Here is a 260,693-nt window from a genome sequence, read left to right as displayed (position 1 = left end):
AGCTATTTAGGCCTTATATTAAGTAGAAAATATTAGACTATAGCCCCTAATTAGTAGTACCCTATACTAGGGTTTTCTAGCGTGTTGTGGCACTTAATAGGATAGCTATAAGATGTGAATGGGTGCTTTATATTTAGAATCCGAACCCCTAGGCTGAACGCTTGCCTGGCAAACATTCTAGGACTTTCGCACTGTCTCTCTGCAGCGCCTCACTGACCGAAGTGAATGGTATCCCGAATCTCCGTTGAACATCTTTGGCGTTGTTGCGTGCCCAAATGAGGTTCTTGATGTTGGCAAACAGGTGAAAGCGCTGACCAAAAGCACTGATGCCCATTTCTTCTACCTCTTTCAAAGTTCGCTTGGCCACTTGTACTTCTCTGCCGCTGATTTTGGTGAGAATATCCTGGGCCTCTTCGATGGTGAGTAACTGGTTTCCAAGATCTATCTCCTCGCCCCCGAACTTAGCCGGGTCTTGCAAGGCCGCGGCGATGTACTTTCCAACGTCACTCGTGTCCGTGAAAGGAAGCTTTACACCGTCTTCCAGGAGATGATCAAGTACACCGTGGGTCGAAAGCCGGGGGAAATTGCCAAGAGACCCCGGAAGATGGAAGTCATGATGCAATACCGCCGGTCGAAGAATCGTGTAGGCTCGAAATTTGCCTGTCCGAACAGTATCCTCAACTGCAGCCTTCGAGGAGAAATAGTCGTGCAGACCAATATTCCTAGTGGCATCATCGTCCCACATCTCCTTCATCCCCGTGTTGTGGGTTGTTGCCGCAACAATTGTGTCCACGCCTGCTTTCTCGCAGGCCTCGACGACAGTCTTGGCCTGTAGAAGTTCTAGTCCTGGGTAGGGGACGGTGTTGAGAAAGACTCCATTGCAGCCCTGAGCTGCTCGAAAGACATCTTCCAAGTTCTTGCTCTCTCCTTGGAAGAGAGTGATATTTGGGTTCCGCAAGTTTGAAGGAACCTTCTCTAGGTCGCGTACCAAGCCGTGTATCTTGGCACCAGACTCAAGCAGGTACAAGATAGCCCAGAGGCTTTGCTGGCCGGTGGCTTGCGTGATAAGGTAGGTGGCCATATTGATTTATATAAATGGGCTTTGTGGGCTTTGTAATTGAGATAGATGATATTCGAGATGGTCTGAGAAAGTGGGAGTGATTTGTTGGACAGGATCTCAGTATCGCTGGTCTCTTCAGGATGAGGACAGTTGTGGCTTATTTATAATGACTTTGGTCAGTGTAACCCTCTCCACAAACAAATACATCATACTCCCATTCATCATCACGGACGAACTCTCGCATCGGCTTGTCGGATTTTGAAGCCATGGCGAGAGACATATTTGGTTCAATCCCGATGTTGGCAAGGAGACCAAGAGTCCGGAAGGCAGACGCTTATCCTCTAGCCTCGATAAAAGTTGCATCTTGTGGGGTCTCCCGGTCTAAATGAGTGGTCGGGCATCTAAGGAGCTTAGTGCCGTGGCTGACAAACGACCTAAGGATTTGGCTTACTACCAAGCCAAACTACTTAAGATGTCAGCGCCCCATCGTTGGCATCTTTCTCCGAGCTATCGGGGTTCAGCAATCATCTCACACTGTTTGCCGGTGTTGACTGTCAGCGTCAAATTCATCAATTCTTGATCGAAAGCCACCATACCATCTACCCCCGCAATGAGGACTCGAAAGGGCTGCTGGACTTGTGCATGTGAGTCAACCACACAAACAATTCGCCCGTAATTCCGAAACGTATTTCTAATCACGATTCGTCAGCTCGCAAGGTTCAATGTGACGGAGGCTTGCCTGCTTGTCAGAGATGCTTCCGAGGCCGAAGAAACTGCGATGGGTATGAGCCGCGTCTGTCGTGGCCTAAAGCCGGTGACAAAAGACGCGCCATGACTTCGAATCATACGCCGCCCGCCGGTATACGTCTTGGTCAGCAGAGCGAGAGACCCGTTAACAGCATTTTTATCAACACGACGTGCCAAGACATGGAAGTGTACGGCTATTCGTCTGATCAGATGCCTTTCGAGTATCAATCACAAGTCTTCATCAAGCTGCTGAGACAGCCTCAACGAGATATTGACCACCTGAACCTGATTCAATACTGTGAGCGTTTAATCTTGCTACTTCCCGATGCCCACTTCCCAAGAGTCAAGGTGCTGGTCCGAGTTTTCAACGCTAACGAATGTGTCAGTTCACAGCGTTGCTCATCTTTCATTAGTTACTTTTGGTCAACCCTGTTCACAAATCCGGGACACTATTTTGAGCTTGGCCTTGGCAGATAATCAAGCCCCAGGTCTCGCTCTCTTTCAGGCCCTCCTGGTATTTTCTTCGCTACACCGATATGGATTAAACGACCATGCAGTGAAGTTGAAGGTCCAGGCACTTCGGACTATGTCCGCCACCGTAGCACACGAGCAAGCATATCCTGAAAAGGCTGCACAGCATGTGGCTGCATCAATGCTTTTAGGATCTTCTGAGGTGGGTAGCTGATGCCAAGCTATGGCAAAAGTTTAGTTCACTAATTTTGTAGATTTTACTTTCGTCAGAAGGTTCGATAGAGTGGCTGTGGCACACGCAAGGAGCCATGAATATTATTCAGGCAACAAATCTCACGGACAAAACGCACGTAGGCCAAGTAGGACCTCTGCTCAACTGGGTCCACTATCATGACACTGTGTCCCGCTTCACGATGCATCATTGGCACCGTAATCCCTCGCGTCACAGAGAAAAAAGCAAAAACGCCTTCAGGTCTTACGATCAACGGAAGACGCTATTGCTCGGGTACAGGCCTGTACGACATCCCTTCTAAACCCCTATCAAGTGACCGCGTTACTAAGTCGTAGTCACAGAGAATCCCTTCGGTAAACCCCACGCATGCAATAATGAACCTTCTGTCCGAAGTATGTGATACTCTAATCACACGGCGGAGTCCAGACAGTATCGACGAGGGGTACCAGAATCGCCTCGAAGATCTCAAAAGAAGGGTCGCGAATGTCCCTACGGAATCTGCCTCGACGACATCAACCCCCGAAGAGAGAACAGCCATGGAAGTATACCAGATCGCAACACGGATATATCTCGCGCGGGCCTCACAGCGTCCCTGGAATTCTGATTTTGACATCGATTCTTTGATCAACGACACATTCTCAGGGCTTGTAAAGTCATGTACTTGCGAGCACTTCTTCCCCTTATTCATTATTGCTTGCGAAGCAAAGCGAGACGACCAGAGAACTGCCATCATCAACTTGATTGGGAGGGTTCAAAGGGATACTCGAATAAGAAGCGTCGATGGTGTCAAAGATATGATACAACGTATTTGGGTGCATCAAGATCTGAATAAAGATGATGAAATACTCATTGATTACGCAGACACGATGAGTACTGTATTTAGTTCGTCCAGCACAATACCATCCTTCGCGTAGTCTTGAATATTATGGTTACGTTTCTTTGTCTTAATTAAAAAGAATATTATCTTCTGACTATAACACGGGCAAATCTTGTGAAACAAGTTGAGACGTAGCATTTATGGAAGTGGTGCAATCATGAGTGTAGTTCCTGGACTCCAGAGGAAGGCCCCCACTTGGCAAATTAAGAAACTGCACATTATGATTCCACAACTTCAAGTTGCTTTTGCACGAGCAGAAATGAAGCTAAGTTGTTCTTTAAGGTTCATAGCAGGATTATCAGCATAACATAAGTATTATCAAGCACTTGCGGTTTGTTGCCGGTCTGCGCCGCAACTTGACGCCACGTTAGTATGTCTGGCAGCGTCGAGAGAGGCTCGCTGAGGTTCAACACTTTTACAAGTTTCCTTCCTCGATTTTGACTATGCTCAAGAAGTATGTTCTTTAGAGCTCAGGAAAGCCGAGAAGTGCCGAATTCATCCCCCTCGTTGGGCGTCGTGCGCTGGTACCAGGACGGTATGACCTACTTACGCAACTAATGCAATTGTCTGCCCAATACACTGCAGCCAGCTTATGGTTTAGCTTGCCTCCTTGGACAAGTTGAAGGTTTCGAGACGACCCCATCACTAGGCTGAATGTGATGAGGGTTGACCGGTATCGTCACCCGGAAGCAGCAAATGCAAATGCAATATGCCGCGCAATACAATGCAGCCACCCTTATAATCTGGTCATTGATATCATCTCACCATACCCAATGAGTACACATTTAACATTCAATATTCCAGCCTGTCTCGCTACCACTTGGGGACTGAATTGGGCGTTAAGTTGCATCCGCAATCGAACTCGAATACGACATCACAGCCTCAAAAAGGGACTTGAGTTGCGCCTCGCACTATTCTGTTACCCAGCGACAGGGAATCGAACTCGAATACGACATCACAGCCTCAAAAAGGGACTTTAGTTGCGCCTCGCACTATTCTGTTACCCAGCGACAGGGAATCGAACTCGAATACGACATCACAGCCTCAAAAAGGGACTTTAGTTGCGCCTCGCACTATTCTGTTACCCAACGACAGGGATTCTACCGACTCAAGCAGGGGCTTGTTGGTTGTGTTCCGCGCAATCCCTTACCCAACAACAGGCATTTTATCAGCTCAAACATGGGCTTGTTGGTTGCGCCTCGCACCATTCCATTACCCAACAACAGGCATAATTATTAAGGACCATGCGTGTCGAAGGCTTATACTCTCTCTGAACACATATAAAGGGAGGGTGGAGGTTTCCCCTGGTGCCTTCTACAGTGGCACAAAGACCACACAGCTCAACAAATTGGTCCAAAAAATGGCCCCCTCCAACTTCAAATACGACCCCGAGTTCGCGGCATTCATCAACCAGTTCGAATTCCCCCCGCCACCTAAATTCAAGGACGTGGTTGAAGTCCAAATCTACACCAATGACGTCGCGAGTCGGCTCAAATCTGACTCTCCGCCCATTCCAGAGCACATCCTACACACGAAAATCCCTTTCGAAACTCACGATGCAACCATCCTCAACCTTCATCGCTTTACCCAGGCCAACAAAGCCCACGACCGCAAGCAGCCCGCGGTCTTGTTCATCCACGGCGGCGGCATGGTAGCTAGTAGCGTCGAGTTAACAGCCCATGATGTTGCTAGTCAAGTCGACCTCTACGGACTAGACTTCTTCGCCGTGGAATATCGTCTTGCACCCAAACAAACAGGCCCTTATCTCACGGAGGACGTTTACTTTGGTCTGAAGCATCTCTCAGAACATGCCGGAGATTACAACATTGATAACAAGCGCATCGCCGTCATGGGAATCTCTGCAGGTGGTGGACTTGCTGCTGCAACTGTTCTCCTGGCCCGAGACCGTGCTTTGGAGCCTCCCATTGCGAAGCAAATCCTGGTCTACCCAATGCTTGATGACAGAACACGACTACCAGACGATTCACCTTACTCCAAGTTCTTGGTGTGGACTGAGAACGCCAACAAGTTAAGCTGGGATGCAGTGCTGGGCAAAGATGTTGCCGGAGACCCTAGCGCCAATGTTTCGATCTACGCTGCCCCCGGAAGAGCCACCGACCTAAGAGGCCTCCCTCCTGCCTATATCGAAGTCGGCCAATTGGACTTGTTTCTGAATGAAGACATTGCCTACGCCAGCAAGCTGGCCGCGAACGAGGTTCAAGTCGAATTGCATGTTTGGCCCGGGCTGCCTCATGCCTTTGAGCTCGCTTCAAACATCTCGTTGGTCAAACAGTCAATTGAGGCAAAACGGAGAGCTTTGAGAATGATCTGAGATTAAGTTGGATGATCAAGGTAGTTCTTAAACGTCATATTTCCACTCTAGATAGAATTCAATATTCTTACTCTTTTAAAATTTCGTACGTAAATGGCATATGCTGGACGATCACTTCCTGTAGAGCCACATTAGCTGGATGGCCCAGCCCATAGTTGTTGGCGTCGATTACCTCAACGACGCTTAAGATTCTGTGGACTTCGGACTTTTCAGGCCTCTTTTTCGTTTCGTCCAGTCATAACTCACCACCAAAACATGAATATGACTTGGCGTAAGACGTCTAGTGCGGAGTTATGAGGCGCCGACCTGCGGAGTTGCGGAAGGATCAGCGGAATCGGAGTTCTGTTTCACTGTCAGTGTTTTTATTGCCTGATTGGGTATTTAGAAGTACCGTCGCTTGAAGTGTCGGAGTTTCAAGTGACACAAGACATAATGGTCTTATAGTGCAACGTAAGAAAGCACTGGAACATGCCGGAAGGTTTCGCAACTCCAAATGTATATCATAGCTGAGACGTTATAAGAGTATAAGGAGCAGGAAGCCAAACCATAAACTGGGCGCCAAAAGACAGCACCGTCTACCCTGAAAACTATTTTACTTCTCACCGTATCCCCATCATTATCCGGTCTTCTAGCCGGATCGCCAAAGAACAACATTAGCAAACCACTCCACTTCACCAAAAGCATCAACACATACCTCCCAAAACCTTCCACGTCACGATGGTTTTCACCATGATGGTGCTCGCAGGTCGCAAGGATGGAATCACCCACGAAGAGTTCAAGAGAAGATATGAGCAACACATGTTGCTGGTGGAGGAGATATGCGGTGACGCCATGCCCCTCAAGCACACGAGATGGTACCCGCCGCACGGAGCGGACGGCAAGCCGATTCTCCTGTCCGGCAATACCGACGAAATGTATTATGATGTGATTGCAACGATCACTTTCGAGGATAAAGCCGGTATGGAGCGATTCAGTGCCGCGTTGACGGCACCTGAGGCGGATGCGAGAATCATGGCTGATGAGGCTGGATTTTGGGATCGCAACAAAATGCATGTCACGGTCGGTGGAGACGTCAAGGTGTGGGAAAAGAAGTGAAGAATTTCTTTCGAGTTGGACGTAAGTTGAGAGTCTAGATAGAAATTGGGATGTTTAGATTGGGAAATTATCCGGAGGAGCATTCCGGGATAAACTGAGTACAAGCACTGAACAGAATCATGGATCCTTTGTGGGGGTTATCAGTCACGCTTGAACGTGGCAATTGCTTCCAAATGAGCTGTCCTCACGAAGAGGTGTGTCATGAGCTTGTCTCAAATAGCAAGAATATCGAATACACATAAGTTGTGCTAGCTCCATTGAATATACTTGTGGAGGAGGCCGTGCCATTCAAAATCTGTTTTCAGTTTGATGCAGCAGCAGACTCACGGTTTGCAACGCTGCCATTCGCTCGTGAGACATGCGAAAAGAAGCTGCCGCCGTTCAGGCGAGGCTTGCCTGCTGCGGATTCATCCTCAGGGACGAAGTCCTGCACCAAGTCTTCGCTCGGCCCGTAACCTCCTCCGCCCGGGGTCTGGATTATTATCCGGTCTCCAGCATTCATCACGACAGTAGCTTTGCCGCCCAGACTGATTGTCCTCACTGTACCATCTGACTCATTTTTTCGGATCCAAAGGTTCACTCCTCGACGTCCCTCCTCTCCACCAGCCATGCCGTACGGCGGAATGACTCTTCGTTCCGACAAAATGCTCACTTGCATGAGTTTGCGGAACTCGATATCACGCACGCACCCATCCCCACCTCGTCTCTTCCCAAGCCCTCCACTGTTCTTCCGAATAGAGAACTCGCGCAGGAGAACCGGATACCGCTTCTCCAAGACCTCCGGGTCAGTGATTCGGGTATTCGTGACATTGGTATGCACTCCGGATTGTCCTTCCCAGTACGGGCCAGCCCCAGCACCTCCAGCGATGGTTTCGTAATACCCAAATCCCTTCGTTATCTTTCCATCCTTTTGGGTACCGCCGTAGCCAAAAGTCAGGTTGTTGCAAGTTCCTTGACTGGCTGCCGCTGCGCGAAAGGCCTTGAAGATGAGATCCACGATCCGCTGTGATGTTTCAACATTCGACCCGACAGTTGCGGCTTTAAGGCTTGGTGAAAGGAGAGTATTTGGTGGGCAGTAGATCTCTATCGGCGCTAGGCATCCTTGGTTTAAGGGGATGTCGGAAGAGATCATGCAGCGCAAGCAGTAAATAATACCGGAATACATCACAGCAGACGGTGTGTTCTGTTGCTCACAGTTAGTCCAATTCAGTGAAACTTGATAGTCGACTTTGCTCACCAAGTTGTTCAAAGCTTCCGGCCCTGTCCCCGTAAAGTCAAATTTCGCAGACCCATCGCTCTCATTGATTGTCACACACAGCGCCAGTGCGGTGCCGTCATCGAGATAATCCACCGCTCTGAGGGGATATCCACGGAAACGGTGACTGAACTCCTTGAGCAGTGCCCGAACGCTCTCTTCTGCGTTTTTCTGAATGGCCTCCATATAAAACTCCACCACAGGCCAAGAATATTGTTGAACCAAGTCCTGAATGAGATATATACCTCTGTTGTTTGCAGCAACCGAAGCTTTGAGGTCTGCAATATTGTCTCTCAACGTCCGGGTACCACTGCAGCCCGGATACTGAGCAGGTTTAACGTAGAGCTCTTCTACCAAGCCGTCTTCGTCAAAAACACCCTGATCAACCATCTTGAAAGACTCAATGGCTGCACCTTCCTGCCAAAGCTCGGTTGAGTTAGGTGGCATTGAGCCAGCCAGTATTCCGCCAATGTCTGCATGGTGGCCTAGTCCAAGTCAGTTCAGCCTCATAAAGTTCATGGAATAAAGCTTACCTCTATTTGCCACAAAGAACATGATTCTTGTCGGATTTTCGTTATTGTCAAACACAGGTGTGATTACTGTGAGGTCCGGCAAATGAGTTCCTCCTGCGCATGGGTGGTTCGAAAGAATAACATCGCCAGGCTTCAACCCATCTTTTCCGTATTTCTGAGCCTGATATCTGATTGCAGTACTCATTGAGCCCAGATGACCAGGAATATGAGGTGCATTGGCTACCAGCCCGCCAGATGCGGAAAATATCGCGCAGGAGTAATCTAGTCGCTCCTTGATGTTCGTGGAAATGGAGGTCTTCTGCAGCGTTCGACCCATCTGTTTTGTCTGGTCAGCAAGCTCTCTGATATAACGTAGGATAATGTCTTGCCTGCTCTGCGATGGACATCAGTCTGTGTCCGAAAACTGACAACTTAATGGGGTCGACCTCATCCGTTGAGGTTGCGTTTTCCTCTTGGCTAACCAGATCGATGACGAGATGTTCGTCCAAAACCACGGCCTGGCTATCCTCGTCAAGAATAATGGTCTGAGTCTCATCAAAGATCACGGCAGGGCCTTGCACTTTGCTCCGCCTCGGAAGGCTGCCAATGCGAAAGACGGGAGCGTTGACCCAGCCTCCTTTCTCAAAGTAAATCCTCTGAGTTTTTCCAGAAGCGGCACTAGCGCAAGCGAAATTTTCTGCCCCGATCATTTGCTCAAATGGACTGGAGATGGGAAGCTCCATCGCTTTGCCGACGCTGCGAACGCGAACATCATCTACCATGATATCCCTCTCTTGGCTGAAGCCGAATTCTCGGTGGTGACGGGAGATGAAAGCCGCAGCAAATTTGCCGTCCTCAGGCTCAGGAATCATAAGAGCTGTGTCGCTACCTTCGTACCTCATGTTCAGAAACTTCTCATGAGAAACTTGGTGAGAGGGAATGCCCTGGTTCCCCAAGTCTTTCGTACCCTGGGCGGAGACTGTATCAAACCGCCGGGCGAGACGGTCTCGGGCAGCAGGGCCATACTTGACAGCCTCTGGCTCTTGGCGTTCCACCACGATATCAGCAAGCGCCATGCCGAATGCAGACAAGATACTGGAAAGCCGATGGATGAGCACACGACGAATGCCAAGATCTCGGGCAATGGCAACGGCGTGCTGTCCTCCTGCACCACCGAAACACGCCAGGTTATGAGCGGAAGCTTCAAAACCCCTGCCTTCGCTCAAAGTCCGAATCGGTCTAGACATTGTGGCATTGGCGACCTGAATGAAGCCCATCGCCACCTCTTCAGGTGTAAGCTGGTCGTTGCCATGCTTGTCTTTATTCACCCGTTCTGTCAACGCGAGGAACTTCTCGCGGACGGTGTCGACGTGCAGCTTCCGAGGAAAGTATTCCGGCAGGATGCGGCCGAGAAAGCAGTTTGCGTCCGAAATCGTCAGCGGGCCACCGTTACCGTAGCAAGCCGGACCCGGAAAAGCGCCGGCTGAGTCCGGTCCCACTTTGAAAAGGCCTCCGGACCATGCCAAAATGGAGCCACCACCGGCAGCAACGGTGTTGACGTCTAATTGGGGACACTGAATGGGAACTTCAGCAACTGTGCTCTCAAAAACATGTTCAAGAGTTCCGCCGTATCGGGATACGTCGGTACTTGTGCCACCCATATCGAAACCCAAAACTGGAGTGCCTTCGTCGGGATCGTAACAGGTCTTTGAGTACCCGATTACGCCCCCGGCGGGGCCTGAAAGAATGGCACGAAGACCAGTGAAGTCGCTGAACTTGACAAGGCCGCCGTGCGACTGAGAGAGGAGAAGCTTGTTGCCCTCCTCATTCGCCAGCTCTCCTTTGAAGCCTTTCCTAAAGCTGTCGAGGTAACTTTCGGTGACCGGTGATAAGTACGCATCGGCTGTGGCAGATTGGGCTCGAGGCACGATGTTGATCATGGCCTGAAGTTGAGAAGAAAGCGAGACCTTGAAACCCATCTCTCGGGCAATGGTCCCAATCTGAGCTTCATGGTCCGGAAAGTTGTAAGAATGCATCAGAGCAATTGCCAGACTACGGTAGCCTTCATCCCACAGAGCCCTAAGGTCCTTTCTGATGACTTCGACATTCGGCTTCCTGATGCGTCTGAGTACCTCCCCGTTGATTCCGTAAAAAAGGTTGGGATCCGAATCGATGTCAAGAGTAGGAGAGTCCGGGTCTTCCGATGAACCTTCAACGGTGATTCTCTCATCAACCTCTACTACCTTCTCGTACAAACGATCAAGTTTCTTAACAGTCAAGTCGAACAGCCGTGGTCGTGCCTGATTTCCGATGATGAGAAGATCGCCGAAGCCTTTGGTGATTAGCAAGGCGACTCTTTCTCCCTTGCGCTCAAGAAGTGCGTTGGTTGCAACAGTAGTCCCCATGCGGATGCTCTCAACTGGGTTGAGATCCAGCTGTGTCCCCTTTTCGATACACGATCCTGTCGCTACTTCCAGGATGCGCCGGATTCCCTCTGTGGGTGCATCGTCGTATTCATCCGGACAAACTGACAGCAGCTTGAAGACAAGATCTTCTTCATGATCCGGAATGCGCGCCCAGCTGTTTCACAGTAAATAATTTGAATTCATCAGAGATTCATAGCAACTTACAAGTCACAGAAAGTACCTCCTCTATCTATCGCAATGCGAACTCCTCCGTGAGAAATGGCAGACGGCATGATTCAAGTTCTTGGTATGTTACGAGCTGAAAGTCTCAAAGTACAAAACGGAGCATGGAAAGCTCCGAAGCTGAAGTTAGGTATTGATGTAAGTCAACCTATGTTCGGCATTTAGTCAACGGCGCCGAGCTGCTTCGGTTTCGGTTGCCGGCTTATCGATCGTCCTTCGGCTTCATTCAAGTCGTGCCGATCGCATCTGATAACAAGAGATAACGATCGGATCAGCTACCCCGGCTGACATGCGCCAAGTGGATTTTATCTGTCTCATCTCGGTGAGGTTCGAAATTCTGATAACACTCTTGATCTGAAGCGAAGCGCTCGCATCATACCAGCACTTTGACTAGGGAACTGATAATGCTTCTGGGAAGACAGTCATATTCAAGAACCACGCATAGTTATAATTCATGTAGACTTCAGGTCTCTAAGTTTGTGCGACTACATGCACGTTTCCTTCTGTAACTTGGCGTATGGCCCGCGACAAAGCAGTAATGATGAGCTCCGACATGCAACCTGATGCCAAGACTGACAGCAGTCAAGATGGCCGCAAGCATGATGTCAGCGAAGCTGTCGACATGGTTTCCTACATTGACCCTGTCAAGGAGGCCAAGATGATGCGCAAGTTTGACGTAAGAAATTTGTACTGCCAGCTTGAAGAAAATCTCCCGCTCACTCGATTATCCTCAGATCTGGGCTGTTGGTGGTCTGGGAATCTTGTACATGTTGGCAAATCTTGACAGGTGAGCTTCATTAAGTCCCATGCATCTATGATAAGGATAGAATGACTGAGTCAAGGTGAGCAGGAGCAATATTGGAAATGCGCAGATCGCAGGTCTTCCTCAAGATCTTGGTCTTACTGGGAACCAATATGGCACTGCAGTCACCCTTCTCTATGCTACCTACGTCCCTTTCGAAGGCCCAGTTGCCATTCTCCTCAAGATTATCGGACCTAAATATCTCCTTACTTTCTGTTGTCTAGCATGGTACGTCATCCCTTTCATTCCTATTCCAACGGTGCATACTGTGCCTGGCTAAGATATCCTCTAGAGGGTTTATTTGTCTATTCACTGGTTTCGTTCAGAACTGGCAGGGCCTTTACGCCTGTCGAATGCTTATTGGTTTCTTCGAAGCTGGTCTTATTCCTTGCATCAATGTCTACATTGGGCTGGTGTACAAGAAGTCTGAAAGAGGCAAGAGGTTTGTGAATTCGCCTCCGATGTTCGTGTCATGACGGTGTTTTGACTGAATATGTGCTTTAGATCGTCTATCATTTTTGCCTTCAGTGCCATTGCGAGCGCTTTTGGAGGCATTTTTGCGTACGCACTAACCCAAATTCGAACCGGCACATACTTCTCCTCATGGAGGGCCCTGTTCATCGTAGAGGGTATCATGACGATCATCATCGCACCGTTATTTTTCCTATTCTTTCCAGCATCTCCCAAAGAAGCTTGGTTCCTCACTCCAGAAGAGAAGGATATGATGAAACTGCGTTATGAGCTTGAGCCGCACTGGGGCATAGACGAGGAGTTCAGCTGGAAAGCCGTCATGGAGGGGTTGGTTGATCCCAAGTTCCATTTGCAGTATGTTCCGAATATTATTCCGCCTCTTGCTTCATGCTTACACTCTCGTAGTTGGATTTTCCAATTTGCGGTTGATATTTCTCTGTACGGTTTCACAACCTTCCTGCCCGCAATCGTGAATGGCTTGGGTTACACCTCAGTCATGGCGAACCTGATGACTGTTCCGATCTACGTCTGGGGACTGCTCACTTTTCTTTTCACGGCATACATGTCCGATAAGACTGGGAACAGAGGATATTGGATTGGAGGCCCACTTGTGTGCCTAATCATCGGATATGCACTGCTAATTTCTGTTGACAATCTGGGAGTTAGATACTTCGCCTGCTTTGGTACGTCTTTACCTCGTTCTTCTCTTCACTCGGTCCCCCTTCATACTTGCTAAGTACGATACCACAGTGGCTGTTATGGGAATCTATCCCACCACGGGAATGAGTCTGATGTGGTTGAGCGACAACGCCGCCCAGCATTTCAAGAGGGCTACAATGGTTGGCGGTGCTCTGACTCTTGGTAATACCGCTGGTGTGGCCGTTGGTCAGATTTTCGTCAGCGAAGACAAGCCACGGTACATCCGCGGTATTTCCATCGCCATGGGACTTGCTGCTGTTGCGTTGGTGTGTGTTGCAGCCTTGATGGTGGGAATGCATGTTGTGAACAAGAGACGCGCGGAAAGGATCAGAAAAGCCGAAGAAGAAGGCACTCCCCTGCAAAGTTTACCTGAGAAGGGCGACTACGACGTTTACTACAAGTACACTTTGTAACGCCACTTTCCATCATATCATAACAGGAGGAAGGAATGACTTTCGTTATCACAGATCTCAAATGCTCGCAGTTATTACCACAGAAATTGAATCAACAGATGTTGAGTTTCGACATTCGGAAAATGCAGACAAGCGGCTCAGTCTTGTATGGACGATAGGCGTAGATACTGAGAAGATAGGCCAAACGCTCGCTTCCAATGAGAGAAGACGTGGCTTATCTTCACGGTCGGTTATGCTCCCCCGCAAGAGCTGGGGTAAGGATAGACAGATCTAAATATGTACCGGATCCACTCCGAAACCCGTCTCGGCGTTGACTCTCTTTTTCGTCGTTCAACGCTATCAATAAGCCAGCTTTGATCCGAGCAATGACTTCACCGAATGATTCTGTTGGTCTACGAGCCTCAAAGCGACTCAGACGCAGCGTCGTAGCATGCCAACGATGTCACGCCCAGAAAATTAAATGTACAGGGGGCACTCCATGCAGAGCCTGTGACCGATCAAATGACATCTCCGCTTGCCTGTATCCCGTTCGTGAAAGGAAGATATCAGTTCTGGAGAGGTGAGCCGATAGTTATCGTATTGGTTGTTACTTGGGCTAAAGTCAATTATAGCTACATCAAACAGCTTCAAGATGAAAACGAGGAGCTCAAACGGCAAACATCCCAAGCCAGCCCTTCAGCTAGCCAAGTGTCAGATCAGATTGTGGTTAATACAGAGCCACAAGAAAACAAAGAGGAAGAGGAGATCACCACAGCTGATGTTATCAATCCTGTCATCGAACAACGGGTATGCGATCCTTCAGTGTCACGGCCAGTCTATGTCGGGGCCGCGGCATGTACTGCTTTTGCCAATCTCTTATGGCAGGATGAGCCAACTCCACCAAGAGCTGTGAAGGTCTTCACCCATCCATCTCTGCAACGATCAACAAAAGCGGAGTTTCAGCTCCCAAATCAAACATACGCCAATCTTCTTGTTCAGGTTGTGCTGAGATTTATTGGAAATGACTACCATCTCCTCAGGAAGAAGTCGTTCTCGCAGAGGGTGGATCAGCTATACGGCCCCGCAACGGAGCAAACCCCGGATACCATGTTTCTCTGTCGTCTTTTTGCCGTTTTCGCTCTAGGCGAATTGTACTTGAAAAAGTCGACAAGTCAACGCGAGGTTCCTGGAGCGAAGTTTTTCCTTCAATCAGTCTCGCTCTTCGAAGAGTTGTATGAAGAACCCAACATAGAGTACATCGAAACTCTACTTCTCATGGTATGTTTCACGAGCACAAAGGTTGACGTTGTCATATCCATGTACTGACTCTACCGCAGTCATTCTACTCTCATGCCCTTAATAGGCAGAACACAGCCTATACGTATGCTGGCATGGCGCTTCGCCTCAGCGTGACAATGGGGCTTCACAGAAACATCACCTATGACCACAACACCACTCCACTTGAAGTCGAGAACAGACGACGGGTCTGGTGGACAGTGTACACCTTTGACCGTCTCTGTAGCGCCAAACTAGGTCACCCGGTGATGATCAAGGATGAAGACATTGATGCTCCACTGCCATCTTCCGATAGTCTATCCCCAGAAGAGCAAGAAGAGTTCGTAGATGCGGCTCAGCTCATTGCGAATATCAGATTGGCCCGGATCACAGGGCTGTTACTTGATCACACTTACAAAATCCACTCACCTCACGAGAAGACCTTTGTAAGCAACGTTCATAGAATTTTGACAGGCTTGAAAGAGTGGGATGCAACACTTCCAGCTGAGCTGGCTTTGGATCACAGCAAGACCCCTTCCTACAGCACAAGGTCGGTCGCATCCTTGCGATTGCATTTTAATCAGGTAAGTGAAATCCACTAAAGAAGAGGGGACCAGAGATTGACAATATTCAAGTGTGTGATCTTGACCACGAGACCAATCCTTCTCTTCCTGTTCAAATACTACATGCGTCAAACTTCAACCTCTGATTCACCATCGGAAAGGTCAACGAAGATCTTGCCACCAATGACGATCGCCTTAGGCGAAGCGTGCATCTACGCAGCCAGAGCATCCAATCGACTCTTGAAACAACTTTGGGTAGATGGCGCCATAGCGACTTTCGGGTATTTTGATGCTCACTTCATATTCTCATCCACCATCATTCTCATTCTTTCCAATATCCTGAACCCAAATGACGGCGACAGTAACTCCGTCGACCTGGCACACACGCTCTTGCAGTCTATGGCAGATGATGGGAATCTCCCAGCCTGTGAGCTTCGCGATCGCTTGACCACGTTGAAGGATAACTTGGAAAGGCGGTACTCCTCCAGCGGCTGTCGTGGCGCCGGACCAAAACAGGGATACATAACGGCAACTGGCACCTTCGCAGCCCATGTGATGCCTACATCTACTCGGCGAAAACGCGATCCTCATGGGGTACAAAGTGATCAAACTCCTTCAACGACAAGCCCTGTGGATGAGACGTCGTCGGTAGGTAGGGCTCCGCTTGATGATCCTTTCATCCAAGACTTTCTTGGTCAGTCATATTCGGAGTGGAGTCCCAACGCATTTGAGATCAACAATGACGAGATCGGTGTTTCTTCTTTGGCTTGGGATATCAGAACACCTAACGATATTTGATGCATATACACCACCATTGTGAGAGATACTGAAATATTTGGCTTTCAGATTTCACAATTCTAATCGTATTAATTTGTTTGTACCTTATTTACGGCAGTCACCTTACTCTTATCACCAAAAAACCACTCTTCAATGTTGTTTAGAGTAGCTTTGTCGAAGTTAGCCCAACTTGTCCCAGAACACACCCCAATGTGAGGTAAAAGTGTGACGTCGTAATTATCTTTCAGTCTGGGATTCAACGCCGGCTCTGTTGCATGGACATCTAGGCCCAGCCCAATGACGCGACCTGACCTCATAGCCTCGAGCAAAGCATCCTCATCAATGAGGCCTCCACGAGCAATGTTGACGATCCGAGTGCCTTTTTGCTTCGTCATTTCGAATTGCTTGGTAGAAATCATGTGTCTCGTCTCCGGTGTCAAGGGACAAGCCAAGCAGATGCAGTCCGCGACTTTCAAAAGTGACTCTAGAGAGTCGTGATACACGGCATCCATCCCGACTTTGCCGATGTCTTGTCGAGGCTTCCGGTTATGGTAGTGAATCTACACATCGTTAAGCTTGACTTTGTATACCGAGTAGGCGGCTGTGCTGCTTGATTGAGGGAAATTACCTTCATGTCTAATGCAAGCCCTGCCTTTTTGGCAATCGCAAGTCCAATATCCCCCATTCCAACAATGCCCAGAATGTGACCCGTAGGGTCAACGGCAATTGTACCGATTCTTCTACTCTCAAGCCAGCGATCGGTTCTAGCCAAGTGTTCCGCGAGCGTGAAGTATCGGAAAGAGTTAAGAATAAGATGCAGCGCGGTGTTTGCAACAGCCTCGGTGCAAGTATCCGGGCAATTAGTGTAGGTTATTCCCTTCTCTGTCAGAGCTGGAATATCCGCAGCGTCATAACCATGACCACTGCAGCAGATGAGTTTGAGACTTGGTGGATATGCCGAGATTGCAGGGCCTCTGAACAGCTGATGCGATGCATACTGGCCAGCCTTCAGCCACCCGACGCGGATGATGGCATCGATCTTCGAATACGGGCCACCAGGACTGAGATGGGAGCAAAACTCGTCCACAGTTTGACAGTCGTAGTTAATGATGTTGAAACTCGATCGCACACGAGCCCATTGGGCAGTTTCCGCTCCTCGAACGCTTGATTCGACAAGGAGTATTGTCGGCTTGGAGGATGTCTGACTGCCCATATCGTCTTTCGGCGAAGGTTCTCGGTTGGCAATGTGCAGTTTCACAGGCGGATGAGCGTACCTCGGGTTCCCACCCGACCTTATGACGCACAGGGTATGTTTCAAAAGCTGGCTTACGTGACTAAGATGGGCCTATCTTGAGGAGAGAGCTGAAGCTTGCCCTATCATGAGGAGATTGCGAGGCCGATTGGCGGCTGATTCGGAACACAGGCCGAGATCGGCAATCGGTACCGCTGCCGATTGTGGGACCAGTTCGCCGGGCCGACCGCGGCAGACAACGCCGGTCGGGTGGAGAGTCCCGCGGACTTGGAGATTTAGCCATAGATCATGGCTGAAATTGGTTTGTACTCAGAACGTTATTGTATTTGTCTAATCCGACAAATTTTCTATCCATGATTTGATTGACGAGCTGACGATGGCGAACCCAGCAGACAGTCTTCACCCAGTTGTAGGGCTCTTGTCACGGTTGATGCAAGTCCCAAGTACGAGCGAAGAAGAACTTGACGTTGGCATCTTTTTGCAGGGGCATCTCCAGGAACTTGGTTACACGGTTGAGAGAATCCCCATCGCTCCCGAATCATCGAGACACAATGTGTACGCATACCTAGGCTCAAATCGGCAGGCCCGTATCCTACTCACGAGCCATATGGACACGGTACCGCCGCATATTCCACTGACTATCGATACGGATGCTGGAGTTGTCAGAGGTCGAGGGGCATGTGACGACAAAGGGCCGATGGCGGCCCAAATCTTCGCTGTCGAAGAGCTACGCCAAGAAGGAAAGGTGAAAAAAGGCGACGTCAGCTTCCTTTTCGTGGTGGGCGAAGAGAAGGGAGGCCCAGGAATGATAGCCGCAAACGATATGAATCTTACCTGGGAAGCTGGTATTTTTGGAGAGCCTACGGAGGGAAAACTTGGGAAGGGCCATAAGGGCCATCTCGTGTTTGAGTTAACGGCAAGGGGCAAGGCTTGGTATGGTAAATGATTCATCGGTGAACTGAAGAAGTGGCATTGCTGACAATACTCCTATATGCAGCCATTCAGGCTACCCTCACCTGGGCATCAACGCCATCTCGTTATTGCTCCAAGCACTGGTCAAACTAGACCAGGTTCAGTGGCCGTGTTCGGACCTCCTGGGCCCATCCACCTTTAACATGGGCCAAATTGAAGGCGGCGAGGGCTATAATGTGGTTGCACCGGACGCAAAAGCCCTTTGTGCCGTTCGGGTCGCCGCCAGTCTTCCGCAAATCAAGGAAGAAATCACTGCTGTTGTTGCCGAATGCCCCGGCGTGGAGGTGGAGTTCAAGTTTGAGTATCCGGAGACTTTACTCGACTTTGACTTCGAAGGCTTCGAGTCTATGCCTGTGAGTTACGGGACCGATGTTCCAAGGCTCAAAGGTTCGCACAAAAAGGTTCTGTATGGGCCTGGGACTATTCTTGTAGCACATGGGAAAGATGAGCATGTTCGAATCGATGAACTAGTCGAGAGCGTCGATGGTTACAAGAAACTCGTCCTCAATTTCCTCTAAAATAACTGATTAACTTGGAAACTTGTGTAAACAATGATATATGACAATCAATTGATGCTTGGAATATGATGTGTTGGTTAAGACAGAAATGCCGCAATGGACAAAATTCGTCGCTCTCGGTGTCCGAGTTTACCGAATGCCGCTGTCCTCGACCAACCCCGCAACTATCGACGGCCCAATATTACCTTGGTGATTAATCAAAAGTGTTTGCAGCCGGTTGTACCGTCTACACCGACTTCAATCTCACAGCTGGAACTGGCATTCATTTTATTCCGCTACCATGAGCGGGACAACGATATCTAGCCCTGGAGGGACGCCCGAGGCGCATTTGCCCCTGCCCCAGAGATCTAGAAGAGGGTCAGTTCGTGGACTTGTTTCCAGATATTCCGATTTCATCTTCCTATTTGATTTCTTGTTTGTTTCATCTCTTTGAGAAAGCAGCCGACTTCCCTACTTCATGACGGTCCTAACCACATGCCTTCACAGCTGCTGGACTTGCAAGAGACGTCACAAGAAATGCGACGAAACAAGACCAATTTGCGAACGTTGTGCGCGAGCAAACATCGAATGCGAAGGTTTCGAAACTCGACTAACTTGGGGTCAATATCTGCAAAGTCCTCGAAAAGACGGCGTATTGATCAACCCAGTTCGACCTCGGAGCTTGAGTCAGAAAGCCGTTCATCAGCGACAACAAGCTGAAAGGAGCGCTTCATTCATACCTCAACATCGCACCACCAACGAATTCAACATTTCAGATAAACTCAACATCCCAAACCGTGTTGTTGAATCACTGAAATGCCGGTATGAATGCAGTAGTCCGATTCCTGTTTGTGAAGAAACAACCGAAAGACTTCTTGACCAGTGTACGTACCATCTATTGCCTTTGAGACTAAGTCTGATTGTAGTTGAGAATAGTTAGCAAAACCGGATATCTCACACTGACCGGGAGGTCTGGTGATGGGGGGCTATTGAAGTCGGATGTACTCCCCCTCCGGAAAACATCTCGTTCATTATGTCACACCTTGGCGGCTTACCAGGCTACCCTCTCAGAGGAAGATAGGCAATTGGTACCTGCTTATCTTCAGTTGGGTCTTTCTGGCTATATGAAGGACCTTGATTCTTCACCCGGACTTCTCAACAATGCAACACTTGCAACGGGCATTCTCTTGTGCAGCGTGAGCGTAAGTGATGACAAGTCCTTCAGCCGCGAAAGAGAGCTGACGTCTTCATAGATATCTAGGCTCTACACCTGGACGCCTTTACTCAGCGGACTCGCCTCTGTGCTGAATCGGCGAAAGCTATTAGACACCGCACCTCAATCAGTGTTGGCTGATCACTTCCTAGAGGTCATCGGGCTTCTCGATGTTCCTCACTTTACGGTGAATAGGGCAAGCAAGTCGTTGAAGATTTGGGCCTCTTACATAGAGCCTCGAGGCTTGAGCGGAATCCAGGAGACTTCGGGTCTGCCATACTCACTGCTAAATCTCGTCTGCAACTTTGATGAGCCTCGGTCGGAACAAAAGCTCATGGATTGGGGTGGAGAGCCGTGCCATGACCTCATTCAGGTTCATCTCTGGGAGGCGTTTCGCCTTGCAGCAATATTGCATTTCAGGGCACTTCAATGCCTCAAGCAGCCTGCCTCAGGCCAGGGAAATGACTCGGCAGCCAATGACCCGTATCTTCAGACGAGGATACTAGCAGCCTGTCAAGCCGTTTTTGAATCGCGAAGCGGTTCTTTCCCTGGTGTGCAACCCTCAGGAGCTGCGCTGCTTTATCCGCTTTTCATCGTCGGCCTTTTCTCGGAAGAGAACACTTTGATTCGCTCTTCCTCAACAGAATTGTTCTCGGTGCTTGTCAGAAATTGGGAAAGTTTCAAAAATGGGTTGGTGTGGGATATCATCATTGAGGTTTGGGAACGGTCATCGAAGCGGCCAGATGTGCCCAGACTTGCACTGGCTGAAGAATTCACACGAGAGCTGAACGTTGAAGTATATTTGTATTGACCGGCCTGCTGCTTTTTGTGTATTTTCCATGTTTGGAGGACCTTGAAGTTCTTTGGTATAACTATGAAAACACATAGATAGACGGAACCAGCGTTTGCAATATTGAAGTTGGTAAGTCTGACGTGAGACTGTTATTGATGATCATGCTCATTGTTGAGCTTATATTTTGCGCCATGCCGATCTAGATGCAGTAGACTTATTTCAAATCCGTATTGGGTAGACACAGCCCTGCGTGAAGCTCCTGACGTCACTCATCAATCTCGCCAGATCCTCAGACAAATCGAGGGGTGTCTTCATGTTGTCAGTGGTTGACATTTGACCTCATATTTTATTGCGTCATGCGTGATGACTTTCCTCAGCCTCAAAATTATACTGCGCTGGATTATCACGCCGTTGTTCCTCTCCTGTTGATTTGCTGTACTCAACCTTGCAGTTTTAATGATAGCCCGGGCTGATGCAGTAATCTTACTCAAAACGGATGCTGAGGCCAACGAAGACCCTTTCGGTAAGCTTACCCTACTCAAATTTTACCATATGCAGCCCTTCCCGCACGTAAGCTTATCATACGCACTATACTAGGTGTGTCTCAATGAGCTTATTTGTCGGTTAAACATCCACGTCTGATGCATGAGCCACCAGCCTGCTTCCTGGCGCGCGTCAGTATGCCGGATGATGCTGCGGAACACCCACTCCGGGTGATTTGGCGAATTCGATCGTTCACCCGACAATTCCCATGGCGCACCGTTGGGTTAATTGGTCTCGTTGGGTTAACACGACACTTATTGTTCTCTATTGTGGCGCAATCGCGAGCTTCCGTACGGGCGTACTGGGGTCGGAAGGGCCAACACGGGCTGTGGTTTGTTAGTGCCGCGGGTCGGTCAGATCGCCCGATAGAGAAATTGGGAGACAATGTTTGCCGGGAAGCAAACACTCTAACCGCCCGTTGCCGGAGACTTGCAGTTCGCCCCATTCCATCTCATTATTTTTAATCTGGCGTAGCATCGATGTAGCATGCGTAGCCGGTTGTTGGGCTGAAATCGGGGTCCGCAGCCCGCTGTTGGAGCGGCATGGGGGCGGGAGCAAACGAATGGCAGTGCATATTGCAACGATGCGTTGGTGTCGGTGAATTTCTTGAAAGTTGAGCCGCCCGCCCCCAACCAGCATTGGGTAGATAAGAATAAGTCGCCTTTCGTCTATTGAAAAGAACGAATCTGGTATAATTGCCTGAAGCAGCCACCACTCTTCAGCAGCTCATTACATGCTCTTCCCTTGGGTCTACCGCCTCCGAGTGTTGATACTTACAGACCCATACGCTTCGATCAAGCTCATATCAACAACCTGAAGTGCTCTTCCGCAGTCATACAGTCATGGAGACAGAAAGGAAGCACACGCCAGAGCCTGTCGATGATGTCGAACTTGCTAGCACTGAAGTCGGGAGCACCGTAGCCTCGACGAAGGAAGGTGTGACTTCTCATGGGCATCCGAGAGAAGGTTGGCCAGCTTGGCGATGGCCATGTATTCAGGCAGCGTTTTGTCTCGTCGGTTTGCTTCTTGGTGAGTTCCTCTCTTTGCAAGAAGCTACTTATTTCTTTTCCAAGTTGCATACTCACTCATTCTCTGCGCAGGCTACGATGTCAGTAACACCGCGAACATCCAGCCACCGATCTACGAAGCCTTTGGCCAAGTCCACCTTCTATCATGGGTGGCCATAGCATACACCGCCATGAACGTCGCCATGGTTCCACTGGCCCGCAGGCTGGCGGTTCTAGGAAATCTGAGGTACCAGGTTGTTGTATACTGCCTGGTCTTCGTTGTTGGCTCAGCGGTCTCGGGTGCGGCTCCGAACATCAACTCGGTGATTATTGGACGCGCCATCCAGGGCATTGGAGGAGCTGGACTGTACCAACTGTATGTTCTCTGAGACTCGAGGGCGCAACCCATTTTGCCTCTGAACTGTTCGAACTTTCATGCTGACAATGGTTGAACAGAGCCATCATCATTAATACAATGGTAACCACATCGACCGAACTTGCTCGTACCCAAGGCTTGACTGCAGTCTCTTGGGCTATTGGCCTCATGCTCGGACCAGTCATTGGAGGCGCCTTCGCTGAGAACCAAAAGGCAACATGGAGATGGGTAAGTGACCAAGATCTCACGGAAGCGCATCGTTCCTTAAAACTGACTGGGAATAGGCCATGTACATCAATCTCCCTGTTTTGGCCGTCATCATTGTCTGCAACTTCCTGGCCTTGCCCAACATGCACGCACCGAACGCGGTCCCCATGATGCAAGGTCTGCGAGCTATCGACTGGGCCGGCGTCGTGTTACACGTGGGCGGCTTCATCCTCTTGTGTTCCGCTCTCATCTTCAGCGGCTCCACATGGGAATGGTCATCCCACTCCACCATCATCGCCTGGGTATTTGTCGGTGTCATCTACATCGTATACATCCTTCAGCAGAAGTTCTGCTTGCTCACCAGCAAAGAGCGTCGAAACATCCCTGCCGATATTCTCAAGAACCGTACGGTAATCCTTATCTGCGTCGCCACCTCCGCCGTTGGTGGTTGCTATGGAATCGCCCTGTACTACACTCCTTTGTTCTTCGCCTTCACCAAAGGATTTGACCCGGTAGACGCCGCAGTCAGGCTTCTTCCTTTCATCTTCACCTTCATTTTCTTCACCATTATCACGGCTGGCATTGTCCCCGTCATCGGCAGATATGCCCCATTCTACGTCGCTGGCGGTGCGTTGACCATCATCGGAGGGGCGCTACAAGCCCAGATCACCGCAACAACCTCCGAGAGCCGAGTCATGGGAGTCAGCAGTCTTATTGGCGCAGGTGTCGGTTGCATGTGGCAGACGGGAGTCGCCATCTTGATGCAGAGTGTACCCGCGAACAGGCGGCTGGATGCAACTGCCATGTTCATCATGTTCCAGCTGGCTGGTGTGTCGATCACTTTGGCCATGGCCGGCTGCATCTTCCAGAACGTGGGCTTCAGTAAGCTCAAAGAGTCACTTGGAGGTTCTGGTTTCAGTGATCATGACATTCGCGAAGCTTTGGCCGGGCTTGACTCCAAGGTCTGGTCTGACACCGATCCAAGAGTCACTCAAGTTGCCGTGGGCCACGTGGCGGATGTGATCGCGAACAACCAGTACCTGATTGTAGCTTGTGGCATTGTCGCATTTTTGAGCGGTTGTTTCATGAAATGGGAGAAGCTGGACTTCGGAAGGGGAAAGCAGGCGACTAAATGAGAGGATATCTTTACAGTGTTGGAATGTGACTCTAAAGGCAATACCGTGCAGCTGGCCTTTCCATGGCCATCGCACGCGTCAACTCTCTGGAGACTATGGTGCTCACAGTTTTATGATATTTCTACTTCACTCTTCTTCAAGCGTTCAACAAATTTCTAGACTTCAAATGACAAGACCATACATACATCATAACATAATCATAACATTGAACACTTAAGAATCGAGGACTAAAAACCTACAACTCCCTCCCAAAGGTAACGGCCGTTAAAATGAAGAGATTCGTTCCAGAAAGAAATCCGCAGAAGAAGATATGCCTTCAACTCCTAGAAATGCCGCCCTCCACTGTCTCAAGAGTCCCAAATGGCGCCGTAAGCCGGAACTCCTCGGGTCTCAAGGCCATAGACCACCTTCTTCGTGATCTTCTCGTTGGCAATGATGATGACTGCCTCTGCCTCAAAGCTCTTGGCCAGGTTGTATCCCATCTTCACCAAGTCTGGGCGACCAAGAATCTTCGTGTCATGGATGACAGCGTTGGGAATCTTGGCCTTGATGGAATCGATCATCTCCTTGCCAAAGGTCTCCTCGGGCTTCGGTGTAGACCAGATGAGCTGAGTCGCGCAACTTGGCTGTTGGATGTGACCCAGGAGGGGACCAATGCCGGAGCCTGTGGCAATGACCACAATACGGTTAAAGCAGGTAGCAATCCTCATGACACCACATGTAGGGACACCGCGCACCCAGATGTGCGTAGGGGGCTTTTGGATACAGTTCTTGGTCCAATCGCCAGCGTTGGAAACCACGAGTGAGAATCCTTTGGCGCGAGATCCCACCTGCTCGGGTGCAGGGATGGTGGCGAAGGAGTGCCATTCGAGAAGGGGGCGCTGGGAAAGCCTGGCAAAGCTACCGTTGACAGGGACGGTGTAGTCGAAGTGTAGTCTGACGGCATGGTTCGAGAGTACCTCCGCGTCAACGGGAACCTTGCGGAGGAAGAACCACGAGGACGCAATGCTCAGAGTGGCGACAGCCAGCATCCAGAAGCCGGGTGTGCGGACGCAGGCTGCACCGAGAGACATGGAGGAGACCTTTCCGTCATTGGCAGCGAGCACAATCTGCGCCCAGAAGAGGCCGAGCATCGTCCATCCCACGAAACGGTGCGTCTTCTCGAACATGTCATGGTGCTTCTTCCGGAACCCGGGCCATGCCAGACCAATCGTGATGGTGAACAGGCCGGTGAGAATCCATGAGATGACCTTCGAAGCCATGGATTGGTGGCCCCAGTTTGAACACTCCGTCAGCTGACAGACCTCGTCGCTGATGTTAGACGCAAGAAGCCAGGCGCCGGCAGAAACTGCAGCTCCAGAGTGAACTCCTCCGAAGTGAAAGATCTTGGCACATCTTTTCCGGATACCGAGCGGCCAGGACTTGGGGACGTTGCAGGTGATGGTGTAGAGGGCGTTGATGACGAAGTCCTGGCGCGCCAAGACGGCGACGAGCAGGTTCATGGCAGTCAGAGTGCCGAGCCAGTCTCTCTTGAAGCCGGCAAAAATGAGGGCAATGACCGCAGCAATGTTGAAAATGCCCACAATGGTGAACAGGCGACGGTAGACGATTGCGATTCTGTGGACGAAGCCGCGGTAAGGGCGGCCAAGAGTCTTTTCGGGAACGTCGCCAGTGAGGTCGAGCTTTTCATCGACCTCGGTGAAGCTGGATGCAGAAGACTGGGACTTCTCGTCGACGGAGGCGGTCTGGCTGTCTGTAGATAGAGACTCTTTGGACCCGGTCTCTCTGATAGTGACGGTGGCCTCCTTCTTGTCGTCGTCTTGGACGGTGACCATGTCCTTCAGAGCCCGCTTGTCCACTTTGCCGTTGGATGTAAGGGGCAAAGCGTCGAGGAAATGGAACTTGCTGGGGATGGCGTAGTAGGGCTGGCGAGCTCTGATGTGAACTTGGATGGTGTCAAGATCGCAGTCTTTGGGAGCGACAAAACCATGGATCTCGTTGCCAATCAACAGAGCAGTTGCTCTGGAGACAATGGGGCAAGAGTTGATTGAGGATGTGACTCCATCCAACTCAACTCGGAAACCCTATGATCAAATGGTAAGTGAATGTTTTCTTGAGTTGATCGTCAATCGTGTCTTACCTTGATCTTGATCTGGTCATCAACTCTGCCCAAGATGTCGATCGAACCATCTTGCCTCCAACGTCCGAGGTCTCCAGTGTTGTACATCATGGACCTATTTCTCAATTTCAGTGTTAAGCCTTTTGTGGGCAGTTCTGAAACTTACCCGTCATTGGCGAAGGGATCCAGCTTGTATCTCTCAGCAGTCTTCTCCGGCAAGGAAACGTATCCTCGAGAGATGCCATGACCGCCAGCCCACATAACGCCGGGCTCACCAACACCGAGAGACCTTCCCTCATCATCAAGAACATAGACTGTGTTGTTCGGAGTCGGTTTTCCAATCGTCAATGTCTGCCCCGGCTGATGAAGGTGCATGGTGTTGACGATCGTGGTCTCCGTTGGCCCACAGCAGTTGTAGTACTTCGCATGTGCCCCCCATAGATCCGCAAGTCTGGAGAATAAACGATTCAGTTGATGCTCAGGATGCAATGGAGTCACTTTACGTACCTCTGAGAGCTGGGCTCGCCTGCGGTTGCCGCAACTCGGACGTTGGAGTATTCTCGAGGGTCATATTTGGCCAAGATGCTTGGTGTGCAAATCAGAACTTGCGCCTAGCGAAACTCGAGTTAGTCACATAATTTGATATGGAGTCTGCACGTATGACATACCTCTCGAATGCATGGTTCCCACTTTGAACCCCTCAAAATCAGGGTGCCACCGTTGCAAAGGCAACCCAGCATCTCCCATGCCGCTTTCGATCAGTTAGTACATCATCATTGGTCAAACGAAATCTCCTCATACGTACCCATATCGAAACTAATGTTCAAAACCTGGCCCACCCGAGTTCCGGCCGAGATACCCAGGTTTCCGGGTGAAAGGCACACCAGGTTGGTGACATTCTTGTGAGTAACATCCACTCCTTTGGGTGTGCCCGTCGTTCCTACGAGTCGATTGGTCAGGATCGTTCCATCATGTCTAATTGGTAGTTGGCCATATCACATACCTGATGTGTAGATCACATAACAGCCGTGGTCTGTCTCAGCTAAGTCCTGATAGGGCAGGATTTGCGCGTTCTCGGAGTCTTTCTCCCGGTCCTCATCAATCACCAAAATCTCGCAAGAGACTCCGAGAGTCTCGAAGCGATGTTTTGTCGAGTTGAGGCAGAGGACATGCTTGCCACCAGCCTGTTCCAGAACGAAACGCAGCATAGAGTCCGGAACCACACCGCCGTCCAGCGGCACGTACTGAGCTCCACAGGACAAGATGGCAACGATACCAACCAACATGTCGATGCCTCGCTTTACGACAAGCGGCACTCGATCTCCAGGCTTGACCCCGAGAGTGGTCAGTTTCCTGGACAGCTGGTTGGCCCGATGGGCCAGATGGCCGTATGTGATCTCTCGTGCCTCTGGTGCCGACAGGTCACGGGCTGCAGTGACATCAGGCTGAGTCTCTGCATGATGATAGAAGGCGGCGGTGACGGTGGGATATTTGGCTGTGATTCGCTCTCCTTGGGTGAAGGAGAGAGGAGGCGGCCCAACCGGAGTTGATTCCGAATATTTGGCCACTTGATCCTGCATGGCTGCTGGCTGCGAGAGAACAAAAATAGCAACGAAGGAGGACTGGCAGGGGTAAATTCCAAATGAATTCCAAAATAAGAATGAGACTATTCCAAATAGTGACTGAGTCGAGGGAGTAAATGCTCCTGTGGCCGTTAGAGTCATCCAACATTTGCGAACCCTCACGACTTTAAATATCTTGACAGACCTCCTTGGGCCAACGTCGCCCAACCTTCTCCCCTTGAGAAATTCTTCGACCTTCCCTCGTCGATACAGCCGGTAACCTTCCGAATGCGGAAGGGACGAATGCATCGATACCGGATGCAAGAGATGAAAAAATCTCTCAACGTACAGCCGTCTTGAGTTGCATCAACCGCCAGGGTAAGGCGCGAGAATCCTCCCATCACCGCCGCTTTCCAGCTCCACAGGCCTCACGGAAGGCCGTTGGTTGACACATGGAAACACTCCTTCCCCGTTGAGAAGGTCTTGCAGCTATGCCGTGAGAAAGGCATGTCCTTGTCCGACCACGGGTTGAACCTGGCCGTTGACCACTCAAACAGGAAACATGGACGGACTTGCACACAACGACCAGCCTCGCGAACCCCCTCTTACACGAAGCTCCGTTGTCGAATCTGCAGGCGCGGCACGGATGTTCTACCAGTCCCCCTCCGCGCCCCGGAAAAACGTGGGACTTGGTTGTGTGCTTCATGCAAGCACTTAGAGCAACCTTCTTTTGCAACCTGGAGGTCTGTCGTCACAACATGTCCACAAATGACATCGATTCAACGCATGCCCATCACGGCCCCGTCGAGCGGAGTGGAGACTCTCTCGCTGCCGGTGGGCGGAGTTCAACGCGGCGTGGTTGATCGTCGCAATTAACCTCGTCCTCGGCCGAGCCTGGAACCTCTGCCCGCCGGAATACGAGCCCGCAAAGAGTGGAAACATGAGGGCAGCGTGGCATCGCTTTCTGGCTACCGGCATACATCACACTGTGATCTGTCAAGCGAGACGATCGCGTAAAACAACTGGGCTTCTTCTATCAACATTCACGGCATAGCGGACCACGGCCCACGACGGGAGCTCGGGATCGACTCGGAGGATTGGCGAACTTTCAGGGCAGCTTCCTTGGAAGGGAACCACCTTCACGTCTGCATGTTTACTCGACTCTGGTCCTATGACCGATGAGCTGCCTGTTTACGAAGAGCTTATGAGAGCTGGCGCAAGGCACCAATGCTACCCAAGTGGAGGGGTCCCCGAGGTCCAGATCGAGATGGGGGCTGCAACGCAATCTAATCAATCTCTGCGGGTCGGTACAAGTGGTGTGATTTTTCTGTCCCCGCGATGCGCGTTCGAGCTTGGCTGGAGCTTGGATTTGGAGTTTCTTGGAGGAGATGTTCTGGCTCTCCATGCCGGGAACCGGTGCAACCCATCGAGCCGACCGGTCTTTCGTGGGGGGAAACGATTTAGACGCGGACATGTCGATTCCGTCTACGCTACAACATCCCCGGTCTGGAAAACCAGGATTGGTTCGGGACCTGTTTGCTACCGCTGCAACCTCACGTCACTCAAGCGAAGCGACAACAAGGCGGCCGTTTGCCAGAGGCCCAACGGGGAATGGCAGCACACCATCATCCCGCAGAAAGGCGCGGATCTGTCGCGCCTAAATTCAACACGTCACATGAAAGCAGTTTCCAGACTTCCCAAATGGAAAATTCGGGGAATATTTCACGAGTTGCAGGATGACAGATGCTGATGTAAAGACAAATCACAGACTTGCAGTCCCTGGCAGAGCGCGGCGCGCGGCTTGCGGCATACTCACAACCTGTTTTGCAACGTCTCGACGCTTTCTTCTTCCGCCATCACGATGCTCCAGAAGGGTGACATTCGAACGAAAAGAGCGCAATGCGGACGATCGCAGTGCAGTTGCCGGAACGAGCCATCACCTCCGAGCCGCCGCCGTCTTCTGCATCGGAGGACCGACCGAGGTGGGTCACGGAGCTGCTGGGTGGTGGGGGCTGGGCATGTGTGTTTCCTCAGGGTTCCTGGATGTCAAGGTGCGCGCGGCGGTTCAGGATTTGCATCTGAACGACTTGCATCTGCGCAGCTTTCGTCGTGATATTGGTCACGTATGCGTCTGGTCTGTCGACGTGTTTCCCGCGGAGCAAGTTGCGATCCTGGCTCTTCGGGGACAAGGACGCTCTCTGTTCCGAGTCATTTTCGAACATGCGGGAGGTCCTTGTGACATGACTTTTCTTTTCCTTGCCCTGGTCTCGACAACCGATGTCGGAAGATGAATGTCAGAGGTGGCTGGGAATCTTCGCCTCTGCAGCTGCGATGGGTTTTTGGGGCCGTATGGAATCAAGTCAGTCTTCATCTTTCATTGACTATCAAGAGAATTGTGACCCTGTGTATGGCGGATTCCGGTAGCTCCGTTCGTATTTCCATCGTTCTGTGACCATCTCTTGGCAAACCTGCTGGTTGAGAGACATGAGATGGGAAGAGCCAAACGAAACAACAAACGCCTGAGCATCAGTGGTTTTCATGTTTGGATTCATGTTTGGAGTTGCTCAAAACCTAGCTATTCATAGATATCACAGCATTTACTTATTTTTAATCTTTACGTACGTAACTTAGAGGCATTATCTTCATCCACCCAAGGCAAGTGGAAACCTCTTTATCATCACCGTCATTAATATCGTCAGCATCTTTTGTCTTTGCTGTCGTTGGTGTTGTTACTGTTGATAGTCGACTTTGTCATCATTGTCGTTTTCCTGGTCCGGGTGTTAGGTCCATATTCACCAGTAACAGTCTAACTGTATAGAATACATGTTCATTTAGTTACTCCATACCAAAAGGTCGATGTTCTCTGAATTCATCATCCATAAGGCAAGGTTGGATAAGACGAGAATTTGCTGAATTTGATTATAAACAAGATTTCTTTGACTAAAGGCTTTTATTTAAGAAATTACAATTCATAAGTATTTCAAGCAATATTGGATTCATAACTAAACAAATTTAAGTCCTGAGTACAGCAATCCTTTGCAATCAAGAGCCTTAAAGCAACTTCCTTCTACTAAGATTATAAGATAAAGAGACTTAGAAACCTGATGGCTTGTAAGATCTTACTCAATGATTTAAAGTCAATTACTTACCTGTAGCCATGAAAGGCGGGCATTCGAAAAGATTTACTCTAATTTAAGGATGAGAACAAGCATGAGATGGAATCATTTCACATCAACACCATCGAACCTCCAGCAGAGGCCTATGTGAGGATGAAAGGCTTTGTCCATGCTCACAATGAAAATGAGAAGTTGCGGCAGCTGTCTGAGTTTTCGCTCCTTCCACTTTTGCCAATACAAAGCCCAACTAGGCAAGAACTAGGCAAGAAGCTCAGGTATGAAGCAGCAGGCTTGGCCGTTCCCTCCACTGGCCTCAACTTCGACACAACATCAACCAGAAACAACATATATACGGTATACCAAAGTACAAGATCACAGCATTCTTCATGGATCGCCGACGACGTCGTAGAATGGCTTCTCGACGATCTAGCTCAGGCCGCGGCCGCACCCGCGGCGTCGCCCGTCCGTCGCAGCAGCCGAACCTCAACCCTTCGGCGGAATCTTTCACCCCCGTCATGGCCACGCCCTCCCTCTACTCTCCACCTCCTCCAGTCCATCATCACGGTACGTATCTTGGTGCGAGGCGTGGGAGTCGACATCGTCAACACCAAAAAGCAGATCCACCACGATATCGCCATCCAGACACACCCACACACACCGTCGGCAGAGGTAATCGCTAATGACCGGGGCTATAGGCGAGCTGGCCTACCACCAGTTCGTGGCCGCAGAGGCTGCAAGAATGTACGCCCAAGGTATGATCTCATCCCGAATCCTACCCACTCCATCTGCCGGTCCGTTCGACGGCGGCCGTGGTCCTTCCCGTTTCAGCGAGCCTCATCGACGGCCGCCCATCTGAATCCCTCCTTCTGATATCGGCTCCTTCACCCGTGCTGATCTCAATCCAGCTCGGATGCCCGAGGCCAACGATCTCCCCGGCCAGCTGGCCGTCAAAAAGAAGCGTCGCGTCTCCATCGCCTTTGGCAGCCAGTCGGAGAACGCACCCTCCCGCTCAGCCTCGGCGCCCAACCCGACCACCATCGTCGATCGCAACCCTCCTCGAACCCCGCCGAACCAGTACGCCAGGCCCCAGACCGCCGCCCCCACGCCCCGCGCATACTCGTTTGACGACGACGACGAGTTCTATCCGGGTCCCGACCCGCGACTGGATGATCCCGGTCAGAGTCATAAGGAGCTTGGTCGCGGTGGTGGCCAGTCCACCAAGAAGTGAATGGCTATGCGTTGAGTTTGGAAAGTCGCCTTCTGGATAACCAATTGATTGGCCCCGAGCAGCCACTTGCAGACCTGCAGACCGGGCAAGTTGGGCAGGTAGTTCAGGAGACAGATATTTGCGGTTAGTTCGTTGCTCTTCTCTCACATGCTAAAGAACAGCTGTCACTGACGCATCGCAGCTTGCAGCTGGCCTTACTCAAAGAGCATGGTTACATCGAGACTTCACTGGGCTTGGCTATCCGGGGATGGAAGGTGGTACTTGGCAACGGCAATGATGCAATCTGGATCAATCCGAATCACTGGTGGCCGGGGTAGATTCCTGGTCTTAGACACGATGAAGCGTCCAGGCTCGCAATTGAAGATGCATTCCCAGCGTTGCATATGTTGTCAAAGGAGATGTTGAGCGGTGATTGTGTCAACAGCAAAGTGCTTTACGTGCTTTGAAAATGACAGAAAGAAACCTGCATTTGGCCATAATCATGGCGAATTGCGCGTCCAGTATTTGGAATACATGAAGACCTGTCGACCGTCACCTCTGCGGCCGGAACGCCGACCGCATGCCATTTAGGTTTCGGCTCCGGTTGAGAACCTTGGTGGCGGGCGCCGGGCCTGGGCCTCCGGGTTGTCTCGCATCATGTCCGGACCTACGCCAATTTCTTGTAGCGTTGTTCCTCTTCTCTATCTCTCTTCCTAGTCGATAACCAAACCCCGCACTTACGAACATGCATGTCATACGTGGAGGTAATTGCATTAGTTGAACGGGCAGAAAGTGACAAAAGTGGTGAGAAAAATAACTTGACTGCCCGGGGGAGAGCAAGTTGTGGACCATTATGTCCGGACCCACGTCGCTTTTCCGCAGTACCTACCTACACTGTAGTGTAGTCTTCTTTCTTGTGTGCAATCTTGTCGTTCGAATTGAATTAAATAAATGTTTTCTCACTGGCAGGCTTAAAAAAACGAGACTGTATAGATGACCCAGGCCAGCAATAACAAAAAGGCTTCCAAGCAAAAGAAATGTGCCCAGAGGCGGATTCGAACCGCCGTCAACACGGAACTGCTGCGTAACAAGACCACAACGTATCATCCTAACCAACTAGACGATCTGGGCGCTTCTGATTGACGTGGCCCGCTTTGCGAGACATCATCAATGGCACCCCGGAGACTAGATTTGTCACGAAGGGAAATCAGGCTCTGAAACTCGTTGCTAGCAATTACTTAATACGAAGAAAATAATTGGCAAGAACTGTGCTTCATTTGGGCTCTTTTTCAGCTGAAAAAATTGTCTTGTCGCCTCGAAGATGCTGGGCCTTCTTCTCATTTGTTGTGTGATGGGACGGCTCTACAAATAAGTTCACCCATCTCGATGAGAAATGCTGCACAGCTTGGCCTTCGTGGCTAATTGAGCGCGGAAACACACTGACTTCGAAAATTTTGACAGCTAACATCAAACTTTTGTATTATTTGTACCGTATACCCCAGAGTATCAAGTGCCTGTCTACATGCCGTTACGCCGTCTACCACCAGCCTTACTCCTGTCAATGTGTCCCTGCAGCACCTTGCGCGTCTGCACCAGACTGCGCTTGTTCTTGTACTTTGCCTTGCTCAGCGTCATCAAGAAGTTCTTCTGGCGCGCCTTCTCCTTGTTCGTCGTGCTCTTGCCCTCGGCTTCCTTCTTGGACTTGCGGATCGCCTTCGTGGACTTGTGCTCCTCGCGGTCGGGCTTGCCCTCCTTCGCCATCGCCACTCTCTCCTCCTTGGTGGTCTTGCGCAGCTTGGCCGGCGCCTCGATCTGCTCCGCCGTGAGGCCGTCGTCCATGTGCCGTTGCAGCGCCTTCTCAATCTCCTTCGACCTCTTCGACGTCCTGTTGCCCAGCGTCTTGTTAAGGCTGGCCTCCATGCGCAGCTCTTGCAGCTTCGCCAGGTCGGCGGGGGTGAGAATGGTGGTTGTTGCCAGCTTCTGTATCCTCTCGATCTCGGCAGCGTCGTCTTCTTCGTCTTTCTCCTCTTCGTCCTCGGAGCCCTCCTCGCCCGTCTTGCGCTTCTTGGACGCAGGCTCGTCCTCCTCGTCATCAGAGTGATCAACATTAATCCAGCCACCAGAGTCATCGCTGTCGTCTGAGTCAACCTCCCAGTCGTCCGAGTTGTAGCCATCCTCCTCCTCGTCGTCCTTGTCGCTGCCGTCGGCCGGAAGACCTTTAGCCTCGCGTCTGAGCTTGCGCTGCTCCTCCTTCCACTTGGCCAACAGCTCAATGCCTTCGATGCCACCGACCTGCTCTTCTCCAAACTTCCTCTGCTTCATCTCACCGCTTCTCAGACCCATGGTCGCATCCTTGCCTCTGTCCTTCTTCATCAGAAGTTCCGCGCCGACTTCTCTGTACAGAGACAGAAGACCCTTCGCGGCCATCATGACACCCTTATCTTTGCTCTTCCTGTACTGGACCAAATCTTGCAGAAGCGTGTCGCTCATCGCCAGAGGTTGTCTAACACAAATTTCGCGGATAGCATTGAGACCGGCAGCGGCGACTTCGGCGGCGGAAGCTTCTGACACAAATTCGTTGGCAATCTTCTGGATGAGTGGCTCAATGGCGTCGGGCGGGACCAGGTTGTGTGTTCCCTGGGCCAGGGAGGCGAGGTATGATGTGACGGACTCTTGGCGCGGCGTGAGGAACTTGATGAACCACGAGTACAGCGCGACAATAGTCAACTTGTGCAGACCGACAAGTCTCGTAACCAACTGCAGGACGAGTATCCTGTTCTCGGCCGAGAACCTGACCTTGGTGTTTTGCAAGTGCTTCTGGAAAACGTTCTCGGCGAAACCTTGAGGATCGTGCAGCAGGTGGAAGGCGGAGAAGTTGAGCGGATGGGGCTTGCTCTTGCTGCGCTCCTGCTTGTGGAGCTTGGAGACAGCCTTCTTGTATGCGTTCGCCTGCTTCTTGGACTTCTTGTTGATGCCGATCTGGTGCTTCATCTTCTGCAGGTCAATCTGCTCCTCGTCGCTGTCTTCGTCCTCCATCTCCTCGCGCTCCTTGTCGCCACCCAGGAAGAATCTCGTGGCACCGATGACGACCTTCTCGTTTTCTGACAAGCACGCTTCCTTCATGACGTCGACTGTCTTCGCATCAGTCCAAATCTGGCGCTTCCACAGCTCTCTCGTCAGCTTGACGGCCCACAGCGCCTTCGGTGACGTGCGGTCGGCGGTGATGAGGTTGTAGAGAACGGTCTGGATGGTGCGGTTGAGCGGGTGGTTCGTGCCCTTGGAGTTGGCATTGCGCATCTCGGAGAGGATCTTCTGGAAGAGGAGCGTGCGCAGCGTCTTGCTCGGCGAGGAGACGAGGATCGGGAACAGAGTCGTGAGGAACGAGGTCGAGTCGATGACTTCCTTCTTGCGAAGAAGCGCCAAGCTGCCGACGATCTTCTCGCGCAGCTCCGGGTGCAGCACCTCGTGGTGCTGGAGGAGGATCGCCTTCAGGTCATCGGGGAACGCGCCGGCGTGCTTCGGGTAGAGGTCGGCGGTGTGGGCGATGAGGTCGACCAGGTTATGGAAGGATTCGGTGTATTCTCTCGTCGCGGTCGTCGGGGAGACGAGGAAGACCTCGCGCTGACTCTCGTACTGGCCCCATTGCTGAAGGAAGTTTTCCTCGTAGGATCTGGGGTCGCGGCGGATCTTGTACTGCAAACTCGCGCTGCAGAGGTCAGCGGCTGGGAGTGAGGGAAATGCGACGGCGGAGAACTCACAAGTCTACGTCGACTTTCTCGAGGGCGGTAACCTTGCGCTTTCCCATCTTTGCTGGTTTCGGTCGGGTCGGCGTTGGTGATGGCTGAACGATGGCGGGGACTGCGCTTGTAGAACCAAAAGAACTTTTTTGCATCCAATGCTTATCGCTATCTTATCTGCGTTATCGGGTCGCCTTACCGCCGGCTCACGGCCCCACCCGGTCGACCGAGTTCACCGGGACTCATCATCCGCAGCTTTACCTCGCCAGTGTCAGGTAAAGCAGCGTTATCTATTCTCAGATTTCTTTCCAAAATCTGGCTTCAGCTTTTCTGCCTTAACCCTTCCAAAAGTCGTTGCGATAATGTGCAGATGTCTCCTCCAGATGCTTGACCGATGTCTTTTCTCTCCAAAGCCTCGCCTGAGTACACTAAACGAATTCCGGCAGTGATAACGGAGGTCATGTTTCTTTCGACCCGCAACGAAACAAGCCTTCATGTTAAAGTTCAATTTATCACACATTTCTATAAAAACAATAAAAGCAGCATCTTCATATAAGAGTCATTCATGTCGCCGTCGTTGGGGTGTTAGATCAGTATTGGAATACATTTTACTGTAGCATGAGGGTCACAACTTTCTCATGGGCAGAGAGACCCAGGATTTCAACACTGTCAGCTTAGTTATACCATGACTGACCTTTATTAGGTCCTCGGTATGAGATGAGATTGCCTCTTGGATGGTACAAGTGTGGACGCAGCGTACATAAGATGATTAAACCTCACACACGCTTCATCCCCTCCCATTGCCAGTTGTTCTGCTTGTGAGCGGCCTCAATAACCTTAATGCCGCTCTCCCATAACTCCATCTTTCTCTTCAGCGAAAAGGCGATATCAGGAACTTCACTGAGTAAGTAACCATTTGCTACGTTGAACAAATGGAGCATATATAACTCACCTTCTAGGCACCCATGAAATGCATCCTTCACGTACAACGCTTCGACATTCCGGTTTTCTTTCCCCTTCTCTTCACGTTCCTTCTTTATCCTTTCAACGAACTCCAATTGTTCCTGAACAGTGATATCTAAGGCCGCGACCACCAACAGCATCGACTCAGGCAAAGTCTCCTCTCTGGCCAAGTACGGACTCATCCTGGGGTTATTCCAGTTCTCCGCTTTGGAAGGTGCTGCATACGAATCATACAGCGGCAACAAGAACGACAACGGGTCCGTTGTAGGAAAGTTCGCAGGGCGCGGCTTATCCTCGGGCTTGGGACGCAGGTCGATGGGCGCATAGAATGTGACCGAGGCTCGGATTCTAAAGTCTTCGGATGGGATACTCTGGCTAGCAGCCAGGACCAAATTTCCGCCGGCCGAAGCCCCAGAAACAGTCATCAGTCTCGGATCCGCGCCGAGCTCCTCCTGGGCGTGATCCCGGAGCCACGCCAGCGCCGCGTCAACGTCGTCAATAGCGGCGGGGAAGGGATGAACCGGAGCGAGACGGTAGCTCAGGCTCACAACGACCGCGCCCGTCTTCTTGGCGATCAGGGAACAGAAACGAGCATCGGACTCCGGGATGCCGCCTACGAAGCCACCGGCGTGGCAGTCGACGTGAAGTGGGCGGAGACCATTGCGACCCGATCCAGTGCCGGCCTCCTTGAAGACCAATACACGTAGGGAGCGGTCGTTGCTGATGGGTATGTAACGGATCGTGTAGGGACGTCGAAAGAGATAGGGCGCTAGGGCGAGGGAGTGAGTCAGAAAGATGATGGGTTGTAAGGCTAGGAGGCGCCAGCGGAGGGTCCAAGGGAGGTGACGGCCGAAGAAGATGGCGTCTAGGGTTGGCCGGAAGTGAGCGACGACGATGTCTTTGATCGTGCGGAGCATCTCTGGTGTTAGTGGTGGCTCTTTACGAGGTGCTTGTGGAATAATGCCTGACGGGAATGAATGGGAGAACACGAGTAGGTAGCAATGATTGAAATGCCAAATTCTTAGTGCACAACGGTGTCACCTCATGATTATGGCTTGATGTAGTACAAACCATTCTTGCCCTTGTCCTTGAGTCTGAATGACCAGAGGGGAGAAAGTAAGGCGGCGTAACGTGAGACCGATCAGCTGAATGCAGGCAATGAGAGTCTAGGGATGACCCAGGCTGGCGGTCTCAAGAGCCACCATCTTCAATTAATGCCACGCGAGAGCCCCATTACGCAGCTGTCCCACCAGCACGATGTTTCGAAACATTTTCTGGGGAACCGTGGTGTGAATGGGGACGCTGTGGATATCGGCGGAACAGGGTTCGAATGAGAGGAAAGATCGACATCGCCGGGACTCCAAATGACAGCGGACGTGGTCGGGGAGGTATCCGGGATGGGGATTGGATCACGCAATCTGCGGGTTGTTACACGTCTTGACAAGACATGAGGCTCAAGCTTGGACACTCAACTTCATGTTCAAAGAAGGAGAATTTTTAGAAATCGAGCAAAGAATATTGATTCCAGAAGGGGGTTGGCAGCTGATGAATATCTGTTTCAGGCACTTTGCGAATCTAATGACGACGCCAGCTTTGTTAAATAAGCAAGTGAAATCTTTCGAGACAAAACATTTGCATCTGGGGAATGCCTCAGCCACGCGTTGGCTGGTCTCAGCTCATTGCCATTGGATCTCAGATATCTTCAGGCTGGCAGGTTGAACAAGACTGCGTGGTGGTTGAGCTGATGTGGTTAAGGGACTCTTCATAGATGTTGATGAATACGCGAAGGGGGTCGCAATGAGATTGCCAAGTTATTGCGAGCAGTCTTTTCGAGCGAATTAATCTTAATTATTACACGTGAAGGTGAATATCGTAACAGTTGAAGTGGAAGAAGCTGGAAATCTCCCCGAAGCTTCTCACCCAAACAATCATGAACATTTTCTGTCGTAAAGCGCATGCTCCAAACCATTCCCATGACGTCGGGGCAGTTGAAGATGAACCAGGCTGTGACAAGTCTTCTGTCAAGGCGAAAGAATGATCGAGTCCATTTGAATTCGCTGTCGAAGGGGTATCGTCGTAAAGACACAACAACCGAAGATGAGGACAATGTGTTCCTCCCATCCAAGCCCATCCAGACTTCACAATTGCCTCATGAACCTTCTCTCGCTTAGCAGCGAGCCCCGACAAGAAGACGAATGGCCCGTCTCATCCTCAACTTCCTGACCTCACCATCTCCGACGAGACGCTTACAAGTCTGTGATACGATATCAGCATGAGTGCTTCTTTAGGATCAGGCGCTGTGGTAAGACTCACCCTCGCAGTAGTCGGCGGTGGTAGTGACGGTAACGGTGGGACGGGGAGCAGTGCTGGTGACGGCGGTGATGCCCCAGCAAGAGCAGGCGGAGGAGTACTCAGCGGTGTCGTCGCAAGAGGAGGCGTAGGCGGGGATGACGGTGGGGAGATCGGTGACCTGGCGGATGGCCATCTCGCCGTGGTTGCGGCGGAGGCGGGCAGGGGCGGCGGTGACGGTGACGGTGACGGTACTGTGAGTTTTCGTGTTAGTCTATCCCTTCCTTCTCCGCCACTTTACATTCCAGAGCCCGGAGAAGACGTACGTGGGGGAGGGGGTGACGGTGGCCTCCATGAAGGACGAGCAGTCGGCCTTGCGGGAGGTGATGGGCAGGAGGCCGTCGCGGGTACCGGTGACCTGGCGGTTGCAGTTGTTGCCGGCGCACTCGCGCTTCTCAATGACCTTGCCAAAGGCGAGGGCGGCGAGGGAGAGGATGACGGCGGCCTTCATTTTGACGGTGTTGAGAGGTCTGACGATCGACTGAGGTCCTAAGAGATGGATGGGAGGGTTGGCTTGATTGGATGGATCTGGTAGGAAGTCGGTGATGAGAGGAAAGGGGAAAGGGAGGGAGAGGAATGGGTTACATGGCGAAGGCACCGTGATATATACTATCTGCCCCCAGTATCCCCCGAGATGGGGGGACTGGGGGCGAAGAGGTACGTTGGTGGTGGCCGTGCTGTGCCCTTCAGCTATGTGCGTACGAATACAGATGGTCTTGCACCCAAGAAGCAAGCAACTGCGGTCCGGTATGCAGCAGTCAATACGAACCGCATCAACCAGAAAGACGCAGCAGAGCAAAGCGGAGCTCATCCGCCCATCTGGGCAGCGCCCACGAAAGGGCAAGGCGATGGGAGAGAGGCGGGTCCTCGACCGGGCCTTTGGACAGACGGGCAGGGGTGGAGGAGCATCGGGGCGAGGATAAACACATTGAAGCTAGGCTCCCCCGGTGCGGTGACACCCTGTTCCTGAGCCTGGGCAGGGCCAGGGGTGCGAGAGGGGAAGAGGGCGGCGAAGGGCGAAGGCATCGAGGAACGACTGTCGATGGTTCTGACCCCCCGTTCAGCCCATCTTTGCATCGTGTGGCATTTCCCACCTATCAGCAGGCGAAACGTCCGCATGAGGCAGGTTGGCAACCGGCGTAGGCGTAGGAAGAGTCGCGCTGCTTGGCGAGGGTCCGAGAAGTATCATTTTGCTGGCAAACGGGGTCAGAAGTGACAATGTCTTGCCCTGGCATTCCAACGACGGCAGGCCGTCCAGTCAATAAGGGAACTCAAGGACTATTTACACAGAGCCAACGCTATCGCCGCGTGGAGATGGTCCGATTCGGCTTAGCCTTGCGCTGAACGCCGGGGATTCCTGAAAGGTCCTATCCAGGGTTGACGTTGTTTGCTGTTGGTGTATCCAGCCGAAAGGAAGATGAGAGACATTCTGGTTCGACGGTGGATGAAGCTGAATGCAAGGGATGAGGCGGAAAGGCAAACAACGGCAAATGATCACGGCGAGGACGCTATTGATCTCTGCGAAACACGCCTCTCGGTTGATGGCTTGGGGCTCCCGTGTTGCGTAGGAATAAAAAGCAACCAAAGACTGTTTGAAGTCATAGAGTGAACTCCCCACGTTCGGATGACGGTTGTCAGGTGCGTGAGTGATTGGCGCAGAGCCGGCGCCGAGGCGCAACGGCACGGAATGACCATCCGGTTGAGGCTTGAGCTTGTACGTGGATAATTCTTGGCTTCGCTAGGATACCAGATGTACGGTGAGATACGGTCTGCGGAAGAATCATAGCGCAGAAAAGCGTAGTTCGATACGTGAAGATCATCGTTGCTCGTGCCTCTGGCCAAGGAGAATCTCTGCTGGCGTTCTTCAATCGGGGATAGCCTCATCGGTTCTATGCGTTTTGCTCCTCTCCCAAGTAAGAGTTGAACATTAGATCACTGAGCAGTTCTTGCTCGCGATAATTCCGCCGACAAACTTCAGGGTAACATCGCGGCTGCCGCCAGGCCCTGGCTTGCATGAGGAAATGAGGAGAAGCGAAAATGAGAACTGCGAGGACGGCGACGGCTGTAAGGGCAGTAAGGTGAAAAAAGGCTGGAAGAGGCGAACAAGAAGAAAAAGGAATCGTTAGTGTGAGGGGGACCGCCAATGGGCATGCGTCGCCTAATGGCCCGCGCCGCTGTCCTGCATTGGCAATGATGCTGTCGGCGATGATCCGATGAACTCTTGGGCATGATTTCACTCTAGTCTTTCCGACGGAAGGGATGATACAGCATGGCTGTTCAATTGATGGTGTTCATACGAGTTATTGCGGCACAAATCTGAGTCTCTGACTGAGTATCCTTATCGTAGCCGACAGGCTCGCGGCATCAACAAATTTCAACAGCTCAAGCAAATACAAGGTCCCTGGTTTAAATATCGTCCTCGCACGGGGCAAACTTTGACAGAACTGGAGTCCGCCATGATTAAGCTAGTAAGCGACAGTCTAGATCTCTATGGTCCGCCCGAGATAGTGGTCAGTCCACAGGTCCAGACGATGAATAAATCCAATGCGACTGAACCTCAACTTCATGCTCATGAACCATGCTGCACTGCTACCCTGAGCAGGTTCTGAGCTGGCCAGTCGGCACCAGGACCAGCTATCGAAAGCATCAGCGTCGCAAGCCGGGGGGCCATGACATGAACAGCTCCGCTAAATGTTTGCCTTCCCCCAAGCTGTCGGGGAACCCCAACACCAACACGAGTTGGCAGTTCGCCTGTTGCAACCTGGAACCTTTCAGCCTGCGCTGAAGTAACCTCCTTGCCTCCCTAGTCTCCCGACTATCAGTGCAACAAATTGTGTTGAAATTGAGCCGACACGGCCTGTTGGATTCGAATCCACGAAAGAGCTCTTTGGACTACCTTAGACATATAGTGACAAAAGTCCCGTGTCTATCAGCGCCGTTTAGGGATCAGATTGGGCTATCAAGACCAACGATCAACGGGCCGCCGCCCGTTTGCTCATCGGCGGTGGCCGTTCTGGAAGGTCTCTGAAGAAAAACAAAGGCATTGTGAAATTGTTAGTGAGGAAAAGACAGGGTTCCCAGCGCGCCACGCCAATACTTTCCATGGACCGCTACTCCGAAAGAGGCAGCTGGAGATTGTGGGATTGTTCAATGACTGGCTGGTCGACGAAAGGCAAAGTTCGTCTCTGGATTCCAGATGTCAAATCTCGCCAGGGACACCATCGTCCGTCCATCGAATCTTCCTGTCCGTCGCACGTGGCGTTGGACATTTATCATCAACCCCAAGGGCTTCATCTTATATCCAAAATTCCAAGACGTCAAGCCCTGGCTCAAAAACTTCAATTATCGATTCTGTTTTGACGACGACCCAGGTTCTCTTCTACCCTCCCGAGCCTACCGAAGTCCACTCCAGCCCACGTTTTCGTCCCCTTGCCCTTATCCATCGTTAAGGCTAGCGTCCCGTCGGGGCATCACACCCGTTTAAGCCTAAGTGAAAGAGCCCACCGCCAGAGAGAGAGAGTTCCACAGGCTCCATCTCCGACCGGGCGCCGAGTTGTCCAGGGATTCGAGCCCTGTAAAGCGAGAGTCGTTTCCCCCGCCGTTGAACGATCCGAGAGCACGTGTAGCTCCGGGGACGGACGGACAGCTGCTTAGAGGCTTCGGTCAGGATTGTGGAGAGCTCACTGAGTCTGGACGCTCTACGATCTCATGAATGTGCTGCTGAAGCATCGCTGTGTTTACCTCTGCTTTGACGTCTTTCCTGGTCATTACATCATACCCCATCATTGGGTCTTTAACACATGCTTCATAACGCGTGATGTCGAGTGAGTTTAGTCGGTCGATGAGTAAAGCAATCTCGTCTCATCCATGAAGCCTCCATGAGTCCTCAACTATGTTGACGGATCTGTTAGTGATACTCACACAGGCCAACCCTCACCTCATCAAGTCCTCCCAGAAGCACCGAAATCCAGTCTTCGATATCATGCAAAACACCTCTTCTCCTCATCCCCAAGACCAATTTACCCGGCCATCCCCATCTCCATCATCATCTTCCCCTCACGGACCCAAAACAAGCCACCTCACCTCCCGGACGCCAAATCTCCGCGAAGCATTGCCGCCCACATCTTCTTTCCCCAGCCTCAGACCATCTCCCATCCGCGCCTCCCCCGCACCGAACACACATACATGTACGCTAACAATCCTGCGCCCAACACTCACCAGATACCTGAGGGAAAGTACGCGCATGGTATGCAAAAGTGGCCGGAACGGGGAATCGACGGAGCAGCCTCTCCCGAAATCCTCCAATGGCCGTCGTGAGCGATCCCGAGCAGCCGGCGCCGTCGATCCACGGAAGAACTCTCTAGTCGTATTTTCTTTGCGTAGAGAGGGTTTTTTTACCGGCGGAAAAGGGTTTCTTGGGAGTTCGAGACGAAACCTGTGTAAGTGGCCGTTGAGTCGTCAGCCAAGGCACATGTTCGTCATGGGACGGTTGGGCCGTCCCAGCCGGTTGATCGGCCGTCAACCTCACACCTCCGCGATGATACGGTTTCTTTCGAGCCGCATTTTACCCGCTCATCGCTGCGACGCCCGCCCGATAAGTTTCAAACGGGGGTTTGGTGATGAGATGCAGGTCCCATCCGAGTCTTCGCTTGGCCGTCGGAAGCAAGCGTGGTGGGGAGCCGTACGGCGGGGGGAGGTAAAGCCAAGCGTCGTTCCCCCGCAGTCTCTCCGCCTTCAGAAGCCCACTCTCGTGGTGATTTCCACCGAAAGCGCCTGGCGGGTCTTGGTCCATGGGAGGGAGAGGTTGAGGACCTGTTAGAGCCGACTCTTGCTGTATTATGCACAGTATCCCGTAATTTCAATCCATCCGTGAACGGGATGGATCATAGATGAAGAGGCAGGCTTCTCCGGACTTTGACCGTGTTCCTGGAAGCAGCAAGATCGCATGCTATCTTGGCTCTTCAGTATACTTGAGTTACCAACCCTTTTCCAGCATCGTTTACCAGTAATAATGTTGGCGGTATGAGCACGTCTACGGCGAAATATCACATCAAGCAGTTCACCAGTACTAAGTGAATGAAGATCGGCGAACGTGAGATACAACGGGTAGGGCTAGATCAAATCACCAAGACACGAGCCAGGAGGTTGAGCTCATCGATGAACCCTCGAGATCATAGCGTCACTCCATCGGCATTGATCTCATCAGAGGTCCTTCATCAAGTCGTCTACTGTGGCTGGAGATGGGTGGTCGACTCTTTCTACATCATACATCATGCTTCACGCCTCCAGCTAACCTCAATATTGGAACAGACATGAAGAATCCCATAAGCAGTAGCCAGAAACGAGCCATGCCGCGATATGAGAACCGCCGATATAGAACACCTCCGAGATTATGAAGTGCAAGGACATACGATGAGAGGCTCTTTTCCATCGTCATGAATGCATCTAGTGATCATGAAGAAAGAGCTGTTGGTATGTCTGACAGCAGCAGCAGCAGCAGTACCCTGAGAGCCTCACTTCTTACGGGGAGAGATTCGCTTCGAAACCAAAGCTCAGCGTTCGTGGCGTACAGTCTTGTGTCACAGACCGACCCCCGCGCCATCGAGTTCGAAATCATTGCACTGTATGCTCGTGTATGAAAGAAAGTGAAACACCAAGATACGCCCCGTTACGTAGATCGATGTACCAAAGAAAAGAGGTATTGATATTGTACCCGACTAAAGGGATGAATCATAACGCCTATGAATCTAGCTCTCGTCTCGGCCATTTGTTGCGTCGAGATTAAACGAGCTAGTTCTTGATCCCCCCCAAAAAGACCTTCCCAAACGCCGTTGCGCTTGTGAGGTGTATCCGAAGCCCGCGCAAGCTCTGGTATCCATGATATCCTCCCAGCCGACCCTCTCGCTCCTGCGACCGATTTTCCCCCAGCACCGCCTCCCCATCTATCAGCCGGTATGGCGTAGACGTGCCTAGGCTTGTATCTCCAGACCGGTATCCCATCCCGTTGACGCAAAGGAAAGAAACCTGTTTCCGACCTAAGTAATACAGCTTGGCTTTAAAGAAACGTCGTTTCATCACCCTGTCGTCTTCATCCCAGCCGTATTTCGAGGACCAAAGGAGAGTGCTCCATCGTAGACGCCACGGCCTTAAAGCAGATTTAGAGATCGAGAGACCGGGGTTGGGAGAAGTCGTTGAGATCGACTTCACTTCCCAGTCCCTGTCTGTCCCGTCCCACGGTTTGAAGGCCCATAGTGTCCGATGACTTCAGTGTCCTCACTGACGACGCCCAGCCCACCGCCAGCCGCGGCGCTGTCGCTCCTACTACGACCACCGCCGCCTCCTTCGCTGCTCCTTCGGCGCTGATGCACAGCAGGCGGCCGGCTCATGCCGGACAGATTACTCCCCGATCGCCGCCGTCCCTCCGGCACCGGGGTGGCGGCCAGCTCAGGCACATAGGGCGTCGAATCGAGCTCCTGCATGCCATCGCTGCTCGCCTCGCTCGCGTTGCTGTAATGTCGCAGGTGAGCATAGGGTCCCTGCGAATCCGTGCTCTGGCGGTGCACGCCAATCCATGCACTCGACCCCTGGCTGACGCGTTGACTGCGGTCCGGGACGACGTCGAAGTAGCCGCCACCGTAGGACGAGTCGTAGCTTGCGTGGCGATCTTGGGGGACTGCTTGGTAGTCGCCAATCGTACTGGGCGTGCCCCGGTAAGGCGGCGTGAAGTCGGGACTTCCGAAGCCCATGGTGTTGGCTGTTGTGTCGGAGTCATGTCTTCTGTGGGATGGCCGGGGCGACATCATCAACGGATCGACGCTCATGTCGTCCACTTCGGATGGCGTAGGTTTAAACTGGTACATCGATGGCCGTGACTTCGTTCCCGTTGAAGTTCCTCTGTTGCTAGTCTCGACTGCCTGGACGACCTTGTTGAGATGTCGGATGATGATCCAAGTTGCCGCCAAAACGATGATGAGCAAGCCCACACCGCCGGCTACAATACCTGCTATCTGGCCTGTCGTCAAGCCATCGCCGCCTCCGTCGTCACTGTTGATGGGCTGCTCTTTTGGAACGGTGCTAGGGTAGAACTTGATCACTATCTGGTCTGGCTCGTCTGGCTTCAGAGTTGCCTCGGCGGTTGGTGCTGTGGTAGGTCTTGATGGTGTGATGACTGTTGTTGCTGTCACGGTTGTCATCAAGACTTGAGTGGCATCGTTGGTCGTGGTTATTGTCGTCGTTTGTGTGTACGTTGATGGCTCTGTCGAGTAGCAGGCGCTCACAGCACATCCGAGTCCATTACGGCAGCAACCGTAGCTTAGACTAGCTGGACATAAGTAGTAGCTGGCCGGGCATGACTGAGAGTATGAAACCCCAGACGCCGGGACGCAATTACTGCCCCTCTCACACCGGTATCCCTCTGGACAGCATCCGCCTGGATCATGTTGTTAGCTACTACGCCCTAAAATCGTCAAGCAATGAACGGTTCGACTCACCTCCCAGATTTATTTCGCAAGCATAATATCCAACCTGCCCCGCGCAAGTTCGAGGCGCGCTGGTTGTCGCATAGCATGAATCTGTTGCGCAGTCGTAGCCTGACTGACAGCAGCCGCCCCCTAGATTTGCTGGGCACGCATTGTAGCCGGTCGAGCATACTGTATCTCTTCTTCCCAGCTCCGGAACAGCCGTGATTTGCGCTTTTGCCAGTCTGTGTACTCCATCATGTCTCTTGTAGTCCGATGCTGAAGCCCTCGCGCTGAATAGACCAAGCCCGAAGCCGAGAGCACACACCGAGCAAGAAACCAGTCCCTTCATTGTGGCGAATGTTGTGAATAAGCACGAATACCGCGCGGGACTTCGGAGCCCGCCGATCATTCGGGGATGGCTGGATCAGCGGACGTGTAGCTGTCGGGTACGTTGGAGGGGAGCGCAAAGGATATACTCTAAGTGATCGGCGCCGTAGGGGAGGTGGGAACAATGTTGAGAGGTCGATTTCGCGCCGAAAGGACTTTTTCGACGGGATCGGTCGGAATATGAAGCTGGCGGGTTATGCTGGTGCCTTCGGTTGGGAGGAGGGACCGAGATAGCCCAACTGCATGTATGTCTGGGGGCTGAGCGAGAGTACAGCGCAGCACCGCACCACCCACAGTCACACCCCACTAAGTTCATAATCGGCGATCGGTGGCACAGTAGTAGGGCTGAGTGTCTAGAATGAAACTTGATGATGGAAAAAGGTCTCGTATTCCTTAATAGACAAGCTAGGCGTGTTGCAGGTCCAAGAACGACGCGAAACCGCGCCCTCGATCGTGTCTTTCTCGTTTCTATCCGCCAGGTATGATCGACCCGGCAGCGGATACTTGCAGCTCAGAATGGGAGAGGGTAGGGCGATCATGGACTGTTTGGGAGGGAACCGAGCAGATTGCTGTGGTAGCATGTGTACAAATGTGATGGGAGGGCACAGTTCTGCGGTAGGCCCTGGCCGGACCCTGGCTTCATGAGTGCATGTTTGGGACAATGGGATTCTGGGAGGTGGCTTTTCTGTCAGACTGTCAGCTTTCACCACGTCTGACTTGACTCCATTGGGAAGTGCGAGAGAGGCGGCTCTGCCCAAGAGGCCAATGAGAAGCGGATGAGCGAGGACACCAGCCTCTTAGAAGCCACGATAGCGGCGGTGGAGGATGGCCAGCTGGAGGGATTTTTGAGAAATCCATAGGATTTCGATGGACTCGATTGCCGTGGCTGCTGGGCGTGCCGGGCATGTCTGGTCCGAGGGCGAAGGACGAATCACGAAGGGGCAGCTGACGAGTCGGACAGTCGATGGCTGCAGTGATGCGGCACGACGAAGTGTGTCTTACCCGTGAATGTGGGCAACGTATGGGAGCAGCGCAGAGGGCCACCAATGAGACGAGGTGCAGGCTGCAAGTTGGTGACAAGAACCAACGGGAGCGGCAGGTCGTAGGAAGTGCTGGGCAGGTGTTAGCTGCAGAGAGCACGGCGTGTGGGTGGAGGAGCCCGGGATGTGAGAATGCGAGTGGGAATTTGCATTTGGCGATGGGCAGATTGGGACTGCAATCCGTTGCTGATTTTGGGGGCATCTGCACTTGGATGCGACCCGAAGGAGCATCAGCGCGTCGAGAGCCAACGACGTCGGACCAACTGAAATAGACGGACAGATTGTCGCTTGGCAACTTTTATATTTGGGGTCCATATGTTTTGGACTTGGTGCTAGAATAGAAGAGACGCAAAGCTCACACTGGTGAGAAGACGGAAGAAGAGAACCGACGAGGCCCGGCCGGACGTCGTCGGAGGTATCGGGTACCGCCGCGGCTTCGAAGCTTCGAGGCTTGAGGCTTCGATGGCTGGAGGCCGGGCAACGACAGCTGCGGGTAGAAGGCCCGGCGAGCACACTTATGAATGAGTAAAGATCATTTTGATCCAGTCTTTACTTCATGGTGCGCTGGCAACAACCGCCATTGGGTCTTAAGAAGAAGTACGTCTGGAGGCTGACCAGTCGAAGATGCTTATGAGAGAAGTGGCGGCTGCAATGAAGAGCTGTATTGGTGTTGGGAAGCAGGCTGGAATCCTGGATGAGTGTCTGGACTGTAGATGAGCATGCGGTTGGCGTTTCAGGATGAGATTGGAAAGCGAACCTAGCTGAAATGAGCACATGAGGAGGTGATAGATGGACGGATATGGCAGCAGAGGAGCAGCTTTTCCGAGAGGTTTCGGTAAGAAGAGGCGAGAAGGGTGAAGATTGATATTGCAATAGACAGGAGCATCCGCTGGGCTGGCACGGTCAAAGCCACCGGGCCGCGGGGGAGCGACGCCGAGCGGGCGCGGGGAAGAAATGTGGGGTATTTGAATGCGATTGTCAACACTAAATGTGTCTCTGCCAGAAATGATTCAGACAAAAACAGACGTGAAATGGGGATTCGTTTTGCTGGAGATAGATAATTAGTGTAGATTGGAAATCGCTGGAATGGACATTTCGATAGGGATTCATGGGTAAGGTACGTACCGAAAAGGACTTTCTGAGGTGGCAGGGAAGGAGATATTAATAAATCAACGCAGCAATGGAAGTCACGCCAGGCACAGAGACAGAGACAGAGGCAGGAGCACCTTCCACGTGAGTTCCATTTCTCGCAAATACAGAAAAGGAAGGCACTGCTCAGATTTGGATCTTCATGCACCTGCAGTTGCAGTGTTGGTTGGGCCGCTGAGTGCGAGACCGGGAAAGAAGCAACCATCGACTGGCACCTGCCTCTACGTTCCTTCCCATTTGATTTGCCCAGACCTAACCCTATCACCCTCAGGCGAAAACATAGGGCACATTTACTAAGGCATATTTCTCAGGCAGAAACCAAGAGGAGAGAAGGAGCAATAGGCATGTCAAATATCCTGGCAATTGGGCAGGAAAGGAAAGAATACCCCCACCGCAATATGAATTGATTAAGGGCAGAACTTTTGTTCCAATTCTCCCTCATTCATCTCCGGCCAACAGCACTCGCCAATTGGACAGCTGGCGGGCAGTGATTGACAGGCACAGGCACAAGCACAAGCAAGCACACGGGAACCTGTGCTTTTCAGTGGAGTTTTTGGTCCCTTAAGGTTGCCCTCTCTGTGGTTCTGGGGCCGTTCCCGCTTGTCCGAGGCCCTTGCCATTCTCCAATTTCTTCTCCATTTCCAGCCATCCGCCAGCCGACCGCCAGAACATCACCGCTAGAGCCTTGGGAGACTCCGCTGATCAACCATCATCGATGCTCAATTGGGATGCCTTCCCCGGATTCTTTCTTTCTTTTCTTCCCGTCTCCAACGCGAATAATCAGACGAAAAGTCAAAACTCGCTCAGTCCTGGTCCTGTCCCTGACAAGGGCTATCAACTGCCTCTGATAATGAACACCACTCCATTCGTGGCATCGCATTGCTGACCACACAGTAATATTACCTCCAGGTACCTGACGACAGGTTATGCTACATGCGATTGCCGTCTCCCGATGTTTGCCACCGTCCCCGAGAAGGGGTACTAAAAGATACGAATACCACCAGAGACAAATCCATCACCATCTCCAGCAACAAGCGTACGAAAACGATGGACTAGGGGGCAACGATCCCCGTCCCGTCCGCAACAGCGTGCCATCGAATCGACACACGACTCCATCGCCCTGACCGCTCTCGCTCTCGCCCGTCCGTCCCTTCACCGATCAAACCCATCGATCCGTTGGTCTACCACTAGCGAGCGTCGTAACCCGCACTCAGCTTCCATTTCCTACGCAGCACACCAACCTGCTCCAACCTACTTGTCCACCAACTTGAGCCATGTGGTAGCACTCAACACACCAACTCCCTCTTGGGTCTGCCTGCCAGGAGTCTAGATGCCGGCTGCACTATAGCACGTATTTTCAGGCACACTGCCAATACTTGGCTCGAAAGCAACCCAGGAGTCGAGAATGCGGGGAAGAAACGTTCTTCCTTACTGAGAGGCGGCATGGCAACTAGGATCATGGCCATGGGTATGCGGTCGACAACTGACCCAAGCTGCTCGAGTCGTGTCGTCACAACATGTGCCTCGTCGATTTCGACCAAGGGAAGAGAAAACGTACCAAATCAGACCGGCTTATTATTCACCACTGCCGTCGGCATGGTCGACGTCTGCCTACGCTAATTGCCGTCATGCACACGATGCTCAAAAATGACAACCAATCCTCGCACCCCTTGTCGTCAACGAATATTCCGGTGGAGGGACACTCCGGTGGAGAAGGACCAGCGTGTACCACTGCATAGCATGTCTAGACGACACCGTCTCGAAGGAAACCAGACGCCGCTGGCAACCTGCACCACAGGAGCAAGACTCGCAGCTTAACAGCTCGGCTCCGCTGCTGCAGTTCATTAAAGTCAAGTGACTCGACCCAGTCTCCATGTCAAATTAACCAAGGCTGCTGCTGGAGTTGCGGTTTGAAGATTTCGCAGCTGGGTGGACGCAATCAATCTCCAATTACGGCTTACACTGAGGCGGAGCTTGCCTCCGGCACATTCAGAGTTCCAAACCGTCCGAACGGCTACTGGACGCCATTTAAACTTTGCTTCTTCGCTGCAGGGTCCAATTCGCAACCGTGGCACGCGTGGCCGAGGAACGCAAAAGGTCACAGTACTTTGGCCATGATGCCGGGCGAACTTGCTCCCCGACTCGTGGGAAAAGCCCACTAGACCGGCCACTCAGACATCAACAACGCCATGACGTCCCTGGCTGGCGGCGGAAGGAATGCGGCACGGGTCTGCAAGACCGGTAGCCTGAAGCAGAGACAGATTTGGCAGATTCGAACACTACTGGAAGCTTGAGGCGCCCTAGAATAACCAAGCATACGCCGGAAGAGCGATACGAACAACGCTACGCCATGCCGCCTGGGTGCCAGAACTTGGGATTGGATTGCTGGAATGTCTGGGGTCAACCTCACACACACGCACGCACTTGATCTTCGAGGCCAGGGCTGTCGATGTTGACTCGACTTTGGACGTGCCAACTTTTCTCTAACCAAAGTCCTTGGCTTCGATACCAAGAACAAGACGGCTGCTTCTACTAATCACAGAAATAAAAAGCCACATGACAAATGAGCATCAGGAACAGCCTCCTCCGGGATTGCCTCCCAAAAATCAACCCAGTCGTGGTGGTATTCTGCGTACACATTAACAAATAATTAGCTACAAGCATCTACCTGGCCTCGGAACCCCTTACTCCAATCCGTACCGACAGCGCAGTCCGGCCTGTCTCCAAGGCACTCGGTCACACCTTACTCCTCACTTACACACCTGAACTGGGACACCCAGACACCGCCAAACACCACCATCTCGTCCTGGTCGACCACTTAGACCAGGCGCTGCAGACAGTCGACCGAGATTGTCACATCCATCTCCGCACCAGATTCGCCGCTGTAACCCCGCAAGTTTCTCCACCTTTCTGCTTCTAGCACTGCTTAGCCTCCCGGGATCTCTTGGTCACGATGTGCGTGATGGCAGCGGCATTGTCAGCATTGGGAAAGACGCCGTCGCCGGCTGTTGGACTTGGCCTTGGGCTTTGGCATTGGGTACTTCGTACATGATGTACACTGGTCGCCGCCGGAAGCCAGTGGAGGTACGGATACACGGGCATGCCCAACACAGTCAAGGTCAGGACAAGGTCAAGGGCAAGTCAAAGACGCCCTGAGTTGGGGCAGTTGGAGAAATCGCCATCGTCCAGGCCTCGAGCTCTGCCTTTCTCATCGCCTCAGTTCTGTTCTCTTTTGTCCTCATTGTGACTATTTGAATCCGCCCGAATCCGACATTGGTGTTGGCTCGCACGGGTTACTACTGCTTCTCTTTTCTTTTCTTCTCTTCTGCTCCAACTTCCCCATACATCATCTCGCCATTCTCCAGAAGCACCACGCCCAGTCTCCATCCCCCGCGCACCCTAGTGAACGGACCAACAATACGAATTCGTCCTCACCTCAGCGCATCGACCCCGGCCCTAGTCGATACCAAGCTTGCGGCCCCGTCGAAGGAAAAAGGGCGAGAACAACACCTCGTGGCCCAGGCAAAGGAGGAGAAAAGTTTACTTTCTTCTCTTCTGGACATCCTGCGTCTACCCTCGGCATTAGACCGATAAGCCGGCTACCGAATAGACGAGAAACGCTGGAAGAAGTGGGAAAAGAGAGGGAAAGGCACATCCACACCACGCGCAAGAGTCAAGAGGATCCACGATCTTTCCCTTCAACTTGCCGGCAATCAGTCACCAAGCCTGTCTTATCCACCTCGTCACATCCCCTCCCCATTTCCCATCAGACACCAAAGAACGGGACCCCCTCCTTCGCTACATAACCTTACATTACTGTCCGCTACTTCGCCCGCCAACCCCGACCAGACATCCCAGGTCTCCAGCAATCGTGCGGGACCGTCCGACATCGTGAAAGCCTGTGCCTTCGCTCGCCTTCTAGGCCCAGGTAGCCTCGGTCCACACCTCTTGCTGGCCGACTTTCTCCCTTCTCTCCGCGCGGGATGTAGGAGTAGGGCAACTTCTTCATCTCGATAAACCAAAATCCTCCAAGAGAAGTTCGCTTCGTCTTGTCCGCCGATCCCAAGAGAAACACACAATGTCTATGCCTGCTGCTGCAGGTACCGGCTCGTGAGCATCATGTTGCTGTACACTAAACTCGCCCCGCCAAAGGCTCCCAAAAGGCGATCTAGATCAGGTGAGTTAATGGCCAATCCCTCTCCCCTCATGCCTCCGCGTTTTCCCCAGCCGAGTGCCTGTTTTTTTGTCGGGTCGCCAGTCTCGCCTCGCTATTGCCGCCCGAATAGCTTCGTTGCATTGCGCACAAGTCTCGCTCCCTTCTACCCCGTCGTGTCATTGTCTTTTCCTATGACTGGTCGCATTCTGGACTCTGAAGACGACTTCTGACATGGGCATATTTCATTCGTGCAGGATGTACATATTGGTGAGTGGCCCCTCAGCTAACCTTCGGACGTTGAATTCCGCTAACATTGCGAGTAGCAAAGAAAAGGTACGACGACGAAGCTCCGACGATTGTCCTCGAATACTGCATTTTGCCCCGCGACATTTGAGAAACACATCTGACATTGTAATCACTTGCAGAAGAAGAAGTGCGATGAGACTCGCCCACAGTGCGCCCGCTGCGCCGAGCGAGGACAAGAATGCGCCTACGAACCGGTCAGGCCGCGACAGCGCAAGAAGCGCGACTCTATTGCCGGCCTGGGCTCCGACACGGCATCCCAAACAAGCGCCAGTGCCATCATTCGCCGATATTCTGCCCCGGACGTCACTCTCCGGCGCTGGAAGGAGGAAGCACTAGACGACGAAGATGAGGGGGTGGAAGAGGCCATCGTAGAGGAGCCCGAGGATATCACCGACTCGCTCGGCCCAGCCTTCGACATCAAGAGGATGTTTGGCGTTCACAATCACACCAACAAAGAGGATGCCCCGTTGATCTCCCCAATCGACGCGGTCTCATTCAACCTTTCGCTCGAGGACGCGGACGAAGAGATTGTCCGCCGAGGCTCAGTTGTACAGGACTCGGGTCCAGCACCACCACATCTTGCTGTCACACTGGCACAGCGCGACCTCTCAATGATTGCGCCTGTTTCTGTAGCGTCGCCGCGCCTCGAGTTCCTTCTACCAATGTTCTCCGAGTTCTCCGATCGCCCGAATCGCCGCGCGTTGGTTGATCACTTCGCCAACGTGATGTCTCATCTGATCGTTTTACGCGAGACTGAAGCCGGGAACCCGTTCCAACAGCTCGTGCTGCCGCTGTGCCATAGCAGCTCGACCGTCAAAAACGCCATCTACGCGCTCGCCAGTGCTCATTTAGAGAACAGGGGGTGCGGACACACTGAGGAGAAGGCGGTGTACTTCCACAATCAGGCGATACAGGGCTTGGCGCGGCTGATCGAGCTTGGAGGAGAAGCGAACAAGAATGAACTTCTGGCTACAATTATGCTACTTGTCTACTATGAAGTTGTAAGTAAACTTCGGCGTTGATGATCTGGACGCGGCTAACCGGTGATAGCTTGTGCAACAAGGACGGTCCAATATTGTGGATGGCCACCTCAAGGGTGCCATAGCAATCATGAACGGCAGCAACGCCGACCCGAATCCCACAAGCGCCTTTCTTGAGCGGGTAAGTCTTTTAGAATCCGCAATTACAAAACAAAGCTGACAACTGCAGGCCTTCCGCTTCTACGACGTCATTGCCGCCCTCTCCTTCGGCACAGCGCCCCTCTCGACCGCTCCGGCAACTGGCTGTCTCGTACCTTTCCCGCCCCTCGACTCGCCTTCCACATCACCCTTCAGCTCCGTGGACACCCTTCTAGGCATGTCCACCACTCTCTGGCCCATCATTCATCGCCTCTCCAACCTCCTCGCCCTCAAGAACGAACTCCAGGCAGCCATCGCCAGCGGCCAAATCACCAAGACCGCCGTTCTTCGTTCTGAGTTTGAGACTACCTCAGACGCAATCGAGCACGCTCTCAAGCAATGGCAACCCAACTTTCCGCCTGGGTTCTCGCCAGACATTGTCGACGATCTCTTATCTAGCGAGGACGAGCCCGAGCTGGCAGCCGAACGCGCAAGAATGCACTCCCTCCTCAACAACGCCCTTGCATATCGCCACTCCGCATTTGTGTATCTGTATCGTAGCATATACGGGTACTCTCGCCGTCACCACCTTGTCCAGCATCACACGCACGCCGCGCTGGGTCACTGTGCGGCGACGGTGTCTCATGCAGGCCCCATGGCAGCACTCTTGTGGCCCCTCTTCGTCGCTGCCTGCGAGGCCATCAACCCGACCGACCGGGAGATCGCGCGTCAGGCGTTCGTGGCCGTGGAGCGGCGACAGGGCATGACGAATATTCAGCGCGCGTGGACCATCGCGCAGGAGGTCTGGAGACGGGCGGACATGATTGACGATCACGCCACGTTCGACGGGTACGAGGACCACGCCGTCATGATGGCGTCGACTCCGGGTCAGCGGCTCGGTAAGGCATGCGACCTTTGGAGGAGGGTCAGCGAAGACATGGGCGTCACGATTGTCTTCGGATGATGATTGCCGCGATTACGATCCGCAGATGACGAAGGACTTTCGCAACGACCATTTACATAATGAAAGGGCAGTACATAGCTGGGGAGAATCTTTCGCGGTATATAAGAGCAACATCTTTCATGGGGCAGCTGGCATTATCTATGGGAGGTGGTCTACACAAAAAAAGGATTATTTCGATGGAAGGGGCTCATACGGAAATAAGATAATCAACAAGGTTGAGGGGGCGGCGCTACCGGCGTCTTTTCATGTTTGAGGAAGATATCACATGGGGCGATGGTCTAACGAGGCCGGATGTCCGTTTGCTTATGGCTTTTTGGAGTTTTTGTTCTTGGAGGTTTCGATATCAAGTTGAATTATAGTCTGTTGCAGACAACCTAGACCGGCTTCGATGGTGAATGTGTCCCTTCGCACCCAACTTGAAGTCCAACCTTCTACCGTTTGTATAACAATCATCAAAGATCGCTCAATGGAACTTGAGCATTGTAATATCGACCGCTCAACAGGTCATCACGACTAAAATATCACTTCATGTTCCGAGGCCACGTGATGCCCACGAGACTGATCTTATCCCATACGTCACAGACGCACGTGTAACCGGTCAGGCAGGCCAGGCCGCTGGCCGCGGCATGCTGACGCGGGCTTGGTATCTGGGGAAAATGCGGGCCCCCGCGTTCGTTACTAAGTGGTAGCTCGGTGTGTGGTGTGTGTGAGTGGATGGAGCTGACATGCCACATGCGCGGGCAATGGGTAAGATGTGTCCGTACGTGGTGTTTTGGTGTATATTATACGTTGGCTTACTCTCATTTGTACTCGAGGATCGGGCAAGTTATCTTGACGTTTGTGAGGTTGATGGAATTGGGTTTTGGGTTTAGATGATGGTGATGGGGTAGGTTGGCGGCGTTGAGATGGCAGGTGAGATCGGATGCGGAGTAGGTTTCCCCAGCGTCCGGGGCGCATCAACGCTATTCAATTCGTACATTGGAGCCGTCAAGAGGTGGACATTGGAGAGTCTCCGGACATGTCGGGCAGACCTGCAGCAGACGAAGCGAGGAAAGAGAGGCAGGCTGGGGAAAGCAAAGCAGAATCCGGGGGAGTCGAGACAGCCCGATGACTGGCTTATCGACATGGGGTCACTCATTCGCGTCCGGGGGGTGAGGGGTACCATCCAATATCCGGCGGTGCTACCATTTACAGGACGCGGGGATGTTTAGAGCTTTTTCACCGAAAATGGGCTGAATGTTTGCTTCGGACCAAGCTTGTGAAGCGAGGCGGTTCATCCGTCAATGATGTGAGGGTACGGATATTGGATCTTTATGCGGCGAGGGAGCGGTGTGATGGATCGGTGTGGACGGTGAGGTTTTGGGGGATGGTCGCGTTGCCTTAGCGAGTGAGACAGATTAGTGGCTTGATTAAGAGAGTGTGTTTGATCAGATATCGCCGGCATTGAGTCTGATTATCTGATACAAGTGAGTTTGGAGGAGTTGGATGGTTGATTGGTTCAGTGTGATGAGACGACCACCTCGTTGTAGGAGGACGCGTGGAGGTTTTTTGCTGATGCTGGATGAGGGCGATCTGGTCACGATCAATAGTGTGATGCTTATTGTTGTTTTTTGTTATTATCATTGACGATAGTGAGTTGTGTCAATACTCATTTCAGGGCGATCTCCTCACTCACCCACTCACTCACTGGGTGAAGATCATTGTCGTGAATGAGACGAGGCCCAGTTTTCCCGAGGCCCCTCGCTTCAGTGGTTGCAGCTCGCTGGTTTACCATTTTTGCAGCGACTTGGCGGGATGGGATTCTCGGAATTCTCCCTCCCCCTTGTCGCATTCTCACCCCCGATTTTCCCCTCTCCACCTTCTCCCCAATCCTGTCGATGCATTCTTGCCCCCCGGTTTCTTCTTCTTCCAATGGCAATGTCAATCTAAGACAAGACGAGACAGACCAGAGACGGGACAAACCCAACGCCACGGCCACGCTTTCGCACCATCGTCTGCGCCTCTCCCGTCACCCGTTCGTCGTTGCTTCCAAGCTAATCACCAGTTGTTAGCTGTTCCAACAATTACGCCTCGCCTCCTCATCCAACCCCCCTCCCGACGGGACCGTTGTTGACGAAGCCGGCTCGCTGATCTTCCCGGTCCCCTCGCCTCCCTCTTTGTCCCATCTCATCCCATCCATCCCGTCCCGTCGACCGTTGGATTTTACACACACCTTTCACTTTTTTTTTACTTTCTTCCTCCCGAGACGGAAATGCCCTGGTTCCACGCCGCAATGTGTGCCACCTCCAGCAACAATCAACATCGCAATTGACCTCGAGCTTCTTCCTGCGCGTCAGCTTCTGCACAGCATACACTTTCGAGCCCTATTGCTGGAGCTGCAGCTGCTCGTCTCCACCGAACCCTTCTTTCCGCAGGTGGTGGCCTGCACCCAAGCTCCTCCAAGCCAGCTCGAGAAGCTGGCCCCGGAAGCCATACCCCGGCACCAGCAGCGCCCAACCTTCAACCCGACCACATCCCCGATCCGGCTCTGTGCTGTGCTGTGTCGCAGTGAAAGCTACGGATACCTACAGATACTCGTGCTGAGTATCCGTACGGATACGTGTGCTGCCAGTCCCCCGTTCCTCGTGTGGGCTTTTTTTTACCGGGAACGACCTGCCAACTCCACCAGGCCCTGACCTGACCTGGAGACTGGAGACTGGAGGTCAACCGACCGCAAGAAACTGGAGAAAAACTTTGGAGATTGGGGGAACGCCAGAACAAACACTGGAGACCTGGGGACTCGAGGTGGTCTGACTGACCCTATTCTCTGGCTCTTTGCTTGCTTGCTGCCGCTGCTGCGCTGCGCTGCTGCTCCTCCAAGTCGAGTCAACCCGTCCGGCAGCCCTCCCGCAGTGCAGCACCATGCTGCGTCGCTGTTGAGGTTTCTCCTCACCTACGGTACCTGACCAGACCTTAACCTAACGCGCCATGACCTCCATCATCAACGGAGCTCCCCCCGCACCCAAGCAGATTCGCTTCGTCCACAACCAAGGCCAGCCCCCTTCCAAGAGACGAAGGATCAACGCCGCGTGAGTCGTGTCGCTTTGCTTCTACTGTCTCCTGTCTCCTGCTACCTGTTTCCTTCCCTCGCGCATCCTTCCTAGCCGTCTCACGCAACGAAGCTGACCTCTTCTGCCCAGATGCTTGACCTGTCGCAAGCGAAAGACGAGATGCGCCGGCGAGCGTCCCGTCTGCTCGACCTGCACCAAGAACGGCCATACCTGCTTGGGCTACAATGAGGTGATCGAAAAGAAGACGGCCGGTGGCGCCACTGTCATCAAGGACCTCAACGACGATGACGAAGACGAAGAAGAAGAAGAAGACCAAGCCCGCGAAGAGGATGACCACCGCGATGAGAAGCGCCGTTTCAAGACACCGGATACCGCCCGCCGCCTGTCCGCGACGCACAAGTCCGGAGGCGATGTCACGTCCCGGACGAGTTCTGAAGCAACCGCCGCACATTCTCCGACCTTCGTGCGACGGCCGTCGGAGCACGGCATCAGAGATCACGAGAACCGCCGCCCCCCTCCTCCTCGAACCACTTCCTACTCCGACGATGCCCGAAGCGTCCACAGTCGATCGCCCACGTTACACCATACCGAGCGCCATCGCGTGCCATACTTCCGTTACTTCGGTCCCACGGCCATTGTGCCTGGCTACAAGCAGATGGTTGTGTCTGTCCGGGACCGAAGGCGGAGTACAGGGGGCTCAAACTCGGCGACATCTCCCAGCTCTGGATCGAGTGTTATCCAGTCCCTCGGAATGGCCATGTCCGGTATGCCGCAGCACGACGAAGAAGTCGCCACCGACGAGGAATTGCCGGTATACGACCCAAACGACGTTGCGCCAGTTCACCCCCTGATTCTACAGCTGGTCAAGACCTTTTTCCTGCACTTGGGCTGCAATTACCCCTTTTTGAAGGAACTCAGGTTCACTCAAATGGTCAAGGAAAAGCGCGTCGAACCAATTCTTGTCGACGCCGTTTGTGCCTTGGCTGCCCGCTTCTCGGATTCGCCGCAGTTCGCCCAGAGCAAGGATGATGAATCGTCTCGTGCCGACTTGGGCCAGTACTATGCGCATAGGGCCAAAGCTGCGACCGTCGAGACCTTCCCCTGCCCTTCTGTCGGCGCCGTTCAGGCAATGCTGATGATGGCGTACGAGGGTTTCGGTGCCGACCAAGACAGTGCCCTGTGGATGTACCTTGGCCTGGCCATTCGTATGGCTCTCGATCTTGGCTTGCAGAAGAGAGTTGGTGTGCAATATCAGGGCGAGAAAGACCCCTGGTATACCCGCCAATGGGGCAGTGATGCTGGAGAGGACGACGAGGTCCCAAACAACGACGACAGCCTCTCTCACGAGGAGCAGGTCCAAGTCGAACAGGAACGCACAGACACGTTCTGGGCTGTCTTCATTCTTGACCGAGTGATCTCCTCTGGAACTGGACGACCCGTGACCTTTCGTGACGATGACTTTGAGTTAGCCCTACCCGAGCCAACCCTCGATCCCACTTCCGGCTGGCCCGCACCTTTGCCTATTTTCATTCAGATCATTCACTTGTACGGTCGCGTGTCTGACGTCCTCAACAACATTCGCAACGCCAAAGACCTGACCCAGGAGAAGTGGACCAAGCTGGCACGCATGGAGCACGAATTAACGAGACTCTACCAGAAGCAAGACTCCCGACTACACTTTAGCGTGTCAAACTTCAAGACGTATTTGAAGGCGGGGCAGGGCACAAACTTCATTCTGCTACACTTTTGGTTCCATGCGCTCATCATCATCCTACACCAGCCTACGCTGTTGACGCCCTTCGGCTCTCTTGACCCCGGCCATCAGCTGCTACCCAACAGCCGCGAGCTATCCATGTCCAGCGCCAAAACAATAGCCGACATACTCGCGTTTGCAGAGCTCACTGACCCGAAGAGCTTCATCGGGAATCCCTTCACGTCCCAGCCTATGTACATCGCCGCCTGTGCTTTCCTCATGGAGTCCATCGCCAATGCGTCTAATCCTACCTCTCGGGAGGCATCTCCGCCGCACGACACCAAGGTGGAAGGTCACAGGCACAAGACGGAACACAAATCCACGACCAAGCACTCACTCCTTGCCTCTGCGGCTAATCAGAATTACTCCCGTTGCTACAAATCACTACAGCAACTGCACAAATACTGGGGCGGGATCAAGTACATCCTGACTGCGCTCGACCAGAAGTCCAAGGGCATTTGGGACTGCGAGACCTATACCAATGAGGAGTACGAAAGCACAAAGATCACGCGTCGCGGTTCCATCGGTGCCCGCTTCCCGGCCTCGCCCAACATGCCGCCTATCGCGTGGTCTTTGACAGGCAATACGAACTCTCCCCCCAGCCTTACACTCATGTATCAGAACATGGCGGCCGGCCATCATGGGTTCGCACAACCGCAGACGAGCATGCCGAATTCTGCTCCTACGCCGCCGGGGATGATGATTTACGACCCCATCCGCCAGAGCCTACCCGAGCCTCCGCCGCATTCCATATTCGCCGTGGCATATCCCCAGGCAACGACGTCCGCAATGCGGCAGACCTCCCGGCCGAATCGACCCCACCGGCTATCCTCCTCGTCAATAGGGAGCCCGACTCAACACAAACCCCACCTACGTTTTGACGGTCTCTCGGACATGCCGTCTTCGCCGGTCAACGCCGGCATGCTTGGGACGAATCAAGCACAGCAGTCGGCGTCATACACGCCAGCCTCACACAACTCGTCGAGTTACGAGCAGAACATGATGCACTCCGCGTCACCGCGCGGCACGCAGCAGGACGGGACGCCGGCTCAGCAGCATCATCACCAGCACCTCTCGCCGCAAATCATGTTCGACCCCAACTTCGCCAACGGCACGTACTCGTACCTCGGACAGGGCATGGGCCCCATCACGGACGTCATCACGTTCGACAACCCGGTGGACATTGGCTCCCTGGGCCTGCCGAACGAGATGATGCCGCCGTGGTTGGAGTACCTGCCCGGCGATGTCCTGAGCTTGTTTGAGAATAATGGGATGGATCCGGGAAGTTGAAAGGGGTTGGGTTACGAGCGGTTTTTGGGTGTTCTTATTGTGTGCTATCTTGTTATATACTACCGGGGCATTTATGATACCATCATCTGGATCTTTGTACGGAGGGATATCATGGTGTTTGGTCGCGGATGGGGGGGACTGGAAGGAGTATGGATGTTGGGTCTGTTTGGGTTGCTTCATGACAACTTGATGACATTTGTTAGGTGCGATATTGTATTAATTATGAAAACTGGGTATGAATGTGATACCATGAATACTGCGTAAGACTCTTCTTATTGATACTCGTTGGGGAATGCTGGAACACCAGACATCATATCCATACTGCCTGCCTCGTCTACGATATCAAGAACTACTTTAGCCACCCGTCGTGACTGTTGCAGCCTTGACATCTAGAGAACCTGGATGGGTACGAAGCACTATAAAACTGTCTCCGTCTTCTCTGGAATGCAAACTTAGCGACAAGAGTGAGCCCTCCCATTTGACTTGAAACTGTGATAGACTTCGATCATGTGCTTCCCGCAATGATGTGACCTGGCAAGCGAGCTTCCTTCTTTGTTGGTGAAACGCCCGCTGGACTTAGAACCTCCTGAGGCCTCTGTGATTCCCCAGCCTCTATCATTGGTGTCTGTTTATTCTTGTGTATTCAGTGTAATAGGGGAAGAGAATTAACTAACAAGACATCACCACAGGGCATCTTGCTGGTGAGTAAAACGGCCATTGGCCTTCAGGAGTCAGGACTTTGCGGTTTTATTGGCAAAGATATAGACAACACACAAAGACTCTCTCGTTGCTAGCTGTGAGTTTCTATTTACCTCACCTCACGCAGAGCGATGTGAGTCTTTTATATGTGCTGGAGAGGTTCTTTAACTCAACTGGGAGCGATAGTTGCGATGCACTACGTGCTAGTGTTACACATACATCCAGTCTACTTGTGGATACTCTGAATGTGATTATAAAAGCAATGGGCTATGAAACCCAAGATGTGTCCCGTTCACCAACAATAGTCCACGTCTGTGGTCTTGTCTGAGCTAAGGGGAGCTTGGGGTGAAGTTGGTTGATGAGATGTCAGCATATCGCCCTTGATAATACATGTGGGTGGAGGTCAAGTTGACAGACTGTTGCTGATCATTTCTTTGTTTGTGACGTATTGAGGGTGAAGCAGCTGGAGATGAGGGATGAAACTAGGGAGAAGAAATGAGGTTGATCTTGGATGTACTCGAGAGGCTTGATCGACTTTCCAGACGTAGGCGGTGAACGGGTCGTTCTGTATTGCCATGTATCACGAGACCAATAGTACGACAATAATCCCAACTGTGATCGGGTGAAGATTTAAATCGTTGGCGTGGTAACGTGGTTTTATAGAGATTCAGGGACTAGGAGAAAGATGACGTCTGCTTGTGAACGATGGCATTGGCGATCTTCTCGATAAACTCTGCCTAGGCCTCAAAAGCAAGGCAAGGCAACTCACACGACTGTGTATGAGAGAGTGCTCTACCTACCATACACAATCATGCTATATAGCCTTTCATTGAACGACGATGACATCTTTTGGCAAGACGCCCTGCTTGTCGAGCCAATGCTTTAGGGCCCTTGGTCTCGGCCTGGTACGAAACCACGTATTGCAGGATCCCAGAGGAATCAGCTTGAGAGGCAAAACTCCGGGCGACAGGCTGCTGCAAAAAGCTAAGAATTGTTTGGTTAAAATTGATCCGAGTGAGTGGTATTCTCGTCTTTCACGGTCTCTTCCCGTCTCTGCTCGTGTATTTAGTATGAAATCAAATGCGGTGAAACTGGCATAAAGTACCTACGTGGCAGTGCCATGATTATCTTAGATGTTTTTTCTCAAATTGATGTCATCGCTAAATATCCTAAAAAGGCTACTAAAGACGTTAAACCCCTCAAAATCGACCTACTATCTGTCTGGCGATTTGAGCGGCTTTCTATTATTTATACATCAACGCCTATACAATTCGTCGCTGCTAAGCTATAGAAGATCGTGAGGATAAATTCAAGAGTTATTTATTTGTCTTTGAGGCGGACTTTGACCTTTAGGAGCTTAATCATTGACAATTATGATCTGCCACTCCAAGCTCTTGCGGGAATGATTTGACACTGGGGCAATACATCATATAGCTTGCTCATTATTTCCCACGTTTCGTTTCGCATGTAGCTGAAGAACAGTCTCATTAAATCGCATGAAAATGATTGTCCTGTAAGTGTGAGCGGATGACTGCTGAGTTAATCGGGTACATTACTAGTCAGCGACGCTGGCTGTCCGAACACCGGCATGCACATTACTTGATACGTCAATTTCGCCGAGATTTCGACCATTGAGCTTCCGATAATAGGTTTACAAATTACTTTGCTCGCCCATGTCGGTGAGAGAGAGCATCTTGGCCCAATATAATAAGCGATGTTGCATGCAGGGGCGTCTCACAACATGTCTCCTGCATAAGTTCACAAAACTCCATCCGGATGTTGCTCTTTTCCAGGGCCATTCTGCATCTTCTTTCCGGCCTGGAGTCCGTTGATAACGAAGATGAAGCCTTGCCACCGAGGCACCTCAGTTTGAAGTGTCTTCCAAATTTTCCACGCGTCGGCAACTAATACAATATTCCATGCAATATAATGCAGCCATCTACCATTATTGTTCTGGCTCGACCGAATGAGTTGCAAACTTTGCCAACGTTGTGAGGTTGGATGTTGTCATACTCTGAGTGAGCTTAGGTTCTTGAGACCGAGTTCTGTTTTCAGCGTCTTACAACCCCCTACCCCATTAATTCGCAGAACATGTTCTTCTCGAGAGACATATGCACATCGTCTTATTCGCGCTCGAAGACTTCCGTGCACCACAAATGCAATAAGCCGCGCAATACAATGCAGCCACCCTTATAATCTGGTCATAGATATCTCGCCATACCCAACGAGTAAAGACTTCCGTGCACGATTTTCCACCGCTGCTGCTGCATACCATCTCGGAAGAGACTGGGTCGCAATGCATCAATGTCTTATTTCTCTTCGTGTATGCGGGCTCTGATAGGTCCACGTTTTGTTGATGCATTTGGTGCATACTCGAGGGCCTGGCCAATGCAATACTCCCCACAGAAGACTCAGATTGGAAAAGACTGCATACTCGTACTGCAAGAAGCCAGTTTTCCCAGTCTTCTCAATCTCTCCAGTCGATTCTGTCTTTTCCAGATCCAATCCCATCACATTCATCTCTTTACCTACACAGCTTTGAGACGAGGCAAAAGAGATCAACGTTTCCTTCTTTCAGTTGCGGACCGAGGGAAGTCGACCAACATGAGCTAGACAAAAGGCTACACTGAGCTGTATCATTTTCACTTTGAATCTACCCTCTCAGCTTGCATTACCTGCAGGTCTGCGTATAGCCATCCAAGCCTCGAAAGACCATGGGCTACTATGATGAAGAAGGTGAGAATTTTACCAAACCCATTGGCTCGAAAACTGGCTTCTGATCATCTCTAGGATCGCCAGGCGCTGAGTTTCGCGTTCCTGAAGATGATTCCGATATTAAAAAATCAGGCGATGATCCCGGCGGCACGAGCAGCCAAGCTATTGAGAAGATGCGCAATCCCATTCCGCATCTAGCTCCTAAGTCCAACGCCTCTGTACCTGGAAACATTCAAGCATTGAACCACACAGCAACAAGCCTCACCACCAACATTCCCTGTCACCATATCAGGCTCGGCGACTTCTTGGTCCTTCAAGGTCGCCCTTGTCATGTAATCATGATATCCACGAATGCCGCAAATGGTGTCTATCGTTATCGTGGTGTCGATCCCTTCACTAAACGAATCTACGAGGATCAATCCCTTTCAGTCCCCGTATGTCGTTATGTGGTATGTCAAATGATGAAAGGTCCAATATTCAAAGAGTACCGCGCTCTTTTTGTACGGAAGTCACGCGTTTTCGCCAGCTCAACGACAGGCGCCACATTCAATTTTCTGATCTTGGATCAGTCGGATCTTCGAGCCCGTATTTCTGAAGCCTTGAAATCCGATTTGGACTTTGTTCATATCCTTGTTCTCACTGACCAAGCGGCTGGGGACCTTGCCGTAGATATGAGAGGCTTTTACAGTGAGGACAAGGCCAAAGTACACACCTACGCGCGTCGCGGTGATTTACCAAGTCTACAACAAGTAATTGACGCAAGGCAAAATATCAATGAACGAGACGAATACGGAAGAACAGCCCTTTTCTATGCAATTGAACACCATCACATCAGTTTGGTTGACGAACTCGTTAAGGCAGGCACTGATCTCGATATCGTCGACAAATTAGGCCAAACAGTGTTGAACTTGGCCGTGGAACAGAAGCTCGAGGCTATAGTGCAGCAACTCCTTGTGAGAGGCGCATCACCAACGCGAAATATCGACAGTCGAGTTTTGAGCCTACTATTGGCCTCCGCCCAGGGGTCGACCTCGGAAGTTGGTCGTCTTTTGAGCCCAACAATGGGAGCTGGAGTTAAAGCCAGTGCCACCGATAGATTTGGATACACGGCACTCCACGAAGCTGCTTGCTTTGGCCGGCCTGGTACCGTAATGGTTCTCCTTCAACTTGGCGCAGACGTTCACGCGGAGGTTGGCCTTGGCGGTATCGGAGTTCTGCATGCGGTGATCAGTCGACCTGAGCATCGTAAGTATCTATGCGAATACCGCAAAGACGCTCCGATGCTCAACGAAGATCATCTTAGAGTTATGGCACTATTGTTGAATCACCGCGCTTTAACTAATCACCAAAGCATCCAACACGACGCAGCCGTTCGAGGCCTAGTCATCGAAAAGCTCAAGTCTCATAATACAACTGAGCCGGAGCGCCCCCTTCTTCTGCAGATGTTGATGATTCTAAGGCGCGATCCAGTCATTCAACTTAAAGGCCTGTCACTTGCCTCGAACGACAAAGCTCAGATGCTTCGAAACAACTTCCCTTTATACTATCAGACGCCCAGCTCAATCTCGAGCTCGGAAGGCAAAGCCTTCGATGCTTTTCTTGAAGAAATTAGGGTCACTTCAAACGACAACACTTGGAAATGGCTCCATTTGCCTAAGAACGACGTAAGCTGGCGACACTTCTTTTGTATTCTCTGTTCTTAAACACGCTGACAATTTCACAACAGTGGCTATGGGTTCGCGTAAGTTTTAACGATGCATTACCTTTGCCCCACCCATTCGGCCGCATTTGGGTGTTTGTCTCGCCGTAAACATGAAGAGATCCCCAGCAGCCGGCCAAAGACCTTCTCGGTATCATTTGTGCTAAAGTATGAATAAATGTAGAACACCATAAGCAAGCTGAGCAAGCTCGAGGATATAGCACACCATGCGTACATGAGTGGATGCAATTCATTCATCACCGACGCGTACAGTGAGATCGAATACCCAGCCCATCACCCTGGGAAACGAAGACCATCTTTCACCCCGATACATGAATCATGCAACGGAGTCTTTTCGATAGTGGTAAGTAATTTTCAATCCTTTCACCCAGAGCTCAATTCTAATGTATATTTGGGCTGTCAGATACCGTACTTGGAGGCAGAGAACTCGGAATGTTTGGAACAACGCTGTAATGATAAAGATTGTCAAAGGCTTCGGAATGCCGAAGAGCAGCTTAAGGCGATCTACATGGACTTCGATAAGACAACGAAGTTTCTACACCAACCTTGTACGCTGGACCAGTCCTACTACGCTTTTCTTGGAAACGCAGACTCTTCTCTCCGCAACAAAGACCAGGTTGTGGCAAAACATGCTGCCCAGCGAAGGCAGGAGCGTGGTCTGAATCAGCTTGCCTCGCAACCCGGCGTCTTGGGCAGCAAAATTATCATGGTCAACCAAATGTGGATCTGGAAAGTTGACGCTAGTACGTTTCCCGCTTCAAATGGGAGACCCGTCGCATCTTGAGAGCTTACTTCTGTTTAGACACCATCATAACCGCGTTCCCTGCTCCCCGACATGCCCATGGACGTCAAAGCGGCCTGTTGAAGTACATTTCACAGTCCGTGACGAATGACCCCCCAAAAAGCGCAGACCTGTTGGCCTTGCGAATGATGGAATGTTCTACAAATTTCGTTGACACACCGAACAATTCAGGCTTCACTGAAAACATACTCGATATGTTTGACTACCGGATTGCATATATGGTAGGTTACCGTCAACATTTGAGGACTTCAGTAAGATAATTTCGGATTCGAAATATAGGCGAAGAATGGGGCAGATTGTTATGGGAATTTCAACGAAGCTCAGAAGAACTGGACTTCCACTCATCCCACGAGTAAAGCAGATAAAGCTCTGACGGGAGACAAGCGTCAAAGGAAGCAGCAGGAAATAATGGAGGCAGAACGCGAAGAATCCATGTGCGACATCGCCGAAGAAATAGGGATCCTCTTGGAAGTCAAGGACGCTGAAGATGAGTTGAGAATGATCAAGCGAGTCTTCCAAGATCAGTCATCCGTCTTCGAACAAAGCCCCTTTTACGATAGCAACTCATCTTACTTGACTGAAGTTGTTACATCAAACATCATGAAAGGCATACTATCTCGACAAAGAAAGGTGGACAAACTTTTGATTGAGGACACATCGGCCGTCACTATGTCGGTAAGTATCTAGTCTGGTATCATTCTAAACTTTGGAGCTTCATTTTAGCGTCCACTAACCTTTTATAGCTCAATCATCTTCTAGAGGTGAAGCAGAAACAAGCTGACTTGGATGTGGCGAGACGCACGCGTAAATTGGTTCACCAAACTGAGAAACGGGCTCAGGACGGAGAATTGCAAACTGAGCTAGTCTTCGTTTTCACTATTGTCACGGTCATCTTCGTTCGTTTCCCCTCTACTACTATTGGTTTTACACCAGAATTTGCTGACCGAGGCCCATCGAAGACGCCAATCTCCTTCATATGTTCATTATTTGCGGTGCCAAGCCGAGACTTTCCTGTGGACGAAGAAAACAACGTGGCCTGGACTTGGCAGCAAGTCTTCGTTGCATCCTGTAAGATATCATCTCAACGTACATTAGCAGCCAACATACTGACCCTTGAAATAGTAACAACAGAGCTGGCCATGGCTGCTGGTCTTGCAGCTTATTGGCTTTACGTGAGAGGCAGAAAGGAAGACCCGATGATTTCAGAGTCCGTGTACGCTTGGTACCCGCGAATCGGAAGATATTTCTTCGCAGATCAAGAAAGGTTACCATCGACAAATAGAGACAGCCGACTGTGAAGTGTGAGCAGGTTTGAAACTTCGGCTCGTATTTCAAGCAGTTCGTGAGTACATGTGTGTGGTGTATCAAGCACGAGAGGCAGAGACATTTAGGAATTCCTTGCTTAGTAAAACTATCATGCATTACTGTAAGATTGATTTCAGAAAAAGGCGAACCTGCTTAGCTCTGTCTTTTGCTTAGTGATCTAGCCGTTGACCCCACGCAGCATCATCCTGCCATCTAAATTGTGGACAAAATCGTTCAGAGGGCCTCTGAGCATCATATTTTCGAGAAGTAGAAGAAGTATCATTTTGCACACGTTCTGCTCTATGGAAGCCCAAAACCAAACTACAAGAGACCTGCAGTTGGCCAAAATGCTTAGCCCACGACTTGGAAACCCTCCAGTCTCCCCTGCTGAGTCCACTCCGCAATCAACTTTCGCATTCCCAAGATGCCTTCTCCCCACGGTTCCTTCCTCAACTCTGCATCAGGCATTTTGGGAACCGTGAAACCCGTGCCGTTGGTGACGGTATTGAGCTCAAGACCGCAGATGCCCAATCCACTGAAATGCCTCGCCTTCTCCATGACCTGGTCAGTGAACCTGTCCTCTGCATCCTTGAGAGCCTCAATCTCCACGAAGTTTGGGTTTTCCGCACGCTCAAGGGCTTGACGGATAACATGCGCAGAGGTCCTTGCGTTGTTCTCCAGGTACGACAGGAAGTTGCTGGATACCCCTGAGCCTGCCGGCGTGCAGAAGAACAGGTTCGGAAAACCGTTGGTCGCCAAACCGAACATGGTCCCAAAGTCGTCAGACTTCCACTTGTCGCTTAGGGTTCGCTCGTCTCTGCCGACAATGGTCGTAGTCGTGGATTTGGATGGGTCACTGTCGAAGATGGCGATGGTGTAGCCGGTCGCCAGAATCAGTACGTCGAGCTCATACTCTCGGCCGTTGGCAATGACACCACCAGCCGTACAGTCCCGTACACCCTGTCCATTCGTATCGATGAGCTCGACGTTGGGCTTGTTGAAAGTCGTGAGGTAGCTGTTGTGGAATGTGGGACGCTTGCACCAGCTCGGTGCCCAGCACTTCAGTTTCTCTGCTACGTCTGGGTCATCGACCTCTTGAGAGACCCTCTGCCGCATCTTTTCTGACCATTCCTTATCCAGAGCGATGAGCCTCTCAACGTGAGCCTCCTCGCCTCCAGGCAAGACAGGGTCGAAGGAACCTCCGATCAAGGCGCGGACGCCACCGATCTGAGACCATCCGTCCTTGACGCGGTCTGGGTACTCTTTGGGGTTCGTGAAGAAAGCATCCAGGTTTACCATTCGCTCATACTGCCACCCCTTCTTGTACGCTACGTCTTTCCAGAACTCAGGAGTCGTGTCCTGCTGGAAGTGAGGCCCGACGTAAGCTGAGTGCCGCTGGAAGACGTATAACTTCTTCGCCCACTCCGCGACGAGAGGAATCACCTGGACCGCGGTGTTTCCCGTCCCGACAATACCGACTCTCTTGTCTTTGAACCGTGTCATGTCTGGTTGTTCTTGTGAACCTCCGGAGACGGACCAATCCCACCGGGCAGTGTGCATGACGGCCTTGCCTGGCGAGGACCGGAAGGCTTTCATGTTTTTGAAGAGGGGTACGAGGGGCGTAGGGAACAGACCGCCGGAACAGACTAGGAATTGTGTCTTGACGGTGTACGGGTCGGATGAGGACCCGTCTGGGAGTGTCCGGGTCATAGTCACCACCCAGCGTTTGACGCTGTCGTCCCATTGCTGGTGGGTGACATTGACGCCAAATCCGGCCTTGAGGTTCAGCATGTCTGCAATTCTTTCGCATTGCTCGCGAATCTCGTAGCCGTAAGAGCTGGAAACCCACAAAGTCAGCAACTATGATATTCCGCTTGACTGATGGCCAAGACTTACTATCTTCTCTTGGGAATATGGCCGGTCTCTTCTAGGAGAGGAAGATATCCGTAGCCTTCGACGTCGCACATCACACCGGGATATCGGTTCCAGTACCAACTGCCTCCCCAACCACCGGCCCTGTCGATGAGAATTACTTCCTCGTTGGTGAGTCCGCCGTCTTTCATCAAGTGGTGAGCAGTGAGCAGGCCATGAATGCCGGCACCGACAACGAGCACTCTGACCTCCGAGTCGGGCTCTGGGAGCGGATTCCGAACATAGGGTGCGTTGTAGTCGATGTAGTTGTCCTTGTCCACATCTCCCAAGCCTCCCTCCTCGAGGTTGACCAGCTTGGTTGGTTCAACGGCGTCTTTTACGGGGCTGGTGCCATTGGAGACTCCATCACGGGCCATTTTGTGAATTGAAGGGGACAAATGTGCGTTCTTGAGGGAGATGGTATGTTTGAACTGTGCTGTCATGTAATACCAGGTGTCTTCGCTTTTTGGGGTCTGGCCGTGGCAACGTCTTATACTCATTGATCCGCTGGTTGCATCTCAGACGACACTATCTCATCGCGACCGTCCGAAGTTCCGACATCCAAGCATGCCCACACGAATGCCACAAGAAATGGAGAACTGTTCTCCTGTAGGACACGATTCTGACCACTGATCGATGCTCATTTCGTGAGTCGTGCACATTTGTTCCTGCATGAACCACCTGAATCTCGTTGCCAAGGTGTTTGCGGATCAAGCCGTCGTCCGAAAGTCCGCTTCCCCCATACAGATCGGACGCTGGATGATGCAGTGTGCCTACAAAAGTACAACTCGCTGAGCATCATTTGTCAGGGCCCCATGTCGTATTCATGGAAGATCTCTCGGTAGGCTACCGGTCAGAATGAACAGCTGTTGAGTAGGCCCGGTGGAGTAGGGACAACAAGGAGACAGATCAGATACATGTTTGAAGTGTACAGTACATGGGCCTTGAATTCGAGATGTAAGGACCAAACCGTGTTAGTCTTTTGATCCTCCAGGGTCACTCATTTCAACTGTAATTGTCCTCGCATCAACTCTCATGTCATAGGTTACCGTCTGATAGAGCATAGTACATTTTCAATGGTCGTTTGCCTCAGAGGACTGACTTATCGTCCGATCACTCAGGCTCTTTGTTTCTGTTCTTTATTATAACTGTCATCGGAAGTGTCACCATTGAACTCAAAAGGGCATGGTAATCCGCGGGATACGGGATACGCGGGTTGCGAGACGCAACGGACTTACGCATTAAACCCATGTTGCACTCAACTTTTCTTGGTGTAGTTGCTCCCGAATGTCAGCCACCTGCATTGAAATAGTAGGCCTTGTGCCCACCTAATGACATAGCGCACTTGTTTTAACTGGGACGGAGACAGTACACGAACTCAAAATGTCGCAGAAACACGATGCTAGATAAGAAGAGTAGGCGATCAACGTGCGCTGATCGATGTATGGGTTAAATATCTGATCCGAGTGACCCTGCTGCTTCAGAGTGATCCGCGTGTAGTCAATTTCAATGGCAGGGAGTAGCTATATGAGCTTGCCATTGCGCTATGTTAGATTAAAAATCGCGGGCAGGACATAGGGCTAGCTAGCGTCAGCGCTATGAAAGAGCTTCATTACATGAGATAGAGCTAAGAGCCATATCTTCTGACGCAAGTCGGACAGATGAGGTTATGGGATTCCCTTTCTCATTATCGACGCACCGCGTATCTCGTCCAGACCGGGTCACAGCATAGTTTCTCCAGTCTCTTCTCATAGATACCGACAAGCATCTCCCGGCCACCATCCGGGTGCTGGGGATACATGATCTGCATGCCATTCAAAATACCACAGCTAGGTGAGCGAATGGCTGCAATCTTGCCGCCAAGCACATGGCCCCAATCAAGGTCGTACATCTTGAACTTCTCCCAAGACGTTTGCGCACAGTTTCGGCCAGGCACGTCAAGGAACGACGTGGGGATCAATACGCCAAGATCATTCTGATTGTTCACTAGCTGAACAACGTCGTTGATGAACGAGCCTGAGAAATTCTTGTCCATCGCAGTGACGGCTTTGCGGATGAGATGGGCCAGGACCGCGAGATTATCGGTCTCGAGAATCTTCTTGATGGGAAGCTCAACTTGGATAAAGCCAAGAAAACTTCCCATTGCCTGGGGATGAATCGGCGGCTGGCTTCGTCCTCGACCGTCGATGGCAATGTTGTAAACGGAGATCTCGCTGCCATCAAGCTCAGACACATCGAACTGAGCAGCCATCACGCTTCGCCAAATCAAGGCAGATAGAGCGTCATTGGTGGACACGTAGGATCCATCGCCTGTCTGGGGCTGGGCATCCCGCTTCAGCAGTTGCAGCGACTCCGCGGATAGGTAGAAGATCTGTCCAACGTGGCCATCCGTTGTCGCGATCTTGGCCAGCTGCGTTGCGGGATCCGTGACAATTTTGTACTCGGGATGATCCTCAAGACGTCCGGCCTTGCCGTTGGGGAGGGTCTGCGGCTGTTTGTGTGCGATCTGGCGGTCTGTGAAGATGCGATCGGGGTAGCACACCGGATCTGGGATGTCAAGGCCCTGAGCTCTGCGTGTCTCCTCCGCCCAGACGCGGATCCAGTTGTAGAATGCCTGTCCGTCACCGACGAGGTGGAAGAGGTTCCAGTTGAGAATCAAGCCACCGCGGATGAAGTTAATTTGCACGGTTGTGATGGGCACCCGCTGTCCAGGAGCGGGCCATATGGGGCAGCGGGTAAAGATTCTGGCGGGGAAGCTAGAGACGGGAAAGTTCTTGACCTTCAGGTCGGCAAACGTGGTTGTAAAGGTTGTCGAATGACGCAAATCGTTGATAATGACAGGCTCGATCTCATTGTCGGTGATCTTTTGGAGCTTGAGCGCGTTTGCTTGCCTTGCATCAGGGTCTGGAACGGCCTCGCAAGCCAATGTTGGGAAGCGCTCCTTAGTTGCCTGCAGGCTTCGGCGAAAGAGTTCGGTGACAGCTTCAACATCGTAGTCTTCCGGGAGCTGGAATGGGAAAAGGTAGCGCACCCAACCCCTCGGGCTGATTTGCTCCAATGGGGTAAGTTGCGGGATCCCTGAGTGGGATTGAACATCTGGGGTAGAACCCATTGTTTTTTGAGCTTCCTGTTTCTTTTCTTCAGCGGAGTTGGGGGGCCGCTTTGTATGCTTGGTAACAACGGCGAAGAGGAAAAGAACAAGATACTACCCCAGATATTAGGGCCACGAAACAGAGAAGCAATGAGTCAGTCTCTCAAATGGAAACCCGGAAAAATCGCAGCTTTTCCTAGTATCATTGGTTCAGCTCCACAGATGCCAGCGAAGCGGTGTTCTGAACCCATGTATGCCGTTGCATCGTGCGTCCGGCTATGGGACTTTTGCGCCCATCGTTCACTAAGCCCGTTTTTTTCAATCACTAAGCACGCAACCGGCAGTTAGGCTGAGCCGCGAAACAGTTGTGTTTTGAAGGAACTGTTCCGAGAACGAAAATCACTGGTGGGAGACTCCTTGCGGTAGCAATGGAGATGGACGTATTGGGGTGTCAGACCATAGTCATGGGTAAGGTTTATCCCCGGTTGATGTAGTGAGTGTTCAACCTATCTTGATATTTGACGAAGAAAGCAATGACACTTGCAACATAGATTTAGTAGAAGATCATTGGGAAGGAGGATTTCCGGACTTGGTCCGGGCTGCGGCAAAATCTGCGGGTGCAATCGCTTAAGTATCTACCGGCCGGCCCGTACCGTGACCTAGCCCCGCCCGGCCGGTGTGGAGAAGCGGGGCCGACCAGCTGCTGCAGGCGGCATCGCTTCGGTCAGAAAGATCTGTACCGCCTGTAAGCCCAGCGGTTCTGGCGTCGTTATCTACGACATCGACCGCTCTATCGCCTAGACTCACTACCAATTGGCAAACTTGAAATACGTGCGTGTGGTGTGCATTACTGTTTGTCTCTCAGTAAACCTCACTTCACCCCCAATTCTATTTCCCAAATTAATTCTATTTCATGTTTTAAAACAAACTGTGCGATTAAGTTAAGCCCAAGCACTAATTTAATCTCGATTCGAAGAATCCCTAACTTATACCCTTTCGCGCCATCCTACGTAGAAGTCTGACTATTCCACGCGTTGATGGCATAGTTGAAGTGAGCTCCCTCAGCATTAGTCTTAGGTCTTATCCATCACCCATGCAGCCTCAGTATTCCTTGAACTATCCTCACGATCCCCCTTCTTATACTTCAGATAGCAAGCATTCGTGCCTTCCCCTTGTCTCCCGTCGGTCAACCATACAACCCCCTTGCATGAGCCCGACGCACTCGTGACAGATACTTTTAATGCCGCGCAAAGGTTCATACAGTCCTCCATGCTCGTGAGAGGAATGCTGCCTAGGTCGTACTTGGGATAATTGATCCCGCACTCGCGCTTAAACAGTACGCCCGTGCCTGATGAGGTGTAGTTGTTGTTCTGCGGATCGATTCCCGGACAATTGGGCGTCGTCTCACCGTTTACTCCAGATTCTACGCTTGGCAGCGGGATGCAACCTGACGCAACGGTTGATGTTGGTCTGTTGGGAACCCACGGATGCGGGCCCCTACATGCTGACAGTTGTCTGCGTATGATGCGTATAAGTCTACAGTCCCAGGCATGGGTCATGGACGAAAAACTGACTACTTACGCCTCATATTTCTGTTCCATCTGACCCAAGGACTTCGCCGTCAGGCCCGCGGCAGCTGACGCACTGATTGTGCCGAGGAAGAAAATCAGGAGCACAATCCCGACCCAGAAGGTCGCTGGTCTGATACCACATATTCGTTTCCCGTCCTTTTCCTTCGCGTCGGTAGGTGAGGACCTGTCCCCGTCGGGCTGTGGCGGTGTTGCGTCTGGATGTTGTCTGTCATCGGACTTGTTATGCCAGGCATCACCAGGACCGCTGGCGACTTCGGGCTGGGCTGACTTGCTGTCCTTGATTGTATCGGCCAGCTCAAGATTGCTGTATTCTGCCGGTATCAAGCCTGATGAATATCCCCTCTCTCGTTCTTCTGTTGAAATCTGAGAAGCCTCGGGTAATGGAGATGTGCTTGTCTCTGCTGTTGCCATGGCTGCGCTTGGTGAGGAGGTGACGGGCTAACTGAGCACCCTGTACTTTTCGCGACGAGAAAAGGCAAGGTGTTGAAGCCACTAGGAAGGTTTGGAGTCTTTGGTGCAGGGGGAAAACAGCTTGATGGCATGAACTAGCAGATCAGTAGTTGAGACGAGATGTTCTGTTCTTAACTGACTGAGGCAGACCGTCGCACCGGTCTTCATCGCACAAGACACTGTAACACTACGATCCCACTGATCATAGAGGCTTCCCGCCATGCGAGCTCGTTTGCCTAGCCTCATCACGGCAAAGACGCCTGCTGCTGAGTTTTTATCATGTCGCAAGTGGCATCCCTCTACGTGTTGCGACCTTTTCGCAACGATGAAGACATGTCTATGAAGCCTAGGCATATTGCCCTGAGGTGTATTAATGCGCATTACTGCCTTGATTCGAGTGGCAACGTAGCTCAACGGTGGTCTGGCTGTCTCACGAATGATGTCTCCAACGTCGCCCAAGCGAGACACCTTCGCTAATTCCACCACGTTTACAGGCAAAAGTAAGACGTTGTGTGCCGATTTGTGACCTCGTAGATCATCTGATGAGCTTATGCGGGCACGACTGTCAGAGCATAATCTCATTTGATTACACACATGCAGAGCCGGCTGAGTTCACGAAGGGAAAAGTTGAGGCTCAGCGAGAGGGAGACAGCGAGACAGTCAAAGAGATGGGATCCTTGGTATGGAACTCCGCGATTTCCTATTCTTGGCAAAACGATTGGGTTTTAGTTAGTGAAGTGAGTTGCTACTTCTCGTCTCATTTGACTTTGTGGTAGATAAAGCTGAGCTCTCGTGGTTGATGGTGGTGATGTGACGTCTGTTCCGGGACCGGATTAACCTTGGTTGACGCGGTATCGCCGTTCAGGGTTGCAAGCAGCAAAATGGCAAATTTGAGTCATGATGGAGGGCAGTCCTGACGCAATTGGCGAACTGGCCTGATGCGAACGACGGCGAAGGCGTTTCAGGGACGTAAGATGTAGGTTGAGGAATTCATTGTAACGAATTGGCTGCGAGGGCCGGATGAAAATGTTGATAATTCGCAGCTTGGCGCATCTTGAGGATTAGGTAATTATCAAGAAGAATTGAAAAAGTGAGAGCTCTGAAAAATGCCATCCCATGCTGCTGTGACGACACCGGCAAGCAAACACATGGGTGAATGGAGCGCGCTAAGTGGACCGCGGATCCTCTTTTCGAGGAAAAAACCTGGATTGTGACTGGACCTCGCGGGGAGACCGCCCGGGTAAACCTTGGCCGACCAGGCAGATATTTTTCCGACAGGCCGAGCGACAAGAGCTCCCCCTGCAACCTCGCCCGCTAACAGGTCAAAAATGGCTCGTGCTCACAGCGCAATCGCGGATACCCGAGTAATCCCGAGCCAATCTTTTCCGCTGCAAAGGACAAGTTCCCAGTTGTTCCAGCCGCCAGCCGCGCCGCTAAAAAAAGGCCTCACAACGGAATTTTTTCCCCGGTCTTCCTTCCCTCCATCCCAGACCAGAAAAAAAGTTCTTTTCTTCCTCCCAATCCTTCAGCCTTCTAAAAAAGTCACGATCCGTTGCGCGGCACTTCGTGACATCCTCCCCACTCAGCCCTTTGTCCGTTTCTCTTCGGTTCATTCCTCACCACACATCCGCAATGGCTTCCAGCGTCCCTTCCTCCGGCTCGGCCAAGGTCGATGCCGTCGTCGAGCAGGCTAAGGCCTCTGCCCCCGGCCAGCTCTCCGGCCTCGCCCTCTACTCCAGATTCGCCCTTGCCGGTGCTGTCTGCTGTTCCGTCACCCACGGTGCCCTCACCCCCGTCGATGTGTAGGTCTTTTCTATCCTATCAATGCGAATTTCGAGTCTCCCTGCCGGTATAGTCCGCGCTGGTTCACGAGCAACTCGGCGAAGACAACAAGGTTCCAATTGCCGATGGAACTCCGCCGGACCGCGCCAATGGACATCGGGATCAATCAATTCATCGTCATTGAAGACAAAAGCTGACTTGTCGATAGCGTCAAGACCAGAATCCAGCTCGACCCCGCCACCTACAACCGCGGTCTGATCGGTGGTTTCCGCCAGGTCATCCAGCAGGAGGGTGCCGGCGCCCTGCTTACCGGTGTTGGCCCGACCTTCGCCGGTTACTTCCTCCAGGGTGCTCTGAAGTTCGGTGGATACGAATTCTTCAAGCAGCAGTCCATCAACCTCGTCGGCTACGAGAATGCCTCCAACTACCGCACTGGTGTCTACCTGGCTTCCTCCGCCGCTGCCGAGTTCTTCGCCGATATCGCCCTCTGCCCTCTTGAGGCCACCCGTATCCGTCTCGTCTCCGAGCCTACCTACGCCTCTGGTCTCGTCTCCGGCTTCAGCAAGATGCTCTCCAACGAGGGTGTCGGTGCTTTCTACGCTGGATTCGGCCCCATTCTGTTCAAGCAGTAAGTTTTCGCACTTCCGGACCGGTGCCGAGGAGGAGGCCTTAGTTGCGCGAATCAAATACTGACATGTCACCCCTCAGGATCCCTTACACCATGTCCAAGTTCGTTGTCTACGAGAAGGTCGCCGAGGCCATCTACCGCCAGTACCCCAAGAAGGACATGTCCGACGCTTCCCAGACCTTCGTCAACCTTGGCTCCGGTCTGATCGCCGGTTTCGCCGCCGCCATCGTCTCCCAGCCCGCCGACACCATGCTTTCCAAGATCAACAAGACCAAGGGTGAGCCCGGTGAAGGTACCACCTCCCGTCTTGTCAAGATCGGTAAGGAGCTCGGTATCCGTGGCTCCTACGCCGGTATTGGTGCCCGTCTGTTCATGGTCGGTACCCTCACCGCCTTCCAGTTCGGTATCTACGGTGACCTGAAGAAGGCCCTTGGTGCCACTGGCGGTGTCGAGATCTCCAAATAAATTGGTTGATCTCGCATCATCATCAACGGGGACGGGGGTGAGCAGCGGAAGAGAAGAAAAGGGCGCTGGTTTCTGGATGAGGGCTAATGATGTTTCCTCCTCCCCATGACCCCTGGGAAATTTTTGGTTTTCTTTTGTCCAGGGAACGGTAATGGCGGCGGGAAAGACGCAACATGATATCCTCCCCCCGAAAACACAGCACCACAGTTCGCGCAATAGACTTGGGCTGATGCGACGCGCGCACATCGGATCGGCCCGCAAACTCTTGTTTTATCAGTCAACAACAAGAACTCTTGGGTGGGATATGGGAATCTTTTCACCAATTGCCTATCATAGAAGCATAGAGCATGATACACGAAAAGATGGCTGGCCCGCCAAAGGGTTGTATAATAGTCGCTTTGTAGCTTGCAATCATAGACCGGGAGTTTGAACCTCGAACCCGCTTCACAGTGACATGCATACAGGTCATCGCGAGTGCCAGATCCGGCCGAGGCAAACTTGATTCGTCACCGCAAACGGATGTGGATTGACTTTAACGTCAAGGCGGCCCGGCAACGGCTCATGCAGCAAAGACGTTCGGCCAACGGTCGAGGGCCCCTCTCCTTCGGACGAGCACAGGCGAGGCGAGCGACGCGGTCACCGACATTTGACCCCCTGGAGACAAGTCCGGGTCCTTCGTCGAAGGAGCAGCCGGAAGCCGGGATGACGTCAAAAAGGCAGTGCGAGAAATGTCTTTTCCCTCCTGCGATGGCTGAACATAGGCAGAATGGAATAAAAAGATTTGAAAATACGGTAAGTGAATGCATCAAGCTTCGTTCCCATCAACAAGCCGTAAACGAGAATACCAACCTTTCCATTTAAAATATCTGAACAAGACAGACAACGGAGTGGATGCGGTCGTCGTGTCTCGCACCCAGCCTACCCCAGAATTTCCCCAATTGGGCGCAAAAATGGCATGGTTGGGTTGGGCCGGGTTGCGGTTTGCGGCGATCACACCGTCTCACCCCGGCAACGGCGGTAAACAAAACAAGTCAGTCCAGCCACTCCCGCAGCTGCCAACGCTGCAGGAACACCTCACCAACCCGACCCAGCCCAATCACTTTTGGTTTTTTTTTTCCTCTGGCGCGCGGTGCATTAGCATTAGCCCACCAAAACCCCGACCAACCACCGCGGGACAACTCAGCACATATATGCAAACCCCCATTAAGTCAACAAAAAAAAGACACGATTCCTGAGAGGACACACATACGCACCAAGGCAGCTCCTTGTCCGACACGGTCTGCTGCTCCTCTCTTTTCCACGCTTTCTACGATTTTCACGAACGACCCTGAAGATCTCCAATTGGTCTCGAACACCTGACGGTTGCTCCCTCGACCCGTCCCGAACCGGCATAAACACACACATTCCTCTCTCTCTCAGAAGGCACGACTACGACCGCCTTCTTCCTGGGAAGAGAACCCGCTTTTTTTCCTTCTCTTCTCCCACGCTAGATGCCACGACCCGGGCCAAGACCCGAAGAGTTGGACTTTGACATCCATGTTGATCCGTCTTGCTTGAGCGAACCGATGGCCGACGACGAAGTACCCACCAAGGTCGAGGAGGAGAAGAAGGTCGAGGTTGAGGTGGATGATACGAAAGATGACGTGAAGACCGAGCCTGTCGAGGAGGCTTCCAGGGAGGAGGTGATTGAGAACGACACAGAGATCAAGGAAGACAAGCTCGAGGAAACGGAAACGACGCCAGACTCTGTTGTCGTCGAAGATACACCAGCCCAAAGTGACGACACCGCAGCGGATGATGGCAAGGCCGAAACTGCTGAGAACGTCGATGCTACAACCCAGGACGAACCTGAGAAGTCAGATGCCAACGTCGAGAAGGATACTGTGGAAGAGGACTCTGTAGAGCCTACAGCCGATGAAGTCAAACCGGAGGAGTCTGAGCCCACGCCTGAACCCAAACAGGAGGCTGACACCGACGATACTCCTCCTGCTGAGCCCGAGTCTCAGCCTGAAGATACCGAGCATGAAAAGTCACTCGAGGAGCTTGAATCTGAGCTCGCGGAGCTGGAGAAAGCCGCTGCTGCCAATGCAGAAGATGCGCCATCGGACGATCTCGAGAAGGTAGACGAGACGCCGGCCGAGTCTGGAGACAAGTCCGCTCCGGCCGTCGTTGTCGAAGAGGTCAAGGACGAGCATGATGGACCGGCTGAGGTCAGGGAAGCGAGCCGTTCATCGTCCTCGCTCCGTCGCGCCTCCGGCCAAACCGAGGCCCTGATTCAAGCTGCTGCGAAGGAGGTCCTTGAGCGTCTGGAGGCACAAACGATGGAGACCATGCGTAACAGGTCTAAGTCACCTCGCGACTCTATGGACTCGACGAACAACGGCACTGAGATCCACTACGACGTGAGATCCGACACCACTCGCCGGGATTCCTACGATACCAGATCAGAAGCTACTCGTCGCGAGTCGTACGACACAAGATCCCAGGCTAGCTATCGTGATAGCCCTCGCGAGAGTCGCCGAGAAAGCCGTCAGAGCCGTCGCGGCCGATACAGCCGCCGAGACAGTGACGCTATGCCTCCTCCCATGCACGTCGAAGATGGCGGGGATAGCTCATCGCAACACGGTGCCGACTCCGACGTTTTCAGCGAACGCAGTGCGCGAAGCTCATTGGGTTCGTTCGACGGTGGTCACATGGATCATCACCACAACAAGGAAATGGACTGGCGTTCATCCAAGCGCTCTTCGCGCGAGTCTGATGTCTCCATGTCTGAACTCTCATATTACGACCGTGAAGAGTTCGTCCCCACCATTCGCGGAAGTCAGCGAATGCCCTTCCGCACGCCCTCCGACGTCAAGGCCATGCAATACTCCTCTCCAGCTCAGTCCGTCATTGGATCTCCTCGCTCCAGCAAGCGACCACAAATGCCAACCATTTCCCGCCTTGGCAGCCCGTCCGCGTCCGCCCAATACTCCCCCAAGGGCCGCACTACACCCACTCGTCTTAAGGTCAAGAAGGAACCCGCCCCTCTAGTCCTTCTCCATGTGACCCTCCTTCCTCTCCGCTGGCAATGGGCAGAAATCCTTGAAGCCACACCCTCCGACAACCTTTCCGCAGAGGCCAAGAACCTTCGAGAGGCCTGGCACCACCTCCACGACCGTGTCGCCGAGACCGTCTGCGAACGCGGTATCCTCCTTTCCCATCCCCAGGACGATTATGAGATCTTGGAAGAGCGGCTGTTGGAGGCCCTCGATCTCCCGCTTCGCCGGAGAGCCCGCGTGCTCGAATGTGGCCACTACATCGGCCCGTCGAATGAGTCGACCATGACTGAGGAGCTCGACAGTGACGAGGAGGACTACGATGAGGAGATCCGGAGGAGAAATGCCCTCGCAAAGACGCACTGGTGTCCCACATGTCGTCACGATATTCGCTATGAGTCGCTCGGCCCTGGCAAGATCTTCCGCATTAAGGTGTACGCAAGCAACGGTCTCATGAGGACTGGTGCCTGGGCTGCCTGCTGGAAGGAGATGGAGCGCGTCGACGTCGAACTCGAACCTATCGTTACGTCCGGCGTTTTGGACGAACTGGAGCGCCTTGTGATTGCCCAGTCTCAGCAAATGGTCAAGCATGAGAACCCCACAATCCTCGAGTCGACCGAAGGCCGGGACATGACCGACGAACACGACATGTCGGCTTTCGACCGCGACATGTCCCAGCATCTCGAGCGCAGCATGCCTGCCTTGGAGGAGCCTCCTCAGGAACCATCCTTTGTGGGAGAGCCCAACATGATCGAGCCCAACTACAACGAGGATGAGTCACATGCCCGGGCTCCCTCGCCTGCTCCCGTCGAGGATCATCGCTCGCTTTCTCCTGAGCCAGTGCCCCGCCACAACGAAAGTGAAGAGCGTCGCCTTCGTGACGAAGCTCGCATGCGTGAGATATACGGACAAGGCGCACCAGCACCTGAGCCGGAGCACGAATATCAGCATGCGCCGGAGCCGAAGCCTCAGCCCGAAGAGTACGCGCAAACTCCGCCACCTCAACAACCTCAAGAACAGCCCCAGCAGCATTACCATGAGCAACCGCACCAGCAACAAGCGCCGCCGCCCCAACCCGACAACACATTTGATCACAGCCAGGAAAGGCAGCGATTCCAAAACGCCGGCATTGGGGAGTTGCTTGTCGAGGCTGCCCGCGTGTTCATGCAAGACAAGAAGAACCTGGCCATCGTCGTCATGGGCTTGCTGATGCTATTCATGGCCTTCAAGCCGGCGCAGCGTGAAGTGAAGGAGTGGGATGGCAAGTTTGTCGAGCAGGTTGTGCCTGATGTCCGCATCGACGGAGGATCCAAGGCCGCTGCTGAGCCGCCCATCATGGAGACGGTGCAGTCCGTCGTCGAGTCGCTCACCGAGTCGACGGTGTCTGCCGAGACTCCCGTCCAGGTTGTCGTCGAGCCTAGTGAAGAGGCACAGGTTGCGGAGCCTAGTCAGGAGATGCCCGTTGCTCAGCCCACTGCCTCCGCTGAAGAGCCATCCGAGAGCTCAGCCAGCCCCGTGGATGGTGAGGAGGCTTCTTCCTCATCAGTCGAGAGCTCGGAGACTTCTGTGGATGAGGAGGAGGTCTCACCCTCATCGGTCGAGGATCTGGTCGAGGAGGAGCCTACGCCCTCCCCTGAACCTACTTCTATCCCCTCTGAGGAGGTTGAGTTTCCGCAGCCTGTTGGGGTTCACCAGACCATCACAACCAGAGAGGTCATTCGCATCATGGAAACTGTGACGGAGACGGTCAAGGCTTTCGTCACTGAGACTGAGGTCGTCAAGGCACAGCCGACCTCAAGCGTTGCCTCTGAAGTGTCTCTTGATGATGAGGCTCAAGTTGAGGAGCAGAACGAGGAGCTGGCGTCTGAGTCTGAGGCAGATGAGGCACAGCCCACAGAATTCGATGAGGCGCAAGCTACTGAGACCAATCAGGCAGAAGCCACTGAGACTGCCGCCCCTGTTGAGGAGCCTGTTGAAAGCGCCTCTGAGGGTGAGCCATCTGTGGAGGAGACGACTGAGCAGGAAGCTGAGACTGAGGCAGACGACCATGACGAGCTGTGATTGCCTCACAGTCACAAGCGAGACGACAAAGCAGAGTATGCACATGAACAACAGAAAGAGACCAAGACCTGTGTAAGAGATATGAGATGGTTATGACACCACGCGCGCGGGTATTTGACGAAACAGCCCCACACCAGCAAGCAAGCCAGCCAAAGAAGACGTTTGATTTTTTTTGATTTTCCACGCGAGGGGATGGGATGCTGCATGTGGAGGTATTGAGCAGATGGTTTTTGAATGTAAATAGACAGCACGCATATAGATGAACTGGCTCAAGAGGGCTTGGTTTGTCATGAATGGAAGGTCAATGAGATGCACATGAGTTCTGATATTGTCTTTGATGTTTTTGTTGTTGAGCTGTGCACAGCCTTGAGGGTCTCTGAGGTCCGGCCCAAGGAAGACAAAGTGCCCTTTGCATATGTGCATCTTAAGACATCAAGGAGCCCAGCCGCAAAGATCCCATAGCTCAGACCCCCAACTTCCTCTCTGCCGCCGCTGGTTTCATCATGGCGCGAACCCATCGAATTGGCCGGAATAGCCTCCAAAGAAGCTTGGTTTCCCGCTTATCCTGATTCGGCTCCACAAAGTCATCGTTCATCAACGAAGCGAGCCTCTCTTGTGGATTTTCACCGTAGTCGTAGCTGTAGTGTGCAGCAGAGTCGAAAGGTCTCGAGAAGAGGCCTCCAGGGATCCTCGAAAGGGTTCGCGAAGTCAAGGATGACAGAATCACCAGTAAGATTATAGAGATTTTTAGTAGCACGGAAGCCAACTCACGAAACCGGCCCCATCGTCGAGTCAACATGCTGGTTGTGATTGGCAGGCAAGCCCCATATGTAAGCAAAGGGACAAGAATCATTGACGCCAAGAAGGCTGGTGATTCCTGGACCTTGTTGCCCTCTTCGGGGTCATTCAAGAAGGGCAGGGCCCAGAACGTCTGATGGGAGTATCAGAATGAACACGTAATTTAGATAGGGGGCTAACTTACCGCTAGGAAACCCAACGGAGCATACAACACGGTGACGACGGTAAATACGTAAATTGTCCGGTTCAAGTACATAGCTTTCCGTGTTTCTCTCAGGGATATTTCACTGAAGATCTGTAGAAATAAGCTGATGAATGTGTTGCCCAAGGCTATACATGCTCACCCCATTCTGAAGACGTGTAGTTGCATCTACTTGCTGTTGTAGTCTTTTTAGTGTCTTCTCTGTCACATCGTCAACGAGCTTCGATGCCTCGTTCAGGTTGTAGAGAACACTGTTTGCCATGTGCGTGTTTGTTGGCGACAGGTCTCGAAGCATTCGTCGAAGACAGTTGAATGAATTCTTCGACTCCGAAACGTGATCCATCGCAACCTTGAGAAACTGTAGCAAGGCAAAGCAGTCTTTTGATTGTTTCGACAAGGACTGCAACATAATCTCCATAGACTCGCTGTCTTCATGCCAGGTGTGGGGTGAACACCAGAACTTGAATATGCGGTGAGCCTATCGTCTGGTGAGTATATCCGGCAAATTAACTGGCGGTATGATAACAAACGAAACTAGATTTCATCTCCAAACAAAACAAGATATCCCATACCTTAACGAAAGAGGTATCATCCAAAGTATCGATGACGGTGAACCAGGCTTCTTGAGATGTTTCAAACATCGAAATAATCCTGGCCAAGAAGTAGGTGATAGCGTCAGATTGTGTTCCACATCGCAAACCATATCGCCGGCAAAACTCCTCGGCGGTCATTGTTTCGTTTCTCTGAGACCGTGAGAATCTGTCTGAGAGAGTGACTGTGACGTATTCCGGTATTGCGTAAGAGCCAGACGAACTGACGGCCACTATAGACCTCGCTTCAACGAACATGCCCGAATCGCTGTGGCGTGTGTGTGTGATAATCCTCTTGATTAGGAGACCCCCCGTTTCGGGCGCCTCTGCCTCTGTTTTGGGGTGTCGCGTAACAACATCCCAATACCGCAAACTGAACTCCATCAAAAAGCGCTCGCCCTCTTGTGTCAAGCAACATGGCATGACCATGCTTTTGTTCGGATACGCAGGGTATGATGTGTCCCTCTTAACTTGGAAGAAGACTTCTGAGGGGGGAGCGACGTAAGCCAGCACAAGACGAACAGCTTGCTTCGGAGACTGCAGCCATTTTGACAGGGAAGTGAACTCTTCGAAGCTGAGAACGGAAACCAAAGGGTTGAGTGCTTCTTTCTTCCTGTCATACTAATAGTTAGCTAACGTCCTCCGCATTGGACGTGGATTGCCGAGCTGACCACAGTCCATGCCTTGCAACTGGTGCCCCGTTCTGTGTTGCGTTAGAATGCAGGGAACTCTAGAGGTTCTCGAGATGTTGTACCTGTGAGTCCGGAGAGTACTTCGATAGAGTAGGGCTAAGGCCCATGTGTTGGAAGATATGTCGGATCTCACTTGAGACTACTTGTTGCCAGTCACCATCCCATGGAATATCATCTGGCAGGCAAGCGTTTGAACATATCCTAGAACCCAGAAATTAGCCATTCGGCCAATTGGTGTGCTTTGAGACTCTTAAGGCACCTTTTTCCTTTTATGCAGATAACCTGGATGGCATTCTCGCTTGTTGAAGCTGTGCTGCTACTTCTTAGCCATTCCTGACGTTTCCCTTGAAGCTCTTTCATAAGCTGGCTAATGTTGTGTCCGTCATCGGACGATTCAGGCTTGACCTGCGCGATCTCATCCGCGGGATGCATGGGCTCTGTCGAGCTCACCGTTGGAGATTGCGTTTGGCCATCTAGAATGGTGTTCAGGCGGAGGAGTCCGTCGGTCAGCTGGCGGATCGCGCTTTGAAGCTCCTCGGATTGTTTGGGATCCATGATGGTTGACAGCAGTCTAGGCAAAGAAATATCCTTAGGTTGGCAATAGTTTTTTGCAACTCCGCTTCGACAATGTGACAACGGAAGCAGATCGTCAAATACAGCTTTCGGAGACTCTGAGTGTAAAGATACTCGGCAAGGGCCAGCAAGTACGACTTGGTGGAAATGTGCACCTACCTGACTGCCCCAACCACTTGCGGGGACAATTAAGAACTGCCTTAGATCTGGGCAGCAACACAGCCTGCCGCATCAAAGCTGCGGGGTTGGCCCGAAGGAGAAGTCATCCAGTCGATTCGCTTAGCAGCTGCAAAGGCTCGCAGTCATATTGAGCAAATGGCTATTGATTAAGTCAACATGTCCGTTTTTGCACTTGTTTTGATCGATTTCTGGCCTTTCTAGAAGACGATACATAGTGCTGGCTGGTTTTATCTCTGCCTGCCTTTTGCCGGCATCGCATAGTTTGGTTATGGGGCCGCAAGTGCCTGCGTTACAGTCTTCTCACTATGGAGTACTTATATTCGTTTGTTGTAAATAGTGCTCCCAAACAGGAAATCATGCCTGATGTGTGTTGTTTTGAGTGTATTCAGCTTTAGGCTTAGAAGCGGCACGCATTTCATGCGATTCGCTCACGTCGCTTCGGATCTTGGTATTGAAATTAATGGTCAGCACTATCTTGATGCACGATGCAAGCCCTTATTCTGAAAGACGTGCATATTTACAGGGGATATTGTTCATCGTGCGCGAATTGCTGTCAGGAAGACGCAATATTGAAATTGGTGGGATACCATGTCACAACACTCATGTTACCAAGCAAAGTGACTGACCAATGCAAGGCTTTTTGATTAACCGAACCAAGTATTGAAGAGATCTGGACTATGACTCGCTGGTGAAATGAAACTTCGGAGGCCAAATGCGTAACAGAGCTGTGTTGGTGCTTTTCGAAAGTAAAGCGGAAGGTCTCAACAGCGAATGGCTTTATGTTGGCGCTTGACGAACCGCTGTGCTGTGCAACACCATCCATCATCTCCAGGGCTGAACCCAGCACTTCAGGACATGCGGAACAGCAAGCCGAACCGCCGCCCATTGTAGCGAGGGAACCGCGGTTGAAAGGACCAACGGCGAATGGCTTCCGCTCTTTGGTTTAGAGACGGTGCTGGGCGGGCCGAATCGGTGGCTCTGGGCTCACTGCAGCTCAACTCCAAGGGGTCTAGAGTGGTGGGGGTGGCTGACATGGAAGCAGGGATTTAATTAGCAGCTCACTCACTCCCATGTCATCTTTCTCATTCAACTCAAGTCTCGTCACTTTATTTCGTTAGCTCTCTGCTAGTCTACCTGTTGGTCCTCGCTCTCGCTCAACCATGTCCCGGATGAAGTTAGAGACCGAAGGTGAAGGTTATCTGGATGACAGGGCAGGGATGTTGCGGTGAATTTCTGCTCATCCTCGTCCGACTGAGGCCTTCGAACCCCTGTCGCGATGGCCTCAGCGGGGGTTCGGACGATTGGCCGGCGATAACGCTTACTTTCCAACCGGAAACAGGCGCAACGCCCACACCAGATGGGGTCTGTTTGGTTTCTCACCAACAGACCCCAATCGTTAAGCCTCCCGCCGGCTGGCGTTCGCCGTTTCGTAAAACTGAAAATAAACCAAGAGGATCCTACGACAGCCAGTAGGTAGACTTCCGTATATGCGTTTCGACGGTATTCCGATACACGAGCCCGCATCGATGACGTGCTGCTCCGTCAGTGTTTCTCGTTTTTTGCTTCGTCTTCAGGCTTCAGATCCTACAAACACTCCGGGAGGGGGCGGAATTCCGGGTCCAGTGGTCCACAGGGCTGGACTGACTGCGGTCTTCGAGTGAATCTCTGTCAGCTCCAACGGTCTGGTTGGTCCACGCTACGAGAACGCGAGAGATACGGAAAACGAGTCAAAGACGAAGAAGCCAAGCTTTCCGAGGATAGAGTCAAGAAGCGACAAGCAATGCTCAAAGTCCCCATATCGCCTCGCCCTGTGCTGCCTGAAAATAGTGGGCAGAAAAACGTTCAATATCTCCCCCTGTTCATCGCAAAACCCATGCTCTGCACTGACAATCTCACAAGTCACCTGCGAAAGGGTCTTTTTTGCTTACTTTGCTCATCTCACAGAGGCTGGTGTGACGGGTACCTTGCTGCCGGTGAGATCACAAGCGAGCTGTCTGGCGGTGCTTTGGGGTGGCACACTCGGCCGATTCCGCACGTGTGGCCCGTCGAGGACAAGGATCACGACTTAGACGGCGGTGCGCGAGGAGCCGCTAGCGAAGGATTCGGCTTGTCGTCCGCCAGTCTCCGGCAAAACGGCCATTGAGAATCCCTGTCCGCTCCAACAAGGTTAAGCTGTCGGGCGAGCCTGATGGCAGGGCGGGCAGGGCTTAGGCAAATACTACTTCGATTGCCTGTGTATGGACGAGAAGGGCCCAGAGTCCAGACCTCGAACCGCTGGGCAGATCTCCGTCCAGAGAACTTCCCTGCCGTCTACGCTGTCGATACCTACTGACTCTGGGTTGAGATCACTGCAAGGAGACGAAGTCTCCGAGGCTCCTCGAGGTGGGATATCAAGAAGAGTTATGCCAGCTTCTTTCATAGAGACGACTACTGTCTCGAGACATCTCACCGCCGGAGATGTGGTTTTTCACGACAACGCAGCGTCAGCAGCTAAGCCGGGCGAAGTCATTTCCCATGCATGGCAACAGCGGCCTGAACTAGAGGTATTTCTTCGCCTTGGCCCGCAGCATCTTTCATGTTCGCGCCGCGGTCCGGAGGCACAGCAGGCACAAAGTTGATCGCAGGCACACCAAATACACAGCAAAAGCGTGATCCACTCACTCAGTCTGTCCATGAACAACCAACGGCGTAAACGCCTGGCCCATCCCTGTTCTCTACAAGTTGCCCCAACGGGCAAGCGCCCTCATGGGAACCCTGCAGGAACCGAGTGTGTTCCCTCTCTGTCTCTCTCTGACCGTTGGAGTCTGAGTCTGAGGAGCAGCAAGTGCGTGCGCCACTTACCGTTGGCTCATGAACCAACCTGACTTACACGTCCTCACGATGGAGTCAGGCCAGTCGTCCCCCCCATCCAGACCAGGGGTCATTCAGGCGCGGCTTACTGTACCCGTAGCAGGGCGCGGCAAACGCAGGCAGCCTCTTTTAGTCTCAAGGCAGATACTGCAAAGTATACCCAATTCGGCATCCTCGAGTGAGGGAGGCCACGATACATAATGGCGCACTCTGCTGTTCAGTCTTCTTTGTTGGCCCCTTCTCATATGTCTGAGACTCTAATAACCAACGCCGATCAATCCTGCCCTCGACGATTCAAACCTTCCCGTCGACCACCTGTGGCTCACGCCCGATCTTGACGATGAAGTTCATCACACTCCTCGCCGGCCTCCTGGCCGCTGTGACCCAGATCCAGGCCGCATCCGTTATTGCCCACTTCATGGTACCGTAGATCATCTCCCTCATCGTCGTAGAGCGCTTGCTAACATCCTTCCCCCAGCTTATTAACACCAAGAACTACACCATGAGCGACTTCGAGGACGACTTCAAGCTCGCCAAAGATGCTCACATCGACGCCTTCGCCCTCAACATGGGCATGACGGACCCTCACACCCCGGAGGCCCTCGAAGTAGCCTTCACCGCCGCCAAGAAAGTCGGCTTCCATCTCCTATTCTCCTTCGACTACAAGGGCGGCGAGCACGGAGGCGCGGCCTGGCCCAAGGAGACCATCCTCGACATGGCGGATAAGTACTTCAAGCGCGAGGAATACCTCAAGTACGGCGGCAAGCCCGTCGCGTCGACCTTCGAAGGCACTGAAAACGCCGAGGATTGGATCGAGCTTAAGCAAAAGACGAACGCGTTCTTCATCCCCGACTGGTCCTCCGTCGCCCCTGAAGAAGCCCTCACTCTCGCCGGAGGCGTCGCCGACGGCTTGTTCAGCTGGAACGCCTGGCCTGTCGGAGACCAGAACATGAATACCAAGAGCGATGCTGCCTACAAGTGGGCGTTGAAGGGCAAGCCTTACATGATGCCCGTCTCGCCGTGGTTCTACACCAACCTCCCTGGGTACAAGAAGAACTGGGTTTGGCGTGGTGACGATCTCTGGTACGATCGCTGGGCTCAGGTGTTGGATATCAAGCCAGAGTGAGTATCCCGTCTTCGAAGTCGATGTAACTTGGAAGCTGACCATCGGCAGGTTCGTCCAGATCATCTCTTGGAACGACTACGGCGAGTCGCACCACATCGGCCCCGTCCGTTCCAACGCCCTCGAAGCGTTCCAGGTCGGAGAGGCGCCCTTCAACTATGCCCTGGACCACCCCCACGATGGCTGGCGTCACTTCCTGCCATACCTCATCGACACATACAAGGGCGCCATCGCAGCAGACATCAAACAGGAGGGTCTGATGGCATGGTACCGTGGCTCACCCGCCCTCGCTTGCGCCGACGGAGGGACCGTTGGCAACTCCGAGAGCCAGTCGCAGCGCACCTTTGCCGTCTCCCACGTCGTCCAGGATAAAATCTTCTTCTCCGCCCTCCTCACATCCTGGGCGGACGTAACCGTCACCGTCAACGGAAAGACCCAAAAGGCCAACTGGACATCCACGCCCGACGACTACAAGGGCGTCTTCCACGGCAGCGTACCCTTCGTTGGGGGAGGCGACGTCGAGATCATCATGTACAAGTACAGTACCGAGATCGCCAGGATCCAGGGCAAGAAGATCCTGACGGACTGCGTCAACGGCCTGACAAATTGGAACGCCTGGGTTGGGAGCACCAACGCTCTCCACGTCGACGACCCTAACCCCACGCCGACTCAGACTGGCGATGGACCCAGAAGCACTGCCAGCGATAACGACGGCGGCGGCGATGAATCTGCCGCCACGTCTTTGAGTCTCAGCCGCGGGGTGGTCTGTTCGATTGCTGCTCTTGTTAGCATGGCCATCGCCGGTGCGATATGAGTTAACGGTGTTTGAGACGAGCGATGAGAATTACGATACGTCATACGTGACGACTGATTGAGAGTGGTGGCGATATGGAACGGGGTTTGGTACGGATTGTTTTGGGAGCGACTTAAGCATATTTTTCGAGTGACTTTGATACCCTGAGCAATAGCTCATTAGAATAGATTCAATTGCATTTCAACATAATCCTAACATTTCTCTTCATTCCAATCCTTGTCGGTTACCTCTGGTTATTATAGCAAGCAACGAATGGAACCGAAGGCGCTTAAGCGTTAAAGCCCATGCTACTGTAATTTATACTATCGAAACAGTTTTCAGCTTTCCATTTGCTTTGTGGCGTTTCTTGCAATGACTTGTAACAAGTGGTGTGAGCACCGGCTCATCAGAAGGCGTGTGAAGTCAGTGTTAGCAGAATGGCTGGGTGACGAGGCCCGTATGCTTGAAATGTTCGGTCCTTCAGCCCTTCTAATCGTGGCGTTGAAGTCATATTTCTATGTGGTATGGCTATCATTATTATTTATTCATGATGGTCATGTATCATCAACGATAGGAATCGTGTGAGGGATCTTGTAGGCGAGATGTGCTTTAGCCCGAGACATGGTATTCGAAGTTTCGCGACCAACAACTATCTACGACAGAACAAGCCATGTTGAAGCTTGCTTGATGCGTGAAGAACTTGCGTGCATTCGCATTCTGTTCCCCTCAAAAGCAACAGACACCACACAACACGATGGTTTCGGTGAGCGACACTCGCCGGAGCGGGGATCAGCATCCATGCAGCGTAGGATTCAGGGTTCCGGCAATCCAGCTGCCTTTCCGGGACTAGATAAGACGATGAGTCTCACGCAACAGCATGCAGCTCATGCCTCAAACGGGGCTTGGACGTCATCCGATTTCGCTTTCTTCACCACATCCTCCATCTTAGGGAACTATCTCTCTCATCTTCTCTCGATCATTCAACCCATCGTGAAGTCAAGATCATCACCACCCCGATTGACCGACGATGCATTGGCTCGCTCCCCTCATTCCAGCGGCCGTCTTGCTCTCGCAACCTGCGATAGCCGACCCGAAGCCAAAGTACAACCCTCTTCCACCCCTCCGCGAGCAAGCCCGCATTCAAGATGCCTGGACGGAGGAACGCAAGGCGACAATCCCAGCTCTCCTCAAGAAGCACGGCGTCGATGCTTGGCTCGTAAATCTCACTCATCCTCGCTCATCTTAAACATCAGGACATCTAACACAGTCACAGATAAGTCAGCGCGAGTACGCCGAAGAAACAGTCTTCTGGTCCCTCAAGCCAGCAACAACCTTCTCCGCCCGGCGCCGCACAACATGCCTCTTCCTCGCCGAGCCCCCAGCCCCCAACTCGCTCCCCCAGCAACCGGGCTGCATCGTAGGCTGGACCACCGGCGTCTGGGACACCCTCTCCGAACACCTCCGAGCCGCGGACCCGTCCACCATCGCCATCAACGCGCACCCGGAAATCGCGTTCGCGAGCGGCCTGCACGCCGGCGAGTACCAGGCCATGGCCTCCGGGCTGGGGGGCGAGTGGACCGGCCGGATGGTCGTCAAGCCCGAGATCGCCGTCGAGTTCATCGCGTCCCAGCCGCAGTCCAAGCTGCCGCAGTACCGGGAGATCATGGAGACGGCGTGGGCGATGATCGCGAGGGCCTTCAGCGAGGAGGTCGTCGTGCCGGGGACCACGACCACGGGCGACGTCGAGTGGTGGTTGAGGGAGGAGATCCTGGCGCAGAACTTCTCGACGTGGTTTCAGCCCAGCGTGAGCGTCGTTGACGAGTCGCTGCCGTGGGTTATGAAGATGGAGCGGAGCGTCGACGAGGGGGCTGGAGGGAGGATTATTGAGTACGGCGATATGCTACATGTGGATTTCGGGTTGTCGGCGATGGGGTTGAATACTGACACGCAGCATTTGGGGTATGTGTTGCGGCCTGATGAGACGGATGTTCCGGAATCGTTGAAGGAGGGTCTGAGGAAGGGAAACCGTCTGCAGGATATCGTGAGACAGACTATCACAGTCGGCAAGACGGGCAACGAGATGCTCAAGACCTCACTGAACCAAATGCATAAGGAGGGCATCCAAGGTCGCGTTTACAGCCATCCTATCGGAGACTGGGGCCATGCTGCCGGGCCATTGATTGGTGAGTTTCTTCTCAGCATTATCTGACGACGGACATATCTAACCATATCGCATAGGCATGACCAACATGCAAGACTACGTTTCTGCATCCGGAGAACTGGCCGCTGTTCGTAACATGTGGTTCAGCGTCGAGCTACTGGTTGAGCACTATGTTCCCGAGAGAAACCAGACCCTCTGGTTTGCCCTTGAGGAAGACGTCTACTTCGCTGGTGAGGAGAAGGGCTGGCAGTGGGTATACGGCCGGCAAGAAGAGTTCCATCTCGTAAGGACGGCAAAGAAGCAAGATGCCATCGAGGAGCTGTAAAACAAGTTCACCTGTTAGACCGCGCTACTGAGAAAATAAGTTCCGACGGTCCAATGACCAGAAATGGGAATCTATCATGAATTGCTTTTTTAATGCCCGTATTTACAACAAATCTTGCTCCGTACCCCTCTTACGCCTTTCCGTTCTCTCTCTTCACCGGGGGCAACAGACTCTTCGTCATCTGTCTCGCGTGCTGCGCCATCAGCGCGTCCAGGATAACGATGGCCGCCATGCCCTCGACGATGGGGATCGCGCGGGGCACGACGCAAGGGTCGTGACGGCCCTTGGCGGCCAGGACGCCCTCGCTCTCGCCGTCGTAGGTCGCCGTCGTCTGGTCCTGGCCGATGGTGGCAGGGGGCTTGAAGGCGATGCGGAAGTAGATGGGGGCGCCGTTGGAGATGCCGCCCTGGATGCCGCCGGAGTAGTTGGTCTTGGTGGTCAGCTTGGACCGGGGGATGCCCATGCGCTGGCCCTCGGCCTGGATCTCGCTCTCGGGGGCCTTGATGAAGGCGTCGTTGTGCGTGGAGCCGGGGATCTCGCAGCCGCCGAAGCCGGAACCGATCTCGAAGCCCTTGGTGGCGGGGATGCTCATCATGGCGTGGGCCAGCTCGGCCTCGAGCTTGTCGAAGCAGGGCTCGCCGAGGCCGACGGGCGGGTTGCGGATGACGCAGGTGACGGTGCCGCCGATGCTGTCCTCGCGCTCCTTAAAGTCGCTGATGCACTTGATCATCTTCTCGTTGGTCTCCTCGTGGGGGCAACGGACGGGGAGGAACTCGTCGACGGTCTTGCGGTCGACGGTATCGAGGAGGGAGAGGAAGGCCGGGTTCGTGGACGGGGTCGGGTGCTCGGGGGTCGGGGGGAAGAGGTGGACGTTGCCGACGCTGGTGGTGAAGGCGGTGATCTCGGTGCCGTAGGCCTCGCGGAGGTACTTCTCGGCGACGGCGCCGGCGGCGACGCGGGCAATCGTCTCGCGGGCGGAGGAGCGGCCGCCGCCGGAGCTGGCCTTGACACCGTACTTCTCGAGGTAGGTCCAGTCGGCGTGGGAGGGGCGGGGGAACCTGTCCATGGTGGAGTTGCCGTAGTCGCGGGGTCTCTGGTCCTCGTTCTGGACAATCATGCCCAGCGGGGTGCCGAGCGTGACGCCGAACTCGGTGCCGCTTTGGATGATGACGCGGTCCTTCTCGTTTCGCGGGGTCGTGATGGCGCTCTGGCCGGGGCGGCGACGGTTGAGCTGGGGCTGGACGTCGGACTCGGTGAGGGCCATGCCGGGCGGCACGCCGTCGACGATGACGCCGACGGACTTGCCGTGGGACTCGCCGTAGCTGTGGTGGGGGTTATTTTAGTCCATTGACCACGACGGACTGGGAGTGGAGGTCGGAGGCAACGCACGTCGTGACCTTGAAGTAATTGCCGAACGTCGACATCTTGGAGAGCGGCTGTGACGGGTAGGATCTGGTGGTGTAAATTGGGAAAATTATCCTAGGCCGATGTTCGGTGAGTCAATCCAAAAAAGAATTCGAGTCGTCCGATGCGGGGTGGAGGGGTTCGTTTGCTTTATATGCATGGCCCCGGTAATGAGGTGGGGTTTGGCTGTACAGGGATCATGCCGTCGACGGGGGAGAAAACCTGATAGATGCAATCATCAACTTCATCTCAGCACTCACTCATCTGGGTCGGCGATCTCAAGTGTACTTACGAGAACGTACAGTAAGTTTTGATTGACTACCTTTTCTGACCTTCCACTGATAAACCTTCCAGATCATCAGTCTTGAACGCCTCATAAATCGATAGTAACGGCCCTCGCCATATCTCCAGCGGTTAAACATCGAAATGTCATCGTGAGAAGCGCCTCACTCTCGCCTCACCATAACATCTCATACGATGCTCGCCATACGTCCTCTTCCCAGGACACTCTCCTGTCTCAGGCCACCAACTCACACTCGGTTCTTCTCCGCCCTCGCCGCAAACCCATCCTCAAAAACCCAAGTCTACATCTCAAACTCCCGCTCCCCTTACATCAACCTCTCCATCGAGCACCACCTCCTCCAAACAACCCCTTCCGACTCAACCATCCTCTTCCTCTACACGAACCGCCCCAGCATAGTCATCGGCCGCAACCAGAACCCCTGGCTCGAGGTCAACCTCCCCCTCCTCCAGTCCCTCGACCGCACCCCGGATGCCGTCGACCTCGTCCGCCGCCGCAGCGGCGGCGGCACCGTCTTCCACGACGAGGGAAACGTGAACTACTCCGTCATCTGCCCGCCCGCCAACTTCGACCGCGACACCCACGCCGAGATGGTCGTCCGCGCCCTCCGCCGCCTCGGCGTCCCCGACGTCGCCGTCAACTGCAGACACGACATCATCATGACATCCCCCTCGTCGACGCCCGTCCCGACGTCCTCGTGCACGGGCAAGCCCCTCGCCAACGCGGAGAACACGTACAAGATCTCCGGCTCGGCCTACAAGCTCACCCGCCTGCGCTCCCTCCACCACGGGACGTGTCTCCTCTCCTCACCGAACCTGCCGAGGATAGGCAGCTTCCTGCGCTCGCCGGCGGAGCCCTTCATCAAAGCCCGCGGCGTGGAGAGCGTGCGCTCGAAGATCCGCAACGTGGGCGTCGAGGATACAAAGAGGTTTGAGAAGGCGGTGGTGGAGGAGTTCGGGCGGATGTACGGTGCTTTTGACGTCGAGGCCGAGCTTGGAGAGGAAGACGCGGGACGGGTTGAGAAGGTGCAGAAAGGCCTCCGGGAGCTGCAGTCTCGGGAATGGATCTATGGCCAGACGCCTCTATTCACCTTCTCAACTCATCCTTCAGAGGACGACACGAGGGAACGTCCGGAGTTGCCGGCTAAGGTAAGAAACACGAAGTCATTTCATACAAAGACAACCACAATTATGCTAACATATGTTTCAGTTCAAACTCGCATTCGAGGCTCGCCATGGTCTTATCCAAAAGTTCGCACTCGAAGGTCTCTCCTCCGCCCAGCCCCAGACTCTGTCAGAGTCGATGCTCAACGCCCAGATCTGGGAACTTGGTGACTGGACACGGCATTTGCGTGATGGAGGCCTGGGCCAGACAGACGCCTCAGTCATTGGAGAGTGGATGAACTCCCTCCTTGGAAAGACACAGGCTTAGGGAAGAGAAGAAACACCCAGCCTGCGAGTAGAATCGGGCTGGGACTAATAGAATAGAGCGTACGATATCTTGGATCATGGCAATATACAAAATAATACGAGACACAACCTTCGGCGTGGACATCATGCGAGCATCATTATAATGAGCTGAACAAAATGTAGACTCCAAGTTCCTTTCGCGCAGCATTGGGATCGTGATTTTCGTCAACTCTCACTTGCATCCGTCCATTCTCCATTATGATACCCTACACAACCCCCTTCCATCCACGCGAGTATAGCCATCATGCTGCCAAAACTCTCGTCAGTGAGCTGTCCTACCTCCCAACATCCGCATAAGCTCAAGATCTTCATCATCGCAAGTTGCTACTTCCACACATATTCCAAATAAATCTTCCATCGCCGCCTCTCAAAACCCCCAGCCCCCCCAAGAAACGGCAGAACAATTCCAAGAAACCTATCATCACACAAACCACAAGACCAACACCCCAGACCCCTTTCCATCAGCTACAAATCATGTCTCATAGAACACAAATAGAGGCAAACAAAGACCCCAACACGGAGGAAACATAACTATCGAAACCCCCCATCCCATAGAAGCACCCTCCGAAATCCTCATTTGGATGAGTCACGATCCCACCCGAGACACATCTGATCAAGAAAAACCATCCATCCATCCCCCAACACTTTCTACATGTAGCCCGCCCATCGTTACGTATATTCTTCAACCAGCGCAACATCTCTGTCTCAAAAGCTCACTCTCCGTAAGACAGACCCCGATAACCGCCGGCTTCACATTCCGACCAGCTATACAATCACGCGCGTAGCATCAGACGAAGTAAGACGGGTTTGCCTCGCAGCAGCGGCAAAGAATCCCAAGACCATGTAACAAAAAAATGACTTGAGTGGTGTGTACCATATCTCGCCCATCGAGACAAAAACAGGTAAAAGAACACCTTCCACAGTGGATACACCAAACCAGTGACTCTTCTCAGACACACATATCCACCTCTGCGCGTATAAGGTGTTATCAAAACATCCAACGCTCCAACACAGAATACCAAGAGAGGTCACTACCGGAGCGATCTCCGGGGGCATTCCACCCAACGTCACATCCTCAAAGGGGCAAAACCAACCCATCTCTCCAACTTATCGCATCACGAGGAACATGTGCACTTGGCGATGAAGATAACTTCGAACGGAGTCAGACTGAGACATCTCCAACCAAAAAAGCCCACCCACCCATCCATTCCATCCCTTACTACGTAACGACAAAACGACGTGCGAGAAAGGCGGGCTGCATTCGCCACACCCGATTCACGTTTCTACGCGTTACCCGCCACAATCCGTCCGTCTCTCTCTCCAAAGGACCACAAGCCCCAGTGACGACACTCTCCCAGCCTGCTGCCACTCGGTCCCGAGAATGTCGGGTTGTACCAACGACGTCGTCGCACCAGTCCCCCGGGAGACAAAGGACCAAAAGACGGCTTATTCTCCTCTCCCATATCACATCACACATTAAGAGAGACAGAGTAGTGAGGACCCAAGGACCAAGGCATAGGGGGGAGAGAAAAAAGGTGTGGCTGCAGGACTCGTCGTCACGGCCGGCCCTCGCCTTCGCCTTCGCGGCCTAGTCTTCAAACTCCGGAGACCGAGTGCTAAGACTAGCTGGCTAGCCAGCCAGCTACGAACCATCCCAACCACTCGAGTCACATCACTCATTGACCCCTAAGAAGTTAAGAGCGAACGCGATGGATAGAGTGAGGGAGAGAGAGAGAGATGGTGTCGAGCTTACGTGAAGGCGGGAACGCCAAGTTTTCGCATGTGCTTAAACGTGTGCTCAGCCTGGCCTGGCGTGCGGCGGTCGACCGAGACATCCGTTGGGAGGGCGAGATACTCATGATGGGTGGCCCTTCGTAATGACACCCAGAACCAGAACTCTCATCACATGTATATCCGTCATCACCCGCGCGTCCTCATCCTTACCCATTCACAGACAACCAACGTCACCTCACGTTCGTTCACGATATCTATAGCAACATCCACGTAGAAGCATCTCTCATCCATCCACTCAGAAATCCGCGCGCATCGTCCCAGCATGCAGGGACCAGTACGGGACCACGACGAACCTGACTCCCGTCAATCTTGAACCGGACAAGCGGCTGGACGGCGCGCGAGGAGGTTCTGTGGCCAGCTGGTAACCAACCACACCCATGAGAAAATGGGATGACGTGCAGGAAGAAGGTCCAGAAAAAAACCCCCCGGACGACCCGCCATGCGACGCCGCTGGCCCCAGCTTCTGCTGACGACAGGACAGACCGTCCGCGCCAGCCATCTGGGGGAATTCAATAATGACTTCCACCTCGCAGAACCAACGTCTCCCATTGCGAAAGAGAGGGGATGTTCTCGTTGGTTGGGGAAGCGGCTGTGCCGCAGTCACGTAGCGAGGTGGGAGTTTGATCCGCTGAGCTATTTTACCACCATGGAGCGAAGAAAAGACCGGCGGGTTGGTTTTTGCTGCATGTCACACCGAAACCAACTTGCCCTTGACCTTCCGCCCATCACCCCGTTTTAGCGGACTCCCATCTGTGATAGTGGTCGGCCTCGACCAATCCTGTCAAGTCAAACCAAGACAATAGAAGCCGAAAGGGGGTGCGGGTTGCGTCGGGTCTTACACTTTACTGCCAGAAAGAATGCGGAGGAGGAGGAGAGGAGGGGAGTTGAGGATGGCAGCACCACACCGGGCCAACATGGAGCCCGGTGTGTCAGACCAATCAAGCTCCGAAAGTCGAGATGTGATCGAAAAGGCCCGTAACAAAACGTCGTATCAGCTTCACCAAGGGAGGCACTTTTCCCATGGCCAAATCGGTGCGATTCCTCCTGATATTCGGAGTAATCCCTCGGCGAGCGACGGCGAGCGACTCGTCTCGGCCACTGCTCCCCTGCTCCGCATTCTACTGTGCCCCCTTACCCCAGATGCGACTTTGCTTTTTCTGAGGTGCGACTACCCGGGGGCTTGCCTGCTGAGAAGGCTGCACCATGGGCTGACCTACTCCAGAGACATCGCGAGTCAGCGGTGCTGGCTGCGCGCAAGTTGGAGCCAGCGATCAGCTGTGGCCTGGGGCAGTAAGGTGTCCGCGATGATAGCTGCAGCTAAAGGGATTTGCGGGAGGGAGCTGAACAGTACGCGTTTGATGTGCCGGTACATGGTGTGGCGCCGGGGTAGAAGGTCATGCTGTGCAAGGACCAATGATGCCATGATGAGTAAAGATATTCATGTTCATCTTTGTTGCTTTACTATTTAGGTACTCATTATAAAACCTATTATTTATCCTAATTAGTTATACCCTAAGCAATATAATGCTATATAATAATAGTAGTAAGGTGAATTTAAACTAATAACTTAATAGATAAATAAATTAAAGTTTTTATAGTATACCCTTAAGGTGAGGCTAATATACTAAATAAAACGACTAAAGTGGGAGTTAACCTATTACTATTATACTTCCCTTATATATACTCTATCTCTTGGCCCTGTTCTATACCACTCCTATGCGATTATAGATATCTAATACCGCATTACTATAGGAGATATATATAATATAACGCTAGTAAATTAAATTGAAGATAGAGTTAAGGCTTAGTGGGAAGCCCTATTAGCTAAGGCTAGATAGATTAGGGCTTAATTAGATTAATAGGGGTTTATTATTAGTTAGGTAGTGTAATAAATTTAAGCTTATATTAAAATCTAATTATTCAACCCTATAAAGACCATGCTCTACGTGATCTTCATCTTCGTTGCTTCGGGGGGACGGTTTCACGGGCGCCCAGCTAGGCCAACGGCTTCCGCCCCCCCCCAGACGTCTGATATTTTGACACTTTGCTAGGCGCAGATCCGTGGGAAAGAAAGAGTGTGGACGAAAAAGGCTGAGGTAAAATGAAGGAGGCGCGCAAGCCGCATCCCCGCTACGGGATGGGAAATGGGGGCCGGCCGATGTCGACGTTTGGCGTAGCATCCAATCGAGACATTCATAAACGTGATGAGCACATGTCAGACCAGTCAAAAAAGAGATGGTCAAGAAGATGGACGGCGGATTTCGTTGTAACGCCGTATGAACAAATGCCAACCATATTGCTCCATGAAACGACGGAGAGCAAGTCTCGCCGCGATGTGAGCAGTCACATTTCGGAGGCCCTGTTGAGAGGAGGGCCGAAAAGCTGGGGTAAGGGGACATATGGCGGGGGGCGTGCCGACGGACGACCTACAGTAAGAAAAGATCGTTTTGGGCCTCGTGCTTCTACACATGTATCCGAATCCAATCGCGCGAAATTGAATTCGATCGCGGTTTGGGGTTGATCGCAAGTTTGAAGTTGATGTCGAAAAGAGAAAGGAGCGTCATTCCTGGGGCCCAAGAAACGCTGGGTACGTCTCTGGGCTGCAGAGTTCGGGTTGATCGACACGTCCGCTCAACGGTCAACCATGAGAACGCTGATGCTTCGATACTTCGGTGCCATGCCTTTGGCCAAGCGAAGGAAACCAAGGAAAAAGGAGAGGCTTCTATTTGCGTTGCGCAAAAGCTGGGATGGCTCCATGCGTCGTTGTTCGGGCTTGCTTTAGTTCCCGTCCACTTGCAGAAAGGATGATGCATGAGGTTTTGGGCTCATCCTTTCCCCAGCCGCCGGTGCGCTGCCCCCTTTTCTTTTTGCAGTATCGTCCACGTCGTCGTCGCTTGGAGCGGAAAGTCAGAGACGACGTTGGTGCAATAACCACGACTCAGTCCCTCGCATACGAGTGTGGCAGCAATCGGATCTGGCCTCGTGCGCGGGCAGCTGACTGACGGCTACACGTGTAGGCCGCACAAATCTCGGGTCTGGGTGCCAATTCTGTACCCGGCCTGCATCATTGAACCCTTCTTCCCGGCCTATTGATTGTGTCTGGGTGATAATGATGTTCTCCTCACTCAGACGAGGGTGTGCTGTCGTCTATTATCGTGCGCTACGCCAGAACCAGCAGTAGTCTAAGGGCCAGCAGCTCGTCCACTCTCGGTCAAAGTCTGCAATTGGGGGATTCTTGTGCGGGAGCGCCGTCGACGATGGCAGACCGGGCCCTGTACTCTTCTCCGCAATCTGAGGCTGGGTTGACAGTCTGGACCGGGCGATTTGGGGGCAGACAAGACCCCGTGGCCAACACCATAGCCTGGGAGGGGAATGCAAAAGCGAAGCCATCGTGAGATTTTTTTCACTCTGGCTTGTTTCGTTCCCCGGACCCCCCTTGACTGCCACGTCGCTTGTTTCTTTTCGATTCGATGCAGGGACATAATTTGCGGCAGGCCGAGGGCACGAGCCGTGCTTGCAGACGGAAAGCAGCCATCGTTACCCTTCAAGTCGGATCAGAACGGTGGGTCCGGAATCTTCTGTGGAGGAAGGTAATACTAGAAAAAGAGTCGCGTCTCATCCCCCTTTTCTGAGGCGAGGGCATCGTGGGCTGGATGGGCCTAGACTCTCGTGCTTCATCCTGACTCTGCTCACCGGTAGGCACGATCCATCCCGCCCGCTCATTGTGTGTGTGTGTGTGTGTGTGTGTGATTGTGTGTGTGAGTGGTGCCGGCGGCATGCCATCCGTGGACCCGGCTATTCGAGGCTACCCATGGCCACCGGCTCAACAGTGGGATAGCTGGCTATCGAGGTGATGGCGCTCCGGGTTCGAAGAATCAAGCAGCATCGCCCGAGTTGGCGAGTCGGAAGTGTCAAGTTGTGACGGGGGTCATGGATGTCGTTGACTAATGTGACGATAGCCTCAACTTAGGACTTGGGTAGATCTCAGCAAAAGATGAGATCTCGACGCTGTGATGAATAGCATTAAGCGTTGGTCCGTGGCCGATCTGACTCTCGAGTGACAACGGCTCACCGGAAATGAGGTAACCGGGAGGCGACGTATCGGAGACGTGCAGTCACACACACGTACCTGATCTCATGCAAAGTTGAGACTGAACGGGCCACCAGAAACCAAGAGAAAGAGACGTCGTGTTTGAGTTTCTCAGCGACGAGTGGGCCGTTGATGGAGATGCCGCCCACCATGGCACTCGGGTTCCAAAATAAATGGCCGCTTTTTGGTGGTAAGTGCTAACAAAACCGGCCATTTACTTTGGAACCCGAGTGCATGGCTAGGGACAGACAGCGATCGTCGATGCCAACAAGGAAGAGAAACCCGACCCTAGCGGCGCTAGAGGGAAAATGCCCCGGAGAAACAAGACCTGCCCGTTCAGATGGGCCTCCAAGTCCCGTCCCGTTTCCATGCCCATGTTCATGCCGATGTCCAGGTACACCGGCGACCGGCGGCCAGCAAGTCGCCGCCGCCCTGCCATCCGTTTACTGGGACTGCACTGTCCACCGTCGGTTCCGAGACTGACGGCGGTATCGTGAAGGCAAAGTGCAACAAGAATGGCGGATTTCTTGAATTGGTGGGTTAAAACGAAAACAGTGAAGGCAGTTGAGAGTGAAAAGAGGCCGACAGCGTTCGGTTTCCATGTCACCGTCCCTTCCGAGGCTGGCACAATCATCACACTGCTAGCCTGGATCGGCCAGTCTAACGGAAGATGCTGTCTCCAGGTCCGATCACATCTCGTCTTCTCAAAGCCCGCTCAGCGCTTTTTGTTGATTGTCCATTGTCCAATAGGCATCTTGTATAGCCGGCGCCGCTGTCAGAGCTAATATGTTGACGTCCCGGGCTTACGGTATTTGCACTTTGATCACATCCGCTTCGCTGTGATGACCCAAATTGCCTAGACGCGTTTCCGAGGGGTTGTCTTCCTCTCGTAGATATGTGACCTCTTGAACTCTGGTCGCGCAGAAACACCGTCTTCGGTAACGGCGAATGTGATCAAGAAACCCTGCTGTGTTCCTGTCTCCAAGATGTTGCCATCTGAAGCATTTTGAAGCCAGCCCAAGCCAGCCTCCACGTCGCATTGCTAGTACGTTCACAATCCACATCTCCAACCCCCCAGCCGATGCAAGCTGCAACGAGGGTGGAGTCGATTGGGCTTCAAAAAGAGCGCCGGAACGACAGAGGACCGAGCCAAGCAGGAAACCTGCAGCGTCTATCGCGCCGCCGTGTTCCCACTCGAGGCCATCGACGTCGACGGAGGCTCCAGTCCAGCTCCACAGCGTCTGCCGTTCCGTCCAAGGATGAGGGGATCATGGCTCGGTGTCCCAGTTGCATGGATGGGGGCGGTTGGGGGTGGCCGTCGAAGGGACGATCATCACTGATCTGGTGTCGACCAGGGGCGCGTCTGAGGTTTGGGCTGCGAGAGAGGAGATTCCTCGAACTCAATTACATTAATTCCATGGAATCTTGTCAATTCAAACGATTGATGAAATGACCTCAGCAGCACCGGCGGCGGGTCCGACGTGACGACATTGAAGGCCTGATAGCCAGATACTTGGGCGATGAAAATCGGAAGGATTGGAGATGGAAAACCCAATACGCCATTTCCGGCACAGTACGTTGTCGACAACCATGCTGCGATGTCGTCTTGTTTTTAGGGAGAAACATCAGGCTGAGTGTTCTCAGTGCCACATGTACGATGCAGTCCGTCTTGAATCGCGTGTTCGTTGCCAACGCCGCCGCCAATCGATCGATGGCGGATTCGCGTTTGACTGGTCGACCCGTCTGGTCTGCACCAAAGTCTATTCTCCGTCCGTGTCCATCGAGGACGTATTCACCAAGGCCGCAGATTATCCCGCGGAAGATCCACCGTCTGGCCCTTCAATGCCGAACGATGAGATGGAGCGACGGTCAACAAGGTAAATGCCACCAGTGACTGATTGAGACCGACGATTGAAAGAAGAAGTGAGGTTGTCATTCGGATTCAAGCGAGGAAGCCGGCTCTGCTAGCCGGTCTGTAAGCGATATCCCGGCGCCGGCCCTCTTGTTTCTCGAGGGGATTTTTCAAGATCAAACATGGTGAAAATGGGGCGTAGCAGCATTGGCATGGCATCAGGCCACTGGACGACGTCGGCACTTATGGTCAGGCCAGCGCCAAGTCTGGGCCGACGGCTTGAGTTGATGGAACGAATTGGGTCGAATCAAACCAATGATGAAATGAAACGCTGTATCGCTGCAGTTGCTGGTGGTGCTGTATCTCGTCTGCAGTCTGCATCATGCGTGTACAAATCTCGGATGCTTGGCTGAACGAACGGGCGTCAGAGGGCTTGGTCGAAATACCTTGCGATAGGTTTGAGACACAGAATCCGGGTTGCATGTGAGAATTGGAAGACGAACGGGATCGCAATCCAGAGGTATGCGGCAGGCAGGGACATGCGGCTTTCTGATTGCGCTTTCTTTCTTTTCTTTTCCCAACCCGATTCAAAGGTGCTGGGGTTGGTGCATTAGGGTCTTGAATGTGGCGTCGAAGTTGAGCCGAAAAGGAAGAATGCAGAGACAGGAGAGATGCAGCTCCGAGGCCTGGCGACCAATGACTGTTGCGGGAGGGCTATTTGCATCGGCCAATGGCAATAGCTGCGAGCGAGTGAGGGAGCGGACGATTGCATGTGTATCTGTGGTCGTGCTGCGCATTTGCAGTTGGTCGACGGGTATCCGTGGACGGTGCCTTGGCTTGGGACTTGAGGGACTAGAGGAATGCCGTGTCGAGCCCAGCTGTGAGAGACATGCGTACAGCGTACAGCTGGCTGCACAGATAGACGCAGAGCAGGCAAGTGGCTGCCGGGGGTTGGAGATTCTCGGAGTTGTGGTTTGTTCGTCCGTCTGTCAGTCCGAGGCGCTGGTGCTTGGCTGCCTCTATCAAACTTTCCTTTCCGCCCGTCGGTATCGTTTGGTGCCAAAGACGGGACGAGCCCCTTCCATGTGCATGTTCTTTGTGCGTCGCGAGGTGATGGCGTCGGCGTTGGAGGTTGAGCGAGACAAAGCAGCCAGCCCTGGGAGAAAGTCGAGAGATCTGGACCTGGACCTGGACCTGGACCTGGATCCGTAAGGTAATGTAGTGTAGAGTCCCCCGCGCCATCCACAGTTGGTACGTTGGGAGGCAAGGTACGTGAGGACCATGTCGTCGTTAGCGGCCGGCGTGGTTCTCGTCATGGCTACGTATGTCCTCGTCCTCGTCCTCGCTTTCGGCGGGCAGTTTGTCACGGCCGCCTCCGCCTCCGACCGTCTGCCATCCTCCTTGCACCGTCTGCTGCACAAGCGAATGAGGCGGCTGGAAGACGGTGCTAAGGTTGGCGCGGAGGTGACGGGTTGTGGAAACACGTTGTATATCTGCAAACATGTGGTCGAAACGCGTACTTGGTAGTGCAGGGCCGAGTGCAGCGCAAGAGGTACCGTCATTTGCATGGATTGACGACTGCAAGTGAGTGCTGATGGCGGCGGCCTTGGACGTAGGAGGCGAGCAAGAGATACGTCGTCAATGCAGAGTCGAAGCCATGCATCCAAGCGAGGTATAGCTTAGAATTCGGAGTCTGGAATCTGGACGGCAGAGTCGTTGGCAGCGCGGAATTGGATTGGATTCATGGGCCGTCCCATATTGCCCGATTTCGGCACAGGATTTTGAGCGGTTGGGCCGTTGGTCTGGCGTCTTTGGGTTTAGGTGTCTGGAAAGTGTTGAATCGTCCAATGCTCTGTTGGCCTTTGTCCGTAGGCAGCCAGGGATTCTGTACTTTAACCCTCGGGCGTGTATTGGTAGCCCCAAAGATTGCAAAATTGAAGGGTCTTGTCTTGATGTCTAATCTGATGGGAAAGTTGGAGAGACAGTCGGGAAGGACAGGCGCGAAATAGGCCGATATGACACGACACGCGGCGAGGCGCAGTCGATCATGGGCTGTTCTTTGTTTGTCGGGGATGATGTCGCTCGCTGTCAGTACGGTATTCGTTCAGAGAAGTGTTCAATGTCTTGGACGTCACTGTCGCTGTCTGTGTCTTGATTTTCCAGCTGGAGGAAGAAGTGAACATGTGCTGTGAACTGTCATTGTTTCTGCGATGGCGGATGTCTCTGGTCGGAGACAAGAGTCCGCTCAACACTGCATTGGCGGCTGCTGGTGCTGCTGTTGATTCGATAAGAAGAACCTGGAAAGTATCTCGGGAGGGTGCTTGAGAGAAAAGATACTTCCAACAGGTTCGGAGAGAAAGGGTACGTGGTCCGTGGCAGCCGTGTCGAGTGTACGTACCAAGCAAAAAAAGGTGAGGGAGGAGAGGCTCCATCGAACCAATGACGAGGTGCAGATCATGGCGCGATAAGGCAAGGTAAAGGTACATGGAAAAGGTACCTTTTCTGAACAATTGAAGAAGGCACGTCTCTCGCCGGCGCCCTCGCCCTCGCCTTCGCCTTCGCCTTGGCCCTGGTCCTTGCGGTCCTTGCCTTTCTCTTCCCTGCCTCTGCTTTCCAGGTCCAGTGTTCCTTCCCATCCACCCGTGCAACCGTGGACGTCCCCAGCAGCCGCAGACCCGCAGACCCGCAGACCCATAGCAGCAGCACTGACCAAACAGCGGTCACCCTTGTCTTTTTGGGAAAGAACGGCCTGGCGTGCCTGCGCCGCCAGAAAAGACAAGACGTAGGACTTGCTCCACCAAGCCCACTTGTCTGCTGCTTCGCAGTCTTGGCGTAGACTCAGAACTTGCTCTGCTGTTCGACCTGTGTGTGTGCTGTCTATTGTCTCCTTGGAAAATCCGGAAACGTGAGATCAGGGTCAGGTACCTTGGGCAGAAGAGGATCCGTAATAATGCAGTGAAAGATAATACTATGCCTAGTGAGGTGCGGGTTGGAGGCTTAATTCCTCGTACTTTGTAATTGAGCACACGAGCAGAAGCATGTGCCTTGACTTTTTGACAGAGGGAATTTCCTGACGGGACGGCGGATAGATTGCGGCTTGTCGGGATATCGCCAGAAGACAGAGAATCCGCCTCCGCCTCCGCCGCCTTTCCAGATTGACGACGCCTTGCGTCTATTTTAGCGCTGCACTGCATCGAATGTCCATATCCCAGCTTCGTCATGCCATGTGTAATGAACGAGGACGATTAGCACGCCTCTCCTCAGATAGATACCTTCAAAATGCCTCTCTTGTTGTTATTGTTGTGGTGAGTCTTCAACAGAACTTTACTCTGTACATCACGGTGTGTCCGTACCTGGAAGCCCCGGTGAGAGAGTTTGCCAAATTAATCGCTCGTGATAATGAGACGGCAACCTCGACGAGACGACGCGACGCGAAGCCCAGAGCATGGTGAGAGACACAGAGTCGACGGGCTAGTGACATTGATGCATGGCGCCTGCCTGCGGCTTGCGGTCTGCAGCTTGAGGTCGCATGTTGCTCTTGATGTTGCCGTGGTGGGTGTCATTGGCGTTACGTCTGATTCACTTCATTCCCGTTATTGCCATTACCATATATTGCCTCAACACCTCGAAAGGTCTGATGGAAAGGTGATGGTGCTGGTGCTGGTGCTGGCGTGCGAAAGGGACCATTACGCACTGTGATACCCCTTGGCCCGTGCTTTCTTTCCATGACCCGGTGTGGATTCCTCTTATCAGTCATGATTGCCCAGATAAAGCACTTATCTCTCAGCCGGGCCTGTGCGGATGTCCACAGTTCTCACACCGACACAGACCAGTCCCATATTTCGACCCAGAACCTGGTGTCCACTCTAATCAAAGCCAATCAGATCATGCGGCACTCCTGAACCTCACACGGTATCGGCACTGGCTCTCAGCTCTGAGTGGCCGAGGGGACGGCAGAGATAGAGATACGTACCCCTTTTACGTCGCCCTAATCCAGCAGCCAGCAGCAGCAGCCAGCAGCCAGCAGCCGCATCATGGGCCAGGGTCCCACTGCGGGCGCCGAGCCTGTCGATTCGACGGGCCCACCTCCCTCCCCCTCCTCCCTTCACACACTGCACTCACACAGCACAGTGCTCCCCTCCAATCCCCTCTTCTCTGCAGACGTGGACTGCCTGCCACTGGCCCATTTGAGGTGCATCCATCATCCTCGTCCAGTGTCTTGTCTTGCTTCCTTCGAGTCTCCACTACGGCCACCGCCAGCCCGCCAGAACCCAAGTCTCAAGACGACCCAACCCGGAAAGTCATTGATGAATTGTGTGAAAGTCCACCCTCACCACCACCATCATTTTTTTACCCACTCCCGAATGGTTAAAAAATAAAAATAAAAAATACTCGAGCCAGGTCCCATCAATTCAGTGTGTCCCCAATTCACTCATACACACCACCACCACCACCACCACAACCACCCTCCATCATCATCCACCAGCAGCAGGAACACTCACACTCTCGATCAAACTCCCCCGACCCCCGACCCCGGACTGGGACTGGGACGCTCGCACTCACACCACCACCCAGTCTTGCCTCTACTCAACCCTCTTGCTTTGCAGTCACTTTCCTCACACACACACACACACACACACACACGACTTTCTCCGGCTTACACTTCGCCGCGCTACGTACCGATTCTGCACACTATTGCCTTTTGCCTCGCCTGCCTTGCACCAAGGACGCCAGCGACGAACAGGGCAAGCAGAAAAAAAAAGACTGAGGACCCTCGTCTTGTCGCTCCCCCCTCATCTTTTAGTCCCGTACCCCCCCGGAAGTACCTTCACCAATCCAACCCACCTTCGACCTTCTACCTATCTACGTCCAGTCTTCCGTCTGCCGTCCTTTTTGACTTCAACTGCCTCGCCTCGCCTCGCACCTGTTTGTCCTGTCCGCCTTTCAGGATTTTTCATTTCTCCAACTGCACAACCACCCGACGAATGCCTCGAGCCAACTAGCGAACCAGCGCACTCCTTCCGACGACCGCATCTCGCTTCCGTCCAAACCTTCTCTCCGACTCTCCAACTCTTACGTCGTTTGCGCCTCTATTCTCTCAACCGGCTCGACGCCAACCCGACGTCTGCCTCTGCAACAACCGCTCCCGTTACCAGCGAGACGAACGACGATGACAGCCTAAAGCCCGACCGTCGCAGCGTTTCTCTTCTTCGGCCGCCGTGCGAGCCACGCTCTACGTCCTCCCACGATCCTCATTATGTCGATTCGCCGATCGAGACTCTCCCGACCAGTCCAAGTCCAACTCGACCGCTTCCACTCACACCATGGAACCTCAGCACCCTCCTCCTCAAACGAGGAATTCTCATCACCCTCACCTTCAGGCTCTCATCCCGCCTTCCTCCAACTCTCTGCCGCTGAGATCCGCCGCTAGCACTCCCATGACCTCTCCCGGCCTCTTCAGCCCCTCCAACCCGCGTCCGAAATCGAGTTTCCCTACACACTCCTCGTCAGAATCCAACACTCCGAACGCCGAGACGAGTAGTCCCTACCTGCACCCGCTTCAACACCACAAAGTCAGAGAGTGAGTACCCTTTTCTTGCACGCGACATGGCTGTGTGGCCTGGCGCTCAGTTTCCGCACTGAAACTGATGGCTGGCTGGGAGGCGCCAACGCCCCCGCCTCGTCATCTGTCTAATCTGCGGCGGGGGGTCTTCGTGGAACCCAGCGACCAAGGAGCATTACCCGATATGCTAACCGCGTGAAAATGTAGAACACACAAAGCCCTGATCGACTCTGACAGCATTACCGGTCGTAAACTCATCAACCAGTATGAGGTCATCGAGGAAATTGGTAGGGGCATGCATGGCAAGGTCAAGCTGGCGCGTAACCTCGAAACCGGCGAGAATGTGGCCATCAAGATCATCCCGCGGTATTCCAAGAAGCGCCGTCTCGGCAAGGTCATGGCCATGTCTCCGCAGGAAAAGACCATGAGGGAAATCGCCATCCTCAAGAAGATGAGACACCCCAACGTCGTTTCGCTGCTCGAGATCATCGACGACCCGGAACTCAAGAAGATCTATTTGATCCTGGAGCACGTCGAGCTGGGCGAAGTTGTCTGGAGAAAGAAGGGTCTGCCTCACATTTGTCTCTACGAGCGTCGCCGCATCGAACGAGAAGCCCGTGGCGAGCCCGCAACTCCCGAGGAGGAACAGTACGACTTGTTGATGGAGAGACGTTTTGCACTCAAGGAACTGAAGCGGGCAAAAATGACGCAGGCCAACATGGGCGCACACGATTTCTGGAGCATCGAGCATGGCATTTCCGACGACGCCAGTTACAGTTCCCGATCCCGAGTGGCGTCCAAGGATGATTTTACCACCCTGGAACGCGTTGGTGCCGATGGTTCCCTCCCTAATTCCGCGCAAGCTTCTAGAACGACTTCGAGAGCCCCATCACGATCTCAGTCGGTCAATTCCATGAAGAACAATCCCGCGTTCGATCAGGAGTCGATCGCCATCGAGGACGACATGGAGACACCAGGCCCTCTGCGATCTAGCAATCCGGGCTCGGCCACCGCACTGGACGGGACCATGTATGGTCCGTACATCGAGGATGCTGCAATGCGGGGACGTTCACCAAGTATGGCCGACTCCATCATCTCTCACATGTCCTCGGTCGACTGGAATTCTCGGATGCATGATCCCTTTGCTGAAGACTTTTCCTACGTTCCTTGCTTTACGCTGGAGCAAGCGAGATCGACCTTCCGAGACACTGTCTTGGGTTTGGAATACCTGCACTACCAGGGCGTCGTCCACAGGGATATCAAGCCCGCAAACCTTCTGTGGACCAGAGACCATCGGGTCAAGATTTCAGACTTTGGCGTTTCCTACTTTGGCCGCCCTGTTCGAGACGGCGAGCCCGACGACGAGACTGTCTCGGAATCTGAAGCACAAGACTTCGACGATGACCTTGAGCTGGCCAAGACAGTGGGCACACCTGCATTCTTCGCCCCCGAGCTATGCTACACAGATCTGGATCGCATGGAACAGCCCAAAATCTCCGAGATGATCGATATCTGGTCTCTGGGCGTCACGCTCTACTGTCTCATCTACGCCAGGATTCCATTCCAGGCCGAGGATGAATGGCGAATGTTCCGCAAGATTGCGACTGAGGAAGTCTTCATCCCACGCAAGCGTCTCAAGCCTGTCGACCCCTTGACACCCGCCAACTCCGAGTCTCTCTTCAAACGCCACAACGCGGCACCATACAGAGACGACAATGAGTTGGCCTACGAAGACATCGACAACCTTTTGTACGATCTCTTGCGGCAAATGTTCACCAAGAACCCGGAGAAGCGAATTCGCTTGAGGGACATCAAAAGGCACCCATGGGTCGTGCAGGGCATCTCGAATCCCATTGCCTGGATCGACGATACTGATCCCGCACGCCCGTCTCAGGGAAGGCGTGTCCAGGTTAACGACAAGGAGACAGCGCGTGCCGTCGTGCCGATTGCGTTCTTGGAGAGGGCTCGCTCTACTATCAAGAAGACGGTAGGGAAGTTGATGCACCCTTTAGGAGATCGAAGCGATAGCAAGTCGCGCAGGAGAGCTGCCAGTAGCGCCGCTAGCTCAGCTGGCGACAGCATGTACAACGTCCCACCAACCCCGCATTCACGAGAGGCGCGTCGACAGAGCCTCAAAAGTGAAGATTACTTCTCCAACGTCAAGGACTTCGCTCTAGGCACCGAGCATCCCTTGGTTCACAGCCAGACGGGAACTCCTTACGAATCGCCTTACGACCCTCTTGCGACCGCCATCGCGCCACAACCTGCAATGAGTCAAGGGGCTGCTCTGCTTCACGTTCTCCAAAACAGTTTCAGTCGCAGCCACAATGATTCAAGGACCAACAGTGGCACGGCGTCGCCTTCAGACCAGTCTACAATGGCCGGGACATCATCAACTTACAAACCCTACAACTACTCTCAGAGTCCTTCCAATGGCAACAGCTATCTCACACTGACGGCGGGAGTGCCGGAGGTGAGGACGCTACCGCCAACCCCATACGCCGATGGCACTGTGGATGATCCCTTGAAGGAGTTTCGAAAGGCTCGCGGCATCGAGGCGTTGACGGAGGAAGCACTGCGTTCGCGTTCAGTCGATCGCGGTCTCTTCGCGAGCAACGATAAGCGTGCGCCCCCACACGTCGGTGTTAGCACTGCCGTCGCCCCTGGCACGCTCCACCGGATCCCCAGCCGTCCTCGTCCAGTCCGCTCGGTTGATCTTGGCAAGGCCAAGCAGGGCGGTAACGGCCTGTCATCGCCTCTATTTTTCTCTTCCCGGTCTGTCACTGGTTACCAACATGGCCAGCCACAATCAGATTCGAATATCTACGAGAACCAGCGAGCAAACGCCGACTTGGACGAACGACCGCAGACGGCTCACCGGGTTGAGCACGTGCGCAATCTACCCGATGCCCGGACACCTCCCCCTCGAAAATACAACACATCTACCCCCGAGTCGTTCGCGCGTGCGCAGGATGAGCAGCATCGCAAGTACATCGATGACTACCAACAAAGAATGGCACACCTGGACAACGTGTCTGATGATTCCAAGTCTGGCGCGGACCCGATCGATATCCCCTGCCCAACATCCCCTGACGATGAGCTCTTCGCGAGTACACCGCCGCCACCATCACGCGAGGACACAATGGAGACCCAGCGATCTTCACGCTCAACCTCCGTCGTTGGCTTGGCTTCTCCGCTCACCAGCCCCAGCGATGTTCAAAGCCCCATCTCCTCTACCAACCATCCTTCGAAGGAAGAGATGCTCGCCTTCCAGTCCGACCCCTCTCTCCCGGCTCTTCTAAGCGGTTCCAGTTCCGTGTCCGCAGATTTGGATGCCGAACCTCTGGTCGAGCCCGGGGTGATCACTACGAAGCCGGCTCTATTGGAGACGACGGATTCGCTCACGCCGCCAGCCTTCATGAAGGAGCCGATTGCGGGCTTCCCTCTAGAGCACTTCGAACAAACACCCTCATTCGGAGAGCACTCTGGGTTCGACATGTTACGGATGACACCCAGCCCTGTCAACCGAAGCTTGGCGCCACCCCAGTACACCCCTGAGCTGCGCCCACAAGAGGATGATGACGACGATAGCGACAGCGACGAGGGATTGTTGATGGCCAAGACGAAGAAGAAGAAATCCATCAACCCTAGTAGTGAACGGGTTCACTTCGGCGCACGGCGCAGGGACACCAATATCAGCATTGCCAGCACCGAAACGGCCAAGAAAGTTGTCGTCCATGGCGACGAAGTCCGCGCTTTTTCTGACTGAACTCGCCAACACAGCACAACACCACTCAACTCAAGACACATTTCTCAATCTGTACACCGCCCTCACGAATATTGCCTGATGACGCATGCATATACGGTTGGCGGACTTTTGAATTTTCAAGCTGCAATTCGTCCCATTTGTTATTTCAGCATATTGAAGAACAGCATGCAATCAGATTGCACACATTTGGTGGCATTACTTCGGTCCCCAACAGAAAGTTGGCTGATCAGGATCGGATGAGCTTCATCATATAGAGGAGCATTGCATCTGGTCTTTGCCATGCACATGATGGGAGACGGCACGGAGCTGGCCGTGGGTCGCTTCAAATTCTTTTTGTACACCTCTCCTTCTGTCAACGCCGCACGGGCTCATTGAAGCAGACTGACGATTATATGTGGAAACGAAAAAGGCGACGGGATGACGACGGGGGAATATGGCAGCCGGCGGAGAAACGGCAAGAGGGGAAACATGCCAACGGATCGGAGGGGGACGGGGTGGACTTTCGGGCCAAGGAGGGGATCGAGCAGCAAGAGGCGTCTCGCCCAATAGACTTGTTTCCATCCCACATTTCAGCCTTCAACCTTTTTTTCTCTTTTCTTTTGTCTCCTCGGGAACAGGAGTGTAATGGGGCGGCTTTGGTTGCTATTACTGGTGTTTTGTTTCCCATCGACTACCCCCAGAAGTCTGTCTTTTTTTTTTCCTTTTTCCACCAAGCATTTTGAGAGCGAAGGTTCAGGGAAGGGGAGGGGGGCATTTTCTTGTGTTAATGGCGGATGATGTCTCAAATATCTCTCACCCCAGCGGCCCTTTTTTTTTTTGTGCCTGCCGTTGGGGGGCGATGATTTGCATGTAAACTGAACAAGCCCCCTTTTTCTTCTTTCCTAAGCGCATGTCGATAGGGACATGTGAGAGGCATGGCACTTGTTGTCTTGTCTATGAATAGAGACTTTTTTGGTCTTCTTGAACATGAACATGAACATGAACTTGAACCTGAACCTGAACTTGAACCTCTCATCTGTGTTGGAATGTAGTGTGGTGTGATTGGCTAGGTCTCAAACGCCGATGAACTCCCGATGAATCCTGAGTCCCTCAGCCCGCTTGATCCCTCGCGGAGAGTCCAAAGTGCAGTGAATATGCCGCTAACTACCATGAAATGTGCCAGGTTCTTACATGCAGCCCAGCACTAGTGAGGTATGAACGACCCTGCTATATCCTCGCGGGGGGGATACAGATTGCAGTGAAGCAAATTTCTATTGGCAGAAATTTGCTTGCACCCAAAAAGCGAACCAACAACTCGCATTAGCTTACCTCACTCTACTCCCTCGGGGGGAGAAAAAGTTGCAGTGAAGCAAAAGAGACTCTTGGCCTCTCTTGGCAACGCTCTTGAGTTTTCGCTCTGCTCAACCTACTCCATCCCATCCAGGAGGGTTACAAATTGATGAAGTCATCAAGATGATTGGCCGAAGCTCTCACAGACCCGACTCCCTGAGAACCTCAATCTACATATCGAGAACTCCAACAGGATTGTGCCTGGTCTATCTGGCTACTACGGAGACCGTTGGCACAGAAAGGCCTGCTGGAAACCAAATTCATGTCGTCTTGTAATAGCACGACGTCGAATCCCACCGCCTTGCACCAAGAAGCGGCATGTCGTTTTGACTTGACGCTATGCTATAGATTAGAACTAATGGGATGATTCTGCGTTTATGATGCGTCACGACCTAGTCTCAGCCTGCTCGATCCCTCGCGGGGAGTCCAAAGTGCAGTGAATATGCAGCCCGTTCTGGGTAACACCTTCCTATTGGCACCTGCTCTTACTCCCCTAGCCTACATGTAAGACCTGAACTTGTTACTATTGGCTGATTTCCTGAGGTTGGCCTTCTTCTCTGCTTACCTCACTCTACTCCCTTGAGGGGGTACAAGATTGCAGTGTAGGGCCCTGGTCGATTTGGGGAGTGCGAGTGCAGATTCTCGGGCCGCACTTACCCTCTCCAGCGAGAAACTATTGGTGAACAAGAGCGATAAGGTTCTATACCCTGCCCTGCTTTACCAACTAATAGCGGTACGTATGGTGGAAATATAAAGTCATCGACAAGAATCGACTGAAGCTCTCACACGCTCGACTTTTCGAGAACCTCCACTTGCTTTTTGTTTTTTTAACCTTTCCCTGGGCGGGAGTGTCCGGTCCCTTTTGGCCGCTGAGGCCGTGGACGAAGGGACTGTTGGCAACCAAGGTATTTGATGTCATGATAGTATGATGCCGTTATCCACCGCTTCACATCAAGAGACGGTATGCCGTTCTGGTTGGTGGTTTGTACACGGATTGGAGCCGGTGAGGCGAGTCTACGGAATGTGACGACCTAGCTAGTCTATGCGGCGATGTTCATCCGTAGCGCTACGAAGATGACACGCCTTGTTAAACGTCCACGCTAGTTGGTCATCGCCCGTCAACTATAACATGCAAAACACACATCAGAGACAGGATGATTTCATCAGGCGGGCCAAAAATAAGAAGATGGTATTCGGTCTACATAAGCCCCATCAAGCGACCGTGTTACGCAATATCAACTTGCCTCAACGCCCAAAGTCCTCGCCACCACATCCCGTCACTCACAACATGACTACTTCGCTCATCACGCAGTATCGGCATTAGGCGCCCCCATGACACCCCGACCAAACCACTCCGCGACGGTCCCGAAGCGGTCCTCGCTCCTGTCCAACTCCGCCTTGAAGAGCTCGTGCTTGCCCGCCGTCTCGATCTGCGTCTTGCGCAGCGCGCGGATGGTAGCGTTGTCGGTGGCGCACTGCGGGCACTCGCCCTCGACGCGGAGACACCTCTGGTGGAAGCTGTGCTTGCACAGGAAGTGGACGGCGGGGAGGTCGAGGGGCGCGGTGCAGGAGGCGCAACGGGTGGACTGAAAGACGGCGGGTTTGGCGCCCAGGTCGGCGAGCTCTGCGCGCTTCTGCTCCGTCTCGTTCCGGAAGGCGGAGATGCGGCGGCGGTTGGCTGCAATCTCCTTGCGCTCGCGCTCGATCGTCTCGTGCAGGTACGGCTTGATCATGCCCATTGTGGCGACGCCGCCCGCGGACCCGTTCTGGCCGACGAGGGTTTGGACGACTTGGAGAGGAGCCATGAGACCGTCCTTGTCGATTTTGCCGAGGACGGCGGCGAGTTCGTCCGGGCCGGCTTCGTCGAGGATGCGCGGGTCCGAGGTGAGGTAGGCCAGGGCTGCTGGGTAGAGTTGGGGTTCTTCGGGTCCGTACTTGCGGAGGGCTTTGATGGCGCCACGGGTGTCTTTCGCGGAGGTGTAAGAGCGGAAGATGTCGAACAGGAGGCCGGACTGCTCCTTGACTAGCGTCGTGCCGTCCTTGAAGTCGGACAAGTGGGAAAGAAGGAGGACATTTGAGCTCTCCATTGGAATATTTTGGCCCTCGATCAATTTCTTTGCCTTGTTCTCCCATTCTTCCCTGTGTGTTTCTCCTTTCTTTTCGTTGGACTTGTGGAGATACATCTCGAACAAGGTGGTGTATAAATCTGTTCTGTCACTCTCTTCCAAGGCCTGCTCTTCCAAGCATGCTTCAAGGAAGACAATGAACTCGTCTGGATGGTCGATGAAGGAGGAGAAGGCTGTTCTTGGTCGTGGCGGGGTATATTTGGGAGCCGGAATGTCGTCAGGATTCAAGATGAGAGCGCCATCGCCGTTGATCGCCTTAGTCTGGTTCCCTGGCGTTGTTGGGCTGGCAATGGAGGATGTGTTCATGTAAGGCAAGGGAAGAAAGTTGGAGAGATTTTGTACTGCGTTTGCGGCGCCAGCAACGACGCCTCCGGCCGCGACATTCTCGTCGTTGTCTTCGATAGGGACCATGTGTATTATTGGGCGATACTTGCCGGTGTAATAGTCCACGAAAAGCGACGTTGCCTTCTTCGGGCAGTTCTCTATTAGAACTCGGGCATACTTCTTCAGACAAGGATATGCCTAAAGAGATGTCAGTCCTGGCCTGTAGGTGGGTCGAAACATGCTACTTACCACTTCGGGATCTTGACGCCAGATGAAGTCCAGAGCATCGGCGTACTTCTTGGAGTCCTCGATTAGAATATCAACCACGAGGTCGGTTTCGCCGTGCTTCTTGGCGAGGTACGCAGCCTGCTCGTAATACCCGCCTTGCCTGCACATGGAGATGGCAGTCTCGAGATCAAACTTGAGGTCGCCCGGGGATTTGATAAAAGCTTCCAGCTTGTCAATGTCTTTGAGCTTGGCATAACAGTTGAGCAGCAGCGTTGTATGATCTGCCGTCGCCTTGCGATGCTCGTGTAGTTGCTCGAGATACTGAATGAGGTTGTGTATCCTTTGGGTGTCGAGGAACTGTGCATGTTAGACCCAACGTCATGAGGCACACTTCACTGGCAGCTTACCTTTCTGATAACCTGCGAAGGCTCTGTTGTGTCAATGGCCTTGATGTACTGAACCATGGCACCATCATAGTCGGCCTTCTGGTACAGATGGTCACCGAATCTTCGGAAAATGCCACTCTGCTGCGTCGCATCAAGCCCCGACTTCTGCGCGAGCTCGATGGCCAGCGGAAACATGTTGCGCTGATAGAGCATCTCCAACCGCTGCTGCAAAGACTTCTCGTGAAATCGGTTCACCTTGCCGTCCTGGGTCAGAATGAAGAGATCGCCCCAAATCTCAAAGATGGCCTTGAACGGCGAAATCAACGACTGTGTGTGCCCAATGACTCTCAGATCCGCCTCCAGGAGGACGAAAGTAGACGCGTTGAAGAGGGCGTCCGCTGCCCCGCCTCCAAATCGACGTCGCATGGTGTCCGTCGGCTTGTCGGTGGTGGCAGATGCCGGCGGGCAGATCAACGCAACGTAGTCGCCGTAGATCGAGACCAGCCGCTTCGGCGACTCGTACGCGCGCGGCGCCCCCCGTCCCTCCAACGTATAGGTATAGATGGCGTCTTCTCTGGCTACGACAACATCGCCGGTCTTCTTGTCGACCGTCATGCAATCGACGTTGCAGCCCAAGTCCTCGACCGTTTTGGGCGGATTGCTGTGTCCCCTCCGAGTAATGCCCAGCTTCAGGATACGGGCCGTTGTGGAGATGAAGAGTGTCGTCATCCCCTGCGCATCGGTCATGACCTCGATTCCTGTCACCGGCTCCTCTGATTCGTGTACGATTCGCTGCTTGGCGCCGAGGTCGTTGATGAGGTCGCCTCGGATCAGTGTCACGGTTCCGTTGGCGAAGCCGACCGCGACCTGCGTTAGGTTATCGAGAACGTCCAATGCCGATATCTAATGGCGGCTGTCAGCGGATTCCATATACCCTCCAGAGTTTCCATCAACGTACCGGGAACTGCTTCTTGTTGTTACTGATGTTGAGGGTACTCAGGCACGTAGGCATGTTGGTCTTCTTGACCAGCTTGTCCAGAGCCCAGATCCTCAGCACCGGCTCGCTGCTCAAGTCCTCCTGCGAAGAGACATCAGCGCCATTTCAACGTTATTTCCCGATCGATCCACCTACGGCGACCGTCACCAGCAGACTGGTGCCCTCGATCTGGCGCATGTGCGTGATCGTCCCGACCTCGTGAGCCTGGAAGCTCTTGACGACCTTCCAGCTCGACCCCACGATCCGCACGTATCCATCGTAGCTGCCGAGGAATAAGCTGTCGGAGCCGGAGCATATGCTGGCGATCTCGTTGCTCTCGAAGAAGAGACGGGTCTCGTCGTCGGCGAGCCGGACCTGACTGACGTCGAAGAAGTCGAATGCCTTCCACTGCAGCAGGACACAATGTCAGTCCGGTTCGGAGGTAACGGGTACTTGTAGCTGCATCGCGCGCTCACCTGAAAGGCCATAGCTACATCTCTCGGCGTGGATAGGTCTTGGGAGGGAGAATGGCGGGAGCACTGCTGAAAGGAGCGGTGGTTGATGAATGTCGGTGCCTCGCGCTCCAATGACGCCGCTGTGGGGAGCTTCCGAGCTCAGCACTGCTGCACCGCTGTCGCTGCACGGCGAATCCATGAATGTGGGTCCTGGGCCGTCAGAGTAACATATGTGGCGCAGGCCAATTACCAGCCACACTTCGTCTTGCCATCGGGCAACCGGGCTTGGAAGTTCAGAAATGAGACTGGATCAACAACTTGTGTCTTTCTATTTTCATGGAGGGTAACTTAATCAACGAGATCATGTATATGGATTATTTGTTTCTGGGCTCATCGAGAGGATATCCCGGCAAACCCATTTATCCATCCATGAATTCTATGGAAAGGCCTACATCATCCAGGCACATGTCTAAGGTTGGGGTATCATGACCAGTTGCTGCCAACAGTAACGCAAAATCCCTATGCTATGTCATTAACCCCGATCTCCTGAGTTGACTCCCAAAACTCCCTGAATGCATATGGTTGTTGATATTCAAGCTTCTCATGTCGACCAAGGGCACCATCGAGGGCCTTCCGTGCGCGCACTGAAAGGGAAAAGCACATCGGCTCAATCTCCTGACAAGAGCATCACACTCATCTTTGGACAAGACATCGTTAAACATGATCGCACCTTACAAGGTCAGCAAATGGCCATTGGGGTCATTGAGATATAACGTACTGCGACAGGACCTCGAGTTAAGCATGTCGAGGATTCCTTGAGGACAACCATGGAAGTTGGATACCCAGTCCACATCGCCTCCTGATGCGCTCTCACCGGTAGTGAAAGGTCGTAGATTAGGCTTGCCCTCTTCTTCAAGTTTCCAAATCTCGTTCCGAAGAAGCTCGGACACCAGCTTTGGCTCCATCCTGCACCTCTCTAGGATGCTAGGAGGAAGGCTGAGGACCTCGACCTTGGGCAGCTGTTTGCTTTTGTGCCGCCACTGGGCTGATTCCAAGTCTTGCAGTTTGTAGAAGACTCCCCACCGACGAAAATGATGGACATATCGACGCAACAGGATGGATTCCTTGGTCGAAAATTCAAACAATAGGGGCTTCTCGAGAAGCTGCGTCTTCGCAACCACTTCGTCTGATCCATCCGCCTTGTCAAAGTAGTCCTGCATGAGCGACTCGAGTCGACATCGCTCATCAGCAGCATGCTGGTCAATCATGACTAGTACTGAGTTATCCTGTAACGCAGCTCGCCTGGTCCCAGATACCTGATCTCGCCCTAATTTTACGAGAACGAACTTCTGGTCAACTTGAGATACAACCTCCGCTCCTGCAAGGGCAGGCTTCGAAATGCGCCCGGACAGCTTGATGTTAGGTGCATGCGTGCCACCACAGCACCCGACGCTGTCATCCTTCGCGGCCGAGTCGGGCTTTGGAGCATCATTGCCAGAAGGTGCCGTGACATCGCCGAGCCGAGGAATCGAAGGCTCGGCTGATTCGAAAACAGGATTCTCCCACTTCGACAACAGGCCCTTGAGCCAATCACTAGGCTCCTTGTCAGATCTCGCACTGTTTTCTTTAAAGCGCTGGAAGGCAGATGCCACAACTCTATCCGGTTTATCTTTGACCGTTTTCAGATCAGTCCCTCTGATAGAGAGCTGCTTCTCTTCGTCGGGCTCCATGGTACTTGGAATTTCGGGCTTAGAGGGGGTTTCTTTGCCGTATTCCTCATGAATCATGGGCGGAACCGAGTTATCATGCTGGTCTCTCGGCTTCCTGGGCAAAGAAGGCAATGGTAAAATATCGAAAGGCTTGCGTATTACATTGCCGGAATCATCGAGGAAGCGTAGACTTGGTTGAGGAGTCAACTCCGCGACCTTTTCGGTTGGCAATGAGTTTTGGGTTTCACTCGATAACGCCAACGATGCAGGAGTAGAAGTTCCGGATTTTGAGGTAACGTTCAACTCTCTCCCAGCCTTGACCCGCTGCCAGAGATCGAAAGGCGAGTCTGGTCTTGAGATTGGCGCAGCGGAGTTTGAGCGACTGGACGCTGATGAAACAGGTAGTGTTTGCCCGCCGGTCTTCCTCACTGAGTCCGAACCGGAACCCTCGTCACCTCCCCCGTGTCTAGATTTCCGCAGAGACGTAGTCACCTTGTGAGGGCGGAAGTGGTGTTTCTTTAGAAACTCATAAGAGACCAACTTGAGCAGGTCAACCATATCAGAAACAGTCCGGTGGCGTTCCTCTAGAAGATCTTCAAACGAAGAAGACAACTTCGGCCATGCTCTGGAGGAAGAAGTGAATCGAAAGTAGAACATAGGCCACCGATCTAGGCCTCGCTTCGGTCGAGTGATCCTGTCTGTATTACGTTCCGGTTTTGGAGAAGCCTGTCGATGCCTGCTTACGTCCTCATCAATGGCGAAGCCGGAATTGAGAAATACACGGTTGACCTCGGTGTACAGTACGTTGGTCCCGTATTCGTTAGCGACGGGGTGGATACCGACGCTGATGAACTGGCCCTGACGAGTCGCAACTGGACTCAACGATATGCACCCATCGATGGCCAAGTTTCCTTTGGAAGCCCCAATGGGTATCCAAGATGCACGGTCTAAGCCATCGGCAAGGCCCGACTGAGCCAGAATCAGCGAAGAACGGCCTAGCAATTCTGCCTTTGCTCTTGTCCGGGGTATGGCGGTGGGCCTGAAGCGTGCCTCGTTGTTGTGAGTGATGTCCCGGACATGGAGAGCAACGGAAGGTGGCCATGCAAGTAGTAGAGAAGTGATGTCGTGCACTAAGCGGCCCCACTCCTTGTCGACAGAAACTTTCTCAGAGGCCGTGGCCCTCTGCTTGACCCTGACTGCCATGGGCCCGAAGAGGTCTCTAACCATGACGCGAGTTCCATGGGAGAAAGAAACCAAGCGTTGCTCTGGCAAGGCCGGGACATGTCGTGCCAAGACCCTCGAGTTGTGAATTGTCAGAGAGTTTTGGGAGTTGTGCAAGTGGTGGTGAGAAGTGACTGAGAGTAGAGACAGGGCTGCGAGCGAGGCAAGGAAGTTGCCGTTGGAGCCATGCGTTTCGCCCTCAGGGGAGTGTCTCGATGTGTCTAAAAACAAGTGTCAGTAAGGCGAAGCAATTTCGATCCGATGTGTTAGTGCGGTTGGACTTACGATACAGTTTGCCTAGTCCACCAGCCTCCCGAAATTCGATTGGCAGAATCCCCAGCCCATCGTCTTCAACAGTGCAATTCCCCCGGGAGTAGTCGACGGTGATGTTGATCTTGTTTGCACCTGCATCGAAGGAATTCTTAATCAGGCCGCAGATGACGCCGTTGAGAGAGGTGATGGTTGCAGAAGACCTGATTCGCCGGATGACGTCCTCGGGCAGAGGCTTAATGGACATGCTGGCGTTGTTATTGAAGGGCCATGCCGAGATGCGCAAACCGAGCCCAAGATGGCTGCGAGACGCATGGATCAACGTGATGTATTGAGTGGGAGGTGCCGTTCAACACAACAGCAGACGTCGTCGTTGTTGCCGGCTCAAATTGTCACTTCCTGAAGTGTTTCCAGGGAAAGATGTCACTGATGGAGTGCAAGCGATAACGATAAGAGCGGACGGAAGGCTAATCCAATCCGAGCGCAGGTGTGGCGGGGCTGATTCGACCAATCACGGCAAGAGAGATTCCAGGAAACACAGGCAGGCGCAGGTAGGGTCCTACGTTTCATCGATGAGAAGGCGTTCTAACTTTCATACCTTGCAATGTTTCTAGGTAGTTAGCATACATTAGTACGCGAATAAGCGCCATACGAGTCTGAGAGTTCCTTAATGTGAATGAGATCTGGCAAGTGTCCGAGAACTGAGCTGAGAGCTTTGACCACTGGATCGTCTTGCAGGTGAAGGTTGCAGACTGCAGGCAGGGTCTTCAGGTCTCGAGAAGCCGGGAACGTCTTGCCGCATAGTTATATCGAGGGCACGACAAAATCAACATGAGTCTCAAGTTTCCAATTCACTCACCGACTGCTGATCAGAGGTTCGTGGAGGAACGAAGCTAGGTAAATCGGATAAGAATCTCTTCGTTGTAAGTGGAGGCTCATAGTTGCCCTGTCGTCTGATGTTGAGTACCTTAATGTAGCTAGTACTAGTTGTCTCACATGTGATGGTCAAGTTCTTTGATAATGAGCTGAGTGGTGCGTATTCGCACGAATGGACGTATCTTGCGCCATCTCGTATTTGTGAGGTATTTGGTCTCGCGGATTCGCATGCAAAGTCGTTGCGAGGTCGATGGAAACGGAAATTGGTCGGGATTGACGGGTCAGCGTTTGAAGAGAGTGACATCACACATCGGATGGAAGCACGGCAGCTGTTGTGGACAGTGAGTTGCTGCCTTAGAGTTTGCAGCCCTGGAGAGATGATGACATAATGCAACGTGATTACGGGCGATCAGTCGCTGGAAGAGCTGGCAATAGGGGTCCACGTTCTGGGGGGGCCTTGCAGTGATCCCGGCCATCCTCCTCCACAGTGACTGAGGACTCGGGCTGAGGTGTTGTTGTCCATGATCTCAACCCAATGGAAGTGGTTAACGAGGTTTGTATCCGTATATCTTTTTTAGGCCCTCAAATTCCAGCCGAGTCGACAATAGTCCGGGCTGGCATGGGTGTTCACTTGGTGGGTTAAGTTGCCTTACCCAACCCGACCGATGCATGCCAGTTCCAGAAATCAGTTGGGCGCGGTTCCAGTCTGCTGGGAGATTTCATTTCCACGGTTGTTTCTGCCTTATACACTTGTGCCAGACCACCTATCCGTACCTAATGCATATCACCTTGATGGTGCCTTAATGTAAAGGAAACAAAGTAATACCTTCACAGGTGAACTGGTGACTGGTCTTCCATCAGCCACCAAAGTCGGACGGGCATCAACGCCATCGAAGGTGACCACTAACCGCCGCCTGGGCTGGTGCGGCCGCAGCCCCAGCGCTCTCTCCACTGGGCTCCACGAACCCCCCCGTCGTCGCTGTCCAGTGTCCCAATTCGTCCTGGTTCCCAGGCTCCGCAGCGGCATCCAGCGCCTTTGCAGTCAAACAACCGCAGTGCTCCAGCTTGCTTTGCCTTTCCCATCTCGTTTTCTGCTTTCCATTCTCATTCCCCATTACCATTACCATTCTCATTCTCATTCTTTGCTCCCGTCTCTTACCTTCCGCTTCCAACGATCTCGACCCCGACGACTTCATTCCACCAACATTCCTTCCACCTTTTCCGTCTCGTGCTCTTCATCTCCGAATCCGACTCTTCGACCTCCGCACCGCCTTTCCTTCTCCCTCTCGATACCCGCAGTCTCCTTTCTCTTCATCTCACCATCCACCCCTCGCCGCCTCGCCGCTTCTCCTCTTCTGCGCCGACCCCGAACCCCAGCGACTGCAAGTCGTCACATTCCCAACCACTCCTGCAAGGAACACCAATCTACACCAAACAAGGCCACCGAATGGCTACGACAGAGGCTGCGCTGCCACCCCATGGTAATTAAGCGCTTTCTTTGCGTCTGCGTCTGCTACCTTACTTCTTCACATCGTCTCTCGCTCTGCATTTGCTCAGCATCTGCCCACTACGCAATGTCTCGTCGAATTTCTCACCTGCGCCGCCTCGCCAATCGTCCTCAATCCTCAGAAACTGACTCCATACTAGATCGCCCCGATCGTCCGGGTCGGCGCCGTCCGTTTTCCACCTGGGTCAAAAAGCTCACCAACTTCAAGAGCTCCTCCTCGAGCGACGGCGGCGGCGTCCGTCTGCCCAGTTCCAAGCGCCAACAGGCCAAATTCCGCCGAGCCTCCAAGAACAACAACCCCTATCCACAGTCGGGCCGCGTAGCCTCCGCCAGCCACGCCGATGTCGACGTCGAGACCAGCTCCTACTCGTTTTCTACCGCTCTCAGTGGCAGCGCAACGTCTCTCGAGCGGGAGTCTGACGATGGCCGCGCCCCGCCTACGACCGGCGGAAGGTCCATGGCCCCCACGATTGCCACAGACCACGATGGCGCCCATTCTCTAGTCGCCCAATCCAACAACGCCCCGTCCGTTGCGGGAACGAGTCGGACGATCGGAGGGGTCGAGTCGCGCAGAGGAGGAGACAGCACTTTCTCGTCGCCAGCTCCCTCGGTGCGTTCGCTCACGACGACTCTCACCACGATACAATCCATGCCACCCAACGGCGGCACCCACGTGCCCACGAACCCGACCAACAACGGTAACCACACTTCGCATCAGGGTCATACCCACTCGATACACTTCAACCAGCCCTTCCCGACAGCATCGCCCGCTTCTGCCATACCGGCACATCTAGCGCCCTCGTCGTCGGGCCCGGGTCACCCCACGACGTACTCGACAGCGACGGCCAACAACTTGCTCACCGATAACGCGTCCATCATCACTCTTGCGTCGTCCTCAAAACGCCGGCGCCGTCGCTCACTCGACACCGACGCCTCAGTCCGTGCCCTAGCTCCTTCGTCGCTTTGGGGCGGCAGCCGGGAAAGTCTCCCCTTGAGCGTCCTCAGCGCCAACATCGATCAGGGCGCAGGCATGCCGACCACACCAGGCCTCCACCAGAGCAGCTCGCGAATTGCCAATGCCGAGCGCACCAGCATATACTCGGCAACCGGCGTGGCCCCGGCCATGCCCGGAGAGCGCAACAGCTTTTATGCGAAGCAGAGCGGCACCGGCGACGGAGCGAGCGTTCGGAGCGGACTGCTGGGCCACGGCCGGGCTGACAGCATCAGCGGGAGCATCGGCGGAGTAACCAGCCCGTTGACGAGCCCGCGGGAAGCATCAGAGATTGACGATACCGATGATCGAGGAGAGGGCACGAGTCGAACGAAGGATGACGAGGAGCGATGAGGCGATGTGATGGATCGCCATTTGACGAACAAATTCTTGCACTAATGAAATTGGGTTGGGAACGGGCAGGCATTATTGGGAGGAATCGGTGGGATGGGATATCAGGACTAGGGAGGGGAATCATGGATATATCACCATCATGGGGGCCAGGGCTCATACGAAGCCGGCCCAGCTGTGAAGACAAGCATCAATGGAACACATGCATTATGAGTCAACCAATCTGTACTTTTCAGGCTGTTACATGAGACGGCTTCCACAAGGCTTACCCAGACACATGCAGTGCAATATTTTACCCAACAATGCCAAATCAGCCCGTTCTTAGTACGGCAACGGGTCCAGGTCCAGCCCCTCGACGGAGAACTTGAACGAATCGTTCCGCGAGTAGCTGCCCGCGGTGTCAATATCAAGACGACCGCGGATGCAATCCTCAAAGTCGACGTCAGAGTAGATCAGACTCTCGTCATCCTCCCACTGCGGACCGGCAAGCACGTCGCCGTACGGCCCGACGATGCACGAACCCCCGCGGGAGATCCAGTCCTCAGACCGCAGCTTCGAAGCACTCTTGGCGGCGCTCGCGCTCTTGGCCGTCCCGTTCGTCTTGACGCCGTTGGTCGTCGGCGGCTCGTCGTCGTCGCAGCACAACACGATCTCGTTGCCGTCCTCCACAATCACGCTCTTCCTCCTCTTCCTCTGCGGGCTCGTCGACGACGTCGTCGTCGTCGTTCCCGCGCTGCTTCCCTTGCCCTCGGGCAACGCGATCTCGAATCCCTCCTCGGTCAGACACGAGTTCCGCCTCGCGCGCGGCGCGTACACGTCCGCGTCTCCCTTTTCCGCTTCGTCGCCGTCCGCTACCGCGGAAGAAGACGACGAGCCGTCGGGCCTCACGGCCATGTTGGACGACACGACGAAGCAGCGCCCCTCGCAGGCGACGGTGCGCATCAGGGGCAGCCACGTGTCGCGGCCGTCGGCGGTCGGGGCGAGGTACAGGTTCACGTTCTGCGCGTAGAGGGCCTGGCGGAGGAGGGGCATGTAGTTCTCCCAGCAGATGGCGGCGGCGAGGTTGACGCGCACGCCCTTGATCACGGTCGACACGGCCTTGAGGGTCGAGGGGGATCCCTGGGCCCAGACCAGGCGTTCCGTGGCCGTCTGCGGGTTCAATGTCTCAGTCCTGATGGAGAGTGATGGAAAAAGGAAGAAGAAGAACTTACGGGCATCACTTTGCGTCGCTTCCCGACCATGCCCAGCTTGGGACACACGTAGACGACGGAGCAGTACAGACTGCCCCCGGCCTTCTCGATGCACCCCACGACGACGAACACGCCCGTCTCGGCGGCGATGCGCTCGAGCTCCTCGCGGCTGCCGTCGCCGCGGGTGTACCCCTTCTCGTCGGCGAACTGCGCGGGCAGCTCCCTGCGGACCCACCTGTCGCCGGCGCCGGCGCCGCCGTCGCCGACGTTGTCGCCGAGGTCGACGGCCTTGGCGAAGTAGTCGAGGTAGTCGTCGCGGCCCGAGGGCAGGCGGGAGCCGATCTTGCAGCCGAAGTCGGCGCCGCGGGGGTAGCCGCCGATGAAGGCCTCGGGGAGGAGGAGGAGGTCGGCGCCGTGAGAGCGGGCGCGGCGGGCGAGGGCGGCGATCTGGGAGAGGGTTTGCGGGGTGGTGGGGGCCGTCGAGGGGGAGGCTGTCGCGAGGCGGATCGGAGGCATCTTGGTGGTGGTTCCTTGGGGATTGAAGCTGGAGATGGTTTGTGTGAATTGACTAGATCTGCAGGGTCTCAAAGGTCTGCGAGGTCTGCTGTTGATAAAGTGTCGTAAAGGGCGCGATAGACACGGATCAGAGGGGACGAGGTGTTATTTTCCCCGCGGGCACTAGGGATTTGAAAAGCGTCGAGGAATAACTTGTTGGACCCGCCGGAGTGAGGTGATTCAAAGGCCGGGACCACAATCGGGTGACCTGCGCTTTGGGGGGAGGTGGACGAGGTCGCCATTGGCGAGAGCTTACTGGGACGTCATCGCAGCTACCCCGCAGCAGCAGCAGCAGCAACGAGGAGGAGGAGCTCCACGATGGTTGTTGCGCTGCGCTGCGCTGCGCTGGAAAGTTGACTAAACCGACGGGAAGGGCAGGGAGATACGCGGTCGCCCCGTGCAGACACTGGACCCTTGCGCGTGAGGGGGCCGCCCGCTGAGGGCCGCTTAGGTGCCCTTGTAAGGGATGCTTGCAGCGGGTATCGTCGATCTTCTTCATCCTCACCTTATTTTCATTGCGTGGGTTAGGGGAATTCGAGGAAGAGGCATGCGGATTGACTGGACAACACTGGATAAGTGAGAGAAAAACAGTCTTTTTGTTGAATTTCTCATGAAATGCCTGGAGATTTAACATTGCATGATACCATCCCAAATAATGAGTGAGACGGGAGGAATGCCGCGTACTTTCTCACTTTCATCAAAGTGTCTCATGCCTCCATACACTTCTCACATACCCAGCTAAAGAAAGGTTTTATTGACTTCATAGCAGCAGAACTTCCATGTATGTTTACATTCTGTATCTAGATGATAGGCTTTTTTCCCTTTTTAACTGGAGTCTTCATCTGGATACGAATAGCACGTAGGTATCCGTCAACTCCTTCTGTCTGGTTTTGAACATGTTTAGCAACTCAATTGGTCAGAGATTCTATCCATGACCAAGACAATACAAGCACAGGGCTGGCGTAGGCTGTTAGTTGAACCAGGCTATGTTACTGCAGCTGAAATTCACAGATTCAATTCTTGCATTTGAGTCTCTACGGCCTATATCCCGGTTTCCATTGAATTGAGCTGAGTTTGTGATTTAGCGGTGAGAAGATGAGACCCTACCTAGGCATGGATGTTTTTGAATTGAATCATTATGTTCAGATCTGGTCATGCTGATGCCAATATCCCGGTTTTACTGTGTGACCTCGTGAAAAACGACCATTGTGAAGACGAAGGGCCCCTGGTGAAAACTCATAAACAGAAACGAAGTCGATATTCATAGCATTTTCCACCATGGCAACCCCGCCACCACAACTGCCCACGCTTCTCATGGTGATAACTTCTCGTAATCTCTTGTGAGTTCTAGGCAACGTCGTCTTTCCACATTTCAACCTCATAGCCATCAAGCACTTGAATAATCTCCATCGAATGGCGTATTCCAATCGCTCCTGTAAACTCTAGAGACAACGCTCATGATCCATCTTCTACATCAACTCATCCAGCAAGTTACTCAAATCAGCCTTCTTGACTCTGGCCTCCGTGATGACCAGGTCCTGCGGAAACCACTCCTGCAACCGGCCCCCAGGAAACCCGACACTTTTCTCAAGAACATCCCCTTCCTTCCCAGATATCATGACCCCAACCGCCGTCCCGCAACCCCAAGCCCAAACCATACCATCACCACAATACCCGGCACTAACCCACTCGCCAGCCTCAGCTCCCATCCACCCTTCATCATCAACCTCCTTCGCCTTCTCCTTCGTCTTCATCTTCCCTCCCGCAGCCGCCCTCTTCCTCCTAGAAATCCCCTCCGGAACCCTACCCACAAACGGCGCCATATCTCCCGTGAAGGCGATCACACCGCTCCATGCCCTCATCAAACTCCCACCCCACCTCGCACCAAACACACTCCCCATCACCCCGGCCACGTGCGCAATCGTCATCCCCTCGGTGCTCCCGTCCTCATACACCCCGACCATGTCGGCCCCCTGCCCGGGACTCCTCGCGAAGCCTCCTCCCAGCATCACGTCCCCGTTCGGCCTCTGCGTCACGTAGTCGAACATCCCGCCCCCGTACAGGAAGCTCCACGACCGCGCCCCGTCCCCCCGCCCCGCGGCGAACCCCTCCCCGGGCCGCTGCGCCGTCATGTGCGCCTTGGCCCCCGTCATCTTGCTCCTAAGCCCCGGCAGAAACTGCGACGCGTGCGCGTTGGTCGCGTGCACGACGTGCCGCGCCCTGACGTCCCCCCTCCGCGTCCGCACCACGTACGGCCTCCTCTCCTCCCTGCCGCCCTCCAGCAGAACCTCCTCCACGGCCGTCGAGGTCTCGATGCTCAGCCTCTTCTCCCCGACCTGGTCCAGGACCTCCCGCCAGCAACTCGCGACCAGCCGGTACGGCCACAGCGCGCCCGCCGCGTACGCGAGCGCCCCGAAGCAGTGGTCCCCCTCGACCTCGAACTCCTCCCTCGCGTCCTCCCTCCCGACAACCCGGATCTCGACCTCGGGGACCCATCTCTTCAGCTCCTCGACCTCCTTCTTCGCGGCCTCGAACCCGTCCGCGTCCATGAAGAAATCAACAGTCTCGACCCTCCGACACTCCGCCCCCTCCCGCCCCTCCCCGACCTCCAAAACGGCCTCCGCGGTCCTCAACGTAAACCGCGTCAGCTCCGCCCCCCTCTCCTTCCCAAACACCTTCGCAAGCCGCGGGAACAGCTCGTGCGGACTAGCCTTGACGTGCCCTCCATTCCGCCCCGTGGCCCCGGAGCAGAGCTGCCGCGCCTCCAGCACCACGACCCTCGGCTTCGGCCCCGTAGCAGAAGCAGCGGCGTACAGACTCCTGACGACCGCGACGGCGGTGATGCCGCTGCCGATGACGACAACGTCCGCCTCGCCCGGCAGCGCGTCCGACCGGGCGTCCACGAGCTCCGGGAACGGCGGGTCGTCGAGCCAGTAGGGCGCGCTCGGCTTGTCGTAGGGCAGCCCCGGCGGGGCGTTGACGCGGACGAGGAGGGCCTGGTATTGCCTGTTCAGGTCCATGAGGAGCTTCGCGACGGCGGCGACGCCCTTGCTCGCGGAGCGGAGGGCCGAGAGGATGGAGCCCATGGTGGCCGGGACGTTTCACGGCTGGTCGATATTACTGCTGCTATTATTCTCCCGTGATTATTGGGGATCCAGACGCATTGGTCCAGTTCATCAAAAGATGAGATGAAAGATAAGGCGAGTGAGAAAGGTAGGTAGGGAAGGTAGGTGTTGCAGACATATAGTTCTGTCGTGCCCGGCTTACATAACTGAGCCGGTGGATGGGCGGTGACGCATCTCTCGGGTCCCGGCACGGTGAGAGGATCCAAACACCAATGCATCTCGAGGATGAAGATAGGCGTGTTGCACGGGGCTCCGGAACAACGCAGTTCATATGTGATTGTGTGACGGAAGGTAGGTTCTAGTGAACGGCTATTCCTGATGGCGATTGTCACGAATGTTGAAGGCTGACGGCCCGATACACTTGGTTCAGATAGCACGAGATTAGGGACTGTGGTAATTCTAGAATCAATTTTTTCTTTACCTCCTCTACAAAAATACATCCTCAATTCCAACCAACGCGAGCCGTGCACTTCCGAGATATTCTGCCAATGCGGCTACCATTCTAATCACCCGTGCTAATGAGAGTTGCATAGCGCATGACGGCCGCCGCAGCAAAAACTTCAACAATGTCTCGGTGACATCAAAAACTTCAACGACGTCCCAGCGGCATCAAAGGGAGCATTTCAACGAGGGCGAAGAAGAAATATCAGTTGCCTTGAAAAATCTGTAATGTGACGCCAAACCTATGCCGGGTATGTTGTCGAAATGCCGTTCCTGACTCCGCCAAATCATTCATCCGCGCCCACCATGAGTTTCCCCAATCCAGACGACAAAATTCCCAAATTATCAACATGAAAGAAGACACGCACTCTGTTCACCTATTCGCTGACTTCGCCCTCCTCGTCCGAGATATGATCGAGGTCGACGTCAATGTCAACGTCCATTCTGCTGTTTCGTCCCATGGAATCCAGACCCATGTCGGCCCGGATGTCTCTCTGGATTTTGAGGAAGTACTTCCTCAACGTACGCAAACCCCGCAGAAAACCGCGATCCGGCTCGTTGGGGTGCTGAGGCGGACACGGTTTACCCTCTGCCAAATCGCCCTTGGTGAGGCTGTTGGCAAAGTCGGCGATCTTGAAGTCAATCTCGCGCTTGTTCTTCCGTTTCCGCTTCTCACGCAAAGCCGACGTCTCCTCCGTGTCGGTTGCAATGTCAGTGGTCGAGTCGTCGACGACCGTGTCGTATTCATTCCCCTCAGTCGTGTCGCCATCGTAGAACATAAGGAGGCTGGCGGCGTAAAAACGGTAACCGTCCAGCTTTCGAACAATAGACTCGAGCTTGTCGAGCTTGTGCAAGATCGTGGGAATGTGGCGCAGGATGCTGGAATAGTCCACACCGTCGTACAGGAACCGCGTCAGCGCATCCTGGAACTCCTGTCCAGCCTTCAGGTCGCGACCGAAGTATTTGTCCTTAAACACGTAACTCTGGCTCTTGACGTCCCAGACCTGCAGTCCGCAGACACGCACGCCGAGCTCGCGTGAGGTCGTCTTGGCACACTTGCCCTGCTGTGACTTCTTCTTCTTCGGCGTGGCTTCAACGCCGTATTGCCTGGTTCCCATCTTCAGATCCATGATGCAAGGCCGTTTCATGCCCGCAGTCAGGTCCTCCAATAGGAGGAAATATTCCACGCGAGAGTTTCGCTGGGTCTGTGCTTCTTTCGGGTTGACAGGCCGCGGAATCTTGCGGAACTCCTGGGTCGGACTGGGAACCTCGGACGGCGCGGTCGAAGCATATGTCGAGTGCTCCGCCACCCGCGCAAGCTCGGGCTGCGTCGCTTCCGCAGCTGCAGGGAGGTTCAACTCTTCGGCAGGTCCGTTCGAATTTGCACCGTTCGGCGTCGGTGGCTCAATCATGGGCGAATTGACTTGGGAGGCGGATCCTGATTGTCCTTCGTCTCCACCCCTGTAACCCGCGTCGTCTGCCTCTTCCCAGTACTTCAGGTTTCCTCTAGACTCCGTGACAGTCCGTGGCTTTCGGCGAAGACCGGTTCCAGAGTAACGTCGCTTCTTTTTCTGAGCAATGACCTTGTCCGCCAATGTTTCTGGCTCCGGCGCACTCGTTCCCGTGACGTCTTTGACGTCGCTGTCTTCGGCCTCCATGGGCTCCGCCGGTCCGGGACGCTCAATAGTCATGCTTGTGGTTGGAGGTGATGAGCTACTGGGTCGCAGCGGACTGGAGTATTGGGGTACGTGACTCTCGGATGCAACAGGCTCCTGCCTACGAACCAAATCCGGGACAGAACTGGCGGGTCTCAAGGTCTGCTGCTTTCGGAAGGCCATGGACTTCTGGTGCGGGCGTCGGTGCTTGTGAATTGGAATTGGCTGCTTGAGAAAGGCGTCGTTGAAAACCTCGTTACGCAGACGCTTGTTGACCGTCGTGGCTCCCCAGCTGTTGGCATGGCGGTCGTCCAAGCTTGGTCTTGTCGGCGATGCCATCTTGCTCTGCTCGGGGTTATCAGGCAGACCGGACGATGATGTACTACGGCCCCTGGTAGGCATTGTCGTTGGGGGTGGAGTGGGTTGGAATAGATTCCGCGGCAGGATGTGCCAGTTGTCGTCGAATGTAACTGTGGGAATCGGAACAGGTGTCGAGGCGAGTGACTGACTGATAATCCTGCGATGCTCCAAGTTGCTCTGAGGGGCGCTGTTGGAGTTGGCTGAGACCGAGCCATTAGAGCCGTTGGACTTGGACTGGTCGGCCGCGACTGTGGCACCAATGTCTCCGGTGGGCTTGCGCTCCAACAGGCCTACATCCTCCCTCTTGTGGGTGGACTTGCGCCTAGGCTGTTTGTGAAAGGTCACGTTCAGAACACCGATATAACTGCAGTTGTTAGCAACGGCCCAGAAGTGACATGAGTTAGCACGCAGGTCTTACCGAGGTAAGAAGGTCAGCAAGTCACGATGATGCTGTTCGACATTCTCGTAGAACTCGTTCTCTCTGTTATTAAGCTGTTTGCAAACGGCCCTCTTGGAAAAGCGCCAAAGTGTCGTATGACCGCCAACTTGATGTTTGTAAGGAATCAGCTCGATGGCCTCAAGAGGCTCCTTCTCGTCCGCAGTGTGATGATGAGCGTGGTCTTCGAAGTACGTCGGCAATTGCTTGGGCGTTGGCGGCTCGGGCTCGTCGTCGACCGCAAAGTCCTCCACGTTGCCAGGTTGAACCTCGCGCAGTGCCACGTTTGGAGCGCCAGGCAGCCGCTTGGGCTTGGATTTGTGGGATGGCGTGTCGGGGGGTTGGTCTGGGGAAGGCTCTTCTTCGGGCTCAGGTTCGTCGGCTTTCACCAGCCAAGGGTGAAAGTCTTCAGCTCTAGAGGCAGTACGATTACCAGGTGTTTTAGGCTTGATTACGTCTCGTTCGCGTTCGGCAGCTTCCTCCAGGCCGGGGTGCGGTACAAAGACCGCGGAGGAGATTTTCTCCTCGCTGGATTCGTCTCCCTCCTCGTGACTCTCACCGTGCTCGCTGCTGTCAGATGGACGACGGATTTCGGCCAACCGGGACTCATCAGTGGCAGTGGGAGATGCCTGATCTTCAGGTTTGGTGTCCTTCGAGGCAGCCTGCACGGCACCGTCGGAGTCAACCTTGTGAAAGATGTCGCCATTGACCTTCCTCAGCCCAAAGTAATCCTGAGTGGGCGAGTCGGTAAGAATGGGGGTCTCGCCTGCCTGTGGTGACTGCAGAGGATAAGTCTTGACCCTCTCCAGTTGCTTGGGCAGCCAGTCCTTCTTGTCGAGGATCCGAGGCGAGGGCGTAGGGTTCGTGCTGACCGATTTAGCAGCGAAATCTTCAATGGCAATGTCGGCCGAGAGGATAGCCGGGGCCTCCTGGCCCGGCGAAATCTTTTCTCGGGGGTGTATCTGGCGCGACTCCTTCCGACGCGACTTGTCGTCTTTGGGCAGGCCTTCTCTGAAGAATCGTAAACTGTAGCTCGCCTTGCGACTGCGAGCATTGGGTTCGGCACCAATCATGGCTTCGTGAACCGACTTCTCGACTTGACCGTCCTCCTGACCATCGACGGCCTCGCTCGATCCGATAGACCATATCTTCTCGGGTCCCATGGAAAACCGCTGCTCAAGCTTCTTGGGTCGTACGTCGGTGTCGGTGTCGGTGTCGACGTTCTCACGCAAGCGTTGGTCGAGCTGCGCAACAGAAGAGGCGAGAGAGCCTTCCGGGCTGGTGGAGTGCGAATGTGCTCGGTTTTTCCGCAGACCGTCCTGTACCTTGGACTGGCTGTCTACCCGCTCCAAAGACGTCCCGCGGCCCCGTGATCGAGTGCTCCTGAGAAAGTCCCGATGGTCCAGCAACATTGCCCTTATACCCTGAAAGCTGGCCATGTCGTAGGTTGGCGAGGTCATGATCTCCATATCGGCGGCGGCAGTAGGTTCTTCGAGGTCGGAGGTGTTGATAGTGGCGGCGGCGGTGGTAGCAGTGGCGGCAGGGGGTATGAAGCCAGGTTGAGGGGCGCTTCTCGGGGCTACTGAAGCTCCATGGCCAGGGTGGGAGGGAGCATTTCGAGGGTCGAGGGCGAGGGAATCCAGGCCAGCAGCGGAGGCAGAGTTGGAAGGGAGGGAGTCGATTGTGGGCGAAGGCAGCGAGCGAGTAGATAGTTGAGACGAGGGTTGGTCGTTGTGAGAGTGTGTTCTCGAAGGAATGCCACGGGCAGAGGCAAGGGCTTGGGTTAGCAAGGACGGACCGGACTGCCTCGGGAGGGCAGCAGGGGCTCGGGGCTTTTTAATATTCGGGTCGACATGGCTCGAGACATCCTGCGAGGGCGAGGGCTGGGTGACAGCGGCCGTGGCAGGGGGTGGAGCCGAAGCTGCAGGTGCAGGTTGGGCTGGGGGTGTGTTTTGAGATTGAGGCGCTTGAGCTGGATCTAGAGGCGAGGGATGTTGATGTTGTTGTTCAGGTTGGGCGGCAGCGGCAACGACGGCGGCTGTAGGAACATCAGCAGCAGCAGCGCCAGCTTGAGGATCGGCGGCGGCAGCGGGGAGAGGAGGAGTAGCAGGAGCAGGAGCAGGAGCAGGGTTGGGTTGACCGGGACCAGGACTGGGAGTCGTGCTGGAGGTGAGGGTGTCGATGGTGTCTCTGTGTTCGGGGGCGGAACTTGGAGAAGACGACGAATGCGCGGGGCTCACCAGGGTCGCGGGTGCGGCATTTTCGGAGTTTCGAGGCGGGCTGGACATGAGGAAAACATCTGGCAGTGCTCGGTTCGTGATGGAGGATTGGTCGCCGGTTGATTTGGGGCGGAAAAAGGGGAATCGTAGGGATAGAGAGCGGCGCGGCGGTGCGGAAGGGGATGAAGTGTGGGAGGTGAGAATGGCGAAAAGAAACGTCACAGCAATGGAAGAATAGCGGTAGGTAGGTAGCAAATGGCCAATGCCCACCAGGCTTAGGTTAAGGCCCGCTGGGGTGCGGAAATGGACGTGGAGGAAAGAGAAAGTGGGCGGGCGGCCTTAGGGCGGGTGAAAGGTGTGAGTGAGTGAGTGGGTGAGTGAGTTGATTGAGAGAGAGAGAGAGAGTGTGTGTGTGTGTGGTGAGGTGTGTGTGACGGCGACAGCAGCAAGCGACTGAGTGCCCTGAGTTTAGTTTAGGTTAGGCTCGGTTCCAGTGTTTGTGTGCCTGTACTCTGTAGGAGGTGTCTCTCTAAGATGAGGTGGGAGTGAGAAGTACCCCAATGTTCGTTCGCAGAGGGCGTGTATGGAAGGAAATGGAAGAATGCAATGCGCTGCGATGCGAATCTCCAGTCTGTCTGTGCCTGTGCCTGTGTGAGTGCGAGGTGAGGTGAGGTGAGGTGGGTTCAGGCGGTGACTGTGGGACGCTATCCGTAGATTGCAGCTGCTGATGAGAGTTGATAGAACGTGCTGAATCCTCGAGGCTGATAGTGGTGATTCCAATTGTCGGGCATCATATGAAAGACAGATGTCGAGATAAGAAGGGTTAGTGAGGGGTAAATCTACAGTTGATTGCTTCACTCAATCTCATATCGGGAGAAGGTAAGGTAGCTCATACGCCAAATTCATAGATAAGACTACCTCCTGCCCGAAAAAGGAGACTTCTTCTCATCCCAAATCCCACAGGCGGCGCGCCTTGAGTGGAGGGTGAGCGTAATGAGACAGGGATACTGATGGGCCTGATGGACGCCCATATCGATGATGGAGACATGAGAAGCTAAGTGAGAGGTACTTCCAAGTGAGGGGTTGATAGCCGGTGAAGCATGTACCGAGGATAAGTAGCGACAGATTGAAGTACTCTCCCTCGGTTATGGGGTGCGTAGATACATCCATATCAGTTGCTGCCACGTGTGGGAAGTAGTGGCATCTGGCGGGGAGAAAACAAATGCTGGAACTCAGGAAGGAACACCACGACGCTCCATCGGTCTGCCGGTCAACCATCACCATCTGTGCAGTTGACGTTTCCTGTTTTTCTCGCCCAGTTGGTACTTTCTTTCCGTCGACTGAGCTATCCTTCCGTTACCAAGCGGGGAGAAAAAAAGAAGAAAAAAAGAAAAAAATGGTCTGCCAGCGCCGCCCGCGAAGGTCAACCCAAATTTGAGGCCCTACATTATCAAGTATCACCATCAACACCATCACCATCAAGCCAGCATCGTCACCACCGCTCAATCCATCGACATCAATCCGCGACAGCGTTCAAGGTTGCGGACTGGTTTCCACGGTCATCTCCATCCTTCCATCCAGGCACTGCCCGGTTACCGATACGAATAACCACACGCACGTTCAAAAAAGACACGATCCTCTGCGCCTACGCAGTCGATGGACAGTATCCAACATGGACGGCCCCCGTCTCCCTCGTTTCCATAGCTGCGGGCGCCCCTGCGCAACCCCGGTCCTGCCAGTATCAACCCAGCAGCCCTTTCGTCCAAACCCCGCTTGAGCCGTCTCACGCCGCCCACGGGACTGCCAACTTGGCTCCCGGAGCCTCCCCATCGACCCAGTCCAGTTGTCCTGAACGCCGGTTCATTCGCCAATGTCAGGGCCGTCCTAGCCTGGAATCTTTTCGGTCGACACAGCGGCAGCGGCAGCGCCTTGGCTGTTGGGGACGGGGACGGGGACGTCGTCAATTGAGATCCGTCTTGCTTCACTTTCTTTGGGCCAAACCGTTGGAGAACCCCCGGCCTGGAACCTCTCCAAAAACTCTACTTGCTGCAGTAGCTACCGATAGTCTGTGGATACGCCAGCCTCAGCCATTGGGAATCGGAATCTCATCCGGCTGACCTTCACCTTCTTGCATCGTGCTCGTCATGAGTTCTGTGTGCCGTCCGCATACATACAATCCACAGCGATATCTCCAGTCACGAGGCACGACATTACCTAATGGACAACCCCAGATCATCACCATCCTGGGCCTTGGCTCCAAGCCTTGTGGCTCCGTACGAAGTACACGAAGCACCGGTTCCTTGGCCTCCTGTGCGCTCCTCGCCGGGACTTTGGGTTACGCATGCTTTCCGCCATGATGTAAGCATCGTCACTGCGCTGCGGCGGGGAGTTGCCCTTCCCTTCCGCGGTCTCCCAGCTGCAGACAGCTACGGTCTCTCCGTACGGATACCAGCAACTCAGACCCCGAAATGTCCAAACGGACACAACCAAACATTCCATTCCAGCAATGTCTCTTACCGACGCGACAAAGCGTTCGCCCGTTGATCCCGAAACCCTTCTGGGAGCGCGTTATCCGTTCTATCGATTTTACAGGCTCGTCCCAAGAGCCTTCATTACCCATGTCTTGTCTGCTGGAATGTCATGTATCAGATGAGAAGTTCATGGCGAAATATCAGCTACCAAACACGAAAACGATGGCGAATGATCACAACCACAACAAATGCCGACTTCTTGGTCGCCGCTTGTCATTCGTCTATCCAACCAGGACAAGACCGCTCGGGATCATATCCTATCCGCCATCTTCTTGACCGTCCTTCTTGTCCGACCCCCTGATGTCTCTCCAAGAAACGCGCCGCGGCGTCGGTGCGGGCCAACCCTACGACTAGTCGCTAGCCGGTGAGCTCCCAAATATGCCAACTACACATCCTCCGAGAACCGTGCCGGCCGGTGCTACACACCCTCTCTCCAGACCGTCTATTCATTCGTCCTTTTTGGATGACGGATGGTACCATCTTTGGGCCATGTTAAGCAAGCAGGCAAACGACCTGACAAGCAGCCATGCAATGCCAATTGTCACGATTAGACAACAGCAGAGACGACGGTTTGACAAGCTCGCATGACCGCCTTATCAACACGTTGTCGTTGCTTTGCTGGCCATCCAGGTGTCTTCGTCATAATCGTCGAACCCGGTTTCGCTACGACTGTCGCAATTGTTCCACAGCGTCAGATCACCGAATCACACAAAGCTCGTCGTCACCAAGACCAAGACCGGTCAACGCTGAGAACGAGGCCGCAACCGGCCCCGTCGGACCTACTCGTCTCCTCTTCTAATCTCATCAACCCTGGATCGAATCAGCAAGGTTCACATCCCCCCCAGACCCCCCGTCGCTCGCCTCGAGTCAACACCCTCCCTCCTTGCTTTGTTGGTCTAACGGAATAGTTTCCCCGCCAAAGGTAGTCGAAGACGGGACGAAGCGTTTATCCACGGTCTAAGCCAGGCGCAACTCCCTTTTCTGACACGTCTCATATCATCTATTCTAGATGCTAATCTTTGTGCAGAAGCCCGAGAGGTTCCATGTCCCGTCTGTCCGTATCTCCAACTCTGGGACTCGGGAGCAACAAGCTTGCGCCAAGGCCCTTGCTCAACTCGGTTGTCAAAACCGCAAGGGGTCCGTCGCCACCAATCATCCAGCAACGTGCCCTCCTCCGAGCGGCCCAACCGACAGACGACGTCCATCTTCAACTCCCACCCAGTCACGTCTTACTCGATCTTATCATCTATCGCAGACCAGCAAAACTTACTCAATTCTACCGGCCCCTCGCGGATCTTGCTTTTTCTGCCTTGGCTTCCAAAGGACACTGGTCATGCTTTGCATGCTTCCGTACAGCATGCCGTGTGCTCAGTCGCCGTGATCCGCGCGAATCTTGGTCTTGGGTGCAAGTGGACTGGGCACGGCATCTACCTGCAGGACAGCCGCGATGACGGCTCAACTATTCTGATCTGTCATCCGACAATATGGTGTGCTTCTGTCCTCTTCCGGTCGTTCAATACAGGAACCGCCCTTAGGAGTTATCGCATGCCCCGGCCCGGCTCATCTCCCGTTATGACCTTTCCTCTGCGCTGCCATAGGCTTGTATTTCTGACAGCGTAGGGGTGCCTGTCTAGCTTTGAACTAGGGAAAGACGGCGCTTGCTTCATCTTCTCAACTCCTGGGCTGCCTCCTAATGTCACCCGCATGCTATTTTGCAAGCGGAAGACAAACAACGAACCAGGATCACAGGTTGCGCGACACAACCCAGACAGCTCGTCCTGAGGCTCTGCCGGAATCCATGCCATCTTCCCCGGACTGCCGGCCTGGCGGATTCCTCTCAGTGCCGCCACCGTTCCTGGACTCCAAGCCCCTGGCGATCGCTCTGAAACCCGGAGACACACCTTGCCCTCACCGCAAAACGTCAAATTGGGCATTTGCCGAACCCATGCCCTCGGTGAAGAGATGATCATGTCGTGGAACTCTCCATCCCAATAATACGGCCACATGTGCCGGCAACCGAAGACTCGACTTGCCATCTCTCGTTCCACACAGGACGATCTCGACTTGGGGGCTTGCGCAGGGCTGCATTGACCTTTTTGGGATCTATCCAAAGAGAAGCCCGGGATCCGCCATGTGGCCTCGTCCTGGGAATCCACACCGCCGCCTCGTTCCTGTTCTCGAAAACAACGTCCCAGGAACCCGCTCTCCGGGCTGGAGATCCTTGGACCTAGTTGCGTGAGCTGAGTCGGTGACGGGGAGCTCTCAGCTACATGTGCTGTGTAACTCGATCCAGGTTCGTGCTATTCGAAATTGCTTTTTTGATGTGAATCCAAGGCTTTCTAGAGCTACTCCCTACTCCTTGTCAAGTAGGTACGTGAATCCTCACCGCAAGACCCGTACCCTCGATCTCTCGAGTTACCTCAACGACACTTGTCTCAGAAAGGTGACCGAGACAAAAAGCAGATATGCTTTCCAAGGTTCAAGGTCTCGTAGTCGAGCATCGGGGCTCTTCGTCGTGCGCCACGTGTGTAAACGTCAACTAGGCCAGTCGGGTCTCGTCCGGCTCAGCACGTTGATACTCATGCCAAGGAATAGTCTCTATGATATGTTTCGGCCTTCACCCGTTGATTGACTGCTTCGCGTCAGGTCATATGGAGCCACCGTTCCAGGTGATGCTATGCGTGTTACCGTTGTCGATACGTGAAAGCAGTGGGCTTTCTTTCGCAGCAGATCAGAGACGGCGTACGGAACTGTTCCGTACGTGCCGCCGGTGAAGTGATCAACATGTTGGTCCGCATTTCAATGTTCCACCTATGCGTTTTCGTCGTGATCGTGTTGATGGGTCGTCGTGGGTGTTCTCCTGGGCCCACCGCAAGCTCCGCAACAGACTTGAAGATAGACACCGTAAGTGAGTAGAACTACGTCAATAAACCATCATTCTGATTTGAACTCCTTCTTGTGTGATTGCGGTGTACTCGATTGAGGTGTTTGGTGGTGATTGACCACCACCGCCTCACAACTACGAAAACCAAGCTTCTGCTGCTATTCGCTTTTCTTGGACTAGTTAGGAAAGCCAGGCTTTATAACCGCTACCTGGACCGTATGTTGCGAGCTCCAATGACTGGAGCTAGAGCCGCAGTCTAATTCAAGTAAATCCCTTGATAAACCGCTTTGATGGCTTTGGGATGATGGGACACGCAGCACATGAACTTGTCTCCGTTATCAAAGACTACGTTTCATACTCCGTTTGTATTGTAGGGGATGAGTCGTACTGGCCATGCCAGCACTTTCCCCGTGGTTGATTCAAGCTCTGAACTATAATGAACTTGCTCGTCATCTTTCAGTTGTCTCTGGGATATTCGACATATCCGCGTGGACACCGAAATAACTGTCCTAACGTAGGAACTTGTGTGAGATGAACGGTATAAACAGAGGTAGACGGTCCGGTCGCGAAGTCGACGATGGCTTTCTGGTCGGCTGATCATCTTTGAAGTGTCGTCTCGAAGTTCCGGTATATGAATGTGCGAGAAATCCGTGTGCTTAGCAAGATCACGAGATTCTCCCTGCCAGCCTCGTCTGCGTATGGAGCTTCTGGCATGACACTATAGTATTCTGAATATGTGTGAGATTGAGCAGGTTCAGACTAGGTAGAGTTGAATGAGATAGTAGTCATTATGCGAGGAACAGCTAAGTCGTCTGCAGCTTGGCCGCCTTCCGTCGTCAAAAGGGGTTATACTCTGATGGTCTTAGAAAATGAGAAAATGAACAATTGCAAAACGAGGGAACGATTCGATTGATCATTTGTTCATTGCCACTGCTAGCTTATACACTATACACGAATATCCTAATGTCTTCTTTTCACGCTCTCCCTCAGCCAGTGGTTTGTTTGCACACTTCTGCCTCGACCTTTCTTCCAGAAAACACCACATGTGGCATGACCACGCGACGTAGATCAGGCTACATAGAAGCAAGACCTGTCGACTGGTATGTCAGACGTTCTAATACGAGATTTCAAAACCCTCTCTTCTCTTTCTATTTGACGTACTTTATACGGCTTTCTTCTCTGGGAAGGTGCTTGGCGTGAACGGTAGGCACCCGGGCAGGAGAAAGACACCAAGACCATCCCTTCATAGCGAGCTTCACTTCCTGTCCTCTTCAACAATGAGCACGGCCGGTAGTGAAGATGGTCTAGGGGTGGAATAGAATGCCTGGTTTCGGCAAGCTCGAGGGTTCCAATCGGGTGATCCTACATAAGTCCCTCGGCAGCTCATTGTTAATTTTTGTTTTTACCCCTTTTGCCCTTTTTATCGTGCAGCTGCGATGAAGCAGAATTATCGACTGAGAAAAGGGAGATAGAAAAAAAGAGAGAGAGAAGTATTTCAATGTGTTACGTCGGAGAAATGAATGCTAGGGAGAAAAGAGGGAGCTTAATGCAAATTTTGATTGCTTGCTTCTCTCGGTACGATAGCTCAGATGGCCCCCTTATTGAGCCTGTCATACCCAACGCAAGCCCCACAGCGAGATTGAGAATGGAGACAGCCAGCTTTTCGCTCAAGATAGAAAGTCCTATTCGCTTGAGATGTACCCTCGAGGTATCAAGAGGGCAAGGGGGTGCCCGAGGTAGCTAGAACTCGGCCCTATCCTTCGGGTCTGAGGTGACATGAGCCAACACGTACTAGAAAGTAAAGGCACGGGTCTGCCCTGTTGTCGAAGCTGGAAGAATTAAAGGCGAATACAAAACTTGTCAGTCGAGGCAAGCAGATGTGCCTGTGTTGTTAGGTGGACATGAAATAGGACCGTCGTCCACATCACCGCCTCCCCTTGATATTGACCACGGCACGCCGAACGACTGCAGAATGAGCTTTGGATTCACGTAACTATGCTAGGGATAAACCATACTCGAAGCATGTATTCTGCCAGCAGCTGGATTCGTGCTTTAACTATGCAAGTGACTACATCGGACATGCAGCATAATGACCCCAAACACCTCGCTTTGAAACTGAAGAGAGTCATGGTAATAAATGATGACAGCACCGTCGCTCTTCTCGTCATCCGCCATCGGCGGTGTTCCTCAAGACTGGTTCATGAGTCCCACACCCCGGCATCCATGAGACCGCTGAACGACAGCCTTCCAAACAGCCCACTGCTCCAGTTCGTCTTTTGCTGTTTTTGCTTCTCCTTCTCCTCTCGTTCTTTCCTCTCGTCTTCTTTGGCACGTGCGAGATCAGCCTCGACGTCGACCATGTTGATGAACTCGTTAAGATTGAGCAACACTTCGTCCACGTCGTCAACCGTCTGCTGCGATTCTTGCTCTGCTGACAGGGGAGTATCGTTGGCGACCATGAGTGCCTCAGGTGCTTTGGGTGTCCTCGGTCCGAAGGAGTCCGCGTTGACAAAGGCTTCCGCCATTGCCATCGGCTCCGGGCTCTCAAGAAATTGTTGAGATGCGGACGGGAGAAGCCTATGAGTGATCTTTGTCCTGCGCGAGACGGCCTGGAAGTGATCGTGGAACTTATCCTTGTCATCAGTCGGGAGGTCGGCTACTGCCAGGTCTGGCGGCGGAGAGGCTGCCCTGGTCACCACGGGCGTCGCGGGTTCGTCGCCGTCAAGGTCCTCGCCGCCCTTGACCTCCGGGGCCCATGTTACGCGTTTGACCGGTCTCTGGGGTGCGTCCCAGGGGTTGTCAGTGGTGGCTGCGAGCAGATTTTGCGTGCTGGGGAGGTGACCGCCGCTGAACCGAACATGGGCCGACTTCCGCTTGGGTCTCTCAGGGGAGGGCGACATGAAGTTTGCGAACTTTTTGATCTCGAGAACCGGCTCTGGGGTCAAGGGCCTGGGCGTTGCGTCAACGGGAGGTGGCGCCTCTTTAATAGCCGGCGGATCGGTCTTGGGAATGCTCGGCTCGGTAGACGACGCAACTGGGGTTGGTGACATTGGTTTGGGTTCTTTGAATTGTTTGGACACCAACGCTGCTTTTGCAGCTAGACGGAGATTCTCAGGGGTTGCAGTCCATGGGCTCTGGTAACCGGGGTCTACCAAAGTGTTCTGACTAGCCTCCTGGATATCTCCTGACGGACGTAGCGGGGGTATCGATGGCAAATCAGCCTTCCAAGGACTTTGCTGCGAGGCTGGGACTGCCGGACTTTCCTGTTGACTGACGACCTCCCCGCGTTGGGTCCCGAGTGGCGTGCCGCGATGATTTGAACCGCATGCTTGTACCGTCTCATTCGTGTATCGGCTCGCCGGCCCAGGCGTTTGCGAAGACACCGGCGTTGCTCGAAAGCTGTAGTCCGGAATGTCAGGCGTCTCCAACTGGTATCTCTGTTGAGTCACGGGCGTCTCTGGCGCCCGATCTCGGTTTCTAACCCATGAGGTCTGACTAGCAGGGTAAGAGTTGCTGGTGAAAAGCAAATCCTTCGACCATGGGCTCTGCGGGGACGCTATCTGCGCGAGGCTATTAAGCAGGCGTTGCTGTTGGCTCATCGACACCTTTCTCGACTGGTTGGCTTTGTATTGATTGCCATGAGGAGCAACAGGAGTAGAAGACTTGGCAGGTGGAGCAGACTCGACATGGGGAGAAGACCGGTGGTTCTCCGAGGGCCTTTGAGACTTCTTCTCTGGAGACGCAGGTTGTACGACAATCGTCCGTTCCTGACTAGCCGATACCGATTCCTCCTCAGTCGTTTCGTCCTGATGGTGTTGATTACTTGCGACATCTGCTTCGTTCGGGACCTTGTCGTGCCCAGGAGTTTCAGAGTCGCCGTTGGGAACCGCAGGCATATCCGCAGCATTTTGCAATGTGATTCCCTTTTCCGGCTTGGTGATGGCTTGGACTGTGTCCTTCTGGTTCTCGGGCTCCGCACTCGACTCCGGCGAGGTAACTTTTGTTTCGTCGGCCATAAAAGTATCACCATCAAGGTCCATAGCCTCTTCATCTCGGTCTGATTCCGACTCATCACTCGAAACCAAACCAGACGACGAAGACGTCTCCATTTGGTCGTTGTCAGTCACATCAACCGCAGCCGCCTTGGAGCCGCGACTTCTGGGTCTTGCGCGGAAAAGAAAACTCTCGTCTTCTTGTGTTTCGAACTCGACCCTGGCTTTTGCATTTTTGCGAGATTTGCCTGTGCTGATATCAGCTGCCCTCGCGTCATTCTTCTGTTCTGTTGCGATTGTCCTCGGCGTGACCCTCGTCTTGACGGCAGATGGAGGCGTTTGTACAGGCGTACTAAGAGGCGCGGAACTTTGCTCTTCCGGCACTTGGGCAGGTTTGGTAGGGGTTTCTGGCGACTTCTTTCGTGGCGTGGAGTTGGAAATACGTTGCGAGCTTCTTTGCGAAGAGCGTGTTTGTCTTTGAGTGATTGGGGTGCTTTGAAAGCTTTCCTCGATCGTATTCTCCTGCTTCATCTCCCGTTGCGAGGATAATTGACCGCGAGTAAGCCGTTGGTTGTGAGACTGGTTGACAGCTGATGAGACCTCAATGTCGTCCTCCCATGCAGATTTTAGACGCTTGACCTCCTTTCGCATAAGCCAGTCTGATCCCGTCACGCGGCGTTTTCTCTGAGATTGAGATTGAGACAGTGAAATGTCGCTTGCAAAAGACCAGGTGGGTTCATCGTCAACTTGGGCTACCAATCCCGCCCCATTCCTCCATGCTTGTACTCTTTCTAGGTTCTGCTCTCCCACGGGCAGCGCGTTGGGAGTTGCCCCGGCCTGGTCCAGACTTTGTGGGCTTGGTAAAGGGCAAGATGTCCTGCTTTCGGCGTCAGATACATCTGTTTCGGCTGGCTCGACGTTTATCGTGGTCTTCGTGGTAGCCTCCACCGCAGCGGGAGCAGTGGCTTCTGGCGCCGGTCCTCTCTTCGACTTCGACCATGGGTTGACCCATCCGTTTGCACCTGGCCCTTCGAAAGGTCCCTTGAGCACTGCTGTCAGCAGAACTGGAGCGTAGCCTGAAAGATATCTATGAGCGGCGGCATCGATTCGGCGGCGTCTTTCTTCGGGGTCGTCGTAATGTTCATCGTCGGAACCAGGCTCAAGAATCTCGGCACCATGGGGGGTCGAGTCGCAGAATGGGCCGTCGGCCATATAGTGCTCGGCCTGCCAGCCTTCGACAAACGACATCGTCAAATGGGCAGTTGCTGTTCATCGGCTTCGATGCGGATCGGGGTGAAAACGAGCGGTCCGGTGGGCAGCGCGGTCGCATCGGCGCCGGGCGGTGTTCCGGAATGCGGACTGTGGTTGGAAAAGTGAGGTCTATCTCCAGCCTCCAACACCTACAAACAATCTCAGGCCATCCAAAAGCGGACAAAGTGGGGATCGGTTAGAAGAGCGGGTCTTTGACGTTCACCAGACGACGCGATGAAGCGCGCCTGCACGTGCGTCCGCGTCTAAGTGGTTTTTTCATTTCCCCGCTTGCGCCTGTGCGGCTAGAACAGCCAAGGCCCCGTTAGTGTGAGAGGAGCTTATCGCATAAGATACATGCGAGTAAAAGGATCTGCCCCCACGACCCGATAGAACAATAGCGTCATCGAGCGATCGGGGAATTTGGTGTCGTGGTGGTTGGCTCAGCAACGCTTTTTTTCCCGCCACACAGACGCAGGCACAGGCATAACATTGGGCTAGAACAAAAGCACGCTAATTTATTATTCAATTGTTTATTCTGGGATAGCTGACCCTTGGGGATTGACATAACGCCGCCCCAAACGAAACGCGATCGCTCGACCGCGTTCCCCACGAACAATACGTCTTACCTTTACTTCGCAACCCATCACGACGGGACTTTTACCGCACGCAGCGAAGGCAGTGACGGTGCATTTTCTTACCACTGTTTCCCGAATTTTGTTCAGCTTGCCAATCTGCATTTTTTTGACGAGCATTTCCATCCGGGCGTATTCCGCATCGCAATTGCTCGCGTAAACAGACTGCAATCGCATCAAAACACCCCGCAAACCGCGACGACATCTACGATAACCTGTATCCCCCGATGGACAGATTATAACACACCAACGTCCCTTTTCCCGATCGAAAAAGTCAGAAGATCATGGCTCCCGCTTGGCTCGACTCTCTCTCTGAGGATTGGCCCTCCCAGGCTGGATCTGAGACCTCGCCGTCCGCCCACCTGCCGCCTCTACGACCCAGCGAGAGTAACAGGACGCCCAACGGTAAAGGACCCGGCAGTCGCATACCACTCCCTGTCAGTAGGATACGACCATCGAGTGCTGGAACCGACAAGAGCGGGATCCTGAGCGAACGAAGTACGAACGATGTCAACATACCACTTTCATCCTCACGAAGACCGACAACAAAGCTTTCCAGAGATTTCAAACCGTCCGAGGAGTCGCGCCAAACTAGTCGCGCGATTTCGGCCTCAACGAACGGCTCTGTCATTCATAACACGGTGCAGCATAGGTCGCTGAAGTCATCGCCATTGAAGGAAGCCGGTAGCACTCCGGAATGGAAGCGACGGCTGGTGTACGGCGATGTTGCGTACGGCGAACAAAGGGACCTATTTTGCTCTGCCGCAGCAGGCCTTGAGAACATGTTCAAGCCACCAACACCACAGGACACCAGCCTGGCTGATCAAAGTCCCCGGCACGAGTCGACGTTACCTTCGAGCCCGCCGTTCTTCCGCCAGGCAGACGAGACTGTCGCCGACGAGGGCGAGGAGTCCGATGGCAGAAGCCAGATGGATCCAAGCCCCAGCCCGAGCCCCAGGATACGACCGCCTCAGATCAATTACAGACCGACCGACGATTCTATCGACCAGAGCAAGCTTAGCGAGTTCAGCGCACAGCCCGACAGTAATCATCCCGAGCCGAGCGTAAAAGAAAGCATACCCACAGCACCGACATCAGTATCGGGTCTCGCACCACCCAACGACGCGTCGCGGAAGACAAGCGGCCACAGTGTAATCCGCAACGAAGATTTCAGCCCTATTGTCCTCACGCTAATGCGCCCGAAGACCGAAGATGGAGACGGTCACGCCCCTGCCGAACTCCCCGTCGACCAGCTCCGCGATCGTCTTGAGAAGCTCCGCATCGACCAGATGCTCCTCAACCCACAGGGCGAACTCCAGTTCGACGCCGACGGCACGTTGGAGGAGCCTGAAAACGACCAGGTAGAAACCACCGAGGATTACGCTCGTCGTGGAGGCTTTCTGAACTTGCAGCGCGGAGGCAGATCTGGCGATGGATCGTTCAAATATCGAGGCCTGAGTCCTGGTATGGGTGTTGATACTTCTGAGATGCTCCCCGAAGAGTCTCTCCAAGCCAGCACTCCAAAGCAGTTTCCTAGCGTAAGGACCTATTCGCCAGGCCATGGATCAATGAGATTTGGCACACAGAGCCCTCCGCCGCCCCGCGCACCTTTCCCCAGTCCCGAAAAGCGGGGGGCTACCAATAGCGCAACGAGCCCGTTGAAGCTTTTCGGGCCATACGACACGTTCACCAACCAAACTTTACTTCGCCGCATCAGCCAATTCGAAGATCAGATGTCGGGCTCCTCTCGCCAGTCATTAAGCGGCGCCTACTCCGCTGATCCGTCCCGCCTTAGCGAGAAGCAGAGGCCCCATACAGCACCTGTTGGATATTTGTCTGTACCAGCACAACAGACAGCCGCGAGTTCACGGTCTGTCAGTCAGTTCGGCGCCGGAGACCTTGAGGGATACCAATTCAACCAAGATATCTCCATTCGGCACGACGACGAGGAATCCCAATTCAACGAAGATGACGACTTTGAAGGCCTCTCCGGGTTTGAGGAGTCTGTGATGCGCTTTGCCAACGTGACAGGCTCGCCAGGACAGGACGAATCAATGTTTATCCCCAGAAAGCGGGCGAAATCAGGAACTACATCAGCTTCATCATCCAAACACACCCCGGCATTCTCGTCAGGAAGTGAAGGAAGTGTTCAGAGGGCGAACGTCCACTTCCCGTTGGATGACTCTCTCCTCCTCGGAACTCCTCATCGGCGCGACACCGGCTCGGAAGGTAAGAGGCCACGAACCTCACCGTCGAAAGACCCAACCCCTAAGCGGAGGAGGACATTACACAAGTCCGACATCGCGTATGGACGAGAGGAACGCTACGACGCATTGGAACCGGTACAGGAGTCCCATTTTTTGATGCAGAGTATGATGGGGAAGAAGCGTAAGGATGCGCGTCCCGGTAGCTTGCAGCAACGAGCGCATCCCAGCGTTCTCGCAACGCGTCACATCCTTCGTCCACGAACACCTACGCCGAGCTCAAGATCGTCTCTGCAGAGAGATGAGTACTTTGAGGAAGACTTCCTGATAGAGGAGCCGCCCCAGCGCCGATCGCCCACTCGTGCTTCCCAGCTCACGGGGAGTGCCAACGACCGCAGCGGCGCGCTCGACACGGACCGGAAACCATCCATCAGAACTCAAGACTTCCTGGACGAGGCTGGTAAGATCATGGCGATGATTCGAAACGGTGCCAAGGCCCCTAGCGGGCTGACGAGCGTCGAGGAATCCGACGCCGAGTTTGGCGAGCCAAGCCCGGTATTTGACGAGGACTCGTACGAAGAGTCGACCCGGGAACCGCTCTCACGGCCGCCCAGCCGGGAAGGGAAACCCGTGCAGAGGGCACCGCAAAGACAGGAGAACCCGGAGATCCTTGATTACCTGAAAAAGTACCAGGAGTTGAGCGACATGGGTGATGTCATCTCCTCGTCTCTCAGGTCTATGGACCAGGCCCAGGACGCAATCCGCATGGCGCAAGAGGTCGAGCGCCAGCTTGAGGAGAGGAGCCGCCAGAGGGCAAATACTGCGGAGCTCCAGTACCTTGGTGGAGACGAGACCATCAGCGATCCTCCCAACATCCGCATCAGCGCCAATCCGAACAAGCAAGCCGGCGACTCCATCGACGCAGACGAGTTTCCTACGCATTCTTCCGGCGCGTCGACAAATCGCACTATCCACACGGGTTCCTCCCACAACTCGGAGTCGAGGAAAACAATCGCTCCTCAAAGCGTGTCTCATTTGATTCCAGACCAGGTCGGCAGCATGTACCTCGACCGTCAGCAAAATATTTGGATCAAGAGGAAGGGTGGAAGTGTTCGTCCTAGAAGTGCACACTCTCACTCCCATGTTCTTGGATCGGAAGACAGTGAGGATGATCCTTTCGCCAGCATTCCAGATCTTTCTGTCGACATGACCAAGGAGATGCAGAACTTGCGACTCGCAACGGCCCAGAAAGAGGCGGAAGAAAACGAAGCGGATTGGTCACAGTCACCACCGGCCTCTGTGGGCACCCCCAGAAACACTTCAGGCAAGGGCTTCGTCACTTTGTCTCCAGACGCGTTCCTTCCCAAGGATATCGCCATGCAAGCAAAGACCGAATTCTCGAAGCTTGGAAGCAGGAAGTCCGAGGGGGACGTCGAGCATGAAATTCAACTCGATGAGGACCGCATCAACGATTCTTCACCATCTCACCGACGCATGACCATCTCGTTTTCCTCTCCCATTGCCTCCATCATCCAAGATGTTGCGGCGGAAGACATCGATAGCCTCGAAGATGATGAAGGCAGCGTCATCGATTCCCAGTTCGTGCTTGAGGAGTCCAAGCGCAGCAAGTATCAGAGCCTCACGAAGGCTGCTCGACGAAATCTGCTGCAACCACGCCCTCGCACAGCCCCAGCTCGCGGCTCGAGACAGTTCTCTCTTCGCGGTCAGGCTTTCGTTCCACGGCCAGTTTCCAGGATCGATGAACGAGATGAAGACAGTGTGGCCGATGAGTATGCCGAGGAGCGACAAGTCAGCATTATCGGCGACAATAGTGCTCTTAGCCATGTCTCCCACGACAACCAAGAGAGGAGCCTTAGCTTCCTTGTGAAGACGCCCGGCAAGACCAAGAACGGCGGCCTGTACCCAGACGTAGGCGCATTCATTAGCCACCATGTCGGCAATCTGTCACTCAGTCCCATGTCAGAGTTCACGCTGAACCACCACGAAAAGTCCTTTGGCTTCGAAGTCAGCTACTTAGTGGACGATCAGCGACTCGTCACTGGTGATGGCTCCAAGAAGGTCATGTCCATGACAGTTCGCGATCTGGTTGACCGGTTGACCGAGATTGAGCCTTTCGAACCCTACTGGGAGGATTTCACGGAACTCGACATCAGCGAAAGGCGCCTGTCGAGCCTTCACATGTTGGACGAATTTTGTGGGCGCCTGGTCAGCCTTGATGCATCAAACAACTCCCTCGGCCACCTCGATGGAGTGCCAGCATCAGTTAGACAGCTTAAGATGGCGAACAACATGCTTAACGAGTTGACGTCGTGGGACCACCTTACCAACCTGCAATACGTCGACATATCAAACAACGACCTCACCAGCCTGTCGGCTCTCAAGAACCTGGTTCACCTTCGCAGCTTAAAGGCCGACAACAACAAGTTGACATCACTCGACGGACTCAATATGCACGATGGATTGTTGTCACTGCGTGCCCGCAACAACCATATCGAGGTGGCCGACTTTGATGGCACGAAGCTGCATCGGCTTACGGAGCTTGATCTTGCGGGCAACAAGGTCAAGGAAGTGTTCAATCTCGGACAACTCTCGTCACTGGAAGTACTCAAACTGGCGCGAAACAAACTTGACGCGTTCACCGCCGAAGATGCTCAAGGTCTGGACGGCCTGCGATATCTCGATTTGAGTGATAATGACATTATCGAACTCGACATCAGTCGGTTGCCAGCCGTGCGGCTGTTGCACGCCGACAGAAATCGCATCACCAGCATCACCGGCTTCGCCAAAGCCCGTCATCTCGACAGCTTATCCTTGAGAGAACAGCGGGGCGATGGACAGCTGGATCTCGGCTTCCTGTCTTCGGCGTACGAGGTTCGAAAGCTTTTTCTTTCTGGGAACTACATTGGCGCTTTCGAGCCCAAGATGGATTTCCTCAATTTGCAACTGCTCGAGTTGGCCAACTGTGGTCTTCACTGCCTGCCGGCAGGGCTCGGGCAGTTGATGCCAAACCTGCGATCGTTGAACCTCAACTTCAACGCCATTGCAGACCTTTCACCTATTCGATTCGTTCCCCGTCTCAAGAAACTCCTTGTTGCCGGCAATCGCCTGGCGGATTCTACGACAGTCACGGAACTCCTGACGGACTTCCCGCACCTGACCCAATTGGACTTGCGGGACAACCCAATTACTCAGGGATTCTATCCGCCGGTGCAGGTCATGGTTTCTGCGGAGCGGGGCAATTTTACCGATCCTTTTACCCTCCCGGAGGCAGACAAGGAGAGGGACGAGCTGTTCGCCAAACGTCTGGACGAAGCAACTCGTCTCCGGCGACGGCTGTACCAGGTTATTTTCGTGGGTTGCTGCAAGAAGTTGAAGCTTCTTGATGGGCTGTCCGTCAAGCGGCAACTCATGCTTGCTCGCGACCCGGCCTTTCAGGCACTGGTGGATGAGGGTCTCCTGCCCGGTGACGGCAGCAGCGCTCCGAATGCGGCTGCGGCCGCGCCCAAATCTCCGGCCAAGACTCCGGCCAAGACTCCGGCCAAGACCCCGACCAAGGGCTCGGTCAGGCCCCCGGGCAGGTCTTCGTTCAAGGCTCCGAGTGAGGCTGCGCCGAGATCATCACCCACCATTCGGATCACAGCCCCGGACAAGACCCCGGCCATGTCTTCAACTGCCAAAAGCGCGGCGAGCAGCCGTTGGCACGCGGAAGACAGCTTCGCTTGAGGCATACGACGTGTATTATATGATGACGGCAAAAAAGCGGGGGCGTTTTCTATCACAGCCAGGATTATTTGTTCATATTGATAATTTTCAAATTAGGGGAAGGCGTCAGGGTAATCATTCAAAAGGAGCAGGGCTTAATGACGACACGGAAGCATTGTAAGAGTACAGAAAGTAGAAAGCATTGGTTCAGGAAGTGTTCCACAGAATACAGAGGCTACGTCTGCATCTGCACTACGTTGAATCGCCGATCGAGGCAGTGAAAGGGGCGCCGTCCGGGTCGAAGTCCTGTTTTTGACCAGCAGCATGCCCGGGAGTGCTCCGTGTGTCCGGGCCCACACCGCCCCGAGGTTGCCGTGCATTGCCGAAGCGGCGGCCCCGGGGGGCGATCTCTTTCTCGCCCCAGCGGCCTGGTGAGTCGGGTTTTGTGCTCCCTATCCGAATCTCGTTGCGCTGGTGGAAGACGAAAACCCAGGTCGCTGGTCCGGGCGCCACACGGTGTTGTTTGTGTACTGAATCGCTCATGTCCTGGAAAATTTCTGTCGGTTTCAAGGGAGATTATCACCCGAATCGACACACACACATGTCACCAAACGACACCTCGCAGCCGGATCGCGGGGGGTGGTTTAAAATAGGCAGAGTGCCCCCCCTGAAATGAGGTGGTAATCTTATTTAGGGAGAGGCCGAGACGGGAATCGCGCGAGCCTTTTTCTCTTTCTCGGTGCCCAAGATTGTGTGATTGTGCATGCCGAAGCCCGACGCACATCAAATCCACATTGGCGTGTGGAGGTCGCGATGGAGATGGACCCTTGGAAATTTGCGGTTCATTTTTCCTGCTATTTTCTGCCCTCCCTTTGGAGTGGTCTCGTGTGCGACGGGCAGAGTTGGGACGAGGGAGACGGAGACAGAGCAGAATTTCCGGGATGGTTCCTCCTTGATGTCGGGCGCGCCAAGGAAGAGGATTGCTTGTATCGTTGCTCTTGGAGGCAGCCAAGACAGGGAAGATGCGGCACAAGACGTGTGTGTTTTTTTGCATCTCGGTAGGGTTCATGATATTGAGGCTGTATTATTAGGGGACCGAAGGGAAGACGGGATTCGACCACGTCTGTTTTTTTTTTATTTGTTAGGGCTTCCTTTGCGTGCGTGCGAGACGGGGAGTCGGGGACTTGGGAAAGTCAGGGAGCGCCCTTGGAGATGGTGGACATGGCATGGCAGGGCTGCAGAAGATTGGCGACGAGAATGAAAGAGGGGGAAGACACGGGTTGGCCCAGGTTTTCCCGTCGTTGGAAGCGTGTCCCTTGTCTGGGAAAATGTATGATGTGCTTGCTGCCCGCCTAACCTTGTGGTTCTTGTTGCTCCCGGTCGAAGCTTTTTCCAACTGCTGATGTGGCACCCGGTTCCCCTCCTTTTTTCCCACGATGGATGGAGCTGGTGTTGAGTCACTATTTCATTTTGCGTCAGGTTGCCATGTGTTTTGCGCGGCCCAGCCATCCGGGGATGTTTCCTAACCTATCGAAAGTTGAGATGCGTGAGGAGAAGGATATCGATGCACAACATTGTGATGTTGCTTTGACTCCGGGGCCCAGGTGTAAGGTAGGTTCCATGTATTTTGTATCCGTAAGGCATTGATCTTGTGGAATCTTTGGACCGGGGCGGGTTGGAGTGGAGTGGATTAGCGGGCTGCAGCTGAGGTGATCGTGGGCCTTCGTGTCGTGATACATGTTCGTTTGGTGTTTTGCGGCCAAAGCATCACGGAGGAGCCACCCCGACAAGTACCTCTACATGAGGCGATGGAATCTCAATGGAAGCTGCCAGGCCTGTCGGGTACATTAGCGTGTTTATGTTGCCTCTTCAGGCCAGCACAACACGCTGTCTGCACTGGACGCCCATCACAGCAACGCGACCTAGCACCCTAGCACAGTAGCGTCCTGAGTGACCACCCTCGTCACCACCTCACGTCTCTGAGGAGGAATCCCTGTCGGGAAGGTCTCAAGGTACTGACTGACTGCATAAACCGTCATCGTTGCTGCGTGTCCCGCCCGCCCGCTACCTGGTAGGTAACCTAAGGTACCTAAGGTATTTTGTGCGCAATCCATCCCGTTTCGGGCTGTTGCTATTGTACTATCGATTCTTACACCTCCCGGAGCCGACTACACTCATTCTTCATCTCGCCCTTCCCCTTATTCTACCAAACACCACAACTACCGCCCATTACCTTACGCTACCTTACTCTACATCCTTCTCACAGCATTTACTTTACCGCATGGCATAACACCACGACGAACCCCCCGATCGTATCTCCCACGGCGCCTCAGCTGGCCTTCGACGATACCCGACTGCCCTCGCTTGAAACCATGACGTTTGGTGTCATCGCCCGCCAACACCAACCATGGAACCCGAGCCTTCTCTCGCCCTTGAGCGCTCCGTCTCCCAGCAGAGCGGAACGTCCATGAAGAGCGCCCGCTCTTCCACCGTCCGCGGAAAACGTTCAAAGCTGAACTCCCAGCCCTCGAGCTCCGCCAGCAGCATCGCCGCCTCCGAAACAAAGTCCCTGACGAGCTTCCCCTCCTTTTCGCCCGGCTCGCCCAACCCCAAACACTCTTTTCCTCCCGATCCAACGACGCCCCCTGAGCCAGAACCCGAGCCGCCTGCCACCGTCCGCAAGATCTCCGACACCAGGTCCACCGCCTTCAACCTGCTGGGTAACCTTACCGGCAGCACCTCCGCCGCCGAGCAGGCTGCCCGCGATGCCCTGTTCGAGGACTCTCCCATCTCCACGACCAAGATCCCCGGTGCCCTGCACCACGCCGACGACGAACACATCGGCCGCCTGATTGCGAGGCACGGCGCTGTGCCTCTCGTCAGGCAGGTCGCCTCCGACCTGGCCGAACGCGATACCCAGATCGCCCTGTTAAGGAGGAAAGCCGACGAGAGGGAGAGGGCCCTGCGCAAGATCATTCTTGAATGCGGCCTCACCAATATGGACCTTGAGAAGAAGTTGCGGGTCGTCGAGAGCGAGATCAAGGCTTCTCGCCCCGGCAACCACCGCAACGAGAGCGGTCTGTCGGACCTCATGAGCGATGCCATGCAGGATACTGTTATTTACAATGTCTTTGGTCAGACTGATGCCAACGATGCGACCATCCGCGCAAGCAGCCTCACCATGCCTTCCAACCCTGACGGCAGGGGGACGAGCAGAGGCTGGAAGGACTACCTCTGGGGCGGCACGAGTCGGAAGAACAGCGCCCCCACCAGCGTCAACGGCGACGACACGAGGCCGGCTGCGGTGGTCAGAGGACAATCGTACGCGGACAGGAGACCGGGTCTGCAGGACGACCTCTTCAGCCCGCCCCCAGAAAGTGTTGCGCCGGAGAGCGTGCCGCCGAGAACTCCCAGCCGGGCTTCTAGTATCCAGTCAGGCCCGCCCGGCTCACGCAAACCCTCCTCTTCGGTCGCCGCCAGTCTCATGAGGCTGGTCGCTGGAGGTGCTCTCAACACGCGCGAGGGAGGCGCGAATAGGGGAAGGTCGAACAGTGCCACCCAGCCGCAGTCCACAATACGAGCGTCGTCCACCTCCAGCGCCAAGACCTCTCAGTCAAGCCGAGCAGTTTCGACACAGGGAGGACCGAAGGCGCTCATGGCGATGCGCAGGACTGGACCTACAAATAACGTACCTCCCAACGTGGCCACCGTCCGAACGCAACCCCAAGAAAGATGGGACACCATGACTGGCAGCCCTACGAGCGCTGTGGCCAACCGCCAGGAAAGTTATGGTCCGGTCGAGATGGATGCGATTCTCCCGCCTGAGACGCAGCCCCCGACTTTGACACATATTTACAACAATTATGTCGGTAGCGAGTATCTGACCGACCGGTTCGGATTTATCTACGACCAGCGAAGGAAGAAGAGGCAGCGTGAAGCGACGCAAATGGCCCGCCGCTTTAAGCAAGGAGGCCGGTCTGAGATGCTGTCTAACGGACGCTCCGACTTGTCCCCGCCGATGATTGAAGAGGAGGGGGCCCCGAGCCCTGGAGGAAGTGAGGAACGACCCGGCAGCCCTTCTTCTGCGGAGGAGCGTTCAAGCGAAGGCAAGGCCAAGAAGTGGCAAGATTACCTGAAGCTGGCAACATTCCCGACTGAGCTTTTGTCTCACACCCCCGCACTGAGCGCTCCATCTCTAGAGGTGCTCGAGGGGGGCGAGTTGGGAATGAAGTCGCCGGGTCTCATTACAGCCGACGAGCGGGGCTTCATACCCGTTGCGAGCGCGACAACGTCCGTTGTGGATGACGCGGCCCCGCCCGTCGAGGCGGATTCGGCTTCGGGGACTGTTGTTAGAGACGATTCTGAGCCGGTGAAGCTGCTTCTGCAGCACATGGGCGAGCTCCACGACTCCCTTCAGCGAGAGAAGGCAGCACGCTGGAACGAGTTTCTGCGCAAAGTCAGAGCCGAGAGGCGTCGGGACGGCGAGGCGGCTGCTGCAGCCGCTGCAGCCGCAGCCGAGGCTCGATACCAGAAACCCGCCGTGAACCTACCCGAGGCAGCGATGGCCGACGGCGAACTGATCGGTATTACCGGTCTTGGCATCAAGGGCAAAGTCGGCCGCGCCAAACGGACGGAACTAAAGAATCTGGTCCTCGGCGGTATCCCAGTCAACCTCCGTGCAAAGGTGTGGTCTGAATGCTCTGGCGCCACTGCCCTTCGCATCCCGGGATACTATCAGGACATCATCGCCCAGTCCGACGAAGATGACGACCCTCAGGTGGAGTCTCAGATTGAGATGGACATCAACCGTACTTTGACCGACAACATCTTCTTCCGCAAGGGGCCTGGCGTGCCCAAGCTCAAGGAGGTTCTTCTGGCTTACGCCCGCCGGAACCCCAAAGTCGGCTACTGCCAGGGCATGAATCTCATTGCGGCGAACCTGCTGCTGATTATGCCATCAGCAGAGGACGCCTTTTGGATTTTGGCCAGCATCATCGAGCACATCCTGCCTGCCGGATACTACGACGACCTCCTCACCTCCCGCGCTGACCAGCGTGTCCTGCGGGAGTACGTAGCTGATGTCTTGCCGAAGCTGTCACAGCACTTCGACGAGCTTGTCGTCGAGCTCGAAGCACTCACGTTTCAATGGTTTCTGAGCGTGTTCACCGACTGCCTTTGCGCCGAGGCCCTGTTCCGTGTGTGGGACGTGGTGCTCTGTATGAACGACGGAAGCACCTTCTTGTTCCAAGTGGCCCTGGCGCTGCTCAAGCTCAACGAGTCGCAGCTTTTGCAGTGTGATACCCCGGCGGCGGTCTACACGTACATCAACCACCAGATGACGAACCACGCCATCAGCATCGATAACATGATCAAGGCATCAGACGCACTCAGGAGGCTGGTGAAGAGAGAGGACGTGGAATCCCGCCGGGAGAAGGCTATCGAAGCAGAGAAGCAGCTGATTAGGGAGCGGGAAGACTTCAACGCGGCCAAGAGGACGAAGAAGGCCAGCGGCAGTGGCAGCGCCAGCGTCAGCGGGGGTGCAGCGACGCCCGCCGTACAGGGTGAAGCGGCTGAGCCGGAGGTGGAAGTCGAGGCGGCGCCGGAGGAGCAGTCGTGAGGTGCGGGAGTAGTTCGCAGGCGCGGAGGAGCCGCGACGGTGCATTTCTGGTGTTTGACGGACATCCATGATACCCCTCTGTCCGATTGGGAAGGCTAGTCAGAATAGCGTCTTTTTACATACATACAATACACGATCTCTACAGCGTTGATTCACAACTGCTCAACCACAATTTCGAAACGTGAGGTGAGTCGTCCAAAAGTCATCAGTATCATGAGCATCACAGCTTGGCCTTGCCAGCCTTCCAGTCCGCAGCAAACTTCTTCCCCTCGTCAATCCGATTCTTCTCCCAGGCTTCCCTCGCGTCCCACCGCGCCTCCTCACCCTCGTACTCCTCCTTGCTCAGGTAAAACGCGCTCTCCCGCCACATCTCCATCTTCAGCACGCCATACACGCCCGACTTGGCCCTCTCCGTCAGCTTCCGGTCCGCAATCAGCTTCAACGCCTCGTCCATGCCGCCCAGGGCGTCGACCAGCCCGGCCTCCAGCGCAGCGGGTCCCGCGAACCTCTTGGCCTCGAGCACGATCTCCTGGTAGGTCCTGGGGGAGCACTTGATGCGGAAGATGGAGCTCATGGGCGGCTTCAGCGGTGCGCCGAACTCGAGCTCGTTCATGCACAGGAAGCCCTTGGCCGGGTTCATGACGCGGTAGTCGTGGTGCATGGCGGTCATGAAGCCGCCGGCGAAGGCGTGGCCCGGGATGAGGGCGACGGTGGGCATCGGGTAGGTCAGCAGGCGCTTCCACATGCGGTAGAGGGGGTCCGGGAAGAAGCCGGGGGTGGCGAAGGCGTGTTCGAGGTCGAGGCCGTTGGAGTAGAACTTGGGGATGGCCGAGGTCGTCAGGAGGATGCCGGGCGGGTGGGAGAACTCGATCAGGTCGAGGGCGGCGAGGAAGGCGCGGCAGAAGGGGGTGGTGAGGCGGTTGTCCGGGGGCGAGGACCAGGTTAGGAGGTAGACCTTGGGGGAGGGGGATGTGCAGACTATCGAGCCGCCTTGGTGGGATTCGATGGGTGGGATGGGGATCGTGAAGAGGGGGGAGGCCATCTTGACGGTGGTGGTGAGAGATGAGACCGTTGGTGAGAGATGGGGTTTGGATGGATGAGATGCCTTCAAGTCGGGTGATTCGGATGACAGCTGCTAGCTATGTATGGATGTCTCTTGATCACAGATAGATGTTCTAGATGCGGATGATAGAGATGGTGAGATGGACAAAATAAGGTAGATGTCAAGTCTGAGTTCACTTGTAAGCCACCTATGAACCTCGGCTCGGGAAACGGTTTGCGACAAGGAAGGTAATCACCAAATGCAGGGCGGCTGTTCGGCTGATACCCCAAGTTTACGCCTGCCAACGGCGCTAATCGTCCAATGAACGTGCCCATGTCTGTCATCTCTTGACCTTTCTCGACATTTTTCACATGTGAAGGGCCAAAACAGCCGCCCACCTTGGCGCTTCTGCTGCACCCCGGACTCCAATCCCTGCACCCTGCGCGTGTCTTATGTAAGGCCTTCATCCACTCTGTGTTGACCAATCATGAGGAAGAATCCACAGAGCTCCCCTCGTCCCACTTTAGAGCTGCGTAAACCGTCTCAAGTCGCCTTTCTGTCCTCTTGCCCAAGGAGATCCAACTCTTGCGACACAAACCTCTCCCCACTTCAACGACGCGCGACCATGGCGGAAAAAGACCAGGACCAGCGGACTGTGGTCTTCTTCCACCCGGACCTGGGCATCGGCGGCGCCGAGCGACTCGTCGTGGACGCCGCTGTTGGCCTGCAGAACCGCAGCTGCAAGGTCGTCATCTTTACGAGCCACTGCGACAAGGGACACTGCTTCGAGGAAGCTCGCGATGGTACGATTCCCCTTCGGCTCCCACCATAGCCTCTCGAAACCAGACTAACATAGACGATCCAACAGGAACCCTCGACGTCCGCGTCCACGGCGACTGGCTCCCCCAGTCGATCCTCGGCCGCCTCACGATCCTCTGCGCCATCGCCCGCCAGATAACCCTCCTCCTCCACATCTACCTCACCCGCGAGCTCCAGTCCCTCGACCCGGACTTCTTCGTCGTCGACCAGCTCTCCGCCGGCCTCCCCCTCCTCCAGTACCTCGTCCCCAAGGCCCCGATCCTCTTCTACTGCCACTTCCCCGACATGTACCTCGCCCTCGGCCGCGAGCGCTGGTGGAAGCGCGTCTACCGCGTCCCCTTCGACTGGGTCGAGCAGTGGAGCATGGGCTTCGCCGACGAGATCGCCGTCAACTCGGGCTTCACCAAGGGCGTCGCCACCAGGGCGTGGCCCGCCCTCGCCAAGAGGAAGGACTTCAAGGTCGTCTACCCCTGCGTCGACATCGCGCCCAAGAAGGCCGAGGAGGAGCAGGAGGCCGTGTGGACGGATAAGAATATCATCTTGAGCATCAACCGGTTCGAGAGGAAGAAGGATATCGCGCTGGCCGTGAAGGCCTTTGCCGCGCTTCCCAAGGAGAAGAGGAAAGGGACGCGGTTGGTCATTGCGGGCGGTTACGACCTGCGCAGCGCGGAGAACTTCAACTACCACAAGGAGCTGGAGAAGCTGGCCAAGGACCTCGGTCTGGAGTCGTTCACCGCCAAGAACATCATCACCGCGCTCTCCGCGCCCGAGGACATACCCGTGCTGTTCCTGCTCTCCATCCCCTCGAGCTTCAAGGACTCGCTGCTCAAGTCGGCCAAGCTGCTGGTCTACACCCCGTCCAACGAGCACTTCGGCATCGTGCCCCTCGAGGCGATGCTGGCCGGCGTGCCCGTCCTGGCGGCCAACACGGGCGGCCCGACGGAGACGGTCATGGACGGGACCACCGGGTGGCTGCGGGAGCCGGACCAGGTGGGGGAGTGGACCAAGGTCATGGACACGGTGCTGAACAAGATGAGCAGCAGGCAGCTGGAGAAGATGGGCAGCGACGGCGTGCAGAGGGTCAGGGTCGGGTTCGGGCAGGAGAAGATGGCGGAGAGGATCGAGCGGATACTGGATGACCTGGCGACGAGGCAGAGGGTCCCGCCGTGGATCAACGCCGTGCTGAATTTCGTCGGTATCGGTATCTTCTTCGCCTTTGGGCTGTTCACGTCTAGCTTGCTCGTTAGCCCACAGAAGAGGGCTTAAAGGGAAATAGAATGTGTATTTGTACGATACCAGAATCTGTTGATACAACCATTTATTGCATACATTTACCCCTGACATGGAGTCCAGTGGAACATCATACTACCCCACATCTACCTCGACCCCCACGTAGAGGGGTAGCCGAATCCGCGCCAACCACCCCCGACTGCAGTGACATACACGACATCTCACCTCACATTCATCACCCTCAAAATGTCACAACAAGAAACAATGTCCCGCAAAGCCCTAACGGCCTTCTTCTCCCGCTCCCTCGCCTCCTTCCAGACCTCCAACGTCCCCCTCCGCATCCTCTGCACCCTCCCCCACCGCAATGACACCACCACCCACCCGGCGCCGCGGAGCCCCCCGCCGTCGCTGAAGCGCCTCGTCGTGCTCGACTCCTCCTTCAACCCCCCGACGCGCGCCCACCTGCGCATGGCCGCCTCGGCCGTCCGCGCCGCCGCCGGCGATGACGACGACGAGGGCGCGAGGCTGCTCCTCCTCCTGGCCGTCAACAACGCCGACAAGAAGCCGAAGCCGGTCGCGTTCCCGACGCGGCTGGGGCTGATGTGCGCCTTTGCGGAGGACCTGTTGGAGGACGTCGGCGGGGCGGGGGTGGAGGTCGATTTGGGGCTCACGACGATGCCGTTTTTCCACGACAAGGCGAGGGCTGTCGCGGAGGCGGGGGTTTATCCGAGGGAGGTGGAGCAGGTGTATCTGGCGGGGTTCGATACGCTGATACGCATCTTCAACCCGAAGTACTACGGCGAGGCGTCCGACGAAGGGGAGAGGCCGATCCGGAGGGCGCTGGATCCGTTTTTGGGGAGGTCGAGGTTGAGGGTCACGATGAGGGTGGACGACGAGTGGGGTGGTGAGAAGGAGCAGGTCGGGTATCTGGAGAAGTTGAGGGACGGCGGGTTGGAGGAGGTCGGGGGCCGGAGGGAGTGGGGGGAGAGGGTCGAGATGGTTTCCGGGGAGGGGGAGGTCGTTGTGAGTAGTACCAAGGTCAGGGAGGCCGCGAGGACGGGGGACGGGGTGGTGTTGGAGGGGTTGCTTGGGAGGAGGGTGAGGGAATGGGTTTTGGAGGAGGGGTTGTATCGGGAGGATGAGTGATGTGAGGATGTTGAGATGGATGAGTCTGTATGTCTGGAGGAAAGAGTGTTTTGAGATGCTTAGATCCGAGATGTTCGCTAGAGATGGAACGATACGAGGGTGGGCATCGTTCTTTGTTTGGGACTTTTACACTGCAGACAATGTAGACCATCTTTTCGGATCGAAAATAATAACCCGCTGAAAACGGGTATTACTATACAACATTATCATCGTGGCCAACAATTAAGTCCTCCGAGAAGTGAGTGAGGTGGGCTAAATCATCCTTGGGGTGTGCTCTGCCAGTTGAGTTTTCACCAGCAACCTACTAGCTAAAGTGAATGGTATTAGATTTCAGCAGAGTCCCTTATGATTAAAGGTCCACCCACTTTATACCAGCTGAAGCCAGCGTCGTGGTTAACTAGTTCTGTAGTTCGTGAGTTCGAACCCCTTTTCTCCTGCTTGAAGCCTTTTTCTTTTTTCTTTTCTTCTTCATAGCCTTCTACATGACTTATTTTTCACTTGTGTGTATCCCTCTATACGAATCCAGGCGGCCACTCCTTATAGTCTAGTTCGATATACCCCTCGTCCCCATCGTAATCCTCCGGCGCCTTCCTCCACTCCTCGGGGATCGAGATGTACGTCTCGACTCCGCTGGCATTACACGACATGCCGTTGTAAATCGAATCATGATCACGCCTGGCGGTTCCAATCGAAAGCCGCGGCGCGGGCAGGGTCGTGTTGAACCAGTGTATGTAGCTCGGCACGTCCTGTACCAGGGGGTCCGGCCAGGGCCCGAGTTTGTTCAGATCGACACCAACCTCGCTTGCCTTGCGCTCCAGCGTTTCTCGATAATGTGCGTTATGGCTTCGACGCGCTTCGTTGAACAGTCCGTGGCTCGGCTCGACGGGGTCGCCGCCATCGTCCCCGGAAATGAGGGCGTCGAACAGATGCTGTCTGTTGGCGTAGATGGCGGCGCGGGCGACGCTGGGCCTCATGCGGGGGACTAGACGGGCCAGAGCCTCGTAGGTCGAATCGGCTGGGACGACTGGATACCATATGAGCCGAGGGCAGGCCCATTCTTGTGATAAAATGTAGGAGAGGTCGTTGTCCATGATTCCTCTGGCCGAGATGGCTTCACGGATGTGCCAATCTACGCCGTTTGGAAAGGGCTGTGTCTTCCACCATTTCGCGAAGAGAGTGTTGTGGTCTGATAATCATGTTAGACGCGAGGAAATTTTGTTGCAGAAGAACTTCGTCATACATATACCACGGACTATACAGCCCATCTCTTCTTTGAGGAGCCAAGGGCGTCGCAGGCGATGATATCGATCAATGTCACCGTAATATGCGGCCATGAGGATGAGCAAGTCTTTGAAGCAAGTTGTCAAGTCTGCCGGAAGTGGCTCGCAAAGAAGCTTCAGCCCTTCGTCGTCGATGTTCGGGACTACCGGATTGACGAAACCAGGAGTGCCGCCGTTGCCGTCAAGATCGATGTTCATGTCCTCGGTGATGTTGAACATGGTGTCTATGAAACCCCGTTCAGGACCGAGAGACCACGGGCTCACCTCGTCGTCGTCGGGCTCGGAGTCTCCTTCTTCGTCGTCCATGCGACCAATCGGGGGCTCAAACCTTTGGGTCTCCATCAAGTAAGGTCGAATCGCGGTATCTCCGTTCAGGAAAGCCGGTTTGGGGGATTCGGTGTTCATGGTCCGGCTGTAATCGTCAAAGACTTTGTATCGGCAGGGTGCTCCCATGATGAGGTTGAATATCTCAAGGTTGCCGTTCTCGCGCGCTTCCTCCGCGATGGCCACCTCGGGCAGGATCTGGTCGGCGAGTTCCTTGTAGAGTTGCGTGTGCCCGGCAACAGCACAAGCACGCCCGGCCTGGTACGCCATGACGGGAAAGCGCCGGACGAGCTCTCTGAGGGTTTCCTCGGATGGAAGGTCTGGATGCCAAATACAATAGGGCATTTCGGCGGGTCGGTCAGGGTCCATGTCGGGGATTCTGTTGCTCATGATGGCTCTGGCGTTGAGGGCGCGAGTGAAGAGTGGAAGCGTCCCGCGAAGTTCGGCGGCTGGGCCGAAGCAGAAGTCGGCGTGGTATCTGATGCCCCGGACGACGCATAGGCGGGTGATCTCTCTGCCTAGACTGTGCGGGAGGCTTTTGCCGTTGAATGCTGCGACGGCGTCGTCATGAACATATGTTCGAGACCGCAGGCGCTTCTCCATGTTGCCTTCATCGACCTGCTCTGCTGTCCGTGTTGGCAAGTCTACCATGTTGGTGAGAATTACGAGCTGTGATGGAGGTGGAACACGACGAAAGATGAAGACGTTGAAGAGAAGTGAACGAAGCAATGAACAGGGTCTCTGCCTGATCTACACTGCCGGGAAGGACGCAGTCACTTGTTGCTGTGCCCCAGACTCATCACCAACCCCACCTGCCTTATTTGGACCATGCATGGAAACCATCACGAGCTTAAACTTCCAACACCTGCATCCAACCTTCTTCACATACATGACCTGATCATAATAGTGGCTCGCAGCCCTAGGCTTCATTATGCGGTAGACAATAAGCCGGTTGCCTCTGGAGTGACTCTCAGTCGACGCGTTTTTCACGAACAGGCATCTCTCGCTGAACGCCGTTTTTCAGACATCGCCAGCATCCCAAAGATCAAGCACAGTGGACCGGATGATCCAAACTAACCATCGCGATGCGGAACAGGTGTATACCACGCCGATGGTGATGAGAAGCAATATCATTGCCGAGCGAGAAGAGGCAAGCGTTCTAGTGTGAGAACTTCACAAGCCTTGAGGCAGCTTTACGCAGGATAACGTGGCCGGCAGACCGTTAGGAAGAGAACGCGAGGAAGTTAAGAAGCATGGGAAAGCATCACAGCACATCATGCCTATGACGGCCATGAGGCTGTTCGAGACCGAGCAGCGGTTAAGAGAGGAGAAGGCCAACAGCGCCACGACAACAGCAACAGGCTTAACGATTCGGTTCATCTTGACCCAAGACTCCTGCCAGCGCTTTGAAGAGACTGAATTATTGCGCCTGGCTGGGTGCCTGGAATCGAGCGACTATACCTACCGAAAGAAATCGAGGCTCACAGAAGATCGAGACAAGTCGACCACACATTCGCGTGGGCCTGAATGAAGAGAAGACTCATCATCGCCGACGACACGTCCAAACAGCACTGCACTTTCCACCCAAATTGCGAGTTGAAGGAGAGAAAATTCTGCACTCGCGTGAATGCCTGAGAAATCGCGACCCAGGCACCTCTACAAACCCGCTCTTTCCTCCCAATTCACCGCGAGCGAAGAGTTTGCACCCTGGCCAGGCACCCCGTGGTACGTGCCCGACCACCCACCCGAATTCTCATTGGCCCGAAAATTTTACTGATGGCGGCCCCCTGAAGACCCCACACCGCCCGTCTCCCATCGTCTATAAAACAGCGCCTTCGTCCCGCGCTTCTTAGGATTTTCTTTCTTCTTTTTTTCTTCATGTCGACAATACTTCAGAGAATCATTTCTATAGTATTCGACCTACTCTAGGTTCCCTAAAGGAGCCACAGATTCCACCCTGGTTGATGAGTGATATCCTCGACACCCTAGAGTGAAGAACTCTTGGTTGCTCTCGATCTGTCCGCGAGGATGGCGGTCTCGCTTCCGGCTTCGGTCGGGGCGGGCTGTATAGAGAGCGGTGATGATCTCGTCCCCGCTCGCGGTCTTGCCCTTGGGCGCGCGGACGGGGTGGGTGTCGATGGACGTCTGACAGGCTTTTTTCTCTTTTTCATTGCGCGCCGCTGCTCTGTCAGTGGTCGTGAAGAGGAAGACTCTTGATTCATTTGGTGATGGCAGTGTAGTAGGTTGGTTGTACAGCCCGTCGCGTTGGAAATATTGCCAATTTGACGCGTAAATCGAGTGAATGTCTGACAAGGTCCATCGTGGTTCACCCATCCAGGAAAATCCAGTGAAGCTCATTTGCTGGCCCTCAAGACTTCCTTCCACAGGGAATGCTTGGGCATGAAGGTCCTATTTTTATCTAGCGCCCGTTTTAGCCTCGACATGACCATGAACCGTTCAACATCAACCATGGATTCAATTTTGACGCTGTCATCTAAATCAATAAGACCTGCCAGCGTAGCTCTGCGGCCTTCCAGCCTCGTTAAAACCCCACGATGCACCTCGATCGATTTCATCCTCGTCCTCGACTCGGCCGGGCGGGAACTGGTCCAGCGCCCGCGACGACCGCGGCATCGCAGCGTACTGGTCATCTCTGCTGCTTCCGACATACCCTTCTCCGGCATACCACCCGTTGTTCCCGTTCGAGTGCACAGTGCTGAGGTGCCCCTCGCTGACAGACCGCAGCTGGCTAGTGAGGGCAACTGCGTCACGAGGCGAGAGCGCTGTCCCCGCGGGCCTCAGGACCGGCGGCGGCACCCCCGAGGCCGACGACACGCTGGGCGCTCTCTGCTGCTGCAGCTTCCTCTGCGCGGCCTCGTCGAGCTCGAAGAAGGCGGCGTGGACGAGGACGAGGGTGGCGACCTTGACGACGGTCGCGACGACGCTGAAGACGGACGAGAAAACCCAGAGCCCGACGAGGGCCGCCGCCGCCGCGAAGCCCGACATGATGGCCTGGCTCGAGGCGTACTTGCGCACGCCGAGGTCCCGGGCGATGTCGCGGCCGTTGTAGGACTGGATGAACAGCCCGAACTTGACGATGCCGAAGAGGGCCGTCAGGATGAACCAGTGTGACGTCAGGAGGGTCCCGACCAGCAGGATGGCGTAGGCGTTGCCGTGGCGCGGCAGGTTCGTGGCCAGGCGGGTCTGGAGGACGTCCTGCGACGCCGGGAGGCGGAGGTTCGAGGGGCTGAGGAGGTTCGTCACGGGTGTGTCCGGGAGGGCGAGCTCGTACGAGGTCGTGAAGGGCGGGAGGACGCCATTGGGGGCGGTCGCCGCGGCAGCACTGCCGCCGGTGAGGTTCGGAAGGGATTGGAAGACGCTGTAGGCGGACTGCAGGTTGCTGAAGAGGGCGGTCGGGGAGATGCCGAAGGTGCTGCCGTTGGCGTTGCTGTCGCTCTTGGTGGCGACTTCTGTGCTGCTGCTGGGGCTGGAGCTGGGGCTGGAGGTCTCTGCTCCGGTCGACTTTCGTTTGCGAGGCATTTCTGCTGGTCGGCGGGCTTTGGGGGCTTTGGGGGAGCGGGATCGTGAGCGGCGTCGTGAGGAGGAAGAGGAGGAGGAATCGTGGCCTCGGGTGCTGGACCGGAGGGAGGAGGTCTCGCTCCCGGTCACGTCCCGCTTCGAGTCCCGGGCGGACGACGTCGATGATTTACCCATTTTCGGTTTTGGGTGGCGTGTATATGGTTTGTGTGTGCGTCCGTGTGTGTGTGTGTGTGTGTGTGTGTGTGTGTGTGTCCCGGGTGGTAAGTTTAAAAGAATGTGTCGACGACGACGGAACCGGACACAGGAGGTAAGTAAGTTTATTTTTGACGAGTGCCAAAGGTCGGTGAAAGAGGGTCAGTCAGCAGCAAGGAATTCGTGCCCGAGGTGGTTCCAGACTTGCTGCAGCTGTGCCCGGCAGGCCGAAGATGGAGAGGAAAACACCGCACCTCAGCTGTTGCAGCTTTTTTGCAGCTTTCCATTGGGAAGAGCTCTGCTGCCCGCCCGCGTTTCTGTTAGCGATTGGCGGGGAAGCTTGCTGTGGAGCCGCATCCGGGTCAGATTGCCGCAGCCAACGATGCACAAAGTACCCGACAGCGCATCTGACTTGGCATATCGGCAAGCTCGCGTGTCTCTTATCTTGTTGTTGTCGTGTGTGTTTTGCTCCGGTTTCTCGCTGACCGCCTTGACGGCCGATGCTCCCGGCCGCCGGTGCCGCGTTTCGCCCGATCGTGACGGAAAAGTCTAGCTGGAAGGCCTGGGGCTGGGCCTGGGCCGTCTTTGGGTCGGCCCGCTGCAGCTGCGAGTCACCGAGCCAGGTTATCGAGAACCCCAGCGAAATTCTAGAACGAATCTCTTTGAATTGGCTACGGGTCACAGTACCGTCCAGCGTCGAGTTGGAAGGTCTTCAATCTAGGTGTTGACAAGGTGAATGGCATTTCAGGTCTTCAATGTCACGCGCCCCCCGCATGAACAGCTCGGTACACGAGGAATCAAAACCGAATCGAAAACTGTCACCTACGGAACTCAGAAAGTACCTCAAACAGTCAATCGATTTACGGGTAAACTCCTTTGCCAGGAACCTTCTGGAAGAACGCCGACGGCAGCTCAAACGACGCATCCACATTCTGCACCTGCTGGACGCTGTCCCGGATAATGTCGTATCCAAAATTGTACGCGAAGAACTCTTCAGGGTTTTCTGCATCACAGTCAGTCAACCACTTACGACACCAGTCCCTGCTATTAACTTACTCGGCACCTTCTCTGCTGGGATGAACTTGGACGCCTCCTCCCGGATGAGCTCCGGCTCCTCCTGGCCCGCGTTGCTGAATATCTGCATCACGCTGGCGCGGTTTCTGCGAATCTTCTCGTATACCCGCAGACGCGCCTCGACGTCTTTGGCTTCTGCGCACGCAAGTGCGATGCCGAGAGCGACGCCGTCTTCGATGCCTTGCGCTCCTCCTTGGCCTTGGTCTGCAGTCTTCTCATCAGTTGGGCTCTCTACTCATCTTACCATTGATGTCACTTACGAGGCAGCATGGGGTGCGCAGCATCGCCAGCCAGAGTCATCTTGCCCTTTGTCCACGTCGGAATGGGAGCGCGGTAGAGGAGAGCCCATTGCTTCACCTCGGTGGCTTTGCTAAAGGATGTCAGTCAGTCTTGTTCATCTTAAGGTTTATGAACTCGTTTATGAACTCACTCTAGGATGGCAAGGACACTCGGGTGGAAGTCCGAATATCTCTGAAGCAACTTCTCCTTGCCAACAGAGGCATGCCAGTCTTCCTTCTTTGTCGACTCGATATCGTCGTTGTGGAAGATGGCCACAAAGTTGTGCTCCTCGTTGCTGCTCAAGTCAACATCCAAGTACACCGTCTCATCCCTTATATGGTGTAGGCTGCTCACTTTCTGCATGGGTAAGAGACAAGGCGTTTCTTGTCTCCAACCAAGAACTTCATACGACCATCGTCCCCCTCAGTCCAGAACTTCGTCACCGGATCCGCCTCAATATCGGCCGTGGAGATGAGGAAGCGGAAGCAGAAGTTGTAATGCCCCTGAGGCACCGCCGGGTTCGAGTGACCCAGGACGGCCTCGACACCAATAGTGTGCACGCCGTCCGCGGCTATGACAACGTCGCCAGTGACGACCTCACCGGAAGCCAGCGTGATCGTCGCCGATTCGGGATCCTACAAGAGCTCAGCTTCACGCCTCTATCACCATAAAAAGTTTTTCCTCACATATTTCACAACCTCACTCTGCAAGTGCACAGTCGCAGGCCGTCCCAGCCCACCACCCCTCGCATACCCATTCACGCCGTTCACATCATTCGCCCCCGTCCCATTCACACCCCCATCCCCATCCTCAGTCGCCAACCTCTTCAGCTCCTCGTGCAAATCGACCCGATGCGCAAAGTACCACGGCGCACCGTACCGCTCCTCGACGTAGTCCTCCGTCCCGACGTGGAACTTCTTCAGCGTGTCGCCCCGGGCGCGGAAACTGCACCGCGCCAGCACGAACCTGGCCCTGACCGGGTCGAGCCCCCAGGCCAGCAGCGCGCGCGCCGCGTTCGGGCAGACGTGGATCGCGGCCCCGATCTCGTTGTTGAGCGCGGAGCGCTCGTAGACGTGCACGTCGTGGCCGGCGCGGCGGAGGCCCACGGCTGCCGAGAGGCCTGCGATGCCGCCGCCTGCGATGAGGACTTTGAGGGGAGCCATGGGGGTGTGAGGTCAAGCGGACGCAGAGTCAGTGTCGAGGTGAGATGAATGAGACAGGCTTCGGCCGAGGAGGGAGACGAGCAAGTTGTATGTGCACCTGGCCTGGATATCAACCTGCTTTCTCCATTATTGTTGCCAAATGGTCACTTGAGTTGGCTGGCTTAACGAATTCCTTTTTGGAGAGGGGCTTCTGGGGCGTGTTCTGGCGATGGGTACCATCTCCCAAAGTCCCTCGGCCCACGATACCCTTTCAGACGCACAATGCACCTCCTGAAAGACTTCTTGCAACGACGAATGAAGGGGTCCATCTCTTGCAGTGAGAGGATGGGTTCTCTCCTGCTATTCGGCCAGCGCCTCTTCACGAACGGAGACCCTTGGACCGGGGTCGAGAATCTAGCGAACCGGGGTCCCGTGAACAAGCATTCTATCAAGCTCATGGTGCTTTGGGCGGGGTTCAATGTTGCATCGCATCGGCAGGGCGTGGAATTCTCGTGTGTAAGCCCTTACGAAGATTCAGAGACTCACGATGCCAACTGCCTGGGGAAAGAGTAGATAATTCTCTTCACCATCTTATCCAGCCTCCGTTGTATGAGAACCAGCCGTAAAGGCCGGACGTTCAGAGGCCTGGTGACCTCAGAAACCCACCCGGTGAAAAGAACGGCTTCTCATGCGTCTGATACGATGCACGTCTTGGTTGTCTCCTGTCGTCGAACATTTGACTGGTGACTCTTCAACTCCACGATGCAGAGCAAGAAAGGGAACCACTACAGACCAGCACGAAGTCTGCATCTCCTGCGCTGTCTCCTTCGCCTGCGGCCCAAGCCATCAACATCGTCCGCGCAGGAGCCGTCACTCGAGCCAGTGCCAGAAGATATCACGGCCATCAATACCGTGAGACAGAAACCTGCAAGCGGCACCAACACCAGGTCGCATTCTTCAAGTCCCAATCTGCAGGCATCGTACGAGGCCGCACTTCCAATGTCGGAGCAGGTGGGTTGCGTGCCCTATCTTTCCTCGTTGTTGGTGCCCGTTGAGGTTCGAGAACAAGGTCAAGGGCAAGGGTGGCCCTGCTCGAAGAGTGTGGATATTTCGGGATGGGGAAGTGGCCCCCCGCCTTCCGCCGTGATCCCATGATCCCATGATCCCGGCCGGCTGTGTAACGAAGAATACACGACGACCCTACTGAGATACAGCAACTCGTTGAAAGTGAACATGAGGAGCTGCGATGATGGCAAGGATATGCTTGTGCGGTTGTCGTTCAGACGGCATGGCATGGGTACAGTCTGGGAATGCGACATGTCATCCTGCCGTGAGATCGCCGGGCGAGCACCGGTAACCGGGGCCATAGGGACCCCGCTGACCGGATTCCGAGTTCCGGAGCAATGCTGGCATGACTTTACATCCATCCATCCATCGTTGCTGATGTTGTTAATGGGAGAGCATAGTGGTTTCAGGACGATGAGGACTTTGGGAATTAAGCAATTCAAGGATTCAGACGGCTTGCACAATGTCTCTTCCCTGAGGACGATTGACTGAATGTCCCGGATGGTAAATCGGACAAGTCACAATCGATATGTCCCTTCGCATCCCAGTAATGACACCATGATCTGTTTCCCAGAGTTAGGACCTTGATCATCGCCGATACAAATCGCCCTGCCTTATTCGGATCGAGTCTAGCGCAAGGGGCTTGCCATGTGGCGGAAAAGCACATGTCTTGCGACTCGAAGAGCTGGAACATTGGATTCTCAAGCTGCATGCGGTGGACGAAGCTTGGAATTTCGCCCGGGTCCGAGTCCGGTCGTTGAGGCTTTGAAGAGTCGCATGCTACTTTGCCTTTGGGGGTGTTCTCAGACCGCAGAACTCGAGTTACCGCTACATGATGTCATCGTTTCTTCAGCGATCAAGGCGTCATCACGAAATGCGTCCAGGCATGCGTCAAAGATGACGCGCATCAGCGGGAAAAAATGCCTTCTTATGACTTATAAGAATCATTCCCAAACTTGAAGAAAAATAGATGTTCAAATACAAATCCACAGATCAAACTTTCCCACCTCAACCCCTTACATCTACCATCCATACAAACGTCAAAATGGCTTCCAACAACCCGATTTCCAACGCTGCTTCCGCCGCCGGCGAGAAGAAGGACTCCAGCCCCTCAAACCCCAGCATCATCTCATCTGAGGGTGCTATTGGAAAGCAATTCAACCCCGACGGTAACATTGGCCAGATTGGTAAGTCCTCTCTGCGTTGAAGAGCCCGCGGTACACAGCGCTGACTTATTGAATAGGCGAGAAGATCGGCGGTCCCTTCTCCAAGGACGGTGCGATTGGTAGCCAATTCAACGCCAAGCACGACGGTATCGCAGGGACGGTAGAGAAGGCAGTTGATGGTCCCAGAAACCCGGCCAAGAAATAGATGATGCACAGGCTTCGCATTGCAGAACTGGAATGATAATCAAATTCTTGAGTTGAACTATGCCGATTCGTTTATATCATCCTTCATAGCTTTCCGATGTTGTGTGACACTTGACCACGACTTCCTACGCATGTTCTGTATTTTGCCCATAACTGAATAGTCATATGTATTAAGGATGTTGAACACAGCAAAAACTCCGATTTAACTGAGTAGATGAGAAGACAACTGAATCCCTGAACTATCGAGCGCATCATTTCCACAGAGCGAAGGCGAATAGTGCCTGAAATGACAAGCAAGACTCAGCTTGTGTCTATTCGCGAAGAATAGCATGAATCGTGTAACCACGATAACCAAGCCTGTCAACACACAGCTCCAAGTCGCTGTTGACATACGAAAACGAGACCGAGCGCTGTCAGTCACGGTTTCAAATACCCCCACCACCAATCGAATGGACCGCACTTCTGAGGGGGCCAAAAGGAGGCTGAATGGGAAAAGGAGATCTTCATCCTAGGCTGACCCTGACAGGCTAGCGACGTATCTGTCAACCTTAACGTTATTTTGGTCCTGACAGGGCTGAGCCGATAACCTCTGTGTTCATGTACAGTGGGCATTACCTGGGCCTTCCCGTCTAGTCTAAAGGGGTTCAATATCCATGCATTAAACAGCTGAGGGCGCGGACGCGGAGTTCATCCATTTCGTGCTCCTATTCTGCTAAGCTTTGCTATAGTCCTCATCCTTTCAGCCAATGAAAATTCATGATGACAACGACAGAGCCATCTTAAAGGCCACAAGTTATTTCTTAGGGGCCAAGCTTTCAATAGATAGGACTGACGTTCGACGTAAATTAGAACTTTGGAAGAGGCGGCATGACATCCGCCGAATCATTGCCAAATCGTCACGATTCTGGACTCTCTATGCAATGCCATTCTATGATAAAATGAACCGGCTCTTGCCCTCTCGTCTGTCTATCTTGTTCGTTCTTCACCAATAGTCAACTACTCTCATTTCAAAGCTGACCTTGCCATTCGCTTTTTACCTTGTCCGTATTCACACGGCGCTGTCACTCTTTAAAACACAAAGTCGGCATCATGAGGCCGCATATTTTTCTTGCACTCTCAGCATCGGCCGCCTTGGCTTCGCCTTTACCCCAGGGCACTGGCAAAGGCGCCGATTCTTGTCCCACGGATCCTCTCGAAGCCGGAACTTGGACGAAACTCAACTTGGACAAGTTCCTCTCTGATTGGGTGGCCAAAAATGTCACGGAGACCAAGACCAACAACATTCAGTCTCTAGCCGACTCATTTGGTGCACCTAATTTCTTCTGGTACGCCCTTGATTTTACTTTGACGACATTTCAACAGAGGAGACTGACAGCCGCAGTGGTATGAGTTCTTTCTGTAATGCTGGCCAGCCATGCTTGCCGATTCAACCTCCTGGCTGGTAAGTCCCCGTCTGCGACTCACAACTGGAGTAAAGACAAATCTGACGCCTGCATAGGTACGCAATGGTGGCCATCCAAAACTGGAACAGCTACATGAACGCGCTCAACGAGGCGGTTGATTTCGCCTCGGGAATCATTTCCAACACCCTCCCCGGCATGGTCACCGACTTCATTCCCGACCCCGTGGACAACGTCACACCACTGATTCAGATCGGGAGGATGTTTACTACAGTTCTCGGCGCCATCCCCTTGACCGGCCCTCTCGATACGGCGAAGTCGGCGGTGACAGGCGGCCTAGGCTTCCTTCTCACCCAGATCAAACCCCCAGCGCCGACGGACAAGTTCCTCACGTGGAGCAACACCGCCACTTCTCTGGCAGCCGTCGTAAAGGAGTACCAAGCCGCCATCGCGACCTCCATGCAAACCGTCCTCGACGCTCCTGTGATGGACAAGACGTCGGGCATCGGTGGCATCCTCTCCGGAGGTCAGTTTCTCGGAGTCCACCAGAACGTCACGCAGGGAGATTTGCAAAAGGGCGTTACGGACACCATGACGCGCTTCGGTTTAGGCCTCGCACTTCAAGCCAGTCGGTACTACGTAATGCGCTTCATCGGTGCCCAGCCGTGCATCGAGAGCGACGCAGCCAAGTGCGTCGCCGATGACAAGGGCACCAACACGGCATACGTTCTGCAGCGTTACGGCACGTGGGGTGCGCAGGATGATACGGCTAAGAAGCTCGCCGACAAGTACGGTCTGAAGAAGGAGGATTTCCTGGACAGCGTGCTCAAGTGCTTCGACGACAACGGAAAGAAGCTCTACGCGGATCCGTTCAAGGACGCGATCCCTTTGGATCCCGCGACGACGTGTGTGTTCAACATTGGTGTTTGCGAAATCGACCCTGTGAAAGTGGCCGGCAAACGCGATTACGACGAGGAGTGCAACGCGCAACTGAGCTGGTGAGGTAGCAGTCACTCATTTAACAGCGAGTTTTGTTTTGGGACGTGGCTTTACATGAAGTATTGAATCCCGTAGCGTATAGTTATATTACGACTGTTATGTTCTTCAAAGTTCCTATCTACGCCCTGGAGCGATCTTTCGCGTATCTTGTGTGAACATTTCCACTTCTAATTGATGAGAAGCACTGTACTCAGAACATGCACCGAAGGACGTTCAAGCTGGTGGCAACCAGACAGAACTGACAGAAAGGCTGCCTCTGTGAGGATATTCGAACGTGGTCAGTCTCAGATCTCAGATAATTTTGTCTTCGATTAATATAAGTTGATGCACTAGAACGACTCTTGCGCTGGCCTCATGTCAAGCTCGTGAGTCCACAACGAACTGGGCTGTTGCGAGAGCCAAAGGTATAACTCGCCAACATCCTCTGCCTTCATCTTCTTGCCGGTCGTTGTATCCGCATTATCCTCGTCAACAATTCCCCCATTTGCAATGGCATGAACGCACTGCACTCCGAACTTGCTGTGCTCCTTTGCGATAGCCTGCGCCACCATCCTGGACGCTGCACGGGAAGCCCCGTAGGCCGCATATTGCGCATTCGTACGCATCGCACCGAGAGTTCCTGTGAAGATGATTGTTCCCTTCTTCGCGCCCTCAGTGTCGGCGAGGAGTGTCTGTCCACCATTTTGCGCGTACATGAGCTTCAGTGCCTCCTGGGCGAAGACGACGGCTCCGGTGGTGTACGTGTTCATCGTGTCGCTGAACGCCTCTGCAGTTTCTTCCAGGAACGGCTTCTTGCTGGAGTTCTTGACATGGTAGATGGCGAGCTTAAGCTTGAGATCTTTGAAGTCGGGGTGATCGGCAATCTGCTGGAAGGCTTTCCGAAGGTTGTCGGGCTGGGTGTCCGTTGGGAACGGATGGACGATTCCGTTCGATGACTTTTTGAGCTCGGAAGCAAGGTTCTTGAGGCTATCTGGGTTACGGGCGAGAATGGCGACGGCGAGGTTACCGTGCTGGGGGCTGGCAAGCGTGCGTGCGATACCTGCGCCTGATGTTGGCCCGGCGCCGATGAGAATCGCGAGTCCTTTGGGTGCCATGATTGAGAGTCGAGGCCGCTTGTTAAATTGTGATAAGTGGAAATGAGGGAGATCTACAGCTGTTGCAACTGACCGAGCAAACTTCGTGTGACTTTATGTGAAAGCTCCTTTCGACCTTCGACCAACAACCTGAGCGGCTCAATGAACGTCATCGATCATTCAAGTGGTGGTTCGAAAGCCCCGTAATTGCTAGCGGGAGATCAGCAATGTTCGGGGATTAAGCATCATGCTGACGTTTAGGCGCCTATGGCCGAACACATTCCTGCAACTAGCTGACCGAGGCGTCAAACGCTGACCAAGAATCCCCACACTGGACTGGGAATTTCGGGATTACGGTTGACAGAGGGAAAAATGTTTAGTGATATCACTGTAACAACATTGACTGATTGGGTGTTGAAGCACAGGAAAAGATTTGCAGCTTCAGTCAAGTTTCCTCGGTACGTTAGGGCAAAGCCTTAGGCTCGTTCCAGAGACTATTGCGTTTGAAGAATGAGGCAAGGAACGAGAGTCCGTGAGATTGGAAATAGGTACCTGGGAAAACTGGCGATTATGAAAGTTTTCAACTGCTCATATCGTTCCGTGTGTCATACGGCGCGGGCGGCCTTCTGAGGGGCCGACCGGAGAGGTCAGTGGGGCCGTTGGTCTCACTAATCTCCACATCAGCGGAAATCTGACCCGGTCGGGAGTACCGGAATAAGTGCTGAACAGCATGGAGAAGTTCCGGAAGCTGGCTCTATGTCGGAACTTCGCGGGACACTGTAGAGCGATCATCTTTTACTACTTTACTTTGCATTCCTTTGTGTCCCACAGACATAATGCGAAATACATCACACAAACCTGACCTTGTCGTGCTCGATTTGAATAGAGGAGATGGCGCAAGGGGCAGATAAGGCAAGGATGTCATCTTGCACATCTTATCTAGACAATGACACGGGGAAACACATTGCGATTGCTGATGTAGGCCGAAATAGGACCTCCCCGTCAGAATGGCTTCAATAGTGAAGCGTCCGAAACCACTCGCAGGAGAGCTAGTCGAAGAAATTAGTCGATATTGATAGCTAATCTCTTTCAACGACTCGGGATAAGGCGTGTTCATATCTTGCTTTAGTCTTTAGGTGTACTAGATATCTTTGCTCGCCGAAGCTTGCTCAAAAAAATAGCTTCCCAGAAGAAGACCCTTGGGCCTCCCGCAGAGGCTGAAGGCTATGGTGAGCTTCCACCAACATCATGGAGAGGGAATTTGTGCTGCATGCTTTGGGAATGTCTTGTCGAGAGCCTCTATGAACTAGGAAGTCCTCCGCGACGGGTTGCATTCTGGGGAACGTGCACCCTGTCCCACTTCCCCGGACTGGTGTGGGCTCGGTGGTCCGCAGGACGCCGTTGTGCGGGGGTCATGATGATAGGGATGCCAGCTGCTATCATGCCAAGACATCATGAACAAGCGCTGAAATGAGGACTTGTGCTTCTGGCCGCTGGACAGGCGAATTTGAGCAAGTTGATAACCGCGAGACATCCGTAGAACCTGTCTGTTGAGCAGCTAGTCATGCTATACATGGGACTCCATGCAAGTTCGCAAGATGGCCTCCTAGCCGCATTCTTCATGGTGTTGGTCAGATCAGTGCCGAATGTCCGGGGATGTGCCAGGAACAACCCCCGCAAAACCACGCGTGGTATCATCCACATAGGTGGCAAGACCGTCTACCATCGTTATCAAGAGGTTTCGAGAGACATATAACAGTGGCTTTGACGCCCTGGCTTGGCTTCAAGTATCTAGCGTCTTCCTCTTTCCAGACCCTCTCTCTAACTCTCCGCAATGGACAACATGGCGAAATCATCAAAATACGGCGACGACACCCACGAGATGGCCCCAGTGGCGTCCAACCTCGGACAGGTTCTCGAGGACAACTCGGTGACCCACGACGCCGTCTTCGGTACCATTACAGCCGATGGACCAAACTATCGTAATGTCAGCAGCCCCCAACGATACCAGTTTTGGATGGAGGAACAAGTGTTGACATATCCTAGGTGGGATGGCTAGGGACATCAGTCCTGATGATGAAGACTCAGATTGGTCTCGGCGTTCTCTCCATGCCGTCCATTTTTGATGTCCTGGGAATCGTCCCAGGCGTCATTATTCTGTGTAGCATCGCTGCCATCACCACGTGGTCAGATTATATGGTTGGCGTTTTCAAGCTGCGCCATCCGCAGGTATATGGCATGGACGATGTGGGAGAGCTTCTGTTCGGCCGCATTGGACGGGAGGTCTTTGGCGCGTTCTTCGTCTTGTGTAAGTTGAACAAACAGGTCGAACTGGGAGCTTCTCTAACAACAATAAAAGTCTTTACTTTCACGGCCAGCTCTGCCATGATAGGGGTGTCTACCGCCTTGAATGCTGTGTCGCATCACGGTGCTTGCACTGCGATCTTTGTTGCCGTCGCCGCCATCGCTAGTCTCTCTCTCGCCAGCATCAGGACTCTCGGGCGTATGAGTTGGCTTGCATGGATTGGTGTCGCAAGTATCATGGTTGCAGGTAAGTCCTCCAACACCCGCTAGCATGAGTCGCCATCATAACATACGAGATAGTTTTCACCGTCACGATCGCCGTGGGTCTCCAAGACCGTCCTGCTGCAGCGCCCCAGACTGGGGATTTCGTGTCCGACTTTAAGATCATCAACAATCCGAGCTTCACAAAAGCTATTGCGTCGATCTCCTCGATAGTTTTCTCATACGCTGGTACCGGGGCCTTCTTTCCGATCGCTGCAGAGATGCGCGATCCGCGCTATTACACCCGCGCACTGCTTCTCTGTCAAAGTGTGGTTACTGCTGTCTACGTTGCAGTAGGCGTGGTAGTGTACTACTATTGTGGCTCGTATGTGTCCTCGCCTGCGCTTGGATCCGCAGGCCCGTTGGTGAAGAAAGTAGCTTATGGCCTTGGTATTGCTGGCCTGCTCGTATCTTCAACTCTCGTTACTCATGTAAGAACACGGAATCAACTTTGTTCAATCTGAAGCATACTGACTGAAGTTCTCAGCTGGCTAGCAAGCACGTATTTGTAAGAATCCTCCGCGGTTCGAAGCATCTCACGGCCAACAGTGCTATTCATTGGTTGACTTGGCTTGGGTCAACATCTGGTGTGACTTTGGTAGCATACCTGGTTGCTAGCGGTATTCCGGTTTTCAACAGTCTAATCTCACTTGTTGGCGCTCTTTTGGGTACTTTCATGTCATTCCAACCGATGGGTTGCATGTGGCTGTACGACAACTGGGGCAAGGGCAAAGCACATCCGACGATGAGGTGGCGACTCATGGTGGCTTGGAGCCTTTTTGTAATCGTCTCTGGGACCTTTCTGATGATCGCGGGAACATACAGCGCAATCATGGGCATCATTGATGATTACAACAAGTCAGGAGGATCGGCAGTGTGGTCTTGCGCTGATAATTCAGGCACGGTTTAGAGCACATTATAGCTTGTAGAGATTGAAGCGGATTGTTCAAGAACCGAGCATTACACTCCGGTGACCTAGATGTTGTTTCCTGTATACAAGCGCAAGACTTAGAATGGTGGGAACCCCAGCACAGGTGCATGTTGGAGGCAAGCCACAGGGGCCTCTGGAAGAGGGCCGAGGAGCGGAGGAATCACCATCAGTACAGATAACGAACTTACGTAAAACCAAGAACAGCCAGAACATCGATATAGATATGTCCATCTTCCCCATGTTCGCCCCAGACAGAGCAGTGGGGCATAAAAGCTATCATGTTGCTTACCAGCGTGTGCACGGCTGGCCTGTTGACCCGGGAAAAGGGGTGAAGTAAAGCTTATGCTTAGACAACAATTTCCCCACATGATCGCGGACAGATTCCCCTTCTGGAGAACGCATGCCTCAAAGACTCTGAACAGCTCTCTCTGCCCTTCTGAACTTGGTTGTTATCGGAATGAACCTCTCCATTCTATCTGAGAGACAAGGGAGAAGATTACGCCAATTACGCCGGATACGCTGAAGACGGCGCGTGACCCACGAAGGTGTAAGTGTGACTTTCAATAACTCAGCGCATGAGATCAAGACAGCTCTTTATAAGGCAAGTGCTCCCTCTCAAATGGTTGATGTCTTCATCGTGCCAGTCTAGCGTCCACGAAGATGTCGACTCGAGCAAACAGTTCTCCTAATGGAAAGCGAATTCCCACCCAATAACCGGCAAGCCAGAAGAAGGTTGCACAGCATCAGTTGCTAGCGAACTTCGAGTTTAGGGGCTTTGATGGCAAGAAGAAGGGTCGCGCTGCCAGGTTGTCTCAAATCATTCGGACCGCAAGCTGACGGAGAGCTGATATTGCTGCAACGCATCGGATAGCTGCACTGATGACAGAGTGACTGATTTTCTATAGGTTACATTTGAATTCCAGCATGCTTCGGAAATAGACCGGCCGTCTATGAGTAATCGTCTAACCCAGTAAACGCAGGCCCTCGGAACTTCTAAGCCCGTCATTGTGTCACCATATTGCGTGATCAACCATCAGCTTCTCAGTCGGTGGCCTCGCCAGGATCTCGGTTAACCAAGTCACAGTAAGTTGTACTCATTGAGGTGGGTGAGGAGCAAGAGACTGCCTTATTTGAGAGTCCAGAAAGTGAAATACGCTATGTTTCGGTAGTGAGAGATATCTTCTAAAGCCAGATGATTTCTAAGCATGCCTGATCGAGTTCCTGCACTGGCTATCTTGGTGCAATACATGCATTGTTGGCGAGCTCCGAAGGAAGATGGCGACATGGCGGGGTCGATGGCAGCAGCGGTTTTGAGTGAAGTGATATGCGTGCTTCAAGGCTAGCTGGTGCTATTTCTACTTTTCTCACTTGCTATTCATGCTATTCTCATTCACTTGCTCTACCATGTTCGTAGATTTTGTGACGGCAATTTCACGATGACAGTATCAAATGTCACGTTCTGGCTTCAGGTTCTGAACTACATTCTCAGAGCTAGCAAATACTTGATTACGGCTTTTACACTATTGCTTCTGATCTATCTGATACAAAATGAGATCGTTCGATATCGAGGCCGTATCAAGAATCTTCCCGGGCCAAGAGGCTGGCCAATGGTCGGAAACCTTTTCCAGGTATTGCTCGAACTCTTCGAGATGAAGAATTGCATCTGACCGAATGAAAGCATCCCAATGAGGTACCGGCGGAGACGTACAGAAAATGGGCGAAAGCATACGGTCCTGTCTTCCAAATCCAGCTGGGCAACACCACAGGCGTCGTGGTGAATTCGGTCGATTCTGCAAAACAGCTTTTTCTCGGTCAGCGGCACGCCACGAACTCCCGGCCAATGTTCTATGTCTTCCACAAGCAAGTCAGCAAGGCCGTTACCAGTATTGGCACCAGCCCTTGGGACGAATCTTGCAAGAACCGTCGCAAGCTTGCCGCTGGCGCGCTCAACAAGCCTCGTGTAGAGAGCTACGCTCCGATTCTGAATCTTGAGGCGAGAGAGTTTCTCAAGAATCTTTTCTCGGAATGTCGAGATGGTTCAGAGAAAATCGACTTCCGCCCTGCGGTCCGGCGTTTTTCTCTCAATCTCAGCTTGACGTTGAATTACGGCACTCGGGTTTCTAAGGTCAAGTCCCTAAAAGAAGACCCTTTATTGGCTGAAATCATCTATGTCGAATCAGAGATATCCAAGTTTCGCGATACAGGGAAGAATTATGCTAACTACATCCCCCTGCTTCGGTATTGGGAGCCTATCGCACAAACTTTGCGCCTCCGCAAGAACCCAAAAAACCATGCATCTGACATCGGCAAACGACGACTGTTATACAATGATACTCTTCTGGAAAAGCTGAAAATGGAAGTGGAAAGGGGCGAGGACAAACCTTGTATTCAGGGGACGGTGTTGAAAGATCCTGAATCGGCCATTCTGACCCGCGAGGAGTTGATCAGCGTTAGTTTGAGCATGATGGCTGTAAGTCTTTTCACGTTGCTCGGAGCGCCGAGAAAAGTTTGAGGATTGAGAAGGCACGAACAAACCCTTGATACTGATATCTCGAAGGGGGCAGATTCAAACCAACCGACGTTGGCCTGGGCCATTCTTCTTCTGGCTCATCGTCCGGATATCCAAGATAAAGCATATATCGCCATTAGAGATGCAGGAGTGCTCCAGAAACCTTCGAATGCCTATGCCTCAACCAAGATCGAGTACATTGATGCATTGACGAAGGAGGTCTCTCGGTATTTCGTTGCCCTGAAGTTGGCCTTACCGAAAGCTACCTATTCCGACGTCGTCTGGGGTTCCGCCACCATCCCACCTAATACTCTCGTGTTCCTTAACAGTTGGGCCTGCAACAGAGGTAAGTGCTAAGTGCCTTATGGTTGAGATATCATCTAATGTGCCACAAGACCCAGATGTGTTCAGCGATCCCGATGTCTTTGTCCCTGAGCGTTGGCTACCCAATGCGTCTAATCAATATGCCCACCAGTTCGCCTTTGGCATTGGTGGACGCATGTGTGTCGCGTCACATCTAGCCCACAACGCACTTTACACCGCATTCTTGCATCTTATCGCCCGTTTTCAAATACTTCCTGCAGATGGAACAACTTCTGAAGAAATCGACCCTCTCAAAGGGCTGCAAGGGCTGTCTTTCGTTGCGACACCCAAAGGGTTTCAGGCAAGATTCGTGCCTCGAGAAGGTGTTGCTGTGGAGGCCTGGTTGAACAACCCCGACGATGCCAACATACTCTAAATGTCTTAGCTGTAGGCTTACTGGGGTGTCTGTTGCAAGATTTCATATGTTCAACGGAGATCTGTTTTCTGAGGTAAACGTAATATCTCCACAACCCTTCTTGCAACGCTGTACCTTTAGTCTCTTGTTCAACAGAGAGTCATTCGTAAATCTCGACTCACCGCCATTGAGCCTTTGAATGGTTACACATGTTGTCACCTGATCACTGGGTTCCCGGACGTTCAGGCGGCTGAGACAAACTTCAGTGCTGGGTTGCCCAGTCAGGTTGGAGAACATCCGAACTTCGGGGTTAGTCTGCAGATAAGGTGCATACAAGCCCCGAACATCACCGCCATTCGTCAGCATTGCCTGCAACATAATGAACGAGCTACATGTCGGATGTCGCCATAGTTCGTGCGGGCCCGTTTTAACCCCGCCGAGTGATGACCATTTAAAAGCCACCATAATCGATGCCGCTAACCGACTTCAACCCAACAGCATCAGCTTGTCAACTTCAGTATCGCAGTCTTCCCTATACCTGAATAAACGTTTTGACAATCCAATTCATCGCAATGGCTTCAGCATCACTCCAAGCAGCTGATCTATTCAGCGTAAAGGACCTCGTCGTTGTGGTGACCGGCGGAGGAACAGGTATGTCATCATCCATCCTTCACACATACGTCATCGACATAATCAAAGAAATTTGCTAAATCACTCCCGTAGGCATCGGTCTTATGATTGCCCAGGGACTGGAAGCCAACGGGGCTATCGTATACATCATTGGTCGGAGAAAGGAGGCCCTTGAGAACGCTGCAGGCACTGCGGTACGTCTGTATCCCGATACTGTCATATTCCCATACGATGAGCGAGATGGATGTGGGCGTGAGTGGTGGAAATGTGGTAGGAGTTAAAGATGTTGACTCACGTGTTTCTCCGTTTTAGAAGCACGGCAATATTCGTACCATTCAGGGCGACGTCACATCGAAATCAGACCTCGAAAAGGCTGTCGAGCAGATCAAGTCGGCGCATGGTTATGTCAACGTCGTCATTGCAAACTCCGGAATTGGCGGGCCTGCTCTGAAGGGTATACCTGCCAATCCTTCGATCTCTCAGTATCGGGACTTTGTCTGGAACTGGGATCCCAAGGACTTCACCGAGACCTTCGCGGTCAACGCCACCGGTGTCTTCTTCACCGTAGCCGCTTTCCTTGAACTCCTGGACGAGGGAAACAAGCGAAGCAACTTTAAGCAGAGGAGCCAAGTCATCGCAACCAGCAGTGTTGGTGCATTCAACCGCCAGCCCATGGGTTTTGCGTACGGTGCGTCCAAGTCAGCGGTCGTCCACATGTTCAAGCAGCTTTCAACCGTTCTGGTGCCGTTCAACATCAGGGCCAACGTCATCGCTCCTGGTTTCTATCCTAGTGAGATGACGACGGCCACTGTCGAGCAACACAAGGAGTCCGGGTGGCCGAAGTCTACAATTCCAGAGGAGAGAGCTGGGGATATCGAGGATATGGTGGGTGCGGTGTTGTATCTGGTCAGCAGGGCAGGAGCGTACACCAACGGTAACGTTCTTATCACGGACGGTGGAAGACTTGCAGTTGTGCCATCCTCTTACTAGTACAAGTTGCCAGGGAATACGTCTAAGTCTAAGGTTTGGATTATCAACAAGGAATGAGTTGAGAGACCATGTATGAGATTCATCTAGGTATTAATGAATTGTAAGCACGATAGCTCAACTATTTCATATGTCTCTGTCAGCGTAAGCCAATTTCCAAACGCCAAATAGAGACATCGAGTTATTTTAGTGATCGACGGTATTTGATCGCGTTTCGAAATAGCACTACAGGCAGGTCTAGTTCGTGAATCTCTAGCCACACGTCCAACATCGGGCTTCGGCCGGCTCACCGCAGCCCTTATCAAAACCGGCCTTTTGTGGGTATGGGCACAGTATTCGATTCTGTTCGGCCCCTTCAAGATCGGTGATCTTAACCGGCAGCTGATCCGGCGCGGTTCCATTCTCTACCCATGCACGAAGCTGGTCGAAAAGGCTCGTTGGGTTCCCACTTGGCCCTCCAGCACAATGACCCAACCCGGGCACCTCAAAGTGGCGGAAGAAATCATGAACATCTGGTGTGAGAGCCGAGACTTTGTTATAGTAGTTGGTGGTACCTTTCGGCGGGAGCAATTGATCAAGCTACGCAAGACATCAGCACCCACTCTTCCTTATGCGATAATTGACAGAGTAATGGATCAAAGACACTTACATGGCCATGAAAAGTAACGAGCTTCCCTCCAGCATCGCGAAAGGCTGACAAATCTGCGTCATCGGTGCCAATAATGGATCTGTATTGCTGCCGTCCTTGATGAGCTAACCAGTCAAACTCAATGTGGCTCAAGTTTGACAGGTCAAGCTCGGCTTTCCCAGCTACAAAAAATGATAACCACTGTGCAGCAATTTGCAGAGGAACACCAGTACAGGAACCTGCGGTGCATTTTGTTGCTGCGACACCAACGGCTAAATCGGTGCCTGGATCGAGACCAAACCACGTCTGGAACCCTTTCGAATTGCGCATGCCTTGCCATGTTGCGTTGACAACAGCCGCAGCTGAGCTCGTGATTATGGGAGCTTCAGAGCAGTTGATGGAATTTCCAATCAGGCTGAAAGGATCGAAGCTGTTCAGACAGTCATCGACCGCGCTGATGATGCCGTCGACGATGCCATCAAGCTCGTCGCAGGCCGAAATCGTGGCCGTCGTTATGGCTTGTAGCTCGCACGAGTGAGGATACTCGCCTAGAATATTCATGAATTGCTGGGGCCAAAGCATACTTGGGAAGAAATCAGTCCACTGAATACCCGGCGCGCCCGCCGCAATGCCGTCGTAAGATGTGGGATAACGTTGAGCGAGCATAAGTCCTTGTCTGCCGCCTTGAGAACACCCATTCCAGTAGGAAAAGTCAGGGCCACAACCGTAGTAAGCTCTAATCACAGACTTTCCTAATATGGCCTGCGATTTCACTCAGTACGAGGGATTCTGCTGCTCCTTTTCACAACACTTACCTCGTCTTCTAGTGAAACCAATGCGAGATTCTAAAGGCCGTAAAGGTTCACATTACCGGGACTAAGAAGCGCCCAGGAACTAGCATCAGGTGCGTCTCCAAGCCCAGCATCGGTCGTAATTATCGCATAGCCATCAGCTACTGCCCCAGCCATAGCGCTATATGCAGGAGAAGACCGCCCCACTACCCATCCAGCGCCTCCAACGGCTTACAGGCGCCCATTCCATCCGTCTAACGGAAGCCAAGCTTCAAAAATGATCGAGTCTCCTTATCCTAGGTGCATATAAGTTATCGTGATATTACAGAAGCTTACGTTATCCACCTCAATCGAGGGCTGAGTGAACCGGTCAGCGAAAGGAACGGAAGCGCTACAATTGGTCACGAGGGTAGTCTCCAAAGAAAGAACCTCAGCACCGAAGAGGGAAGCATTGCCGAATGTCGTTGGCACACATGCTGGTGCCGCCATGGTGAGAAAAGAGTCGTGATGTGGTACATGAACTGTGAGGATCCTCACAGCGCAAGCCGCTCTTAATGTATCCTCAGTACAGTAGCTACTCGCCCCAAGTAAATATTCAACATCAGAAAGCTGGTGTAGTCATTAATATTGAGTTAGTTTGAGCATGTTGAATCCTTCTCTAATGGGGCAGTAAGCACAAAGGTGATAGCCGGTTGGTTGGTTAATTAATCGAACCTTGGCGCTACCAAAAGCGCACATGCAACCATACCGGTAGAAGGGCGTCCAGTCACGTTGCCGCTTTGTAATAGGAAATACGGGATATGTTCGTCTTCAAGTGAATGTGAATGACCAGTCCCAGAAAGATACGAGAACTCATCAATATTACCAGACCCTAGTCCAGAACAAGGCTTGCATCACCGAACTCATGTAATCTCGAAAGATCAGTTAGCTACTACTTAAAAAGAAAAGATGGCGTGTAGCAAGCATGAGAACATATGGGTAGGTATCCTCTAATGAGCCCTCTAGGTTGCTTCCACATGATGGGCCCAGCCCTCTTTCCCAAGTAAGCATCTGCTATTTTCTATCTGGCGACGTCATAAAACCACTTTGTTTTGACGCCCACCAACCTGTTCACCTGTGGAAGTATTCATACCGCATCAGAAAGCAGATATATAAATATCCGCTTTCTACTGGAACCAGTGGATATACATGACAATCAATCCGAGAGAAAGGCCTTCACAATGTATAGGATAATCGGACTTGTCCTTGAGTTTCAAAGATACACCCTCAACAAGCTTCGTATACTTTCAATTTAAACAGCGTTTTCCCAGTAGATATGACTTGAACATGTCTCGATATATGAGAGTAAAAAGATTGTACGGGCCAGCTATTTGAGGCTCAATACAGCTTCAAAGAAAGACACCGAACGCATTCTCATTGCTACGAAAACTCAAATCAAGCATTCTCGTTGCTAAATGAGAAAGTATAGAGACACCTAGCTGCACATGCCCAGGACTTAGTGAACATTAAGAGGTGAGGCGTCTCTTTTACTGTTAATCTTTTTGAAGCACACGAAAAACGGCTTAATATGACTGCTAGAGGATTCGTTGGTACTTGTCGTTCATTGCCTTCATAGAGGAATCATAGCTTACACTTGAATGCATCCAAACCATAATGAGCTCACTCCAAGGAAACATCGAGCTGATGCTTCAACCCCTTTCAAGCCGGTAGTCGTACTCGCCTTCGAAGTGAATCTTCTACTGATCAATATCATCTACTTGGACATGCTACCGCTACAACGTGGATCCGAGGCTTGGAGAAGCCAGGGGACTGCACGGGTTCGGGTTTCCTAACCTCAAGTTTCATAGTGCGAGGTAGTCGTACTAACGCAAATAAACCTCATGTACAATCCAATGCGATGTCCTCTCGAGGTGAGAGTCAACTCAGTTCAACTACTTGTTGAGCGGGAGGGTACGAGTACGACGTTTTTCGCGACAGACTGTTTCGCAGATTAATTCATCGGCCTTTAAACAACCCCGTTGTACCAGAACGATCGACCAACGACCAACACTGGGGTAGGTATTGAGCGTATCTGTCTAGGCCAGAGAAGCTCGTGTTCGATTGACCGGGTTCAACCACGCGAACCGTATTCGTGTTTTTCGGTTAGCGACCTTTCGGCCGAAGTTTGGAGAAGTTGGCTGCGCCGAGTTTCTGCTAGCTGGCATTCTTGCGCAGAAAGCGTCCAGGCTACCCCGCGCCATGATGCATACATACATGTTGGTGACGGTAAAATGTCTTGGAACCCATGATGCGGTTCGTCAGGGGGGTTACAACGGAGTGGCCCGATGAGGTGAGAAGGGGGATGAGCCGCCATCCTTCCCGCCCCCAAGGTTCTGACAGATACGCTTGGCTCAGCTCGGCTTGCGACCCGGACTAGGATCCGAGATGTTATACTGTTAGACGCCGAAGTGGTGCGCGTTCAGTCAACGGTTAAAAGAGTTCACATCCAATAAGATGTCGTGTTTTCCCCGAACCTCTAGATCATGAGTGAGACACACTCTCCCTGCTCATGTCTCGATGACGAGGTGAACTATGTAGATCACCATCTGCATTGATAATGCATATTTCTAGTTTGTCTGGAAGCAGCGAATCGTTTTACTCGAATCGGAATGCGTTGCCCGCCTAACGGGTTTGTGTTTGGTCAAGTTAGAAGGCATAACCATGCACCAGCTGAAACAGAGGTACTGGCTTCCGCTGCCCACCAGTTGCTTCTTTATTATAGCCGACATCTGCCTGCATCGTACGGAGAGGTGTTTTGTAACCATCTCCTTGGGAGATTTTGAGCCCGCGAACAGTCCTCCTGAATATTCAAGCATGTTCAGCAATACTCATGTCGTTGCGCTTGCAGCGCTGTCAGCTCTTCTACTATACTTATATTCGGCTCTTTACTACCGGCGTTTCAAGCAATTCGCACGCTACCCTCAGGTGAAACCATCGTTAATATGGGGTCATCTGAAGATAACCAACGAATTCCATCAAAGGCGCGGCGAAAAGGGGAGTCAGCTTGGTAACACTCTCTTTGCCCATGTTGAACATCAACATGCTGTTGGAAATGTAATCAAGCCTGATTTAGTAACTTCCTTTAGATCATGCACTCGGGGACATGTGCGAGTCTCTGGGAAACCCTCCAGTTGTTTTCCTTGATCTACGTCCTGTTAGTCGCCCGATACTTGTCATCCGGAGCCACGACGTAGCAGAGCAGGTCGCGAGACAGTCGAAAACGTGGCCCTACAGCACTCCAAAGTCAGATACAATGAAATATCTCACGCCGTTAGTAGGAGAGACATCGATTGTGCTGGCAAATGTGAGTTTACCCTTGGGCTTGTCCTAATTCTTCCCCGGCTTCAACTTCTCATGCATGTTATGTTAGGGCCCCGGATGGAAGGACATGAGAAAACATTTCAACCCCGGCTTTGCACCTCAGCATTTGATGAGCCTGATGCCAGTAATTCTGGAAAATACGCAGACCTTTATTGCCAAACTTGACAGACTTGCCAAAACGGGCGAAGTCTTTGAGTTAGAGCGGCTTTGTACCAATCTCACCTTCGACATCATAGGTAAGTACTAAGACTGTTCAAAGCTTGTCGCCTTAACAACACGATGGCGAGGGAAATAGCTGATCATTATGGGCTTATAGGTTCCGTAACCATGGACGTCGATCTAGGAGCCCAGCTTCCGGAGGAGCAACAAGGCGAATTCATCAGGACCTACAAAGAGTTCATCTTTTCTTACAGAGAGAAAAGCGGGATACTCAAGTGGTGTGAGAACCTGTTGCTCAATCGGCGGCGAACGCTTCTCGCCAAAAAGCTCGACGACTTCTTGATGGATGTTATCCGGCGAAAGTTCAATGATGTGAAACAAGATAGGGGTTTCTCCAGTCGAAGCATTTTGGCATTGAGCCTCCGCGACACTGATGCTCTCACCCAGGAGATTATCGACGGCACGAAAGATCAGCTCAAGACATTCCTCTTTGCAGGACATGACACGACCAGCATCCTTTTGCAATGGGCGTTTTACGAACTTTCACGAACACCTCGGGCAATGAGAACGCTCCGAGCTGAGCTAGAAAGCCTCTTCGGCCCTGACCTGAGCCCGGAAGCTGTCCGCAAGGCATTGCTATCCAAGGGCGAAGAAATCACTCGGAAGATGACGTACACCTCGGCTGTCATTAAAGAGATTCTCCGTCTGTACCCCCCGGCTGGTTCTGCGCGGCTGTGTCCCCCAGGATCAAACTTCTACGTTCATCTTCAAGATGGTACCAGTCTCTGCGCGGAAGGAATGGTGCTGTACAATTGTGCAACAATTATTCAGCGCGACGCGAACGTCTTCGGAAGCACCAAGGATGACTTCGTCCCGGAGCGTTGGCTTGGGAATACTGACACCTCCATGGCGACAAATGACGACGAGAAAGCTGGTATTGGCAAGGCAGGTGAGAATGGGATTCCTGCTACGGCATGGAGACCGTTTGAGAGAGGACCGCGCAACTGTATTGGTCAGGAGTTGGCCAACATCGAGGCAAGGGTGATCTTGGCCAGCGTTGTTGGCAAGTACGACTTCGAGAAAGTGGGATTAGGAGAGGCAACACTAGGACCGCAAGGGAAGCCTATAATCAACGAGAAGGGACAACACCGGTCAAACACAGAGTTGTACAACGTGAGTCTAGCTGCTGATTGTGTTTCAAGTAGCACGAAATACTGACGCATCTGTTGCAGACACGACAAGTCACAGCCCGACCAGTGGATAATATGACCGTCAGAGTGAAGGTTCGTGGAGCCGAGAAGTAGTGTCGCATTGATCCCGAGAGAAGGTGAAAGCTGTGCTCGAAGACTTAGTCGACATTTCGAAACTTCTCCTATCTGTCTTTATCTCTTGTGTGCAATAAATGGTGGCATGAGTTGACCTGTGGTTTGCGGATTGTTATGTTATTTTTGTCCCGGTCAAACCCCTTGAGCTTCACCCTCGGAGGCTCAGAGTGCACAGGCACATCGTCTTCTAGCGTCCATCAAAAGTTTTCCGCGCCAGCTGTTGATAAAAGCCTGAGAGCATTGACGGGTGCCGAAAATTCATCCACGTGCTGGCTCAGTATCGGCTTTTGTGATTCCTGTTGATAGATGCCGAGTGCATGTTCTGACCGCTACTTTGGGCGGAAACCAACACAGCATCCACGCCTCGAACCTGATAACATCGTCAGTGCTGCAGTTCAGCCGCACTGACATGGGCCAATACGAAAAAGAGGCCTTTCACTTGAAGAGCCCTGCACTCAGCGCCGCGCTAATTCCAGACAAGGTTAATGTGTATACGAATCCGTGGTCTGACCCGGCTGCTAGTTGCGAATTGAGAGCAACTATTGACGATAGTTCAAGCAGAAAGAGCTGCCCCGTTTCTTGAGTGTGCTCATGGTCAGATTGTGTTGCCGTTGAGAGCCACGGGCCCTCTCCGATGCTCGCCCGAGCGTGGGGGCCATGGGCCACGTGTGTTCGACAGCTTCGCGTCTCATTGACCGCGAGGAAATTCGGCAGCCTGGCCGTCCCAAGCAGCTGGAACGATCCCGAAGATAAGGAACCTCTACGACTAGTGGACGTCTTCGAGCTTGGCTACGGGACATAATACTGATTGGGCTAGCTCACCGAAGGTTGTTTCAATTTCAGGACGTCAATGCCATTCAAAAGTTTGCGATTTAACACTGATTTTGCATCGTTACTCACGATTGCATGCAGCGTCCAGTGTCTCTGGACTTTGGCGTGCTACATTTTCAATGACGCTGACAGATAAGTCCCAATGAGAACGCCGAAATACAATCGAATCGCGGATGAGGCTGGCATGAGGGACTAGAAGGGAATAAAGGCCGATGTGCCGTGAGCTAGGATCGCTTTCGCGGATGCTTGGACGAGGACGGTTAGTTTAGTATCATCAACAGCGCGCGGCGCCTCCGGTGGCTGAAGAAGCTGAACTACACATGGTCTAGGCCATTTCACAGTTTCGGTGTGAGAATGTTGGCATGGAGACTTCAATGTGATTATTTTGCACACTATTGTCAACTCAACAAATCATTGTAGCGGTAGGATCTGACATATAAGCCCTTTCATCATCCACAGTTTCAGGCACAACCATCTCAATCATCCGCAACCGTTTCAACTTGACAGATTCTCCTCAACTCCAGACAATTCGTCGCTTGTTTTTGCTTGTTTACTTCTCTGCTTACTACGAGGGTTTCAAGATGCGTTCCGCACTTATTCTCGCTGCCGTGGCCGGCGTTTCCAGCGCCAATCCAGTTGTCATTCGCGCCGCCTCAGCTCAGACGGGTATCGACCTCAGCGCTTTTGATGTAAGATTCAAAGCCATTTTCTATCTTTCAAATAATCTGACCTGTACTACAGGCGGCACCCAAGCCGGTCAAGGTCGGCCCGGCAGTTGGAGCTACCTCCGAGAAGCCAACGTACAACGCCGCACAGGTCAAGGCCAATGCTGCCAAGGATGCTCTCGTAAACCCCGTACAGGCTGCGAATTCAACCATCAAGGCCCGCGACTTGACCGGATGCACGCAGACTGAGCCACAGGGAGCCGGACCCGTCTCCTCGCCCGACAGCTACGACCAATTCATGTCAGATGCCCAGTACGACGCTATTGCCAACAACGCGGCCACTCCTCAGGGATACACCCAATCCTTCCAAGACCTTGCGGGCTCTGTCGAGGGTCCCGGTTACCAAGGTCTCTACACTCTTCAGGCCTTCGATACAATCAAGTGCCAACAGGTATGGGCTATTCATTGTCCCAAAAGCAGCGAATACTGACAACATCAAGTACTGTGATGCTGCTCCTGTGTGCTACGGATTCAACGTTTTCATGGAGAGAAACCCTGCATACACCCCGAGCAACTCTTGCACCAACCCGCCAAGCACTACCAACTACAAGTGCACTCTTTGGGGTCTTCAGGTCACTTCGTCTTCCGCGACCAACGTCGGGCAATGGAGAAACGATTTCCACGTTGGCATTAGAGGATCAAACGGCAAGTTTTGACAAGGTCTCCTGCGGCTTGAGTGATCAAGCACTAACAATTCCACAGGCTACATCAAGAATGCTCCTCCAGCTTCGCAGTCTGGCTTCACTGGCCCTGCTCCTTTCGGCGGCTCTATCCAGGCTCCCAACTCCTACATCGGTGTCAAGTTCTTCCCTGGACCTTACGACCCTGCTCAGTGTGCCGCTGCTTGCCAGGCTACAACCCAGTACGACCACGACCACCCCAGACAAGATGGAACCTACGATGCTTGCAACTTCTTCAACTCTTTCGTCTTGAGCGAGAACAACGTTCCCCAGGGAACTTACTGCTCATTGTACACCAAGGCTTGGGACAAGAGTTACAGCACCAACGTTGGGCAGTACAGAGGCTCTGACTACTACTCCGTCTCTCAGAGCTACGGTTACACTCTCACCACCCAAGACAGCGGCGTGGTCTCTTCCAACTAGAGTACATTGTTTGAAAACAATCTGTGGGTCGAGGGCTTCCAGATATACGAACTGGTGGACATGAATGGAATAGGCGTTACATGGTGATTCAAGTTTGATTGAAGTTTGAGTTACGTACGCAAGATAGCGGGTAATTATACAGGAATTCATAGTTTTTAATAATGATTTACATCTTTCCTTCTAATTAAACCACTAAAGTGAAGTGGCTGTTCGCATTGTGATCAAATGGGCATCCCTTACATCGTTATTGAGGGTGAAGAACCAAAGTAGACTTCCGAGTTTTGTTCTATATAAGAGGAATGCAAGCAAACCTTTGAAGCCGAGAGTTACATGTATCAATCATGACTTTATTGAGGGCACACCGTCAATTTGTTCGCAATTTTGATGTGAAGAAACGTTGTCATACACGCTGGGGCCATACGTGTTTTCAGCACAAGCAAACTCTCCACCAGGCCTTCGTTGCCGTAGTCTTCTGAAACTGGATGTAGGCCAGCAGATTCTCCCTTCGCTGGATATCCTGCTCAAGCCAGTCACGGTAGTTGATTCCGCCCTGATAAGATTGGCATTGCTTGCAGAGGTCTTTAGGGACCGTTGTCGTGAACCGCTTGGTATTCACCCAGCCACACTCATTGCCAGTGCTCTGGGAGGTTTCGCAAGGCAGGTGGAACTCGTTCGTGATGTAACTGATTGCGTTGGGTCGTGCACGAGATGGAGTCGGCTGGACGGTAACGGTTTGAGTCTCATGGCAGGTCTTGCAGTTTGCCTTTGCGAGGTGACACATCTTCGTCTAGATTAGGATTGGTGGAATGTGATTTGTGAGATGTGCGGATTGAAAGTTTGGTGAGTTGAGATAATGTCTGATATTGAGAAACTTGATTTGATGGATATTGAAATAGAGAGCGAAATCTTGTAGTTGGTGGCTGTTTTATCTTCTAACGGTATATATAGCATGACTCATCTTCATGCATGTATCTTCCAGTGTATGAGAACATGTCATATCTAAGTCCCTAAAGATTTATGTTTTCGAGCTTCTACAAAGAAACTCACACGCCTTCCCTGGCTTGAACCGCTTGGCCTGTCATCCCCTTTCACTCATGGTCCATCAACAAATCACTTGTGCTTTGTCCGGGTTTGATCCCTTTCAACGATATCCTGTTTTGCACTTAAAAAAACCAAGATAATAATAAGAGCATTGTATTATGTTCTTGGTCATTTTCTGGATTTTCCGAAGGATTTCTCAAGCTCTAAACATAATTCGGCCGGAGAAAGAAAGCTCTCGTATTGTTTAATGACCCTGTCATTAAAACAGCGTGTATATCCCGAGAGACTATTCAAATCAGAACTATGTTGTCTGAAATTGAAATGAGAAAAAGAATGCAAATTCCGAAGGACCAAATATTCATCACGTTACCAATGGTTCCTTGAAAGCGCTGACCAACTTACACTGCGTAAGAATAGTTATAGCAGAGCTCTCAATATATGTCTTTCGTCCCGGTCGTATGTACGAAAATAATTTCTGATCGGTTTTCGTCGTTGGGTGTTGTACTTGTCGCCCAGGGTGATTGAAACTGAGGTTGCGCGGGTACATGTATCATCAATTGCTTGGTTAACCCTGAGAGAGGGACTCAAACCGCCATAACCATGGAGCGAATCAGAACACGATTGCTCAGCCTAAACGAGCCCGTATTTCCCTCGGAATTCTCCAACAATGTATAAGTCAGCAACAGCAACATCGTCTAGGCCCTGTAGGGTCAACAAGGATAATTACTGGGCGGTTAGAACGTCACCTTTGTATGCAGGGTCACGGGAACACAGGGACAGCTCGGAACGGAAGAACTATAGTACAGGTCACGTTGAGATAACGCAGCGAGCGTTTGATAAGGTGAGCGTGAGCGCTCACCGGCGGAGCCAGGACGCTCACCCAACACTACGTTAAGAACACAACGATAGGTTGGACAAAGGAACGGGACTTATATGTAGGATGGACTCGAGTCCGCTCGAGATCAGACTTCTATAGCTCTTCAGCAATCAACTTGTGATTAATCCTCAATCACTTCCAGCCTTCTCTCAGTTGAACGAAGGACTCTACGACCTTGTTTAGGACTTGACTGATCACCAAGCAAGACCTTTGAGATACAAATCTATTCGACCCGCGGAGCCGCACGTACCGTTGTCATTGTGGCAGCCTAACTTACTATAACACAGACCACCCCTGTCAGTTAGCTGGCCGCAACAACACGCTACTTCTTCTTCTTCTCATAGACTCATCCCCACACTCTCCACAGCGACTTAAAATGGCCGCACCGACCAGCACTGTCGATCACTTTGAGTTCACCATCCTACCTGAACATTTCATCAACTACCACGAGGTTGCCAAATCCAGTCCCGGAGGCAAAGCAACGACACAGGCAGGGCTTGGCCTGTTGGATCGGCCCTTCGGAGTCACTGATCGGAACCTGGAAAGGCGGGATGCGAAGCCGTGGGATCGTCTTGCCGCGGATGTCAACCGGTTGAATGAGCAGAGTCCTGATGGGGTTGCCTATAAAGTCTTGTATCTGACGAGACATGGTATCGGATACCACAACGTTCAGGCTGCCAAGGTTGGATCGGATGAGTGGAATGTGAGTTGCATCATCAGATGAATTCCGAGGAGCCAAGGTCCTAACATCTTTTAGCGGTACTGTTCTCACCTTGACGGCTATGGTACCGTCACTTGGCTGGATGCAGAGCTTGTAGACGATGGTGTTCGCCAGGCGAGAGATCTAAGCGCCTTTTGGAAAGCTGCCACGGCGGCCGAAGGAGTTCCCTTCCCGCAATCGTTCTACACGAGTCCTCTTCGCCGATGCCTGGAAACCAGTAAGCTGGTTTTTGGCAGTCTCGTGGAAGAGAAGGGCGGGACATTCAGGCCGGTCATCAAGGAGGGGCTACGGGAGCGCATGACTGACCATACATGCGACAAAAGAAGCTCAAAGACGTGGATTGAAGGGGCCTACCCAGAGTACATCGTCGAACCGGGCTTTACGGAGGAAGATCAACTTTGGAAGGCAGATCAGTTCGAGAACACCAAGAGTCACGTTGCCAGAAAGCAACGGGTTTTGGATGAGATTTTCTCAACTGATCCTAACCAGTTCATCTCGTTGACAGTACACTCCTATGCGATTGGTGCGATCTTACAGGTTGTTGGTCAACAGGAGTTTCGGGTAAGAGAAGGCTCCTCTCTTGCTATTCTCGTTCGAGGCGAAAAGGTGTCTCCATCTACATAGAATTCAGTCTGGATCTCTTTCACCACTTGTTTCTTCATCAGTAACCACCTCTTTGGCTTAGCAGAAAGAAAGTCTCGCTACATCATACCTATCCATGGCTGTTTGGCGTATCTCAATTTCCGACAACAGTCGTGTTGGCCAGTATGCATCGAGGACGGCTTGTGACAACGTCGTTCCAACCAAGCAGATTAGGCATAGTCCGAAATTGCTTTAGTCAAAGACTCAAAGCTTAGCTACCGTGGGACCGCTAGCATCCAGCTGTTCCTGGGCAAGCTTAACGGCGTGTGCCGCCATGCCCCTGGACGAGTTGATCAGTGTAATTCCCAAACGTCTCTGAAGATGCTTACCAAGATGCTTGGTATCCTGCCCCAGAAGCGCCGTAGTTGTGCACAACCAACCCACTTTGACTCTGATCAACCTCAATCCTCGGCCCGCCCTTCCTACCAGGTCTCAAACCAACGCCGTGTTTGATAACCTTCAAGTCTTCTGGGCGGCCGAGTTCAGGTGCCAAAGCACAGCATCTCTCCATGATGGTTTTCGCCAACTCGGGATCCACGTTCTTGTCCCAGTTGCCATCTTGACGACAGCCTCCAAGGACGATACCCCCGGCAAGGGGCCTTTGGAAGACGTATGTAGTGTCGTTGTCAACCCGGCGAGGGGATCTGAAGTACATTCGCTTGAGGGGCTGGATGGGCTGCTCGACGAGCACTGTCTGCCCACGGGTCGGGTACATAGCTTTGTCTTCCACTCCGCCAAGATGATACGATCCCAAGCCGGTGCAGTTGAAGATGGCCTTGACATCGGGCGAGATACGGCCCTCCTTGATGTGCTTGATCCGGCGACGAAGTAAAGTTACCTTCCCCTGCCTGCACTGTTCCAAGAGCCTACGCATCCTTAGTAAATCGAAATGCTTAGTCTGGCCGAATAGGGGAAACTGACCATTGGAGATAAATCTGAGAGTTGATAACAAATGTTGAAGGCAGGTCCAATCCGAACACAGCAATCTCCGGCAACTCGTCCCTTTTCAATGGCACAGCCCCGCCCACTAGATCGTCATACCACAGCTTTCCTGTACCTGAGCTGAGAATTCCGGCATCCTCGATCTTCTGATCAAATATCATCCGTAAGGGAGAGCTCTTGATGCCGGCCTCGGGGACATTCTTGGCGATCTCCTGGAAGCGTTGGAATGTGACTCGGTCAAAACTTTCGAGAAGACCATTGTCATTCGCGGACGAACACCAATTGGCGCCCGCCCATGGGGAACAATAATCGATGTGGTAGTCGCCGGGAAAGTACTCGGCGACAATGGTGATTTGCGCCGAGGGAAATTTGCTTCGGAGGGTGATCGCCGTGGAGAGGCCGATGACGCCGGCGCCGAGGACGACAAAATGCCCAGAGGCGGGCGGAAGTTTGGACATTGCGAAGAAGAGCAGAGACAACTCTTTTTAGACGTTCTTAACACGAGATATCAAAATGTCCCAGACGCAATCCCAATCGCGTTATGACCACCGCGTCAGGCGTTGTTTTGGGGAAAGTTACAAAGGTCCGAGATCGGCGGATGGGAACCGGAAATGGAGCCGGGTTGCCGGCGGCGTGGAATCCACCTGGATCCACATCTCCGCGACCAGGGACTCGGCTCCGTTGCTTCTCATTCACTCATTCCGGCGAGAAAGGCTTTGAAGAAATCTGACTTATTAGTGTTCTGATAATGACATCCCTTAGATTGCGCACAAGTGAGCAAATAATCATTACAGCGCGGATGATTTAATAGCATCTCGGGATTGCCAGACTCGCGGTGTGCTATCAGCTTTCAAAGTCGGTATTTCGCATATCTGGCCCCGCTGTTCGTCATCCAAGTCGACGAATCCCAGGCGGCCGATAAAAAACGCCATCTCCTTTTCCATTTAACATAGATCGATCCCAGCGGCGATGCCACAATCTCTCGTCCCGCATCCACCGCCCCCCTCCTCACCATGAGAGTTACAACTTCTGAACCGAGCTCGTTCATCAACCTCCAGGGAGGATGGCCCACTCCTCGTCTGCATCCTGTCAAAGACCTTGAAGCTGCCTCATCATCGCTTTTCAGTCATGAAGAGACAGCGAAGGAACTTTTGAGATATGGAGCTGGGCTGGGAAGGGCCCCCCTACGCGACCTTATCGGCAAATGGTTGAATGACTTCTATGCGCCGACAGCTGGAACAATCCCAGGCTCACGAATCGGCGAGACAAATGGCGCGTCCAACGGACTGGCAACAATTCTGCAAAAATTCACAGACCCGATATATACGCGCACAGTTTGGATGGTTGAGCCGACCTACTTCCTGGCGTGTCCTATCTTCAGAGACGCAGGCTTAGTGGGACGCATTCGAGGCGCTCCGGAGGGAGAAGACGGTGTTGACTTGGACTTTCTGGCTGAAGCCCTTAGGGATGTCGATGATTCTTGGCCCGGCAAGACATCTCCACCGGGCAAGTCGACTCAATTAGGCTACCCTAAGGTTTATAGACATGTGGTCTATCTCATCCCCACGTTCTCGAATCCTAGTGGCAAAACCATGAGTTGGGAAAGCAGGAAGCGATTGGTGCAGCTGGCTCGGAAGCACGACGCGCTGCTCATATCAGATGATGTGTATGACGTGCTTCGTTGGCCTGCAAACGAGGGCGGGTCCTTCGAAAACTTAAGCAAACCTCCTCCTCGACTAGTAGACGTTGATCGAGAACTGGAAGGCACCTCGGCCTTCGGGAACGCCGTCAGCAATGGATCGTTCTCGAAGATCATTGCTCCCGGTATGAGGCTTGGCTGGGTTGAAGCGACCACTACATTCACGACAACGATCCGGACTGTGTACGTGACAACCTTTCTGCTTCGTCACGGTGTTCTAGCTAACCCATAGCAGTGGTGCCACGGCCTCCGGAGGCGGCCAGGCGCACTTCTCATCTCTGTTTGTCGAGAAGGTCTTACAAGATGGTGCTTTGACCAGACACATAAACGACGTTTTGATTCCTACTTACCAGAAACGGTATTACGCAATGGTCAACGCAATTCGACGCGTTCTGTACCCATTGGGTGTTGAGATTGTTGCGGAACGAAGCATCCAGGAGAGCGGCGTTGCCGGCGGCTTCTTCCTCTACATAAGCTTTGGAGATAGCGGCGCAGACTTCACTTCAGAAGTTTCCCGCGTTGCCTTTGAGGAGCTGAACTTGAAGATCGGCCCTGGTCAGATATTTGGCGTCCCCGACGATCCCCTGAGCGAGGCCAGAGGCAGGGCATCGTATTACAGCGGCGCCCGACTTTGCTGGGCGTGGCATGAAGAAGAGGAAATTGTCGAAGGGATCGAGAGGCTGGCTCTAGTCGTCCGAGAGGTGCGGAAGGCGACAAGGTAGTACACGCTCTCTCTCAGCAGGAATGTTATGTGAAGGCATTCGGGCCGTTTGCTGCAGCTAATGATCGAATCAAGAGAGAGTATTGAGGAAAGTTATCAACAGATCCTCGTCAACTCAATATCAAATCATTTTCCTCATTGGCAGATCTCTTGGGGCCGGAGCTCGGATACCATGCCCGGGCCGGAGGCGTTGTCCGGCCGAAAGTCTTTCGGCTCATTGTTGCGCGATCCGAGGATGTCGTAATATCGGTTACAAATGGTGGAAATTCGTTCATCCTGCAATCCACATTTAGGTAATAGAAAGCACGCAAAAGGCAACTCCCCGCGAGCCCCCACTCTCACCCCAACTTCTCCAGATTCTATCCGGGGTACTTAAGGCTCTTCCGCCGAAAACAAATCTGAAAGACTGCATCTCTCCGGCCTCTGAGATGTCCCGATACTCTCCCGAAGCTCCGCGCTGTGAATGATGGGGAAAGCGACGATGCCACCGCCAAGAACTGGGACGGGTGGACAGGCTGACGGCTCACGCGACACCGCCGCCTCCGGCCCGAGCCCGGAGGTGGGGCCCGAACGCCACCCCGAGCCCGTCGAGATCGAACAAGGCGTAACTACAATTCCGGAGACCGATGCCGTGGCAGACGACTTTCCCGAGGGAGGCAGAGAGGCCTGGACGGTACTGTTCGGGTCCTGGTGTGTTCTCGTGTGCACCTACGGTCTCGGTAATAGCATTGGCGTTTTCCAAACGTACGCATTCCTTCTTCAGTTCAAAGTCGGTTTGGTCTTCAAGTTACTGATTCTGACTAGTTACTACGTCAACCATGCGCTCCGCCAGTACTCGTCATCTACAGTGTCATGGATCACCAGCTTCATGCAATGGACGATGAACTTTTTGCCCATAGTCGTACGTTTTCCTCTCTTCACCGGCTTTGTTGACATGCAAGCTAACTGTAAGATCAGTGGGGATTCGCGTTCGATAAATACGGCCCCAGATGGATTCTGTTCGGCGGAACCATTACCTACGTATTCGGCATGATGATGGTATCCTTGGGCACTAAATATTATCACTTCTTCCTAGCTCAAGGCATCGTTTGCCCGATCGGGGCCAGCGCTGTGACCAGTGCCGCAATGTCATGTCTCGTTACCTGGTTCCACCGGCGCCGTGGCACTGCCTTTGGTATGATGATGTCCGGCTCATCATTCGGCGGCATTATTCTGCCTATTATGATCCCCAAGATGATCGACCGAGTCGGGTTCCCGTGGGCTATCCGCACTGTTGGCTTCATGTTTCTGTTTCTGCTCACGATTGCCAACTTCACGATCAGATCCCGCCTCAAGCCGGAGAAGAAGCCGGTAGATATGAAGACATACTTCAAGGGCATCCGTGAGCCAACCATGATGTCAACTGTATTTGGCCTTTTCTTGGTCTTTCTAGGTCTTTTTGTTCCGTACAATTTCGTCATTCTTCAAGCCAGGGCCCAAGGGATGGATGAGGACCTAGTCATTTACCTGTTACCAATTATGCATGCCGTCGGGTAAGCGATTAGCACCCCCTCCCCCCCAGTTTCAGCAACCTACTAACCGCGTGGACACAGGATCGTCGGACGAATTGTGCCAGGTCTCCTGGCAGACAGGATCGGCCGATATAACATCATGATATTAATCGCCACACTCACCGGAATTGCCTGCCTAGCCCTTTGGGTCCCCATCAAGAACGACGCCGGCATCCTGGTATTCACAGCAGCCTTTGGGTTCTGCTCATCGGGCCTGACATCCATCGGACCAACACTCATCGCACAAATCTCCGACATAAGAGAGATCGGTGCTCGCACGGGGACCGCCTTCGCTTTCCAGTCCTTTGGTGCTCTCACCGGCAGCCCAATTGCCAGTGCGATAGTTGACGCACGCGGGGGCGACTATCTCGGACTGCAACTATTTTGTGGCTTGTCAATATTTGCGTCGGCAGGCGTTTTTGCATCAGCGCGATATTTCCAGGCGGGTGGGTTCAAGATGAAGAAGGTCTGAGGCAAGCATCTCATAGAATTCGCCTCACTGAGGCGCGAAAGCCGAATATCATGAGGAGTGCTTGATGAGTTTAAATACCCATTTTGGAATGCAGTCATTTTAGTCACCTTTGATGGGCGTTCATGACTCACGCCTCGAATCCGAGTCTGATCATTCAACACCCGAGTCTGATCGATGAAGTGTGTGTGGAGGAGCTTGGGCTATTACCATTAGAGATCAAACATGACATATAAACCGAAGTAATGCCTATTCGCTGGCCCTCATTGAATCACTCTCCCCGGACCTTTGTTTTTCATTACACATATTCATCATACGACTTATCGTTTTACAGCGTTTCACTATCGTCAAACAGCCCAGATAACTACTAGCAAGGTATCTTGATAGGCCCATAAGCAATAACAGTCGCAATGGAAAAGGCTCCGAGAGACTTCTCACATCAGCATCGGCGAGTGGCTCAGCCTTTTTTAATGGGGCGAGCAAAAAATATTCGTGTAGTGTTATCCTGAAAACTCAGTTCACTAATCACGACCTATTTGCCGGTTGTTTATTGGACCCATGGATGAGTCGTAATAAATGCAATGGCAAGTTCGAACCACCTTGGTATTAGTCAAACAACCGAGTCAAGTGGTGAACAATGGAATGGTGACTAGAAGATCGGAAGAACATGGACCTCACGATAAATCATATGGAATGTCTACGAAGGACTAGTACTTCACCTCATCGGGTCACAAATCCTGATCATGTTCACATGATACGCTGCGATATGTGTCAACCCAAAGCTTGAACACTGAGACGCTCGGCACTTGCATATGGTAAGTCGTCGCCGAAAGAATTGGTTTTGGGCGACGCTCCTGGCACAGCGGATGTGGTCATTGCAGACACATGGCATACTGCTTCACGGGTCTTCCTTGTATCAATGGGATGACTCGCGTGCCTCTCAACGCTGCGTATGCTTAATTTGTGGAGTTTACGCACATATTCTTGGCCGAGAACTCCGTCCCGTAGAATTCTGCTCGGCCGCCCGCGTGGGACTGTGGGCGCCCGTCTTCATGAATGCAATGGTGAACTAAGTTTATTGCACACGGGCAGGTGGGGGAGGGGCAAACGAAAAGCCCCTTTCAGCTAAGGAGGATTTCTCGGGAGTAGTTGATACGCTTGTGTTTGCTGTGAGGTTTTGAGGGGCCGTGGCATGTGAGCCTATCTTGACGGTATTAACTTGCAGCTGCCGTCATGAAAGCCATTCTCTGCGATGTTGACGTTCTGAACAGACCCTTCGTATTGCAAGCCGCTTCGTCAAGATCGAAGAAGCTTGAACATACTGCACGAGGCATATTGGAAAGTTTGGGCACATCTGAGGGAACTTCTCCAATCGTTCGAGAACCCCACGGTTCCTCGCAAATGCCGAGCAGCGTTCGGGAGTACCGCCACTGCGGAAAGGTGCCAAGAACTGTTTAAACCTTATCCCATCGTATGCTCCGTTCGGCGGCTCTAATTCGTCATGCAGACACCAAGTAGATCTTGTTTCGAGGCTTCAAAGAGATTAAACAGTTGATTTGACTCCATTAGAAAAGGAGTTGTTGACTTTTACTACTGTACATATAAGTTACTGCGCAAGAAGCCATGACAATCAGATAGCCAAAGATTCCAGTCTTCGCTTGAGTCGTTTGACCCAAAGTTTGTCTTATTTCTGAACGCTCGTTCTTTGTCACTCGTTGAAACCATTGATATACTATTATTACTCCACGATGCACGTCAGACCAATCGTTTCCCTGGCCGTTGCCACTCTGGTGGGCATGGCCTCGTCTTCATACACCACCAAATACCTAACCGGAGCGTCTAACAACACGATCCAGGTCTTGGTCGAGGGAAACGGCCCAGCACTACTTGTCTGGCCCTCTTTCGCTCGCGATAGTATCGAAGACTTCCATGAGTTTTCCACCGCCCTCGCCGGAGCTGGATATCGCGTCCTTCGACCTCAACCCCGTGGGATGGGCGAGTCAACTGGTCCCGTGGACACCACTTGGGGTGAACTGGGTGCCGACGTCCTCTCAGTTATCGACACGTTTGGCAATGGAAAGGCAGTTGTCCTTGGCCATGCCGCTGGCCAACGCGTCACCAAGTACATGGCCGCAACCTACCCGGAGAAAGTACCTTCGATAGTGCTTGCATGCATCAGTACTGGTCTTAACCCCAACGCCACCATCAGCGCCACGGCGACCATTGCCAGTAACTACACCAACTCGGTTGAGGATAGACTGGCCGCCTTAGAGCTGGGCTACTTTGCCCCTGGTCACAATGCCTCGGTCTGGTTGACGGGATGGTACCCGGAGGCCGTCGGTGCTGTATCCGGCACCGGGGTGGATACACTCGGGGCAAACACCACCCAGATTCTGGACGTCATTGCAACTCTTGATCCTTGGAGGAAGGAGGATCAGTGGAACTACACCACTAATCTGGCTGGCAACCGTTCTACGATGGTTTTCGTCGACGACGCATCTCATGCGTTGTTCCCCGAGAACTTACAGGGGCTTTTGGATGTTTTGCTGCCGTGGTTGAAGTTGCAGACCTCTTCTTGGAAATAGGGGCTCTGAGTTAGGTTTCAGATCAAAGATTCTGCCCAGTAATTAGGAATACTATATCTTGAATTCCGCGATCTATCCTGCTGCCCGTGCTTCTGAACCACGCGACTCTACTCTCGGCGGCGATCCCTCTGGTTGAGCAATATCCGGAACTGTCTCGAAATGCAAGCTGTGCCCCTCTAACTCTTCGTTGAAGCCGCGCTGAACTTCCTCTCTCTCTCTAACAGTGGGTTCTTTCTTGGCAGGGTTGCCCTCAGCAAACGGACTGATCAGCTGCCTGACGTATCGATCGACTTCCAGCAACCGTCCTGGATGCCGCAATCCAGTTTCTGTCGCCTCGTCTTCGTTCGTCGCGGTCATGGTTGCTGTCCCAGTCTGATGATCCCTCAGACTAATTCTACCCAGTTCCATCATGCTTGGAAGGTTGTGAGTGCTCTCGACCTTCACTTCGTGTGTGACGAAGATGAAATTGTTCCACGTCTTAGTAACCACCGGCCAAAACACTGGTATCGATGCGAGAACGAGGGACAGTCGGTTTTCGGTTTCGCCGAGCAGGATGATGATCGGGAATACTCTTGTGGGGTCTGGCTTTTGGTTCGACGTCGCTTTGTTGGCAACTATGCGTGCTGCGGCAATTGCGTTAATTCTAGAGATTAATGGTTAGCCATTGAAAACAGCATGCCGGACATGAACGTTGTGAGGTACGGGTTTCGTACAGTACTCCGAGGAATAGCAGTCCAAAAAGGCCGAGCTTTGTGCGACGTATGGTGTCGCTGCTGAACAACAACGGAATAGGAAGTAGAAGAATCAAGAAGTCGAGCGCCATATTTGTTGCATTGGATGCCACCACGACGTTGTAAACCTCTATGGGGTTGGTCGAGCCGTAGCCGTAGCAATCGGATTCGGTTCCCAGGCGGAAGAATTGGTATACAGGGTAGCAGGGGAACCAGGCCATGAAGGAAAAGACGAAGCCCCATACCGAAACGATAAGAATTAAACACAAGGATATTAGCCTCAGACCAGGCATACGGTCTTTGAACAGTCTAAGGTATTGTAGAAGGACGGATAATTTGACTAGGGCGTTCGACATGGAAAACGATGCGTTGGAGATGTAGAAAAGCTGCGTTCGAGGTGAGCTAGTTGCGTTCTTTGTTAATAGTTCTGAGGTTGCGAATCTGACCATGAAAAACATCTCTCTGTCCCTGTCGGGAACCTCTTTTAGAGGGTGGCCCAGGCCGTGATTTATCGCTGGTATCATGTTAAAATCAAATAGCTCGTTTCCGTTAATGCAAAAGGTCTAGAAAGAGGGTCACACTTACAGAGGGAAAGCCCTATCGCGCTCACCGAGCCAGAAATCTTTGGTTTATGCCGTCAGTCTTCATCGCCCAGCTGTATGGTGCAAGTGAGATGTTACCAATGCAAGCACAACCACAAAGTCGTCCCATCCAGACGTGCGTGTGACCCAGACTCTGGTATATATCCTTAGACCGACACAGAACCAAGACAGAGCCTGTAAGCGATGAGTAACAAGACACCCAGCCAACGTTAAAGGACGCGCACCAAAAACGAGGCGATAACCGCTATGATGGTCACTTTCCGATTTTGAATCGGTAGACCTTCGTCAGTGTAGTCCGATGGGAAGTCGCCGACACCGCTGAGGTTCCCGAACATAGTCGTGGACATGCATTGGGGACTTGATGAGGCAAATGGTCTCTTAGAAGAAAAGCATTGCTCACACCCTGAGTCGGTTCATTGCTTCAACGGGTGATATATTGCCTATGAATGATAAAAGATACGTACATTCAAATGGGCTGATGTTGTAGCTTTAAGGGATCGCCGAGCTGACAGGTCTTCACAGAGTTTCCTCCCCAAAGTTTCATCCTCGTCGGGTCCTAGTGGTCTCGTTTGGTGCAGCCATTAACTCCGCACGCGCGTCAGAATGACTCGCCTTCTCGCCGTCCCAACAAGCACATCGGCTCCGGCGTGCATTCATGAAGCTTATTTGGTTGTCGCATGTGAGGAGCCGGAGGAGTAGGGCGTCCTGACAAACCTAATGCACGCTGCCCGTCAGGTACATCCATGTCGACACCGTTGGTTATTGTTTGTCAGTCGAATAACTATCAAGAGTACAAAGTTTGGGCTTCGAGGTGGTGGGAGGCCGGTCTGAAATATGGGATGAGCTGGACTACTGCGGTGCTAGGCCAGCTCCCCCTCACGGAGCCTCCGTCCGGCGGCGCCGTAATGAGGCTTTTGCATCATATTTGGCAGGTATTACCCGGGTATTCATAGGCGGAGGATCAACGACTAGGAAAAACGCTCCGTGGAAACTGGAACCATGACAGATAATCTTGAAGTGCGAACTGCCGATTCGGAGTGAACGTAAGGCTAACATGGATGCCTCGGATCGGAGCGGGAAGCTCGCGCCCCTCATCCGCTTGGTTCGTCCATGAGACCAGAGCTCTCGACATACTGCAAATTCTAGGGTGGCTTGACATTGTCGAGACTTTCGACGTTCACTGTCAAGCGGTCTACACTTCATCCCGCGTGGGCGCCTGACTTGCCGCATTTGGCCATCGACCGAAATTCTCCCATTTTCATCCGAGCCGTGATAAGTTGGCTCTTTCCTCCAAACTTAGAATCCGTTGCTTCACGTGGCGAGTAGAAAGTTAAGTCCTAGCCCATGCGAAGCACTCGTATTGCTGTGTTGGTGCCAGCATTCAATTTCCATGGAACCCGTGGAACGCATCAATTAACAGCCATTGCTAGTATTCGCATAAGACGGGCACATTTTGATGATCTATCATTGAGAACTGATCTCCACATCTTACTCACGCAGTGTATTTCCAACACGTTTCATCTCCTTTCATATGAGGCAGCTACGGGGTGTAAGCTAGCTTGCTCAGTTCCGGCACCATCGCAGGCCGGAAAAGACACGTATGAGACTATGAGCAGTCCGCAACCAAATTCGGAACTATGATCTCGAATGACTTGAGGGATTACTTAATGGGCTTGATTTGGCTTAGCTTTCACATTCTGCTGTGAGCTGTTACCGCAGCACTTACTGGAGAGGATATATCATTCATCACTTGATGCCGTACTGTGGTTGAACTTCATCACGAACTCTCACCCCTTCGTCTTGGATGTCAACTGCATCACCGCCGCTAAATAGACATAGCCGTTTTCCGACTTCTCGAGAACGCATCCGGGACATTGAAAAGTCAGTTGTTTCGCGGCGTTACTGAAAGTCTTTGCAAAATCGTGTCATAGCGAGATCAAAGATTGAAACGAGTGTACCGGAAACAGCTTTCAGTCTCTGATATTGAGAACGGATGTCCATTCACCGCCGGCGGGGCCGGTACTCTCTTCGGGGGCCTCACCCGCTAGCCCCACCTCGGCTTCAATATTGGGTTGCTATCGTCATTGTCGGACCGCCGGCCTCGGTCCTCAACTGGGCCCCTTCCACCCGACGCCGGAGCACTTGCCTTGCTGCACCTCAACGACGAACGTTGTTGGGACAAACAAGTATAAGTCGGCAGACTGTCACAATGGCTATCCGTACATGTTGCACGCGTCCGAGGGTGAGAAATCTTGTTAGGAGGTATCAACCCTCATGTATGGGTTGAATGCAAGGTAATACAAATATAAATATGATGAAGTTCTGACACAATCTTTTACAAGCACATATTGTCTGATGACTTCCAGATGAGGATTGTCTGACTCATTATGGTGGTCTTGAGCTCGCCTCTTGAACCACTATTGACTAAGATAGTAGAAGAGGCCACTTCGGGGTGCTCAATAGGTGATTACACCTCGAACAGCGTATTGAAGGCCATTCCCTTCAGTTCCAGATCTGGAAAACATGAAGTTTACCCAGTTGGATCTTAGCATATCAGTCGCCTTGCCCGGTTAATCAACCTGTCCTGAGATAACAGCGGACGGCTGACAACCGGCAGTTTCGACTGCAATGCCCAGATCTCAGCCGGATGAAACTCAGATACTACTCCGGCCTTTCCAGACCACGAGGCCTTTCATGACCGTGCAGCAGTTCGCATCCCCTTGCATGCGCAACCATTAAGACCGGCTTGCTGACAGGTCTTGGCATCCCACCCGAACCGGCCCGGTCGGCGCACAGGCCAGCCGGGTCGCCGCTCCGGCCCCACTTCCTCGCTGGTTGTCGATACCCGGGTTGAATTGAACGAATCGCGGCTCGCCGCCAAGGGCAGTATCGGCCGTCTGCTGGTATGAAAGAACCCCGCTGATCAAGCACCGTATCTTTGGAATGTGGAAACGCGGGGGTGACTGAGCTACTGTGGGACCGTAGATAACATACAGCAGACGTCGTAGCAAACCTCTAGCGGAGAGATAGGTTCGCCTTGGAGATAACGCGTAGTCTTGGGATCCCGGCCGTGTCGCGGAGTTTTGACTCTGCGACTCCCAACGAGATAACCAATGCGGGGTTGCAGATACGCGGCATACGCCAATCCTACGGGCGGAAAAGTGATGGAAGACTGGGCACGGTGGCAGAACAAATGCCGAAACGATCGCCAACAACAAGGATAGATAAATAGTTATAACATGAGAATAGCCACGCTCCTGTTTCGGTCTTAAACTGAGTTGCCTTGCCCGGATTGAAGTTTGCTGCACTCTCGTTTTCTAGATTGTTTGCGACCTTTTTGCCCACCATGGCCGACATCAAGCCGAAGGATGCTCCCGACATTGACAACGCCGATGCCGATATGGCGGAGGCGTACACGACGAAAGTGAACCTGTCGGAGTACGAACTCGAGTTGGAGCAGGCTTTGCAGAACTACGTTCCAGACTCCGCGGCTGAGAAGGCTTTGGTGAGGAAGTTGGACATGTACATGGGTTAGTTGTCCTTGGCTCAAACCCACAGATTCATCGTTTCTGACAAAACATGCCTAGGCCCGACGTTATGGTTCATGTACATTCTAGCGTATATTGACAGACAAAATATCGTAAGTTGACTAATCAGGGTTCTGGCATGGACATTCACTCACAAACATGGGCAGGGCAACGCCAAGGTGGCGGGCATGGAAGCCGACCTCAAGCTTAGCGACTCTCGTAAGTCATTGCATACGAACGAAGAAGCCAACTTTGCGGAGTTCCGTCACTAATATGCGCAGAATATGCCATGCTGCTTTCGATCTTCTTTATCGGTTACCTCATCTGCGAAGTCCCATCGAACATGATTCTCACACGGTCCCGGCCGTCTTGGTATCTGCCCGGTATCATGATGATCTGGGGGTCAATCTGCGCAGTCATGTCTGTTGTTAAGAATTACGAAGGCATGCTCGCTCTTCGATTCTTCTTGGGTGTAAGGACAAGTCCAAATTCCCCTGGATGAACATTGTTGCTGACGCTCTCGGGAAAGTGCATCGAGGCAGGTTTCTTTCCGGGCGTGTTATATGTCATGACTTGTTGGTACAAGAAGGCAGAAATTGGTGAGTCTTTCCGTTGCCGGCGGTAGATGCCAAGACCCATAAATCGCCCACGATGTCCCATGGTAACACGAAATTGCAATATAGGAAAGCGGTTCTCGATTTTCTACACCGCAAGTGTCTGCTCAGGCGCCGTCAGTGGCCTCCTGGCCGGGGCCATCACTGGTAACATGGAGGGCGTTCGTGGAATCCGAGGATGGAGATGGCTCTACCTGATCGAAGGTGTCTGCACCGTTTTCTTCGCGATCGGGCTGAAGTTCATCTTGCTCGACTTCCCAGAGACAACGAAGAGATTCTCATTGGAGGAACGGCAACTTGCGGTGGTCCGCATGATTCACGACCGTAATACGACCGCGGCCAGACATGGTCAACGTCTCACACACTGGCAGTCGCTGAAGGCGGCTCTGGCCGACCCCCGAACTTACATCTTCATGGTGCTCTTCACCATGGACCTGGGGTCTTGTACCATCTCCTACTTCATCCCTACCATCGTCAAGCAGATGGGATACACGTCGGTCATGGCGCAGTACATGACGATCCCGATCTGGATGGTCGGTGCAGTGTTCTTGGTCGTCCTATCCTACACCGCAGACAAGACCAGCGACCGCCGATGGCACATCACGGGATGCATGGGTCTCAGCTTCATCTGCACAATCGTCTGCGTGACGGTCTCCAACCCGAAGGTCGTCTACGCCATGCTGTGCTTCTACATCGCTGGTCTGTACACCGCTCTGCCGCTGATGCTAAACTGGACGTCGGAAACCATTTCGCTTCCGGCGGAAAAGCGCGCAGTCGTCGTGGCCCTGGTCAACTCCGTCGGCAATCTCTCGGCGGTCTATGGGAGTCGGCTTTGGCCGTCGTCGGACGGGCCGCGGTTCGTCAAGGGCTTCGCAACCACTGGCGCCTTCACGGGTTTTGGAACGATACTGGCCGCGCTCATCCCGATCATTTTCGCTTACTTTCCCAAGGAGGGTCGTACCAAGGCCGAGCGAGACATCTTGGAGCGCGAGAGGGAATTTGTTGAGAATACTCGAGTCCCTGGTGAAGTCTAACAGAATAATCGTATGAGTTGGGCTGCTGGGGAATTACGAGCTGGGCCAGACTATGGGGGACGTTGCTTTTGGACCACAGGAGCCCGTCTGTAGGGCGGAGTGAGGGGGTTCTGGCCAGATAGGCAATATAAATATATGAAATGCAACTTTGGGTGGTATTTGACGAGTTCTGACAAAGCCGTGTTCCATGGAACCGCATTTCCGTCAGCGGAAGGTCTCTTGTCGATCGCAGTCTCACAGACGGACTTGCTGTGCTTGATTTCTGGAGCTGACGCTCGCTTCTATCCGCCTATCTGACCGCCGATGTTGGCCGTGGTGCCGGCAAAGTCGGCCGAGATCCAATGTCACTGATCAAAGGGGAAGATGCCGGGAATACTGGGCTTTAATATGGGCTGGTCCACTGAGTTTCCATCTCACCGGCTCGGGCGATCCTTTGAAGAATTGAACGGAGCCACCTTTCACCCACTTTTAAGACACATCAATTTTCCATGTGGCTCGTCCATTCCATTCTCCCGGAAACTCGAGAGATTCGGCATTGAATGGGGGCATCTTGTGGGCTGGGCTTTGAGGCTCAATTTGATTCTTGGCATGCATATCCTTGGGACGACCTCGGCGATGCGTCCCGGCATGGCATGCACATCCCTGGAAGCTTGGATTGGACGTCGTACGCGAAATAGCACAAAGTATTCGCGCCGGTTCCCTCACCACACACCGCTTAACCCTTTCAAGCAAGTCGCCTTCCCGCGCCATCCTGACTCAAAACAAATCAGGGGAACACGCGGATAAGCAAATAAGCAAAACAGTCTGCAATCTCTTTTACTTTCTCATTTTCCCCTATCCGCAGACCATGACCCTGGCAGCTGGGAAGATGTCGGGAACGCGTGGGAAGCGTAAAAGCAATTGCCAGTCAAGGGAGCTTGGGCCAGAATGACTGGAGAACGATGTGAGTGATGCGCGAGCCGCGGGTTTATGCTTAACAGATCATATCCATATTGAGGGAGACACACAATGTGACGGAGAACGACCGAGGCTAAGTTGCAGAAGCTTCTTAGTTTGTTCCAAGCCCCCATTCTCTCATTCCCTCGGTGTTCTTTGGGGGCTAGGCCCCGTGTCCAATGCCGAACCTTCCACGGAAGAATATGTTTTGATTGCGAGAATGCGTCTTCACGGGAAATTCGAACCGTTTCATCGGAACGACTTACGGGGGCATGTAGAGCGCGCTACTGTGCCTCCATGCGCATCTCGCCTGCTTACCCCATGTTGAGTGGCGGAAATACCTACGATGAGAGACATTGCAGACGGGCCCACGAGCCTTTACAGGGCCATTCTGCATGCGCTAGACGTGAAGTGCCGTTCGTGACAGCTTTCTGGCACCCCGTGACAAGCATTCAGGCAACCTGGGTTCCATCACTGGCAGTCTCTAGCCCCGGCTCTGCCCCCTCCACGTGCCCTACCAGCGGAGACGTGCAATCAGTCACTTTTGATGCTCATTGATGGAAGACTATAGCAGCGGTCTGACGAGCTTGTTATGATGCTCGATTCGGATGGTGCCGCCGGTGCTATCACCAACAACCCGGCGCCAACGGGCAACTGGGGTGACGTGGTAGATGAAGGGGTTACGGAGGACTTCAAAACCCCACGAATCAGTGGACCGACTCCACCACTCTATCCCTTGAACAAGTCGGCTCCGGCACGCACGCCATGGGATTCACGCAAAGTAGTGTGGGTGGTCGTTGCCTTCCTCCTCGGCCGATTACAGATTCTGGCCCTAGAGGGCTAGAGCCGAGAGAGGAGATGTTGTAAGATGAAGCCTATCGTTGGTGGGGGTTTCTTCGTTCTGTGCAGGGCGGTTTAGGGGGCGAAGAGGAACGGGGGACTAAGACACGCGAAACCGAGCTCAGAGATGAGAAACCAACAAACATATATCGTCGACCTCAGCCGGCTCTAATCGACTTGGAAGATCCTTTCTTTCTCCAGCAGCTTTCGCTCTTCACAGTCTCTCTTTTTCACTACCGACTCCTCATTCGTTCTTTTGTATCTACAATTCTGTTTCGTCCCGAAAGCTTCTAAACATGCGTTCTACCATCCTCACCGCGGCACTGGCTGCCATCGTTCCCCTGGCCTCGGCCGCTGACGCCGTCAAGGGCGCCGCTGAGGGTTTCGCCAAGGGCGTTACCGGCGGTGGATCTGCCACTCCCGTCTACCCTTCGACTACCGCAGAGCTTGCCTCTTACCTCAAGGACTCTTCGGCCCGTGTTATCGTCCTGACCAAGACCTTCGACTTCACCGGCACCGAGGGCACCGCCTCCGAGACGGGCTGCGCGCCCTACGGCACTGGATCTGCCTGCCAGGTTGCCATTAACAAGGACAACTGGTATGTTTGATTCATCAACACGAGTCTGCTTGACCTTGGAAAGATCGAAGGAGCAGATGTTGCCGGGTGAAAAGCAGAATATAGGCTGACTTGAAATTCTAGGTGCACCAACTACCAGCCTAACGCTCCCAAGGCACGTATTTTCTCATTCGATATCCGTACATTCTCTCCCCAATCGGCCGATGGTGGATCTTGGAATACCGTCCGGGGCCGCCGGGATGCTGGACGGCCTCGCACGTACCACCGGATCCGGGCTTCGGACCAAGCGGTGACTTGTCATCGCCGAGTCGACCCGGCCAACCACCCTTACTTCGGGCATAACAGTTCAGGACTATCAACTAACAATTACCAGGTCTCTGTCAAGTACGACAAGGCCCCCTTCAACCCTCTCATCGTTGGCTCCAACAAGTCCCTCATCGGACAGGGCTCCAAGGGTGTCATCAAGGGCAAGGGTCTTCGCATTACCAACTCTGCGAAGAACGTCATCATTCAGAACGTGAGTATGCGCTCCCCTTGTATTCGTGGAAATATTTCTAACCAGGTTTTAGGTCCACATCACGAACCTGAACCCTCAGTACGTCTGGGGAGGTGATGCCATCTCTCTGGACGGCACCGACCTCGTCTGGATCGACCACGTCAAGACCTCCCTCATCGGCCGTCAGCACATCGTCCTCGGCAACGGCGCCTCCAACCGCGTCACCATCTCCAACAACGAGATTGACGGTTCCACCTCCTGGTCTGCCACCTGCGACAACCACCACTACTGGGGTATCTACCTGACCGGTAGCAACGACATGGTCACCGTCAAGGGTAAGCATTGCTGCAGACAAGCATTCACTCAAGCATCGCTGACCAGGACTTGAAGGCAACTACATTCACCACACCAGCGGCCGCGCCCCCAAGATTGCCGGCAACACGTAAGTCATCCCTCATCTACACTTTCGAACGCTCTGAATCTAACGTATTCACTTAGTCTGGCTCACGTTGTCAACAACTACTTCGTAAGTTCTTGCCGTTTGATGTTCAAGAGGTGTGGGATCGCAGCTGCAGTGCCCAGTTTTGCTACTGGGCTTTTGGCACAAGCTGGTAGTAGTCTGGCATCATGCATCTTCGCAGCCGCTATGGACTCCTCTTGATTACAACCCAAACGTCTGCAAGAAGACCGCTAACATATCGTCAGTACGACAACACCGGCCACGCTATGGAGGCTGACGCCGGAGCCAAGGTCGTCCTCGAGGGCAACGTCTTCCAGAACGTCAAGGCCGCCATGCAGACCGGTCTCGCCGGCAAGGTCTTCTCCAGCCCCGACTCCAACACCAACGCCGCCTGCTCCTCCGGTCTCGGCCACGCCTGCCAGCTCAACGCCTACGGCAGCTCCGGCTCCCTCACCGGCTCCGACACCAGCATCCTGTCCAGCTTCTCCGGCAAGAACGTTGCTGCTGCCGGCACCGCCAACGACGCCAAGGCTGCCTCCACCAACGCTGGCTTCGGCAAGATCTAAGCTTATGCTGGTGATCATGGTTTGGCTCGGGGAATCGAAACTGCTCGGCAGTTTCAAACACAGGGGAATGAGGGGATGAGTCGGGACACAAAGGTGGCCGACAGATTCATGTACATATCTTAACTTTTACCGTCGAGGACGTAAATACAATGCTTGATGCATCACGCGTAGTCATTCCAGTTTTGTCCTCTAATTGAATTCAACTGCATGATATTGATTCAGCCTACTTCAGTGCCTTCTTGTTGTTCTTTTCGCAGGTATTGAGCACGCGATTGATGACTGTGTACGTAGTCTCTTCCCATTCTCCCAAGTGTCTTGGCTATCTGAATACCCGAGGACATACTCAGACATTCCAGTTAGAATAGACCTTAAGCAAGAAAGGGTCTGAAAGACCACAAGCGTTTCGGTTCGTCACCCCGGCAAAACGTCTTCATGCCATCCATTTCGATTTAGTTGTCAATCCAAAGCTTGACTTGATTCCCAACATCTAGCCTCTTCATACGAAAACAGACGATGGAGCAAAGGCCAGTTGGTGCTTCCCGTTCTTTCCTACTCCCTGACAGAAAGGCAAGATCCGCGCCCAAATCATTTCGACCAAGAACGTTTCGAGCACCTTCTGTTGGGTTGTCTAAAGACAGCTCTTTCCCGTGTGAGATTTCTGTGTCGGAAACTAAAGGAGTGGAAGGCACACATCATGCGATGCATCAGCAAATGCGTTATCCATTCCCTTTCCCAGTTGCCGCTTGAGCAGATCTCCACTGCTATTCCAACGTCTCGCCTCTTCGTCCAACCTCATCTTGTATGCAGTAGCAGCGCCAGCTACGTGATTCAAGTTTTTCTAGTCAAATAACTACATATCACCAGAATCCAGCTTTTTTCCTCTTCTTTACGATCATCGTTGTTTCATTCTGGCCTCGTACGCGGCTTCCTCTCACACGCATCCTCTGGAGACTGGCGGTCGCATTCCTGGGCTCTCGCTCTCCCGACGACGCGTTCCATCGTTCTTCGACTCCCTCGGCGCATCTCGCGTTGTTGACTCACTTGTCGACGTGTACGCTGGAACATTTCTTTGCACGCAGACTTCCACGTTCCATCATCATACCCTGAATCTGCTTTTCAAGTCATTGGAGGCTGATTCAAGATGGCCCAGCCACTGCAGGTAAGTTTGACGCCAAGCACGTACTTTGAACAGGCTTGAGAATTGACATAACCATCACGAAGCGCATCACGAATAACCGGGCGATGGATTTTGAATCACCCACCTTGCCCGCAATCATAAAGGTCCAGGGCGAGTTCCTTGGCGAACCGAACACCCAGGTTTTCAACAGCGACGAAGCCTTCCCGCATCAACCAGACAGAGCTTTCTTTTGGCGTGTATCCATGTATACTCCCGTCAATGATCATTGCCTCATTTATTTGGACCTTTTATCGACTTTGCGGCAAGGTTTCGAACTTCTTGCCACAGTGGTCATTCCTAGCCCAGACATCAACAGCATCACAGAAGACGTATTGGACTCTGGAGCGTTGAAGACCATCTACCGGGCATTTGACGAAATGGCGAACCCATCATTGCCAGCGACTATAATGACTCTAACATGCAGAAGGCTATCGTGGCTCGATCGCCGGAGTTGGAATAGTCACGAGTACTGGCGGCCGGTGGATGACCGGTTGCGGGACATGAAATCCAAGTTTGAGAGCATCACGGGCGACATTACACTCACCATCTTCTTTCCCATCAAATCAGACGATTATGCCCATAAGCTTGCCACTTGGATTGCATCACTTCAAAAGTCTCGCAAAAACGAGCATCGGCCATCGGGCACGTTTGGGGCACTTGGTACCAAAGGCCAAAGAAGCCGGGTGCTCGATCAGAACCCTAGGTCTGCTCCATTGCCTGACTGTTTTGCATCGGCAAAATCGACACCCCAATTCTGGTCGAAGGATCAACACGTCGTATACCTCCAATATGGCCTAGCATACGACCATGCGCATCGAATACGCCTCAGTGAGGCAGCCAGCGGGACTTTCAAAGCAGCCGTCATCCCGTTGGATCTCAGCAGCACTGCAACCCACAAACAGTACCTCATTGTGCTGGAGCTCGCCGCAGATGACGCCCGCCTCGTGCGCAGTGTCAGAACAAGCATATATCTCGGGCCTCCATACTCTCAGGGCGCAGAACACCCGGAGGAATGGTTTGAAATAAGGCGATTTTCAGCGGCCTCATCTCTGTGTCATGATTCCCGTCAAATCTACGTCGTATCGACGCCTGCGTCACACAACAATGGCATCCTTCAGCTTCCGGCGCCCTCAGACCCCTTAGACAAGCGTCATTTTCCGATTCACGAATTTCGTCGCCGTCTCCTTGCCGGGAAATTTGACCGGGACGTCAAGCTGAGACCAAAAACACCCGATGAGGCTTTTCAATCGCAAGCCAAAGCGCTCCAGCAGCTACTGGGTCCCAAATCAGCAGATGGCTCAGTGCACGCCAGTCAGGGCTGTATTGATGCCATTAAAGATTATCGCACGATGAGACCGAGGAATTTGCGCCGTCTTGATTCCAGGATTCCCGCCATTCAGGAATTGCTGTCCTCTACAAAGAATCTCCCAGAATGGATTCGCAGTCACGTCCAGGCGCTGTCCAATGAGCAGCAAAACGTCATCAAAACCAGCGCATTCTCTCGGTATTTCTTCATCCCGATCGCGGGATGTCCAAGTTCGGGCAAGACGACGATATCGATGATCATGACACTTTGGGCTGCAATGAACCCACTTCGTCGCACTTTCAAAAAACAACAACACGAAAGGTCGACGGCAAAATTATGCCCTACAGAGGGCACTGATAAGAAGGACCATGCACAGGTCCTACTGCAGGCTTCCAGCCACGAGGTATGCGACAACATGTGTCTGAGATACACCCAGATGGCAAAGAAGTCTGCCCAAGCTTGCGAGTTTCGCGTCATTCGTCTCCTTGACGAGGATGAGAACTTGGCAAGCGGTGTGATTCGGGAATGGTCACAGCGAACCTCGAGTATCGATACGAGCAGTGTCAAAGCTGACACCGAGCCTGCAATTGATGAGATCCAAAGGGTTGCTCAGCTCATTCCGCTTCATCCCCTCGAAGCTCACAATACAAAGGTCCAGGAGCTGACCTTGGAAACTTTCATTGTCGATGGCCTACTCAAAGACAATGACTTCTCAGAAACCGAGAGGGGCCTGCGGAAAATGCTGGTTGAACACCCTATTCAAACCCTTGCCGTCGATGCAACTTTCCAAGAACAGGTTGAACATCTTGCTGGCCACATTCTGTCTACGGCACATGTCGTGGTGGGCACACCAGTCGCTGTGTCACACTCAAGGGTATCTCGAAACTTTCACGCCGACATTTGCGTTCACGAGGTGGCCGGCCGGGCCAGGGAGACCGATACAATGAGTCTCATCGCTGGTCAAGATCCCCTGGCGTGTTTTGTCGTTGGTAACATCGACAGGCAAACGCTACCTACCTTTCTCCGAGGTTCCACCAAGGAGGAGGGGATCGAAGTCCACAACCCTTTTGCTGCTCAACTAGCAACCTCACTTCTCCAAAGAATGACTCCATGCGGTCTCGTAACCAACTGGCTTCCCATTGACCGGAGAATTATCAACAATATCGTTGACACAGTTGCATGCGTATTCTACAAACAAAAAGAGTGGGGAATGAAAACCTCGTTGAACGAGAATACTAAAAAGGCCTTTCGGAGGGTCATGAGAGAGAACTACAACGAGCATCACCATGGAAGTGTGGTCATGCTGGACATTCGCGGTTTTACATAGATCCAAAACACAAGTTTGGACGGTATATACAGCACTCGCCATATTGAGGAGGGCATTTGCTTTCTTGAGCGACTTCTCGAACCTTTACGGGCCGCCTTCCTTCGCGATCATCCCGAGGGCGAAGGCCGAGCATTCACAGCTGCTGTGGTTGCGCCCTGTCAGTTCAGAGTGACTCAGTGGAAAGCCGCCATCGGCTCTGCAGGCATACAGGACATTGAGAGTTTCACCTTGGATGGCATGCGCGGTATTGATCGGGAATTCGTTCTTGTCGATCTTTCCAGATCCAGAAGATTCACCGGGTCCATTAGAGAAAGGGACTATCTGACAGTAGCTCTCACTCGGGCTAAGTCCTGCATGTGTGTTTTGATCGACACCAGTACCATTGAAGTGTCAAAATCAGGCTATAGACTCAGAAGAGTCATTGCTGACTTCGAATCAAGGAAGAGCTTCACGCTTGTGGCAGACAGGGCTTCTTCTGGTTGAAACAAGATCTGGCAGTTGTCACGAGCTTGCGTTCTTAACGGTCGTATGAGTTAAGAGACAAAATTAGATGAAACTGTAGGGTTCATGAGTTTGGATATGGGAAAGGCTGCCGAAAAGCTGTCATGCAGGAAGAAGCACCTGGGGATTGGAGGAATCTGTATGGCTGGACCACAACAATGGGAAGACTAAGAACCATTAGTTGGGCAACACACAGTAACGTTTTAATGGTACCCAGTAGTCTATGAACTTGCAATAACTTGAAGGTGTGAAACATTAGGCTCCCTCATTGGTACTGAAGTTATGACAGCCCTCTATGTCACGACTTGCCTGGTCTGCTTGGAACCTTTTGTTTCATTGGGCACATCCAGTCAACAGTTCACTTTGCTCACTTGATGATAGCAATTGACATAGGTGAATGTATTTGTAAGCGATAAATAAGTTATCCATCTAATTCAATCAAAACTCGATCGACCCCACGGTTGCTTTTACAGTCTCTTGATTAATATACTAACAGAACGTGCGAAAGCCTGTTCCTCCAGATGACCACATCAGAATACACAGCAAGTGGCAGCAAAACTACACGCGTAGCGGCGTTTCATCTCCATAATGAGGGCGACCCAAGCTGGCTTTGAAATTCAACGCAGTAACTGGGTTCTATAGAAGTACTGTACTGCTTGATTTCGAGTCTTGCCGTGGACTCATACAAAGAAGTACTGTACGTGTGGTTGAAGGAGTATTTCGCCTGTGGAGCACGATACTCGGCGTCTAGTTCGCTTTCGGATTCTTACAAGTCTATTAAACCTTAACAGTGACACGGGTGTGTTGAGTAAATTACACTTTAAACAACCTCTACCGCTACGTACTCTGCTGCACAACCGACGACTCAAGCAAGGGTCTCTCTAGCAGCGACCTACTTCCAACGACACCCGAGTCAGTCTGTACCGGCGGCTGCTTCTCAGCATCCAAATGCTGAACCTGCCTATCCCTTGTTGCACTATATGCTCAGCTTCGTACATATCTTAGCTAACCAGCACGAGAATACCAACTGCGAGTATAAATAGGTCCTCCCTCTTCCGAAGTCTTCATTCATCTCTAGAATCATTTTCCCTTTAGAGCCTTGAACACAGCGTGTTATACACTATCACAATGAGATTCGCCGTAGTCTTCTCCATCTTTGCTTCTGCAATGACAGTTTCGGCTGCTGCAGTCGATCAGGTAAGTCCCTGATTCGCCATACGAAAGCTCGACCGTCGACGTTCGAGAGGCGTGATATGCTTGCTGACTGAACCAAGTCGGCTGTTGAAGGCTCTCTCGTTGCTAGACAGAAAAATCCCAACTGTCTTCAGTTCGGACGTGAGTTTCTCGAGAAATCCAATTGACTTGGAAAAGTGCTCACGAAACCAGTTGCGTGCACTGTAGGGGGCAAGCCCTGCTGTATTGGCATGGGGTGTGACAATGGAAAATGCCAGTATTAAGTTATGCCTCTGGGAGAATACCTGAAATCGGGGAAGAACAAAACGTAGAAATAGCTTTAGTAGATTTCAGCTTTCGGACGTAAACTGGTTGATCGAACGTGTTTCTCACAGTTCCAAACAAATTTCAGGTCATTTAAACATTTGTTCGTAGGAATTTTCAAAGTGAATATATATTTCCCAGAATACTCCAACTATTTACAGTTCATCGCGCCGCTGCCAGCTTACTGCTGATCAAGAATAACGCGGAGAGCTGAGCCCTGCTTGGCGACCTCGCTGCTGCCCCTGGCGCGAGGAGAGGTGACAACATCGAACACGCGAGCGCCAGAGTCGGAGTTGATGGTGAGCTTGATCTGGCGGTTCGAGTTGGCCGCGTCCGTGTTGTACCACTCGAGCTTGTATCTGCCGTTGTTCAGGTTGGTGACGACGACCTGGAAGCTGATGCCGCCGAAGGTGGCCGAGGTCGCGGGCCAGGCGGCAGTCTGGTCGTACAGAGCGCGGGCGACGAGGACGGGAGCATCCTGGGCGGCCTGCTCAGCGGGGACGCGGGCGACGATTTCTGCGGCAACGTTGCGCTCGACGACGGCAAGGGAGTCGCCGGTAGCGGGGGCAGTGGGCAGTGCGGCCGCCAAGGAGAGAAGGCTAAAGACGGCGAAGGCGCGCATTTCGACGGCTGTGCAATGAAACGAAGGCGTTGGTTTCGCTAAAGAGTGTTTGGCTGGGGTTGAGATGTGTGGTTTATCAACTGTGGTGATCTTTGTCGGCACGCGGTGCTATATGTATTCAGCCATCTCCTGTTCATCTGTATACGGATGATATTTGCTTCCTTGTAAGTCCATTCGGCTGATCAACCGCGCGGGAAATCGCGTGATTCTCCTAATGGTAATGTGTTCATCTAATCTTCACGTAAGGTCGGGTACACCATTCCATCATGAATGGTGTAGTTCCCTAGAACCAAACTTCTTTCCCCCTCGTCTGCAGGCCAACGGCTCCGAGAGCGGTAGTAGAGGCTCCTATTGGTTGAGGTAAAGCGAAAGCGAAGTACTGGCAGGGCCAGGTCGCATATCGAACCATTAATGCAGGGATTTAGAAAAGCATACAAGTTCTCATAAAGTGCATGAGTTGCATTTCCGACTAATGGCGTAGTCGGAGGATGGTCGATTTAGGACTTGTTTTCCGACCTGCTCTTTCTAGTAACTGAACTACACCATATATGCTGTTCATTCCACAACCACTAAAGAGGAAAGGCATTCATCTTTGCCGGCTGCATCGATGGACCTGATCGCTTGCGCGGGGACTATCGGGCTGTATAGAGTGGTGCTTGCATTGACCCTTCTACACCAGGGGCCAGCCGCCGACAGATACTTTGCGCGCAGTGAGAAGACTCTGGACAGCGACATGCCTGTTTTCGTACTTGCAGTTATCTAAGTGCCCTTGCTGAGTCGACGGGGAACAGCACGAATATTGAAGAGACCGTAGAGTTTACCAGTTTATCAGTTCATCCTTCCCGCGGTCTCCGTCAAGACGATCATGAAATGGATGCCCTGGTGACACCATCTCCGGAGATCCACAAAGATGGACACAAGGTGTCAGCAGGCCGCATGTTGCCGAGAAGGGATGATTGATGATCAGCGTTGCCGCAGATATAAACCTCGGAGTTAACCTTGATTTGATGTTGCATCTTGACCAGGTTCCACTAACGAAGGGCTTTGTTGATTGAGTCCTCTGAGTAAAGCCTTAAGAGCAGCTCATTTGACTCGTTCTGAAGAACGAAAGTATTGACTTGGTTCTTTGGGGATTATTTGGTAACCAATGCAACGGCGGCGTCAGGGCTTCGATGAGATGTTGGTGGCACGACAGACTACTTATGGCAACATGAATGCAGCCGGAACCACGCATAGGAGCCACCTTCTCAATTGAGCGTTTTCTCCTGTCTTCTTGAACCTCGAGTATTTGTCAGCCAAGATAGGGGAACTGGTCACTGACGTCCTTTGCCCACAACGCGGCAACGCTTGAGGATGTAGTTCGAGAAGTGACGTCGGTGTCCACAGGGTAACGAAGGCGGGTGGAAACGGAGCAGAGATACGTCTTTTCATCCGACCGAGGTATTGTGACCAGCTTCTCTTGTGCTATGTGTGATCGTCGGCAAATCTAGATTCGTGCTCGTAGCAACACAGGGACGCGAAGCATTGCAATCATATCAATTCGCCCATTAGATTGCTCTCTAAGATCTAAAACAAGCACATCATTATTCAGTTACTCGATACCCGTCATAACCATCTTTGTCACCAAAAACTCGTCAATGCCGTACTTGCTACCCTCCCTACCGAAACCACTCTGCTTGACTCCACCAAACGGCGCTGCCGGATCGCTGATGGCACCTGCGAGAACTGTCAGTCTTTGTTCTGTCTCGGCATCGTTTTGGTAGAGCACTTACCGATATTCACACCAACCATGCCAACCTCCAAAGCTTCTGCTACCCTCCAGCATCGAGACACGTCTCTGCTGAAAAAGTAACCCGCAAGACCAACATCCGCGTCGTTCGCCATCTCAATCGCTTCCTCTTCCGAGTCAAAGGCAAAGAAGGCAGCTAGAGGGCCGAAAGTCTCCTCCGAGCAAACCTTCATGCCGGGCTTCATGTCAGCCAACACCGTTATGTCGAAAAAGTTGGGACCGATCTCAGTCAGAGGCTTGCCACCGAGCAGAACCCTCGCGCCCTTGGAAACAGCATCCTTGACGTGCTCATCCACCTTGGCTACCGCGCGGCCGTGAATCAAGGGGCCGTGAGTCGTCGTGTCGGCAAATCCGTCACCAATCACGAAGCTCTTGATCGCGTCCACCACCATCTTGGTGAATTTGTCGTAAACCGAATGGTGCACGAGGATGCGGTTCGCACACACGCAAGTCTGGCCTGATATCCTGAACTTGGACGCGATCAAGCCCTTAAGGGCAGTATCGAGATCTGCGTCCTCGAAGACGATAAAAGGGGCGTTTCCACCCAGTTCAAAAGACAGCTTCTTCAAGGTCGATGAGCACTGGTTCATCAGGAGCTTTCCGACACCTGTCGAGCCTGTAAACGACACCTTCTTAATGATCGGGTGAGTCGTCAGCACCTTGCCCACGGAGACGGTGTTATCCAAAGCCGTAATGACGTTGACCACGCCGGCGGGAATGCCGGCTCTATGCGCGAGTTCGGCGAGCGCCAACGCCGTCAGGGGCGCCTCAGCAGGGGCCTTGACCACCACGGTACAGCCGGCAGCCAGAGCCGGACCGACTTTCCGGGTGATCATGGCAGCGGGAAAGTTCCAAGGAGCGATTAGTCCGCAGACGCCGACAGGCTCCTTGAGGATGACGAGCCTGCAGCTGGGGTTGCTCGCCTGGATGGTGTCGCCGTATATCCTCGGAGCTTCCTCGGAAAACCATTCGAAGAAGGACGCGGCGTAGTTAACTTCGGTCTTCGCGTCGGCCAGCGGTTTGCCGTTCTCGAGGGTGATGATGGTGGCGAGGTCCTCTGCGTTTTCCATCATCAGGTCAAACCACTTTCGCAGATAGCGTGCCCTGACTCGTGCAGGCGTCTTGCGGTAGGTTTTGAAGGCATCGTGGGCGGCGAGGATGGAGGCTTCAGTGTCCTTCTCGTCGAATTCCGGGCACTTGGCAACTTCAGCGAGTGTGGAAGGGTCTGGATTGCATCTTAGTCTAGTCCTCGCAACTCGCCGTCGGACTCAAGGGGGAAACTTACTCTCAACAGAGAAGACTTTGCTCGATGCCGCGCTGATCCATTCTCCGTTGACATAGCAGGATGTCTTCAGGAGAGAAGCATCTTTCAACTGAGATCAATGGTTAGCCACTGAGACAATCTCTCCGGGTTGCCGGGTATGCAGCTTACTTGGGGTGCGCCTGACGCCATTGTGAGTAAAAACAACTAGTAGATCGATGCACTTAAGTCTGCCCCTGCAGCGAAATGGTCTGATCTCTCAAGCATCAACGGCTGCAACCCGAGAAATTGTCTCGTCGTCTTCGGTTTATATGAGCCCCTCACGATGGTATCGAATCGGCGAACGTCCATAATTGCGACATCGCGGTGCCTGTCGATGCCGGTGTGGGAACAGAGATAGGGACAAGTGGGACCGGCCCGGGCCCGGGGTGGGGTCCAAGGCGGAGGAGCATGACACATATCAACCCGCTGGATGTGGTAAAGAATCGGACCAATTCCACGTGAAAGACACAAAACACCAGACGAAACGCCTCAATGCAAATTTAGTGGTCACGTTGAGCCGCAATCGGGCGGGAGAAAGATGGATCATGCTAGCTCCGATGGAGATGGTTGTGGGGCATGCTCCAGCGTCTGGGCCCGGATGGGGCCGGCTCGGGACCGGCCGGCTCGTCCCCGGTTGTCAGTCTGAAGGGACGAACGGAAGCTCACGGGAGGGGTTTCGGAGGATAAATACTCAGTGTCCTTCACTTCATCATCTCTCTCGATTCTCAATCTAATCAGAATCTCATTCCAACCAAGATCTTCTGCGAGATTCAACCCGAGACAACTCAAGATCGACAAGTCAAGATGCCGGCCGTCATTGAGCACTCAGTTACCACGGAGGTCCCTGGACCTATGTCCAAGGCCAGCCAGAAGAAGCTCGATACTTTCTTCGATGCTCGTGCCGTCTACTTCGTCGTCGACTACGAGAAGAGCCACGACAACTAGTACGCGGTACCGAAAACAGTGCTGATTCACTTTCACTAACGCACGGTAGTATCGTCGATGTCGACGGAAACAAGTACCTGGATGTGTAGGTCGCCTTTCGGCCGCAGATCATCGGCATCTCACGTCCCCCGCAACTCGCTAATCTCAAACCCAACAGCTACTCTCAGATCGCCTCCATCCCGGTTGGCTACAACAACCCCACCCTCATCGAGGCCGCTAAGTCGCCCGAGATGATCTCTGCCCTGGTCAACCGCCCGGCCATCGGTAACTTCCCTTCCGCTTTCTGGCACGACATCCTCCAGGACGGCCTGATGAAGGTCGCGCCCGAGGGCTTGAACCACATTTTCACCGCTCAGTCCGGATCCGAGGCCAACGAGCTGGCTTACAAGGCCGCTTTCATGCTCTACCGCCGTCGTGAGCGTGGCGAGGCCGACTGGAGCCACGAGGAGATCCACTCATGCTTGCACAACACCTCTCCCGGCTCCCCCGAGCTGGCCATTCTCAGCTTCAAGAACTCCTTCCACGGCCGTGGATTCGGCAGTCTGTCAACCACCCGTTCCAAGGCTGTTCACAAGCTCGATATCCCTTCCTTCAACTGGCCCCAAGCCACCTTTCCTGCTCTGAAGTACCCGCTTGAGAAGTATGCTGCTGAGAACGACGCCGAGGAGAAGCGCTGCTTGAAGGAAGTTGAGGAGCTCTTCACCAGCTGGCACTGCCCTGTTGCAGCTGTTATTGTTGAGCCCATTCAGAGCGAGGGTGGTGATAACCACGCTTCCCCTGCCTTCTTCCAGGGACTTCGTGACATTACCAAGAAGCACAGCGTGGTTTTGATCGTTGATGAGGTCCAGACTGGTAGGTTTTCTTGGGATACTTATACTCGGGCAAGTTGCTGACACGACTCAGGCTTTGGTGCCACTGGCAAGTTCTGGGGTCACTCCCACTGGAACCTTACCTCCCCTCCCGATATCGTCACCTTCTCCAAGAAGGCCCAGACTGCCGGCTACTTCTTCGGTGACCGCATGTTGGTCCCCGATAAGGCTTACCGCCAGTTCAACACGTAAGATACGCTCTTCTTCTATATCGGTATCATGTACGCTAACACTTCCCAGCTGGATTGGTGACCCGGCCCGTGTCATCGTCAGCAAGGCCGTCGTCGACGAGATCACCAAGAAGAACCTCGTTGAACAGACTGTAAGTTTCAGACCTCGCATTCCCATTCCCATCCCTTGGTCAAATTACTAATTACCATCAGGCCCGCGTCGGAGCTGCCCTCTACGCTGAGATGGAGAAGCTCGCCGAGAAATACCCCGACCACGTCCAGAACCTCCGTGGCAAGGGTCAAGGCACCTACATTGCCTTCGACACCCAGAGCGCGGCTTCTGTCACCAGCACCATGAAGCGCCTTGGTGTCAACATTGGTGCCTGCGGCAAGGAGACTATTCGTCTTCGTCCCATGTTGATCTTCGAGGAGGCTCACAGTATGTTTCACCCGAGGTCTCGAGATGGATTATCATGATCTAACGTTCGCCGCAGTTCCCCTCTTGATTTCTGCGCTCGAGAAGACCTTCGAGTCTTTGTAAACTAACTAAAAGCATGGCATGAACGGAAAACTTGGATTGAATAAAGCATAGCATGGATTAAAACTGGGAGGTTGTGCCGAAGAGGCCAAGTCACCCCGGCATTTGTTTTTAGCATCGATACCATAATGAAAACTGCCAACCACAGGCAACGAAACAAATATTAAAAGACATTTCAAACCAAAGCAATCAATCCATTCGGACGTGATCTGCAAGATCATATTCCTAGGTTGCTTGTTGGCTTAGGTAGGTAACCTTCTGCAGTTGGTCTGAGTACTATCTAGGACGTTCACGGGAAGGCAGATTGCGGAGAACAAGCTTATTCCCAGCTTGCCTGTCCCCGGACCAGGTCAATCTCCTCCCGGTCGGCCGGCACATTCCAGTGGTTCCGGATTTGACGGGGCTGACACGGACCGGAAAGAGCACGATATTGACCGGCACCTTATCAAAAAGCTCCGGGAAATGATCAGTTTCCCGACGGATAACATGGATACTCCAACACGTCGCCGAGAGCTGCCCGGTCTTCGGACCCGCAACAGCCGGCTGGGATGAGGGGTGATGAGGGACCCCGCCAACCCCGCGGCCCCAAGACATGGAGATAAGGTAGTAATGATGCATTGATGATATGGACCATCCAGTGCATCCCGATATAACAACGTCAAACCAAAAATTGGAAGAAAGACGTATAAATCAGCAGGCAAACATTACACAGTAGTCTCTTGCAGAGCAAACACGCCCTTCCAACTTACACGAATCACCGCTACAACCCCAGCAAGCAAGATGTCGTCCCCCAGAAAACACGTCGTCTTCGACATCGTGGGCACCTGCATGTCCTATGATGCGATCTATCGCGCTATCGATACCCGCCTCGGGCCCAAATTGGCTGAATACAATATTAAGCCCGCTTTACTTGGCTTCGCCTGGATTGAGGCCGCCGAGCGCGAGTACACATATCTAAGCATCCAAGGCCGTTATCGCCGCTTCTACGACATCTTCGGCAGCCTCTTTTACCGCATGCTCTACCAAGCCGGCGTGCCCGAGCCGCGGCAGCTCGCCACGGACGATGATATCGCCTTCATTATGGACCGCTTTCTTGAGCTTGAGGCCCGGCCCGGCATTAAGGAATGTTTCACGCTTCTCCGCGAGGCGGGCTTCACGGTCTGGGCGTTCACCGCAGGTGATGTCAAACGAGTGGGAGGCTACTTCGAGAGGGCCGGCATCGAGATGCCCGCGGAGAACCTGCGTAGTTGCGACGCTGACGGGCTGGGCAAGCCGGATCCCAGGGCGTACAAGACTCAATTAGAGAGCTTCAACGGGGAGGAGGCGTGGTTTGCCGCGGCGCACATGTGGGATGCATCGGCGGCCAAGGGATGCGGGTTCAAGGGCGCGTGGTGCAGCGTGTATGAGAAGGAGCCGTGCGTGGATTTGTTTGGCGAGATGGACGTGATGGCGGATGAGCTGCCGGAGATGGCACGGAAGATCATAGCCGCCTCCGAAGGCCGGGCAGTATGAAGCGTTCGGTTTCGCGGCATGATTGCAGCCAACCAGGACTACGTCATGAGTAATAATCCAACATTTCTTGCAAGCATACGCCGATGTTATTTTCGGCGCGTGATACGCTGTAATTGCCCGATTGCATATGCATGCACTCTTATCTCAGATGGGGTTGGGGGGTCCTGGGACCGGCAATCTGCCGGTTCCGTGTCGGCCGTGCCCGGATCGGGCTCCGGTCTCGGACCCCGGCCGGCTCTACCCTACTTGGCTCCAAGCAGCTTGCGAAACTAGCTGGACCAGATGCCACACAACTCAGAAGGAGCTAGTCGCATGCCGGCGTGTTATCTGTATTTGAAGGTAGTCCCAGTTCGCGGTTAGTGATGACTTGGTTAGCAAAGGAAAAGTACTGGAGTAGAACCTTAGAGTATTGAAACTACCCGTATTGGTGTCCTCATGTATGTATCTTCAAGCTTAAGATTCTGAAGAGCACTTGGCTTCGTTTTTAAGACTTACTGGGTTTCCAAATACCTACTACATGCCGTATAAATATAAGCTAATAAAGTAGACGACAATAAAGATGATAGCAACGATGGATGATAACGGTTTATTCTTCACTCAATAGTATCCAAAATCTCAATTTGCATTTTACTAGCTGAATAAACAGCAATGATCTGTCTGTCCCGGCGAGCATGACACAGATATTCAGTGCTATATGGCGTTGCAAGCGGTCATTCTTCCAGCGATACCTGCAGCCACTTGGGGATCCGAGGTGTCCCCCGGAGTTGAAGACGACGGTTGAAGGTGCTGGGCACTCAAGTAATTGTTGATTATCTTCTCTGAGTTGCTTTGGGACTTTGGCCTTCCGGCCAGAAAGATGCGATGCATCTTCAAGGGCCCTCTTCATATGGTCTCGGGATGGTGAGGCTGCGGGTAGACAATGGCCTTGTCCACGATCTCCCGCGGTCTATTTGGCCCTAGTCGTGTATCTGGGATCGTTAAGGTCCCCAAATACCGAATGTTCGAGTCCATCGGCTCTCGTTCGTTGTATCTCCATCGCAATGGGAATCAACCCTCCAGGAGATAGACTTTGATGGTGCCGAACTTGGTGAGTGATGAGGAGGCGCGGGCCAACCTTTAGAGTGGTTCAAACATGAAGGTGCCGTACGCTTGCAGTCGTTTGCTGCATGTCGGGAATGGATAATGGAATTAAGAGGCTCATTCGACCTTCCGCCGCCAATGGTACCGGTCGACGGGCTGATGAGTATGTTGTCGGGGTGGATGGCACACTACTCAACGCCCGCCTTGAACTAGTCGACATAGCCATTTATGATAGACTTCACAACGTTCAAAAGTGAGCGAGAGATCTCGCTCAAGCCCGATTGACCCTTGAATTCATGAGGTGGTATTTCTTTCGGAATCAAGAAGTGCCGTGTCTTCACACAGCTGTGATGTGGTAAGACCTTCGATGTATTCCATGTTCATGGCGCCAACGAAACGAACCCTGTTATGACTGCGAGATTGAGTTCAGGAGATGCGTATTGCGGTTGTTTTCAGAAGCTTGAAGGGTGACCAAGGAAAGCTCTGGAATTGAGTGTTAGATACGTAACCTGCGGTCTTAAGAAAGTTTACGGAATCTCTGGCACAACCCAGCGCGGTTTCTCATATCGAAGATACAAATTACTGGCGGTCCATAGATGGCAGCGGGTTATCCATCCAAGTATTCATGTAGAGACCACCGCTGACATGGTTGCGCCCCACCCATCATGAGGCGCCAACTCAAGAGCTTCTGGTCAAGTCTGACCATAGATGATCAAACTCAATGCAAGTGGTATCCGTCTTGATGTGCTATGAAATACACATACATAGCACTTGCGCCGGCCTTGGCCTTGAGCTGAACCCAATCGACTGATGTTTAAAATGTTATCTATCATACATACACATCGGGATCTCCTATAAGTGGACATGATCACAGTGTTTGCTGGTCAACGCATGCAGATGCTGTAGGTGAAGTCCAAGGCACCAATGAGATTACTTGATTCGGCAGCGCGGTTGACGGCTCCGAACCGGGAGTATGCCGGCTTCCCCGCGTCTTGGGAAAAGCGGACCCTCCGACCCCCGACAGCGGCACAGGTTTCGCCGAAATTCAGCCCCTCCACCTCTGACCCCTCCCAGGAAAGGCGCGGCACTGGCACTTGCAGCTCAGCCTATCTTAGCTCCTCACACAATCTTGGAACCGCCAAATCCTCTCTCACTTTACCCACCCGCATACCTTCCTTGCCCGCCGCCTTTCGGGAAACTCTCAGTCACCTTACAAGGGAGAGAGAACACATTCCCGACTGACTCCTGTGACTTGTCTCTCAAACTGGCCCTCGCCCCTACCGCTACCGCTACCAACTTCCACTTCCGGCGTAGGGTTCCACGCTCCGAACCTGGAACCGTCACCGTGACCGGCCCGGGGCCTTTGCCCAGCTGATCGGCGGCGTCTTGCGCCGTGTTATCTCCCTTTTCCCCCTCCTTCCCTTATCGGTTATCGCCATCCGGACCAAAGGTAGATGGATCCCGAAGACGGATTGCGCCTGCAACGACACAAGCAGCGGCGCGTCGCGGATAAGGAGCGGAAACGGGCAGTTCGAGCGTACGATGAAGCCCTTCCCCAATCTCATGCTTTGCCTTTCATCGTTTCGGTGACAAGAGTACCATATGCTGACGCGACCAAGCTGTGATGGATGCCGGAGGCTCAAGGAGAAATGCGACGGCGGAGTCCCTTGCCGGCGGTGCACCCGCCTGCGCCGGCAGTGCGAGTTCCTGACGCCGACGACCAGAGATGAGCCCGGGTCGGAGAATGCGGCAAGGTAAACTTTCCCTTACACTTTTTCATGAGTCACGACAATGTCTAGATTCCCATGGATTGCGCCGACACGTGGCTGACCAGGCACTTCGCGGACATGACAGACCCCGTCAATCTCATCAGGAGGATTCCGAGTTGAGGCAGCGGATGGCCTATATGGAGCGGCTGCTCGCTCACTACACCGGCCAGTCTCGATTAGATGCTGAGACGTTGAAGACCCTCGCCGACTCCGTGGAGAAAGGACGATCCGGCCCGGACCCTCCGCGACCCCGACCTGATGCGGATACAACCATGGAGCCAGACGCCGACGCCGAGATCGAAGTGAAATCACAGAGTTCCGATTCGTTCCAAGTGGATGAGATTACGGTTCAGCCTCTAGAGAACAACATCACACGTAAGTTAAACCTTGAATCCGACGGAAGTCAAAACTGACCCGCTCCAGATTACTCCGGCGAGTTCTCTCACTGGAACTTTTCCATGCGAATAAAGCAATGGATAGAGCAATGCGTCAATGTACGTCTATCCTGTCGGCTTCGGATGGTCTCATGCTTACCTCATTCAGGATACCCCGGATGGCCCCAAGACACAGTTCAAGGAATACTATCGTCCCGAAGAACTGCAGTCAGCCTCCAACACCGTCGCATCACTATCATCACTGCCGCCGCGATATGTGGCAGACTTCCTCGTTCATGCCTTTTTCAACCATGCCGAGACCAGCTACTTCTACGTTGAGCGCCACTGGGTCCAAGAGAAGCTGGACTTGGTGTATGAGAACCCGACTTCTCTCACCCGCCGCGATGTCGGCACCATGTGCATCATCTTAATCGTCTTCGCTATTGGGACCCAGTATGCGTACCTTGATTCTCGGGATGAGAGGGGCAGAGTGCCAACAGCTCCCGCGGAGTCCAGCCCGTTCTCAGAGGACACTATCGGGATCATGTTCTACCAGCAAGCTTGCAGGCTCGTGCCGGATGTAATCACAATCTCAAGTCTGGAGAGCGTACAGGCCTGTCTCTTGATTGGCCTCTACACCCTTCCTCTTGATGCATCCGGGTTATCTTATGTATATCTTAATCTCGCGGTGAAGCTTGCCATCCAGAACGGCATGCATCGGAAGTATCCTGGAGACCTTATTGACCCAGTCATTCGTGAAACAAGAAATCGGGTCTGGTGGACAGCATATACAACAGAGAAGTATGTATCAGACTCGATCTCGGGGCAGGAAGGTTCTGACATGTTATAGGCGTATCGGCATATTCCACGGGAGGCCACTCTCGATCGCTGCTGCTGATGTTGACGCTGAGATGCCGGTCGACCGACCAGACATCTGGCCCGGTCCGGCGCCACCAAATACTGCGCACATGTTAGCTACCCTTCAGCTTAACCAGGCATTGAGCCGAATCAACCACCAAATGTAAGCATTCGCATGGCATCTTAACAGCTCATAACTGACGATCCCTAGCTCTCTCTTCAAGACATTCGAAAAGCACGAGATCCCAGACGGCATGGCGAGGCTGGTAGAGATGAAGGCTCAGTTGCACAACTGGTGGAACAACCTCCCAGAATCGACCTTCTGCAAGGATCCGAGTCCAGGCTCTGCCGTCTTCCGCCCCGATATGCACCTGAGACTAGAATACTGCCTCGTCCGCATGTTCGCCGGCCGCCCCTTCATCTTCCCCCGCGAATCCACCCGCAGCACCGCCAGCTCCTCCGGCTCCCCAGCCGAGTCCGCCGTGCCACCACGGACAGGCAGCTCCGCCAGCAAAACGCACCCCCGCGCAGTACTCGTGGCGGATTGCGTCGACGCCGCCCTCTGCGTGATCGAGACATGCCGGCTCCTGCGCAACAGCATCGGCCTCGCCCGCGCATCCTACACGGAGTTCAGCTCCTGTCGCGCCGCCCTCCTCGTCATAATCACGCAATGCCTGCAGAAGAAGACGGATCGTCTCCGCGAAGCGCTCCGCGACGGCTTGGCGATGCTCAAGGAGATGTCCACTGGCGGCGAGTCGGCCAAGTCGGAGATGTCGCTCATCGAGGCGTTCGAGCGCGCCATATCCAGGCTGGACGCCAACGACGACGCCGCGTCGGCCAAGGAGTCCGACTACGCGCGGTTCAAGAAGTGGGAGATGCTGTGGAAGACCGATACCCCGGCTCACGATGCAAGGAGTGAGAGGAGCCACGACACGGGGTTGCCGATCCCGCCGCACCCCGCGGCCTTCTGGCGGATGGGCGGCAGCCATGGGCACGGCAGTGGAAGTGGACATGTTGCGCCCGGAACTGGTAGGCAGGGAACCGCCTCGCTTCCGCCGGCGATGCCGTTCTTCGGGCTCGATGGCAGCCTGTCGCCAATACCTCCGGCGTTGGATGAGTTTTCGGCCATGTTTGGGAATGGGTATGTCCCGGGTTTCGAGGGCATGGGCGGGAGCGTGAACGGAAACTGGATGGGCCTTTAAGTACAGTGCTAAATGAAAAGGACAATGTTATTTCTGGTTTCTGGGGGCGGGCTTTTAACACCATACAAATACACACCGCAGTCAGCCGGCATGGCGAGGCGGCCTTCTATATAAACTTAGTCTGGCATACGATTGATCTGCCGGTGTCAATGGAAGCAATATGACCTGAGCTTTATTTAGACATCCGACACTTCCAGTCCAAAAGACCAATCATCATCTCGGTGTAGCATTCAAATGGCAAATAACATGCAGCCACCGAAACAAAGTCGGAAGGTTGCATTTTAAACCCGAGAACGACCCGGGTTAGGTCATTTTGGAGAGGCGGTGTAAGAAGCCGTCGATGAAAGTGGCCTGACAGTAACGATTCTCGCATTGGGGTATGGCATGACGGCCTGCGTTTCCGTCCAGGCACGAGTTGTGACCAGGTAGCGGCACAACCAAGATGAAGGAAGGAACACCAAAAAAAGCTGCAGAATGTCAAAAAGAATCGTTCTCCGAACCCAGAATCGAACTAGGGACCTTTCGATCATCTTGGTGGAACCATTACAGTCGAACGTGATGAACCAACTACACCATTCGGAGGAGACGGGACTGGGCCACGTGAATGATTGGCTGACTGCTGGCCGGGTGGGCGCCGCAAGAGACCTATATGGTGGGGAGAACAAGGGCTTTCCTTTGCGTATTTTCTGCTCGCCGCCGTCATTTGGCTGAGCGTTTTGCTATAAACCTAGGTCGCATACAGCATACCCTGAGCATTGCTTTTGAGGCGGTTTTCAATCCGGGACGCCGCACGGATGGGACGCCGAAACCTTGGCTGGCATCGGAGCCGGTGCGGGGTATGCGGGGCCACACATCCGTCCCGGGGTTTCGGTCGAGCTTACGGGTACGGGCCATTGCGTTCACCGAATAGAGCCACAATAGACGATCCCATACAGTTGCGCCATGCTTTCGATTATCTTGTTTGAGGAAAATTCCAGGATTCCAGGTTACCTCTGACCAGGCCTGACCTAACGGTGCTGCATCGTCTGCCTCTTCTGCAGTGCCAAACCAGATCAACCAAGCCGATTGGCGGGCAATGCCAATGAACCCTTGCTGCCGAATGAATGATGCAGGAGTAATAAGCTAGCACCACAGCCTCCAATCTTTCGTTGCTTAGGCTGCAGGCAAGGGCGACGCAGCAAGGCGGGGTATCACCAGGCCATCTCGCCCTCGTGTCTACCTTCGTTCCTGCCGTTCATGTACCCAAATGAAAACGAGAAACTTCATACCTCGCGATGAGCTTCGGCTTCGGTGTCGGTGACTTCCTTGCTGTCTACCAACAGGCGAACAAAGTGCGCAAGAAGTTCGCGGGCGCGCCCAGCCAGTTCAAGACCATCGCTGACGAGTAAGTCCCACGAGCTTACGGCGGAGAGCGTGGTCTGTACTCACAACTCTACGCCCTTGTGAGTTCAGTCTTCTTACACGACAGACAGGGTTCGCAATCCCTCCATCATCCTCTCGGATTCCGAGTGTGTCTACGAATCCCGTGAATCTGCTTCCCCACACCCAGACGACGAGGATTTGAGATATATCACGGCCAACTGTCAGAGTGTTCTCGACGAATTGACCGAAACCATCGATAAGTACTGCGAGTTAAAGTCTGTAGACGGTAAAACAGATACCAAAGACAAGTTCAAACGAGCATGGAAACGATTGACCTTCGAGCCCGAAGACATCCGGGAACTCCGAAGCCGGATCTGTTCCAATATCGCTGCGCTGAATGCATACAACACACGCATCGCCAGAGACAACACCCAGAAACTCCTCCAGCACCAGGAAGAGCAGCAACACGAAAGCATTCTAGCCTGGCTGACGAAGCCAGATCTGGGTTTCCAGCAAGTGGATTACGGTTCCCAACACAGTCTCAACCTCAGCCGTCGACAGCAGGGCACCGGAAGGTGGTTCCTCGACTCGGTGCAGTATCGATCCTGGCTCGACGGTGACAAGCAGACGCTGCTCTGCCTCGGAATCCCGGGTGCTGGAAAGACGACCATCGCGGCCATCGTCATCGACGACATCCACAAGCGGATAGAAGCCAGCCCTGCGATAGGCCTCGCTTTCGTGTACTGTGGTTTTCGCGCCAAGCAGAACTTGTCCCAGCTTCTGGCTAGTCTGGTGGCACAGCTTAGCCATGGATCCGATCTCAAAAGCCTCACAAATCTCTACGAACGTCACAAGTTCAGGAGAACGCGGCCAACGACCGAGGAGCTGTCGACGACGCTTGTTGACATTGTAATATCGTATGCGAAGGTATTCTTCGTCATCGATGCCATAGATGAGTGTTCTACGGACAACGGTACCAGGACGAGGCTTCTCGCCACCATACTCAATATCAAAGAGAACCACAACGTCAATTTAATGGCCACATCAAGACACATACCAGCGGTGGAACGATTGTTCAAGGATGTGGATTGCACGGACCTCGAAATCAGGGCCAAGGGAGAAGACATAGACGCGTATGTCGACGCTCAGATCAGCGACTTGCCATACTTCGTACTGGAAGACGTATCGCTTATGCAAGACATCAAGAATAGCATTAAGCGTTCTGTTGCCGGAATGTTGGTATTTGCGACTTCCATACATCGCGCCTCCAGCCACATGCTAACCTTGGGCAGGTTCATGCTTGCAGCGTTCTACCTCGACTCGCTCAAAGGCAAAATGAACTCGCGAGGTATCCGCGACGCCCTGAAGCGGTTTCCGGTTGGCTCCGATGATCTCATGTACGATTTCGCCTATGAAAACGCCATGGAACGTATCCAAGGCCAGCTGAAAGACCACGTCGATCTGGCGATGAAGGTCCTGTCTTGGGTGTCCTCGGCGGAAGAGCCCATGGAAACATCTGCCATTATCGACGCCTTGGCCGTGGAGCCCGGGGATCAGTATATTGACAAGGACCGTCTTTTCCGCCTTGCTGATCTCGAATCAGTATGCGCCGGTTTGGTCACGGTTGATCAGTCAACTGGAATCATACGTCTCGTTCATTATACGGCGCAAGAGTACTTCGATCGAAAGCGTAACTTTTGGTTTCCGACGGCCGACTTGGATATCACCCGTTCATGTCTGACTTATCTTTCATTCATGGACTTCGGTACTAATGTACACGACCTTAATGATGACTGGCTCAGAAGTCATCACCCTTTCGGGTTCTACGCATTTGTATCATGGGGCTTCCACGCTCGCCGGGCATCGAAGAATAATCAAAAGGACAGCTCCCAGCCGCTCAGGGACCTTCTCATGAACTCAATAGCGCAGTTCTTCGATACCCCGAATTCTGAATTGGTTGGCCACCTATTGTTGGCACGAGTATTCGAAGACGACGAGGAGACCCTCGTATCACAGAGCTCCTCTACATCCTCTATATGGCTTCACACGGCAGTCTTCCACGAACTAGAGGATTCCATAAAGTTCCGAGGGAACTACGACGTGAATGCCAAAGACAGCCTAGGCAGAACACCGCTGCACTGCGCCGTGGGCGATAAAGGCGGCGGGTCCATCATTAGACTGCTACTCAGTGCAGAAGACATCGACGTCAACGCGCAAGATTACCTGGGAAGATCGGCCCTTTGGTGGGCAGTCTTCTGGACGGACTCGTTTTCAGTCAAACTCTTGGTCCAGCACGAAGGTATAGATGTCAATCTCCGCGACGACGAGGAGAATCTGACGCCGCTCCAAGTCGCTGTCGAAAACGGGGACGGCGAATGCTTGAAACTCCTTCTCGAGACGGGCAAGGTGGACGTCAATGCTCCGCACGAATACGGCAGTCACATCCTGGACTTCCCCATCGACGAGGGAAACGAGGAAATCACAAAGTTGCTCGTCGAGCACGGAGCCGAGATTCCTGCGTCACTCCGCTGTCTTCTGGAACCCTCGTCGCTAGAGGTCATGAACGATACTCGGGACAGCCTCATCAAGACATTGGTCTCTTTTTGTGTAGGCCTCGACGACAGGAGCAAAGTAGACCAGCTGAAGACGCACCTACTATCAAAAGCCATCACCACGGAAAATCACCGAGCGATGGAACTTCTCTTTGCGAATGGTGCAGATGTTAATAGCGGTCGTCGTTCCCCGGAAGACTCTCTACATCTTGGAAAGATCGTCACGTCAAACAAACGATACCTGGAAAACTTGCTGTTCGATAGGGGCGCAGGAATAATCCGAGAATCCACAAGGTTTTTGGAGGAAACCCCTCTGCTACGAGCAATTTCTAAACAGGATGAACACGCAGTCAGACTCTTGCTCACCTGGCATGCAGATGTCAACGTGAAGGGCGGTCTCGGAAACGACTCCCCTCTCCTGCTTGCCATTAAAAAAGCCTCGCCAATCTCTCTCGTGGAGCTTCTCTTGGAAAACGGCGCAGACGTGGAAGGAGAAGGGTGCCACGCAGGGGAAAGCCCATTGCTATATGCTGTCATCTGTCGCCAGCAGACAGTCTGCAAACTCTTGCTAGAAAAAGGCGCAAAAGTCGACAGGGAAAGCGGGACTCCCATGGAAACTCCCCTCCACCGCGCCATCTCAATGCGTCAGGGGGCCATCGCCGAGATTCTTCTGGACTATGGGGCTGACGCCAACAAGATGTCCATGGCGGAGTCGCCACTCACCAAAGCCATTCTTCTCGGGAGCTCGGATATTGTCAAGATGTTGCTGGAAAAGGGGGCTGACCCCAACGAAGACTGCAGCCGTGGTGATAGAGCAGGGTGGGCTTACGCGCTCCAAATATGTGGCGAGGTCATTCGAGAACCACTCATCAATGGCCTCGTCTGCGACTTTGATCATGATCTCGTGCTCTGCACTCCGACGATGTGCGCCATCATCCTTGGGAAGGTTCGAGAAGTTCTCACTGCACTCCGATCCCAGAGTGTTAAAGACAAATTCTGGTATTCTTTGCCGGATATCTTCAAGCAACACGTTAAACGACCAGTCGACAGAGGAGACTATGAGGGCAAAGAAGACGACGAGGACGGCATGACTTCAAAGCCCTTCGGGGCCTACGAGGATGGAGGTGAGGAAATAGTCAAGCTTCTGGCTGCGCATGATGGAGACATCAGCAAGACAGGATTGAATGGCTGTATATCACTAAACCCTGCTTCTAACGAGCAAGAGCATCAGAATACTGCTAAATTTCTCGTGGCAGGAGGCCGCTCCAGGATGAAGGAAAACGTTGGTGACAATGATGGACACAAACAGATGATCTCGGATGTAAGATGACAGCGAGGCGTAGCTTGAGAGATATGATACGCATGGAAGAAGAGACGATCCAAACGATAATTGCATTAGATCTAGAGTACTTACAGTCATAATATCATAAATCACAGGACATCTCGTCATGATGACAATGAGCAGTGCTAATTCTGACTATCCGAAAGACCGACGACGAAACCAAACTTGAAACGATCCTGATATCTACGACCCATCGAAAGAGCGTGATCCTTCAAAACAAATGGAGAAAACCTTTCGAAACCATGCAAAAGACAACATCCGCTGCCCGTTTCTTCTATGCGTACCTTGCTCGGCAACTCTCCTTCTCAGCTCAACGGCGCTGAGCTACACCATGTCGCTTAACAAAGTCAACACGCTCCTGACGTTCCGTCAAGGCCTCAAAAGCAGGCGCGTGCTCCGAGTCGCGCGACAACTTGTAAATGTGCGTCTTGCTGCGAACAGCATACGACGTGAACTGCTGCTGGATCCAGCCCGAAGCATCGCGCTTGACCTTCTTGTTCTTCTCGATCCAAGTCTCCTTCTTCGGCGCGGCCTCCTCCTCCTCTTTCTCGGGCGTGGCATCCTTCGAGGGCGTGACGTCCCGGGCATGTCGACGACGGCGCTCAGATTCGCTGCTGTCGTCTTCCTCCTCCTCCTCCTCCTCCGACCTGCCGAGAACACCGGCGGCCGAGCCCATGGGGATGTCGACCGTGGCGCAGGCGTCGTCCCTCGCGATCTGCAGGCCGCAGCGGTTGGGCGAGTCCGCGGGCTGGCCCTGGTTCAGCGCGTACAGCACGACGCCCTCCTTGTCGTCGGTGGCCGTGGCCGAGCTGTAGAGGACGCCGACGTGGCCGTTGCAGCAGCGGCCGACGTCCGTGTCTTCGCAGACGACGTCGATGTCTTCCTCTTCTGGACAGTCAGAGCTTTTCATTAGGTAGATGTCGAAGGCTTGGGCGCGGTGGGCGAGGAGGAGGAGGGTGGCGATGGAGGCGAGCACGGTGGTGGTGCGCATGCTGTGTTCTTGAGGGGTTTGGGAGTTGACGTGTTTGGAATGGTGATGCTTTGGAGTGGTGTAGAGATGATGTGCTTGAGTCCGTGATGATGAATAGGAGTTTGGACTTACTGTTGCCGTTGTCGTCCTTCTTTATACTTGAAGATGCCATGATGAATATGCCCGGAGTTGAGCTGTGATTGTTGAAGCTCGAAGATTTCTGCCCGCGATTGCCGGCTGAAAACGAGAAAAGCGATTCCAAAACGGCGACTTTGTTCGGCGACTTGAGTCGGATACCGCTCGCGAAGCTGTTGGTAGTTGTTTGTTGGTACTCGGAATCGATATCAACCAACAACGGCGGACGTACTATCTCGCCGGCGATGTGCGTAGGTGCCAAGAGAGGGCTTGTGGAGGAGAGATTATCGCCGAGAACTGCTGTGATGATTCCGATTTCAGAACTTCCTTAGGGAAACGATATGATCAAACTGGCGAGTTCTTATTGTGCTCGATGTTGATTAGGATGAAGTTGTGACGCAGCTGTTGGATCAAGGAGATGTTGCCTAAATACGCCCGTGTAAGGCGAACCAACGGACCGAAAAAGAGACGCAGCAATTAGAATCCAGTCGCGACTGAAGATCCAAGCTGACTTACCTAAGTTTCTCAACCTCCTACCCCGCCTCCTGACAAGTTCTGTTGGTCCATCAAACGGGGATTTTCCTAAATCAATCGTCAGGATGTGTCGTTGAGGGCAATTGGGGGCCCTTTTGTAACCTGCTTGATGTAGTCTTGATGTAGAAGTCCTTTCTAATGAGATCTTCATGTCTCCGTCTCACCCATTGATGCTATGCTATCACAAGACCTCTTCAATCAAGAAATTCGTACCTTTCGATAATCCTTACTTCACTCTCGTCTGGGATAGTCACCACTAAGACGTTGTATACCCGGTCCCCCTCATCTTCACCCAACATCTCGAAATAAACTCACCTCAGCCACAGCCGTTGTTGCAAGAGCCGACTCCACGGTCTCAGAAAAAGCGAACATCCAAGACATTCGCCGTTGGCTTAGCTCGAGAATGCGTCACCGCACCAACCCCGCCAGCCACACATTCCACACCTCTCGTCACCCCGGATACCCCGCTTCGATGGTCAAAAGCCTTCATTCCACAGAGAACGACGATCGATTGCGATGCCGATGTGCGATGGCTTCGTGAACAGGGGTTGATTCCACCACTAGAGCTAGGCCTGCGGAGGATCACCTCCAATGTACTAGATCGCATCAGAGGCGGTTCGAGGGTCAGTTGGCTTAGGCCGGAGAGCCAGCCGTCATGCTGGGGCCGGACTCATGCTCAAGCTGAGAACGTGCCCGATCACGCAGTATTCAAGGTGAGAAACGATGTCAACGTCTATCCATGAGGACACCAGCAGTGAGAATGATTAGGAATGAGTATTCCGCAAGGAAACGAAAGGGTAATCTAGGTATGTACTGTTCTCCGAAACTCCCGCACGTCCCATCGTAGCCGCCTGCCAACAGAAAATATAATGCAGTGATCCATGTCCAACAACAAACCGGCCTATGCAGACCAGCTCAGACGAGTACCCTTCCCTTATCAACTCATATTAGTTAACGCATGCTGTACCAATAACTCGCTGCTCCTTCCGTATCGCAACCCCTCGCAACCCCTCTCCTTATACTTGGAAGGCAACGCCACTGCGCTTCCGACCAATGGTCTTGAAAGACGAGTATTGCCCGTCAGCACCCATGATGTCAAAGCGGCTCGCGCTCATGATATCTTCCGTGTATCCAGACAAGTAGTAGCCGACGACAACTACGAGGTAGCTCAACAAGAGAATGCTGCCTTTGAAGTAGTTGCTCTTTCCTTCTCCGTACATGTAGCTGAGCAGGAAGACGCAAAGAATAACAGTAACCATGTCCCACTGAGGGAACAGCAACGAGAAGCTGTGGTTGCCCACGTCTTCGACACCGTTGGCATTGCCCCAGAATGCAGAGTAAAGCACAAGAGCGGGAACTTGCAGCAGACAGACTTGGAGCGCGTAAGCTGAACCAATCTCCATGGACAATGCAATATTGCCGTTCATTGCGAACGAAATGGCGTTCTGCAAAATGTTAGCATCTGATTTCAGGATCGAAACCGTAAGAACTTACCAAAAATTCCGTCGTGTTGGGAACCAGAGCGAAAAGTGTGATACCAAGGAACTTCTCATCGATAACGAAGCTGTCGAGGACGACATCTACAGTATCGACCAGAATCTCAGCGATGATGGCATAGAGAACCGTAGCACCCATGAGAATGAAGGCACTCTTGCCTCGGCTCCAGTTGGGCGCATCGTGTCCACCGTGGGGAACTTGGGCGACACTTGCAGCGGCGTGATCCTCGGTCTCGGGATAGGTTGCAGTTCTCAAAGCAGGGGGTCGTGGAGTCGGCGCGGTTGAAGTTCCGGGTTGGGCTGAGATTCTGCGTGGCATTCGCTCCCGAGCAGCAAGCGTGGCAGCTGTGGCGGCCATCTCGGCAACCTCGCGGACCAGTGCGTTGTTCTCCGCCTCTGAAAATCCGGGAATGTGAACGACAGAACGAACAGGGTCGCTGTCGCTAGACTTCGGGGGTACGACATGGGGAATATTGACGCTGCCGTTGCCTGGCGCAAGTCCCAAGCCAGTAACTGAGCCTTGACGAGAAGAATCATCACCCTTGGGGTTCAGTCCAACCTGCTTCAGGGACTGACCAAGAATTCGCTTGTACAAGTGAGAGTCGCGAACATCGATAGAGGCGCCACTGGTTTCGGCGAAAGAGTGAGGTCCTGATTGCCTTGCGATAGACTGGGCGTGGGCGTGCTCTTCGTGCTTCTTCTCGTCCATCTCAGAGTTCCAAATCACGGCAGCGTGAGTGCGCAAAGTGAACCAGAGTCCAACAATGTACGAAAGGAAGAGAAGCGTAGCGCAGAAGTAGCAGAACGGTCGAACAGCCTGGAGATAAAAGCGGTCGTCGAGAGTCGGGGTTTGAGAGAAGAAGCAGCGGCGGCAGTCACGACCATCCCCGACAGGCGAAAGACCGTCGCCCACACCGCTGTGGTTAACGCAGTCTAGGCAGTTAAGCTCATGGGTGCCGTAAATCTGGTAGAACAGCGTCGGGCCGAAAGCGCCAATGACGGCGAACAGAAGCATCGTCGAAGTGACACCGGCAGACCTGGCATTGAACCGCTGTGTCTTGCGCTTAATAGCTCCGAAACACATGGACAAACCAGGGAGGAAGAGAATGCCGGCAAAGATACTTCCCACAATGCTGCCCTCCACGAGCTGGCCCTTGCCCTGGCTAAGGGCAACGCAGTACAAGAAGACTTCGACAATGGTGGAGAAGAAGGCGTTGATGGCAGCACCAACTCCCATTGACGACTGTGCCGAGATCGAGGCAACAGCTTGGCCGATGAAGTAGGCGAGCGGGATGATGGAGAACAGGCCAGCTATGAAGAGAAAAGCTGGCGAGGTGATGAAGATGTGCAAGCCGAGAACCCGGTCCAAGACAATCCAGTCAATAATGACGAAGAACACGACGCCCATGAGGTTGATCAGGAAGACATTGGTTCCGTCAATAGTGTACTTCCAGTACTTGGTGCCGACTGCCCGGTAGGTGCAAAGCAGAATAGATGAGTGAGGCGCATCGGCCGTCCGTGCGAGAGTGATGTCGGACTCGAACGAGAGAGCAAGCGGGTGTCGTCGGAGGTGGTCGAAGAGCAACATGGTGACTTTGCCCATGGGAATGGTGAAAACCAAAAACCAGCAGATGAGAGAGACCAAGATCAGAGATGGCGACAGCAAGAGGTAGAAGAACAGGAAGAAAACGATGCGTCCGATGTTCCACTGGCCACGTCCGAACAACCGGCGCTTGAGTCTCGGGGGTGTCTCACTCCGCTCGCTGCGCCTGGTCCGGCCCAAGAGGCTGTCCGTCTCACTAGGCTCCGAGTCGATGCTTCGCCGCGAGCGGCCGACAATTGAGCGGTTCTGGTCCGCACTGTCCGGGCCAAAGAACAGACGGCCGTACTCGAGGTCGCCACTCTGCCATTGCTCGTACTCGGATATGCTTCGTCCTTCGCCTTGGTCCTCGTCCAAATAGGCCTCGTCTTGCTCCAAGCGCACATACTTGCCGAAGGGGTAGAAGAGATAGCTTGCGAGTCCCCAAAGAACTCTGCCGTACTCTCTGCCACTAACAGTCGCCGCAAACAAGAAGCAAATGAGCGCGCCGAGAGCTGCGAACGTCGCCATCCACCAGCCGAAAAGCAACGTCCAGAGCAGGTTGAAGAAGAGGAGCCAGTTGTTGACTCTTCCGCCCGGGGACGAGTGGATGTCGCCCTCTGCGTTCTTCTGCACGGAACGATCCTTCTTGTACAAAGCCGGCTTCCATAACCTAATACCAAAAGGATGTGTTTCGTTGATGGCTTGCTGGCGATCTTTGAGCGTGAAGCTCTCGGCGTCGCTCACGTCGCCGTCATCGTCGTCCTCTGCTTCTTCATCCTCGTCTTGGTTCACCGACGGTTCGTGCTCGGAGCGCTCGGGTGCGTTATCCTCAGCTCTCGGGGTTCGGGGACCGTCATCGTCGTCATCGCCGTGTTCGCTCCTAGACGACTGGACGCGAGAAAGGGTAGTGGCTAGCTGGGGTCTGCGGCGCGTGCTGAAACCTCGTTGTTGCTCTTGACGGCCAACAGCATCGGCCTCGACCTCGAAGATGTCGTCGTCGACGGAGAAGATCTCGCCACGATGGGGCGCGGAAGGGTTTGTTGATGGTCGACGGGAAATTGGGGGCTTCCGCGGACGGTTGGCGGCCTTGGGGCGTTCGGAACCCATCATGGGAGATCTGGTAGCTTGCGTGGAACGGGAGTGAGAACGATCATGGGCTGACGACTCGCCCAAATACTGGGAGGTAGAACCTGAAGTTGGTACGGAACCTACGTGGCGCGCGGAGTGGATGTCAGCTGGGGTATGTTTTTCTTGGGCTTGGGCGAGTCGGCAACTCGGACGACCAAGACGCATTAGGTTTCTGGGCATGCAGCAGATCGTACGTACCGTAACCAGCCTCTGGGCGCCTCCGCACCGTGTCGGTGGACTGGAAAGACTGGAAGCTTTCGGACAGGCCGTCGTCGCGTGAGACCTGGTACGATTCGAACCTTGAAGGCTGGTGACGAGTGTCGGTGGGCGATGCGGTTGTCGAGGTATCGCGAGACGAATGGGCGGGCGTGTCGGGCCCAGTGGAGGGATCCATGGTGGGCGACGATGGAGCGCTCAGCGATATTGGAGAAGAATGGAGAAAGATCGGTGGAGAGATGTGAATGGCGGGTGCCGGAGATGTGGGTTATTAGTGCCGACTGCAACGGGGGTGGAAGCGTGGAAGCGTCGGGCGTGCGTTGGGTGGCTTCGGGCTTGGAATTTTAGGTATTCTTGTGTTGTGGTTGAAACGGCGGCGAGAAACGAAACTTGGAAAAGCTGTCGAGTACTCGAGTCGAGCCGAGAATCAAGAAGGACTCGGTAGGTAAGATATTATTAGGGGCGAGTGGTCCAAGTTTTCGGTAAGATGTCGAGGATTCCACGGGGGGTCCCAAAAGATGGGTCGGCGTGGTGGTGAGGTCGCCGTCGGGTAGCGAGATGGTGGATAGAAAAGAAAGGACTGACTGAGGCCGTGTTCGAGGTCGAAGTCGGATCGGTCAGCAAGGTGAGATTGAAATGGAGGTGTAGTACCTAGGTGCAGGTGCACAGGTCGAGGTATCCGTGGTGTGGCAGTCGAGTAAACAACTTAATAAAAACACGGAGAGAGACACCAAAAAGAGAGAGATGACAGAAAGGAGGGTCAGGAGGAATGACGCGATGGCGAGACTGCGCAATTCAGCGATGGAGACAATGAAGAGTCTGGTCCATTCCTGTCGATGCGATGTCGACTGGTCCTTGCCTGTTCTGGCGATGAAGTTTTGTTTTAGTCGCAATTATTTTTTTTTGCGAGGACGGTCTCCGTACTATGGGAAGGTAAGATTATTTATTGGACGGAGGAAGAAGAAGGTTGGCTGATGGTGCGGCTGCCGCTCGTGCTCGTCGCTATCGACGTCGCTGGCGTAAGGCAAAGGTAGTAGGCGCAGCTCGTCCGATGTGTTGGGTGGTGCTGCCCGTTTTTTCTCTTTGTGTATGTGTACCTAGACCAACGGAATCCTCGATGATACTTTTCCCCCGGATTGTCAGTTGCCAAACCTATTTCCCGGCTTCCCGTAGCAATCACGGTTCACCTGGCTTATGTGGTGATGTTTGAGTCAGGAGTGTGTGTGTGCGAGAAGCGGTCATGTGCAGGCATCAAGAACATGGAAGATGCTGTTTTTGGAGCGTGAGCAAGGCCAAATGTCACTGTATGACTGCTACTTTCTCCATCTCATGCTAATCCTTGGTCTCTGATTTGATCGTTCCGTACGTGAGTTTCCTGAGGTGCGCATCAGAAACCAAAGGAAGGCCTGCACAATGTCTTGCGCCCAAGTGTGTTTGGTGTTTACATTTCCCATCATTCTGCAGCCTGCCGTTACCTTTGGCGGGTTGTTGATAGGTAGACCTGCAATTTAGTGGAGGACTAGTGGACTCGCAGCTGTTGGGAACATGGATGATGGATCATGGTGCTATCGCCCAGACACCTTCCGCCAAAGCTCCCTCCCAATCAGCTTAGTGCCCGGCCGCGGAAGATCCAGAGAAGCTAGAGTCCACCGCTCAATCGCCGCTGCCAAGCAGGGTGCAACCGCAAGAGAGCCGCGACTGGCGATACTTTGCCTCGTCGCTTCGGGCGCTCTGCTTCTCTCTGTGCCGCATGAAATAGTGACAAGTGAGATGGAGTGGGTAGTTGAGTAGGCACTATTGTAGATATCAGACAATCAGATAAGCATCAATTCTCAGTCTTCCATGTTCTTCGCCGTGTCCACCGATTGTCCATGATTCGACGCCCAAAGCCCCGCCGTTGATGTCCAGGTGCTCCAGGTGCTCGACATTGATATCCACATCGCGCATCTCGTGCTGTGCTCCACTTTCCCAACTGAGGCGTACAAACGTCACTGCGCATTCCGCCTCTTTTCTCTTGCAGCCGCCAAACAACATAATTCTGACGCACGGACCTTGCCAGGGGACGCCTTCCAGAAGTCGGTCATCGGATGATCCCTCCTTCCGAAAAACTTCATGACTAAGCACAGCCCCGCCTTCGAGCTACACTTCCGGAAGGCAGCTCCCACGTGACCCAGTCCCGGCGAACGCGTCGACGGTGGTTTGCCTGCTGACTGGACCGACTGACGGAGCCAGCCAATCCAGCCCTGTCACTCCGAATCCATTTGCGAGCTTCCACCACGACAAGCTTCCATCACCACACCTAACCCCCGGCGACCGTCAACCATCCCACCACCTTGCACACCTCGACGACACCGATTGACCCTCCCGATACCCCGCAAACCATCGACAACACATCCGACCGTTTTCATCCTCCCACGGGGCATCCGTCACGATGGCGCTCGACAGCTACTATCAGAACAAGATCGAGGCTATGAAGCTCGAGATCCTCAAGGGTCAAGCAGTTCTCCGCCGTCTCGAAGCTCAAAGAAACGACTACAACTCCCGTGTGCGCTTGCTGAGAGAAGAACTTGGTCTGTTGCAGCAGCCCGGCTCCTACGTCGGTGAGGTCGTCAAGGTCATGAGCACGAAGAAGGTCCTGGTCAAGGTGCATCCGGAAGGCAAATACGGTACGTCTGGCCATGTCATCGCCAATTCCTCCATGGTGCCATGCTAAACTCCTATCGCAGTCGTCGACGTCTCCGACAGCGTCGACATCACAAAGCTCACCGTCGGCAAGCGAGTAACCCTCCTCTCCGACAGCTACAAGCTCGAGAAGATGCTCCCCTCATCCGTCGACCCCCTCGTCTCCCTCATGATGGTCGAAAAGGTCCCCGACAGCACATACGACATGATTGGTGGTCTGGATCAGCAGATCAAGGAAATCAAGGAGGTTATCGAGCTCGGTCTCAAGCACCCGGAGCTCTTCGAGTCCCTCGGTATCGCCCAACCAAAGGGTGTCCTCCTCTACGGTCCTCCCGGTACCGGCAAGACCCTTCTCGCAAGAGCCGTCGCCCACCACACCGACTGCAAGTTTATCCGTGTGTCCGGTTCCGAGTTGGTGCAGAAGTACATTGGAGAGGGTAGCCGTATGGTTCGTGAGCTCTTCGTCATGGCCCGCGAGCACGCGCCCTCTATCATCTTCATGGACGAGATCGACTCCATCGGTTCTTCCCGTGTCGAGGGCTCCTCAGGAGGTGACTCTGAAGTCCAGCGCACCATGTTGGAGCTTCTCAACCAGCTCGACGGTTTCGAGCCTACCAAGAACATCAAGGTCATCATGGCCACTAACCGTCTCGACATTCTCGACCCCGCACTGCTGCGTCCCGGACGTATTGACCGAAAGATCGAGTTCCCCCCGCCGTCCGTCGAGGCCCGTGCCGACATTCTCCGCATTCACAGCCGCAAGATGAATCTGACGAGAGGCATCAACCTCACCAAGATTGCCGAGAAGATGAACGGTTGCTCCGGTGCCGAGCTGAAGGGTGTGTGCACAGAGGCCGGCATGTACGCCCTCCGCGAGCGCAGAGTCCACGTCACCCAGGAGGACTTCGAGCTCGCTACCGCCAAGATTCTCAACAAGCACGACGACAAGGAGGTGTCCCTCGGCAAGCTCTGGAAGTAAGCGAAACAAAAAAGGGGAAAGAGGAGAGGTGGTACGATGGCGGCAGCAGCAACGACGGCTTCTTTTTGGGTTGGCGGGAGTTGGGAATGGCGGGGGTGGAAGTAGCGCCCACGATTATGCAGTGGCCGCTTGTACGGCTAATATGTACGACTACATAGAACAGGAATCAGCCACGATGACTTACCCTTCCACACCTTTATCCAGTCAACTTGATAAGTGTGTTTTGTGGTGAACTATCCGTATAGGGATGTCTGTAAGCGTCCCAAAAGGGTTTCAAAATCTTGACGCAAGTATGCGGTGAAAGCTGGACGCAATGGTCCCATATAGAACGACCGAGCTACCAAAGAATTCATGAACTGTCTGCGCGAACAACCATTTCCGATAGCTAACTCAGACTTCTGCCGCTAAAGAAAGGCTGGTTGGTTTACGCCTGTCCCGGACCCGCGATACCCAGGCAGGCGCCACCCGGGTGCCATACATCCCGCAAAGGCAAGAACGACCTAACCCGCTCTACCCGACCTGCTCCTTTCTCCTGCTCCAGTCCCTTTTATTCGAGTTTGATCCCAAAGTTTTCAACCAAGCCTGATGAAGGGCCACATGGCCTGGAGGTATAACGCCCTGGTCCGTTAGTATGAACTTGGTATGAAATCCTAAATATCTATTATTTCAGAGGCTTTCGTAGGGTACATGGGTTCGAACCCGTGTGCTTGAACTTTTGCCTTTATTGGTCCTTTCGTCTTTTGCTGTCTATCTTATTGGGTGCCTGCCTGTCTGTATGCGTGGTTAACAAACACCTTGTTTATGGACATATAGGATTCCTTCGCTCGCTCGTTTTACTCACCTTAAACCAAGACTACCACACGAATCCGCAGGTACCGAACTTCTTCTGACTACTAAGCTGTTGTGTAATGCTCGTTAAGACGAGTATGAGACGGCACCTGTTGTGCTGCGAGTGCGGCCGGTCTGTCGTAACCTCAAGATGACATTCGCACCTTGTCATCATCGTCCTTGGTCTATGCAAGCGTGTTAATCGGGAGACGAAAGAAAACAGAGAAACGGTCTGCTAAATTTACAGTCCGGCATGTGGATGCTACCTCCTGGCGCATCGGCTTCTACGCTCTAGGGGTCACTTGTTTCTGATCTGAGCCATGAGAACATTCGACGACAACGGACGTGGGTATCGCATGCTTAGCTGACTGAGTTGCGTCTGCATTCTCGCATAAATACCAGCAAACTGCCATAGCTGATGTTCTCGAAGACGAGGAGGTCTAAGAGACTTGGAAGTCACGGTGCCGCACAACCCAGAGGACATCATGTCATACCTACGGAGAAAGCACCCATTCACTAGATTCCCATTAACGTGCATCATATTGGGGGCAATCTTGACGTCCAGTACGCCCACGATGGCTGCTAAGAAGGTCCGAAGTCATAAATAAGTCCAGCTCCAAGCCGTTCAGAGGAATATTGCCAAAGCCAGCACTTTCTTCATCTCCTGTTCCTAATTTTGACTGATCCGCGCCGAGTCTTCTATGTCTTGTGAGTTCCAACGCAAAGTACTTTACTCCAAAATCGCAATGCAATAGTACTTTCCTCATAGCCCAGCCCTGGCCCGCCGTCACCGCCGTTTCTCCTGAATCTTACATTCGAGTATTCGATAAGATCATGTCGGCAATGGTAGTTCGCTTTCGTTCGCGGTGCCTAGGACGCTCCAACAGTTTCCCACCTACCCATCACCATTAAAGAATGAAAGGAAACGCATGGGAACATGGAATGTTCTGTCTTGAGATCTCAATATGCCGCTTAGCCACAACAAATGCTTCAGAGCCATGGAAACGGTGAGGGATTGCCGATACCAGAGCGTGGAGTATTGGGCATGCTCGGACAAGCAAGCGGGAACCCATGATACCGGATGAAAGCAGTGATTCAACGAACGCCTCTGTTCACTGATCTTTTCTGTTCCTCGCAGCCTGGACTAACCATCTATCTTTGAATCCAGCGGTCATATATTTATGACGCTTAAGTTTTTGGGTAATCAATATCCAACTCTCGGGATCAAGTTCCTTGTGGTCTATATAACCAGCAAAATCTGTATACAAGGACCATGCGGACCGCTTGCTTCTACCAAGACGACGTCACACCATCAATCTTCATGATTCTTTTTTCATCCCTGGCTCATTCAATCGTGACCAACAGCGGATGAAGGAGATCGACAGGGACGGATGGTAGTAGACGTGTATCGCCTTCGTCTTACAGCGCGATCTTCCTACGGTAGGCATACGGGTAGAAGAGATAATTGCTTGACACTGGACAAAGCTATCAAGTCATAACCAATGGCTATTCAAACATCCGACAGTGTTTGTTAGAACATCTCATACTCAAAGCTAAGGACGGTTTAAATACTCTATCGTGACCACTGATCCAACAGTATTGCTCCTTGATTGTAGCGGAATGAGTTGTTGTGATGTTTAGGATACTCAAGGGTTTGATACAAGCGTGCTGCTTCCCGCTTCCTTCAGATAAAAGTTAGAGCCTACATCCCTTGTAATAACTAAACTTCAAACAGTCTTTTACCTCTCTCTTCTGTTGAGCGGTCTCTAGGTTGGGTTGGCGTTTGCAAGATGAAGCAAGTTGTGAGTGATCTTCAGCGCCGCAAATTCTCCCAAGGCCGGTAGTCATATAAAACACATCGCATCGTTCTGGGCGAGCACCTTTTGTGTCGTTGTTGTTATTCTCACGGGTGTGAAGCAAGGTACTCAAATGCATTGGTCAAATGCATTGGTCAAACCCGTCCAGGTCGTCTCCCGAAGCACGATGAACAAACTTGCCGCGTTTCTGATTCACAATAAAACCTAACTCTCAGAGTATTCGGTTCGTTCGGCATTGCAATCAGAGATGATGGACGACACTACCGAATGGCGCTACACAGAAGACGGATTCAGCACCATTATCATCGACTCTGCATCCATTTGCAAGCAAGTAAACAACAACGTTGATACCGCACGAAAGTTTCGGCTCACGAACAGAGTCGATTCTAGAGACGTCGTAGCTCGAATCAATCGTAGCGGAAGCGCAGACAAAGCATCTTTCTGACACCCTTGTTTGTAGCATCCTGGTATTTATATCTCCGAAGCAAAGCCCTTGAGGCTAGCTCAAACGTGACAACTTACTCGAGACTAGACGCCCCGACACCCTGCCAGCCATGTTGCGACGCACGAAATAAACTAAGTCCCCTCCATGCTGACTCTCATAACAACATGGACGTGTATACTTGGCTCAATTGACTTGTATTGGCAATCTATCCATGTGCCGGATCCAACCTATACATGAAGGCGAAGATCGTGCGTCGGGGGCCGGCGACCTGAAAGCAAAGACGGCAAGGCTTCTCACAGGAATAGCATATTTATATCTCAGGGGCTGAGGGATACTCAGCCTCTCTTTTTCGAAACAAATACAACATATTTGACCTTTGCTGTGCTTGCTTGGGTTACTAAACTCATGCCCCTCCTCGTATCTCAGAGACCGGCTTTCTATGTGAAGTGGCAACAAACTAACTACGTCGTTCCGATCGGTATTCAGCTGAATCAAGGAGATATGATGACGATGACGGGAGATGCTTAGCTGTGATGATCTCGAGACATGGAGTGATCTCAGGTATACCAGTTCAGGGGCTTGCGGGACGCCGCATCCTCATGGCCAGCGGGCATCTCACAAGTCTAAGAGGAACATGGCTCCATGAGTGTCTTAGGCTTTCTGATGTTATCGCTTGCACTATGAGCTCAATATAAATAATGTCGACGGGGTTCACGACCCAAACACGCAGCTGATTCTACACGTGCTTTACGAATTTTCTAGCGCAATTAGCTCCATAGAATTGTTCTAGTTAGACGTAAAGTAGGGTGACTTTGAAAACTTAGGATTTGTTATATAATCTTTAAAACCTCATACACGACATCTTTCCCCAAGCACGGAGGAAGGACATGTATATCGACGTCGACTGTGTTCTGGCGGCTTTGAGACCATCGAAACCATTGTAGAATGCGTCGTATCTCAAATAGATGCCTCGAGCTACAGTCAAGAAACTGTTCTCGCAACGGTTTTTTATGGTTGTTCTGTTGTGATAACCCCTGAACGACGCCGACCAAGAATGAAGAGAAACAGGTGAGGATGTCGCATCTGTCTCCGGGCCAACTACGTCTTGCTGATAATTGCACTATTGTTGATGTCGAGGTGCCCGTGTGCTCTCAAACGGAAGCGAATCGAGTGGATGCAGACGAGCGAGCTCATGCAGTAGTGGTTCTGTCCTTTCCAACTTCCAGATCGGTCCGGGATGAAAGTGGTTACTTATAAGGCCAGACAGCGAGCTCGAATACTACACGAGTTAGTCATATTGCCTCGGAAGCTCGCCAAATCAGCGGCGGCAAGGTGTTCGGACATTTTCCTCCCTCTTTAGATAGCTCTTCTCAGGGATAAAAAGGGGGCGCCGTCAACACCAGAATCCCGCAACACAACCTGATGGAAGGTTTGTATAATTGCTGTTCCATGTTCAAGTCTCCGTGAGACAAGATGCTGACTGCTGCTGTGAGATAGTCGAAAGTCAGCCACGCAGTGGATCGTGGCAAGAGATGGTGTTGCCCACGACCTTATCCAGATGTATAAGTGAACGACGACAACGACGACAACGACGACAACCGGCGAGGTTCATGCTACCCAAGCCATACCGGAGGAAGAGCCCGCTATGAGAGACACGATCAGGTGGCATCAACTTGGGAGTCGATTGGAATTCTCATGTTCTCTAAGATGGAGGAAACCTGCACGATGTCCGCTGGCCGGAGGATGAGTGTCAAGAAAAAAGGAACTTCAAGACATGATATACTCGGTGTCCCGGATTCAGAATTGGTTCTGTAGTTAGCTCAGCTGTGTCAAAACCCACCTTCAACCATGCGAGGTAATTGTCAAGAAAAGCAGCGTTCGCAGTATAGAGTCTAAGCTGAACTACACATGGGGATTCATCCTTGTGTTGGACGACGCCCCCTATATATTCCATTCACTAGCTCAGCTACAGGAGACACATAGCATTCGAAGATAAGCCTCTTTACCACAGCACAGAATACCAAGTCCGAGGAAGCATACTCTCAACCGCCGCACCCCAACCACCTTCTCAAAAGAGGAAGTTCCCTTTCTCTATACCAACTCATCAAAATGGCCAAGTCTCCAGCTGAATTATCCCCTCCAGCCATGACACGGCCTCTTTAGAACAGATGCTGAGAGAAGGAGACGGCGAAAAGGACATGCCGAACCAGCGACGACGACAGCGCAGAAAATCCATCCACAAGTCATAGAGTGAGTCGATCTCCCTGAAGTACTCTGGATAATGGGACTCTGTGAGCTCATTCTCTACAGAGCAAAACGCGGGATTACCATGGCGCGGATCAATACCCTGAACTGCCCTAGCGAGTGTCGAGAGTTGGAGTGGCTGGACGCCATTGTGAAAGGCCCGAACAGTCTCGCTGCGGGGAGTTTGGAACGACGATATCGGCAACGGCGGCAGCGGCGTCGAGGTCGTGAGGAGCGGAGGCGGCCATGGTCCGCCTTTAAAGTCAGAGGTTTCCAGGCTCATTCGTAACCGCACGATGTTTGGTGTCTACCACTTCGGAGTCTTTCGTTGTTAGTAGACAGGCGTCAGCATAGTCTCGTCACGGCATCCATGGAGTTAATTCATTGTCAACAGGGCAGCCGCTCATAGCAGCTGCTTTATGTTCATATTCGATCATGTCTCTAGTATACAATTCCAAGGATCGACCGTAGTCAGATCCAAACATGCCGGTGCCAAGAAAGCACATGGAAGCTTAACCCATGCGTCGTAAGATATGCAGTTCGAATGCCCAAACGCCTTTCCTCATGCCCTGAGCCCTGTTTCCGGGCTATTATGTCCGTATCGCCCATTGCGTTGAAAAACAAAATGCAAGATGCTCCTGTTACTCGCTGATGCTGGCACCTTCCGCCTTTCAGGGGTATCGATTACGATTCCACACGAGTCCTTCCGTTTGCTCAACGATCTCTCTTCTAGTTGAGTCATCATTAATTGTCCCCTCTGAGCTGCAGGCTTCCGCTTCGAGCTCTTCCCATCTTCGTCTCTTCGTGTTGCCTCCATACATACTCGACGATCGTCTCGTAGCACAGTACGTATTGCCGCAAACTTTGAACCATGCTCAATCGTTGCTGTCGGAAATCCTCAACAGTCTTCTGGATGAGGTCGAGGGTGTCGCCGTCTTCGTTCAGCCAGCTGGTGTCGAGAGGAGTTCTGTCCGGGGAGCCACGGCGGGCCTCGGCGCTAGATCGACGGCTGCTCGGGTTGAAGTCGAAGGTCTTCTCGCGAGGAGAGGTGTCTTCAGGTTGACCACTCATCTTAATGTCGCCGTCTGAATCCCTCTTTCGCACCGGCCTTGAATTCGTCTTTGCCAGTCGCTGACGCTTCAACATGTCAATGACTGTATCCACCGTGCAGAATGTGCCCGTCCGGCCACAGCCTGCCGAGCAGTGAACCAACATGGGCCTGGCCCTCGAGTTCATCTCCGGCTCGTCGGCAGACTCGGGATCCGGGGAGGCTCTAACGGCAGCCATGGTGTCAACAGGCCTGGCCGAGCTCTGCATGGAATTCGCCAGTCTCACAAGGCCGAGCAAGTGAGACGGCTGGGCGGGTGCTCCAAAGTCGGGCCAGGAAGGGTAGTGCAGGTGAGTAATCTCGCGCATAGGCGCGAAAGGATGCGCTGAGTGCGAGAGAGCGAACTTGCGAACAATGACATGAGGCGTTTCGCCTGGGGGCGGCGCGGGAGACGCAGCAGCAGCCAATCCCGTCATCGTGGTGTTAGCACGTCGGCGTCCAGCTTCTGCCGCAGCTGCAGCCGCGGCTGCCGAGGGAGCAGCTGATCCTTGGTTGTTGCGGTGCTTGTCGATGTCAAGAGACACCTTCTTCTCGGAGAGCAGCTTCAACTTGATCAGACCAAAGTCCCGACCCTGCCAGTAGGGGTGGCACTTGAGCTGGCCACCTTCGGACTCGGCAGTCAACATGACAATGACGCGAACGTCTTGTTCCCAGATAACAGACCAGAAGTCCTGACGAATGTTAGTATGTTTCACCAGGAAAGGCAGCGGGGTGGATACTTACATCAAAAGTCGCGGGGAGCGGACCCTGGGTCGCGATATACCTCTTGTTGCTCCTGGATGCCTTGATGTGACTGGCGTTTACGTAGTCGCACGCCCCCTCCGGCTTCTGAAGCTTGACACGCGCGTGCTCGAATGGCAAGATGTCCTTGTAACGGTTTTTGCCGCCCTTCTCGATTCCGCAAAGTTGCGGTGCATTCTTGTCCTTCTGGTTTCCTCCGAACATGGAGTAGGCCGCTTTCATCCGAGATTGCTCCTCTCTTTCGATACCCAAGAACTTGTCTGAAACCTGTTTACCATGGTCACTGGGTTTGGATGCGTCTCGCAGCCATCGGGGCAATGTAGGTGACTCCAGGCCATTGGGACGAGCGATGTCGAGTTGACCGACGCCATCCGCAAGATCCATGTTCTGGCGAATGTTGGAAAAGAACGGATTAGGGTTGTTACTGGCCATTGGCAGCATCACGCCTCCTATGACTGGTGCAACGCCGGGTCGGTTACCATCGTTTGCCGCAGATGGAGAAGTGCTGCCCGCGCCCGGAGCGAATCCCTCCTCCACGAATTCGGGATATGCGTCGGCGAAGGCGTTGAAGCCGCCCCGCAAAATGTAAGTGCCGCCAGTGTACCCCTCGTTGGCAAACTTCTTGATCATGTTCATACATGACACGGCATCACGCTTGTCCGCCGAATAAGCGTCATACACAACCAGGTTCTTCGTCGCCTTCCACTTTGAGAACCGCTCTTCGTTGGTAGTGTTCTGGAACGTCTGCTGTAGCTTGGTCAAGTTGAAAGTAGCTCGCTTGAGTAGAGTCGTGGGAATGCAAAGGTTGAGGGCACCGTCAATCCGCGCCTGGGCATACTGCTGTGAGACTCGCAGGTCCAAAAGCAGCAGCTGCTTCTCAGGGCCGTCGGATTCGATTAGATCCTTCAATTGTGCGGGCGAAATCAGGGAGGGACCGTTCTCCATCGTCGGTGGCAACGTTTCCGCCCTGGGTTGGTTTACTGCCGAGGTACGGGGCGATGGCGGGTCGACCTTGTTCTCAGATATTGACATCCTCGGGTGTCTATCCTCGACTTTCGACAGTGTTGTTCTACGCTCAAAGGGCGACTCCGTTTGTCTCGGGGACTCGAATCTCGGCATGTTCAGGCTCGGCATGTTCAGGTTGAACACGGGCGGCGGGTTTATCGACGCCTCAGAGTTGCGCTTCGAATCTGCCGAGACGTAGGCCGAGTCGTGACTGGGCTCTTGCTCAACTTCCATGCGACTAATAGGCCTCTCCTTTGTCGTCCGCGGAAGGGGAAAGTCTGACGCAGAATCGCTTGCGTGGGTGTTCCATCTTGGCGGGCGAGGGCGGAGAGTGGTAGGATTTGGCGGTGCTTGAGGGAAATGTGACGAGGAGAGGCTGAATCCCTTGCCACGGTTCAAGTCTGCCTGGCGCTTGAAGGCCTCATAGTCGGGGTTAGCATCAATGGGGACCTGTTTGGGCAGGGCGGCGGCGAAGGACTTGACGGATGACGTCGGGGAGCTCCAGTTGTCTCGTGGCATCACCGAGGAGTCTCTGGGGTCGACTGATTGCTCGACTACGAGGCCGAAGTAGTTGGGGCTCGCAGCTCTCGGTTCGGCTGGTCGTGCTGGTGATAGCTTCTGAGGAGGCAAAGGCTGGCCGACGGAGTAAGGCATCCTAGGAGATGCTGCTGGCGTGGTGGGCTTTGGACTTTTTGCTGCCGCTGAGACGGAGAGCTTGGATTGTGAGTGGGAGTGGCTATGTGTCTGGCGTAGGCCAGGCGACGGCCTTGGTGCGGAATGAGGAGTCTTCATGGTGTAGTGGACGGATGTTGTCCCGTCAGTGCTCCTCTTGTCGAGCATGATTAGTGTAGGTGAGGGAGGTGTTTCGATGAAAGAAGAATAGTCGACAGCTCGGTGCTTTGATGTTCCAATGTGAATGACGGAAGCGCTGGAGGATATGTATGTGTGTTTTTCCGCCGGGGGACCAAGTGATCAGGCCTTGAATCGGTTATAGCGCCATTGCGGTATGGCGTTTGGCGGGACGGTTTGGTTTAGGTAGGATAGTTAGGGTTCAGACAGATCGGAGGGAAGGGGGAAGGGAGGTAGGGTGTACAACAAAAGACGGGAGGCTCTTTGAAAGGAAAAAAGGGAAGGCAGTGGGGGGTCCTTTTGAGAGAAAAGAAGGTTGCGGGGGGGTTCTGACGTGACGGCAGAAGTGGCGATCTGAACCCGGTAAGGAAGAAGAGCACCTCAGAGCGCAAGTGAGACGTAGTAGTAGTAGAATAGAAGCAGCGGTAGAAGTAGAGGTCTGGTTTGGTTGGTCTTTGCGCCTGAGTTCCGGGTTGACTGACTCCTGGGAGGGGAGGTCTTTTGGTCTTTGGGGACACGGGACGGGGTTCTTGGATGAATGTGACTTGACTTGACTGGGCTGAGCTGACAAGGAAGCTACTTCAGCAGTCTACCAGGACCAGAGAGACAGGGAAGAGGACGGGACAGGGTGGTGGCGTTGGGCGTCCCGAGAATGAGATCCAGTGTTGTTCGGGAAACGAAAACGCCTCG

General features: G+C 53.3%; 63 protein-coding genes across 63 annotated transcripts; 33 read left to right on the top strand and 30 right to left on the bottom strand.

Annotated features, from left to right (window-relative positions):
- Window positions 1-148: 148 nt before the first annotated feature.
- CkaCkLH20_08141 (NmrA-like family protein) lies at window positions 149-1,081 on the bottom strand (the record flags this gene model as incomplete). Its single annotated transcript, XM_038890856.1, has 1 exon — window positions 149-1,081. One exon carries the CDS (start codon window positions 1,079-1,081, stop codon window positions 149-151), a length of 933 nt encoding a protein of 310 aa, XP_038744039.1.
- Window positions 1,082-4,747: 3,666 nt separating this feature from the next.
- On the top strand, window positions 4,748-5,719 carry CkaCkLH20_08140 (uncharacterized protein; the record flags this gene model as incomplete). Its single annotated transcript, XM_038890855.1, has 1 exon — window positions 4,748-5,719. The coding sequence occupies one exon, from the start codon at window positions 4,748-4,750 to the stop codon at window positions 5,717-5,719; it is 972 nt and encodes a 323-aa protein (XP_038744038.1).
- A 717-nt stretch (window positions 5,720-6,436) lies between these two features.
- Window positions 6,437-6,814, top strand: CkaCkLH20_08139 (HypE protein; the record flags this gene model as incomplete). Its single annotated transcript, XM_038890854.1, has 1 exon — window positions 6,437-6,814. One exon carries the CDS (start codon window positions 6,437-6,439, stop codon window positions 6,812-6,814), a length of 378 nt encoding a protein of 125 aa, XP_038744037.1.
- Window positions 6,815-7,115: 301 nt separating this feature from the next.
- On the bottom strand, window positions 7,116-11,279 carry CkaCkLH20_08138 (5-oxoprolinase; the record flags this gene model as incomplete). The annotated part of the gene is made up of 5 exons (XM_038890853.1): window positions 7,116-7,997; window positions 8,052-8,554; window positions 8,603-8,918; window positions 9,064-11,161; window positions 11,212-11,279. 5 exons carry the CDS (start codon window positions 11,277-11,279, stop codon window positions 7,116-7,118), a joined length of 3,867 nt encoding a protein of 1,288 aa, XP_038744036.1.
- Window positions 11,280-18,067: 6,788 nt separating this feature from the next.
- CkaCkLH20_08137 (major facilitator superfamily transporter) lies at window positions 18,068-24,204 on the top strand (the record flags this gene model as incomplete). Its single annotated transcript, XM_038890852.1, has 5 exons — window positions 18,068-18,393; window positions 18,458-18,819; window positions 22,579-22,861; window positions 22,942-23,089; window positions 23,146-24,204. 5 exons carry the CDS (start codon window positions 18,068-18,070, stop codon window positions 24,202-24,204), a joined length of 2,178 nt encoding a protein of 725 aa, XP_038744035.1.
- Window positions 24,205-24,551: 347 nt separating this feature from the next.
- Window positions 24,552-27,903, bottom strand: CkaCkLH20_08136 (AMP-binding enzyme; the record flags this gene model as incomplete). Its single annotated transcript, XM_038890851.1, has 7 exons — window positions 24,552-26,288; window positions 26,345-26,438; window positions 26,490-26,774; window positions 26,831-26,934; window positions 26,992-27,074; window positions 27,129-27,263; window positions 27,327-27,903. 7 exons carry the CDS (start codon window positions 27,901-27,903, stop codon window positions 24,552-24,554), a joined length of 3,015 nt encoding a protein of 1,004 aa, XP_038744034.1.
- A 3,508-nt stretch (window positions 27,904-31,411) lies between these two features.
- Window positions 31,412-32,229, top strand: CkaCkLH20_08135 (uncharacterized protein; the record flags this gene model as incomplete). The annotated part of the gene is made up of 3 exons (XM_038890850.1): window positions 31,412-31,565; window positions 31,697-31,753; window positions 31,907-32,229. 3 exons carry the CDS (start codon window positions 31,412-31,414, stop codon window positions 32,227-32,229), a joined length of 534 nt encoding a protein of 177 aa, XP_038744033.1.
- Window positions 32,230-33,726: 1,497 nt separating this feature from the next.
- On the bottom strand, window positions 33,727-36,013 carry CkaCkLH20_08134 (sda1 domain protein; the record flags this gene model as incomplete). The annotated part of the gene is made up of 2 exons (XM_038890849.1): window positions 33,727-35,914; window positions 35,967-36,013. The coding sequence occupies 2 exons, from the start codon at window positions 36,011-36,013 to the stop codon at window positions 33,727-33,729; spliced, it is 2,235 nt and encodes a 744-aa protein (XP_038744032.1).
- A 708-nt stretch (window positions 36,014-36,721) lies between these two features.
- Window positions 36,722-37,825, bottom strand: CkaCkLH20_08133 (lipase esterase family; the record flags this gene model as incomplete). Its single annotated transcript, XM_038890848.1, has 2 exons — window positions 36,722-36,840; window positions 36,898-37,825. The coding sequence occupies 2 exons, from the start codon at window positions 37,823-37,825 to the stop codon at window positions 36,722-36,724; spliced, it is 1,047 nt and encodes a 348-aa protein (XP_038744031.1).
- A 1,373-nt stretch (window positions 37,826-39,198) lies between these two features.
- On the bottom strand, window positions 39,199-39,708 carry CkaCkLH20_08132 (uncharacterized protein; the record flags this gene model as incomplete). Its single annotated transcript, XM_038890847.1, has 2 exons — window positions 39,199-39,451; window positions 39,524-39,708. 2 exons carry the CDS (start codon window positions 39,706-39,708, stop codon window positions 39,199-39,201), a joined length of 438 nt encoding a protein of 145 aa, XP_038744030.1.
- Window positions 39,709-45,460: 5,752 nt separating this feature from the next.
- On the bottom strand, window positions 45,461-46,450 carry CkaCkLH20_08131 (uncharacterized protein; the record flags this gene model as incomplete). Its single annotated transcript, XM_038890846.1, has 1 exon — window positions 45,461-46,450. One exon carries the CDS (start codon window positions 46,448-46,450, stop codon window positions 45,461-45,463), a length of 990 nt encoding a protein of 329 aa, XP_038744029.1.
- Window positions 46,451-53,680: 7,230 nt separating this feature from the next.
- CkaCkLH20_08130 (uncharacterized protein) lies at window positions 53,681-55,837 on the top strand (the record flags this gene model as incomplete). The annotated part of the gene is made up of 4 exons (XM_038890845.1): window positions 53,681-53,716; window positions 53,875-54,756; window positions 54,806-54,916; window positions 54,965-55,837. 4 exons carry the CDS (start codon window positions 53,681-53,683, stop codon window positions 55,835-55,837), a joined length of 1,902 nt encoding a protein of 633 aa, XP_038744028.1.
- A 2,967-nt stretch (window positions 55,838-58,804) lies between these two features.
- CkaCkLH20_08129 (uncharacterized protein) lies at window positions 58,805-61,930 on the top strand (the record flags this gene model as incomplete). Its single annotated transcript, XM_038890844.1, has 2 exons — window positions 58,805-58,905; window positions 59,017-61,930. 2 exons carry the CDS (start codon window positions 58,805-58,807, stop codon window positions 61,928-61,930), a joined length of 3,015 nt encoding a protein of 1,004 aa, XP_038744027.1.
- A 7,592-nt stretch (window positions 61,931-69,522) lies between these two features.
- Window positions 69,523-71,459, bottom strand: CkaCkLH20_08128 (uncharacterized protein; the record flags this gene model as incomplete). Its single annotated transcript, XM_038890843.1, has 2 exons — window positions 69,523-71,008; window positions 71,068-71,459. 2 exons carry the CDS (start codon window positions 71,457-71,459, stop codon window positions 69,523-69,525), a joined length of 1,878 nt encoding a protein of 625 aa, XP_038744026.1.
- A 1,310-nt stretch (window positions 71,460-72,769) lies between these two features.
- On the bottom strand, window positions 72,770-74,194 carry CkaCkLH20_08127 (uncharacterized protein; the record flags this gene model as incomplete). The annotated part of the gene is made up of 1 exon (XM_038890842.1): window positions 72,770-74,194. One exon carries the CDS (start codon window positions 74,192-74,194, stop codon window positions 72,770-72,772), a length of 1,425 nt encoding a protein of 474 aa, XP_038744025.1.
- A 1,556-nt stretch (window positions 74,195-75,750) lies between these two features.
- Window positions 75,751-76,176, bottom strand: CkaCkLH20_08126 (uncharacterized protein; the record flags this gene model as incomplete). Its single annotated transcript, XM_038890841.1, has 1 exon — window positions 75,751-76,176. One exon carries the CDS (start codon window positions 76,174-76,176, stop codon window positions 75,751-75,753), a length of 426 nt encoding a protein of 141 aa, XP_038744024.1.
- A 1,671-nt stretch (window positions 76,177-77,847) lies between these two features.
- On the top strand, window positions 77,848-79,090 carry CkaCkLH20_08125 (mitochondrial phosphate carrier protein; the record flags this gene model as incomplete). Its single annotated transcript, XM_038890840.1, has 3 exons — window positions 77,848-78,017; window positions 78,206-78,625; window positions 78,706-79,090. 3 exons carry the CDS (start codon window positions 77,848-77,850, stop codon window positions 79,088-79,090), a joined length of 975 nt encoding a protein of 324 aa, XP_038744023.1.
- A 1,565-nt stretch (window positions 79,091-80,655) lies between these two features.
- On the top strand, window positions 80,656-84,189 carry CkaCkLH20_08124 (pathway-specific nitrogen regulator; the record flags this gene model as incomplete). The annotated part of the gene is made up of 1 exon (XM_038890839.1): window positions 80,656-84,189. The coding sequence occupies one exon, from the start codon at window positions 80,656-80,658 to the stop codon at window positions 84,187-84,189; it is 3,534 nt and encodes a 1,177-aa protein (XP_038744022.1).
- Window positions 84,190-90,414: 6,225 nt separating this feature from the next.
- Window positions 90,415-92,011, top strand: CkaCkLH20_08123 (glycosyl hydrolase family 71; the record flags this gene model as incomplete). The annotated part of the gene is made up of 3 exons (XM_038890838.1): window positions 90,415-90,495; window positions 90,553-91,196; window positions 91,249-92,011. The coding sequence occupies 3 exons, from the start codon at window positions 90,415-90,417 to the stop codon at window positions 92,009-92,011; spliced, it is 1,488 nt and encodes a 495-aa protein (XP_038744021.1).
- Window positions 92,012-93,017: 1,006 nt separating this feature from the next.
- On the top strand, window positions 93,018-94,476 carry CkaCkLH20_08122 (uncharacterized protein; the record flags this gene model as incomplete). Its single annotated transcript, XM_038890837.1, has 3 exons — window positions 93,018-93,206; window positions 93,264-94,173; window positions 94,229-94,476. 3 exons carry the CDS (start codon window positions 93,018-93,020, stop codon window positions 94,474-94,476), a joined length of 1,347 nt encoding a protein of 448 aa, XP_038744020.1.
- Window positions 94,477-94,606: 130 nt separating this feature from the next.
- Window positions 94,607-95,900, bottom strand: CkaCkLH20_08121 (chorismate synthase; the record flags this gene model as incomplete). The annotated part of the gene is made up of 2 exons (XM_038890836.1): window positions 94,607-95,798; window positions 95,866-95,900. The coding sequence occupies 2 exons, from the start codon at window positions 95,898-95,900 to the stop codon at window positions 94,607-94,609; spliced, it is 1,227 nt and encodes a 408-aa protein (XP_038744019.1).
- A 457-nt stretch (window positions 95,901-96,357) lies between these two features.
- CkaCkLH20_08120 (lipoyltransferase and lipoate-protein ligase) lies at window positions 96,358-97,612 on the top strand (the record flags this gene model as incomplete). Its single annotated transcript, XM_038890835.1, has 2 exons — window positions 96,358-97,329; window positions 97,391-97,612. The coding sequence occupies 2 exons, from the start codon at window positions 96,358-96,360 to the stop codon at window positions 97,610-97,612; spliced, it is 1,194 nt and encodes a 397-aa protein (XP_038744018.1).
- Window positions 97,613-106,676: 9,064 nt separating this feature from the next.
- CkaCkLH20_08119 (uncharacterized protein) lies at window positions 106,677-108,228 on the bottom strand (the record flags this gene model as incomplete). Its single annotated transcript, XM_038890834.1, has 2 exons — window positions 106,677-106,879; window positions 107,895-108,228. The coding sequence occupies 2 exons, from the start codon at window positions 108,226-108,228 to the stop codon at window positions 106,677-106,679; spliced, it is 537 nt and encodes a 178-aa protein (XP_038744017.1).
- A 2,482-nt stretch (window positions 108,229-110,710) lies between these two features.
- On the top strand, window positions 110,711-114,718 carry CkaCkLH20_08118 (serine threonine-protein kinase ssp1; the record flags this gene model as incomplete). The annotated part of the gene is made up of 2 exons (XM_038890833.1): window positions 110,711-110,967; window positions 111,157-114,718. 2 exons carry the CDS (start codon window positions 110,711-110,713, stop codon window positions 114,716-114,718), a joined length of 3,819 nt encoding a protein of 1,272 aa, XP_038744016.1.
- Window positions 114,719-117,351: 2,633 nt separating this feature from the next.
- Window positions 117,352-122,272, bottom strand: CkaCkLH20_08117 (vacuolar membrane protein; the record flags this gene model as incomplete). Its single annotated transcript, XM_038890832.1, has 7 exons — window positions 117,352-118,695; window positions 118,747-119,082; window positions 119,133-120,014; window positions 120,070-120,189; window positions 120,244-120,495; window positions 120,564-120,682; window positions 121,321-122,272. 7 exons carry the CDS (start codon window positions 122,270-122,272, stop codon window positions 117,352-117,354), a joined length of 4,005 nt encoding a protein of 1,334 aa, XP_038744015.1.
- A 574-nt stretch (window positions 122,273-122,846) lies between these two features.
- CkaCkLH20_08116 (DNA mismatch repair protein) lies at window positions 122,847-123,989 on the bottom strand (the record flags this gene model as incomplete). Its single annotated transcript, XM_038890831.1, has 3 exons — window positions 122,847-122,945; window positions 122,996-123,693; window positions 123,758-123,989. 3 exons carry the CDS (start codon window positions 123,987-123,989, stop codon window positions 122,847-122,849), a joined length of 1,029 nt encoding a protein of 342 aa, XP_038744014.1.
- A 2,076-nt stretch (window positions 123,990-126,065) lies between these two features.
- CkaCkLH20_08115 (uncharacterized protein) lies at window positions 126,066-127,470 on the top strand (the record flags this gene model as incomplete). The annotated part of the gene is made up of 2 exons (XM_038890830.1): window positions 126,066-126,099; window positions 126,266-127,470. 2 exons carry the CDS (start codon window positions 126,066-126,068, stop codon window positions 127,468-127,470), a joined length of 1,239 nt encoding a protein of 412 aa, XP_038744013.1.
- A 318-nt stretch (window positions 127,471-127,788) lies between these two features.
- CkaCkLH20_08114 (carbon-nitrogen hydrolase) lies at window positions 127,789-129,173 on the bottom strand (the record flags this gene model as incomplete). Its single annotated transcript, XM_038890829.1, has 2 exons — window positions 127,789-128,616; window positions 128,679-129,173. 2 exons carry the CDS (start codon window positions 129,171-129,173, stop codon window positions 127,789-127,791), a joined length of 1,323 nt encoding a protein of 440 aa, XP_038744012.1.
- A 1,508-nt stretch (window positions 129,174-130,681) lies between these two features.
- On the bottom strand, window positions 130,682-132,298 carry CkaCkLH20_08113 (uncharacterized protein; the record flags this gene model as incomplete). Its single annotated transcript, XM_038890828.1, has 1 exon — window positions 130,682-132,298. The coding sequence occupies one exon, from the start codon at window positions 132,296-132,298 to the stop codon at window positions 130,682-130,684; it is 1,617 nt and encodes a 538-aa protein (XP_038744011.1).
- Window positions 132,299-133,155: 857 nt separating this feature from the next.
- Window positions 133,156-137,535, bottom strand: CkaCkLH20_08112 (inositol polyphosphate kinase; the record flags this gene model as incomplete). The annotated part of the gene is made up of 2 exons (XM_038890827.1): window positions 133,156-135,157; window positions 135,212-137,535. 2 exons carry the CDS (start codon window positions 137,533-137,535, stop codon window positions 133,156-133,158), a joined length of 4,326 nt encoding a protein of 1,441 aa, XP_038744010.1.
- Window positions 137,536-145,061: 7,526 nt separating this feature from the next.
- Window positions 145,062-148,103, bottom strand: CkaCkLH20_08111 (protamine p1; the record flags this gene model as incomplete). Its single annotated transcript, XM_038890826.1, has 1 exon — window positions 145,062-148,103. The coding sequence occupies one exon, from the start codon at window positions 148,101-148,103 to the stop codon at window positions 145,062-145,064; it is 3,042 nt and encodes a 1,013-aa protein (XP_038744009.1).
- A 919-nt stretch (window positions 148,104-149,022) lies between these two features.
- Window positions 149,023-154,686, top strand: CkaCkLH20_08110 (uncharacterized protein; the record flags this gene model as incomplete). Its single annotated transcript, XM_038890825.1, has 1 exon — window positions 149,023-154,686. The coding sequence occupies one exon, from the start codon at window positions 149,023-149,025 to the stop codon at window positions 154,684-154,686; it is 5,664 nt and encodes a 1,887-aa protein (XP_038744008.1).
- Window positions 154,687-157,072: 2,386 nt separating this feature from the next.
- On the top strand, window positions 157,073-160,282 carry CkaCkLH20_08109 (TBC domain-containing protein; the record flags this gene model as incomplete). Its single annotated transcript, XM_038890824.1, has 1 exon — window positions 157,073-160,282. The coding sequence occupies one exon, from the start codon at window positions 157,073-157,075 to the stop codon at window positions 160,280-160,282; it is 3,210 nt and encodes a 1,069-aa protein (XP_038744007.1).
- A 220-nt stretch (window positions 160,283-160,502) lies between these two features.
- CkaCkLH20_08108 (enoyl-CoA hydratase/isomerase) lies at window positions 160,503-161,324 on the bottom strand (the record flags this gene model as incomplete). The annotated part of the gene is made up of 1 exon (XM_038890823.1): window positions 160,503-161,324. One exon carries the CDS (start codon window positions 161,322-161,324, stop codon window positions 160,503-160,505), a length of 822 nt encoding a protein of 273 aa, XP_038744006.1.
- Window positions 161,325-161,949: 625 nt separating this feature from the next.
- On the top strand, window positions 161,950-163,409 carry CkaCkLH20_08107 (uncharacterized protein; the record flags this gene model as incomplete). The annotated part of the gene is made up of 2 exons (XM_038890822.1): window positions 161,950-162,127; window positions 162,193-163,409. 2 exons carry the CDS (start codon window positions 161,950-161,952, stop codon window positions 163,407-163,409), a joined length of 1,395 nt encoding a protein of 464 aa, XP_038744005.1.
- Window positions 163,410-163,619: 210 nt separating this feature from the next.
- CkaCkLH20_08106 (cytidylyltransferase) lies at window positions 163,620-164,519 on the top strand (the record flags this gene model as incomplete). Its single annotated transcript, XM_038890821.1, has 1 exon — window positions 163,620-164,519. The coding sequence occupies one exon, from the start codon at window positions 163,620-163,622 to the stop codon at window positions 164,517-164,519; it is 900 nt and encodes a 299-aa protein (XP_038744004.1).
- Window positions 164,520-165,031: 512 nt separating this feature from the next.
- Window positions 165,032-166,774, bottom strand: CkaCkLH20_08105 (uncharacterized protein; the record flags this gene model as incomplete). The annotated part of the gene is made up of 2 exons (XM_038890820.1): window positions 165,032-165,705; window positions 165,760-166,774. 2 exons carry the CDS (start codon window positions 166,772-166,774, stop codon window positions 165,032-165,034), a joined length of 1,689 nt encoding a protein of 562 aa, XP_038744003.1.
- A 1,848-nt stretch (window positions 166,775-168,622) lies between these two features.
- CkaCkLH20_08104 (uncharacterized protein) lies at window positions 168,623-169,837 on the bottom strand (the record flags this gene model as incomplete). The annotated part of the gene is made up of 1 exon (XM_038890819.1): window positions 168,623-169,837. The coding sequence occupies one exon, from the start codon at window positions 169,835-169,837 to the stop codon at window positions 168,623-168,625; it is 1,215 nt and encodes a 404-aa protein (XP_038744002.1).
- An 878-nt stretch (window positions 169,838-170,715) lies between these two features.
- Window positions 170,716-172,371, bottom strand: CkaCkLH20_08103 (salicylate hydroxylase; the record flags this gene model as incomplete). The annotated part of the gene is made up of 6 exons (XM_038890818.1): window positions 170,716-170,858; window positions 170,912-171,133; window positions 171,190-171,299; window positions 171,360-171,503; window positions 171,563-171,843; window positions 171,895-172,371. 6 exons carry the CDS (start codon window positions 172,369-172,371, stop codon window positions 170,716-170,718), a joined length of 1,377 nt encoding a protein of 458 aa, XP_038744001.1.
- A 2,089-nt stretch (window positions 172,372-174,460) lies between these two features.
- Window positions 174,461-174,786, top strand: CkaCkLH20_08102 (uncharacterized protein; the record flags this gene model as incomplete). The annotated part of the gene is made up of 2 exons (XM_038890817.1): window positions 174,461-174,602; window positions 174,659-174,786. The coding sequence occupies 2 exons, from the start codon at window positions 174,461-174,463 to the stop codon at window positions 174,784-174,786; spliced, it is 270 nt and encodes an 89-aa protein (XP_038744000.1).
- A 1,088-nt stretch (window positions 174,787-175,874) lies between these two features.
- Window positions 175,875-177,187, top strand: CkaCkLH20_08101 (uncharacterized protein; the record flags this gene model as incomplete). The annotated part of the gene is made up of 3 exons (XM_038890816.1): window positions 175,875-176,110; window positions 176,167-176,226; window positions 176,284-177,187. The coding sequence occupies 3 exons, from the start codon at window positions 175,875-175,877 to the stop codon at window positions 177,185-177,187; spliced, it is 1,200 nt and encodes a 399-aa protein (XP_038743999.1).
- Window positions 177,188-177,513: 326 nt separating this feature from the next.
- On the bottom strand, window positions 177,514-178,278 carry CkaCkLH20_08100 (short chain dehydrogenase reductase family; the record flags this gene model as incomplete). Its single annotated transcript, XM_038890815.1, has 1 exon — window positions 177,514-178,278. The coding sequence occupies one exon, from the start codon at window positions 178,276-178,278 to the stop codon at window positions 177,514-177,516; it is 765 nt and encodes a 254-aa protein (XP_038743998.1).
- A 1,813-nt stretch (window positions 178,279-180,091) lies between these two features.
- On the top strand, window positions 180,092-185,001 carry CkaCkLH20_08099 (uncharacterized protein; the record flags this gene model as incomplete). The annotated part of the gene is made up of 8 exons (XM_038890814.1): window positions 180,092-180,244; window positions 180,304-180,565; window positions 180,617-180,808; window positions 180,862-181,253; window positions 181,310-181,696; window positions 183,432-184,223; window positions 184,311-184,608; window positions 184,658-185,001. The coding sequence occupies 8 exons, from the start codon at window positions 180,092-180,094 to the stop codon at window positions 184,999-185,001; spliced, it is 2,820 nt and encodes a 939-aa protein (XP_038743997.1).
- A 551-nt stretch (window positions 185,002-185,552) lies between these two features.
- On the top strand, window positions 185,553-186,600 carry CkaCkLH20_08098 (short chain dehydrogenase reductase; the record flags this gene model as incomplete). The annotated part of the gene is made up of 3 exons (XM_038890813.1): window positions 185,553-185,631; window positions 185,704-185,804; window positions 185,923-186,600. 3 exons carry the CDS (start codon window positions 185,553-185,555, stop codon window positions 186,598-186,600), a joined length of 858 nt encoding a protein of 285 aa, XP_038743996.1.
- A 5,103-nt stretch (window positions 186,601-191,703) lies between these two features.
- CkaCkLH20_08097 (cytochrome p450) lies at window positions 191,704-195,519 on the top strand (the record flags this gene model as incomplete). Its single annotated transcript, XM_038890812.1, has 5 exons — window positions 191,704-192,708; window positions 194,216-194,380; window positions 194,433-194,807; window positions 194,857-194,980; window positions 195,119-195,519. The coding sequence occupies 5 exons, from the start codon at window positions 191,704-191,706 to the stop codon at window positions 195,517-195,519; spliced, it is 2,070 nt and encodes a 689-aa protein (XP_038743995.1).
- Window positions 195,520-197,813: 2,294 nt separating this feature from the next.
- On the top strand, window positions 197,814-198,782 carry CkaCkLH20_08096 (phosphoglycerate mutase; the record flags this gene model as incomplete). Its single annotated transcript, XM_038890811.1, has 2 exons — window positions 197,814-198,140; window positions 198,195-198,782. The coding sequence occupies 2 exons, from the start codon at window positions 197,814-197,816 to the stop codon at window positions 198,780-198,782; spliced, it is 915 nt and encodes a 304-aa protein (XP_038743994.1).
- A 222-nt stretch (window positions 198,783-199,004) lies between these two features.
- On the bottom strand, window positions 199,005-200,200 carry CkaCkLH20_08095 (d-amino acid; the record flags this gene model as incomplete). Its single annotated transcript, XM_038890810.1, has 3 exons — window positions 199,005-199,080; window positions 199,130-199,666; window positions 199,722-200,200. The coding sequence occupies 3 exons, from the start codon at window positions 200,198-200,200 to the stop codon at window positions 199,005-199,007; spliced, it is 1,092 nt and encodes a 363-aa protein (XP_038743993.1).
- Window positions 200,201-201,334: 1,134 nt separating this feature from the next.
- Window positions 201,335-202,163, top strand: CkaCkLH20_08094 (aminotransferase; the record flags this gene model as incomplete). Its single annotated transcript, XM_038890809.1, has 2 exons — window positions 201,335-201,624; window positions 201,677-202,163. 2 exons carry the CDS (start codon window positions 201,335-201,337, stop codon window positions 202,161-202,163), a joined length of 777 nt encoding a protein of 258 aa, XP_038743992.1.
- A 462-nt stretch (window positions 202,164-202,625) lies between these two features.
- On the top strand, window positions 202,626-204,184 carry CkaCkLH20_08093 (uncharacterized protein; the record flags this gene model as incomplete). Its single annotated transcript, XM_038890808.1, has 4 exons — window positions 202,626-202,906; window positions 202,967-203,063; window positions 203,120-203,694; window positions 203,755-204,184. The coding sequence occupies 4 exons, from the start codon at window positions 202,626-202,628 to the stop codon at window positions 204,182-204,184; spliced, it is 1,383 nt and encodes a 460-aa protein (XP_038743991.1).
- Window positions 204,185-205,929: 1,745 nt separating this feature from the next.
- On the top strand, window positions 205,930-206,766 carry CkaCkLH20_08092 (alpha beta hydrolase fold protein; the record flags this gene model as incomplete). The annotated part of the gene is made up of 1 exon (XM_038890807.1): window positions 205,930-206,766. The coding sequence occupies one exon, from the start codon at window positions 205,930-205,932 to the stop codon at window positions 206,764-206,766; it is 837 nt and encodes a 278-aa protein (XP_038743990.1).
- A 72-nt stretch (window positions 206,767-206,838) lies between these two features.
- Window positions 206,839-207,718, bottom strand: CkaCkLH20_08091 (uncharacterized protein; the record flags this gene model as incomplete). Its single annotated transcript, XM_038890806.1, has 2 exons — window positions 206,839-207,409; window positions 207,480-207,718. 2 exons carry the CDS (start codon window positions 207,716-207,718, stop codon window positions 206,839-206,841), a joined length of 810 nt encoding a protein of 269 aa, XP_038743989.1.
- A 3,727-nt stretch (window positions 207,719-211,445) lies between these two features.
- CkaCkLH20_08090 (vitamin H transporter) lies at window positions 211,446-213,274 on the top strand (the record flags this gene model as incomplete). Its single annotated transcript, XM_038890805.1, has 6 exons — window positions 211,446-211,629; window positions 211,687-211,739; window positions 211,794-211,845; window positions 211,908-212,098; window positions 212,156-212,225; window positions 212,310-213,274. 6 exons carry the CDS (start codon window positions 211,446-211,448, stop codon window positions 213,272-213,274), a joined length of 1,515 nt encoding a protein of 504 aa, XP_038743988.1.
- A 2,072-nt stretch (window positions 213,275-215,346) lies between these two features.
- Window positions 215,347-217,149, top strand: CkaCkLH20_08089 (pectin lyase 2; the record flags this gene model as incomplete). Its single annotated transcript, XM_038890804.1, has 7 exons — window positions 215,347-215,648; window positions 215,751-215,916; window positions 216,001-216,144; window positions 216,197-216,458; window positions 216,514-216,565; window positions 216,622-216,649; window positions 216,829-217,149. The coding sequence occupies 7 exons, from the start codon at window positions 215,347-215,349 to the stop codon at window positions 217,147-217,149; spliced, it is 1,275 nt and encodes a 424-aa protein (XP_038743987.1).
- Window positions 217,150-223,138: 5,989 nt separating this feature from the next.
- CkaCkLH20_08088 (uncharacterized protein) lies at window positions 223,139-223,579 on the bottom strand (the record flags this gene model as incomplete). Its single annotated transcript, XM_038890803.1, has 1 exon — window positions 223,139-223,579. One exon carries the CDS (start codon window positions 223,577-223,579, stop codon window positions 223,139-223,141), a length of 441 nt encoding a protein of 146 aa, XP_038743986.1.
- Window positions 223,580-225,170: 1,591 nt separating this feature from the next.
- CkaCkLH20_08087 (succinate-semialdehyde dehydrogenase) lies at window positions 225,171-226,836 on the bottom strand (the record flags this gene model as incomplete). Its single annotated transcript, XM_038890802.1, has 4 exons — window positions 225,171-225,295; window positions 225,352-226,593; window positions 226,654-226,741; window positions 226,801-226,836. 4 exons carry the CDS (start codon window positions 226,834-226,836, stop codon window positions 225,171-225,173), a joined length of 1,491 nt encoding a protein of 496 aa, XP_038743985.1.
- A 639-nt stretch (window positions 226,837-227,475) lies between these two features.
- On the top strand, window positions 227,476-229,196 carry CkaCkLH20_08086 (4-aminobutyrate aminotransferase; the record flags this gene model as incomplete). Its single annotated transcript, XM_038890801.1, has 7 exons — window positions 227,476-227,615; window positions 227,666-227,701; window positions 227,774-228,468; window positions 228,520-228,673; window positions 228,726-228,807; window positions 228,869-229,094; window positions 229,150-229,196. The coding sequence occupies 7 exons, from the start codon at window positions 227,476-227,478 to the stop codon at window positions 229,194-229,196; spliced, it is 1,380 nt and encodes a 459-aa protein (XP_038743984.1).
- Window positions 229,197-229,973: 777 nt separating this feature from the next.
- Window positions 229,974-230,705, top strand: CkaCkLH20_08085 (catalytic activity protein; the record flags this gene model as incomplete). Its single annotated transcript, XM_038890800.1, has 1 exon — window positions 229,974-230,705. The coding sequence occupies one exon, from the start codon at window positions 229,974-229,976 to the stop codon at window positions 230,703-230,705; it is 732 nt and encodes a 243-aa protein (XP_038743983.1).
- A 2,986-nt stretch (window positions 230,706-233,691) lies between these two features.
- Window positions 233,692-235,988, top strand: CkaCkLH20_08084 (C6 transcription factor; the record flags this gene model as incomplete). Its single annotated transcript, XM_038890799.1, has 5 exons — window positions 233,692-233,929; window positions 233,978-234,048; window positions 234,098-234,729; window positions 234,779-234,949; window positions 234,998-235,988. The coding sequence occupies 5 exons, from the start codon at window positions 233,692-233,694 to the stop codon at window positions 235,986-235,988; spliced, it is 2,103 nt and encodes a 700-aa protein (XP_038743982.1).
- A 1,274-nt stretch (window positions 235,989-237,262) lies between these two features.
- CkaCkLH20_08083 (uncharacterized protein) lies at window positions 237,263-241,232 on the top strand (the record flags this gene model as incomplete). Its single annotated transcript, XM_038890798.1, has 3 exons — window positions 237,263-237,372; window positions 237,461-238,585; window positions 238,643-241,232. The coding sequence occupies 3 exons, from the start codon at window positions 237,263-237,265 to the stop codon at window positions 241,230-241,232; spliced, it is 3,825 nt and encodes a 1,274-aa protein (XP_038743981.1).
- Window positions 241,233-241,554: 322 nt separating this feature from the next.
- Window positions 241,555-242,235, bottom strand: CkaCkLH20_08082 (uncharacterized protein; the record flags this gene model as incomplete). Its single annotated transcript, XM_038890797.1, has 1 exon — window positions 241,555-242,235. One exon carries the CDS (start codon window positions 242,233-242,235, stop codon window positions 241,555-241,557), a length of 681 nt encoding a protein of 226 aa, XP_038743980.1.
- Window positions 242,236-243,899: 1,664 nt separating this feature from the next.
- Window positions 243,900-247,483, bottom strand: CkaCkLH20_08081 (calcium permease family membrane transporter; the record flags this gene model as incomplete). The annotated part of the gene is made up of 4 exons (XM_038890796.1): window positions 243,900-244,328; window positions 244,378-247,078; window positions 247,174-247,234; window positions 247,288-247,483. The coding sequence occupies 4 exons, from the start codon at window positions 247,481-247,483 to the stop codon at window positions 243,900-243,902; spliced, it is 3,387 nt and encodes a 1,128-aa protein (XP_038743979.1).
- A 2,253-nt stretch (window positions 247,484-249,736) lies between these two features.
- CkaCkLH20_08080 (putative 26S protease regulatory subunit 8) lies at window positions 249,737-250,966 on the top strand (the record flags this gene model as incomplete). Its single annotated transcript, XM_038890795.1, has 2 exons — window positions 249,737-249,971; window positions 250,032-250,966. The coding sequence occupies 2 exons, from the start codon at window positions 249,737-249,739 to the stop codon at window positions 250,964-250,966; spliced, it is 1,170 nt and encodes a 389-aa protein (XP_038743978.1).
- Window positions 250,967-257,044: 6,078 nt separating this feature from the next.
- CkaCkLH20_08079 (protein-tyrosine phosphatase) lies at window positions 257,045-259,994 on the bottom strand (the record flags this gene model as incomplete). Its single annotated transcript, XM_038890794.1, has 2 exons — window positions 257,045-258,079; window positions 258,132-259,994. The coding sequence occupies 2 exons, from the start codon at window positions 259,992-259,994 to the stop codon at window positions 257,045-257,047; spliced, it is 2,898 nt and encodes a 965-aa protein (XP_038743977.1).
- Window positions 259,995-260,693: the final 699 nt, after the last annotated feature.

Source organism: Colletotrichum karsti (genome assembly GCF_011947395.1).
Source record: "Colletotrichum karsti strain CkLH20 chromosome Unknown Scaffold26, whole genome shotgun sequence".
Lineage (NCBI taxonomy): Eukaryota > Fungi > Ascomycota > Sordariomycetes > Glomerellales > Glomerellaceae > Colletotrichum > Colletotrichum karsti.
The sequence above is the reverse complement of the archived record's forward strand: the minus strand, read 5'-3'. Positions and strand labels throughout refer to the sequence as shown.